Raw genomic sequence first — 216,038 nt, 5'->3', positions numbered from 1 at the left:
AAATACCTACAAATTTCTCTGTACATTCTTTACGCACAGCGTAATGATGGTCTTAAAGTTACCTATATAAAAAAAGTGTTCTCAACAATTTCTCCTACAGAAACACAGGGGCCCAAATGCGAAAGCCTGGAAGCCCAGTTGAGTGGGAGTGAAATGTGTGCGGGGCTAGAGGAGAGGGCTTTTCTTCTGCCTTTTCAAAGACCTGCAGCCACCCTGTGGCCACAGCCAGAGCCAATCCTCCAACCTTTTCACCTGGTGACAATTTTCAAAATGAACCAGCCAATCTATATTTTTCTCAGACCATAAACCAGCCTCAAGGGCTCTTGTGAGTCCACAATGCCTTGCAGGTGCGGTGGTCGCACCAGTTGTCACCTGGCCAGGTGACCTCCGAGGACCTCTGGCGAGCGAGGCTGGAATGTAGCCTGGTGGAGGGGCAGGGGGACAGACCCGTGCATTTACCAAGAGGAGGAGCAGCTGTTGAACATCCACAGCTGTGTCTGTCATGCTTTCTTCACTAATTTCTAGTTAGTAGCTATTACTATAGCAAACAATAATAAATGCAGTAATAACTGTATAAAGTCAGAGGAATGTATACTGCCTTGGCCCCAGCGTACGAGGAAGCATACAAAATAGCATATCACAGATTGTCAGTAATCTGCTGTTTAGCCAAGAGAGTTAAAGAGAGCAGTTTCTGCATGGAGGGAAGTAGGAAGACACAAATCCAACTCCCCTGGGAGCTAGTCATAAGCAGACAGGGATGCAAAAAATAAACAATGCTGTCAGCCTGCAGCAAAAACCCCAACGTCCTACACCATGCTGACTGACTCAGCTGCTCGTCTCCAGGGCCGCCTGGCCCCACTTAGTTGGGAGTAACATGAATATCAAATACAAATCTTAGAGTACAACTGTACCAGCAGTAAGTATATCTAGGACTGTAACTGACAAAAATAAACTAATTCTGAACAGAAGCTAGTAAGTATTAAGTTTTGTGTTTACTGTCTATACAATTAATAGAAACCAGCTATTTTTCTCCCTTAAACATGCATCACGTTTAAAGCACTATGAACCTCCAACCTCAGCTCTAATCTAACAAACTGCAGTGTTTAGAAAAAGTAAAATGCCCGTGATTGGTGGAGTCTGCAGTCCAGTTGCAAGCACCTGAAATCTAGAGAGAAAGACCTATAACCGGTATGAGACTTCCCCTTCCAAAGCTGTTCTGTCTAAATTTAAAAAACAACAAAAACACACAAATGATCAGAAACGTCATCCTTAAACCCTTTGTTTTTCAGCAGTTTGCCCTCAGAGTACTAGCATCTCACATAAAGTTGTCAAGCAGGCAACTCTAGTCCTCCTCCAATAGTGCAAATCAGACACAACAGTCCTCTGTTCTCTTCAAGTAGATGCACACACACAAGCACACACATGCGGGCTGGACTGAACAAGCCACGGAAGCTAAGCTGCACACACCCTGGTCTCGAGAAGCAAATGGAAAAGCACAAAGTGTTTGGGTCACCAATGTCATGGCTTGTGACTGAGAAAGTGCACGCCATGGAGTCCCAGCCCTGTCAGGGCAGCAGACCTGCATCAGAGGTTTCTTTGGTAACTGAGGCAGGAAGTTAGGATGCTACATGAGACAGATGTTCCACATGCCATTCCTGCTATCACGTTTGAGGGCCCTGGCATACGAATACCAAGCAAGCACAAAAACAAAACAAAAACCCAATGACATGGTTTTGCGAATAAACCATCCCTTCCCTTCCCCCCACCCCACTCCCAAGATTTTTTTTTTCTGTTTTTTAAGCACTGACTGTTCAAAGCTCAGGCAAACCATGCAGATCGACGTCGTGCTCGAGGGCGGCACTCCCTTCAGGAGACCACGGAGGGTGAGTGACTGTGGCTGACCATGTGGGCAGAGGGGCTGGCGGGCTGGCCCCTGCGTGAGGCCGACTCCGGGCTGCTGGACGCGCCGTCCTTGGCCGCTTTGATCTGAAGCCACGTGTCTCCCAGAGCTTTGGCAAAGTGGTCGTCCACAGAGCCTGTGATGGACACGGAGTTCGGTGCCGGCTCAGGCTCCTTGTAGTTCTTGCCCAAGCTCCTGCGGAAATGCTCCTCCACCACGGGGTCACAGGTGGTGGCGGCTGTGGGGGGCAGGACAGAGGTCAGAGCTGGATCTGGAGACAGAGGGCCCATCTCCACCAGCTTAGCTGGGTACGTGGGCACATGTCTCTGAACCTGTAACTGCTGACATGGCTGCCGCCCTGGGCTAACTACAAGTTCAGAGAGAGAATGGGGCTTTACCTGATGGTAGAACCTATTTTTATCCCAACTGGAAAGAGAGATCCTGAAAGTCAGGGCAATGTGTGTCTTACCCCCTTCCCACCCAAGCCAGGCTCAAAGCTAGGAGTGTAAGTGCTTCAAAAATCCTACTTTTTCCATCTCAATTAGAAATAAGCTCCAGGAGCTAGAGGTTCCCATCTATAGCATGAGATGGAAGGAAGCCAACCCCACTGGAAGTGATGTTGACTGGGGAAGCCCGAGCCCGCCGCCCCACAGGGACACTCACAGCTCGGGGCCCTCCGGTAGCTGGTTGGCCCGGCCACGCAGCCACTGTGTGCGATGGGGCAGTGGGAGAGGTTGCAGTTGCGGGCACTGGCAGAGGCACAGGTGATCACTGAAGGCCGGTTCTGGGAAGAGAAGGGGTCTGACATCAGCTCGGGCTTGGGAAGACGGGCAGTTCTGCTTCCCTAGCAGGTGGCCCTGGTCCCCACAGCTGAGAAAGGGCACACCCCTCCCACACCACAGCCAGTCACTCGTCCTGCCTGGAGAGCCAAGTGCCACCCACCACCTGGGCACCCGGATCCCGTCTGTTGGACCCCAGCTCCTGCATGCGGGGCCCTCTCTAGCACCCTCCACCACTCTTCTGTGAGTCTGTCCTGGGGCCCCTGCTGACTGAAAGCAAATCAGAGCCCAGCCCATCTGCAGCCTCCTACTTCCAAACTGCAGTCGGTGCTCAAGGTCAGCAGCGAATCTGGAGGAAGCCACCAGCGGTGTGTGAGGAACAGCCACTGCGCCTGCAGCTGGTGTGCAGGTCCTGCCTTCTCTGCATGTGCCACTGCACCCCAGGGGTTCTCTGACTGCCCTTCATACACTGTTTCTGCTTAGGCCAAGCAGCTCCAGTTGGGTTTTATTATGACCACACGAATAATGGAGATGCAGGTACATCTGAGTATACGAATCACATGTGTCCCATCCCGCACCCAATCCGCTCTGCTGACGCTCTCCTTTCCCACAACCACCACACTGTCTGCCTGGAAAATTCTACTTGTCCTTTAGGACCGTTTGAATGCCATCTCTATGAGCGTTTTATGACCCCCTACCTACCCCCCAATTCAGCAAGTAAAGCAGCCCTTCCAGGTGTACCCCTCAGATACTAGCACCTGCCTCCTCCTCTAGACCACACCCACTTTGGAGTGAGTTTCTGGATCCCCAGACCATGGGGCAGAACCTGGGCAGAATATATCTGAACCAAACTGAGCTTCCTCAGGTTCCAGCCAGGAAAGGTATCTCCTGCCAGCCCGAAAGACAAGACAGTTGAGAATGTGCCCCAAGTTCCAAGACAATAAGTGAACTAACTGGTTGAAGGGTCACCCCAAAGGGCCCAATGATGAACGCAGCATCAACAGAGGGGAACTGGGGGCCTGACCTGCAGTGGCGCAGTGGATAAAATGTCGACCTGGAACGCTGAGGTCACCTGTTCAAAACCCTGGGCTTGCCTGGTCAAGGCACATATGGGAGTTGATGCTTCCTGCTTCTCCCCCCTTCTCTCTCCTTCCCTCTCCCTCTCTCCCTCTAAAATGAATAAATAAAATCTAAAAAACAAACAGGGGAATCAGGCTTGTCCACCCAGCCTACCCATGATGGGAAATGAGTAAAAATGACAGGTGGGGGAATATGCACAAAGTAGTGACTCCCGAGCCGCACACAGATCAGCAGGGTCTACCCAGGAACGAAAGGATTTAGAAATTTCGTGCTTTTCCTTGGACCCCTTTTCTGTGCCTGCCTGTCTACAGTTCCCACCCCCCACCCCCACCTCTTGGCCTCATCTATCTCCCCCCTTCCCTTGATAAATACAACACCTGAGTTTTGAGCTTTTAAGATGGGTGGAGCCACCAAAGACAGTGTGGGCAAAAGTGACACAGAGGTGAAAACATGGATTTGGGACCCAGCAGACCTGGGTGAGTGCCACTTATCAGGCAAGGGCCTGTACTATGCTAAGCTTCCACTGTTTGCGTGTGAAACAGTAAGAACAGTACCTGCCAAGAGGCTGGAGGAGCCAACCCCTGGGATGAGTGTGGAAGCCTGCCACTGGTTGCGTGTAGGAGCCCTGCTCATCATGTGCTGCTCAGACTGCCTGTAGCTTCGAGTCCACCTCTCGAAGGATCTATTTAGTCCCCGAGGCCTTGATCGCCCCTCTTCCCCTCCCCTGGGAACACTCCATCCACAAGGTAAGGCTAAGGCAGCCATGTTCATAAGTGACCTTGCCCCTTGGCCAGGTTGGAATTCTAATCCAGGCTTGGAGCCAAGTATTAAGCCTGAATCTCTTAAAAGACTCAAGCTGATCTCCGGAGCTGCGGGACAGCCACACTGGGCTGGCCATGTGCATTTCCAAGCAGAGGAGAGGATGCAGAGACCTGGATAGGCACAGAGCCACAGGAGGAAGGAGAGTCTTGTGTCCTCTCCTGCTCTCCAGGCAAGGACCAGCCCTTCCTTCCTCTGCCTGGCTGTGCCCATGACACTCCCAATAAACCCCCTTCCTTTTGTGCTTAAAGCAGCTCTGGTTTCTGTTCCCTGCAACCAGAGCCCTGACCAAAGAAAATGTCAGAAAGTGGCGATGTGTTTGGGGGAGGGTCTCTGAAGATGAAGCAATACAGTTGACATACAATGGATTTAAGGAAGCTTAGACCAAAGAATAAAGGTGACATCCAGCCTGTATGTCAGTGCTGTCCAAAGTCGACAAAGGCCATTCCAGGAGAGAATGTGGCTTCTCCTAGTGGGGAGGAGTGGGGAGCAGGGCAGGACAACCAATGTGTGAGGGTGCTATGAAGAGATTTCAACTGCACCCCTGGTGTTGGATCATCATCTGGGACACTTCCAGCCTGACCTGAAGCACAGATGTGCAAATGGTCACTGCCTGGGCATACCCCTGCCCCCAACCTAGGCTACAGGGCGGCCGGCTGAGCTCTCCCAGGACATACAAACCACCTTCCTCTTCCAGTATTTCACCTAGACCCTGGCTGAGTGCAAGCTTGGCTTTGGCACCATGCACCTACCTAAAACACCTCACACCCCAAGGTTGGGTGCTTGTGAGCCCACATGGCCCAACACCGCTCTCCCAACACCATAATTTTCCAGATGGGGAAAAAGACAAGAAATGGGTAACCTGCTAGAGGTAACACAGCAAATGAGCAGCAGAGCTACGGTGAGAATTGATCACTCAGCTCCATTCACTCCTGTCCCACCCACTCTGGACTGCCCTAGAGAAAGAATGTCCTTACAAGAACAGTCCGATGTTCCAGGTCCCTCGAGTTTTACTACTTAATCTCCTGTCTCTTCTTATTTGCTGCTGCCCTTGAGGCCACCCTCATATCTTTTGTATCTTACTTTAGAACACTGCATATCTTCAGAGCTAGCATTACCAGAACATAAAGTGGGGTGACACACTCTGCAGCCTCCCCAGACATGCCTCTCTGGGAACTTTCCAGTCCCAGTTCCCAGAGTTCTGAGTCACATTTTCCAACACACGAAAGAAGGCTGCCCTGCACAGGGCCCTGCTGCTGCTCCAGGAAGCCCCCTCCCCACCCTCATTTCCCTTGCTTAGCAGCGGTGACATGCACACTTCCCACCACAGCCATCCTGTCTGCTCGCAAATGAGACAGAACTCCCAGATATGGGTGGACGCTTCTGAGCGCTCATCTCTGTGTCCTCAGCAGAGCACCTGGGAGGAACTCACTGAATGTCCGAGCAGAAGCTCAGGTTATAATGGACTGTCCAGGCCATGCAATGATACAGAAAAAAGTTCATGGAACAGTTACTATGGTGAGAGAAATACAAGTTGACCAAAAGTCAAGGTGAAAAGACAGGCTGATAACCTCTTTACCACCTACCCCAACCTTAAATTAAAGCTTAAGTCGGTGGACACCTTGGGGAAGCCAGAGCCATTGTACCCATCCCAGGAAAACTTGGCTTGTTCAATGGCCACTGGCCAGGAATCCCATAAGAACACAGGTGGGAATTCAAGGTTCTCACTCCTAGAAAACCTGCTCTCACCAACCCCACGGCGCACCCAATGGGCGGGAGAACCTCTGCTGGAGTGGCAGCTAGGCACATTTTAGGACAGGGTTGGGGAGCCATGCTAAGGACAACAGGTTACTCGACCCAGAAGTACACTTTTCACAAAGCAACTGTAAGAACCAACCAGAAGATTCTCAAAAGCCTTCAGAGAAGCTAAAGGGTAGGTAGGACCTGCCCCCCGTTTTCCCGGAGGCTCCAGGGATTCCTGCCCCGGCCACCACGGGCTCAGAGATGAGCCTCCCAGGGGACTCCCCCACCCAACCCCCCTGAGGAACTCCCAAACCAACAGCAGCAGCAGCCAAAGGGCTGAATTCCCTGGATCCTAGAAATAAATTCCTTTGGTGCTCAAATCACCCCCACTGTGGCCCCTGTCACCCTCGAGAGCCATACACTTCCCTGACTGCAGTGAGCTGCTCCCGGGCCGGTGTGTCCTGCACACACCTGTGTCTGCGGCTCTGCAGATTACTCGGGGCCCTAGTAATGCTTTGTTCAGTAAGTGAAGGGCAGTGATAATGGACCTCTGTTCTTATCAGAATAAGTGGCTGTTTACCAATACAATAGTTACAATACCATAGTTTAGTTATTTGACGATCCATCTCTTCCAGACTAAAACATGTCTTGCTTGACTAGCTTCCATTACATTCCCTTCAACATTGATGTCTACCAGTTTTGTTAAATGAATGAATAAAACATATGGGACCATAGTGTTGGGCTCCGAGGTGGGAAGCACAACTGCTCGTCAGCCTCACTGGGAACCACAGGTACCTTACAACCTCTCTCAACGCTCGGGCCTGCCCACAAGCAGTCATTACTGACCAGACCAGAGAGGCACCAGGCAGTGCTGCTGGGCTGGGGCACAGCTGGACCAGGCGCAGCCGCTCAGAAGCGGCCCTGGGGAGTGAGATGAGTGTCAGCAGTGTACTGTGGTGATGCATTGGAAGCTGGAGGCTGCGGCCTGGCCTCCTGCTGCACAGCACACCCTTTGCTTGCTGTCAGTCACACTTAGCAAACACTGAGGACCTATTACATCACAGACCCCAGAGGTTCAGAGAGAAAAGCCATGGACTCACACAGTGATTCCAAACCTCAATGCTAACTGCCTCCTTTTAGTATGTATTTCCTCAGGAGTCCCAGTTAAAAAAAATTTTTCCCTACCAAGCACACTGTATTTATTAAGTAACTTAATTTTCTTATTTTCCTTGTAGAAAAAACTATCTGCCAATCACAGGTTTCTGACCAGCATGAGCTAATAACCATTGTGACCACTGACTTCATGGATTTCAGTCCAAAGCAAAGCAACTTGACATTTAACTTTGAACTGTGTGTCCTTACAATGGAAATGAATGATTAATAGTTAGGATTATTACATTGATCCTAACAGAAACAACCACCAAGGAAGACTGCTGAAAACATAAACTAGACCAATCCTTTGGCAAAGACATTAAACCCCCTGTGCACGCAGTCAGTCCTCCGAGGTAAGGCCCAGCAAGTCTAGGCGGCCACTCAAATGTGAGGTGGTATTTGGTGAAAGGATCCCTCCTGCTGTCGCTGCTGCCACTCCCTTGTCCCAAGTGCAGAGCCCAGGCTGAAGACGGACTCCTCCACCCTCTCTCACCACTTCCCTCCCGGCCTCTGCTGGTGCTCCCCGCCCAGCCCTCACGCCCTGGGCCCACACCCTACAGGACAGACATACCTGCTGCCGCTCCACCGGGGTCAGCGTGGGCGCGATGCCCGCCGGCCTGCTGGCGTCCATGCTGTTTTTGGTCAGTGCAAGGGGTTGCTCCATGCTGAGGCTGGGGAGGGATGCGTACAGGTGGTTGCCGTGCAGGCTCATGGTGGGGGCCACAGCCCGCTCGATGGGGCTGCGGCTCCGCTCCCGGGGGTCTTTCCGGCAGTCTCCATTGGCGGTCTTATTCCTGAAAAAAAGGAGTCACTCAGATGGGAATGCCTGCGTCATTCCTGGCCATGGGCCAAGCACTTCACACAGATTACTTAATTCTTCACCTTGCTGTGAATAAATATATCATCATCATCCTTTTCTGAGGTTTAGGTCAAATAGCTCACCAACCAGTAAGCTGAACCAAGGCGCTAAGCCGGGATGGGGTGACTGCAAAGGCCCGCGGTGCCAGGAGTCTGCTCAGCTGCCTGTCCATACAGGTTGTGTGCCTACCCGAGTTCTTCTACAGTAAACTGCACTTGCTCAGAGCCTAAAGAACTAACCCAGGTGCTCAAGGCCAGCTTGGTTTGACAAGGATCTGCCATTTATCAAGATGAAGATAATGATGATAACTCAAAGTTACCAAAATGCTTCTATGTGCCAGGTCCTGCTCCACAGGTGTTATTAGTTCATTTGACCTTCTGAACAGCACTAAGAAGGAGATGCCGTAACTACCCCCTTTCCAGATGACAGAACTGAGACTCAGAGCAGACACGTCACTGGCCAAGAAGCAGTGGTGTTTGCTCTGGCTCACGGTGTGTGCAGTACAGGCTTGTCGGGACAACTCAGAGCCCACGTGCAGCTCCTAAAACCAGAACACACCAGCAAGGGTAATCTGCTTTAGTGAAGTCCATCAACTGGTGCTCCCAGAAACCTCGGTTGTATGCTGAGCACGTGGCAGGTGCTGTGTGAGACACAGGATGGTAAAGGCCCTTCCCAAATCTGATGGATCTGATCTAAGGCAAAGCCTATGTTGTATCTGTTAGAGAATGACACAGCCCAGGTAATTACAAGGCAGGGCCAACAGAAAACCACAAACGCTGTTCTGGGCTCAGCCCAGGTCCTTCCTTCTCACCTGTTTATTCTTTTTTTTTTTTTTTGTATTTTTCCGAAGTTAGAAGCGGGGAGGCAGTCAGACAAACTCCTGATGCACCCAACCAGGATCCACCTGGCGCATTGTTCCATTGCCGTCAGAGCCATTCTAGCGCCTGAGGCAGAGACTATGGAGCCATCCTCAGCGCCTGGGCCAACTTACTCCAATGGAGCCTCGGCTGTGGGAGGGAAAGAGAGAGACAGAGAGAAAGGAGAAGGGGAGGGGTGAAGAAGCAGATGGGCGTTTCTCCTGTGTGCCCTGACTGGGAATCAAACCCAGGACTTCCATATGCCGGGCCAAAGCTCTACCACTGAGCCAACCGGCCGGGCCTCACCTGTTTATTCTTTTTGCTTCGAGAGTCTCAGCTCCTTAAACCTAACATGTTCTGCTGCTGCCAGAGCAATCTTTTCTTCATAAAGAGCAAGTCTTAACTAAAAATGTGGTAGATAATGATCTCAATGACTTGTCTTTAAGAAATGCAAATTATTCTCAGAGTTAGCAGGTCGTCATCCTCTTGCCTCTGCAGACAGACTACTTCATAGCAGAGAAGCCTGGGCCCCTGAGCTAAGAAGGAACCCCAGAGAAAGCAGCAGCACTGCCTGCTGCCACCTCAAGTGGCTGAATGCAATAAAATGATCTAGTGTTTTATATACACACGTGTGTGAGAGCGACAGGCATGCCTTTTTAAAATGTGGATTCACCTGTACCCTTTACCACGTTCCCCCAACAGTGATGACATCTTATAAAACTACAGCATGATATCACAACAGGCAACTGACACTGAGACAGCCCGCCAAACCTTATTCAGATTTGCTGGTTTATTTGTATGCATTTCAGCATGATCTTTTCATAAAGCAGATCTGAACATATCAAGCCCATAGTTACAATTTTCAGCAGCCCAGCACTGTCTTCAGTGGCCTCCTAAGCTCTTCCCACTCTGGTCCTGACCATGTTTTCATCCTTGTCTGGGTTTCATGCCCACATGTGTCATGCTCGGCAGTCAGAACAATTTGCCTGCCATTCCTCAAATAAGACACACCACTGCCTGCCTCTGACTGTGTGTTTGTATATACTGTGTGTGTGTGTCCTACCTATCATCTATCTCCGTCCCCAGGCACACGCGTGTGCAGCCCACCGCATCTACAGCGCCAGGTGCTTGCTCTGAACCCCACAGTGCCATGCAAACCTTTCAGAGAGAACCCACCCCACCACCATCTGTGATTTCATCCATGCGCATACTTCTTAAGTTACGTAACTGTGTCACCACTATGCTGTACACCTGAAACTATTATAAAATAATGTCAACTGTAATTGAAAAATAAAAGTTTCCTTCTAAATTTGGATAAAATAAAATTTAATGTTTGACAAGATAAGTAAATTGTTTCCCTGACACCATCTCCTCCCCCTTAAAATGAGGTTTCTGAAGGCCATTTAATGAATGCGGCAAACTCAGGGAATAAGACTACGACTCCATTATATTCAACCAGTGTGAACTGAGCCTCTGTTTTGTAAGTTACAGAAAGTAAGACACAACTCTGCCTTCTCGTGGGTCCAGGTGAGGTAGGATGGGGCAGAGAAGCTGGCACGAGGCCCGAGTCCAGGGGTGAAGAGGCATCGCGTCTGCCCCGACCCCATTCCCGACCAGACCAGCAGCCCAACGCTCAGGCAGATCTGTCCCTATCCAACGTCCAGGTCGCCAACCAGTACATATGTGCAGCCCACCGATCCCTTGCACTGATGTCCATGTGACACCTGAGTGTTGGCAAAGGGAGTCGTGTTTGAACTCGGCTGAAGCTCCGAGGCCAGCCCTGAGACCCAGGCATCAGTGACATTTGCAGGGGGAAGAGATGCCCAAGGATGGCAGGTAGCTGTCCGGGCACACAGCCGGCGGGTGGCACCACACTCACAGCTGCCACCCGTGCTTCTGGAGACCACTGTGCACCCGCTCCAGCCGGGGCGTGGGAGAAGGGGCTCTGGGGCACGCACACCAGAGGCCGCCAACCAAAACCATGACGCAGCGGGGCACACTGAGCAGACGAAGGCGCTGAAAAACCCGAAAGAAAACATCTGAAGAACTCGCCGGTTAATTTTAGTAAAATTACACATTACTCACATTTCCAGCTCATTTTCCTAGTTCCTGGAGCTTAAAGACAGACATTGTTTTCCACGTCCCTCCAAGTGAATCATACCCTGGGCTCCGCCGCTTCCCGGAGCACCACGTGCCCTCAGCAAGCGGACCCAAACCACACGCTTCCTGCCTGGGGGGCCGGAGCGGCCTCCGCGCACACACAGCGTGGCTCTGTGAGGGCCTGACGGGCACCAAGGGCCGCCGACAGCACAGTGGCTCCAGGGCACCCCGGCCCCACCGGAAACTCACACTCATCCTGGTGAGGGTGTTTCAGTGGCAACTGCTTCAGGAGAGAAGTGGAAAAGGGGAGAAAAGTAAAAGGTGGCAAGAGGAAAGACACATTACACTCCATGGCCATGTGTCCCAGGAAACGGAGGCCGCACTGCCATGTGCTACTCCGACTCCACCCTCTCTGAGCTGAGAAACCAGTGTCTGGTGTCTGGGGAAAGTCAACAAGATTCTAAGCAGTGACACAGAAAGACCCCATCCCATGAAAAGAGTGCACTGCATCCACTGGATCCTCATTAAAATGGCATTTCCCACCCTTAAACAGCAGGGGCTGTGAGCTGAGAGCAAACCACAGGCAGGTGTGCCAGCCTGGCATGCTCAGGCCTTCACTGAATCCCACTACTGAGGGCTGCTATCAACTGAGCCAATGGGAGTCTGACTCTGTACGATGGGAGGGGTCAGGTGTGAGACATTTTAGTTGGTGCTTTCAAGGAAATATTCTGAGATCCTGAGATCCTGGAGAGCCCCATGCAGCAGGCACCTGGCAGTCTCTGGGCAGGTCCCTTGGCCCAGGTGTGAAGCAAGGACCAGTCCAGCCCTGCATCTTTCCCACTCCCACTCCCGGATGCACAGAACACACCTGCGGTGGCAGCAGTCCTGCTGGACACCAGACCACACCTGGCAAGAGTGAACTCAAGTTCTGGGAGCAGTAGTGAGGCCAGAGGGGGGCAGGGGCCCTTGACTGTCGCAGCCAAGACAGTCCTCCCTCCAGCTCAGGTCCCCTTCCTTCTTCCATTTCATTCCTGACCCCAGTATTTGCCCTCTAGGAACCTACAGGAGAGGAGCAGACCCTCACAGTCCAACACTAACAGTAACAAAGTTGTTAAAGCAGTGGTGGTCAACCTGGTCCCTACCACCCACTAGTGGGCGTTCCAGCTTTCATGGTGGGCGGTAGAGGAGCAACCAAAGTATAAATAAAAAGGTAGATTTAACTATAGTAAGTTGTTTTATAAAGATTGATTCTGCCAAACTTAGCGAAAATTTGACAAAAAGTACTTGATAAGTAATTATTATTATATGCTTTAACTTGCTGTAACTCTGCTTTATAAATTTTATAAAGTAAAGTTACTTCCCAACTTTATAAATCACCATTACTGTGGAACTGGTGGGCGGTTAGAAAATTTTACTACTAACAGAGATACAAAAGACGGCAGTAGGTATAAAAAGGTCGACTATCCCTGTGTTAAAGCATCTTTAATTTTTAAAAGCTTCCTCAGAAAATGTACTTAATGCCACTGAACTGAGGCTAAAAATGGCTAAAGTATCATACATACCACACTACAATTAGAAATAGTAATTGTTAAAGTTAACAAAAGGCATCCCCATGCCCATTACCGCGTCCTCAGGTTTATGACGTGGACTGGTAGGTGGCACCACCCCGGGTTTACAGAAGAGACCAAAGTGAAAAGATCTTAGGCTAAGATTGAGACAGTTGTCAGGGTGTGACCCAGACACACCTGCCATTCAGCTGTTCTCACCCCAGTCCCTACAACAGCTCTTCACCATCCAAGCTTCCAAGAGGCCTTCCCTGACCACCCCTTCCAAACTGCAGGATGATACCCCCCAAGGCACACCCCAGGGAGTTGTCTACCTTACTGTCTTAATCAGCCAGCTGCATCTGACCCTGGGGCACATCCAGCCTCCCCAGCTGGACCAGACCCTCTGCAGTGCCCAGGTCTGCAAGCTCTGCCCCCTCACCAGTGCTGGGCACAAAACTGAGCACCCAGTGGATGTGTTAACAGCGGCATTTAATAAGTGGACTATGGAACTATTAAACACTGGGTATCGGTGGCAGTGAGATGTTGCTTCCTCTAACTACCTTCTCTCAAGCTCTGTCTCCCTAAACGTCCCCTAGCTCGTCCAAACCCCACACACTTGCCGGGGTACATGCATCGCCCCCTTCTTTCCTCTTGTGAGCTTCCCAGCCAAGCAAGAAGGTGCTTGGGTATGTCTCCACGTCACCCTCGTCCAGTCTCATCACTCCTTGGTACCAATTTCAGACATGAAGGGGGTGGTGACAACCCCACCAGGGCTGTGACACAGATGATGTTTGCATGCAGGAGTGCTGAAAGGTAAGGCAGACCCCCTCCATGGTGGAAAACGGCATGCTGTGTGTCATGGGCAGGAGAAAGCTGGGAAACATTGGCATCCAGGGTGTCCCAAAGACAAGAAGCCAACCTAGGGGTCCTCTGCTTTAGTGACAAAGCACTTCCTGAACAGCAGGGAAAAGGGGTGGAGACTGCCTTTCCATTCAAGGCAAGAGAAGACTGTGTTGCATAAGACATCTATCATCACTTAACTTCCCAAGTAATCAAGAAAAGGCACAGCCCTACCACCATCAAAGGCCCACTTCAAAGGAACCCAACCAGAGTGTGAAGGACACAGCAATTGGCTAATTACACTGTTGCCACAGCTATCCACCCATGGCATATTTCCCATTAACTCCCAACCAAGGGAGCATCCCCCTTTCTGCTAGTTCAGATTTCAAAAATCAACTACAAAGAACTAAGTAACACCTCATTTGCTCAAACACTGACTTGTGACCTGCAGTGAGAAAATACCATTGCAATATTGCCCTTAGAAAGTAGTGTCCAAAAACAATGCATATTAAAAGTTAGAGAATCCCTGGGAGCAAATTATACTGCTCACAAAAATTTACTTTGATTGTCTTTACTATCATGCACGCCACATAACATGCTAGACCTCATTACCTTAAAATCCACAATGCTGTAAAATGTTATTATCATCGCCCCCATTTTACAGATGAGTAAACTGAGGTTCAGAGAGACTGAGTAACTTATCTGATATACAAGGATTCTAATTTATACTTGGTTCCAAAGCCTTTCTTTTTCACCTTCCCTCTCAAGAAAAAGGCTGAGAAAACTACAAAGACCTATTTCCTACTACCCAGAGCTGACAAATGAAACCATCTACAGCAGTGGTCCCCAACCCCGGGCCGTGGACCGGTACTGGTCCGTGGACCATTTGGTACCTGTCCGCAGAGAAAGAATAAATAACTTACATTATTTCCATTTTATTTATATTTAAGTCTGAATGATGTTTTATTTTTAAAAAATGACCAGATTCCCTCTGTTACTTCCATCTAAGACTCACTCTTGACGCTTGTCTCGGTCACGTGATATATTTATCCGTCCCACCCTAAAGGCTGGTCCGTGAAAATATTTTCTGACATTAAACTGGTCCATGGCCCAAAAAAGGTTGGGGACCACTGATCTGTAGCATCTGCGTTAGACCGCTTCTTCCCTTCTAAAGGAAATACAGGCAGTGATCAAAGCAGCAATAGGGCAGCCACAGCTGCAGCCCCTTCTTCCCACCCTCCCCAGGCCCGCACTCCCATCCCCAGACATGCCAGCTGTTCAGTATTTGGGGAGAGTCTTCCCATCCATATCTGTAAATACTACATAGCACGTATTAAATGTACACCACGGTATCGCACTGTGCGTATTGTCTTACAACCATGCTATTTTCCCTCAGCCGGTTTTGGGACTCTACCCATGATCTAGTATATCCCTTATTTTGCTGCTATACAGTATTCCTCCATGACTATACCACAAATAATTTATCCATTCCTCTACTGACAGGTATCTGGACCATCTCTGGTTTCTCCTGATTGTAAATGGCCCCACCGTGTTTCTATCCCTGCACATCTTCCTGGGCCTGGGTGCGGGGTTTCTGAGAGTCTTTCAGGTAGCTCTCTAAAAGCCACCGGCCTCATTGAGGATCAGTTCATATTGGCCATTCCACTTGCTTCTTTGAATTGCTTTTAATTTGTTACGGGTTGAACTATGTCCCCTCAAAGATGTTGTAGTCCTAACCTCCTGCCCGCAAATGTGATCTTATTTGGAAATAGAGTCCTGGCAGATAATCAAGTTAAGATGAGGTCACTAGAGTAGGCCCTCATCCAGTATGTTTGGTGTCCTTATAAAAATCAGAAATTTTGACAAAGTGACAGGCAGGCAAAGAGGAGAAATGATGTGACGACATCAGGAAAATGTCATCTTTGAGCCAAGAAATGCCTGAGGCCACCAGAAGAGAGAAAGGCCTGGAACGGAGTCTCCCTCTCCTCCCTCGGGGGAGACCAGCCCTGCTGACACCTTGCTCTAGGACTCTCAGCCTGCAGACCTGAGAAAACACGTTTCTGTCTTCTGTCGTTAAAGCCGCCCACACTGAGGTACGTTATCATGGCAGCTCTAGCAAACTAATATAGTTTCCGTGGCCTTTTTTTTACCCCATTGTTTTATACATTTTTAGATATTCTCTACACCCATGTTTTTTCAGCTTTATCTGTACTAATCCTGCCCCCGTCACCAACATTTTTAGAGCTTCCTCTGGACATTTTCAAAGAGGTAACTAAGACCCAGTGGACCTCAGGTGTCCCTGTCATGCATGCCCTGTCTTTATGAGGCGCACTGACTTAAGCACCAGGAGAGGACAACAGGAGTCGGGACCAGTATGTGTGAGGCCAGGCCTGCCAGTGAGAAGACGGGAGTGTCGGCTGCCCCCCACCTTCTCCTCCAAGTACAATTCAGAAGCCAGGAAAAAGCATCCCCACCTGCCCCAACATACAAGAGGGAAGCAGCGTGTCAGCCAAGTTATCATCCAAAACCTGCTGGCCCCGGAACATGCTGGAAGGATGAATGACTGGATCAACCAGCATAGTATTCCTGCATTGACAGGCCTGTCGATTACAAACACCCAGAGATGACAGGCCAGCTGAGAGTACTGCCCACCTCTCTCGGTCAGTGCTTACGCCAACCCTTGGAAGCCCCGGTTCCCCTGGGACATGGAGGGACGTGGAGTTTAGACTCAGACACTCAGCCCAGAGTCACATGGTAGGTGGTGGGGCAGGCTGAGTCCTTCCTCTTCTGCCAAAACTGCCTGTGAGGGCTTCAGAAATAGCACGTTTCTGTGGTGCCAGAGGGCAAATCAACAACACTGGACAGTGTAAGAGGAAACATAACGCACTTGGACTCTTCTCTGTCACTGAATCAAGGTCTCCAGTCAAAGCCTCTCATGTCCCCTCCATCCTCCACGACGCCCCTGCCTTCCCTCCCGCCCCTCCTTCCCTCCCGGCCCCTCCTTCCCTCCAGCCCCTCCTTCCCTCCAGCCCCTCCTTCCCTCCAGCCCCTCCAGCCCCTCCCGCCCCTCCCGCCCCTCCTTCCCTCCCGCCCCTCAAGCCCCTCCCGCCCCTCCTTCCCTCCCGCCCCTCCTTCCCTCCCGCCCCTCCTTCCCTCCCGCCCCTCCAGCCCCTCCTTCCCTCCCGCCCCTCCTTCCCTCCCGCCCCTCCTTCCCTCCCGCCCCTCCAGCCCCTCCTTCCCTCCAGCCCCTCCCGCCCCTCCTTCCCTCCCGCCCCTCCAGCCCCTCCTTCCCTCCAGCCCCTCCCGCCCCTCCAGCCCCTCCAGCCCCTCCCGCCCCTCCAGCCCCTCCAGCCCCTCCCGCCCCTCCAGCCGCAGCTCAGCCTCCCTGGAGTTCCGTTCCGTGTGAAGGCTTCTTGCCACTCCTGTCCTCCTCTCCCCGTGAGACTGGAAGCCGCTCTGGGGGAAAGTGGGTCTCCCCTTTCCTCCAGCACAGTGACTGCTGCATGAGGGGCCGGGGACACCCGGGAAACCTGACCTGTCGTCCGGGGCCACAGGGTGGTCAGTTCAGTAAAGCTTCTACATAACCCAAATACGAGACTCAGAGATAAAACACTAAACGATAGTGAGCAACCTGTCTGGAACACCTACAATTTATTCTTTCCTGTCTTGGTGACTCAGGGTCTTTATGACAAATATTATTTTCAGATGTATGCAGTCCTCTCAGAGTGCTCAACTGCTTGCGCTCCTGGGCCAGCTCCTTAATGAGTTCCGGTTTCCTCCCCGGCTCACGGAGGGTCATTCCTGGGATAAGTGTGTCTGCCACTGCCGGTGCCCCTTCCCCTCCCTGCTCCTCACGGTGGGCCAAGCCAGCAGCTAGGTTTGCTAGACTGACGTGTGAAAAGCAAGGGTACACAGGCCCTGAGTGCAGGGTCTCCCATGGCAAAGTTTCCCCTCTCCAATTCCGGCACCCAGGGACCTGATCTGCTTGGGAAAGGAAGGGCTTTCAAGACCTGCTGCCTACACAGAAGCAAGGCTCGCCCTCGGTGCTGGCCAGCAGGGCAGAGCTCTTACACGTTGCTGGGAGACACATTTCTGAACTGCTCGACTCTATGTAAATAAGGTACCAGTTTTCTTTAATTACAGCAGTCTGCACATGTTTTCCATCATTAGCTGAGACAAGAAGAAAAACTCAAGTTTGAGAAAAGAGGTCGACCCTGAGTACATGACTGGTAAAGCATCTCATCCACCCCCCATGTTAGCACCAGAGTCGTGGGTCTCCGCCATGGGCGGGGCCCGGGGCCTTGCTGCAAACGGGTGGGCACCCGTGTGCATACCAAGCACTGCTCAGAGACAGTTCACAGGGCCCACATGTGACCACTCAGTTTTCACATGAATGGAAATGTTGCTGAGACTCATAAAATATAAATTAATTTAAAATTCCTACTGCTACTAAATTTGTAGTCATTTTTGTCATTATGCGTTCTCTCAATGAATGCTGAAACAACTATATAACCACCATCATATTTTTGGCATTAAACAGAGTCCTTGCATCAGAGAAGGGATGGAAAACATTATGTCTTCCTTCTGTAACTCAGCTACACTGTGTGAGGTGGGCAACATCCTAGCAGAGAAGATCTACCTAGCTGGGCAAGAGACACATCCAACATGGTGACATTCTGCATGGCTCTCCTTTAAGGACCACTTGAAACAGCCAAGGGGAGGCCTAGAGAAAGGACAGAAGCAAAGGGATTTGCCCAATGAGACCATCCATAGCTGGCTTTTAAATGGACAGTGTCTGCACCAGCAATCTCAATCTGATTCAGAGATCTACTGGCCAAGGCTTCTTTGTGTCAGTAAAGGAAAGTGTGGGGCCTGTGGCTCAGGAAGGCACAGGATGGAATCATTTCCATTCTTACCTATCCACCAATCCGAGACTCAGAAGACCAGCTCCTTCCAGACAGGCCCGGAGAGAAGCAAACTAGGAAAGGGACACTCTGCACAGTGCATGGAGTCATGACCCACCACTGTGCCTGGCACACAGTAACTAATTTATGCATGAACCAACCCCCCCCCCCAAAAGCGACTTTTAGGAAAAACCAGCACCAGCTGGTTTGAATAAGACAGAGAAACCTGTGACGCTCCAGAGCAACACCTGGCTCAGGGGTGACCAGAGACACAACCCCAGCCATCACAAACCCTCCAGGAAGCAAGGGTTTGAAAACTCCTTCAACCATCATTTCCGCTTTCCTTCTTCTGGTTTGGTAACAACTTTCATAATTCCATTCAAGTTCTTTTGTAGGCTCACTCTTAGCTTTGACTCCATATTTTGCAACAAAACTGCTGGAAAATATTACAAAACTGTCCAGGTGGGATGTTTTGTCCTCCTCACAGGGAAAGAGCATCATGGTGAAATGGATGGAGTAAAGGATAGGCTGTGGGATGGAGAGATCCGCACACAAAGGCACTTCTTCCTCTCTAAGCAGCCAATTCACTGAGCTATTAAAAAGCTTCAACAGCCTGACCAGGCAGTGGCAAAGTGGATAGAGTCGGACTGGGATGCAGAGGACCCAGGTTCAAAATCCCGAGGTTGCCAGCTTGAGCACAGGTTCATCCAGCTTGAGCACGGGCTCAGCAGCTTGAGCACAGGATCATGGACATGACCCCATGGTCGCTGGCTTGAGCAAGGGGTCACTCGCTTTGCTGCAGCCCTCCCCTCCCCCGGTCAAGGCACCTATGAGAAAGCAATCAATGAACAACTAAGGAGACTGAGGAGCCGCACCGCAATGACAAATTGATGCTTCTCATCTCTCTCCCTTCCTGTCTGTCTGTCTGTCTCTCTCTCACACACACACACACACACACACAAGAAAAGTTTCAACAAAAGGTTCTTCCTCATAATGAATGAAATCTGCTATCCAGTAGGATCCTTGGGTCAAAGGTCAGCCCTTTGGAAAAACTCAATCTATTTCTTCGTCCAACTACTAGACTACTTCTACGCCAGCCCTGCCATGCCCAGAATTCTCTTCGGCAAACAAGAATCCCTCCAAATGACTCTAATATCAGAACCCTGTCCTGTCAACCACCTCTGGGTGGTCTTCAAATTAACATTCTCTCCAAGGGGCCCAGAACTAGACACACTACTCCTGATATAATCTAAAGAACAGAGCGCATAATAAATGATAATTCCCTTAAATTTATGGTAGCTTATTTCTGAAACAAAAATCAGGGCATAAGGTCTATTAAGTGGAACTCACTTTCAACAGCAGTAACTCAAGATGCCAATGGTTACTTCTGCAGTCCTGTCACAGAGCAAGTGTGGCCGCCTAAAATCCATATACTCAGTCTATTAAAATCAGTTATATTTGTGGGCCCATGCTGGCTAGAGATATAAATGAGTTACTACGTATACCTGCATCGCACACATGCATGCATGCCAGAGACACACGATCGTTCCCCTGTGCTGTCGGTTTGGTGCAACCCCCCAGCCCCGCAGGCACCCAGGCACAGCCCACACACCCTCGCGTTCCTGGCCTGAGAGCAAGCAGCCCTCCCAGGTGGCAAGCCCTCACGTGGCAGTAACCGGTTCCAAAGTATTATGTGGACTGGTTGATAGGAGAGGATAAACTCTTAATTCAGTATTTACTCAGCACTAAACAAATTAGAAAGCCAGTTTTCCTTTTAAACCTACCCACCTACCCTGACTGTCATCGGAAACTTGGCAGGTAAAATTAAATTACTGAGTCAAATTTAACTATACTAAAAAGTTTGAATATTAAGTATTGAGTATACTAAGGGATTAAAGTCATCTAATAAAAAATATCAAGGCATCTACCAAGTAGTTTTAAAACAGTCATCACTGTTAATATTAGATAATTATAATTACTAATTGTAAAATCATTATTAAAGGACCTTCCATCTGAGCACTAATTATGTAGTACACTAACTCCCTCTGAGCATCCAGGCGGCCTCTGGGCTGAACTCCATCTTCTAAAAACTAAAGGGAAGGATGCCTAGGTGATCTGTACTTTAGTTGGATTCCATGATAGGAACTGATCTGAATGACTGAAAGATCATGTCAAGGGCCCTCAAGTGCTTAAAAGGGCTTCTAACACACTGACAACTGACAGACAAATAACTGATCAATATCTATTTTTAAAATTTGTGTTACTTGATTTTTAGAGAGAGAAAAGGAGAGAAACAGAGACAAAGAAGAAACACTGACTTGTCCACTTATTCCTGCACTCACTGTTGACTCTTGGAGATGTGCCCTAACTGGGGATCGAGCCCACAACCTCCGCATGTTGGGACAGTGCTTTAACCAACTAAGCTACCCAGCCAGGGCCTCGATCTTTATTCTTAAAGTTCCCAAAGGGACCTAAAATATATATACATCTGATGGCCTATTTTGTTTTTCTCTGAGTTAAAAAATCCATTTCTTTATAACTATTCTCATTTTCAAACACTTCACAGAATTCAGACTGACGTTCCTAAGCTGTCTGGTTAGCTTCACCGTAGCATCTCTAATATGTAAGTAGTCCCCTCACTATTATAATCATACTTAATCCAAAACCTGGCACCCTGAAAAGAAGGGAGAAGAGGAACCTAGGGGAATCTGATGGTTCCATTCCACAGTGAAATGGCCCCCGACCTGCCACAAACTGTTGAATTTAAGATTCTAAAAATGGCCTTAGAAAACCCAGGACTACCATCACCCAACACCCCAAAGGACATACATTTTCCTTTTCATGAGCAAAGGCTTCCAAAACCAAATGGTAACAGTGAATCCTAACTACTCTCTAAATTAAAATGAACACCCAGAAGTCACCAAACTGCAACTCTCTATTATTGGGAACCAAATATTATATCCTCAGAGAGCTGAACTTCTGTCCAAACTGCTTACTCCCTCCTCATACATCTCTCATCCCAGCAGCATTGGGAGTACAAAGACTTAACTCTACTTTCAATTCTTTCGGGTAATAGACTCGTTATTGTTCACCCCGCTGAACTAAATACAGTTAATCAATAGTCCTTAGAATATATTTTAATTTACTTTTTATGGTGGTAAAACACACATAAAATTCACCATTTTAGTCATTTTTAAATGTACAGTTCAGTGGCATTAAGCACAAACTGGTGTGCAACGGTTACCACCATCCACCTCCGAACTTTTCATCTCTCCCAGCTGAAACGCCATACCCACTACACACTAACTCCATTCCCCTCCTCCACCCCCTAACAACCACCAATCCACTTTCTCTTTGTGAATTTGACTCCTCACAAAGTACAATCATGGACTATTTAGTGCTTCTGTGACTACACATTTTGCTTAGCACAGTGTCCTCAGGGTACATCTGTGCTATAGCACGGGTCAGAATTTTGTTCCTTTTTTAAAGGCTGAATAACAATACACTGCATGTACAGACTACATTTTGTTTATCTAAACGCAGTGATGGACATTTGGGTCGTTTCCACCCTTTCTCTTTGTGAATAATGCTGTTGTGAACATGGGTGTACAAATACCTTGTCGAGTCCCTGCTTCCAGTTCTTTGGGGGTCTATGTCCTTACACGGATTTGCTAGATCATCTGGTAATGCTTTGTTTAATGTTTAGAGCATAGAAGTTTTGACAAATCATGGTTAGTAAAGCAGGTTGAAACTACAGGATGCATTTTTCACTACATTTGTCCCTCTCAATTAGAGAAAAATAAAAGGTTTCCAAAAGCACAGGTCTGACCCACGACAACAAAAAAATGCAAGTCCTAGTAAACACAGTCCAAGTGGTTCATGAGAGGAATGCTCATGAATAATGTAAACATTTGACATAAAAAGTTAAATAAATGAAGAACATCCATCACCCAGTTCGCTAAATTCAGCAAATGCAGGCACATGGTCAATGACGTCGCAATCAACAGTGAGCATGGTGGAGACTCACAAGCTACATATTTGCGGTTCTCATTTCTCACTATGGGCCTTTAAAAATTACTTCAAGTCATCCAAGGATGGCTAATGCTAATAACTACCATTTGTATAGCATTAGTGTACAGTTTTATAAAGTGCTTTGCACATATATTATCGTTAACAGATCTTCAATCTGCAACTCCTCTGTACTGCCCAGAAAATGTGTTTCTCAAACGAGGAAACTAAAACCCCGTTGCACCGACCTGTGCAGGCAGGTGAGGCCTCTTGCAGCCCCGTTACTTGGCTCTTCATTTTACCTTCAGCTTCATTTCAGAGCAAAGAGGGGAGGAAAGGGTGGGAGGAGTGACCACTCTGTGGATTCACTTTACAAGTTACAGAGAGATTAAACAAAAGCACTCACTTTATATTAAATGTGAGGGGTCTCTTGATGTCTAATGGATACTCTACACCAAAACAACTCTTGGAGGAGGGACTCAAGTAAAATTTCCATGGAGGGAAGTGGTCAAAATAGCTGAGGTCAAAACCTCCAGACTTCAAATGTGGCCAAGTGCTTTTATTTCCCTTGTAATTTTCTTTAAGAATAACGTTAAACTTAAAACATACTCTCTTTTGGAGGCGTTCCTGGCAGCTGAACTCAGTGGGAAGAAAAAGCACCCTGTACTCCCCAAATCAGCAGCTACTCAAACTATGCCCCATTGTCCAGAGGTGGTCACATGATAGCCCCGCCTGGCAGTGCCATGTCAGCCAGCACCTGAAACATGGTCACTTCCAACCCATTAAGGAAACAATCGCCAGTGTGCATGAACCCTCCCAGCTCCCACGTGTACTCGGCGCCCAGCGCTGCAGCCCCCTTAACGTGCCCTCTCTCTCCTCGCAGTCCCCTCTTAGAAGAAACTGTACCTGACATGGATCTGATCGGGACAAGGTGCCACTCAGTGAGGGATGAGGGATGAGAGGGGAAATCACTGCTGTCCCCTCTGAGCAAGATCAACTCTACCTCTCCCAGCACTTGCTGCCTCACAGTTTAAATTAATTACAGCTGAAAATACAGGGTTGCCATCTGGTTTGAAAAAACAAGGATAAGGGAATAAAATGAAAGGGTTTTTGGTACTAACCTCACTTTAATCATTGCCAAAGAGCATGAAGACAGCCCAGCGTCCTCCCACAAGAAAGCCTTGGGCCTCACAAACTTGGCAAGCAGTCCCAGGCACAAAACTGGAGAGGCGGAAGGCCTGTCAGAATAAAAGTCCCTGGCCGAAAGGAGACTTACAAGGTAAGGGGCCTGCCGGCCCCCACGCTGCAGGCAAAGTTTCCTATGGGTCCTGGGATAGGTTAGCAACTCCTGGGAGGGTTTATTTACAGAGGGTGTCTTGCCAAAACGTTATATGCATCATTACAGTTCCATTTTGTGAGAAAATAGGTCTGCTGTCAGAATTACAGTATGTGATTTCCTCTTTCTTTGTTTCTCCATTTTCCATAACATAAGGCTTTTATAGAACTCCAGAATAAGGCTAAACAAAACACAGGCAAGGATGGCTGCTGGAGAAGGGGCCAGCTCTGCCGGAACAATGCGGCAGCCACAGCACCCTGCAGCTGGCTCCTCAGAGCAGGAATGTCAAAAATCCCCACTTTTCCTCCGCTGCAGCCACAACTACAGTCTCGCTTGTGTTTTGTAGGACGCAACTTCCTTCTGCTTTCCTCCCACCAGCAGAATCCAGGATGAGAGGCTCTTTTCTCTCTGGACTCTTGGGCTGCAGAAAATGCTGACTGCAGGCTCGGGGAAGGCAAGGTACCGCAGCAACCTCGGTTTGTCCTGATGGGCTGTAGGTGGATGCAGAGGAATGCCAAGCCTGCAGCTTTCTGAACTGTTCCCCAGCATCCACAAGCCCAGAGAAGTGGAGCTGCAGTTAGATTTTCAGTCCAATGTAAAGTTTCGCCTGCCTGCTACCTGAGTTCTTTTGGACCCTGTTGAGTTTTGCAAACAAAACTTTTATGTACCTGAGTCCAGCTCCTCTCAGAAAGTAATATCCACTAAGGCACAGTGGTGTTGACTGAAATAAACTCTGACCAACCAGTTACATTCTTTATAAAATAGAGATTATGAGAATTGTAACTGAGAAGATAAAAGCAGGTTATAAAGACAAGCATTTCTGTTCTGGGGAAAAACACATTTTCAAACCCAAAATGATGCCGAAGTTGTCGTCCAAATCCTGCCCTCACAGAACCATTGTCTATAGCAACAGTGTCCATAACAGTCAAAATCTCAGGAGTGTAACTTTCGAGTAAAAGGTACATCTGTCAAACCACAGGAAACATCTGGTAAAATGGTTCAATAAAAACAGAATTTAAACTTTTGATTTCAGAGCTTGCTTATGGTACCCAACAAGACTTAAATACCAAAATCTTTCTGACCACTCACATTGCTCAGTGTGACAGTGAAAAAACAATGTCTCTGAGAGGGATGGGGGAGAAAAGGCAGACAAGGCAGGAAATGCCGGCTGCAATCCACTTTTGCCATGGAGATGACAGTGACCCTGTTCTCACGGGGACTGTGGCCACAGCCCTCTGAGGGCCAAGGCAACCCCTCACTCTGCCCACAAATCATCACCCCTGAAACTTTCTCAGGCACAGCCAAGTTCCCACTCCTAACTAGGGCTGATGTTTTACACACATCCACATCCCCCAATGCCACCAACAAAGTAAGCATTTGGGAAATGTTAGATAAATGAACTAATGAAGATATGAACCATGCGTTTTACTCATTCCACAACTAACATGTATGTATTAAGCATATGCAATCATCCTACCATCAACACACAGCCTAGACACATGTAACAAGGTACCAGCCAACACATCAGCCCCTTCTAGAACACTTCAGAAATTTTTCCTTTAAAGAAAAGATTTAATGATTAAACCACTTCCCCTACCCCAAATTTTTTTAAATCTGTATTTCAAAAACACAGTCAACTTGAAAACCCAAATAACAAATGAGGACACTGGTTATTGCCCTAACACACCTAAGAGAAGATCCTTCATGTGAAGAGCAGTAACATCTTAACAGGAAGAAGAGGAACACCTGAATTGTTATTTTTAAAAAGATATAAACAGTCACAAAAAAAGAAACCCAAAATGGCCAATAAGCATGTGAAAAGATCATTCAAGTTCCCTACTAACAGAAAGAAAAAAAGAAAAGGCAAGTTATCCCACAGTGATTCTTCCCCACTGAAGCGCGCAAGATGAAGTGCATGGGAACAGTTTCCTTTACGATGATGCGGGAGGCAGGCACATGCGGACTGTTGCCAGTGGGAACGCACATCAGTAAACCTACTAGATGCCGCGTTGGCAGAGTACACCAGCGAAAGCAGAAATGGGTGCCCTCTGCCCCAGAAATTCCACTTCTAGAAAAATGGGAAAATGAAATATGAACAAGGATGGAAATGCGGTGATGGTCCTCAAAGTTCTGCAAATTACAGCAAAACACGGCAAACAACCCAAATATCTGCACTTGTTAACACGTTCTTTTGGTTACAAGCAACATAAAACAAGGCTAGCTAATTTAGAGAAAAAAGGATGAGTTGAACAACCATTCCTGGAGAAGGAAAACAAAGGAGGTGGCCCTGAGGATCTCAGCAACAAACAGGAGGTGGGAAGAGCTCTGCGGTCCTGGGAAAGGTCGCCAGGCCTGCTCCTGCTCCAGAGCCACCAGCCCTCTCCCAGGCCGGCCAGCACCGGGGCACCGGGGCACCAGGGCAAGATGCTCAGCTAGGAGACACCCCCAAGCGCTCCAACTGTTACCACTCAATGACCATGAGCACCAAGGTCACGTTCCAGGTCCTACACAGTTGACCCTTGTATAAGATGTGGTTTGACCCCCCCCCAGGGTAGAAAATCCTATAAAACTTCTGATTCCCAAAAAAACTTTACTAATAGCCTACTGATAACATCAACAGCAAATAATATATTTTGTATGTTATATGTATTATATACTGTATGTACTCTTAAAGTGAGCTAGAGGGGAAAAAATGTTACAAAGAAAATCATAAAGTAGAGAAAATACGTACATATAGTTTATGCATTCATGACATACCTTTTAAAGTTTTTCAACATTTCTAGGCTATGTGGTGCGTCTGCGAGTTTTTCCAAATTGCCACAAACCTCTAAAATATTTCTCAATATATTTATTGGGGAAAAAAAGTGTTTAAGTGGGCCCGCACAGTTCAAACCCCTGTCATTTAATGATCAACCGTATACTTGTCTCCAGACACAGTGCCCTTAAGGAGTTACTAATGTCAAGTCTTAACAATTCTGAGATTGTTTTTATTAACTATTACATGTGCTGATAAAAATTAGAAGACACACACACACACAGATGCCACCAGTTTTCAGACTTCACTTGAGCTTAAAATGAATTATTTCTAAGTAAGAAATGGGACCTTCCTTACAAGAACACAATTTACTAGGGATTGTGGATTCAAGGAGAAAAGAAGGGAATGCTCCATTTGGCCAAAAATAACTGAAAGTAACCAGTCTTTAAAAAAAAAAACTGTTAGGAGGCAGGGACACAGGGAACGGACTGACAACTTTGAAAGGGGAGAGGGTGAGGAGACTGGATGAAAGAAAGTGAAAGGAGCCTGACCAGGTGGTAGCACAGTGGATAGAGCGTTGGGCTGGGACGTGGAGGATCCAGGTTCAAAACCTCGAGGTTGCTGGCTTGAGCACGGGCTCACCAGCTTGAGCACAGGGGCGCTGGCTTGAGCGTGGGGTCACTAGCTCTGCTGTAGCCTCCCCTCTCCCGGTCAAGGCACATATGAGAAAGCAATCAATGAACATCGAAGGTGCTGCAACGAAGAATTGATGCTTCTCATCTCTCTCCCTTCCTGTCTGTCTCTATTCTCTATTTGTCCCTCTCTCTCTCTGTCAAAAAATTAAAAAAAAAAAAAAAAAAGAAAGTGAAAGGATTAGCCAAAAACATATATATGTAACACAGAGACAACAGTGTGGAGAGAGCCAGGGAGGGAAAGGGGGGTAAGGGCTAGGTGGAGGTGGGGGATGGGCACAGAAGGAGACAGCTTGGGGCGGAGAGCATGCAATGCAGCGGTTGTAGGTGGTGTTTTATTGAGTTATACACTTGAAACCTGTGTGGTTTGGCAAACCAATATCATCCCAATAAATTCAATTACTAAGTAAAAAGGTAAAACTGTTAGAATGGTTGGCTAGAAACAGAAATGAGCCTTTGGGGCAGTAATAAAAAATTATGAAAAGATGTCTTAAAAGTTATCTTAGTACAGGCAGGAAAATTTTAATTGGTTCCCTAGATCTCAGCCATTTTGTCTTCCAAACCCTTTGCCTCCTTTTCCAGCATGACTTCTCTCCCTTTCCCTTGTTCCTGTTTCTGAACTCACGCTTCCTACTACACAATAATCACACACATATCCTGAATACCTCACTTATTTATCATATACAACGTCATGCCTCCCAGGGCTGACAGACAATCTCCCACGACTGGTCCAACTGGCTTTCCAAAGGGAGATCTCACAAGACGCTAACACTCCAGGGGAGTCCCTTTCCGGGTCCCCATTCTGCTTACCCACCAAATACCACCATCACCTACCCCCACAAAATGGGAATAACTATTCTAGATTAAAGATTTCTAAAAGATACAACAACCCAATGCAATGTGTGATTTGTAATTGAATCCTGAATTTAAAGGACAGCATCTATAAAGGGCATTACTGAATGTGAATAGAGTATATAGTATTAGATCCTGTCGTCTACAACACACATACAAGAAACAGGAAGCAAAAATGGCAAAAAAAAAAAAAATAACAGGTGAGTCTAGTAAAGGATATACAGGTGCTCATTATACTAGTTCAGTGTTTCTGTAGATACGAATTTATTCCAAAATAAAAAGTTGGAGCCCTGGCCAGTTGGCTCGGTGGTAGAGCATCAGCCCGGCGTGTGGAAATCCCGGGTTCAATTCCCGGCCAGGGCACACAGGAGAAGCACCTATCTGCTTCTCCACCCTTCTCTCTCTCCTTTCTCTCTCTCTCTTTTCCCCTCCCACAGCCAAGGCTCCACTGGAGCTAAGTTGGCCTGGGCGCTGAGTATGGCTTCATGGCTTCCACCTCAGGCACTAGAATGGCTCTGATTGCACCGCAGTAAGCCCTCAGAGGGGCCGTGCATCACCCCCTAGTGGGCATGCCGGGTGGATCCTGGCCGGGTACATGTGCGAGTCTGTCTGCCACTCCCCATTTCTCACTTCAGAAAAATACAAAAAAAAAAGTTGGGAGGGCAATGGAAGGAGAGAGGATATCATGTCAGATTATCACCAAATTTGGATGAAATGCTTAGAATGATCTCACTTAAAGTATAGGCAATGCCAGATGTTGGGAGATACTGAAGAGTCTTCAGAAGAGCTCACAGAAAGATGTGAGGAAGAACTGTGTGATGGAGAAAGGCATGCCATACACACAGTAAGTAAGATGCCATGGGCAATGACAATGTTGGTTTCAAATACCAGCATCAAATTGAAAGTCAAGAGGGAGATCAGACAATTCACCTTGAATTGTGAAGGAGTTGGTTCTCACACTCTGTGCAGCTTGCCAAAAGATGTGTCTTAGTAGAAATTTAAATAAACTATTTTTAAATGTAACCATGGGTAAGGAGTCTTTAGATCAGCGGTTCTCAACCTGTGGGTTGCGACCCCGGTGGGGGTCGAACGACCAAAATACAGGGTTATGTTTTGGTCGTTTGACCCCCACCAGGGTCGCAACCCACAGGTTGAGAACCGCTGCTTTAGATGATCAATACTCTAAAAAGACCATCTAGTGAGAAATAACACTGGGGAAGGGAGTTTAGGACAGATTCCTGAAGTTCTTGAAGGGCAACCTTAAGAACTTCAACTTTATATTGTAATCAGAAAGGAGCCAGAGCCATGACCTACCAACTAACTTTGCCATGTCCTCCAAATAGGCTCTAAGGCAGGTGTGACAAAACAGTTTCTGCCCCCCAGGCCAGATTAGAAAGAAAATTTTCACGGGCTGGACAAAATATTAAAATTAAAAAATGTTAAATACAAAAACGATTTAAGTAAACAAAATTTTATTATGTAATTTTTTATGGATAAATGTGAGTGAAAAAAGTTTTAATATACAATATTATTTTAATTAAAATATAATTACATACCATATAAATATCCAAACTATCGCAATCAATCAAAACAATATTTAATTAATAGAATGAGCTTGAAGGAGTTGTATTGCAAATAAAACAATTATTTCGTTTTACAAACAGCCTGGATGCATTTTCAGTTAACAACTGCAGCTACTGTCTATGCTACATGCCACTTGACTCAGCACACTTGACCACAAAAATAACGAATTGTTTGACCTTGGGAGCACACTGGCAAACTCCGCCTAAAATAATGTGGGTTTCACATCGCCGCTAAACATCAAACAGTTCCTATAGAGTACAGACGAGTACAAAAGTTGTAAATCTTTATAATAGAATTTTTTTAAAAAATAAAGAAGTATTGCGAATCCATTCGACCAATTATTGGAAGTTAACTCTAGATTAGTCACACCCGGAATTCTTTTCCGCGCATTACTATCTTCTTAAATGTCTCTATTTCCAATAATCAAAGATGCTTCCGCTTCTGAGTAGCTGAGATTTTAAAGTAGCGGAGAATATTAAAAATTTAATCACCGGCCGCATAAATACATTACGCCGGCCGGATCCAGCCTGCGGGCCATATGTTGGCCATGCCTGCTCTAAGGAAATATCTGTTGGCTCTGGCCAGTTAGCTCAGTCAGTTAGCGCATCTCCCAAAATACCAAGGTTGCAGGTTTGATCCCCAGTCAGGGAACATAGGGAACATACAGGAAGGAACCAATGAATGCATAATAAGGCACAACTTAGTGGAACAACAAATGAATGCTTTTCTCTTCCTCCCCTTCCTCTCTCTGTAAAAGCAATAAATAATAATAAAAGTAATAATAATAATAAAGTACCAGTTGACTGAGGTTTCAGTCACTTAAAATGACTTGCTCTAAAGCTAACAGCCTAACACAAAATGATGCAGTGTCATGACCAATATAGAGGAACCAGGGCTATTAGCAATGCAAGCCCCAAGTTATCACACACAAATAAACACAATGACTCTATTGGAAAATAGTTGAAAAACACTTTGGCTTTGAGAAGTTTTTAGGGATATTTGAAAAACACCAGAAGTAGTAAACACTTGGGCAGAGATCTGTTTGCTTTTGTAGCATGAACAGATTTATTCTTTGGGTGGATTTCCACCCAGAAGGAATGTCTGTCTGATTATCTTTCTGACCTGTGAGGAGTACTGAACAGAAGGGAACTTCTCATTTCCATAAACTCACCTATGTTCACACTGACATAGAGCAAGATGCATAAGAAGAAATACAAACAGAGGAGTGGAAAAACCCCATTCATTCATTCATACAAAAGAAAAACAACATCTGAACGCTTATTACTCAGAGTGAACTTTGGGATAGGATTATTTGGTCCAAAATAAGCATCACAGCTGGGCTAGTGACTCAGATTGTAAACTGCATTTGCCCAGGTACCAGGGGTTTGCACTGTTCTGGGGGGGGGGGGGGGGGGGGGAGGCAGTGGAGGTCGTGGTGGTGAAACTCTGTTCTAGAATGTTCCCTGAACTAAACATCAAGGCTACAAGGAAAAAATAGAAGTACAAGTGGTGCCACTCAGGGTTTATTACATATTTATTTGAAAGAAATTCTTATATTCTTTCCCAAAGAGAAGAGTGTTTCTACAATGCTCTCACACTGATTCATTTTTCTTTTCTTTTAAATTTTATTTATTTTGTGACAAAGACAGAGAAAGATCGATAGGGACAGATAGACAGGAAGGGAGAGAGATGAGAAGCATCAATTCTTTGTTGCAGCAGCTTAGTTGTTGGTTGATTGCTTTCTCATATGTGCCTTGACCTGGAAGCAGGGGCTACAGCAGAGCAAGTGACTCGTTGCTCAAGCCTGAGACCTTGGGCTCAAGCTGGTGAGCTTTGCTCAAACCAGATGAGCCCACACTCAAGCTGGCGACCTCCAGGTTTCAAACCTGGGACCTCCACATCCCAGTCTGACACTCTATCCACTGCGCCACCGCCTGGTTAGGCCTGATTCATTTTTCATTCAAGCATTTACTTAGCATCTAGAAGGTGTCAGGCACTGTGCTGGGTGTTAGTGGGACAAGTATAAGTAAGACTCAGTTCATGGCCTGGAGGAACTTGCAGTCTGGGAAAGGGGACAGACAGATGGGCAGACAGTTACACCAAAGTGTCATCGTTTTATGCACAGAAATGTTCATTTAGAAGCAGAAGGAATCGCCATTTGTCAAGAGAAAGAGGCAAGGGATGTGTGTGGGGACAAGAGTGTGGGCACACAGGCTTACATCAAGCAAGGCGGAGCTCATTGAGGTTAGAAACTCCTACAGACAAGGGTCTGCCTGGTGTTTCCTGGAGCTGATGGGGCACCACAGGAGAATCCCAAGCAGAGAGTAAGACTTTAGAAAAACATTTGACACTGAAGTGCCAAAACTAGTATGGAGCCTGACCAGTCATGGCATAGTAGATGGAGCGATGACCTGGAAAACTGAGGTCCCTGGTTCAAAATCCTGAGGTGGCCGCTTGAGCACAGGGTTGCTGGCTTGAGCACAGGTTCATCAACATGAACTCAAGGTTGCTGGCTCGGCTCCAGCCTTCCCGCCACTTCCCGTCAAGGTTCATATGAGAAGCAATCAATGAACAACTAAAATAAAGCAAGTATGAGCTGACACTTCTCACTCTTTTCCCTTTCTCTCTCCCTTCCTGCCTGTCCCTTTCTCTCCCTATGGAGGGTTCAGCTGTGGAAATGAGTCCAAACTATGGCCTAGGCCAGGTCCTATGTGGAGAACACTTAGCTGACTGATTCCACAGGGTGTGGCAATGAATTAGACCTGGAGACGAGGTGGAAGACGAGAGTGAAAGGACAGCTGTCGCACCATGCAGATGGGAGACAGCCTTTGGAAAGTGCAGGAAGAGGGAAGGAGCGACTATAATCTATTCCAGTGAAGCAGAACTGAACTGGAGGTCTGCAGACAATACCTACAAAGCAGAGCTCTACGCGTGTGAATGTTAGATCTCGACTGGACATCAAGATTTGGGGATCATCCACCTGGAGTGGTCATTCAAGCCATGAGTTAGTATGTCACTGCACTGGAAGGGTCTGTTCAGTGAGGTCAGAGCTCTGGAGAATGGCAATTATCATGTGCCTTTGGACAATCCGAGTGGTGTGGCCCAGAAGTAGGAGGGGAACCAAAGGAAGTTAAGGAACCCAAGAGGGAAGAGACAGGAAGAGAAGTCATACAGGGTACAGCAAGCTTTATGAGTCTGAACATTTGTAACAGGATTTGAAACCAAAGAAAATGTTCACTTTTGTCAGGCAAGTGTGCTCCCTGGAGTATTCCTACTAGGTCTCATGAACAAGGGATAAAGGATCCCACGGCCAGTGACGCTGGAGAAACCCTGGGTTAACCAATGATTCTGCCCATCGGACTTCTCAAGTATGAAATGTGCTACTGCACACGAGTAGACCCAGAAGGTTGGGTCCTTCTCCAGCTTTGGCCAGAGAACGTTCTTTTTCCCTCAGACATCTTGAGGCAAGTTTGTTCTGACACAGTCTCGGGGCAAGGGTGCTTTGAATCCTCAATGGGTGTCACTCAGTAGTCATGTGCCACCAAGGAAGTAAGTAACTGCTGAGGGGCTAGACAATGCCACAGCCAATCTCTGATGGGTTGGTTCCAGGGCAGAAGAGGGTTTAGGGAAGCAAAGAGGTTTCAGCTCTCCGAACTTGCTTCTCCAGGGACCGAACCTAAAAAGAGTTGGTTTGTTTCTTCCACTTGGCTTTGACCCATTTCCTGGAGCTGGTTTGTATACGGGTAATATTCGTTAGAAGTCTTATGTCTCTTCATGGAAGGGAAGGCAAAAGGTAAGATAAGTTAGAGAGTATGGTGGGGAACTTTGTTTCTTTCTCTTCCATAGAACATTATTTCGCCTCTGTTGGGGCTATTAGGGCTTGGATCCAGAATTCAGATCCCATGTTTGGCAAGGTTTCTAGCTACTGCCAGACCCAAAACATTATTACGGCAACATTAAGTTCTCTAATTATGCTGTAGAGACGATCTGTGAAGAAATTTCAAAATGAAGAGAGACAGAGAAAATGTGTGTGTGTGTGTGTGTGTGTGTGTGTGTGTGTGTGTGTGTGTATCCAAAGATTTAGCAAAGAAGATAGAGACCAAGTATTGGCATTTATTAAATAAAAACAACACGGACATAGAACACAGGGCTTGTAAACCACCTCACTCTGTTCCAGCTGCAAATAGCACAGGCAGATGATTGATTTATAAGCAAGATTCAAGAGGAAAATAAAAGAACCACCAACACTCACACAGAGACATTTCTCAGCATTCCCCTTTCTGGTTCTCAGTCAAATCTACTGAAGTGACAGCACGCTGCAGACTGTCAGGACAGACTGGCTTTGTACTTCAATAAGAAGAGGCCTGTGTGGTCATAAAGCAACACTAAGATTAATCCTCTGACCATGTGTAAAAATAGCTGCCATTTGTACTCGCAGCAAAGAAGCATCTTCATGAAAACAGTGCTCTGAAGAGAGCTGACGTACTCAAGAGAATCAGGGCGGGAAGGGGGCCCAAGGGGGCCCAGGCAAAGCCTGTGTGTGCCATTCTGTTTCCTCAACTTTCAAACAAGTGCCTCTGCCTTAACCCTTAAATCTAAAAACACCCCTTTCTTCGATTTTAGTGGGTTGTTTTAAAAAGTGACTTTTCACAGGCTAATGAAAACTCTGATATATCCAAGTGTTAATTCCTCTCTAGAAGAAAAGTCTTCCTTTTTCAAAGTTCTCATCCCATTTTTATAACCTTCCTGACACAAATGAGCACCACTAAGGTCCTCAATGGGGACAAGAATGGACAAAAGATGACAATCTCTTTTGTTCATCTTCTTTGACCCCTGGCACCCTAGGCATTTCTTTGCTCAGCTATTTGGCCAGAAAAATGCCAGTAGCAGGATGGTTATCTGTCTTTCCAACTCTCAGCAAAGACTCTTAAGGCAGAAGAGATGCCTGCTGGGAAAAGGCTGATGTCAGCTCTCAAGAGCACAGCTCCCTCCTCAGATAAGGAGGTCTTTGTTTTCGCCTGAACTGTGAAAATGAGAAAATGCCTCTAGCCTGACAAACAAGAAACCCACACGACATAGGTAAGGCCTGTGACCTTTATTTAAAGGTACCACACTTCACTAACAAAACACTTGCATGTCACACATACAGAGGTGCCTAGAATGTCACATGGGAGCGGCCATGAAAAACCAGCCTAATTTCCACCCTGCTCAGGCTGACCCACAGCAAGAACTAAAGCGTTAGGGGCAGAGTCAACCCCACATGAAGCAGTTCTTAGATGACACCTCCCTGATGTGAAACATTTATTAAAGACCCAGGCTCCTTTCGCATTTATTATATTTTAAGGTTAACACAACATACTTGCTATACATTTTGGGGATTATTATTTTTTTAATCCCCATTCAACAATATCTCAGTTTATGAATTAGTTATTTAGGAGAACTAAAATTAAGGCTCTAAAGTACCCTCTTAAAATATTCCAGAACACTTATGGGAATACTTATAAGATTGTGTGTGAAAGTACAGAAGACTAGAGAATTTCAGGGCTAAAACTTCCCACATTTTTGGATGATGCCAAGAAGGATGTGGGGGAAAGAGAGAAAGCACATAGTCTGAGGGATTCTATTTCAAAAGTGTTTGATTTATGAATCTGTTGGGGGAGGGGGGGATATGTCTTCATACACTTCAGCAAATTTTAAAACACTCCAGTATGAATATTTTAGACTAATGTTACTACTGTGCCACTAATTTAAAATCGAGTCAGATATTTTCAACAAGAACTAACAATTTAAGCACTTGACTGAGCCTAAGGAAACCCCGCTTGTTCTTGCAGGATTCTCGCCTGCACAGAGACAACGTTTCATGCCTCTTCAGGGGAAGCTGAACAACAGCTCTTTCTTTCACCATCTCTGCGCCCTGGGAGGTTTCACCTGCACAGCATTCTTAATTACTTACGACCATCACCTTATGCCCTTCCATCCTTGTTACTGAATGCTAAAATGCACAGTCTCCACCTTTCATCTCCAAACCATCTACCTGTTAACTGTGTTTTGAGAGTGGCTTACACAGCAGATTATCCAAAACTGTAAGGCATAAGGACCTATATATCAATCAATTCATAGCACCTGGGTACATACGCTATTGATATAAATGTAACATGCTTAATAAGAGCACTGGCTCTAGGAACAGATAGCCTGGATTTTGACTCGTGGCTCCAATACCTACTAGCTAGCTATGCGACCATGAACAAGTTGCAGAACCACTCTGAGACTCAGTTTTGGCATCTGTAAAAGAGAGATAATAGTATTCACATCAAAGAGTTGTGAGGATGCAATGAGATCATGCTCATGAAGCACTTGCAGAGGGTTTCGTACACATAAGATTCTCAATAAATAATCACTGTTATTAGTTGAGTTTTGACACAATGGCTGCCATGATTCTCTGGATGCTGGAAATTCTTACCCATCATCATTCTCAGTGATGAAAAGTTCACCCACTCTAGGGGTGTGGATACATGAACATAAGAGTATCAGAGCTCTGTCTACAAAGATGTAGTACTATTTACAATACAGAGCCTCAGTAGGGTCAAGGTACTAAAATAATGCCATCTTCTCTATTTCCTCTGGGTCTAGTTTCAATTTAAAATGAGGAAGTGCTTCCTCCACTTTCATGGAGTTTGTGGAATAAGCTGTCTCTTGGTAAACCTGTCTATATACATCCAAACCAAAGGTATTAAAGAGATACAAGAAACAGACTCACCAAAGGGAGTGTGACAATATTGCATTGTGTTATTATCAAATATTACTATCAGGGATACTACAAACTATAGACACAATCAACTCCACTGTGAAAAAATAAACAAAACCCATATGTATTTCCGATGGCTTTAGGCAACCCCTGTGTTTTGGTCGTTCGACCCCCGCCAGGGTCGCGACCCACAGGTTGAGAACCGCTGCTCTAGGCCCTTCTTTGGTCAGCCACTAGTCACAGCACAAGGCTAGTGACCACGGCTTTGATCCCAGGGTAAGTGTATGGGTTATACTCTGCTCTGAGGCCAGAGGCAACTACTCTGCAAATATACACCACTGATCAAAAAGAGGATGCCTTCTCCAAATGGAGAATGAGCTCAATGAGCATATTCTCTGGATAGTGGGTACAATTCAATTCAACACAGAAATTATTTGCACTTGCCATGGGTGGGGTACTCAACTGGTCAAGTGGCATGCTAAATATATGATGCCCAACTTTAAGTGCATACAATCCTGTCTCAGGTTAAGATATAGCTGTGGCATCATCAAATGATCATTGAGTTTGGTGCCACAGACAGTGGGGTTAATCCCAGCTCCACCACTTTGGACATACTATCTTCCCAGTTTTTACTTCTTTAAACAAAGCTTTACACACACACACACACACACACACACACACACACACACACAGCCATCGGAAAGGGACACCTTTATTGTGAAGGTTAAATGAGATAACATATTTAAAGTGTTCGGCATAGTCCCAGTATATTTAGGCACTCAGCATATATTCACATCCTTTCACAGGTAACAGTGAAGAGCTCACTTGCCCAGCTCTACTAAACCTGTAAGCACACACCAAATTGAAAACTGCTTCATTTCCAAAAGTCATCTTGTTATGCTTTTTTTGGGAGTTTTCTGAAGTGAGAAGCAGGAAGGCAGACAGACAGACTCCTGCATGCGCCCGACCAGGATCCACCCGGCATGCCCACCCACCAGGGGGCGATGCTCTGCCCATCTGGGCCGTTGTTTCAATGGGACCGAAGCCATTCTAGTGCCTGAGGCAGAGGCCATGCAGCCATCCTCGGCGCCCGGGCCAACTTTGCTCCAGTGGAGCCTTGGCTGCGGGAGGGGAAGAGAGAGACAGAGAGGAAGGAGAGGGGGAGGGGTGGAGAAGCAGATGGGTGCTTCTCCTGTGTGCCCTGACCGGAAATCAAATCCGGGACTTCTACACGCCAGGTGGTCACTCTACTGCTGAGCCAACTGGCCAGGGCCTCCAAAAGTCATCTTGGACTGTTACTCTTCAGCACCGAACTTCTCATTAGGTTCTACTAGCGAAGCACCCTCAAAAAAGTCTCAAACCCAGTATGTATTTAGCAATGCTGTTATGCTACATTGTTAGCCTTCAAGAGTTTTTATTGTATGACAAAAACACAAGATATTACAAGTGCACTAGATTATCCACTGCAACATCAGTGTATTACAAAATATTGGAAATTACCTAAATGTCCAAAAAGGGGGACTGGCTTAGTGAACTTTAGTACATGCATGTAGTGGAGTGCCATGCAGCTGTGAACAAGGAAGGAAAAGATTTCCACACTATATTGGTGAATGAGAAGAGCCAAGTTCAAATAAGTACATAAAGTATGCTACCTTACGTGTAAGGAAGAAGGGAAATGAGAAGCCACGTCTGTACCTGCTAACTTTAACAAAAAGAAACACAAGAAGGATAATCCCCAACAAGGGCAGGGAATGAAAGAAGTGAGAGGCAGGGAAGGGAATAACACTTTTCTAAGTACATTTTAATATAGTTTGACTTTGTTTTCTTTCAGGTATACTGAGCTATAATTGACAGGACTGTGTAAGTTTAAGGGTATACGGCATGATTTACATATACTGCAAAACATAGTTTTGACTCAGAAGCATGTTAAATGTTTTACATATTCAAAAGATGAAATAAAAAAAAATAAGGATGAAATGAAATAAAAATTAGGATGAAAAACATCTACAACTAAATGGAAACAGAAATTAATGAACCCATATATGTTAATGAACATAACAACACTGAAAAGTGCAGAGGAAAAGTAACTTTTGAAGTTACTACTTTGACTAATCACTCCCTGGCACAGGGAAAAAAAAGAACGGCCAACATATCCTGAACTCTTTTTAGTAGGTTTGTTTTTCAAAGAGGTATGACCATAGCAATTCTGCGACTCTGACACGTGTTCTGTAGGACTGAGCAACAAGGAAATGTGTTGATGCTGTTGGGAACCAGGGGGATACAAATACGGAATGGGGAGGATGAGGAAGAACTCGTGAAGTTGGATTAGAGGTGGAGTACTGATATGAACTCATCATTTTCTACCTCGAAAGGGTCTAGAAACAGTGCTGTTCGGTAGAACTTTCTGAGATAGCAGAAGCGTCCTATATATTATGTACTGTCCACTATGGTACCCACTAGCCACACCTGGCTACTGAACTGGAATGCAGCTAGGGCAACTAAGGAACTGAATTTTTTACTTTATTTCATTTTAAATGTAAATTTCCACATGTAGATAGTGCCTACTTATTAGCTCAAATCTAGAGGCAATGACCCTGCAGTAACACCTAGTACCCAGATCTTGGCTTCTAAATACTTTTCCCCCAGTAAAAGAAAGCAGGGGTACCCTGGAGAAATGGCTCATTCCATGGCTGACGCAGGTAGATGAGCATCTTGTTTGCCAGAAAATAAGAAAGTACTAAAAGAAAATTGAATGGAAGCACATAACAAGCACACAAGAGCCAAATGAAGGGATTCTTATTTGCCAAATCAGGGACAGCTATTAACTCAGAATAAAAATAGGAATCCCTGAGTAGTCCGTAAAAATCATAGACAGGAGAAAAGGGAGAGCCCTTCCTTATTAAACCATACTTGAATAGAGAGGTCATAGAAAAAATTACTTATTGATATTCCCATGAGAGGAAACCCAGCTCTACCCACTCCACCCTACCAACCTCCTGCCTCAGACCTTAATCCACTTCTAAGTAACAACAGGGTACTTTTCAATTTCCAAAAAACACATTCATGTTCTTAAAACTTTTCTTAGGAAACAAACAAACAAAAAAAAACCCAAAATATATTTCTCATGGTCACCAGAATAACTAGAAAATTAATAAAGAGTTCAGTGACCCAGGTTAATAAAGGGCTGAAACCAGACCCCAGAAATTCTCAATATCCAAGTTCTGGAGGAATCACTAAGAAAACCTCTCTTCTCTCTCTCTCCTCTTCCCCAAGTCAAATCAGATGAAATTTAGTCATACTCTCTGCAGCTTCCTATTTTGGCTCACAGCTACTCACTCACTCCATCTCTCTACTAGAAAATATCTCAGTGTGATGGTTATAATGAAATGTAGCCAAAGCATACATCTTTAAGATCCTCTTAGCTAGCTGTCAAACTGTGTTTTTTTTTAAACAACACTCCTTCCTCCAGAATTATTGTGATTTCTTTAGTGATAACAAAAATACACTCTGACATTAACATGTTCTAAGAAAATAACAAAAATCATTTTGTAATATCCTTAAACAAATATAATACACCATTCTTTTCCAAATAAATACAAATATGTATTTTATTATTGAAAACATCCTAGACATGGTAAATAAAAAGGAGGAAGCATGATATCCCTCAGCTAGTAAACACTTCATCAAATCAAACAACAGTACTTCGTAAGTACTATACAACATGAGTAAGAGCTGCAGCATCTTTTCAATTTGCCTGTGAAATCTGTCATTTGGCTCCTAGAAAGTGCAAGTAGAAATAATGGTGATGTTACCGAAATGAATAATTATTATATGCTGAACAAGTAACACCAGAAGGAACTGACCACATGGTGATCGCATTTCCTTCTTTGGTCCAGGGAGTCTGGCCCATGGGGGTGGCTGCTGTTTCTATTCTCCTAAGACTTGGTACAATGATGTCAACTGCGAGTTGCACGTGAAATCTAGCAATCCTGTTTTTATTATTTACAGTTCATTTATAGTATCATCAGAGACCTGTATTTCAAGGCCATATTATAACCACCCAAGGAATTACATTATTTTCTAAATGCTTTAACATGCTAATAATACCAATACTGACTAAAGCTGAGTGCCAGGCACTGCACAAAGCACTTACACTCATCCTGTGAGGAAGGAACTATGATGACTCCCACTGAAAGGTATGGCTGGGTTAGAGACCCAGAATTTCTTACTAAAACGCAGCACTCTCAAACAAGAAATTCAACATACTAGTATTCTTATTCTCTATCATCAGTACCAGTATCTGAATAATGGACTTATTAATAAAAAAAAAGTAATAGCTTATCAACTGAGTATTATATTATGCTAAACTCTTTGAAAATTTTCACTCTAATGCTCACAGTAGTTCTATACATGAACTTTTAGCATTGTAACTTTACAAAGAAGGACACTGGGCCCAGATATATTAAGTGATTGTCCAAGGCCTTACAACTGTTAAGTGTCAGATTAGGATTTAAACTAAGGCATGTGTGGTTCCAAATCATACTATTTTAGGGCTTGTCTCCTCCTCATTACTTCCAAACTCCCCTCACAGTTTGAAGAGGAGGACATGTGAGAGAAGAAATTCCTAGTAACAAAAGAATAAACTCCATATAATTGAGCACCCAGGATCTAGATTATAAGCCAACCCGTTTGCAAAAGCTTATTGTTTTGCAGCCTTGTTGCTGGATTCCTTCCTGATTGTAGCAAATTCCAGGGCTCCAGACTGCAGGCTCAGCCTCTCACACTACGGTGATTTATTGGAGGATAAATACCTCTGTCAGTGGGTCTTATGACTGCGCACAACAGTCCAAGCGGCTGGAATGTGTGGAATGCCGAGGACTGCTGGCGCTGAGGCAGCAGAGGGCTGCTGGCGTTATCGGCCACCTAACTGCGCAAGGTCTCCTCCTCCAATGAGGAGATGGGAACTCTCTGAGCTTCATGTTCTTGCCAGAAACAGCAGCGTCCTCAGAGATCAAAACCAGGGAACCTGTTCATCTTTAATAATCGCAAAACATTAACTCATGTGTGGGAAGGGGGAGAGCAGTAGAACCTTTTTACCTGGATACACAGAGAAGCTCCTTCCAGAGCCACTTCCCGGCCTCTGCCAAGACCTCCGACTCTGATGTATCAACTGGCTACCCAACTGCCAAGGCAGACTCCCCAGGCAGCACGTGAGAGAGCATCCTGCTCTCTTTCTGAGACTTGTGCGTGTTAGAGGAGAATGCAAAGGAGAAGCTGGAATATACTGTGCAGAAATGCAAACTGTTTTCCAAACATAAACGTGGTAAACGTGGCACAGGTTCAAAGAGCTTTCATTTTAACCACTTTATTACACAAATAAGGAAACTGAGGCCCAGAGAGCTGTAGCAACACACGTCGTGACTGTAGAGTGTTGGTGGCAGATCTAGGACTAGCACCCAGCTCTCCTGGACCCAAGACTAACGTCTACAGCAGGTTCATACATCAGATGAGATCAACAGCACCTTATCACAATCACAAAAAGCCATCTTTCCCACTTTGGTGAGAATTAATACTTCTTAACGCGTTCAATTCTAGACTCCTAAGTACATAAAACATTTTACAGAAGTCTGCTCAGGTCCTAAACTTTCTTTCCGTGTCCCTGGCACATAAAGACATTCACTAAAGACTCACTCTCTTAACGACTGTCAGTAGCACAGGCAAGAAAAGGCAATGGTTTTAGACAACCACCCCAAGAAGCAACAAGTTCCGTTAACATCTGCGGGGAAAATACTCTAATGGTCAAGACACATAAGCCAGAAGGAAAGAAGACATCTCTCATGAGATTAAAATCTGTTTAACAGCCCCTCCTGGCAGAGGAACGCTATTCATTCTCTCACTTCTCTGTCGACACACAGTTGCAAGAGAAATACGCTCTGGCATTGCAGGCATAAGCCGAAATCAGAACAAGGGAACTTACAGATGGGGGTTGAAGATGCGACTTATCTTGGAAGCATGGTCATTTTCACAGTCCAGGTCGTCGTCCCCTTGCTCCATGCTGAACTTCCTCTTGCTGGGGCTGATGGGTGGGGGGCCCGTGCGGTGACTGGTGAGGGCAGATGCCACAGGGATGGTCTGCATCCTGGGCTCGCCCCTGAGAGCAGCTTCACCTATGCAAGAGAAATTAAAATTATGTAGTCACCAAGCTGGAGAAATGTCCCTACCTCAGTCCCCGGCTCCCCGCCCGCCTGGCCCCTTGCAAATCTACTCCTAGTGGAAAGTTTCTGGCCACATGACACAGCCTGCCATTCTCAGAACATGGTCTGAGCGTAAGGATAGCTGCCAAGCGTAAGACATTTTACATAAATGTGGTTTTCTAACATAATAACTCTTTTTTTACCCCAGCTTTATTGAGATATAACTGACATATAACATTATGTAAGCTTAAGGTGTACAACGTGTCGATCTGACTCATACATTGCAAACCATTTACCACCACAGAGTTAGCTAACACCTCCATCACCTCACATAATTACCATTTTTTCAATAACTCTTCAGGGTAGAGTTTAAAATTGAAAGGTGCAATAAAGTAACAGAGGGGAAAAAAATATTGACCATAAACCATCTCAAAGGTTAATTTAAAACATGAAACAACTTTTGATTTCTGGGTCAACTTCATACCTATAAGAGAATGACCTAACCCAGGCTTCATGAGAGCACCAGGCCACACTCGCTTTTCTTGCTCATTATATTTCTATTATAGTTTTGGTGTTATTTTTTTTAAAGAATGAGGAAAATGTATGGGTTAACGATCACATATTTTCCCCAAAATTTAAAATAAATAAAAAATGCATTGTTTAATGAGACATAAACATTTTACAGAGTACACTAAAAATGGCATATTAAAAATATTATGATTATCAGCAGTCTTTGCATATAATTTATAAGAAACTTAAATCCACAAGGTGCAGTTCTCAAAAATATTTTGCAAAGATATACACTCAAAGTATAGTTTACGTTTTGATCTGACCTTACATGTTGATGTTTTTCATTCCTGTTATAAAAAGGCTCGATGCTAGGTGATAACTTTGTGCCTCATTATTAATTAAAATAAGTATAACCCTTTACATGCTTACAATAAAGGTTGTATATCTTCTAAGTTTATAAACAAAAGTAATAATCACTTTAAGAGGAAATGTTAAGCTTTCTAAGTCATATGGGGGCAGGGAGACCTAAATTCTTCACAAATAATCTTTTTGTTGTGCTATTCATATTGGTCTCTAAGGCCCGACCAATTCTGTTTCCAGTTGGTCACAACTTGAGAGTGATGTTAGGATAAAGTCAACCTCATCTGGGGCCTTGTGGCACCTAAGAAAGGAAACCTTTGTTTGCCACCACTAATTTTCATATCATCACAGATGTGTGGACAGTTTTAACAGTCGTTTGCTTCATACACATATGACAAATATGATTTTGTGAGGGAAAGGAGTGAGGAAAAAACCTTCTGAATGTTTACCAGGAAAAATAAAAATTTTGCCAATTTAGTCACTAAGATATAAACTAGCAAATATACAGTGACCCCATGATACACATGATCCAGTCAGCATTTGTTTTTGGGATTTTGGCCCCAATGCAAACTGGAACTTTCCATTTTAAATGAAATACCTAAAAAACAGGACCTATGCTGGCCTGCTACATTAAAAAATTCTGCAGGATTCTGGTTGACCTCTCCTTCCAATTTACTAACTTTTGGTTTAAACAAAGTATCACTAATATTTATGCCTTGATAAATCAGAAATATTCTTTCCAAATATGCCCATTTCTTATACTAGCCCCCTCCGCAGGGAGGGGAGGAGCCCTGATGATACCCCCAGGAACTCAGCCACTGCGAATTGAACGTCATCAACACAGCAGAGCCACCACGCCCTCTACCCAGTGTTTCTCCACATCTTTGGCAGGACGAAGGGATGAGGAGTACTCGGGCTCTGTGCAGACCCCTGGGATCTGGGGGTCATTTCATCAGATGCCAGATGTGTAGCAACAGCAGTTACTATGGAAAACCACCACCACAGCAACAAATGCAAATCTCTCCAAAAAAGGAAGCGTCACTCATCACACAGCACACACCGTTACACAAAAAGCAAAACTCGGGGTGAGAACAACACTCCGTTCCACTCTCCAATTTTCAACCAGTGTAAGTTCTTGTACTTGTTTTGCATTATAAGTTCCTCGAAAGGATGCACTGCTTATAATTAAGAGTGAAGTGCTGGTGTCTGACATAGAAGAAAGTCCACAGGAATGCTCTGAAAATGCTATATTTCTAAGGTGGGAGGTAATGGACCCACAGGGGACCACAGGTGGTCCTTCTCCCATAGGGACTGTGACATATCTCTAACACCCCATAGAGATGATGGGGCATACATGTCGTTGGTGCCAGAAAGAGCCTTGTGCACACGGATCCCCTCACGTGTCCTTTTGGTTTTGCTGCCCTAGTTCAAAATCACACAAGTAATCATTTTTTTAGTAAATGTCAGTTGCTTGCTTGGTCAAATTATAGGACTGTGGATCACAGAATTGGATCACTAATTCTAAAGGTTGAAGGAATGCGTAAACTGTGCCCCAAATGTGGAGAGACCTACTCAGGGTCAGTTAACAGGCTAACTGTAGGCAAGAACCCATAGCCCCTGCCTATCTGACTAATGCCTCATCCTCCCCACGCAAGGCTGCGATCAAAGAAACTATGGGGAGAAGGAAAAGAATTCACAGAGGGCAGACATAGGTCTGGTCTCCCACATGCCCGCCTCCATCTCTGGGCCTCCACCCTTGAGGACCGTAGCCCAACACTTTGTACTGTAGTAGAACAGGCTTTGTTGTTGTTATCGTGTGTGCAGCAAAAGGAGGTTAAAATTATTTTGGTAAAATCAAGGCAAACATTTGGTCTGGGAGTCAAGACATTCTCCCTTCATTTAGGAACAGGCGAATATGGGCACCCACTTCCCTCTAACGCCTCCATACAATGAGTGTATTGACTAGTTAGTATCAAGCATGGCGTAAGCCAGGGGTAAGTCAACCTTTTTAAACCTACCGCCCACTTTTGTATCTAACAGTAATAAAATTTTCTAACCGCCCACCGGTTCCACAGTAATGGTGACTTATAAAGTAGGGAAGTAACTTTATAAAATTTATAAAGCAGAGTTACAAGTTAAAGCATATAATAATAATTACTTACCAATTACTTTATGTTGGATTTTCGCCACGTTTGGCAAAATAAATCCTTATAAAACAACTTACTATAGTTAAATCTATCTATTTATTTATACTTTGGTTGCTCTACTGCCGCCCACCATGAAAGCTGGAACACCCACTAGTGGGCGGTAGGGACCAGGTTGACTACCACTTGCCTTAAGCCCTTAAAATGAGTGATCCAATTCTATGATCCACAATCCTACAAGTGACCAAGTAACCAAACAACCAACAGTTACTAGAAAGTCATTACTTGTATAATATTTCATTATGTACCTCAAAATTTTGTACAAAGTATGTACCTCAAATTTTGTTTCCCTTACATATATATACATATATATACATATATAAACACATATATACATATATAAAAAAGTGAATCTATGATAAAATAAATTTTAGTATCATGAGATTAAACAATTTCACAGGCATCTCTAAACTACAGGCCTTCCTGTCTTCTACTCTAACGTACATGTCAGTCTTCAAGACAGAAACACAGCAGTGTCGCTTTCAATCTCCCCAAACCCCAGTCAGTGTACATGTTTCTGTAACTCAGCCTGGATCACGGCACCCTTCTGAACACATCAACCCATCCTAACCCCATATGACCAGGGGCTCACCAGTCACTGATGAAATACTATCCAGATTGCTTCTGCATTCAAAACCAACATGTGGGCCCTGGCCGTTTGGCTCAGTGGTAGAGCGTCGGCCTGGCGTGCAGAGGTCTCGGGTTCAATTCCCGGCCAGGGCACACAGGAGAAGCGCCCATCTGCTTCTCCACCCCTCCCCCTCTCCTTCCTCTCTGTCTCTCTCTTCCCCTCCCGCAGCCGAGGCTCCATTGGAGCAAAGATGGCCCGGGCGCTGGGGATGGCTCCTTGGCCTCTGCCTCAGGCGCTAGAGTGGCTCTGGTTGCGACGCCCCGGAGGGGCAGAGCATCGCTCCCTGGTGGGCGTGCCGGGTGGATCCCGGTCGGGCGCATGCGGGAGTCTGTCTGACTGTCTCTCCCCGTTTCCAGCTTCAGAAAAATACAAAAAATAAAAATAAAAAATAAAAATAAAAAAACCAACATGTGGTCCCAGCTACCTTTCTGGTTTTTGTTCCTAGTATTCCTCTTTCAAGCTCTGTAAATTTCAGCCACAAAAGTTCAACTAGACTAGTCACCATTCCACAGAGAACATGCTGTCTAAACTCAAGATCTTTACCCAGGTTCTTCAATCTTCTTGTACTAAAATCCTATGCATTGTGCAAAGGCCACTTAAAATGCTACCTCTTTCTGTTTGTTTTCCTTGATTTGTCAATCAGAAAGTCATCTCTTCTTTATTCTGAACACCCACAGAAATGCATCACTATGGTACCTCATTCCTGATTTGTTTTGTGCCCCTTGAAGCAGCGAACATTTTATTCATTTTATATACTTGAGAGCAGAGAGCACAATAGCCTCCACATATAGATGGTCAATAAATACTGACTGACTGAATAAATGATGCAGGGTAATGAGGTGCCCAAGTTAGAGTTTTATGGTATGCTAAAAATCAAAGATGTCATAGAATAAGGAATTTTAAAATAACTATTTAAGAATATATTTAAATAAAGACTCTTACAACTCAACAATAAAATGATAACCAATAGAAAAGGATCTGAATAGACATTTCTCCAAAGAAGATATACAAGTGGCCACTAAGCACATGGAAAGACATCAAACATCATTAGCCATCAGGGAAGTCAAAAGCAAAATCACAGCAAGTTACCACGCCACACCCACCAGGACAGCTATAAGCAAAAGACAAATAATATCAGATGCTGATGAGGATGTGGAGAAGTTGGAACCCTCATACACTGCTAGTACAAAGGTAATATGGTGCAGTTATTGGGGAACACAGTCTGTTAGTTCTTCAAAGGTTAAACACAGAGTTATATAACCCAGCAATTCCACTCCTAAGTATATACCCAAGAGAAATGAAATAAAACCATATTTCCACCAAAAAACCTACAAATGAGTGTTCATAGCAGCACTATTCATAATAGCCAAAAAACCAAACATCCATCAACTGAAGAATGTATACCAAAGATGTGGTATATCCATACGATAGAATACTATTTATCCATAAAAAGGAATGAAGCACTGATTCATGCTACTATGTGGATGAGCCTAGAAAACAGCATGCTACGTGAGGGAGGCCAGACACAAAAGACCATATACATCTGACTCCACTTAGATGAAACGGCTAGAAGAAGCAAATCTAAACAGATAAAAAATAGATTAGTGATGGCTAGAGGCCTGGAGGGAGGAGAAATGGAAAGTGACTGCTACTGAGTAAAGGGTTTCTTTGGGGGATGAAAAAAATGTTCTAAAATTGATTCTGGTGAAGGTTGTGCAACTCTGTGAATATTCTAAAAACAACTGGACTGTATATGTTAAATGGATCAATTGTATAGTATATGAATTACATCTCAACAAAGCTGCCCTCCTGCCTGTCAAATAAGAATGCAGTTATAAGTAGATGACAGAAGACTCCAGGTATTATTAGATCCTTTTCTGTCAGGGTTTTCACACTTAACTGTAACGTAAGGACAAGCATCCATTAATTTTCCCTAAAATAAAAAGAAACCTTTTGTTATCACAGCTTTATCTCTTTACTACGTTACAGTCAGATAAGCTCCAACCCAGCTTCCAATCAGACCGAGTCTGAGTGCCTGTTGTTATATGGTGAAGGCTGTGCGGAGTACTGTCAGAAAAACAAACGTCATCAACATTTACAGAGACACTGACAGCAGCAGAGGAGGAAAAGACACACCAAAGGCATTTATCTTGGGGAGTGAAAGACATTTTTTCTTTTGTACTAATGTGTATTCTAAATTTCAAAATGGTTTGGCACTTGAAAAAAGGGGAAAAGATTATCTTTCTTTTTCAAGAATAAATAAGAAAAAGGAGATTTCAGCTGTCTGAGTAACTGAGGATTTTAAGTCTCTTGAGGTGGCTTAACACAATTGTCAATTTCACTTTTTGAAAAATTTACAGTTATGACAAAAAAGTTTAAGTTTTAAAATGTTTCTGGCCTCTTAATCTAGGTACTGAAGAAAAACGACTGATAGGTACAAAAATTACTTAACTGCTGTTTTAGTCACGGTGGCAGTTCTAATATATGGCCCACAAATATTGCTCAACTATTTCTCCCAATTAGAGATGAGCAAAGATTTTGGGCCAAGATTTCACAAGAATCAACATATATTAATTTCAATTTTAAAAACTTAACACAGCCTAACCAGGTGGTGGTGCAGTGGATACAGCATCAGTCTGGGACACAGAAGACCAAGGTTCGAAATCTGGAGGTTGCCGGCTTAAATGTGGGCTCACTGGCTTAAGCGCAGGGTTGCTGGCTTGAGCCCAAGGTCACTGCCTTAAGCAAGGGGTCACTCACTCTGCTGTAGCCTCCCAGTCAAGGCACATGTGAGAAAGCAATCAATGAACAACTAAGGTGCCGCAATAAAGAATTGATCCTTCTCATCTCTCTCCCTTCCTGTCTCTCTGTCCCTGTCTGTCCCCCTCTCTGTCTCTTTTGCTTAAAACACACATACACAAACAAAAAAGAAAATCACTTAAACTTTATGAGATGTGCTATCTAAGGATTTTGGTAAAATATTACAAGAAAATTCTTTCAAAGTCAGAATGAAGAAGATGGAAGAGACCCAGGAAGTTGTATCCTGGTTTCAGAACCCTATTACCATTTTTCAATGACTGTAAGATTAATTTCCTACATTTTAATATAGCTAAGACAGAAATTTGTCTTCGATCCAATTGGCATATTTTTTTTTTATTTTTTTATTTTTATTTATTCATTTTAGAGAGGGAGAGAGAAAGACAGAGAGACAGGGGGGAGGAGCTGGAAGCATCAACTCCCATATGTGCCTTGACCAGGCAAGCCCAGGTTTCGAACTGGCAACCTCAGCATTCCAGGTCGACGCTTTATCCACTGCACCACCACAGGTCAGGCCCAATTGGCATATTTTAATAGGCAGGATTGTGTCTTAGTGGGACGTGTATCTTCTAGACCGGATATAAAATGGAATCTAACTAGAAAGTCTTCAAACAGGACTTACCTGGTCAGCCTCAGTTCTTTCATTTGTAAAATTAAGTGATCCAATTTGATCACTTTAAAGGCCTAACTTTGGCTCTAAAAGTCTACATTCTACATAATGTATATCTTCCAAAGTTAAGTCTTATTTTAATTGCTGACTGAGAAATATTAAATTTTTATAGGACACACTTTATATAGTAGGGGAAAAAAATGATTCGATTAAGTATTCTTAACTAATTATTTATACCTCATCATTAAAGAAGATGTAATTAAAAAATCAGGTACACTTCTAATTCTCAGTGTTCCAGCTTCGTTCATGCATTGAAATACGACAAGAAAGTTGCAGAAAGCCAACTGAAACCAAAGACGAATATAATCTGGTCCACAAAAATGCAGATTTGACTTTCATACAACTGACCGACTGAGGCCAAGGTGTTCACCATGGAGATGAGGTGCTGGTTTAGTTCCAGTGAGATGAATGGAGTCCAGGGGAACCAGAAGCAGCAGGAGAACCTGCACCTCTCGCCTCCTCCTCACGGCGCCTGTGCACCAGCTCTGGGCCTACTGCCAGACAGGGATCTGTGACTGCAGTTAAGAATGCAGCATGACTCAAGAGAAATCAATCGCAGTAATGGCATTTATTGTCGTTTTATGAAGGTTAGTCAAACAGCACAAGGCTGAAATGCCAATGTCTCTGAGTTCACAGAAAAGGGGAGGGTACAACTGAACTGAAAAGAATCCTGTTAGAACTTTTAAGGATAGGTTTTTCACAAAACTCTCTATGCTTTAGCCAACAGAGAATTTGCTGCTACAATTTAAATCTTTGCTATGTCCAAGACTTTGTGTTCCCCTCCCCTCCTCACCCCTTTTATCGTGTCTGAGCCTAAATCAAAGAAGTAAAACCACAGCCCAGTCCTCCAACCCAGCCGCTCAGCTACGCGGATGTCTCCTGTCTGACCACAGCCCATGGGCAGGCGGGCTGACGTCACCCCACTGGCAAGACAGCACCCCTGATAAAACAACTAGAACGTTTCAGGACCCATCTCACATCTCACAAACTCATGACCGTGCAAGGCAGAAGCCCAGGCAGCCAGGGCTTATTCATTTTCTTTCAAATAATACTTCTTTGTCTCATGGACTAGCAGCTGGGGAGAATACAGTGAAGTCAACGTCTCGAATAGTTCAACTTACGGCTATCCCCATTCTGGTTAACATTTTTCTTTCTTACTTTTTTTTTTTTTTTTTTTTTTTTTTACAAGGAGGGCTGTTAGGCAACATGAAGAAACCTGGGCGAGCCAGTGGGGATGAAAGATGTGACGTAGTGTCTGCCAGCAGTACGGAGACTGCACACTATCCACAACTCGGGGACCCGGCCCCTTTCCCATCACCATTCCTCTGTCCCCCCCTCAGGCAGCCCCAGGCTCACGCTCTACACCTGCAAAGCCCAGTCCCACATCTGAAGGCCAAACATCAGCTAAAAGTCACTCCTATCCAGTCAGCCAGGCAGGGGGGGCTATGCCAAGTCCAGACCCCTGTCTGAGCTTGGTTTGAGCAGATCAGATCTTGTGTTTCCTTTAGAACAACAATGAGGTTGTTGAGAAAAACCCCCACAATCCTGTACTGTTGACTGCTAATAATATAATTAAGGATAACAACACCACAGTAAAACTTATAGGGTTGAAACGTGTCATTTTAATTAGAATTTCAAGTAATCCAAATAGTCCCAAAACCATTACATCCTTGTCAGAGCTTTCCTGTATCTTATATTAAAATATTTTATTTTAAAAGCCAGAGGCGGATTAAGGTCGATTGAGGCCCCGGGTGCAGAAGAAAATATTAGGCCCCTCACATTAGAAAAAAGTGTAAAGTTGGGGTTTTGCGGGGCCCTTCAGAAGTTGGGAACCAGGGCACACACCTGGTGCACCCGCCCTTAAATCCACCTGTTAAAAGCATTCCAGTATGTATATGAGCTAGACTCTAACCAGTTAGCTTCGTTGATTAGAGCATTATCCTGAAACACCAAGGTTGAGGGTTTGATCCCCAGTCAGGGCACATACGGAGGCAACCAATGAAATGCATAACTGAGTGGAACAACAAATGAGTGCTTCTCTCTCTCTCTCTCAGATAAGTCAATAAAAAATATATATGAGCTACTATTGTTCCAGTTTTTCCTTACTATAGTCCTATAAGGGAAAAAAGGAAGAATAACATATCTGGCAGCAGCTAAGGAAACCAACATTTCAAGAATTAATGAATTGCTTAAGGTCGCAGAGCTGATTAACAGAAGAGCTGGACGGAGAAAAGTGGCACTTCGGTTTTCCAGTTACTGTCTTCTTTCTAGCAGTGCAGAATGCTTTCACAGGGCAGGGCAAGAAGTGAGGGGAAGACATTTGAAGGAAAAAGAGGAGAGAGATGGGTGGGAAAGGAGATGGGGAAAGGGGGAAGTGAGGAGGAAGGAGAGAAAGAGAGAGAGTAGAAGGGAAGGGAAAAGGAAGAGAGAGGAAGAGCGAGGGTAGAAAAGGGATTGTTATGAATGGAACTGTGACCCCCAAAATCCATGTTGTAGTCCCAACCCCAGTATCTCAGAATATTTGGAAATAGGTCTCTAAAGAGATGATTAAGGTTAAATGGGGCCATCAGGATGGGCCCTAGTACAATATGACTAGTGTCTCAATAAGTAAAGTATACTATTAGGACACAGACAAACAAAAAGACAAACCATGTGAACACTAGGACAGTCAACTACAAGCCAAAGAGAGGGGCCTCAGAAAAACCAACCCTGCAGACACCTTCATCTCGGAGGTCCAGCCTACAGAACTGTGAGAATGAATGTCTATTGTTTAAGCTGCTGTCCCAGTACTTTATGAGGGCAGCCACACTAACATGAGGAGGAAGGGGGAGAGGGGTGAGGACAGGACTGAAACCTAGTCTGAGTCAAAGGATAAAGCTCTTTACTTGGGACCAAAAAGCTTCCACCACTGGGTCTACCATGACTAACCTAACATAGTGGGCCTGGGTCACAATGGAAGGGATCTCACGCGCAGAGACCACTTGTGGATTAGAACCCACCAAGGAGAGCAGACCAGTGGGTTGGCACTCATGCTGTACCTCAGGGCAAAAGCAAGCACAGGAGGGACCAGGGTTCATTCCGGAATGCACGAGGGAAGGGGGTGGGGCCCAGGAACCAGGTAGAAGTCTCACTCAGATTATGGCAACCGCTCCCAGACATGCCCAAGGATAGATAATGTCCACAGTCCCTAATGATTTTAAATATCTGTAATTCTACAGGGGCAAGAGGGGAAAGGGTTAAAAAAAAATCTGAGTATCAAAAAGCACTAACTAAAAATATGTTAAAGTAAATTTAAAAGTGTTACACTCACATCTATACATTGCTATTCATTTAATTAGCAAGTTCCATATTACCTACTTTTGTTGTGTTCAGGGTTTTAAAAATTAGTCCGAGGCCCTGGCCAGTTGGCTTAGTGGTAGAGCGTCGGCCTGGCGTGCAGTAGTCCCGGGTTCGATTCCCAGCCAGGGCACACAGGAGAAGCGCTCATCTGCTTCTCCACCCCTCCCCCTCTCCTTCCCCTCTGTCTCTCTCTTCCCCTCCTGCAGCCAAGGCTCCATTGGAGCAAAGTTGGCCCGGGCGCTTAGGATGGCTCTATGGCCTCTGCCTCAGGCGCTAGAATGGCTCTGGTTGCAACAGAGCAACCCCCCAGATGGGCAGAGCATCACCCCCTGGTGGGCGTGCCGAGTGAATCCAGGTCAGGCACATGCGGGAGTCTGTCTAACTGCCTCCCCGTTTCCAACTTCAGAAAAATACAAAAAAAAAAAAAAATTAGTCCCTAAAATCTCCTTTACCCTATTGAATTCACTTTATAACTGAACTGTCTCTTCATAAGATTATATAATGCTAATTCAAGTGAAATTATCACAAAGAGGACTCAAATTAATGTCCTCCTATACACAACATAGAGAAAAATTCAGGTGCCTAACAGTGACATAATTAGGCTGAAGATCAGATCTCAATGTCAGACTGTGTGTCGGCTTCATAGGTCATAACTGGGATTCAAAAAGAGCAAACACCTGTCTGTGCCCTCAGTTTCCTGAGCCAGGCCAATGACCACACCCACTTCTATTCTTGGTCCTCCAACCCCAGACTCTGGCTGTGACAGAGGCTGCAGAGGATTCCAAGTAAATCTGGGATGCTGAGTCTCAGAGGACAGCCTTGCTTTCGCTGTACTGGTGAAGGTGGAAAAACTATCAGTAAAATGTAGCTCATGTCCTCACATGTCCCTGTTGGAGGCCTCAGCACTCACTGATCCATGATCTGTGAACCCCAAGAAGGTAACAGCAGTTCAAGAACCTTTCATGCCAAGTGCTGTACAACCCTCCTTAATGGAAAAGACACTTTAAACTTGTCAGAAATGCTTCACTACATTTTGCAAATCTACTTTTGTAACATGTTACTGTTAATGAGAAGGAAGCGAATTATGAAAGCACGGTGTTTGCAGATGGTATTGGAATCAGGCAGTACTTTGCTAAAGGTTCAATTTCCTCTCTGTTTAGAGTTTATTATACATGTTTAGAAGAAATCACTAAATGATGCTTGATCTAACCTCTTCAACAGCGGAGCCACCTCTCCTGATTCCAGTTGCCATGAAGCAGAGGAACTAAGCTTGGGGAAAACAGTATCACCTCTTCAAAACGTGAGTAAAAATACCCAAATTCTCTTTAAGCTCTTTGGCAAGCATCAGGTTAAATATCTAAGGTAACATACTAGTATCTGTACCTTCAATACATTCTTTAATTAAAGGCAGTTCTGAAGGGTATGATGAGACCAGGGACCCTAGGACAGCAGAGTCTTAGAATCTGTCATTGACCAATGGAGGACAATTGTGGAAATGGAAGGAGAGACTGGAAAATTAAACTTTCCTTCCTCCTATAGACCTATATTCATATACCACTATGAACCTCTAGAATGGACTTACCTCAGTCTGCCTAGTCACAGCAATTCCCTCTCACTTCTGAATCCCTGACCACACTAGCCCGATGCAGAGAAACTGTGCATGAAGTGGGCTTTGCAATCACAAAAGGGTATATATAATCTTAGCAGTCTCTTCAATTCTCTTGGCCCTCTATTTCTTCATCCACCTTGAGAGATTTTTATGAGAATCAATGAAAACTCATACAAAGTTCATTTTTTATTATACTAGTTGTTGAATTCTATCAGCTGATAAGATTCCCATTTAGAGGATAAAATGACAGGGGCAAAGGGAACTTCTCCCAACATCACTCCCACTATTCAGGAGAGTTCCTCTCTCATAAACTTAGCACATATACAGTTTCCACCAACTAGTCTAAAAGGTCAGGATATATACTGCCAAGGAGCATGGGTCAGCGAGCATTCTAAATCCGCTCCACCGAGAGCCAGCGGGATGATCTCAGAGACGCTACCTGACTTCCTAGGACTGTTTCCACACATGTAAAAACTCACACAGAGGCCCTGAGCTAGTTTGAGGATTAAACAAGAAACTTGGCACAGTGCCCAGTGCTCAGTAAGCCCCACCTCCACAGACACACACTCTTGACTCATTTGCTTGTTTCCATTCACCTTGCTCCCTACTAGCATGCATTCCAAAATCCTCCTGGCCAGTTCGTACTCATCTCAACTTTCAAACCCTAACCCAAAGGCATCATGTTACTGCTGAGCTGCAAGGCACAGTCCTAGTGACATTCTAATACTGACCACCTCTCACTCAAAACCTAGATTCCTGAGCAATACAAACATGTCTGCTATGGTTTCTCAAAAGAAAAATAGGTGATCTTTTCTCTGCAATATATTCTAGCTCAGATCCTGGTTTCCAGGATCCAATTCAAACCTGCATAGGGACTGCTGAAGGCCATGTCAGAGCCTACATATTTCTAATGAAATCTCATTATCAGCTCCAAACCCAGCAGCAGGAATGGGCAGGTAGCAGAGACGTCACAAATATTTTAAGTCGGGTATCTCAGAAAGCCGTTCTGCTGTCCCTCAGAGACACATTAACTCGCTGTATTACTTATCGTTGCTAAACATGGTTTCAGAAGATCCAGAGTGAATTTTCCAAGGACTAACATAGGACACAAAGTTCAAAGACTTCACCATTCTGAGAGACTGAAAGCAGCATTAAGAACTCAGGCAGGCATGCACATAATTCAAGTGCCTTATAACCATGAAGACTGGTAAAACAAGTGATGCAAAAATTTTGTAAACTTCAGCACTAAAAAAACTAAGTACCTAAGTAATTTTATTTTATCCAACTTTATTTCAAAAAAATTTAAGCAACTGAAAAGCTAAATGAACAAACAATGAACAGCCTAGTCCCTTCCTTCACTTTGATTCATTCAGTTTGTCAGTTTATCTACAACACATACAGGGTGGGGCAAAAGTAGATTTACAGTTGTTTGCATGGAAAAGAATACAATAATAAATAATACAAGAATAACTCTGTGTTTCACATACTCACAACTGTAAACCTACTTTTGACCCACCCTGTATGCTTTTTGGCTATAATTGCTATAATTTATTATTCTTTTTATTTATTGATTTTTGTGAGAGACAGGAAGGGGAGAGAGACAGACAGACAGACAGACAGACACAGAACATTAAACTGTTTCTGTATGTGCCCTGACCAGGAATGAAACCAACAACCTCTGGGCTTTGGGACAATGCTCTAACCAACCAAGCTATTCAGCCAGGGATAATTGCTACAATTTTTTAAAGTAACCTTAGATACTATATTTCATCCCAAACTACTTTAACAAGAGTCTTCTAAGAGCAAGCTATTCTCCTTTGTAGCCACAATATCATTTTTCACACCCAGAAAATTAAAGTTGATACACTGTTACTAACATCCAAGCCATATTTAAATTTCCCCAATGGAACTATTTCTTTTGGGGAGGGCATGATTTGGTGGGAATCTAAGATCCAATGAAGAATCACACACTACTCAATGTAGTTGTCATGTCTCTTTAATTTTCTTTTACTTAAAAAGAAACTTAGTGTACCTGACAATGACATTTTAAAATATTCTACCAATGAGCTGTCCTACAATTTTTGGTGGTCTGATCAATCCTCATGATTAGATTCAAGATGAATGTTTCTAGCAAGACTACACAGGTAATACTGTGCACACGTCAGTGCATCGCATCAGAAGGTACCACATCCCACCGCTGGTAAAACTAAGCTCAATTACCTGGTTAAAATGGAGCCCACAGATTCCTTAGCATAAAAAAGTAACCTTTTCCTTTTCATAGTAATAGTATGAGGTTATGCACCTTGTCACTATCAGTCAATCTCTTGCTCATTTATTAAGCATCTTTTATTTGCTATGCAAGAGACTAGAGCTAAGCAGAATAAAACATGGCACCCTTAATTACAAAGTAACATATGTATGATTTGGGACACAACTTTTTTTTTTTTTTTTTGAGAAAGAGACAGAAAGGGCAAGAGATGAGAAGCATCAACTCGTAGTTGCAGCACCTTAGCTGTTCACTGATTGCTTCTCATATGTGCCTTGACCAGGGAGCTCAAGCAAAGCCAGTGACCTTAGGTTCAAGCCAGCGAGCTCAGTATTTCGAACCTGGGACCTTAGCATCCCAGGTCGACAGTCTACTCACTGCGCCACCACCAGTCAACTGGAAGACAACATTTTATGTAAAAGGCAATAAGAGCAAAATATAAGAAATACCCAATGTGATCACGGTCTGGCTCATACTCTTCCTGAAATATAACAGGTCCTCAATAAATATTTGTTGAATAAGTGACTTGTATGGTTTGGGCAAACAAAAACTACTGATACTGACTATCCTTTCAATTCTTCCTTCTCACCTTGAACAGTCTTCTTTCCAACATGGTCACCCAGCCTCCCACCAGGCGAGATTAAAGTCACTGATGGATTAGATTGCTGAATAAATCTAAAACTCCTCAACTAGGTAAGTTTAGACCTCCACAGCCATCCCTTCAGCCTACACCTATCTTTCTGGTCTTCACACTCCCCCAGATTCCACAGCTCATGCTGCTCACTCATGCTGGGAATGCTCTTCCATCTCCCCTCCCATCTATCCAAAACATCCCCTCCCTTTCAGCTCTGGGCTATAGTGTAAGTCTTACCTTCTTCATCAAATTTTTCCTTGGCAAGTCAGCATTCCTTGGTCTTCACTACCTTAAAATATTTATAAACCTTACTGTCTGCATCATCACTGTGGCTCTTAATTGTGTCATCTAGCTATAGCACTACTTGCAAACATTTTGACAAAGCTAGTAAGCCAACAGGCCACTTCATGGAGCCAGGTTCCAGGGACAAGCCTTGTTTTTCTTTGCTGAAAGCTGCCACCCAAGCTCTGTTGAGATGGTCCTCATCCTAAAAGGATAGGTAAGCAAAACTTGTAACCCTGCCAAATCATCCTAGAAACTGACACACCGACCCTTTATTTTAAAACCTAATTGCTAATTGTTAAATATAGCCCCATCTGAAAAAGATAGGAGGGTTAGAACTAGCAGAAGAAATGAGGGGATGTGGTTCAGTCAAAAGCATTTTAGTGCCTGGTATGTTTGTAGAAAAATGCCAGGAACTAAGGAAAACAAAAAAGACATTTAAGACCTGGTCTCTAGTGGTAGTAATAAGTCATGGAGATAAATAACTATAAATAAAAACATGATAAATTCCAAATTAAAAGAGATGCTCTTTAAATGGGTGAATTGTATGATGTGTGAATCACATCTTATCAAAGCTGTTAACAATAAAAATATCATTGAGGACCATAAAGAGCTTTTGCTTATATAGGTTGTATCTATCAATAATAACTACATTAGGAATTAAAATGAAGACAAGTTTTCAAATATTAATTAATTTCAAGATAAAAATAAACTCATTTAAAAAAAAAAAAAAGCAGCTATGGGCATCTTCGTATGGGGAAGACACCAATTCCAGTTCTGATAAGTCAGGAGTGGAATTTGAAAAATAGATAGGATTTGGACATTTGGAAATGGTCGATATGGGCATTCGAGGTGGGGACAACTATATGAATAAACAGAGCAAGAATGACAGCATGTGTGTGCAAGATCAATCTAACTGGAACAAAGGGCCCATTTCTTCTAGTAGTAAAGAGAATCAATAGATGGGTCAGATAATAAAGAGCTTTGAACTCGGGCAGAACTGTTTAGACTTGTGTAGGCGACTGATAGGGAGCCATTATAAGTGTTGACACAACTAAAGTAAAGCTGCAGAGAAAGGTGGTCTAAGGACACTATGCTGGAGGACTTCTTGGATGAACACACTGGAGCAGGGGACAGGGCAGTGATGACTGTGTAAGGGAGCTGAGGTTCAACAATGTTCAAATCTGCAAAGGCAGAGAAGAGGCGAGTCCAAGAGACATTTTAAGGAAGATCAGAGAACTGGAAACATGTTTCAGCAAGTACAGGTCACCTGACCTTTTCAAAACAGGCCATCCTCGTCTTCCTAGTAACTCTCTCAATACTTGGCTGACTTTTTCTTCTTTATAAATTGAGAAACTATACAAATTGAAAAGGCCAGTTAGATATACTTTGTTTCTAGCTTATCAATATGTAACTAGGAAAATAAAGATTAACAGGATAGCTCCATATTTTAAGTTCTACAGGTTGATCTAACAAAGTCTAATTAACCTTTTACATTCAAATTTATTACTGTCAGTTTGATATTTTTAATATTCTAGTAAGATTATTTTTATTGTTAGAAAAAAATGTCAGTACACCACAACTCATTTTCTTTAAATAAAATAATACAGAGGTTTATTGTTTTAATGGCATGGGTTGTGCTAAGGATTTTCAATGATCTATGATTAATCAACATTTATTCAATAGATATTTCTTGCATAATATCTGAGCTGTGAAGAACAAATATCAAACACCTCAAACAATCATGCATGCTTATAGAAGAAATATTCTGAACAGTAATTTAAAACAGACTGACTCAGGCCCTGGCCCGGTAGTTCAGTTGTTTAGAGCAGTGGTCCCCAACCCCTGGGCCACAGACCAGTACCAGTCCGTGGCCATTTGGTACCGGTCCGCAGAGAAAGAATAAATAACTTACATTATTTCCGTTTTATTTATATTTAAGTCTGAACAATGTTTTATTTTTTAAAAATGACCAGATTCCCTCTGTTACATCCGTCTAAGACTCACTCTTGACGCTTGTCTTGGTCACGTGATACATTTATCCGTCCCACCCTAAAGGCTGGTTTGTGAAAATATTTTCTGACATTAAACCGGTCTGTGGCCCAAAAAAGGTTGGGGACCACTGGGTTAGAGCATTGTCTCGATACGTCCAGGTTGCAGGTTTGAACGCCAGTCAGGGCACACAAGAATCAACCAATGAATGCATAAATATGTGGTGTAACAAACCGATATTTCTCTCTCTCTAAAATTAAAAAAAATATTAAAAAAATAAAACAGACTCAAAATCTATACTATGTTATAACATGACATCCTTCATTAAATTGTAGCTAAGCTAAAGTAATATACAGTTATGCTGGTTTTTTCACAGTATGCAATATACCTATTTTGGAGTCCAAAAAATGAACATATTTTATTCAATAATTGTTGTTTGCAAAAGCTGTTATTAAAAGATGTTGGCAATCTCCAACCCATAACTAAGAGACTAGGGGAAATGAAGTAAAAAAAACATACTGACTAGCTTGAAAGAATATTAACACATTTACTGGAGATGTACTAAAGAGGCAAACAGCTAATTTCATATATGGGTAAGAGTATTTAATACCAAAATATTTATTTCATATTAAGAAAAATGGCATAGTGGTGTGCAGCATAACCAGAGAATAGGTCAATCTGTGAGTTGCTTTTTCAAGGAGCTACTGCAGATTTGTTCCCCAGAGTTTAATAGTAATTGGAAATCTTAAGATTCTTGTGCAAAAATTCTATCCAGTCAAGGAGAACTTTTTGTATCCTTACCAAGTTCCAAGAAAAGAGACTGTTGGATAATAAACTAAAAAGTCATAAAATTTCATCTGAAAATAAACATTCCACTAGCAGTAGAATTTGGTGTTTCCAAAACACAACACATCCCTATGATGCTGAGAAGTTTCATATCCCAGTGTGAAAGGGGGTTCCCCCCCCAAATCATATTTAAACCATTTAAAATATTGGGGGAAAGGTATGTTGCTTCCATTTTATTTCTACTTCTCTCAGTCCTGTCCATCCCCACCTGCTTTTCAAGTTTACATTATCCAGTGAGCAAATTTTATCAATGAGCCCCAGGAAGGGCTGACTCCCTCCAGTGTGTTTACTTAAGATATGAAGGTCAAACAACCATTGTGCTCATAAAAGTTGGGGCTGTTTACGGGCCACTTCAGGACTCTCCTTACCTCCAAGTGACTCATTATGAAGCCCCAAAAAAAAAAAAGAGGAAAATTGAGCTGATCAAAGGCCAGGCTGTCATTAAGTGAAAATGATTGCAGATGAAAGGCCTGCCCTCCACTTCAAAGGCAGAGCAGAGCTGGGGTGAGCTAACAGCAAGTCCTGGCTCTGAGGGGCAGTAGGCTTTAGATAGCCTTCCTAGAGCCGCTCACGTGTATGTCCTCTGTGCAAAACAGAAACACAAGGATGAACCCAAATTCAAACATTCTCCTCCTAAACTGTGAAGGTGTGAGCAACTCCAAACTAGAACGTGTGGGATATGTCACTCCCACACTTAATAAACATGTAAGTGGAAAAATTAAATAAGGTTCAAGGACTGCTGAGGAAGTTGGCATCATGAAACACTGTACAATGATATGTAAACAGAGCTTTTCCTTATGCCCAGAGGTGTGTAATGAATTCCATCTTAATTTTGAGAAAGCCTGGAGATGCAGCCATAAGCCTTATTCCCCAGCAGTTTAATGGAGGGTACTTAGTGTGCTGAGGCAGAGGGACCCTCAGATTTACTTGAGGCTTTGGGAAGAGGCTTTGGGAAGAGTAGAGCTGATTCGACATAAGGAGAAAGCAGGAAACCAAGTCCTTTATTATTATTCCACAAGTCTCCTCACCCCACCCTGCCATTCCCCTGCACCCCACCCTCCCATCCACACTCCTACAAACACAAGCCCCTTTAGGCAGTAAAGATTTTACATTATAAGGGGCCCTTAAGTCATTCATTCAATCCGATCTCCTCCCTCAAATAGATTCCATGGGATGACTATAACAAGGGATACATACATGTGCATGTGCACCTCCCACCCCACCCCATTAGCAAATGGAACAACTGTACCTAAATAGTTTTGGCCAAACTGGAGGCTTTCCAGGGAATTTACAGGGGTTCCCCCCCCCTGTAATTTACTGTTAGTAATGGAAGTACAGAGGAAGCAAAGAGGAGGGGGTCGCCCTCTCTGCCTGAAATTAATAATCAGGATGATAGGTGTATGGCCAGCAGCTGCCTGGCCTGTGCAGGTTCATATTTGTTTCGGACAGACAGTAATGAAACAACGGAGCCAAGAACTGGTGGGCCATCCTTTATTCTATCTTGCACTCAGCAAGCAAGTAAACACAAATACACTGGGCTCCAAAACCCACTCATTCAGCGCTCACAAAGCTACTGACACATCTGAGTTTTTCTAGAATCAAAGGCCCACTTCCGTTCCCCTTCAGCTCCCCCCCATCTTGCTCCCTGCCTCCCCTGCAACAACGTGGTCTCTCTCCCAAAATGGCCTCCTAGCTCCTCCTTTTAAAACTTTTCGGCACAAATACCCTCCCCTCCAGCACACATTAGCATAACCAAGCCCCTACCCAAGCATGAAGGTAATTAGCTGTATCACCTGGATGTTGGCAATTCACATGGGCAGCGCCATTTTTAATAATAAAAGTGAGCAAAACCAGAAAATACAGATTTTACAAACTTACTTGCCCCAAAATAGGTAACACTTAGGAACATAAACTTGGTGCCAGGACACCTTCCAAAAAGCTCTACATATATGAATTGGTTTCATTCTCTTAATTACCTATGAAGTCTCATTTTACAGAGAGGGAAACAGAAGCCAAAAGGGGCTTATTAGCACTTTCTGCCCAAGGTCAACGAGATTCAGAGGGGCGTAATGGAGCAGACTGTGCTCCAGCTGAGTCTCGAAGGATGAGCAGGAGTCCACCAGAGAACAAATCCTGCAGCACTGAGTCACTGCAGTTTACAGGCCAGAGGAGGAAGAGCGTAAGAGGCAAGAGCAGATGAAAGAAGACCCTGTTAACAGTAGAGCTGGGGACAGGTTAGGCTTCAGCTCCTTCAAGATCCCCTCAAATCAATATTCATGCTCATTATAAGCTAACCTCAGACTGCTAGGCAGACAAGCTGAAGACGAGTCCACGCGTCCTCCCGCTTCCAATCAGACTGCCACCACTACAGCTCTACAGCATGGAAATTCTGGACAGCCTCTTCTACTTGGCCATGCTAAAGAAAGAGCTTGGACTTTCTTCTGCAGGCTCTAGTGAGCCAATGACAACATTGAAGCTGGAAAGTAAAATACTCGTGTATACTTGGCCATCTGATTGGAAGAGGGAGGCCAAGTGGTGGTGCAGTGGATACCCTGGGCTTACCTGGTCAAGGCACATATGGGAGTTGAGGCTTCCTGCTTCTCCCCCCTCTTCCCTCTCTCTCTTTCTCCCTCTCCTCTCTAAAATTAGTAAATAAAATCTAACAAAAAAAGAAAGAAAGAAAGAAAGAAAGCACAATACCAGATGGTCAGCTTCTTGAGAAAAGCTGTATTGTGTTCAGCAGTGAATGCTCCCGTGCACTGGACAGAAAGCCAGTACTCAAATATTCAATGAATGCCTTATGGGTGCTGCCATCAGTAAGATTCACAATAGAGCTAATAATACTTGTTCAAAATATGTTCATGTAAGCAAACGGATACACATACTACTTTGCAAAGAATTAAATGAATGAAGTTATAGTAACAATATTCCCTACTTCAAATCTCCAAATGTTACAATAGCTTTATTGAGATCCATAAGGAAAGACAATGACAAACTAGAAATAGATTGCAAAATCTACATGTTTTGCCAAACTATTTCTTTAAAACAGGGGTTGGGAAACTTTTTGGCTGAGAGAGCCATGAACACCACATATTTTAAAATGTAATTCCGTGAGAGCCATACAACGACCGTGTACCTTACGCATTTATCCAATAAAAAGTTGGCGTTGTCCTGGAGGACAGCTGTGATTGGCTCCAGCCACCCGCAACCATGAACATAAGCGGTAGGAAATGAATGGATTGTAATGCATGAGAATGTTTTATATTTTTAACATTATTTTTTTCATTAAAGATTTGTCTGCGAGCCAGATGCAGCCATCAAAAGAGCCACATCTGGCTTGTGAGCCATAGGTTCCCGACCCCTTCTTTAAAACTATGCTGACAATGACTGTTAAAACTGCTCCCACATTAGAATGTTCCTAAATTGTTTTAGTTTTGACACATGGTCAATGGGAATTAGACTAATGAAGAAATAAAGCAAAACTTAAACATTTTAATTTGGGGTCTACTGCATTAACTTCTAGCAAATTAAATGGATGACTGGTTTGCAAGCACTGACATTTGTATTTCACGATTAATTCTCCAGGCTCCTTATTCTCTCTGTGCCAAAAACCTTTAGGATCTAGCCTCTTTGTCAATCTCACATCAACCATGCTTTCTAGGGATTACAGATCAGTGATTCCACCGCACAATATGACACAAGCCCAGTCAAATCAGAGAGACAGATGTGAGCTTATGTAATTGAGAGGCTTCCATCTGTTGAACTGAAAACTGAGTCCTGAAAGACTCTTCTTGCATTTTCTTTCTTACTCATTCAGGGCTGTTCAGGTTTGGGAAGACCCACTTACTTAAGCACTCGAAACAATATTTCAATATCTCAAATGACTAATGTTTCAACCTTTCTTGACAAAGGTTCATTGAAGATTCTCACATTAGACCTATCATAGATTGCAAAGGTGGCTCAAAGCACAGAGGTGATAATCCCAGATGGAGAAAGTGATATCAACTCATACATATCCTAGCTTTCCACACATAATCAAGTTATCTAACTAAGACAGCAGATCATCTATTGCAGGGGTCCCCAAACTTTTTACACAGGGGGCCAGTTCACTGTCCCTCAGACCGCTGGAGGGCCGACTATAAAAAAAACTATGAACAAATCCCTATGCACACTGCACATATCTTATTTTAAAGTAAAAAAAAACAAAACGGGAACAAATACAATATTTAAAATAAAGAACAAGTAAATTTAAATCAACAAACTGACCAGTATTTCAATGGGAACTATGCTCCTCTCACTGACCACCAATGAAAGAGGTGCCCCTTCCGGAAGTGCGTCGGGGGCGGATAAATGGCCTCAGGGGGCCGCATGCGGCCCGCGGGCCCCGTAGTTTGGGGACCCCTGATCTATTGGGATGATGTCAAGGCACTGTAAATGTGCTAGGAGAAAAAGAAGAAATAATCTCTGGTGTAAAAGCAGCAAAGGATCTTATTTTAGTACAGAGTTAAAAATGGGTGTTGTATACTAAAGAAAAATTATATTCTTTATCTCAGGATTTTCTGTAAGTTGCTGACCTGATTATTTCCATGACTATCCAGGTGAAACTGACTTCACATGAAAATCTGGGAATATGTTAACTTTTGGTTAAGTCTGACCATGTTCTACTGAACTCCTATTTAAAGAAGGATATTTTCATCAATCTGTGGAAATTTTCCTTATTGTTTCTCATTTGCTCCTATTCACTACTTAGTGAAATCCTTTTCAAAGCGTGGTCCCCGGGCCCATCACCTGAGATGTATATTTAAAATGCATATTCCTAGGCTTGACCACAGTTCTAATGAAAAAGCTGTCCAAGGGACCCTAAATCTGTGATTTTAGCATGCTCCCCAGAAGGATTTATGCATACTAGCCTGTGTGCCTCTTCCAATTTCAAAACTCATCATACTATAATCAGTCAAACATCTCCAGCTGCCTACGCGGTATCTTGGCAGTGATACAGTGGAAGGGAGAACTCAATGCTCAAGTCAAGAAATGCCTGAAGAACCAGGTTCAGCGTTAGATGTAGGCATCCTGGTTACCCATAGCCAACAGTAACCTGTAAAATAGCTAAAAAGTGCCTGTTTTCAAACAATGATATACTTCTCTATTTAAAAAAAATATTCATCTCTTAGAGGTCAGAACCTTAGTTAAGCAACCCCCACAGTTGCCTCAGTCTCCCCTATAGAAAATAAGCATACCACTGACCAGTGGTAGCACAGTGGACAGAGCATCAACCTGGAACCCTGAGGCCCCAGGTTCAAAATGAAGTGGTCATCAGCTTGAGTGCAGGCTCACCAGCTTCAGCATGGGATCATCAACATGATCCCATAGTCCCTGGCTTGAGCCCAAAGGTTGCTGGCTTGAAGCCCAAGGTCACTGGGTTGAGCAAGGGGTCACTGGTTCAGCTGGGGCCTCCCCATCAAGGCACATATGAGAAAGCAATAAATGAACAACTAAAGAGTCGCAACGATGAGTTGATGCTTCTCCACTCTCTCTTGAGAGAGAGAGAGAAAGAGAGAGAGAGAGAGAGAGAGAGAAAGAGAGAGAGAGGGGAAAGGGAAAGGAGGAAGGAGGGAGGAAGGGAAAGGAGGATGGAAAAGGAGAGAGGGAGGGAAAATGGGCATACTACCTGCTACCTTATATTCCCTATAATGCATATACTGCCATAAACTTCCTATGTGTCTTTGTGAAACAAAACAACTCATCCCCTCAAAAGCTTTGAATCAGGTCCACAAGATACTCAGTAAGAACCTTGCAGACAGAGTCCATGACCACCAATTCATAAATTTCTCAGTCTAGAAAAATAAGAGGGGCAGGGAAGGAAGCAAAGAGATTCTACTTTCACTGCAAAAACTAGTCTCAAGTTGCTCTGCAGAAAACTCAGGCCCAGCCACAAAGCCACCATGATCGCTCTGAGGTGCTATGGAGGTAAACTGAGTGTTGGGTAAACAAGTGTGTTAGGCTTGCTTGCTTGTATTTTGCCTGACTGGTGCATGAGCACGGGGGCAGTGTCATGTGTGTACAGTCTATGTAAGGCTGCAGGCAGCAAATTGCGGATTTCCTGCCTGCTTCAGAGGGGCCATTTTTTGCTATTGTTTGCTGGGGAAGGGGTCCCACCCCCACCCCCGTCTGTTTGGGAGTCTAGGGGGTTGGGGGGGGAGTTTTCCTTGTCTGCTTGCTCATCCTCCGTCACAAGACTTTAATAAACAGAACAGCCCACCATCCTATAGCTCCACAGTTCCTTTACCACCTGCCTGAATCCAATGTGAACCTATATGGCGACGGCCACTGGCCTTATACTGAGGAAGGAGATAAACTGGTGTCAGAGATCAAAACGCTCTTTGGTGGATCTACCTGTTAAAACCGCTCATTTCATTCTGTAAATATTTTTGAAACATGAAATAAAATCAAAATAAGAAATAAAATAATTTAGAAAGAATCACATGCTAACTTATAAAAGTTTCTAAGAATTCAAAGAAGCCAGAGGCTTTTTCTTCTGTAGCAGATTGTTTGTCAGATGCTACTTCATGATAGAAGGAGCGCTGGGGAGAGCAAGATGTTGCCATCTGCATCAGCTGATTCACCCATGGCAGCACATTTCCTCTAAATCCTGTGAGGCTGTATCCCAAGTAGGATGGCCAGCATTTGGCAGTCAGTCTTATTTGACCCATGACAATGGAGACCAAGACCATAAACCACTAGTACGTAGTTTAAAATCCACTATGATTTAGGTTGAACGATAGTTGCTTCTAAAGGCTTCAAAAGTACAGGTTTGAAAGTGCCAGAGTTTTTATTTATTTGTTTACTTACTTATTTATACCTACCTATTTATCTAGATACCTATTCTAAACATACATAATTTATATATAATGTAAATTTTCTAATACAGATATATATTAATAGATGGATAAACACCCATGTAAAATCAGAGCTAAATTAAAACTCTAATTTCACTGCTATATATATACATATACACACATACATATGCATGTATATATATTTATGCATATGTATGTGTGTATGACAATGAAATTGGATATATAAATATATATACATAAAATTGCCATATCTAAAGTATAGATCTCTCTTTTTTATTCTTTTTCTATTTTATTTTATTTTATTTTATTTTGATGGAAACAGAGAGAGAGGAACAGACAGGGACAGACAGACAGGAAGGAGAGAGATGAGAAGCATCAGTTCTTCATTGCGGCAACTTAGTTGTTTAGTGATTGCTTTTTCATATGTGCCCTGACTGGGGGCTATAACAGAGAGTGACCCCTTTCTCAAGCCAGTGAACTTTGGGCTCAAGCCAGTGACCATGGAGTCATGTCTATGATCCCACAGCCAAGCCAGCCCCCCCTCACTCAAGCTGGTGAGCCTGCGCTCAAACTGGCGACCTTTGGGTTTCGAACCTGGGTCCTCTGCATACCAGTCCAACGCTCTATCCACTGTGGCACCACTTGGTCAGGCTAAAATTATTTTTCTTAAGTGAGAAGCAGGGAGGCAGAGCGCCAGACTCCTGCATGCACCCAGATCGGGATCCACCCAACAAGCCCACTAGGGGGCGATGCTCTGCCCATCTGAGGCCATTGCTTTGTTGCTTAGCAACTGAGCCAATTTTTTTTAGCGCCTGAGGTAAGGCCATGAAGCTACCCTCAGCACCTGAGGCCAACTTGCTCCAAGCAAGTCATGGCTGTAGGAAAAGAGAAAAAGAGAGAGAGAGAGAGAAGAGGAGAAGGGGAGGGGTAGAAAAGCAGATGGTCACTACTTCTGTGTGCCCTGAACAGGAATCGATCCCAGGACACCCAAACACCAGGCCGATGCTCTACCACTAAGCCAACCAGCCAAGGCTTTTCTTTTTTTAAGAGAGAAAGAGAGAGACAGGCAGACAGATAGGGACAGACAGACAGGAAGGGAGAGAGATACGCAGTATCAACTCGTAGTTGTGGCACCTTAGCTGCTGTTCATTGATTGCTTTCTCATATGTGCCTTGATCAGCAGGCTCTAGCTGAGCCAGTGACCCACTGCTCAAGCCAGTGACCTTAGGCTTTAAGCCAGCAACCTTTGGGCTCAAGCCAGTGACCATGGAGTCAAGTCTATGATCCCATGCTCAAGGTGGCAACCTGGAGCTCAAGCTGTGAGCCTGCACTCAAACTGGCGACCTCAGGGTTTTGAACCTGGGTCTTCAGCCTCCCAGGCCAATGTTCTATCCACTGCACCACCACTGGTCAGACTAAAGTGTCGATTTCTTGAAAGCAAGGAGCCTACCAATTTCACAAACAGTCACTGCTGGTGTAACATATAAATCATATAAACGCGTGAGCAAAGCTGAACAGAGTAAAAGCCAAGCCAGAGATTGCCAGTCTACTGTGAGTAGAAATTATAACTCAGATATTAAAACTAAACCATGCTATTGCTCTGGAGAGGTTATATATATCATAGGTTTCAGAACATGACATTCTGCTGGGATTCAAGTGCAAATCAGATGGCAAGTTTTCCTCCTGTTTTGTTTTGTTTTGTTTCCATAGCTGAAAAAGAGTGAAGGCATTACAGTCTCTATATAACTGTTCTGCCCCACCTTGATCCAGGAGCTATTACTGCTTCTTTAATATATATATTTATCTTTTGAGTTAAATAAAATGTGGTATGTCCATACAAGGGACTATTATATTACTCAGCACTTAAAAGGAATTAAGCACTGATAACATGATGCAATATACATGCACCTTTCATGATACTAAGTGAAAGAAGCCAGTAACAAAAGACCATGTACTGCATGATTCCACTTATATGAAGTATCCAGAACAAGCAGACCTAGAGAGACAGAGAGTAGATTAGGTGACTGGCAGCAGAGGAGGAGAGAGAGGGCAATGGAGAGAGACTGCTAATGGGTACAAGATATCTTTTGAGGATGAGGAAAATGTTCTAAACTTAGATCATGGTGATGGCTGCAAACTCAGTGAATATATAAAACTACTGAATCGTACACTTGAAAAGAGTAAATTTTTCGGTATATCAATTACATCTCAGTGAAGCTGTTTTAAAAATACAACTTGTTTTTTAAAAACTATCATCTTTAAAAACCTACAGCAGCCTGATCTGTGGTGGCACAGTAGATAAAGTGCTGACCTAGAATGCTGAGGTCACCAGTTCAAAACCCCAGGTTTGCCCAGTCTAGGTACTTACAAGAAGCAACTACTACAAGTTGATGCTTCCTGCCCCCCATCCTCTTTCTAAAATTAATAAATAAAATCTTTAATACCTACAGCAAAAACAGAGTCAACATTGAAGAGAGAAAATATGGCAGTTCTTTATCTTTCCAAGATCCTTAGCAAGCCCTGGGCATTACAAGAATCAGAGAAGCAACTGTCATAGCTGCAGTGGTAACCATGGTACAATGAATCAAACAGGGACGGGAAATTCTTCTGAACACAAAGAAATAAACTGTACCCCCCCCCCCACACACACACACACACACACGACACACACAGTCAAAACAGCAGGAGTTCCAGTCTGGGTGTGTGCGCCCAAGTGCTCTCCTCTCCTTCACATCACCAGAGGTTCTCTGACTCCCCTCATTACTTAAAAGATAAGCCCTGGGAAGGTCAGGAACTTGAAGTTTTTTGTGTTTTTATTTTCTCATGACACGGGAGACAAGCACAGCTGGAGTTTTCATAACCTTTAAAGGCAGTAATAAGTATTTTCAAGTGTCATGAATATTTTTCCCTCAACTGTATCCTAAACACCATTGTAGTAGTTATGGGAAGAGGGGATTCATTCTACAAAAAAAAAGTCACAGACAAGATGTGAGGTGGCATTCACATCTTCCCTCAAGTGAGGTGAAGAGCAGGTTGCTAGAATTTCACCAACAGCCAATGCTCTGTGCAACATATAAATGAGTGAGCAAAGCTGAACCAAAACAAGACAAAGCCAGAGCTTGTCAGTCTACCTAGTATAACACCCAAATTATCTCAGCCCTCTAAAATAAGGCTCCATGATCTCAAATCACACATTTACTTAGTGCCTATCAGAGTCACAAGCAATGACATATGTCGCTGGCAGAGGAGTACCATTTAAAAGATGGTCGACTCCTTGCTGTCAAGAAACATACACTTCAGATGTAGAGATTTCATATACATAACGAGATAATATATATTTATGTGCACGGTGTGTGTGTGTGTATATATGTGTGTGTGTGTGTATATGTAGCCATAAACAAATTTTTATCTTTCAATAAACATGCAAATAAGTGGTGTCATTTTCAAAGTAGATATTCTAGAATAACTTGAACTTCCTTATTCCAAAAAATAATTTTTTTTTTTTTTTTTTTTTTTTTTTTGGGCAGAGACAGAGAGAGGGACAGACAGGCAGGAAGGGAGAGAGATGAAAAGCATCAATTCTTCATTGCAGCAACTTGGTCTCCTTAATTGTTCATTGATTGCTTTCTCATATGACCCCATGCTCAAGCCAGTGAGCCTGTGCTCAAGCCGGATGAGCTCGCACTCAAGCAGGCTCTGAATCTGGGTCCTGTGTCCCAGTTCGACACTCCATCCACTGCACCACCGCTTGGTCAGGCCTTTGCTAATTAAAAAGATATTTTCTGGACCTGGCCAGTTGGCTCAGTGGTAGAGCGTCAGCCTGGCGTGCAGAAGTCCCAGGTTCGATTCCCGGCCAGGGCACACAGGAGAAGCGCCCATCTGCTTCTCCACCCCTCCCCCTCTCCTTCCTCTCTGTCTCTCTCTTCCCCTCCTGCAGCCGAGGCTACACTGGAGCAAAGATGGCCCGGGCACTGAGGATGGCTCCTCAGCCTCTGCCCCAGGCGCTAGAGTGGCTCTGGTCGCAACAGAGCGATGCCCGGAGGGGCAGAGCATCGCCCCCTGGTGGGCAGAGCGTCACCCCCTGGTGGGCGTGCCGGGTGGATCCCGGTCGGCGCATGCGGGAGACTGTCTGACTGTCTCTCCCCATTTCCGGCTTCAGAAAAATACAGGGAAAAAAAAAAAAAGATATTTTCTAACTCCACTTGTGGAACTGGCTTTAGAATGGCATAGGAATTTTATAGGCATATTTATATAGAACTGTGCCTGGCAAAAATAGGTGGTGTGTGTGTGTGTGTGTGTGTGTGTGTGTGTGTGTGTGTGTGTTTAGTTATTGGCCACCCTTTAAAATATTCAAAAGAATGTATCTCAGACCTTGAAAGCAACTTCTAAAAAAAAGCCCAACAATCTTCTGAGAATGAGATCATCACAGCATAGGGTTTAATGTGTAATTTTCCAACGTAAATTTTGAAGACAAGCTTGAACACCTTACTTACTTAGATGTGTAAGTTATTATATGTTTTTTTCAGTGTCACACTTTAAAGATTATAAAAATAAAAAGATATAACTGCCAAATGATAATTATAGACTACAAACTCCACAAAATTTCGAGAGGATTTAAATATCATTAAGGCATTGGAAGAGGACAAGGCATCTTGAGGATTTAAAAGACTACAGTATAACTCCTGCCTATAAAAAGTTTCAAGTTAACTTTTATAAGGGAAGTTAAGCTCCACCCTGAAGAATATATAGAATTCATGTCGCTGGAAAGGAGCTAGGAGGGCATTCAAAGTGGGAGGCAAATTAAAAGAACCGAATGAGAGGACGGCAGACCAACTGCAGCTAAGAGCTCAGTCCCGAGCGTTATTTTAACAGGCCAGTGGTTGGATGAATCATTCCCAAATAAGAAATAAAGCAAAGCAACACTACACTAGAGGAAAGTGTTTCCAAAAGAGTCCTCTGTGCCACGTTGGTGTTTGTTCACATCCCCCAGTCTGGCTGCCTGCTGGTTTCCATGGCTTCAGTTTACCCATTTGGAAAAACAACCCCTTCTTTGACAATACCAAAATCACTAACTCTGCCCTGAAAATTAGATAGGAAACATATATTCCAGCCTCTAACTTAGATAAACTTATCAAAAGTACAGAATACGTCCTTTTTTTCACATAGTACCCATCAGAAGTGTCACAATAGGTATTCCAATAAGTAATGAATTATAAATTAACAATAAAGAACATCTTAAGACTGTGCATAAACCCCTTAAAAGACCACCAGTATCAAGTACTAGTGAGGATGCAAGAGTTCCTGGAGCCCTTATACGCTGCTAGTGGAGGAAAAAAAGATGGTACAACCACTTTGGAAAACAGTTAAGCAATTTCTAAAAAAAAGTTAAACATACCCAATGACCCAGCAATTCCATGGATATTTATTCAAGAGAAACAAGTGCACATGTCCAGAAAAAGGCTTGTATAATAATGTTCAGAGATCACACCACAAAATGAATGTACTTAATACCACTTAACGGTACTGTTATACCACACTAAAAAAAGTACTTGTATCACAAAAATGGTTAAAATAAAAAATTTTGTTATGCATATTTTACCAAAAAAAAACGCTTTGAGCAAATTTATTCATAATAGTAAAAAATTGGAAACAATGTAAATTTCCATGAACATTAGAGTAGTGTGGAGGAGAGACTATTCCATGACATGACCGCTGTCTGACTACTGATGGACCCACCAGCTAGCTAGACCAGGGGTAGTCAACCTTTTTATACCTACCGCCCACTTCTGTACCTCTGTTAGTAGTAAAATTTTCTAACCACCCACCGGTTCCACAGTAATGGTGATTTATAAAGTAGGAAAGTAACTTTACTTTATAAAATTTATAAAGCAGAGTTACAGCAAGTTAAAGCATATAATAATAATTACTTACCAAGTACTTTATGTTGGATTTTTGCTAAGTTTGGCAGAATAAATCTTTATAAAATAACTTATTATAGTTAAATCTATCTTTTTATTTATACTTTGGTTGCTCCACTACCGCCCACCATGAAAGCTGGAACGCCCACTAGTGGGGGGTAGGGACCAGGCTGACTACCACTGAGCTAGATCCTAGCCAGAACAGAGACTGCTTTCCAAAATCCTCTCAGAGACCCCACGGGGTGCTGGTTTGCAAGCAAACACTCCCCTTACCTGGGCATGTGATGCCCCAGTCCCCACTCCATCCTGCCCTGTCCTCTCTAACCCCTTGGCAACCGCCATGCCATTGCAGTGCAGAGGACACCCCTGTCATCTTGCCACCACTGTCCAAGACAAGCCTGTATGTAAATTCCCATAATGAATTCCTGATAAAATGATTGAGTTGTCAGCCTTTTTCTAAAGTCTCTAGTTCAGGGAAATTTTACAGAACAGATAGATAATAAGCAAAGTGTGACATACTCCCATAGTAGACTACAGCCAGCAATACAAACTAGCAATCCCTGAAACAACACAGATGAATTTCAAAAATAGGTTGGCCAGGAAAAGCTGGCATCAAATTATTCTATTTGTATGAAGCTAAGGAACAGACAAAGCTAATCTATAACTGTAGAAATTAAAACAGTATTCATCTTGGGGGAGGGTGTGTATTGATTAGCAAGGAAACATGAAGGAACTTTCTAGGGTGATGGAAACATTCTATATCTTGATCTGGGTGGTGGTTACAAAAGGTAAAAATATACAAAAAAAAAAAAAATCCTGAAGCCATGACCTTAAGATTTTGCCATAATTAACAATACTTCAATAAAAATAAAAGAAAGGGAAAAAAAGGGAGACCCAACATGTGGAACACATCAGTCCATGCTTCCACATTAAGGCCATTTTTGTCACCCTCATCAAATGCTCTATTATCACAAAATAAGAGCTCACAAAAAAATGCCCCTGGGGTGCTGTGGGATCTAACCTATTCAGGGCAATATTTTTTAAGGTCTGACCAGAGTAGTTTCAGAAGAACATACCAGGCCCTGGCCAGTTGGCTCAGTGGTAGAGCGTTGACCCAGCGTGTGGAAGTACTCAGTTTGTTTGCTGGCCAGGGCACACAGGAGAAGAGCCCATCTGCTTCTCCACTCTTCCCACTCTCCTTTCTCTCTTATCTCTCTCTTCACTTCCCGCAGCCAAGGCTCCATTGGAGCACAGTTTGCCCGGGAGCTGAGGATGGCTCCATGGCTTCCACCTCAGGCACTAGAATTGCTCTGACCACAAGGGAGCAATGCCCCAGATGGGGCATTATAACTTCAAAAACATCCAAAAAGAAAAAAAAAGAACATACCAATTTAGCTATTGATTTTATGACCCCTTTTTAAAATTCATTAAATTTTTATTCTAAATATATTTATTCCTATTGAAACCAAATGACCATTTGACTTTCTTTTAAAGTTGATAAAGTGTAATAAACTCTAGTTCCCAATATAACACAAAGGTATAATGGAGTAGACATCTAGACTCTCTGACCATAGTTACATAACCAAGTACAAGATTCCACACTTATACATAAAAGTTTCCTTAATATACTTTTAAAGTCATCACAAGTGAGACTTTAAATCATTCACTCAAATCTATATCCTAAAGTTTTAAGATAAAAGCAATAATTTTTAAGTATAGAATCAACTATTCTAAACAGTAAATTCGCTAACAGACATCTACATGTAATAACAACAGTTTTCATAATGTTATTATCTCCTTTATTTATTACCTGTTGTCTGTCTCCCCTGTTAGAATGTAAGCTTCAAAAAGTCAGGGATCTTGCTCTCTGTTTGGTTAACAGCTGTATCTCCAGCCCGTAAAACAGTGCATAGCAAATAATAGGTATTAATATTTTCCTATAAATGATTAGTTCACATAATAGACCAGCCAAAGTCAAGTAACTAGGAAACGAGTTTTCCAAACAACCAGCCCACTTCAAATGTTTCTCTACGGAATTGAGATTAAAAGGTTTTCTTTTCTTTCTTCCCCTCTTGTTTATATCACTTCTTTGCCAGCTATCTTTCCTTCCTCTAAGAACAACATTCTAACAGTTACCAGACTCACCTGTGTTACAACTAACTGAGTATCCCTGGATTAATCACACAATTTCAATGTTTCTGTATCTTTAATGAAAAGACACTAGAGTAGATTCAGACATTGGCAGGCAACATGGTGCTTAGCACTAAGAATAAAGAGAAGACCAAGTCCTAGCCCTCCCAGAGCAAGGTAGACAGATGTGTATGTAACGCAGGGAGATAAATTATCTGACGTGGCACACCATGAAACCACAAACACAACACCTAATCATGCCAAGAAGGTAAGGGCAGGAGGGTCACTTTACAGAAGTGTCTGCACTTGAGGGATGAAAGTGAGCCAAGAGAAAGAGCAGTGGGATTTCAGAAAGAGGCCCTGGCTCACTCAAAGGAAGTGGTTTGATATGTCTGGACAACAGGCTGTGGGTGAAGGAATGTTGGAAGATAAGGATGTGGGTGGGGGATGGTAGGAGAGAAGGCTGGAGAGGTAAACAGGGAATAATACTCAGGTAATATGTATTATGGATGAATGTCTAAAAGGGAACAAGACGAGAGGCAGTTATGGTCAGTTATATGGTTATTATAGTAACAAAGAAGAAAGTTAATTAAGACCTAAGAGTTGCTATGACCTCTTCAACTTCTCATTCTATAGCAATGTTTGTTTCTAGGTGACCATTCTTGCCCAAAGCTTCATTTTTTTCTCTATCCCAAACTAGTATCTGCAACAGCGATCTCTCCCCTGAGATCCAGACTCATACACACAACTTTCTAAAATTTCTCTCTTCTCTGAAATCTCAAAGATCCTTCAAACTCAACATAATCCAAAACGAAATTCATTATCTCACCCCAGAACCTGGTCTTCTTTCTGTGTGTCCTATCTCTGTCAATGGGAACACCATCTATTCACTTTGGATAAGCTGGTAACCTGGGAGCCACTGTCAACACCTTCTAAGCTTCTCCCTCACCCCCTGCTACCATGTCCTGTCAACCTTCTCTCCAAATATCTCTTAGATCTATCCATTCCTGTCCGACAACACAACTACCACCATAATCTGGGTAACCATTCTCTCTGTTGCCTAAATCATAGCAACAGATTCACATCCTCTCCTTATTCCCTTTCAATTTATTAAACTGCAACCATAGGTTGTTTGCTTTTAATGTCAATCAGCCTGCCTCACTCTTTCATGCCCTCCTACCGACCACCAAGTGCTCCATCAAAGTCCTGTCAATGTTGCTCACCAGGATCTCCTACCCCATGGAGTGAGTACTCGGTAAGTATTTGAGCCAAGGAATGTAAGAATTTTAAGAATTTGGAAGGAATCACCACAGAGAATGGCACAGAGATGAACCAAGATGAGGACTAAAAAGTGTCCACTCAACTTGCACTAGGATATCATTTAGTAACCTTGTCCAGAACAATTTCAATGGAGTTGTGGGAGCAGAAATCAGCTGACAGTGGTTCAAGAACAGAATGGGCAGAAGGGAAGTACGTAACTTGGATGGCAAGGAAGATTCTAAGAGCTGAAAGTGAATACAGAGATTAGGGTTGGGTTTGTTTTTGTTCTAAAGTTGGGAGGGACTTCTGCATGAACACAAGATGAAGATAAGGACCCAGGGGGGAAAGAGGAGGAAACTAGAAGAGAAACAGGTCACTGATAAATCCCCAAGGCCAGAAGGGTTGGGACTTGTGACAACCAAGAGAAAAACTAGCTTTTCACTGAACCTAAGGGACAGAGAGATGCAGGTGATTCAGAAGACTTTGCTGGTAGTGGTTCCTCTACTTTCTCCATAAATGAAGTATGAGAATTCTTCTAGCTCTATAAGAAGTCTCTCTCTATATATATTTCCCTCTCTCTCTCTCTTTCTCTCAGACAAGTACAGTGTGTGTGTGTGTGTGTGTGTGTGTGTGTGTGTGTGTATGTTTATTCTATGTGGTTTTATTTCTCATGTTGTATTTATTACTGGAAACCAAGAGCAATGTTTGATGTCTACTATTAGTTCTGGAACTCACTTCTTGCCACTTCTTCCCCTACCAATATCAGCCATCTCTTACTGGTATAAAGCCTTTAACAGAAAAAGGACTCCCATCCTAGTCTCCAGAAACTAGTGGTTCCCAATTGTGAATTCAGCAGAGTGGTGCTAGAAAACTTTACATAGGTTTTATACCAAGAATGACTACTATTTTCCATCCCTTTTACCCTCTACTCAATAGAACTTAAAACCTGATACAGCTGCTATTACATATTCCTTTTAAAAAGCTACCAAATCACTCTCATGGGTGATTTTAAGCATTGGCAAAGAGGTCATAGTTTTTCAGCAGGGAAATAAAACCAGGGTTCTCTGTGGGGTCAGCCAATAGTTTATCAGTCACTCATCAGAAAAACAATAGTTGAAAAGGACATACATAGTAAGATTGGGAGAAAATGGATACAGGAAAAAAGCTGATGACATCAAAATAAAATTTAAAAATAATCCCTTGTCACTTTAACAGTGCTGCCACATAATGGAAGATGTGTTTGTTTTCGAAGGGGGGAACATCCAGAAATTTGCACTCAACTGTTATCAGGGAAGAAGCGGACTCCATCCAGCTGGATTTGGGGTAGTGTAAACCACTTTGCTAAATTGCTTGGCAGAGTGCATCTGCATCAAACCATGAAATTCTGGAATTCACTCTATTAAAATCAAATCATAATAAAAAAAATCAAATCAGTAGCCAAGAATTAGCAGGCAACTATTTTCATACAAAACAGATATAAAATAAAAATCAAAAGCAATACATATGGATGATTCATTATTCATTCATAATTTTAGAGGTGCATAAGGCAGACTATTGTTTCAGATCTTTGTTGCTTTCTAACAGCCATCTCTATACAATGTAGAGTATTGTTTCAATACTGGAACAATTTAAGCTTTTTCTCTGTATCGAAAAGTCCCTGGATTAACATCCAAAGAAACCTGGCACTGCAACAAAGCTGACTTGTAACAAGTCTCAGCCTTTAAGCAAATTGCTTATTAATGGCAGAACTAAAGTTGCTTTTCAGATACTAATTAATAAGCTATGTATCTCCAGAAGTGTCCCCCAACTTTACACTCTTCAAAACTGCAGAAGTTTTCTAATACATAATTGTCCATTACAGCATGTATGGTGGAGGACGTTAACAGGTGGTGAAAACCATGAACAAAATACAGAATGAAAAAAAGTTCAAACCAAAGTGTCACCAGTGCTATTTAATAAACAATGCAGCAGAAGGTAGAAGCCTGGGACATCCAAATGAATTCCCACAGCCAAGATTCCCCAGCCTCTAAAATAAGCTGGCATCGCATGGAAGACAGCCTGTCCACTGTTTTAAAAGACCTCATAAACAAAGACACAACCCAAGATTTACAGGATAATTCCAATTGTATAAGGCAAAAAAAAACCACCCCAAAACAAACAAAAACTATTAATATTAAGCTAATTTGTTTAGAACTGCATCCGTAAATAGTAAAGGTATTTTAAAAAGCAAATTATAATTGTGATGACCTCGTACAATTGGGAGAAATTGTGATTGGGAGGTAACACTTGAAGAAGGCAATTCACCATTTCTTGACCTGGTGATGATCACAGGGCTTACCGATTCCCAAAACACCATCTTCCTAAAAATTTGGGGTCTAAAAACTGGGTGCGTCTTATATAGTGGTTGTAGTTTTTTTACTTGCATTTCCCACTTTTTCATGCTTGTTCTTGCACTTATTATTGAGACAGTGATTCGTCATCAGACACAGATGAGGATAAACTAATGGATGGGAGTTTTGACAGTAATGAAGAGTTGTATGAATTTTATGATGAATAAAACTTGAGTTCAATAACTTTATGTAATACTTTTTTTTTTTTTTCAAATTTCAGGCCTCAAAATGAAGGTGTGTCTTATACATGGGGAAATACGGTTTTTAACTACACGTTTTGTGAACACTTATGTATATACAGTATATTTCACATTAGAAACTGCTGAGAAAAACAGGCAGGCAGTGACAAAGACCAACCCCAAGACCTAACACATTTCTCAGCAGAGTGTAGACATTCCATAAATGTTGAAGAGAATGGATATTGGGAGACAAAAGGACAGTAAAGTTTCTGCTGCTCATTTACCAAGTATATTTCAGTTTATTATGTTTTTCAGACTTCTTTGCAAACAAATGGGTGAAATGTTAAGAGTTCGGAAAGAATATAAATAGCAACAACTGAAGGAGAGCTTTAAGGATGTATTTCCTATTTTATTTAGGGTAAATAAACATTCTTTCAATGAGTAGGGATTCACTAGTTAGGATTAAAACATACCCTGTATACAGTACTCTGAAATTAAAACAATCTACAGAATCATTTTTTTATATGCAGAAAGGCAAGATAAAGGAAACTGATAGAGATATAATTCCTTAGAACTTAGCAGAACATGCAATATTCAGGAAGGAAGAAAATGAGAATGAAAGAATAAATGGAGAAAGTAAAAAATTAAGTGTCCATGGCTGAAGTGTGTATGTGTCTGTGTGTGTGTAAGGGGGGGGGGGGTCGCTGATACATGAATTCATTAAGAAATAAGAGGAAGAGACACTATTTTGTAGGACAAATTGAGGTTGCTGAGCAAGAGTAGAAAATAGTTCCAAAGAACTCAATATGTAATACATAGATACCACTGAAATATAAACAGTCACTGACTAAATGTTAACATCTATAGAGATATAACAGACATAGCTAGAAACAATCCCTAGTAAGACCAGTTTTATATATTTGTGTACATGCAGAAGTGCTAAATCTGGATCTAATTTCTCCATGACAAAACCCAGTTTTCTGCAACATCCTCACAGCCCCGGAAGGAATTTCTTTTTATCTTATGGCACTTTTTTTTTTTTAATCTTCACAGCAACAAGTTTAAGCTCCCTAGGAAAATAAGGCCCTGTAGACAATAGGGAAGGGAAAAAGGAAGGAAGGAAGAGAAATCTGCCTTCCCAAACAAAGCCATGTGCAGACTCCAGAAGATAAACAGCCAAGTAAAATAATCCTTCCAGAAGAAGATAGAGAAACAAGGGTGGGGAGCTGGAAGGAAGGAGGGTACAATCACAACTTCCCTTCACAAACTGTAATTAGAAGAAATACAAACTGGCCAGCTCTCTCTCAGAAGATATCTTGGGCTCACCTGGGCCTGTTTTATAAATCAGGCTCCTCCCTAGTCTGTCTCCCTCTCTACCCACCCCCTTCTCCCTCTCTCTCTCCTACAAACAAAAAGCTAAAGTAAAATAAATTTCCACAGCAAAATAGTTGCAGATGTTCTACCTTGGAATAGATCAAGAGCTGGTCACTTGGTATGCAGGGCTAGGGACCAGAGCCTGGCACAAAATGGCTCTGCTCTAGTGGCCTTTTCACCTTCGTAGTACCCAATGCGCCTAAGTTTCCTGATGCCTCTGAGCTCAGGAGACAAACAATGAAACCAGGACTCCATTAAACTGCTGGTGGTTTGACTGGCAGAAAACAAAACCGTCACCCAGCTTTGCTCACACCCCTAGGAGAGTCTCAATTCAACAACTCTTGGGAGTGTCTTCTTTTCAATTCCAGAAAATTAATTTAAATGTAGCCTGTGATGAAATAAGTGATAATTATATGCTAAAACAATGAGCAGCTCTAAAATGCGAGGAACTTAGAATACTTTTTTCTTAAGCTTTCAGATGATCATAACGTGATTTATTTTTACTTTCTCCCAATATAAATCACACTATTAAATTAAAAGGGGAGAATTCTTCTACCAAATTACACACTAACGGCTCTTAACCCATAATTAAAGTATCACTAACAGCAGCTTAAAGCCACAGCCAACCATGAGCACATTTATTAGGACCTAAGTTTTCAGCACCAAGTAATTATGTAAATATAACCGTCAGCCATCTTGAGAAAAGTCCATGGTCTAACCAGCTCCCTGGTCCCTTGGGGAAGCACTCTTTTTGAACTGGCACTACACAGGACCTTCTCCTCTTGCACATCAGAAAAAAAGTAAAGCAAACATAAGTTTCAGTGCAGCAAGGACAGCAAATAACACTGAGGCTAGCCACCTAGTGTTCTTACTGCCATCTTTCCTGAACATCCCAACAGCCTGGAAACCTAGACTAGCAATGAAGAGTCCAGAATGGGGTCAACTGTGTACTGTAATCCAAAATGTCCTTGTGCTGGGACTGTGAAGGTCCTGGGGACAGACGTGGTCTCTAACATCAAGGAGCTAATAAGTAGACAAAACATTAAATAATTTTGGAGAGGCAGTATGGTATAGAAGAATCGTGGAACAGTCAAAACTACTCACTGGGTTCTCACTGCAATTCAGTTCTGTTACAAACTTTCTGAATAAACTTGAACAAGCAATTTAACTCAATTGGAATCCTTTTTCTTGGCTAAAACAAGACAAATGTTACCAGGTGATGTCGAGGCTCTGTACAGCTTTGCAAATAATTAGACAATTAGAGAATGCAAGATGGTCTATAACCCTGTGCTGAATTATACAGTAGCTACTACCAACCCTACTGGATAGATTTTGTTGATCTTTTGAGTCAACCACTTGCTGAAAGCCATATCAGGCACCATGCCAGGACTAAGTGATACTGTGGTGACCAAGGCAATGAATGCCCTGCCTTCATAAGGTGTTCAATCTCTTCGTGGAGTATTCTCGGGAGAGCTCAGAGGGAAAAAAGGAAGACTGGAGTCGGACTGGAACCTTTTCAAGAAGATGGAGGCACAACGGATTCAAATGGGTATAATCTGAACATTCAGTGAGGTTATAAATGAACTGGTTAACGGTTGAGGATTGCAGAAATAAAGCCATGAGTTTTTCAAACAGACACATTAACACAGAGTTCTGCTAATTTGCTCATCACCAACAAAGAAAATTAGTTTCCAGAACTTAATCAGACTTAGATTCTTTCTGCCCTTTGCTAATCTTCTCCAAACCCAATGGGCCCCCCACCGCACACATACTATTTGTGACTTTTTTGTTTTAATTCTTTTTAATGACGCTTCTGGAGGACTACAGTGCAAGTTAGGCACCAGAGAGCAGTCACCAAGCAGAGAGTCCGCATCTAAGCCATGCAGAATCCGCTCTCAATGTGGGGTTTAGGAAGTTGTTGGATGCTGCTAGGTAACTGGGTCAAGACCCATTTGTGCATCAGTTGCTAGAGAGGTTGAAGAAAGATGCGGCAGACACACAGTTTACTTTGTGGAGTACAGCTGTGTGTAATACAACTAAGGCATATGGTATAACTAACCTAGAGAATAAGAACAGCCATCAACATCTTAATTTTTAAAACTAAAAATTCAAAACATGTGTCTCTTGTTCTTAAGAGCCGCGAGACCTGCCTGTGCCCCAAGTGAAATCAAATACTGCCTACCAACTGTACATTCCATTTTCCAAATAACTTCCCTGGAATGCCGGTGAGCAGATATGTTTAATACAAATATTCTTAAAGTGTTCAATTTAAATGAGCAATAACTATTTCAACTTTTTGTACAAAAATTTTCCATCTAAAATTCATGCCCATCTTCAAAACACCCTTTTGAACTCAGAGCAGATGTGTGCAGTGTTTATAATGAGAAAATCACTAGGACATAAACAACCCACTATAAACACCCCTCAGATTTTGCTGTGCTTTTCTTCATATCCTGTGTATTTACTTTGGTGTTAAAATAATATTAACTTTCATAATAAGAGACATAGCAGCAGATGTTTAAACCAAACAGACTATATAGTGTATCATCTCACATATCTACTTGACTTTCAAAATCAAAAGTTTCTTCCTCCTAAGTAAGGAGGGAGGCTAGAAGACTCATGTATATACTACAGAACAACAAATCAACCAGAAGCTTTCCATAAGCTTTTCTCCAACACCACCCACTGACGACATAAAAAATAAATGTGGTATTGGTTTCTCAACAATCTTTATAATCCTTTCTGATCATTTTATTTTGTTTTGAAAATATCACATTACTCAACGACAAACAGAAACTGCCTTAAAAGTTATAATTTCTTGTTCACTAAAAAGAAGTTTAAAAACTAACTGCAGTTTAAGTTAATTTCACAGGAAACAAGCCCAGTCACTTGCTGTTTATTTTACTTTAGACTATTCTGAAGAAATCTGCCTTTAAATGGGTGACCCCAGAAGCAAGCTCGTAATTACAGCAGCAGATTCAAAGAAAGTAATACACCAAAATTCTCATTAGTGGAAAAAGTAGTGGGGGGAAAAAATTTTTTTTAAGTAAAAAACTTTAGTATGAAACTTATCCATAGAGTTTTAAAAAAAAAAAAAAAAGCATGAATGAGATTTTTTTTCCCCTTGAAGGGGAAAGTATAAGTTTTCAACTGATGAGGCAATAGCCCTGAGATTTTTACATGAAAAATAAAAGTGGGTCGGCTCATCCTCCCAACTTTCTTCAATGTTTTCTTTTTCAAGAGAAATATTCAATTCGCTATGAGAGAAAACATGGAAACTGCTCCTGCTGAATCAGAAAGGAGATGTCTCCTAGATTTGTATGTTGTTACAACAAAAACACTCCCCCTGCCAAGCTGAATTCCCCCCTGAGGTGCCTCTCCGGCCACTCAAACCCAGGCCATTACCACTTTTTCAAATCGCACGTAGATAATGCTCCAACAGATTAAGAAATCACTTTTTCTCTCTTTTTACTCCCCACAAGCACAGCATGAAATACTACAACATATTAGGAAAACACCTCATGATTTAATAAGTGGTAATAAACAATAAGAATTCAGCTTTTTTTTTTTTTTTTAAGCTTTCTGGTTGGCGTGGCGTTGTGCAATCACTTCCACAAGGGACCAGAGTGTGGAGGGAACATCCTTCAATGTCAGAACTCTCTCGGAGCTGTACAGGAAATGGGAAATCAGACAAAGAGCCAGTCTGTGCTCTGTGACATGGGTGCCCTTCCAGTCCCCCAAACTGAATAGAAAAATACTTCATTGTTTGGAACAATCGGTCCCCAAAACAAAAACTCACTGTAACTTTCTGTTACCCTCTACATGAAAACCCAAAGCGCTGTTGTAATACTGTATTACAACACAAATACTGTATATGGTGTGTTTAAAATAAATATCAATGCAAAACAAAAACAAAAAACAAAAAAAAAAAACCCGACACATTTAAGTTTTAACCAGGTCCTAGAAAATCTTCCCCTAAAGAAAACACCAACAAAAATAAAAAAGAATTGCATTTTAAAGTTAAAAATCTGAATAGTATGTTGCTAGCATAAAACTAACTTTAAACAGTTTCTATTTCACCTCCCCCCACCCTACCACTGAACCTCTGAAGGCTAAGATACAAACACAGACTGAAAACAGTACAGAGTAACAGCTCGCCTTTCAGAGCGCCCCTCAAGTCCCCAAAAAGAGAACAAAAAGCCCAGAAGGCATTCAGAACCCTACAGAAGGAGTGGCCTTAATAAAAGCAATAGGACAGCAATTTCTAGAACAGAACCTCTACCTTCATAGCACAGAATGCCGATATTGTTGTTCATCTTGTCCAAGTACTGGTAGTTCAACAGGTCCATCTTCATAAATAGCATTTATCGGGCTAGCACAGAAAACCAGCTCTTTGCTTTCGCCCCCAAAAGAGTACGTTTCAAAAATCAATTATTGCTGAGTAGCTCCTGGCTCTTCTCTTAAACTTCACAAAGACGGAGGCCCGGCCTCAAACGATCAAAACAAAGTGTGTAAAGTTTAAAAAAAAAAAAAAGCACACGCAAAAAACTGAACTCACACAAAACCCTTCAAGGGTTTAGTTGTAGATGGTATATGTTTTGTATCCTCAACTGAGCATTTAGAAATCGTTTCAGAAGTCTTTACAAGTCTTTCTTCGAAATAAAAAAGGAGTGAGGAAGAAAAGCACGAAGCACATTTCCTAGGACAAAGCCCCGCTGGCGTTCCTCGCAGCCCGCTGCAAGTTCACTGCGCTGACATGCTGGCTATGCGTGGTATGACTCGTATGTAAACGAGCTTCCTCTTCCCAGCGGGAGCGCGCGCTGGGCATGCGCACTGAATCCCCGGGGTTCTGCAAATGTCAGGGATATTTTCTGCACAAGATCAGCCTCTAAATGTATTAAGTGTTTGAAAGAAAGAGAAAGAGGAGGTGGAGAGTCTGTACAGAGGGGCCTCCGCAGAGCTGCTCTTGACAGGAAGCAGCCCTGCCACTGCAAAACTGTAGGAGGAAAAAGAAAACCCAGGAAGTTTCTTTTTCAGGAGCTGAGTTAAAAGTTAAAAGAAATCCATCATGGAAGCAAACTTCCACAGAATTTAACTCTAGTGTAACTTCTCTTTTGGGTTTCAAAAACCCAATGTGTTTTTGCTGTGGTACATATACCACATATATTTTGTAAGATTTTTGCTTCTTTCTTTGTAAAGTTGTTTTATAATGTCCATTCACATATTATCTGCATATTTAAATTTGTGATGTTAATGTTACATGTAATTAATTTTTCTCATAATCCTCAGAACACATATGGACAGGGCAGGGAGAGTATCAACTTTTACAGTACAGGAAACTGAGGCTGAGAGGGATTAATCAACTAGCCCATGATCCCCCAAAAGAGTTGGGAAAACTACTTTTAGAGTGTTTTCTTCCCCTAACATTATAATGTTCTTAAAAATGGCAATGCGGGTGAGGAATAGGGAAAGAGAGGAGGAAAGCTGTTTCATCTGTGTGTTACAAGCTAATAGCATGCTGTTATGTTGTTCCTTACTGCAAGGATTGGCCTTGGGGCTTTAAATTTGTATCTCCAATATCTAGCAGACACTGTGCTCCAATATCTAAGAGCACTGAATGAATCACTGAATGTTCACAGTCTTCAGCACATGAAGAACATACTAGCAAAACAGGCAGGGAGTTTTTATCTTTGCAGACTGTGGTCAAGTTTTGGCACTATAAATAAACTATTCACCATAGGAAGTGTTTCCATATTGACATTATTGTATGCTATTTAGAGAGTTAGAAAATATCAAGAGGTATGTTATATTGTAGACTAGGACCTGAAGTTTTAATGCTCTAAAATAAGATTTGAATATAAAATTTCAAAGATTATATGTTAAAAATTCAGCAGTAGTTTAATTTGGGGTAACAGGCCCACTAGAGGCAAGTTGTTCTAATCAAATCTTATCTGGAGATTAATATGGCACTCAAATATTGTAGTGCTCACTTCTGCAACGGTAGTCATTGGCATAGCAGCTGGTGAAGTAGGCAACAGAAAAAAAATTCACAAAATTTCACAAGCTTTTAGTATTAGGATATTAGTGCTGGGTTACATATTTACTAATGCTATTTAATAAATAAGTTATATTGAAAGATGTATACAATCAATTGTAATTAAAAGAATAGTATTTGGCAGGAGAGTTGGAAGGAAACTCTTCTAGTATCTGGTATACACAACATTATTGCAATTATATAACAGTCTTACTATCTTTAAGTACCAGATTCAAATGCAACTAAATAGCTTTGGAATACAATCAGTGTGCTATGTTCTTTGACATAAGTTCTCAATCAGAAAACATTAGCATTATTAGCATATCCCCTATATGAGAGAGAGATGGCTGCACATTGGAACCCATGCACAGCTGCTAAAAATCCTGATGCTGAGATTACATCTCAAACTAATCTGAAAGGGGACCAGCGCCAGGATCTTTTTGAAAGGGTCCCAGGTGATTTCTAATATGTCACCAAGGTTGAGAACCATTGCTCTCACCTGGGAGAGAAAAATTTACTTGCCTTGAAATTCTTCATTATACACTTATGTTGAGAAGGAAAGTTTTCTTTTTAAAATGTTGTGATTTAACCAGACTCAAATAATACTATTGTAAAGATATTAGTAACTTCCCTTTCATGACTCAGCATCATTTCCAATATGGTTCTCAGCCTCCGAGGGGCTTTCATCTATAGGGACACAGTCCCACAGGTGTACCTGGACTTGTTGGAATGATCTGTGGTGAAATTCCCATCCCCCAGCCACATCTTTCCCACTGTGGTGCTACTTGAGTGTGGTGCTACTTGAGTGTGGTTCACAGAGGGGTTCAAGAACTGGTTCTCATTACACACAAGAGAAAGCTATGGAAACAAAGCAAACATTTCAAAACTTTTAAAGCAATCTGACAGAGTAGTTTTGTCTCCTAAATATTAATTCTTAAAAATTAAGAGTTGTGGCTGACCAGGCGGTGGTGCAGTGGATAGAACATCGAACTGGGATAAGGTCACCAGCTTGAGCACAGGGTTGCTGGCTTGAGCGTGGGATCATAGACATGACCCCATGGTCGCTGGCTTGAAGCCCAAGGTCACTGGCTTCAGCTCAAGGTCACTGGCTTGAGCAAGGGGTCACTCGCTCTGCTGCAGCCCCCCCCCCCCCATCAAGGCACATACGAGAAAGCAATCAATGAACAACTAAGGAGCTGCAACGAAGGACTGATGCTTCTCATCTCTCTGTCTCTATCTGTCCCTCTCTTTGTTTCTCTCTCTGTCTCTGTCACAAAAAGAAAAATTAAGAGTTGTATTTTTTTTCATACTTCTACTTAGTGGGTTTTGTTGCATTTTACAAAGTATCAATCTGCAATGAAGCAGGGTCAAGGGAACCTGGTCATCCACCCAGACAGTCTGAGAAGTCCTGTGCTGGAGGCCAGCTAGCTACTAGGGCTGGATTGCACAATACAGTAAACACCCTTTGAACTCTGCACCAGGTCTACCCTGGCTCCTCACATATTACATCTTATGCTTCAAGCACACTGAACTATACAGTTACTCTTTAAAACCACATTATTTCACTCTGTGCATGTTCTCTCTTTTGTAAAAGACTATTCCAACCTGTATACCTGGTAAACCCCTATTCTTCCCTCGAGACTTGGCATACACCTCTCTTGTCCTGTGGGACCCTATTCTTCCACCTCCTCACTCATGCTTTGTTCTTTCTTCGTTTCATGTACATGCTTCTATCCTCACCAAGTCTAGGCTTTCAGAGCAAAGGCTCTCTATGCTTCTCGCAAGGTCAGTCTGTCGCAAGCCTGGCACACAGTAGCCCATCATATTTGTTGAATGAAATCTGTAAGATTAAAATTTCTCAAAGGCAGATTCTCCATTCCCCTAACCCTTCCCCTACTCCCAGCACACACTGGATCATCTAACACGACATTTCTCAAACTGAATTCAGTCAACATTTTTTGCAGACCACTAGTTCTCACATGTGAGAAATACTTATCTAGATTCTGATCGCTCAAAAGGTTACAATCAACGTATTCATTTTAAAAATCCTAATACTGGAAATTGGCAATACTTCCCAAGCTCACTCATAGGCTAATATAGTCATAATTAAAGTACTAACAGGGTTGCTTTTAAATAAGTTGGAAGGATGGTGCTAAATTTTATCTGTAAAAAGTCAGGTTAAAGACCTGTTTTTTAAAGAATGAAAAAATTTGAATTACCAGGTATTTAAAACATAAAGCAAAGAACATTATAGAGTGAAACTGGATACAGAAGAAGTAGCATTAAACAGTTACCATCATAAAGTGAAGTTTTTACTGTAAAAACTTTGAAAACCGTAAGAATGTATTCAGACTATCTAATGTAGAATAGGGAAGCATTTTTCTAAGCCTAAAAAAAAACTTAAAGGAGTCACAGAAAATAATTGAACAATTTGAATGAATACACGTTTCATATTTTTGTACAACTAAAAACATCAAAACCAATTAGAGAGGCAAGCTTTTTTACTTTGTAAAAAGCACAAAACAGGAGAATATATTTGTAACATATATTATAATGGATAAATGTTCTTGGTATCTAAAGAACATTGTAAAGTAGAAAGAAACAATATAAATATTTTCCAAATGAATGAACACAAGAAAGAAATGAATGGCCAATACATTGTTGGAAAAACTATTCAACCTCATTAATAAGTAAAATATTTTAATTAAGTGATTTTCCATCTGCCATATTAACAAAACAAGAGCACTTTTTTAATCTTATTTAAGGTGGTAAGGCAAGATGCCATTGGAGTTTGTGTTCGCTGCTAGTGAAGTGTAAAAAGATAATGCATTTCTACAAAGCAGTGTGGTATCCCATTAGGCTATTTGCAGTGTTGAAAATGTTTTGCATCTTTTTCTTTATACTAGACTCTATATCTAGAATTCTATTTAATGAAAATAAGATTTGGTCAAAGAGTTACATAAAGATGCTTCATATCCTTCTATTTATAATCATGAAGATTTAAAAACCAAAAAGTTCTTGCCTTTCCTTTAGTGCTTGCCTTCACAATAAAGCATCAACCTGGAATGCTAAGGTCGTCAGTTTAAAACCCTGGGCTTGTCTGGTGAAGGTATATTCAAGCAATCAATGAACAACTAAAGTGAAGCAACTTCTCGCTCCCCTCCACCATAAAGTCAATAAATAAAATTTTAAAAAAATCTAAAAGTTCAAAAATAAGGGAGTGCAGTAAAACTAAGATGTATCAATGACAGGATATTATGCAGCCAATATAATTCCTTCGAAAACATATAATGGCATAAAGAAATGATATATTATGTACTCTATAATAGTATTACATAGGTTAACTGAAAACAATAAAAATAAAAGATGTATACTCTACACCAATTTTACTTATTGCTTATATGAGTATACATACATACACATATAAGTAATGGATCATATATATCTTTTTTTTTCTTTTTTTTAGAGACAGAGAGAGGGATAGATAGGGACAGACAGGAATGGAGAGAGATGAGAAGCATTAATCATTAGTTTTTCGTTGAGACACCTTAGTTGTTCATTGATTGCTTTCTCATATGTGCCTTGACCTTGGGGCTACAGCAGATCAAGTAACGCCTTGCTCAAGCCAGCGACCTTGGGTCCAAGCTGGTGAGCTTTGCTCAAACCAGATGAGCCTGCGCTCAAGCTGGTGACCTCGGGGTCTCGAACCTGGGTCCTTGGCATCCCAGTCTGATGCTCTATCCACTGTGCCACCGCCTGGTCAGGCTATATCTTACTTTTAAACACCACGATACATCCTTTTGACTTAGATTTAACAACTTTATCTTTTTTTTTTTTTTTTTTTTGTATTTTTCTGAAGCTGGAAACAGGGAGGCAGTCAGACAGACTCCCGCATGCGCCCGACTGGGATCCACCCGGTACGCCCACCAGGGGGCATAACAACTTTATCTTAATTCCAAACATTTATCTAGACCAGGGGTAGTCAACCTTTTTATACCTACCGCCCACTTTTGTATCTGTTAGTAGTAAAATTTTCTAAATGCCCAACGATTCCACAGTAATGGTGATTTATAAAGTAGGAAAGTAACTTTACTTTATAAAATTTATAAAGCAGAGTTATAGCAAGTTAAAGCATATAATAATAATTACCAAGTACTTTATGTCAGATTTTCGCTGTTTGGCAATAAATATTTATAAAACAACTTACTATAGTTAAATCTATCTTTTTATTTATATTTTGGTTGCTCCGCTACCGCCCACCATGAAAGCTGGAATGCCCACTAATGGGAAGTAGGGGCCAGGTTGACTAGCACTGATCTAGACCTTTAAAAAATTCAAAAATTTTTATGCTGAGGTATCTGTCCTAAACAACAATCTACAGGGAGAAACTCTGTACTTGAAACTTGGAGAGCAAATAACATGTATGCACATATTTTTTTCTTCTGTGTTTACTAATTATTTCCTATATTAGTATCAATTCCCCAAATTGTACCATAAGCTTCTGGAGGGAAGGTAAGCTTCAGTTCTTGGTATAAAGCCTCCCAAGCACACTCAGCACTCTGTAAATGTTTATTATGACAGCATCTTAGCACCTTATGGAACAATGATGACACAATGGTGATAGAAGAGAGCCCAGAATCATTACAAGGTTAAACTGTTCTATTTGCTAGGGTTGACTATCAGTTTAGAACAGAATCACCAAAACTGTAAGGTACTTAATAAAAACCAAATGATCAAAAACACTTGCTCCTTTTTTAAAAATAAAATGCTCTTACTGATCAATGTAACCGTTAAATTTCTAAATAAATATTTTATTTTAATTTTAATAAGTAAATCAATAAAATGCTTTCATTGGAGTGCTTGCAGAAAAGGGAATATTTTAGTTTAACGCTAACAGTTATCTCTTCTTCAAAGACTCTGGGAAATATAAACCTAGATATTTAGCTAATGCTTTTATTTTAGTCTTTTTTTCCTCCTTACCACTCATTCATACTTTTTAAAAAACACTGTAACCTTATATGTGAATAATAATCAAAACAAACCTTACCAAAGGAAGAAAATAACTTTGACTATACCTTGATCTAAACTTTCAGTTAAATAAGAAGTTAAATGTATAAAAAAAACATCACGTGTAAACACATCTCTAGTATCCAGTCATTACAGGTACATTCCTCAGTATAATATAAAATGTAACAGTTATAACAACGATGATGATGATGATGATGATGCTTGTGAAACACTTCATTGGTCAAGGCTCTTATCTTTTTCATCTAATATCTTAATTATTAAGACAAGGTTGTGAAAAGGAAAGCACAGAAAAGGGTTGAAACCAAGTATTCAGTAATAAGAAGGAAGACTTAAGAAACCAAACTTCCACCTGACCAAGCGGTGGCACAATGGACAGAGCCTCAGAGTGAAATGCAGAGGACCCCAGTTCGAAACCCCAAGGTCTCCGGCTTGAGTGTAGGGTCACTGGCTTGAAGCCCAAGGTCGCTGGCTTGAGCAAGGGGTCATTCGCTCTACTGTGCCCTCCCCCCCACCGCGCATCAAGGCACATTTGAGAAAGCAATCAGTGAACAACTAAGGTGCCACAGCAAAAAAAATGACGCTTCTCATCTCTGTGCCAATCTGTCCCCCTCACTGTCTCTCTCTGTCAAAAAATAAACCAAACTTCCTTTTCTTTTAAATACAGGGTGGGGCAGTCTGATCGGGTAGTGCTGCAGTGGATAGAGAATAAGGACTAGGATGCGGAGAACCCCAGATTAAAACCCCAAGGTCTCTGGCTTGAGCACAAGCTCACCAGCTTGAGCATAGGGTTGCTGGAAGCCCAAGGTTGCTGGCTTGAGTAAGGGGTCACTTGATCTGCTATAGACCCCTGGTCAAGGCACATATGAGAAAGCAATCAATGAACAACTAAGGTGCTGCAACAAAGAATTGATGCTTCTCATCTCCATTCCTGTCTGTCTGTCCCTATCTATCCCTCTCTCTGACTGTCTCTCTGTCAAGAAAAAATACATACATACATACATACATATATATACAGGGTGGGTCAAAAGTAGGTTTACAGTTGTGAGTACACAAAAGTTTATTCTTCTATCATTATCAATTAATTATTGTACTGTTTTTCACAGGAACCATTGTAAACCTTCTTCTGACCCACCCCGTATTGCTTAGAATGCAAAGTTCTGTGGTTTCCACCTAAAAGCCCAGATAAAATCCTACCTTCTTCACAAACCCCATTAGCTAGGATTAATTTCTCCATTCCACTGTATTTTAGGTTTAGACGGCCCTTAATTCTAAAGAAAGGCAGAGAACAAGATGATTATGTATCGCTTCCCACCAAATTATAAGGACTACTTTGCACAACAAGGTCTTCAACAACATAGCTGTTGAACTACAGAGGACACCAAAACTAAACTCAAGCATCAATGATGTGAATCTGAATATCTATTAAGTAACCTATGTTAATACATTGTCTTTCAAGGAAAGGATTCCTAAATACATCATGAAGTACTGCTTATTTCTCTAACTTGGAGTTATTCACACTGAAATGACAATGAAAAATATACGGTATTTTGTCACAATTTCACAAAAGCAAATACCCTTAAGCAATGTATTGACTTTTATTATTTATAAAATAGTTAAAACACTCTCAACTTTGATTAAGTAGTTACAAGATCATTTACGGTAATATTGTAGGATTTTAGTACAATATATGTATTTTTCTTAAGAACACTTAAAATGATTCATCAAATTAAAGATTTAAACTTTCAATACAACAGTACCCCCTAGGGGTGATTTTTAAATTGCAAAGACAATTTTGAGAAAGCAAACTACACTACATATTTGGGCCATTTGATGCACAATAAATTTCAAACATAATAGGCCTCTTATTTTTTTTGAAATTAAGTTTAATGGGATGACATTCATCAACAAGAGTACACAGGGTCTCTTGATCGAGTTGTATGCCCATTACCCACAATCAAATCATTTTCTGTCACTGTATGTTTGTTCACCTCTTATTTTACTTAATAAAAGTCATAACAAGCCTGAGCAGATGGTGGTACAGTGGAGAGAGTAGGCCTGAAAAGCAGAGGACCCAGGTTCAAAACCCCAAGGTCGCCGGCTTGAGCGCAGGTTCACCCAGCTTGAGTGTGGGATCAGAGACATGACCCCATGTTCGCTAGCTTAAGCCCAAAGGTCGCTGGTTTGAAGACCAAGGTTACTGGCTTGAGCAAGGGGTCACTCACTCTGCTATAGCCCCCAGTCAAGGCACATATGAGAAAGCAATCAATGAACAACTAAGGAGCCGCAACAAAGAATCGATGCTTCTCATCTCTCTCCCTTTGGGTCTGTCTGTCTCTATCTGTCCCTCTGTCTCTCTGTCGCACATAAAAAAAGTCACAGCAAGTAGCTTTTAACAAACAGCTGAACCTTCACTAAACTTTGCAAAAATTAATATACTAACAAAACCAATTCAATTGATATCAAATGACTGAATAGAAAATCTGCTTTATTAACATGAGTTTAAGATATAAACAATATTTTCAAGTGCATGGGTGTATGGGAACCCATGTTTTAAATAAATCGGTACTGTGTAGAGAATTTAATTAACATTCCCAAGAAAGAAGGAAATTGTGTGTGTGTGTGTGAGAGAGACAAAGACAGATAGAGACAGACAGGAAGGGAGAGAGATGAGAAGCATCAATTCTTCATTGTGGCAACTTAGTTGTTCATTGATTATTTTCTCATATGTGCCTTGACTGGGGGGCTATGGCAGACCAAGTGACCCCTTGCTCAAGCCAGCGACCTCGGGTTCAAGCTCATGAGCTATGCTCAAACCAGATGAGCCCATGCTCAAGCCAGTGACCTTGGGGTTTCGAACCTGGGTCCACTGTGACCCAATCCAACGCTCTAGCCACTGCGCCACCGCCTGGTCAGGCGAAAGAAGAAATCTCTTACAAAACATTATAACTTGTGTGTGTTAGTAGTACCTTACAACATACTTGTTTTCTTGTAAACAAAAATTATTTCAGCGGTTTTCATCACTAAAACCAACTCAGACTCAGTAATCCCATTCAAAGAACCCTCACAAATAAAATATTATTGGGATATTCACATTCTTACAAACTATAATTATCCACAGATGTATTCCTGGCAAGGTTGGCTAGAAATAACTTCCATAGTAAAAACAGGAGAAGAATGCCAATAGAGGAAAAGTCATAAATATTTAACATTTGAAGGGCTAAGATTACTGATAGTCCTAATGTTTGACCCAATTTTCAATTAACAGATCGATGTGCCTTTACAGTACTTTATTATGCAGCATTTTTCTACCTCCTGAATGACCCTTTCACCCAGTTAGGATCTAGTACAGAAAACAGACAACACATCTATTATTTTAACAGAGAGAATTCTAATGCCTCCCTTGTCTTGTGATCCCTTCTAGTAACTTCCTCAGAAGGTAACTACTATCTAAGCTTTAAGAGCATAGATTGGTTTACTACTTTATATAAATAGAACGATATGCCATGCATTCTTATGTAACTGGATTCTTTACACTCAACATTGTGAGTGTTATCCTTATTTTTCTGTACAGCTTAAATAAATCATTTTCATTGCTATATAGTAATCCATTGCTCTTATGGAGCATATTTCATTCTGTTCCTTATGAGCATTTAGGTAGTTTCTATTTGGGGGTGATTATAAATACTGTTACCACAATATTTTAGTACATGTCTTTGGTGAGCACATGACTGCATTTCTGTTGCGTACATACTTAGGAGTAAATATGTTTGGTCATAGAGTAAAGAACATGTTCAGCTTAAGTAGATATTGCCAAAGAATTTTCCAAAACAGTTGTACCAATTTATACTCCTGCCAGCAGTGTACGGGATTTCAGGTTGCTTCATGTCCTTGCCAACTCTTTTCTATCTTTGTCATTCCCACTACTCTGGTAAATATAGAATAGCCACACTGTGTTTGTACTCAGCACTTCTCTGACAAACAGTAAAAACTCATAACTGCTCAGCTTAACCAGGCAGTGGTGCAGTGGATAGAGCATCGGACTGGGACACAGAGGACCTAGGTTAGAAACCCCGAGGTCACCCACTTGAGTGTGGACTCATCCAGCTTGAGTGCAGGCTCACCAGCTTAAGTGTGGGTTCGCTGGCTTGAGTGTGGGATCATAGACATGACCCTATCTGGCTCAAGCCCAAAGGTCGCTGGTTTGAAGCCCAAGGTCTCTGGCTCGAGCAAGGGGTCACTTGCTCTGCTGTAGCCCCCAGTCAAGGCACATATGAGAAAGCAATCAATGAACAACTAAGGTGCCATGACAAATAACTGATGCTTTTTATCTCTCTCCCTTCCTGTCTGTCTTTCCCTGTCTGTTTCTCTCTCTCTGTCACAAAAACAAACAAACAAACTTGTAAATGCTCGTAAGGGCAAAGGGATATGATTCACCCTCCAGAACAGAGGGGAAGGGGTCTAGGTTACTTCCTCTCAACCAGGCCAATTTTGCTTCCTCCCACAGGGGGACATTTGGAAATGCCTGGTTGTCACAACTTGGGGCTGCTACTGGCAGCAGGTAGTAGGTGAAAAGGATGCTGCCAAACATGCTACAACACACAGAACAGCACCCCACAACAAGACTTACCTGGACTAAAATGGCAATAATGCCACTGACAAGAAACACTGATCAAAGCAAATCACTATTAGAAATTTTTCCTTAGCCATATAATGAGTGGCTGGTACAGCTCACTGGGTCAATTCATTTTTATCATCTCAAAATGTTATTTTCTTCCTAAAGTGGAAGAGATAGAAAGACAAAGGACACTTACTATATGTCAGGCACAGAACACAGGACAGAGCCAGGTTCTTTCACATACCTTGTTTCTTTTTAAATCCCCACAACAAAGCAATCAGGTATGATCACTGCTTTATAGATGAGGAAACAGATTATCAGGCTAAGTAGCTTGTCCAAACTCACACAAAGAGTAGTGGATCTGGGATCTGAAGCTGGGATGTTTCACTCTATCCAGGGTCTCACTTTTAACTAAAAATAAGAGTTTTGTTTTGTTTTGCTTTGTTTTGCTTTGTTGAGAGAGAGAGAGAGAGAGAGAGAGAGGGACAGAGAGAGATGAGAAGCAGCAATTGGTAGTCGTGGCACCTTAGTTGTTCATTGATTACTCTCTCATATGTGCCCACACTGGGGAGTTCCAGCTGAGCCAGTGGCTCCTTGCTCAAGCCAGCAACCCAACGCTCAAGCCAGATAAGCCCATGCTCAAGCCAGCGACCTCGGGGTTTTAAATCTGGGTCCCTGGTGTCCCAGGCCAACACTCCATCCACTATGCCACTGCCTGTTCAGGTAAAAATAAAAGAGGGCTTTTTTAAGTTCACAGTGATTGTTAATATGCAAAGAGCAAGTTTTACATTAGATTTGTAAAAAACAACTGAATAAAAACTCGGTATGAAAAACGGATCATTTGTAATTTTAAGATTAACATGCACCAGTAAGAAATTTACCTTAAAAATTTTAAACAAATCCATCTTCCCCACCACCCTGGGATCTCTTTGAAGTTAGATTCACGTCCTATTTTTCTGCGCATAAGTCCCAAAGCCTGTAAGAATAGGCATTTCAAGTTTCCTAGATTAATTACTGACCTAAAAACCCGATGATGGAAGACAAGTATCATAAAGCAGGCAGATGGTTCAGAGGTTATTTTTTCACCAAGCCAACTATATTTAACAGTATAAAACAGAATAAATTTTTTTTGTGGCAAGTGTTTGATTAAATCAAATAATGATCAATAACATCAAATTCTTTTCATAACAGTTCCATTTTTCCAAGGATGGATTTGCCAACATAGCCTTATCAGTCATCCTTCAGATGTTTCTCTGATGCCTCTGTTTGTAAGGACATTACAGTCAGAGGGCCACCAGATATTCATCCATTAGAAGAGCAGTTATCAACCCTGGCCATGAAATTAAGAGTGACCCAGGAGGCTTTGAAAGCCATGGCCATCCAGGCCCCATAGCTGGAGATTTATGGTATTTAGTATATCTGGGGTGGGGCCCAGTGGGGTTCAGAAAGATATATTTTGAGTTTACATTCATGATAAAGCTACATTCAGAAGTACAATTTGAAAATAGCTCCCCATGTAATTTCAGAACCACTGCCACAGGGACGAATTCTGAACTGAATTTAGTAGGGCGCTCTGCTTTCCACACCTCCCATTGTGAAAGGGCACCCCACTGAATTACTCCCGGACAGGACTAGGGGGCGACGTGAACCAACCTAAGAAACAGCTCCGCTTCCCGCTGGGAAGTAAAACTGTGAAGCAAATTATTTTAATTTACATAATTCCAGTCTTTCTTTACAGAGAAAGGGCAAATGAACTCCCCCATTCTCAGCCTCTCAAACTCCCAAAATTGCCAAACCTTATCTGTATTATAAAACCAGAAATGTACAAACCAGGATTTCCTATTTATCCCCATGTGGGTAGGGATGTGAAGGATCCTAGAAATGAGACATAGCATTTACTGGAGGAGCAGGGTAGGATTTCCAGCTGGTGGTGAATTTTTAGTGATACTCACAGCACCATGAACCTCCTTCCCTTCAGAGGACTTAGGCAGTTGTAATGCCACGAGTGTGTGCTCCTCTGATTAATGTCCATCTCCCTTCCAGTTTTCCTGATTGTCTCCCAGCTTTTTTTAAAGATTTTATTTATTCATTTTAGAGGAAAGAGAGAGAAGAAAGAGGAGAGAGAGAGAGAGAGAGAGAGAGAGAGAGAGAGAAGGAGGGAGGAGCTGGAAGCATCAACTCCCATATGTGAACTGACCAGGCAAGCCCAGGGTTTTGAACGGGCGACCTCAGTGTTCCAGGTCAACACTTTATCCACCACATCACCACAAGCCAGGCTGTTTTCCCAGCTCGTAACACAATGCCTGGCACTTAGTAGCTCAAAGATTTGTTGAAAGAATAAATGAGAAGGAAGAACTCTAGACTCTACAGTGGGAATGGAGGAAAGCAACAAGAGGTCAGATGTCCTGAATTCCAGAACAAGTCTAGAGCAGTTAGAAGGGGGTGCTGACATAGACAGCTTAGCGAGCTCTGCAGAAGAAATAGATTTCCAGCCAGCCTTAGAGGATGAATGACATTCCAACCTCCCAGAGAAGAGCTGATTACTGTGACCCCAGGAACAAGAAACCCTAGCCATAATGAGAGAATCAAATTAAAAACCAAGAAGAAAGGACTGTAGAGGAACATGGCATCTACCAGTGAAGCCAGAAGTGGGACAGCAAAGGAAGAGAGAGAAGGTAGGTTCGGAAGCTGAGAAAATGACAAGCCTACTTTTCAAGTTATCTGTAAGCTCAAAGTGGCTTTTTAGTAATAGATAGATAGATAGATAGATAGATAGATAGATAGATAGATAGATAGATAGATAGAAAGATAATAAAACGCTAGTTATGGAGTCAGAAAAGTCTGGTTCCTTCCTATCCAGCTCTGATCCATATTCCATGTGTTGAGTTATCTGTAAGCTCAAAGTGGCTTTCTAGGAATAAATAAATAAATAAAACACTAGATATGGAGTCAGAAAAGTCTGGTTCCTGTCCAGTTCTGACCCATATTCCATATGGTCCTGATCAAGGAATTCCACCTGTCCCAGCCTTGATTTACTTATGTGCACAGGGGTATGGCAAAACCTCACTTGCCCATCACAGAACTGTCCAGGAATCAGTGAGACAACAGCTATTATAGTGTTCCATAAACTACAAAGTACATACAAATATAGGTAATTATTAAAGCCCTTCTTCCCAAAGATGATGGGCTTTCCCAATATTCCATGAGAAACTAGAGGTTGGTTCAGATAATAGGACTACCTTGCCCCTCTCTCCCACTCAAAAATCTTTAAATGAATGACATCTATAAAAAAGTGGGAACTGGCCTGATTAGGTAGTAGTGCAGTGGATATAGCGTCATACTAGGATGCCGAGGACCCAGATTCAAAACCCCAAGGTCACCAGCTTGAGTGTGGGCTCACCAGCTTGAGTGCAGGGTTGCTAGCTTGAGCATGGGATCATAGATATGACCCCATGGTCACTAGCTCAAGCCCAAAGGTCACTGGCTTGAAGCCCAAGGTCAATGGCTTGAGCCTAAAGGTCGCTGGCTTGAAGCTCAAGGTCACTGGCTTGAGCAAGGGGTCACTCGCTCTGCTACAGCCCCTTCCCAGTCAAGGCACATATGAGAAAGCAATCAATGAACAACTAAGGTACCACAAAGAAGACTTGATGCTTCTCATCTCTCTACCTTCCTGCTTGTCTGCCCCTATCTGTCCCTCTCTTTGTCTCTGTCCAAAAACGGGGGGGGGGGGGGGGGGGGCGGGAACTGGCCTGACCTATGGTGGCACAGTGGATAAAGCATCGACCTGGAATGCTAAGGTTGCGGGGTTGAAATCTTGTGCTTGCCTGGGCAAGGTACATATGGGAGTTGATGCTTCCTGAGTCCCCCCTTCTCTTTCTCTCTTTCTTTCTCTCTCTCTCTCTCTCTCTCTTTCTCTCCCCCCCCCTCTCCAAAATGAATAAGTAAATAAATAAAAAGTTGTATTCCATTAAAAAAAAAAAAAGGTGGGAACAACAGCTGTCATTAGGGCAATTGGCAGTTTCCTTATGCTTAATAAGATGGCATGTGAATTTCTAAAAGAAGAGTCCAGGAATGCCACTGCCACATCCCTCATCTGTCCATCCTAAGAAGGGAAAGTAACTAAAGACATCTGTGGATCTGTGAAGACAACCACACACACCTTTTTTTTTTTACTTTAAAAATGACTATAATGCATGCAGAATTAAATTTAGCATCCTTACCCTAAAAGTTGTCAAACATTCAAAAATCACATTAACTACTTGCTTATACTGTAAATTAAACAAAAGCATATTGTGAAGACTGTATTAAATTCAGGGGTCTAATACTGGAGTGGATTTGCTCTGTTGACTTCACACAAAATGTACCACATTTATTCCCATATTTCCCAAACCTCATTTCTCCTCTCTAGTCCACCACATGTCTACTTCGATAAACAGCATGTGCTCTATCTTCAACCCTGGGTATCTGAAGCAGCCCTAAAATTTCTAGGGTTATGGATAATTCCCCCCTTCACTTTTGCCCCTCATCTCTACCCAACCATAGACTGCCACTTTCATTTGCAAACTCAAGATAGAATTTCCTATTTTACATAATAAATGGTGGTAATTATTTAAGGAGAGCTGTTTCTGCTGGGTTTGCAGTAGTTTTTCTTTGGTTTTTCCTAATGAAGGAATGTGGGGAGTTAGAGTGGTACCTCCCAGGACAAAAAAAAAAAGAGCTAGAGAGAGACATTTTTCTCATAACAACAGACATGGACAATATTGTTTTGCTCATTTTCCTGATGGTTTGAATTAACAATAGTAAAAATAACAGTGAGAGGCCTTAACATAACTAAAAGTTCTACATTCCTTTGGGGAGAACACTAAGGCAAGCTGGCTGCTACCTACAGGGCTCTGGATTTTCTCTCCAATAAAAGTAAAACTAACCCTAAAATGACCGGTTGCCTCAAGTTCTAGGTGGAACTGGTTACTCAAAGGTTAAGGAGTCTAACCATTCCACCCATAAAAGTTTCAGGTATAATCCTATTATTCTTGAATGGTTATCACTGTACTTTGAAATTCGATTACTCCAAGATTACTGCCACAGGATATCTGAGCTAACAGCCCTATGATACAGGCTGCCAAGAAGATAATTATGATCCTGGTTGCAGTAATGCCAATTTACACCCCACCTAAATAAATGATACTTCCTGCTCCCTCTTCCCTAGAGGGAGCGATAGAAACATGAGAAAAACAGCACTGCACCTGCCCGCTTACTGGGGTCTACTCTCGGCTGCAATAACCAAATGGCCATAGTTTATTTATAGATGCACTACAGGTACAAGTGCTTAAAGCACAGGCTGAAAACACTTGTAGTTTGGCCTGGAATCACCACAGAAAGGTGCAATGCATTTCCCTCTGGAAGACTGACACACAAAACAGATGCTCACAGCCTCTTATTTAAGCAAACTTTCCAATCAGCTTCTGAAAGAGCACCGCAACATGTTTGCTATTCTAATATCATGATTATTTAAAGCAGTGATTTTCAACCTTTTTTGAGCCGTGGCACATTTTTTACATTTACAAAATCCTGGGCACACCACCTACCAAAATGACACAAAATGACACTCTAACACAATACATATTATACATATAGTTAATAATATAGTTTCTAAATGTATTTATACTCACTTAGTGTGAAACCTGGGCCTGTTTCGATGAACACAAAAGGGATATCCTGACAGGAATGGTAGAAAGACACACACGAAGCTCTTCCTCAACAGTTCTCAGTCTCTCTCTGTTTTTAGTTTTTATCGCAGTCAAAACTGAGCTATGTGAAGCTCAGTTCACATAGATATGTGGTTGAGAACGGGAGCAATGTCAAAATAGCTTTGTTGGCCAGAATGGGGAACTCCTTGGCAACAGATAACCAAACACTGTCCAAAGGAAGATCAGCAAACTTTAGCTTTAAAGTTAGATAACATTGTGATGCATTGTATATCACCCTCTGCGGGGGCCTCTTTTAAAAAGAAAAAGGTCAAATATCTATATACACCATCAGGATAGACATAACCAGCTGAAGCTGAGGCTTCATCTAGTGGTGGCAACATTTACCTCCAGTCCTGACCAGGACTAGAAATCGGGACCATGGGGAGGAGTAGCAGCTTCAACTACTCGCTGCGGCCACACAATGACAAGTGCCCGGCAGCCCGAGCGGGGACTTCCTGGGTGTGGATGAGAGGCGGCCTACTATTGGTTCATCGCTAGTGGTTGGGATGAATCCTAGAAGGTGATTGGTCAGTGAGCATTCCCTGTGCCTCCACTCTTCCTGTCGCTGATAGCTGGAGGGATTGTGAGGGGAATGTTTATGTTCGGATGGAGGTGGCTGGCGGCAGGCCGGATAAATAGCCTCCGTGGGCCATATCCAGCACGCGGGCCGTAGTTTGGGGACCCATGTTTAATTTCCCCACGGCACACCTGACCATGTCTCACGGCACACTGGTGGAAAAACACTGATTTAAAGAACCAGCTGCCGATTTTAATACACTGGGAAGGCCACAGAGAAAAAAAAATACATGAATTCTTTCTAGATCTTTCTTTCCTCTTATTCATCTGGCATGTGGCCATTTCTCACAAAAGAGGAAGATCACCTCCTCAATTTTCACTCATAAATGCACAGTTAACACCAAATGAAAAACATCCAAATAACTTGAACAATCTGTACTCATAAATGGTTTAAATGCCTACTTTGTGCACTTGGTACATGAATACAAAAATATTTTGAAGGGCTGAAAAGTGTTATTTGGCTATTGATAGAAAACAGCATATAAAGTATAGCACCTAGAATTTTTTTTGACACCTGAATGCTGTGGAACCCCAGAAGCCGAGACATCGACAATACTCCCCACTCCCCATGCACACCTCCTGGCCCCTACCAATAAGCCAGGTAAAAAGTCATCCAGCCCAGGGGCATGACAAAGGTAAAAATCTGGAAATAAACCAAACCCAGATACAATTTTCTTGTCTGCATGTACAGTTTACTCGTCTTCGGAACCCCAGACATATGACAAGCAAGGTATCCAATAAACAGTATGGACAGAGTGCCATGTTAACACAGCACTACTTCACTGGCCTAAAAGTAAAGCAACTAAAGATGAGTTAAAGCCTGACCAGGCGGTTGCACAGAGGACAGAGCATCAGACTAGGACTCAGAGGACACAGGTTTAAAACCCCGAGGTCGCTGGCTTGAGCACAGGGTTGCTGGCTTGAGTATGGGATCATAAACTTGACCCTATGGTAGCTGGCCTGAGCCCAAAGGTCACTGGCTTGAAGCCCAAGATCGCTGGCTTGAACCCAAGATCTCTGGCTTGAGCCCAAGGTTGCTGGCTTGAGCAAGGGGTCACTCACTCTGCTGTGGCCCCCGGTCAAGGCACATATGAGAAAGTAATCAAAGAACAACTAAGAAGCCACAACAAAGAATTAATGCTTCTCATCTTTCTCCCTTCCTGCCTGTCTGTCCCTATCTGTCCCTCTCTCTGTCTCTCTCTATCTCTGTCACACACAAAAAAAGATGAGTTAGATATGGTCCCTATCCTTGAAGGGCGTACAATTGAGCATAGTCAGCAAAAACTGCAAACAAACAATACAGTAGTCCCCCTTTATCTGTGCTTTCGCTTTCTGTTGTTTCAGTTACCGACAGTCAACTGCAGCCCTAGAATATTAAATGGAAAATTCCAGAAATGAACAATTCGTAAATTTTAAATTGTGCACCATTCTGAGGTGTGATAAAATCTCAAACCGTCCTTCCTGCTCTGTCCCACGCCAAACATGAATCATCCCTTTGTCTGAGTCTCTTCACCTGTTAGTCACTCAGTTAGTAACTTAGTAGCTGTCTTGCTTATTAAATCAGTTAACAAGAGAGTGAGAGCCTCCATTCACTAACTTTTAATACAGAGCATTATTATTACTTTCCTATTATTCTTGGTTATTGTTGTTAATCTCTTACTATGTCTAATTTATACATTAAAATTTATCATAGGTAAACTTTATTATATGCATGTATAGGAAAAAACATAGTATACAGGGTTCAGAACTATCCACAGTATCAGGCATCTACCTGGGGGTCTGGGAACATCTCCGCAATGGGTAAGGTGAGACAACTACAGAAGGCAGAGTAGGGAGAAATCCTATTTTCTGAAGGGACTTGGGTGTGGACTTCATTAAAAAAAAAGTGGCATTTGTCTGAGCCCTTAAATTAACAGAATTAAGGGATATTGAAGGCATTCCAAACAGAGTATTTCATTAGACACAAAATGAAATATTTGATATCACTCATTAATATTTTATAGGCATATAAAGTGAACCTTAAGGATTACTCAGGACAAAAGTAACTTAAAACATAAAAATATTTAAAATATCCAATCCTGGAGGCCAAGAGTAAGTCAGAGGCAGGTTCCAATCTGGGTTCTGTCACAAACCAGCTATGCAAGTTTAGGCATATTACTTAATTCCTCTGGTTTGTTTTCCACCTTTGAAAAATGGGGATAATGACACCACCCTTAGAAGACTGGATGCCACCCCTTTTATCATGGCATTTAATAAAGCCTGTTACAATTAAAGGTGGCTTTATCTCCCCTATAGACCAAGTGCTCCTTGAAGTCCAAGGCCTTTATTTACTCGAAATGCTTAGCACACCCAAAAAATACCAAGGTCTCTTTCTTTCTATTGGATTTCTATTTACTATTAAAACATTTTCCTTTATATTGTAAAGTATGCTGTTCTTCAAATTGTGAGGTATTCCAATTTCAAATTTTGAGTTTTACCTTGCACATTTCAGCATATGTGTCTATTTCAGCGAGATTATTTTTTTTTTGGTATGATTAATGTTATAAGCTTAAAATATATACACACAAACACACACACACACCTTCCCCTTTTTTTTTTTAATTTTATTTATTCATTTTAGAGAGGAGAGAGAAAGGGGTAGAGAGAGACAGAGAGGGAGAGAGAGACAGAGAGAGAAGGTGGGGAGGAGCTGGAAGCATCAACTCCCATATGTGCCTTGACCAGGCAAGCCCAGGGTTTTGAACCGGCGACCTCAGCATTTCCAGGTCGACGCTTTATCCACTGCGCCACCACAGGTCTCCCCTTCTTTTCTTTTTTTTTTTTTTTTTTTTTTACACACACCTATCTCTTTGGGGACTTGAGTATATGAAATACCACTGAGAAATCATTTAAATTCTAAAAATTAAATAACTTTGGAATCCCAAGAGAAGACTTGAAGCTTTATATTAAATGAACTTTACTTTCAGCTTAGCTTCCTTCCAACATTGAGAAAAACACAGAATACCAAACAGCAACAAAAACAGTCAGTTGCACATTTCAGGTTCATCAGGGTAGCCACAGGACTCAAAGGCAAGATGATCATCCACAAAAGCCTTCACAGAAATGGATACACATGCCCTGCTTGTTTATCTAATCAAACACTGAGAAGGACCTGGGAAGACTATTGGCTTCATCAATAGTCAAAATTCCTGCTATACTGGAAATGAGAAATACCCTCAGGACGGTGTGCTTGTAAGAAAGAGGCAACAGACTACAATTCAAGCTGCCTTTACCTCCCAACAGGCTGGCCAAGCACTCCCCAATCACAGTCATTCAGCACACTGCTACCCTGGCAAGAACAATCCCCACCTAATGAGACAGGAAGACAGGAACCATCACCAACGGATGCAAACAAAGTACACAATAAAAGAAAGGAACATTATAAGCAGCAAGCAGTTAAAGAAAACACACCAGAGAAATTATGCTACACAGATTTTTTTTTTTTTTTTGGCTACACAGAATTTTAAATTGATGAACCAATATTTCTGTATGAGATTTTTTAAAAAGGGTATAGCCTTGCTGAAATAAGAGCTCAAAGAAGAAACAGTAAGACAAGCAGAGATGGAACAATAGCTAGCCACGTTCAGGAAAGGACAGGCTTCAGGAAATCACAGCAGTTGGTACAAGGATGAGCACTCCCCTCACTGACAGATGTTTGCTGTTCTTTCTGGAAAGAAGCCCAAGAGAGCTATCAGAAGAGACCTTCTTCTCTGGTAAAGCCATTCTGTTACTACCCAAAGGTCAGCCCAAGGACAAAACCATATACCAAGAAAATCACAGTAAAATGAAGCCAGAGCCCAAAAAAAGCAGGATTCTTTGAATCAAACTGCACCTGAAAAGCCCACCTTACTTTCAAACTGTTCAGCTATGTGGATTAATCAATTCCTTTTATTTTTAAAATCATTTTAATTGAGTTTGCCATTATTGCAATTGAGAAAAAGCAAACTTTCCACAATTTTAAAATAACACACTGGGAAGACAAAGAGAGACAACTGAAAAAGTATTCAAAACAATGGGAGAATGCAGTGAAGTAAGTGGCTTGCTATAAAATTAACTGATCAAAATCCAATATGAAAATAAGACTTGCTGTGTGCGGTAGACACAAATGAATGGCTCACTCAAAACACACTCCCCAACTCCCCTCTCCCTTATCATCTCCTCTAGAGAGGCTGAGAAAACAAAATACTCCCTATTCCAGAGTTTCTTCAAGTTGGAGGTAGCCATTAAGACAGACCTGACCAATGAGACGGAAACAGAAGTCTTCCTTGGCTTTCTGAGAAAGCTTTTGCTTTCCTTAATAAAATGATCAGATATGGTTAATGACACTTTTTTTTCTCCCTTTGCTGACTTACTGTCTTGAATGCAATGTGATGCCTGGAGATAAGACAGCCATTTTGTGACCATGCCTTGAAAAGCTTAAGAAGGCTCCAAAAGAAACTTAACAGTAGTGACCTCAGAAAAACTAGGAACTTGAGAAGGTTTTACTTCACGGACTAAATTTTCTTTCTTTCTTTCTTTTAACACCTTTTATAATAAAAACTGGTAAAGAAAGATAATTATCTTGGAAATACAAAAGAGAAGATTAGGATTACCCTAAGTAATTAGGAGGTTTTTAAAAGGGGACAAGTATAAGCTGAGTAAGCAACACAACAGGGGAAAGGAGCTGTACAGGCTATCAAAATGACAGGAGCCAGGAGGTCACGGAAACAGTGGGTCTGGGGGGAGGGATGGCAAGTAGAAAATATAACTGTAAAGAAAAAGGCGGCCAGAGGATGATGACAGGAATAAACCACACAGAACTCAGACTTGACTCTGTAAAGTAGTATACACCAGTAAGGAGTTCCCACAGTTTCTTTTTTGAAAAAAGGAAGAGAGTGATACAATAAAAACAACTTTTAAAGATCCAGGATACAGAGTAAGTTTGATAAGCTGGGAAAGAAGGGGGCGGGGCAGTGAGAGTCACAACTGAGTCCTCTACATCAATTCTCAGATTCCAAAATTACATTAGCAAGACTTGATTTTAAAAATTCTGTTGTTACATACGTTGAAGAATTTGGACGGCTCTGGTATGACACACTATCTCTTTACCTATCATTGTTTCTGAGATTAGCAAACTGATGGATTTAGTTTCTTAATACTGAACACTAATGTAAGAGAACACAGTTACCATTTCTTTTTCTATTTCATTTTAGGTATAAATTCCATCCAAACAGCTCCATAAAGGACAGTAACTAGACACAGACCAATTCCTAGAAGGCAGGAAAACTATAGAGTCCAATTTACTACTTTCACACAGTGAGGCACTGAAAAGAAAACCCAATTAGGAATCTGGAGACACAGGTTCCAGGTGCAAATCTACCTGCAGCTCACTGTGGGGTCCCAGGCAGACACCTCCTCTTCCTGAAGCTCAGCACTCACTCTCATGTATAAGACAAAGAAGATGGCGCAAAACTGTGCTGCAGTCCTTTTGAATTCAGAAGAGAGATGGCCAATAGAACGGGATGATTGTTTCCTATGACCTGACACTTTTATATGATTCTTTCCTCTCTTCTTTTTCTTCCTTTTTAGATTATGCCTCACTAGTTCTCTCCCTTAGACTTCTTATTCCTTGCTCCCAGAAGCAACCAACATAAAGCAAAAACAAAACCAACAATCACAGTTTAAACACACACACACACACACACACACACAGCACTGGATACTACATATTTACTAGGTAAGTTTCTAAATGTGTTTGAGAAAAATTAGAACTGGTAGGACCTGTCTGAACAGAGAAATCTTATGCATCAGAACCCACAGAGTAAATTATCTATCTGATAATTGAGATTCTACTTGCTTGTGGAGTTTTGTCAAGTAAAACTATGGAAGAATCATGCTTAGAAACAGACTCCTTAAAAATTAGTACTACCTCATCAAGATAAACATTTTAATTTCTTGTCAATTTAAATTACCTAAATATATACTCAATGACACAGTCATAAATATCCAAGGTGGTTTTAATATAAGAAGCAATTGTAGTAAACTCATATTTATTTAAAGTTTTGGAGAAACAGAGTATTAATTAAATGCTCTGCTTAACTGCAAGTTACCATATATAAATAATTAATTTTCAATTAGTTGGAAGACCATCACAGAACAAATGTTTTAATAAACACTCAGAGCAAAGCACATACAGAACCAGAACTATAATAGGGTAAGCCCAGCTTCCTCTGATGGTTCTCACTCAGGACTAACAGAAGTGTTTTGTTTGTTTGTTCATTTTTTACTTTATTGGGCTGACATGGTTTGCCAAACTACACAGTTTTCAAGTGTACAACTCAGCATACCACCATCTATGCCCTGCATCATGCCCCAGTCCCTCACCCCCCACCCCCACAGTTTATTGTATTAAAATCTCAGCACACACACAAACACACACACACACACAGTGTCATAATATCATCTGTAAAATCGCCCAATGTGTTCCAGAAGTGAAATGCTTCCCAACACTCATCTAAACTTTGAAGACAGAGACTTGTCAAAGGTTATTATTGGGAATAATTTCCTCAAAGAGAATAAGTTCTGGAACTAAACATCTCACCAGAAATAAATGGTAAAGAAGAAACATGAATCCTTGAGACTGGTCCAAAATGTGCATTCACACGGTTCTGTCTCTACCAGCCCCAGATCCCTGCAATCCACAGAATTCTCTCAGAAAATAAAACTAACCCCAAATACTATAACAAAAGAGTTACATCACTCAGTTAAGCAAAGTCTGTTCTCATTCTCTTTTTCCCAAAACAAGGCAGCCTCTTCCTACATCTCTTTCAGGCCATATGTATGTAACAACTTTATGAGATTTTAAGGTAACTTGGAGATTTTCTTTAATGTCATTAGTTAATTCTTTAGTAAATTCAATTAATTTCAAAGAAAAGTTCCAAACATTGCTTACTCAAATGAAAGCAATTTGAATGTCTTCATTTACTTGAAAAATTCTACCATATTCAAATCCCAACATGCCTACGTGCACCTATTAGCTTTGCCAAAGCCAATTTATACCCTGCTGCCAGCCCACAACCTGGAGGATGAGTAACTTCTAAGTGGGCAGAGAGTTGGCTGAGCAGCTGTGGAGGAAGGAGGAACTAAGGATCCTCTCCTGTAAAGAAAGCCAAGTCATGTCCATGCATGTAAGTGTCTAACAAAGTCTACACCAGAACACCATCAGTTAGGGGAAGGATGAGATGGTATTCCTTCATCCAGCACATATTTATTCATCACCTACCACGTGTCAGGCAATGTTCTAAGCATTGGAGATTCTATAGTGAACAAAACAAGACAAAAATCCCTGCTCTCATGGATTGTACATTCTAGTGTTTGTGAGAGATAAATGAAATAAAAAATAAAGCATAAAAAAGGCAGTCAAGTCATAGATGGGAGGGCTAAGGCAGGAGACAAGGAAGGCTGCTCTGAGAAGGTGCATTTAAGTGAAGATGTGAAAGAAGCAACCAAACCACCCATGATGATATCTGAAGGAAGTTCACTCTATGCTGAGGAAGCAGCAAGTGCAAAGGCCCTGAGGCGGGGGGTGTGGGGCATGCTTTCCAGGAACAGTGATTAGGCCACCTTGCCTTAGCAGTTATATAGGAATATCAGCTCTCATCTCTGCATGAGATGGAAAGCCACTGGAAAGTTTTTGAACATAAGACTGACATAATCTGATTTACATTTTTAAAGGATCACTCTAGCACAGGGTTGAGAAAAGACTAAAAGGGGACAAAGAAGTAGTGACAGCAACAGGAAAGCTTCTGCAATAACGCAGGGAAGAGATAAGAGTCGATGGGCTAGGGTGTAGCAGTGGTGATGTTGAAAAGTGGTCAGGTTTAGAATATACGTGAAGGCAGATCTAACATACTTGCTGGTAGACAGTTCATGAGATACGAAAGAAGCAGTCGAGAATGATCCTAAACTTTTTGGCTTCCATACAAGATTTTTTAGATGTACAGGGGATCCTCGAGTTACAACTCAGTTCCATTCCTACAACAGTGACATAACCCAAATTTTAGTGAAAGCTGAAACACACCCTAGCCTAAGTCACTTACCTATCCTAACACAGTTGTAAAATTATAATCTAGGACAAAAAACACAACAAAGCCACAGAAAAAGGAAAACGACATTAACATATTGTACTGTACACTGTACTATAGTAACAGAAAAAAATGAGTGTAAAAAACAATTCCTTACCTTTATTCCTGTGGTTGGCTTGCACACTGGAAGGGGCATTGCAAGGTGGGAGAGAGTGACCTATTGGGAGGAGGAAGCTGGAGAGGCAGGAGAACCTGCAGAAGGTGCTGGAGATACTGGGTCAGGTGAATCAGGATTGCCTAAGGAACATGCAGGAGACACTGGAGGTGATTCTACCTGTACTACAGGTGCTTCATCAGAAGAAGCAGCTGATGTAGAGGGGACAGGATCTGATGCAGGCCTCTCTACCTTCTTCAAGAATTGTTCCAGGCTAGTCTGTAAGTACGATGTAGTTTGTAAATATGATGCTAACAATGTAAGCCAAAACACTCACATCTCAATTTTTTGTTTTTATAGGAGCATCGTAAATTTGAAACATCGTATGTCAAGACTGTCATAACCCGAGGACAAAAGTTGGTTTGCTGTTGTTTGTATGGAAAATAATAATTAATAAATAATAATACAAGAATAAACTCTGCAGCCCTGGCTGGGTAGCTTGGTCAGTTAGAGTGTCGCCCTGAAACACCAAGGTTGTGGGTTCAATCCCCAGTCAGGGCACATATGGGAAGTAACCAGAGTGCACAACTAAGTGGAACAACAAATGACTGCTTCTCTCTCCCCCCCCTCCTGGCTTTCTCTGTCTAAAATTAATTAATAAAAATAAAAATTGCCAGCCTTGGCTGATTGGCTCAGTGGTAGAGCATCAGCCAAGAGTGTGGAAGTCCCTAGTTTGATTCCCAGTCAGAGAAAACAGGAAAAGCAACCAGCTGCTTTCTTCACCCCTCCCCTCCCCTCTTTTCTTTCTCCTTCTCTCTCTCTCTCTCTCTCTCTCTCTCTCTCTCACTCACTCTCTCTCTTCCCCTCCTGCAGCCATGGCTCAATTGGTTTGAGCAAACTGGCTGGGTGCTGAGGACGGTCCCATGGCCTCACCTCAGGTGCTAAAATAGCTCAGTTGCTGAGCAACAGCCCAAGATGGGCAGAGCATCGCCCCCTAGTGGGTTTACTGGGTGGATCCTGTTAGGGCGCATGCGGGAGTCTGTCTCTCTGCTCCCTGCCTCTCAATAAAAATAAAAAAAATGCGGCCCTGGCCGGTTGGCTCAGCGGTAGATCGTCGGCCTAGCGTGCGGAGGACCTGGGTTCAATTCCCAGCCAGGGCACACAGGAGAAGCGCCCATTTGCTTCTCCACCACTCTGCCGCGCTTTCCTCTCTGTCTCTCTCTTCCCCTCCCGCAGCCAAGGCTCCATTGGAGCAAAGATGGCCCGGGCGCTGGGGATGGCTCTGTGGCCTCTGCCTCAGGCGCTAGAGTGGCTCTGGTCGCAACATGGCGACGCCCAAGATGGGCAGAGCATCACCCCCTGGTGGGCAGAGCAGCGCCCCATGGTGGGCGTGCCGGGTGGATCCCGGTCGGGTGCATGCGGGAGTCTGTCTGACTGTCTCTCCCTGTTTCCAGCTTCAGAAAAAAGAAGAAAAAAAAAAAGCCTATGTATTAAAAAAAGAATAAACTGTTTCACATCCTCACAACTGTAAACCTACTTTTACCCCACCCAAGGCATGACTACTGCCCACACTGAAAACAGGTTTAAAATCCAGAGCCAGAGACCTCACAAGCTATAAATGGCATCTATAGGAATCTATGAACCTATAGTCTTTTAAGGCTCCAGAAAACAGCACACTTAGAAATTCATTGCAATAGTTTGCCACTTAAAAATATTAATGCTGCCTGACCTGTGGTGGCGCAGTGGATAAAAGCATCGACCTGGGAACACTGAGGTCGCCTGTTCAAAACCCTGCACTTGTCTGGTCAAGGCACATATGGGAGTTGATGCTTCCTGCTCCTCCCTCCTTTCTCTTTCTCTCTCTCTCACTCTGTCTCTCCTCTCTAAAATGAATAAATAAAAAGAAATTAAAAAAAAATATATTAATGCTACTACAGTTGTACTTATTTTACACTATGCTTTGTAGATTCTTATATATTTATGAGCAATTTATTGATTTTACAAATCATTAGTAATACATTCTTTTCTTCTTCTTTTTTTACTTCCTTTTTAAATGAAAGGAGGGGAGATAGTGAGACAGAGTAACACAGTCTTTACTTCTCACTCTTACCCGATCTGTACCTGACTGCTAACTGGCCCTCCAGGATGACACTCCTCTCCCTCCACAGCGGCGGTGCACTCCCGGTACTTCTGCCCCCCGAACCCTTCTCTGACTTCAGTTTCTCAGTCAATACATCTTGAGGCTGATCTTTCCCAAAGATCTGTCCTCATCTATCTTTTCTTCTGTCTCTATAGTCTTACACTTGGCAATTTTAGCACTTCAAGCAACAGTCCTTCCCTTCCCTTCCTTTCTTTCTTCCCTTCTTCTCTCCCCTTCCTTCCTTCCTTCCTTCCTTCCTTCCTTCCTTCCTTCCTTCCTCCCTCCCTCCCTCCCTCCCTCCCTTCCTCCCTTCCTTCGATTGCTTTAGAGCAGGGGTCCCCAAACTTTTTACACAGGGGGCCAGTTCACTATCCCTCAGACCATTGAAGGGACGGACTATAAAAAAAACTATGAACAAATCCCTATGCACACTGCACATATCTTATTTTAAATTAAAAAAAACAAAACGGGAACAAATACAATATTTAAAATAAAGAACAAGAAAATTTAAATCAACAAACTGACCAAGGCATATATGAGAAAGCTCATATATGAGAAAGTTCAATGGGAACTATGGGCCTGCTTTTGGCTAATGAGATGGTCAATGTCTGGTTCCATATTTGTCACTGCTAGCCGTAACAAGTGATATGACACGCTTCCGGAGCCGTGACATGTGAGTCCCGCATCACCGGAAATAGTACTGTACCTGAGCAACGCAGCGCTTTGTGGCGCATACAGTACTCCAGGAGCACAGGATGCGGATGCATCTTCTGCTCCTCTCACTGACCACCAATGAAAGAGGTGCCCCTTCCCAAAGTGCAGCAGGGGCCGGATAAATGGCCTCAGGGGGCCGCATGCGGCCCACAGGCCATAGTTTGGGGACCCCTGCTTTAGAGAGACAGAGAAAGGAAAGGAGAGGAAGGGAAAGAAAGGGAGAGGGAGACACAGGGGAGCACTCATTTGCTGCCCCACTTAATTGTGCATTCATTGATTGCTTCCCATATGTGCCTTAACTGGAGACCAAAAACCACAACCAACAGTCCCTTCAAAGTAAACAGTACACAAATTTAGATCTCTAGTCTGACTCTCTTTGGACCACAGTTTGCCATTTCAAATGGCATCCTTACACTTCTACTTAACATTCTACAACCTCTCAAATTCACCAAGTCCTAGACTGAATTTCAGTGACTTTGAGTGACAGATTTTATAGCTTGGGCTGTATCTGACAGCTAATATGAAGCTAAATCAGATTAGTGTATTTCTGATATTCTTTTCTCATCTTTCCTTCTGAATTTACCTGTTATCTGTCTTGTTTTTATGGCATACGTCACTTTTTACGTGCTGTAAAGGTAAAAAGTAACACATTCTAGTGCTATATTTATATCTATACTACATATATCCTAATTACTTACCTATATATACTCTATATATCTATTTATTCATATATACACTGTATACACACACATACTATGATATACTCTATTTCCCATTAATCTTACTGTTTTATCATCATGATTACACATACACACAATCACTTAGAACCTATTTGATTCACTTTATATAACTTCTGTGTAGACCAGCCCTTGCACAGAGGCCACAATATTTGTTCTATCACAAGCCAGTGTAAAAGACAATGGAAAGGGACCAATCAAATAATTAAAAAAATATTCAAAAGGTGCTTCCTTTCAAAATCTCTAAATATTATTACCACTTGGGTTGCATTTTCTTTATTATGCAATTAACAAAGGTTCTTTACAAACAGGGAACCTTTCTGACTTATTTCATGAGGGTCTCAAATTCCTATCTTTAAGCTACAGGAAGCAACCCATTTCCTTAAGATATAAGCCAAAAAAGAAAAAAGGAGGGGGGTGAACAATAGAGACAGAATTTTAATCATCAAAACAGCTCTACTCTAATCTTCTAAATCCCAAATACAGCCTTTTAGAATAAGCACCATTTCTAAATGTACCCTGCTAATTACTATTGTTTCTGGAAAACTTCCGTAGTGAAATGATCCAATTCAGTCTCACTCTGCTACTCACAGTAAGGCTACTTTCAGGATCAGCAAAACAAGGGAGCTTGTAAGAAATGCCAATTAATGGGCCCTCTCCCAGACCTACAGAATCAGATCTTCAGGTAAACATTAAAGGAAGGTATCTCTTCCTCAGAGTGACATTTTGTTTTTTTTGTGTGTTTTAGAGAGAGAGGGGGACAGACAGGAAGGCAGAGAGATGAGCAGCATCAACTCATAGTTGCTGCACCTTAGTTGTTCATTGATTGCTTTCTCATATATGCCTTGACTGAGAGGGTCCCGCTGAGCCGGTGATCCCTTGCTCAAGCCAGTGACCTTGGGCTCAAGTCAGCGACCATGGGGTCGTGTCTATGATCCCACACTCAAACTGGTGACCCCACACTCAAGCTGGTGAGCCCACACTCAAACCAGCGACCTCAGGGTTTTGACCCTGGATCCTCAGCATCCCAGGCCAAAGCTCTATCCACTGCATCACTGCCTGGTCAGGATCCCAGAGTGACATTCTGAAAACATACCTTGCCTGACCTGTGGTGGCGCAGTGGATAAAGCATCAACCTGGAATGCTAAGGTCGCTGATTCGAAACCCTGGGCTTGCCTGGTCAAGGCACATATGGGAATTGATGCTTCCTGCTCCTGCTTCCCTTCTGTCTCTCTCCCCTCTCTAAAATGAGTAAAATCTAAATAAAAAAAAAAAGAAAAAGAAAAAAAAGAAAGAAAGAAAGAAAAAGAAAGAAAGAAAGAAAACATACCTTGATATATCATCTCTCTCATGAAAAACCTTCAATGGCCACAAAACAAAGTCCAAATACCTTAGCAAAGGGTGAAGAAACTTCATAATTTCATTGCAACAGTCTTCCCATTAAATCAATAAACATGTGTTGACCACCTGCTCTATGTCAGGTACTTTTGCAGACAGAGGAGGAGCCGAAGTCCACGCTCTCCTAGAGCTTCCCTTCAATGGAGAAACTGCCCTCAGAACTCAATTCCCTCCAACTACTCCATCATCTGTGTTCTAGTCACACTATCTTATTCACCCTTCTCCAAGTATGTCCATGCACATTACTGGCTTCATAACAGTTTCCTTTGCCTAAGAATTTTTTCCACACCTATAAAAACTTCTTTCAACTCAAACATCATTAATAAAGCCACTTCCACCCTGTCCCTGGCTCAATACCAACCAGGCTGAAATAATCCCTCCTTTCTCTGGGCTTCCTCTTATACTCTAACAGTTAAGGTTGTGTCCCTAAATTGCTGTTTGTATTTAAGTGCCTGTTTCTCCGCCACAGATTGGTATGTACCTCAAGGGCAGGACAATATATTATTCACCTTTGTAGCCTGGGCACATGGCTTAGAATAAACAGGTATTTAATTAAGTGCTTTTCAAAATGCAACTCAGAGACAGAATACTGTCTTTGTTCAAAAGTCTTTGGAAATCTTTACATTTTTCTCTAAAGTCTATGACATTTTTCTTAATAGCATTCTTTCTAAATTATAAAATTATCCTTTGGAAGTATAATTAGAACTTTATAAAACATCTAATCATTTAAATATAAGTGGTGAGAATAGAAGCGGTGATTAAAATGGGTAATACAACTGCTATTCCAAAGCTTGAATATTCATAAAACTGATTATTTTGGTGCATTTTATAAATTCTTCCTGAAGGCAATGCCAAAAATGTCTTGAATAGTGACAGTATCACTATAATATTATTATTCTAGAGTAATGGTTACAATAACATTCTTGTGAATGTATAAATTCTGGCATACTTCTTTAAAACAAAATGCAATCCCTCTTTCAGCAGGCTTAAGAAAACCATATAGTTTCAGGAATGAATTATGGAACAAATTGGGAGCCTCTTTGTTTCTAAAACAGATAAAAGCAAAAATATTCATATTAAAGACAGACTAGGAGAACCCATTCCTATCATCCTTCGTCCTTCAACCCATACCCTTGGGCATCTTGGGCACCCCAGTGAAACCTGGTTCCTTGGAAGACATTCAGAAGCAAAAGGAATAAAATGGAAAAAAGTTGGAAAACCTTTGACCCAGTCCCAAGTCATCAGGACTTTAGGAATATACATATTTCTTCTGTCTGGGCCTCAATTATTTCATATGTAAAGTAGGGAAACTCCAGTTCCTTACTAATAAAAATGCTATCATTTTCAAGTATCTTCAACTTGGGAGATAGAGCACCAGCTAATTTATCTGAATCTCATGAGCTATTGAAGGATATATGCACATGGTTACTACTTGGACTTGATTTCGTCAAGTAACCAACCCATCATTAAGAATTTCAACATTCATACCCCAAATATATATATATATGTTTATTTTTAAAGTCTATATAAATATAAGTAATAAGTATTAGTAAAGCTCAATTTCATTTTTAGAAAAAAAAATACAAATAAAAACTTCTATGTTGACTTCCCACATTGTCTTTGGAGCCCAGTGATGGCGAGCAGGGAAGTGTCCTCCTCCAACATTACTCAGTACCTGTGAAGGACACTCCGCTGAGGGGGTAGAACAAACAGGCAGCAGCAACAGTCTCCACCCTTAAGAAGATTATTATAATCTGGTCTCAAGTACAAATAGTTTTCATCAAGTAACAAGGCATTTAGATAAACATACAAAAAAGAAAATACCATTTTGCCATGTCAATTTTTTAAATGTGATAATTTTTTAGGAATGGTACCTATGTGGCAGTGCAGTGCGATGAGCAATGGCCCAGGATGCTGAGGGCCATGGTTAGAAACCCTGAGGTCACCAGCTATAGTGCAGGATCACAGACAAGATCCCAAGGTCTCTGGCTTGAGCAAGGAAACACTGGCACAGCTGGAGCTGCCCTCCGCCAAGAATGTATGAGAAACAATCGATAACAACTAAAAGTGCCTGGCCTGCGGGGGTGCAGTGGATAGAATGTTGACCTAGAATGCGGAGGTGAGGTCACAGGTTCAAAACCCTGGGCTTGCCAGGTCAAAGTACATATGACAAGCATTCAATGAACAACTAAAATGAAGCAACTACGAGTTGATTCTTCTTGTTCCTACTCCCCATCTGTAAAATCAATAAATAAAATCTTTTGAGTAAACAAATAAGCAAACAAACATCTAAAAGTGAAGCAACTACATGCTAATGCTTCTCATTTCTCCACCCCAGGCATCCCCAAACCACAGCCCCCAGGCCCCATGCGGCCCCCTGAAGGCCATTTATATGGCCCACCGCACTTCTGGAAGGGCACCTCTTTCATTGGTGGTCAGTGAGAGGTGCACTGTATGTGGCGGCCCTCTAACAGTCTGAGGGACAGTGAACTGGCCCCCTGTGTAAAAAGTTTGGGGACCCTTGCTCCACCCCCCCCTCTCCCTTTGTCTTTCACTCTTAAAAAAGAGAAATGGTAATTACGTGGGTGATGGATGCATTAATTAACTTTAATTGTGTTAATCACTTCACAATGCATAAGCATATCAGCTCAGCACATTGCACACTTTAAATATATACATTTTATTTGTCAATTATACCTCAAGCTGAAAAAAAAATGACCAGTTTGTCTCCTCTCCTTCTCCCTGGCCCCAAAAAAGAAGGACAGTGTGAAAATAATGAGAACATTTTTACCATGGTGTAGAGCAGGGGTCCCCAAACTTTTTACACAGGGGGCCAGTTCACTGTCCCTCAGACCGTTGGGGGGCCGCCACATACAGTGCTCCTCTCACTGACCACCAGTGAAAGAGGTGCCCCTTTCTGGAAGTGCAGCGGGAGCTGTATAAATGGTTTCAGGTGGCCACATGCGGCCCGCGGGCCGTAGTTTGGGGATGCCTGGAGAGCTATGTTTCTCAAATTTTAGAGTGCATAGGACACTCACTGATGTGGTCACCATGCAGCTTCTCAATCAGCAGTTCTGCTGTTAGGACTATGACTGTGTCTCTAACAAGCTCCCAGGTGACAGCGAGGGACCACATTGGAGTAGCAAAGAGGTAGAGAATATATTCAATGTAACATAGGCTACCTAAATGGTCTCATTCTGAGAATATTTAATCTAAAATTTCACTTTTTTTTTTTAACTTCAACTGAGAAAATTTCATGAAGCCAGACCCTGGCTCAAAGCCCGGGATCCAAGGCTCATGCCTCTTATTAAAAAAAGGCTTTCAAACTGCTTAGCTTTTTTTTCTTTTTTTTTTTTTTTTAATAGGATATTTGCCTAAAATTATAGCAAAGGTTTTGATATCCACCAACCTGATTATTATATTCATAACCTAACCCTCGTTTCAATTTTCACTTCCTGCTCTACCCTGTCATTAACTTGTATCACAAAACTGCCAAATCTCGACTTGCTTGCCAGGAGATGAAATCCCTTTTGCCGTTTACTTATCTCCTACATAGCAGAGAAATACATTTTTCTTGGTAAATTTTTATTTTTTCTCTTTCTCTTCTTTTTGCCAACTGAAAAGAGGGGAGACAGAGAGACAAGACTCCCACTTGAGCCAGGACCAGGATCCTCCTGGCAACCCCCATCTCGGGCTGATGCTCTACCCATTGGGGGCCACGCTCACAACTGAGCTATTTTTAGCACCTGAGGCAGAGGCTCCACGTAGCCATCCTCAGGGCCCAGGGCCTATGCACTCAAATCAATCAAGCCATGGCTACAGGAGAGGAAGACAGAGAGACAGACAGAGAAGAGAAGGGGGAGGGGTGGTGAAGCAGATGTGTGCCCTTCTCCTGTGTGCCCTGACTGGGAATCAAACCCAGGACATCCACACGCCAAGCCAATGCTCTACCACTGAGGCAACCAGCCAGGGCAGGTAAGTTTTTTAAAGTCTTTAATATTTTTTAATATCAGTTTTACTTAGGTATCGATATACTGACATAACATTGTAAGGTATTTAAAGTGTACATGGTGGTGATTTTATATTTGTATACACTGTGAAAGGATTTCCCCCATCTAATTATTCAACTAATTAACACATCTACCACCTTATACATTTTTTTCTTTCTTTTCATTTTTTTTATTTTTTTGTGTGTGAGAATACTTAAGTTCTACTCTCTTAGCAAATTTCAATTACACAATATAGTCTTATCAACTGTAGTCACCATACTATACTTGAATTCCTATAATTATTTATCTTATAGCTAAAAGTTTGTACCCTTTTACCCATCTCTCCCTATTTCTCTAAATTCTTTAAGATTCCCAAAGGTACAGAGTATGTATCATGCAGCAAAGTTAGAGAATTAGGAAACCAGAAAGAACTTATCGAATTTCTGAAAGTTTGCAGTTACTTCAAATCATCATCCCATAGAGAGGGCAGTTATGGGTCCTTTTTGCAAAGCAAAAATATAGGCTATTTAACTACCAAACTAGAACTGAAGTACAGAAGGTCAACCTCAAACAAATTCAGGATGCAAAGATATCACTTAGGCAGTAACTTGATTTTCCAAGACTGTAGTCGCAGTATTAAAATAGCTCAAGAAGAGAGCATATGCTTCCATTTAGTGCTTTTTCTTCTTTCTGTTGTAAATTGTGCTAACCTATTATTTTCTTATGTTTAAAAATATCTTTATTCTCATTCACTATCCCTGGAGCAATGTCCCTGGCAAATTCTTCACAGTTCCCCAGGAATCTTACAGCATAGACACAGGCTTCCAAGTCAAAACTCGCACAAACATCACCTGTCAAACGTCCGCAAGATAATGACATATGCAGCCTATACTCTATCATTATTCTCTTACTGTGACTTTGCTAAAATTCTTAGCACAGCAAGAGCCTTTCAAAGAGCTCTCTCCAGCCCCTTAGTTTTACAGGTTAAGTGAATTACTCAAAGCTACACTGCTATTGAAACTAGTCTCCTGGCCTCCGTTGTGCATTTAAAAATCCACAGATAAGCAGAGGCAGACAATTATGAGAAATAAAAGCCCTCTGTTTATAAACATTTACCAAAGAAGTTACCACTAAAAACATCTATAAAAGGAAAAAAGAGAATGCTGCACTCTTTATCTTAATTGAAAAAGAAAGGGCAGGCATCACACTGAATTCTTAGAACAGTTATTCATACAACTGAATTTAAAACACCAAATTCGCCTGACCAGGCAGTGGCGCAGTGGATAGAGCAGGGGTCCCCAAACTACGGCCCGCGGGCCACATGCGGCCCCAAGGCCATTTATCCGGCCCCTGCCGCACTTCCAGAAGGGGCACCTCTTTCATTGGTGGTCAGTGAGAGGAGCATAGTTCCCATTGAAATACTGGTCAGTTTGTTGATTTAAATTTACTTGTTCTTTATTTTAAATATTGTATTTGTTCCTGTTTTGTTTTTTTTACTTTAAAATAAGATATGTGCAGTGTGCATAGAGATTTGTTCATAGTTTTTTTTTTATAGTCCGGCTCTCCAACGGTCTGAGGGACAGTGAACTGGCCCTCTGTGTAAAAAGTTTGGGGATCCCTGGGATAAGGCATCGGACTGAGATGCAGACGACCCAGGTTCGAGACCCCGAAGTTGCCAGCTTGAGTGTGGGCTCATCTGGTTTGAGTAAAGCTCACCAGCTTGGACCCAAGGTCGCTGGCTCGAGCAAGGCTGCTGAAGGCCCGCAGTCAAGGCACATATGAGAAAGCAATCAATGAACAACTAAGGTGTTGCAACGCTCAACAAAAAACTAATGATTGATGCTTCTCATCTCTCTGTTTCTGTCTGTCTGTCCCTGTCTATCCCTCTCTCTGACTCTCTCTGTCTCTATAAAGAAAAAAAAAAACAAAACACCAAATTCTCCCATATCTATTTCACCAGGCCAGGTTTCACAGCAAATCTCTACTACCCTGTTTCCCTCAAAATAAAACATTCCCTGAAAATAAGACCTAGTGTAATTTTTTTCAAGTTTAGAAATATAAGACCTCCCCTGAAAATAAGACCTAGCACGTCTTTAGGAGCAAAAATTAATACAGTGTGTCCGTAAAGTCATGGTGCACTTTTGACCGGTCACAGGAAAGCAACAAAAGACAATAGAAATGTGAAATCTACACCAAATAAAAGGAAAACCCTCCCAGTTTCACGTAGGATGATGTGGCAGCATGTGCGCATGTGCAGATGATGACGTAACGCCGTGTATACAGCGGAGCAGCCCACAGCCATGCCAGTCGAGATGTGGATGGTACAGAGGAAAGTTCAGTGCTCAACACATTATCAGTTCATAAATAACTCAAAAGAGAAAGGGGAGAAAAATAAAAAAAAGTTGCAGCACACAGATCTATACTTGAAGCACACTGGGATGGCTGCTCATGGGAATAGGATGGAGAATGAAGATAAACAAACACATGAGTGCTGGGCTTTGCACGGATCAATGACAGATAATATGCCATGACTGAAGGTTTAACCAAGGGAAAAAGAAAAAAACTTGGGGGAGATGAGAAAATGTTATGATGGATAAAATGAATCTGTTTTAGTCATTAGCAACTGACTCCTCTAGCTTCAGGGGCCTGAAAAAAAAAACAACAAGCCGCAGGCCAACTCATGACTTCAGGTTCTTGATTCTTCACTTTCTGACAAATACTTATCAGTAAGTATAACTGAATAATAAGTTCAATTCCAAATAATTATTAGTTTGGTAAGAAAGAAACTTGAAATCCTATTTACCTATACACCATCTTTTTTTCCAGTGGAGAGACAGAGAGAGAAAAGGGAGGGAAGTGGGGAGGAGGAGAAGGAGAGAAACAGACAGACAGGAAGAGAGAGAGATGAGAAACATCAATTCTTCATTGCAGTAACTTAGTTGTTCACTGATAGCTTTCTCAAATGTGCCTTGACCAGGGGTCTTCAGCTGAACTAGAGACCCCTTGCTCAAGTCAGAGACCTTGGGCTTCAAGCCAGCGACCTTTGGGTTCAAGCCAGTGACCATGGGGTCATGTCTAGGATCCCATGCTCAAGCCAGTGACCTTGTGCTCAAGCTGGATGAGCCCGCGCTCAAGCTGGCGACCTCGGGGTTTCGAATCTGGGTCCTCCATGTCCCAGTCCAATGCTCTATTCACTGCACCACTGCCTGGTTAGGCAGACCCATTTTTTTTAAGTGTGCATTTTTTCATATCCACTCGAACCTAGGGATGAAAACAAATACTTCTGCAGCTCTATCCAAAAAAATAATGGTGCTGTTTCTTTAGCTAGTTTTCACTAGTTAACTACCATATTTCTTGCTCCATAAGACACACCTGACAGTAAGACATACCTAAGGTTTTAAGGAGGAAAATAAGAAAATATTCTGAACCAAATGATATGTTAAAATATTTAATAAAATACTGTAGTTTTTGCTCCATAAGACGCATGGGCATTTTTTCCCTCCACTTTTGGAGGGAAAAAGTGTGTCTTATGGAGCAAAAAATACGGTACATTTATTTGGCCACTTGAAAATTTATTTAAAACCCAGATCATGAACAGAATATTTTCTACAAATATTGTATTATCACTCTCCTAACCACAATATTCCCTCCATCACCAGTCCTATTCCAAAAATTGCACCCGAGAAGAGACTCAACTGTTACTCATAAACTGAATGCATACATTACTTATTCTAAATGCCTTCAAGGCTAGTTCTATTACCATTAATAATGCCAACTTTCAAAAGCTAAGGGCTTGAAAATAAGCTAACAAATTTGGTCCTAGGTTTTAAATACCCTGCTCTCCAACAGCACTGTATACTTTTAAAAATACTTTCATAAGATCATCTTACAGGAACCTCATTTAAAGCAGGCAGGGGCTCAACAGTAGAGCATCACCCGGCATATGGAAGTCCTGGGTTTGACTCCCAGTCAGTGCATATAGGAGAAGCAACTATCTGCTTCTCCACCACACCCCCTTCTCTTAATCTCTCTCTTAATCTCTCCCTCTCTCACTCTCTCTCCACCTCCCACAGCCATGGCTCAAATAATTCTAGCAAGTTGGCCCCGGGCACTGAGAATGGCACCAAGGTCTTGCCTCAGGCACTAAAATAGCTCAGTTTGGATGGGCAGAGCATCACCCGGTAGGGGGCTGCCAGGTGGATCCTGGTCAGGGCGCAGGCAGGAGTGCATGCAGGAGTCATCTCTGCCTCCCCACCTCTCATTTAAAAAAAAAGAAGCAGTCAGGGAAGATATTAGTAACACTAAAAAAGAATTAATATGAAAAGGTTACCATTATTTCCTCATGTATAAGACATACCCTTTTTTGAAAAATTTGGAGTCTATAAACTGGGTGCATCTTATATGGTGGTTATAGATTTTTTTTTTTACTTGCATTTCCTGCTTTTTCATGCTTGTTTTTTTTTTTTTTCAAATTTCAGGCCCCGAAATTAAGGTGCGTCTTATACATGGAAGCATCTTATACATGGGGAAATACAAACAGTTATTGCCAGAGCAAGGGTTAAAGGGTGGGTCTATGAAACATTATATATTTAGTCCAAACTCCATCATTAGCTCAATGTTTTTCTACTTTAACAAGCAGCCGTGCAATGGTGTACAAATAGTGACCGTAAAAGAGAGGTTTGAAAAGGGAAGGAAGTCCAAATAAGCATTCCAAATAAAACTTGGAATTTGTTAAACACATACTGGTTGGAAGCCTATCTCAGACCAGGCACTGTTCCAGATGACGTGGCATCAGCAGTGAACAAGACAATATCCCAGCCTTCACAGAGCTTACATTGCAGGGAGGGAGAGAGCTGATGCACAAATACATTCAACCCTCGCCGTATCGCAGTTCACTTTTCGTGGTCTCACTGTAGCGCGGATTTTTAAATTGTATATATCTAATTTTGTATCGTGAATTTTTCACTATATCACAGGATTTTGCAGTATATAGCTATTTTTATATATTTATTATTTTAATTATTTTTGCAGTAAAATAAGCATAGAAAGTGTTTATAAGAGTGTGGAAAAGGTTAATAAGAGTGTGGGGAGGGTTTATAAAGCCTTAAAATATATATAAATAATAAAATAAATATAAGGTCGCTACTTCGTGGATTTCCGCCTATGGTAGGAAGGTTCTGGAACCTAATCCCTGCAATAGACAAGAGACCACTGCATATAATATAATATCAGGAAGTAACAAGTGCTGTAAAAAGAAAGGTAGGTTTCACCTAAATGTGCAATCTAAGAAATGTAGGTTTCACTTACATGTGGAATCTAAGAAATGCAAGTTTCATTTATATGTAGAATCTAAAAAAGCCAAACTCATAAAAATAGAGAGGAAAATCAGGTTACCAGGAGCGGGAGGGGGGGGGGGAGTTGCTGGAATCATTTGCAATTACTAAATAAACAATTCCTAGAGATCTAATGTACAACATAGTGAATATAGACAACATTATATTATAATTATCAAGCTTGCTAAGAGACTAAATCTAAATTATTTCCACCACAAAAAATTAAGTGCTAACAATGACATTCATATTACAATATATAAATGTATCAAATCTATATGTTGTACACCTTAAACTTACACAGTTATAAATATATATATTTTTTTATTTATTCATTTTAAAGAAGACAGAGAGAAGGGGGAGGGAGCAGGAAGCATCAACTCCCATATGTGCCTTGACCAGGCAAGCCCAGGGTTTCCAAATGGCAACCTCAGTGTCCCAGGTTGATGCTTTATCTACTACTGTACCACTACAGGTCAGGCAAATATATTTTAATAAAAGGAAAAAATTCAGGTTACACAAACTTCAAAGATACTACTCTGGGATCAATCTAACCACTATTAAACTATACACTTCAAATTAGTTGTATGGTATGTCAATCTCAGTATCTCAGTAAAGCTTTTTTTTTTTTTTCAAATGCAGGGTAAGGGAATAACAAACAATGGGGTTGAGTATTAAACTTCACAATTTTGTGCTACTTTAAGAACTTACCCATGTTAAGATGGCAGATTAATTATATATATAACCCTCACCCTGTTGGCTCCCAGAATGCTGGCAGACTGAACTCTTAAACATCACCCTACAGCCCTGGCCGGTTGGCTCAGCGGTAGAGCGTTGGCCTAGCGTGCGGAGGACCCGGGTTCGATTCCTGGCCATGGCACACAGGAGAAGCGTCCATTTGCTTCTCTACCCCTCCGCCGCGCCTTCCTCTCTGTCTCTCTCTTCCCCTCCCGCAGCCAAGGTTCCATTGGAGCAAAGATGGCCCGGGCGCTGGGGATGGCTCTGTGGCCTCTGCCTCAGGCGCTTGAGTGGCTCTGGTCGCAACATGGCGACGCCCAGGATGGGCAGAGCATCGCCCCCTGGTGGGCAAAGCGTCGCCCCATGGTGGGCGTGCCGGGTGGATCCCGGTCGGGCGCATGCGGGAGTCTGTCTGACTGTCTCTCCCTGTTTCCAGCTTCAGAAAAATGCAAAAAAACAACAACAAAAAAAATCACCCTACAGTGTGGTTCAGAATACAAGTGCCTTTCCTTTTTTCTTTTTTTTGGTGACAAGAGAGACAGACAGAGGGACAGATAGGGATAGACAGGAAGGAGAGAGATGAGAAGCATCAATTATCAATTCTTCGTTGCGGCTCCTTAGTTGTTCACTGATTGCTTTCTTATATGTGCCTTGACTGGAAGTGGGGGGCTGCAGCAAAGCAAGTAACCCCCTGCTCAAGCCAGCGACCTTTGGGCTCAAGCCAGCAACCATGGGGTCATGTCTATGATCCCACACTCAAGCCAGCGACCCCACACTGAAGCTGGTGAGCCCACGCTCAAGACGAATGAGCCTGCACTCAAGCCAGTGACCTCGGGGTTTTGAATGTGAGTCCTCTGCATCCTAGTCCAACACTCCACCATCTGGTCAGGCTCTTTTTCATGTGTGTGTGTGTTTGTGTGTCTGTGTGTCTATGTATGTGTGAGAGAGAGAGAGACAGAGATAGGCACAGATAGATAGGAAGGGAGAGAGATGAGAAGCATCAATTCTTCATTGCAGCACCTTAGTTGTTCACTGATTGCTTTCTCTTATGTACCTTGACCAAGGGGTGTCAGGAAAATGAGTGTCCCCTTGCTCAAGTCAGAGACCTTGGGCTCAAGCCAGCAACCATGGAGTAATGACTATGATCCCACACTCAAGCCAGCGACCCCATGCTCAAGCTGGCAAGCCTGCATTCAAGCTGTATGAGCCCACGCTCAAGCCGGCAACCTTGGGATTTCGAACCTGGGTCCTCCGCATACCAGTCTGATGCTCTATCCACTGTGCCATCACCTGGTCAGGCCCCTTCCTCTATTTATTAAAGTCAGTAATTTCTGCACTGACACTAACCATGTGCAGATAAGTAGATATTTGGGGACAGTTACTAAAATGCAAGAGACAACATCAAACCAAAAAAGCAATACAAGGACACAAAGATTATGCAAGAGTAATTTAAAAATATTGTATATCAATTGCCTCAGAGAAAGATAGCATCTATGAAAGGGTATAAATTTTTATAAAGTTCTAGAAAAATCAAAATCATGATAGCAGAAGTTTTAAAAATAATTAATAGGATTGGAAAAGAAAGCTGTGAGAAAAATCTTCCTGGAAGGAGAACAGAAAGTCAGTAAGGGAAAAAAAGAAAAAAACAGAGAAGGGTGAAATAATTAAGACCAGTCCAGGAGGTCCAACATCTAAAAAATAAAATCGCTAGAAAGAGAGAATAAAAAAACAAAGAAAAATGACTAATGAAATTATTTAAGAAATTTCCCCAGGAATGAGTTTCCAAACAGAAGGAGCTTATAGAGTCTCCAATAAAAAGGATCACAAAAAAAACACAAGTCACAGCACTGCGAAATTTCAGAACACTGGGAAGAAAAAGATGATTCCAAAAGTTTCCAGAGAGGAAAAAAAAGTCACATTAACACATAAGAAATCAGAATACCTTCAGATTTCAACAGTAAGACAATGCCAAAAGGCAATGAGGCTTGCGTCCAAAGTTCTGAAGGGAAATTTCCAACTGAGAATCCTATACCCAGTTAAACTATCAATCAAGTGAGAATGTAAAATAAAGGTGTTTTCTACAATATCTCAAAACACTTACCTTCCACAAGGTATTTGTTAAGATAAGCTCTTTGAAAATAATAGTAAATCTGGGCAGAGAAACACAGGAGATAAAGGACATAGAAAAAGGTGAAGGAATCCACAGAGAAAGTGAAGAGGGGTCCCAGAATGACTTTCATGTGTGTCCTAGACCCAGTGTACAACCATGTAGACAAACCAGAGACTATGAGCAGTTCAAAATCCCCAGGGATTTGTACAATTAAAAAATAATTTAAAGGCCCTGGCTGGTTGGCTCAGCAGTAGAGCGTCAGCCTGGTGTGCGGGGGACCCAGGTTCGATTCCCGGCCAGGGCACATAGGAGAAGCGCCCATTTGCTTCTCCACCCCCCCTCCTTCCTCTCTGTCTCTCTCTTCCCCTCCTGCAGCCAAGGCTCCATTGGAGCAAAGATGGCCCGGGCGCTGGGGATGGCTCCTTGGCCTCTGCCCCAAGCGCTAGAGTGGCTCTGGTCGCGGCAGAGCGACGCCCCAGAGGGGCAGAGCATCGCCCCCTGGTGGGCAGAGCGTCGCCCCTGGTGGGCGTGCTGGGTGGATCCCGGTAGGGCGCATGCGGGAGTCTGTCTGACTGTCTCTCCCCGTTTCCAGCTTCAGGAAATAAATAAATTAATTAATAATAATAATAATAATTTAAAGCCCTGACTGGATATCTCGATTGGTTAGAGCAGCGGTTCTCAACCTGTGGGTCGCGACCCCGGCAGGGGTCGAATGACCAAAACACAGGGGTCGCCTAAAGCTTGGGTCACGACCCACAAGTTGAGAACCGCTGGGTTAGAGCATCATCCCTAAGCACAGAGGTTGCGGGTTCAATCCCTGGTCGGGGCACATACAGGAACAGATTGATGTTCTCCCTTCTCTCTCTTTCTCTCAATCCTTCTCTCCCCCCTCTCTAAAATCAATAAATTTTTTAAAAATTAAATATTTTAAAAACACTTCCAGTTAATAATTAAAGAAGTACAAAAATATGGAACTGAAGTATCATATATTTCATCTATTGAATCAGAAAAAAGAAAACTTGGGGGAAAAAAAGCCAGTATCTATTACAGGTGAAACAGATCTAAACATTAACTATTTTGTATAGTAGTAAGTTGGTACAAACCTTTTAAAAAGCTATATTAAAAAAAACTTAAGAAATTATATTGTTTTACCCAGTAATTCTCTTCCTAGAAATAGGAAAGAACTAAAAAGAAAATGCTGTAAGACAAGAAAACAGTCACTATCTATAATAACTATAGGAGCGGGAAGCATCAACTCGTAGCATAAACTCCCCAGGTAATAAAAGGGGTAATTTTATTATAATAAGTAAATTGTGTTATAACTCCATAAGAACCCTGTGAAATTACGAGCCTGGTCTGTGGTGACACAGTGGATAAACCTTCGGCCTGGAATGCCAAGGTTGCTAGTTCAAAACCCTGGGCTTCCCTGTTCAAGGCACATACACTAAGCAAGCAATGAACAACATGAAGCAACTATGAGCTGATAATACTTCCCATTCCATGCTCCCTTCTCTCTCCTGTCTCTGTAAAATCAATAAACAAAGTACTGGGGGGGGAAAAAGAGCCCTGTAAATTTAAGCATTTGATAATTTATATTTAACCAATTCATTAAATTTTTTTCAAAAGAAAAGTTATCAAATAAAAATCACTCATAATCCTGCCACTAAGAGAAAACCCACAGCGAACTTGTGTCATACCATAAATGTAGTTTTATTGTTAAATATTTAGGATGTTTTCAATATTTTACAATGCCACAATAAGCATCACTGTGCAAATCTCAGATTATATTCTTACGATAAACTCCTAGGAACTAGTAAATTAATAAGTATGAACAGTCTGCTCATTTGTATTCCCATCAGTGAGTATGAGTATGACTTGTGAAATTTTTTTGAAAGCAGATGGCACATTTTTAAAAGTGCTACAATGAATAGAACATGTGAACAAAAAGGAAAAGAGAACACACAGGTAATTATTTTTAAAATTTCATTTAATGTTGTAGCCTTATTGTTTTACAATTTAAATTACTAATTCCATGAGCTAGCTTCAGTGGAAACCACTGTTTTCAGATCTCAGTTCTCAGAATAGAATCCCTAAAGATTCACACCAAATAAAATGTTTCCGACCCATAACTAAATTCTTAGTATCATGGTATTTGTCACTCCAGAGGTAACAGCACTAATTCTGACCTACATACTAATTACCTTTCAGCAGGAATACTGTTCCAAGTCACAATGCTTCTTTTCTTTTCAACTGGCTTTTGTTTAGCTTGGACCCTCAACATATTATCCTAATCCAATTGAAAGGTTTAAGAGCCCTTATAACGGTCTCCCTATTTGTTTATGCTGAAAACATTTCATAAAACTAATTTTTAACTATATTCATTTTTAAAGCATAGCAAAGGAATATTCCTATGAAAAGCCATCTTTGCCTGGCCTGTGGTGACACAGTGGATTAGGCGTTGACCTGGAACGCTGAGGTTTCCGGTTCAAAATCCTGAGTTTGCCCAGTCAAGGCACATACAAGAAGCAACTACAAGTTGATGCTTCCCACTCCTCTCCTGCCTTTCTCTAAGATCAATAAATAAAATCATAAAAAAAGTCATTTTTGCGCTGGCCAAATAGTTTCAGTTGGTTAGAGCGTTGTCTAAATATGTAGAGGTTCCCAGTTCCATCCCCAGTCAGGAGTTCTCTTTCTCTCCCTATTCCTCTCTCTCCAAAATCAACTAAATTTTAAAAAGAACGAAAATAAAATTCTTTTTTTTAAAAAAAAAAAAAAAAGGAAAGCCATCTTATTTTTAAGTATCCCTATAACAACCATGTGTTCGTTTTCACAGCTGTACAATAATCAAATATCCCAAAACACTACCCAATTCACACCTACTAAGAGAAATAATAATATTCCACTTAAAATTAAAACATTATTTTGTTTAAAGGACTACACACAGATACTCTGGGAGATCTCAGTGGGTGGGAGAGACGACAGACTGACACAGAGATAACAAGCCTGATGCAAGGCAGACTACACCAAAACGTAGAGCCCCATAACACGCCAAGACTGGTTCCAGAAGAGCAGTGGGAAGACAGTGAGTGGGAAGACACTACAGGCTTGTTCTAGTAGATATCATTTAACCACTTTTTCTCTTCATGTGCAGCATTTATGTCAAGTTCCTTAACAAAATTCTAAATGAAACTTTCATGACTGACTACAGATAGTCAAAGTAATGTTCTCCTACTCTGAAACAGCACAGTGGAAAGGCTATGCACAGTGAGGTCAGGCAAGGCTGGTTTCCCATCCCGTCTCTGCCACCAAACTGCTGTGAGATAACAGGCAGAGTCCCAATCTCTGCAAATGGAGATAACAGTTTCTACATCTCAGCATGGCGGCGAACATGTCATCAGCATTCAATAAATGTTTGTAGAACAAATAAATTGAAGGGTAGTATTACTCCGGAGACTAATTGTGAAAATGCTCACCTCAGAGTAGTACTCAGGAAATGGGAGCAGCCCTCCCTTCCATTCCCTTCCAAGGCTCAGTACCCTGCCTTGTTCTCACCTGCTAGGGTTTGCACTCTGTCACAGATAACCCATTCCCACAGTCAGAGAGGGTTTGTTTTGTTTTGTTTTGTTTTGTTCTGGAGGGGGCGGGGGGAAATTTCAGTTAGTCTTTAACATAACTCCACCTCCTCCATAGTAAACAATGATGTAAGTACAGAACAGCCAAACATGTTATCTATCAGTACCTCTGAACAGTCACACTATTGGAACAGAGGTCACTCACATTTTACGGAAATAGGATTACCAAAAGCAGCTTTCTTTTCTCTTCTTTATTTGGCATTTTAAAAACTATTCTTTTTCCTTTTACATTAAAAGTCTATAAGAACTGAAGGGGCCTTTCCTTCCTGAAATAAAATGAACTGTATGAGCCATCCATTTCTGGCTCAACTTTGCTGGTTAAATTCCCTCAGAAACAGCAATTCACAGAAAATCAATTGTTAAGAGAAGTTAGCACACTTGTATACCGAAAATACAATTCAGAACTCACAACGCAGGGCTCTGAGGTACAAAGTGCCTCTGAACAGCTTTCTGTCATACATTCAGATTCCCTGGAGAACAGACCCATTGTTGGCATAAACCGTAGTCACTGCAAGCTTCTCTGATAGAATATTCTGGATGCAGAGAACCTCTGATGAGGGAGAACTGTCCTGCTCATAAATGAAGAGCTCCTGGCTATTTGGATGACAGCTTACTGATATTTCCCCCGAGGAAAGAGTGATAAATTATCCACTAGTGCAACCAACTTAAGTACTTTTTGTTAAGTTAAATTTATATTAGGATGTTTTTCCAAAACATGAATTTCAAGAACCAACAGATGTACTTTTTATCAGGTGAAATACTGATCCCGTTTGCTGAATCAAATCTTTCTGCTACCACTTTATCATCATTTGGACTGTATAAGCAACATTTGTCCAGTGTGAGTTCAAGTATGTTTCCAACTACTTTAAGAAAGGATCAGAAAAAGTGGTCACCACTGGCAGAGAAATGTGGAGGTCCAACAGCTATGATAACATTCACACTTGGATGAAGCTTATATTCAACTGTTTGAAGAAGCAAAAGATTATCATCTTCTTCAAATTTAAATTTTTCCACTGTATTCTTGAATTCTGGGTTGTTTACAACAAAGGGATAAACTGTGTCTATGAAAGTGCTGATACCATGTGGGTTAAACAAAGCCAAATTAAACCCATGGCTGATTCTTAATTCCAAAGCCTTAGATTTCCCTCTTTTAGATTCATCAGTAGTATTCCTCCAGGAATATCTGGTGTGACACTGTGGAGTCTTGGACATTTTAGACCCATACTAAAGAAAGCCAGACCATTGGGAAGTATGTCAGTATCTTCAGCATCAGCTTGGATACCTTTATTCAGGTGGCAGTTTGGAAGGTCTACAGATTCTACTTCGCTGGAGGTTTTTCAGTAGATTCTTGAGCACTCAAAGCCTCTCACTTGGCAGTGCCAGCACTGTCCTCAGCAAGCCTCGGACCCCCTAATGCCCCACATTCTCCCCACCCCCCGACTCCATGGCAGAGGAACTAGCACTGCTCGCTTGTTTGCTCAGGCTTAGCTGGGTAGCGCTGTGGACAGCGCCAAGTCCCACTTGGGCTGTGGGGGACAGCGCTCCTACCTGTCTCCTACCTCTATGAGAATTCTTTATGGAATAAATTCCAAATTCATATGTTTAGAAGTGACAACCTAATTTGATATTAGTCAACTTTTGTCATCTTCCTCCCAGAATTAGCTCCCCTTCTAAAATTCTTTTTTTTAATGTTTTTATTTATTGATTTGAGAGAGAGAGAGAGAGGAAGAGAGGGGGAGGAGGGAAGAGAAGGAGAAAGAAAGAAACCTCAATTCATTGTTTCGTTTAGTTATGCACTTATTGGTTGCTTCTGGTATGCGCCCTGATCCACCGAACCACCAGCACAAACCTCCCCTTCTAAAAAAATTTTTTTCTCAACCAAAACTAAACACCTGGTATGACTGTGTTATGCACTGTGAAAAACTGAGACTATAGAATCCCACCCATAATAACTTTCACCTATTTGGAAGTAATAAACTAACATGTGAAACAACAAATAGAAAATAGTAAGCTATTAATTCCACTTATCAAACAGTTATTTAACTGAAAATTCAACTTTATATGATAAAAATACTTTATATGATAAAAAAAATTCCATGTTTATTGCATATGAAAACAACCTATGTGTTTGTCAACAGATGAATGGGTAAAATAAGATGTGTATACACACACACATACACACACACACAATGAAATAGTAGAGTATCCATAAAAGAAAGAAATCCTACCATTGCAACAACATGAATTAATCTGTAGGACATTGTGCTCAAAGACAAATAGTGCATGATTTCACGTGTATTTATGTGGAATCAAAAAAAGGCAAACTCGCTAGAGCACTGGACTGGGATGCAGAGGACCCAGATTCAAAACCCCGAGGTCACCGGTTTGAACAAGGGTTCACAGACATGATCCCATGGTCACTAGCTTGAGCTCAGAGGTCACTGGCTTGAAGCCCAAGATCACTGGCTTAAGCAAGGGATCACTTGCTCTGCTGTAGTCCGCTGGTCAAGGCACATATGAGAAAACAATCAATGAACAACTAAGGAGCCGCAATGAAGAATTGATGCTTCTTATCTCTCTCCCTTCCTGCCTGTCTGTCCCTAACTGCCACTCTCTCCGTGTCTCTCTCTCTCTCTCTCTCTCTCTCTCTCTCTCTCTCTCTCTCTCACACACACACACACACACACACACACACACACACAGGACAGACTCCTAGAAACAGAAAATAGAAAAGTGGTTGCCAGAGGCTGGGAAGAGAGAAAGGGGGAGATGTTAGTCCAAGGGCAAAAATTTTGTTAGTAGATGAGTAAGTTCTGGGGATTTAATGTACAGCATGATGACAACAGTTAATAATACTTACTGTATTATATACTTGAAATTTGTTAAGAAAGTAGATCTTCAGTGTTCTCTCAGCCCACTCCCCAAAAATATGTGAGGTGATGGATATTATTGGATTGTGGTTATTGTTTGACAATGTACATATATATCAAAACACAATATTGTACACTTTAAATATATACAATTATTTGTCAATTATACCTTAAATAAAGCTGGTTGAAAAAAACCACACATCATATAATAAATAGGTGAAAAAAGGAGGCACTTTAGTAGGGGAAATATAACTTCCTTCAAATATCCCAAGGATGGAAACAGTAACAATTCCAAGGATTGGAAGAGAGGTTCTAAGTAACTGGAAATAGAAGTGTCCAGGAGAGAAAGTCACATGGCTACAGATTTCTACTTAATAATAAAACTGTTCTAACTCCTCAAAGTGTTTAACGATTGACAGTATAATGAAGTAATAAGGACAACCCTGCATTATAGGAAAGATCGAACAAGAGAATAATCAAGTTCCTATCCATCCCAGTAATCCTCAAAAGGAAGTAAAGGTTTTATGCAAACTGGGTTCCCTGAGATGGAGACAGAGTACAGGAAGTGTGTAGGGGATCATCCCTATAGGAGACAAGGAGACAGGAGCAGATAGAGAAGTTAGACTATGATGTCATAATAGGGCTTCAGCCAACCCCTTCAGAGTCAGGGCAAGATAGTCGGCTGGACTTTTATACCCACTTCATCTGTCAGTCATTGAAGGCAGACTGCACCCAGAAAGGGATGTGACCCTAAAAGACCAGACTCCCTTCAACTGAGTGATAACAAACAGCTGGGAACCACTGGCTGGCACATGACCAGTAGCAGATGGAATCTGGGAGGTGCAGCATCCACTATAAATTACATAAATTGCTTGTGTATCAATTATTTCAGTAGGATAACATCAAATGCCAAAACCAGCCTTTGGCACTTCACAATATTCTGTTGTAAAAATATTCAGGAGCTTGCCTGACCACGTGGTGGTGCAGTGGATAGAGCATTGGACTGGAACGCGGAGGACCCAGGATCGAAACCCCAAGGTCGCTGGCTCAAGCCCAAAGGTCATTGGCTTAAGCAAAGGTCACTCTGCTGTAGCCCCCTGGTCAAGGAACATACAAGAACGCAATCAATGAACAACTAAGTTGCTGCAACAAAGAACTGATGCTTCTCATCTCTCTCCCTTCTTGTCTATCCCTATCTGTTTCTTTCTCTGACTCTCTCTCCGTCTGTAAAAAAATAATTTCAGAAGCTCACTGCCCTTACAAGGAAGCAGAACAGCCCATCAATATTACTTCATTTACAAACAAACCTAATTTTTTAAAATATCTACTTTCTTTCTTACTACAGAGAGATCCCATCCCACTCTCTACAGCTACAGTTTAGAAGGTTGAGAATCATCATGCACAGGACTACGGCTGTGTAAATTCTGAAGTTAAAAAATAGCCAAGACTAACCAGCAATATTCAAATTAGATAGAAAAACAAATGTTTTTTTCGATCCTTAACCACCTCTCCATGATATATAATTTACTCACCCATAGAAAATGTGCTGCCTGATCAGCTGGTGGCACAGTGGATAGAGCATCGTCTGGGATGCTGAGGACCCAGGTTCAAAACCCCGAGTCACTGGCTTGAGCATGGCCTCACCAACTTGAGCACAGGATCAGAAACATGACCCCATGGTCACTGGCTTGAGCCCAAGGTCACTAGCTTAAGCAAGGGGTCACTGGCTCGGCTGGAGCCCTCCTCCCACCGAGGCATGTATGAGAAAGCAATCAATGAACAACTAAGGTGCCACAACTATGAGTTGATGCTTCTCATCTCTCTCCCTTCCTGTCTGTCTGTCCGTCCCTCTTGGTCCCTCACCTCACTTAAAAAAAAAGTGTGCCTAACCAGGTGGTGGCGCAGTGGATAGAGCATTGGACTGGTATGCACAGGACCCAGGTTTGAGACCCCGAGGTCACCAGCTTGAGCGCAGGCTCATCTGGTTTCAGCATAGCTCACCAGCTTGAACCCAAGGTCACTGGCTTGAGCAAGGGATCACTCGCTCTGCTATAACCTCTTGGTCAAGGCACATGTGAGAAAGCAATCAATGGACAACAAAGGTACTGCAATGAAGAATTGAACTGATGTTTCTCATCTCTCTCCCTTCCTGTTGTCCGTTTGTCCCTCTCTCTCTCTGTCACACACACACACACGCACGCACGCGCGCGCGCGGCGCACACGGGGGCGCACACACATACACACACACACACACACACACAAAAGATAGATGGAACAATAAAATAAACAGGTGTTGTTTTGGAGCCACTGTTTATGGTAATTGTTACAGCAGCAATTGAAAACTAATACAATTGCTTATTAAAGCCTACCTCTTGCTAGATATTAAGTAAGAATTATGTCCTATATATTTCAATATGTCCTATTCAAAGCTTAGCAAAACTCTCTATACAAATCTGGCCCTGAATAATACCTTCTGAATGAATGAAATCTTTTAAATCCCCTCCTGCCTTCACTAGGAGAAGAACTATATTAGAACCAATCTAGATCAAAATTTTTTTTTTCTTTTTCTGAAGCTGGAAACGGGGAGAGACAGTCCGACAGACTCCCGCATGCGCCCGACCGGGACCCACCTGGCACGTCCACCAGGGGCGACGCTCTGCCCACCAGGGGGCGATGCTCTGCCCCTTTGGGGCGTCGCTCTGCCGCGACCAGAGCCACTCTAGCACCTGGGGCAGAGGCCAAGGAGCCATCCCCAGCGCCCGGGCCATCTTTGCTCCAATGGAGCCTTGGCTGCGGGAGGGGAAGAGAGAGACAGAGAGGAAGGAGGCGGGGGTGGAGAAGCAAATGGGCGCTTCTCCTATGTGCCCTGGCCGGGAATGGAACCCGGGTCCCCCGCACGCCAGGCCGATGCTCTACCGCTGAGCCAACCGGCCAGGGCCTAGATCAAATTTTTTTTAGTAGGGCTCTTTGTCACAAGAGCCCAGGAGCTATAGGCATTCACATATTTTATTTTATTGTTCATTGATCTTAATTTAGTTTATCTAAGTTCTTCCTGAAATATAAAAATCTCTATAAGGATGACTAATTTTCAAATAACAACAAACAAATCATTCCTATACACAAAATTCATTAATGACTCTTCTTTGCCCTCATCTCACAAGAACCTCTATCTGATGATGGATATTTAAGATTCTGGAGTTGGTCTGTATTTACCTCTTAATTTCCCAGTGTATGTACAAAACATTGTTGCCTTTCTTCCACATCAGTCAATTTTTCTTTAATCACATCTAGTCAATTTTCAAGCCAACCTACTTAATCTTTTAAGTTCAATGATCATATTTTAAACTTTCATGCAGTTTGTTGTTTAAAATATTCTTTTTTCATAGCAGGCTACTTTTATTTAATATATTCACTATCTCAAATCTCTTAGAAGAAAACAGCTAACATGTTTTTAGCTTCTGTATTTCCCAAAGTCTGCTTACTCTGGGTCTTTTCTTTCATCCTGTTTGCTTCAATGGTCTGACGACCCTTTGACATTTAGGCATATTTAAGAATAAAAGACTGGCCTAACCAGGCGGAGGCGCAATGGATGGAGCATCGGACTGGGATGCCGAGGACCCAGGTTCAAGACCCCGGGGTCGCCAGCTTGAGCGCAGGCTCATCTGGTATGAGCAAAAGCTCACTAGCTTGGAACCAGGGTCACTGGCTCAAGCAAGGGGTTACTCGGTCTGCTGAAGGCCCGCGGTCAGGGCACATGTGAGAGAGTGATCAATGAACTAGGGTGTCATAATGTGCAACAAAAAACTAATGATTGATGCTCCTCGTCTCTCCATTCCCATCTGTCTCTCCCTGTCTGTCTCTCTCTCTGTTTCTGTAAAAAAAATAAAAATAAAAAAAATAAAAGAATGGGTCAGTCAACAAGGGCAACTAATACATGCTTCCTCTCTACTATTAAGATTCTCCTTGGGGAGTGTCAAATACAGGCTATCTGTAAGAGTATATAGGAGGTGTCCAGTGATGGGCTTCAATTTAGGGTATATGAGTGGGGAGCAAGTAGAAAGGCAAGATAAAAGAAAAATACAAACTTCCCAAAATCAAGTCTTTCCTGTAGTGGCAAAGGACTTGAGAAGATGTTGTCCACCGCTTTCCCTAGAACCTTTGATGTTGGGGGTAACCATGGTGATCTTGAACTCTACATGTCTGCTCTCTCAGATCCCTAAACCCCCATGATGAATGCTTCCAAGACAGATGTTCACTTTCTTGAGAGCAGAGATCTTAGTTCTTAGCCAGGGGGTCACTGTTATAAATGGAATACTTCAATTTCCTGAACTTTGCTCCAGGGCCCCGTCCTGTTGGTAGTTGTTAATCACTGCAAGCTTCTGCTTTTAATTCTGTACTCTTTTGCACCTGTGTTTTGGGTTATGCTTTTTTTGTTTTGTTTTTTATTTTTCTTTTGTCGATCTAATCCCATCTGTTTTCAGTTTTCCAGAAATTCTTCCTAACTTTTGGACTACAGATGATAGGCACCTTTTCTAGTTTTCCAGCAGTTTTACAAATTTTTCTACTGTCTATGTTTTGTTATTTTAAAGGATTTTTGGTAAGTGGGAAGCTAGAAGAACTTGTTCAGACTGCCACTTTAATCCAAAAATAGTTAGTCCTCCTGTATTCTAAATGAAATATTCCTTTCTAATTTAAACTGCTTTATTCAATGTACTCTAAACTAGCACTTTGCTAAAAAATGAAAATTCATTTTTCTCATTCCTTGATTACTAGTGAACAGAAACAGATCTCTCCCTTGGCTAGTTTCTTTAAAAAATGAGTGAAGTGCGCCTGACCAGGTGGTGGCGCAGTGGATAGAGCGTTGGACTGGGACGCAGAGGACTCAGGTTCAAGACCCTGAGGTCGGCATCTTGAGCGCAAGCTCTTCTGGTTTGAGCAAAGCTTACCAGCTTGAGCCCAAGGTCGCTGGCTTGAGCAAGGGGTCACTCGGTCTGCTGTAGCCCCTCGGTCAAGGCACATATGAGAAATCAATCAATGAACAACTAAGGAACCGCAACGAAGAATTGATGTTTCTCATTTCTCTCTGTTCCTTCCTGTCTGTCTGTCCTGCTGACTCTGTCTCTGCCACAAAAAAAAAAAAAAATGACTGCCTGACCAAGCAGTGGTGCAGTTGGATAGAGTGTCAGACTGGGATGAGAAGGACTCAGGTTCGAGACTCCGAGGTCGCCAGCTTGAACGCGGGCTCATCTGGTTTGAGCAAAGCTCACCAGCTTGGACCCAAGGTCGCTGACTTGAGCAAGGGGTCACTCGGTCTGCTGAAGGCCCGCGGTCAAGGCACATATGAGAAAGCAATCAATGAACAACTAAGGTGTCGCAACGAAAAACTGATAATTGATGCTTCCCATCTCTCTCCGTTCCTGTCTGTCTGTCCCTATCTATCCCTCTCTCTGACTCTCTCTCTGTCCCTGAAAAAAAAAAAAGACTAAAGTGCAATTAAACAAGGTTAAATTCCATGAAAACAATGACTTATAATCAATATTTTCCTTAAGAAAAAAAGCACATATATATGTAGAGTTTGATGAGAAAGACAATTCTAGAGAAAGAGATGGTAATTTTCTAGGTTTCTAACAGGAATATGTATTCATTTCATTTACAAGAAATCAAGAGTGGGATCCAATAAAAAGGCAGTTACAATAAGTCTAAAGCCACTAGGAAGTAACAAGTTTGATTTTTCAAACTAGAGTCAATTTCTCTAAAAGTGTAAACCCCAAATGTTTGCTTGCACAAATGTTATCCCCACCAAATGCCAAATCAACAAGTACTTCATGGGTGTGTAACATAAATCCTTAAGAAAGCAAAAAAGAAGATAAGGAAAATAAGTGGCCTTCATGTTTTAACAGAAAATCTGAATGGGGGAAAAAAATACACATATCCATATTATTTCCACATTAACTCTTTGAGTAGTAACAAACGTTCATGTACATCCTCGTGCCTGACCATCCAGAGTATGTTTTGTACAAAAATTTTTATTTTAAAAATGTGTAAGGCAACATTAAAAAAAAGCAAATGTGCCCTGGCCGGTTTGCTCAGTGGTAGAGCGTCGGCCTGGCATGCAGGAGTCCCGGGTTTGATTCCCGGCCAGGGCACACAGAAGCGCTCACCTGCTTCTCCACCCCTCTCCCTCTCCTTCCTCTCTGTCTCTCTCTTCCCCTCTCTCAGCCAAGGCTCCATTGGAGCAAAGTTGGCCCAGGCACTGAGGATGGCTCTGTGGCCTCTGCCTCAGGCGCTAGAATGGCTCTGGTTGCAACAGAGCGATGCCCTGGATGGGCAGAGTGTCGCCCCCTGGTGGGCATGCCGGGTGGATCGTGGTCGGGCGCATGCGAGAGTCTGACTGCCTCCCCGTTTCCAACTTCAGAAAAATACAAAAAAAAAAAAAAAAAGCAAATGTATATATGTTCTTCTTGTTTCCATAAATTGTTATCAAACAAACATGATTTTAAATTAATAAAACTGTAACTGGAACTAATTTCATTTTTTTAAAACAAAAACTCACTCCCAGGGGTCAGCAAATATGAAAAATAAACACTACTCAAAGGGTTAAGACATTTATAGGTACTAGGAGATGGTTTAATGCTAAATATCACCCTTTTCATCACTTAAAAAATTGCTCTAGTAATTCACAACTATAATGGGGCTGTGGAGAGAAGCTGATGTAAGTTGCTTTAAAAAAATCTACTGTTATTTTAGGTTATATTAATAGAAGAAGTACTGAGACTATACCAGATAACACATACTAAATAATACCGATAAGCTCCAATCTTGGCAAGGGAACTACTGTTTGACTCATATGAAAATTTTAAAATCTAGAAATTTTACATGAAAAGTCAGGTTTCAATTTGTTTGAACACTCAAGAATATTTGACAAATCCAGCCCCACATTCCCATGTAAAAGCCGTCAGCTGGAACCAGTGACATGGGACAGGCACACCTCAGAGATATTGCAGGTTCAATAAAGCATTTTAGCCCTGGCTGGACAGATCAGAGCATTTTCCCAAAGTGCAGAGGTTGCAGGTTTGATCTCAGGTCAGGGCACATATAGGAACAGATCAATGTTCCCTCCTGTCTCTGTCTCTCTCTCCCTTCCTCTCTCGCTAAATCAATAAATATTTTAAAAAAAAAAAACAGAAAACAAAATGATTTATCATTTTGCTGGCAGAAAGTCTTGCCTTCACTTTGCAAGACACAATGAAGTGAGGTGCAAGAAAGCAAAATATGCCAGTAAATGGTAACAACTGGCTCTTTTGGAAGAATAAAACAAAAAAGTCCTAATTTGTAGCTTGTGCCATGTTATAAACACTCCCGCAATGACCAATTTCAAGTTCCAATGTAAAGTCCAGAGTTGGGAAGAGACCCGCAGGGTCAGCCCTCAGGAGCCAGCTCTGACACAACGGCCAGAGCCGGGTGTGGCCGCCCTTGTGGAGGAGAAGAGGCCCTCTGCCCCGCAGGGTTCCCACTGCACCCTACAGTCTTACATTTGGCTGCTTCATGCACTTGTCACCAGTCTGCCCTTACCCCCTTCACCGTCAGGAAGTCTAGGACAAAATCTAAGTCGGTGGCAGCCCTAGGAACACTATACTAAATTAGATCACATACAGAAACCAGCGTTTAGGTCTGAATGTACCATCTTACAGGAGGGACACTGATGAGCCAGGTGTGTGGAGAAGACAGCGACTTCCCATGAGTTTAGACATATTCAACAAAGAATGGTAGCTTGTACTGAGAATATCTGGACAACATACTAATTAGGGCAGTGATTTTTAAGGTGCAGAGAGGGGAAGAGAGACTGGGAAGGAACATGCTGGGAGGCAAAGGGAATATCACAAAGACGTGTCAAATGAAAAAAAAGGAAGTAAAACCTCGGTTTTCGTTGGCTGCGGTTATTGTCGGTTTCGGTTTTCGTCGATTTTTTTCCCCCCACGAAAAATGTCTCAGTTTTCATTGGTTGCCTTGAATTTCACTGGCGTGCCCACGTGACCTTGCTGCTAATTTTGCAAAAACAAAGGGCAACCCATGCATTTTCCTGCTCAGTGTGGCATTGTTTCTTGTTGTGTGAGCATCACCCTGTGCGTCTAGCCAAACAATTCCATTGCTTTCCAGTGTTTTTGCACTTTTTTTATTGATTGCGAATGATAATACTACATGTAATACTACAATTACATGTAAGTGATTACTGCGTATACAGCGTTTGGTGTAATGTGTTTATTTTGCGGTTTTTCAGTTTAAAAATGTACCTAATGCACATAAGATAAAATCACATGTGCTCTAATCTCATTGTCTCTGTTAAGTGTTTCCCTTGCTACTAAGTTAACCCTTTCCTTTTAGCTCCGTCACGGGAGCAAAAGAAGTTTCCAGAGCCAGCAGCCCTCTGAAGAAGAAGGTCAGGAACACGATCGAGTTGAAGAAGGAAATCATTGAAAAATACGAGAGTGGCTTCAAGATGGCTGAAATCAGCCATATGTACGGGAAGTCACCATCCATGGTAAGTTCCACTGTGGAGAAAAAGGAAGCAATAAAGAAGGCTAATGTAGCAAAAGGCGTGAATGTGCTAACGAAACAGAGATCACAAACAATTGAAGATGTTGAACAGTTATTGTTAATTTGGATCAATCAAAAACAGTTAGATGACGATTCTGTTTCGGAGGCCATTATATCTGAAAAGGCCAGACTGTTGTGTGCCGATCTCATTAAGAAAATGCCTGGGGCAAGTGCTAGTGTACTTAGTGATTTTAAGGCCAGCAGAGGCTGGTTTGAAAAATTCAAGAGGCGCACTGGCATACACAGTGTTACTAGGCACAGCAAAGGTGCGAATTAGACAAGTCTGGGGCCGAAAAATTTGTGTCTGAATTCAAAGATTACGTAGAGGCTGAAGGAATCATCCCCCAAGTCTTCAACTGTGATGAAACTGGTCTCTTTTGGAAGAAAATGCCAAAGAGGACGTTCGTTACACAGGAGGAAAAGGCACTGCCAGGACATAAGCCTATGAAAGATAGGCTATTTTGTTGTGTGGTAATGCTAGTGTGTTTGTAAAGTGAAGCTCTTATGGGTGTACCATTCAGAAACTCCTACAGTGTTTAGCAGAAACAACGTGATTAAAAGTAAACTGTGTGTGATGTGGAGGGCAAACAAGAAAGCATGGGTCACAAGGCCAATTTTCATTGAGTGGATGAATGAAGTGTTTGGCCCGAGTGTGAAAAAGTACTTCCAGGATAATCAGTTGCCCCTTAAGTGCCTCCTGGTAATGGACAATGTTCCTGCACATCCTCCAGGTCTGGAAGATACATTGTTGGAGGAATTCAGTTTTATCACAGCGAAGTTCTTGCCCCCTAATACCACACCACTCATCCAGCTCATGGACCAGAATGTCATTTCAAATTTCAAGAAACTGCACAAAAGCAATGTTTCAAAGGTACTTTGAGGTGACATCAGATACAGAATTGTCCTTAAGAGAGTTCTGGAAAAAACATTTCAACATTCTCAACTGCATTAGCCTCAAAGATAAGGCTTGGCAGGAAGTGACATCCAGGATGATGAACTCTGCCTGGAAGAAATTATGGCCAGGATGTGTGCATGACAGAGATTTTGAAGGGTTTGAGCCTTCCCTGATGACCCTACACATGTGGTGCAGTCAACTGTTGATCTGAGGAAGTCCATGGGTCTGGAGGTGAGTGGTGAGGATGTGGAAGAGCTGGTGGATGACCACAGTGAAGAACTCACCACTGAAGAGCTGCAAGACCTTCACCTAGAAGTGCAGCAGACGGCAGAGGAAGAAGTTGCTTCAGATGAGGAGGAAGAGACGGGAGAATGTGCCTTCTTCAGAGATTAAGGACATCTTCTCCATGTGGAGTAAGGTACAGGGGTTTGTGGAGAAAAATCACCCAGACTAAGCTGCTGCAGACCGTGTCTGCAACTTGTTTAATGATACAGTAATGCCTTGCCCCATTTTAGGCAAATCTTAAACAGGAGGCAGAAACAGACCTCGTTGGACAGCTTTCTTGTATGACATGGGTCCACTGACTCTGAAGTTGGCCCTAATGCCAAAAGACCAAGAAGGGAAGTGACCCTCACATAGTGCCTTGATGCTTAAGGTCCTTAGGGAGTGGGATTCTTCCTCCAAACATTAATATCTGTACCTCTCTCTCCCCTCCTCGCTGTCTTCCATATGCCAAGAAGAGTCTTCAGAAAGGTAAATGCCATGTTAAATATCCATTTATTCTTAATATTAGTCTTTTATATTCATTTTATATTAATTTCTTGTTGTTTTTAGTATTAAACCTACATTTAGTCTCTACAAAATGTTTTTGGTATGAATTTTGGAGTGTCTAGAACAAATTAATTGGATTTACATTGAATCATATAGAAATAATTGCCTTGATTTTGGTTGGTTTTGTATTTCACCGATTGTTTTCAGCCAGATTATCAAGGAAAACCGAGATATCACTGTACCGAACTTCATCCAAGGATTCTTGACTCTGATATATTAAAACTGAATTGCAAAGGACATTAAAATAACTCCTAGCATTTTTTTTTTTTTTATTTTTTGCATTTTTCCGAAGCTGGAAACGGGAGGCAGTCAGACAGACTCCCGCATGCGCCCGACCGGGATCCACCCGGCATGCCCACCAGGGGGCGATGCTCTGCCCCTCTGGGGGCTTCGCTCTGTTGCATCCAGAGCCATTCTAGCGCCTGAGGCAGAGGCCACAGAGCCATCCTCAGCGCCCGGGCCATCTTTGCTCCAATGGAGCCTTGGCTGCAGGAGGGGTTAGAGAGAGACAGAGAGGAAGGAGAGGGGGAGGGATGGAGAAGCAGATGGGCACCTCTCCTGTGTGCCCTGGCCAGGAATCGAACCTGGGATTCCTACACGCCAGGCCGAAGCTCTACCACTGAGCCAACCGGCCAGGGCCAACTCATAGCATTTTTACGTGTATGAAGGGAAAGCATGGATTTCTAAAGATGGAGTAATATTCATTTAAAGGAAAGATAATAAATCATCCTCAAGTGTCTAAAAAGCTGTTTGGTGAAAAAAGAATCTATTTTCAACATTCATTATGTTAATTAACAAGCCATTAGTTTTGCCAGTGGAGTCCCATTTCTAACATTTATTATGCTAATTTGATCTGATATAAAACTATAAAAGTAGCACAGACATTTGTAGTAGCTGTCTCGGGAGGGTAACCCATCTTATTAAATGCCAGGTGCCTACCCTGACAGGTAAACTTTAATTAAAGTAGCTGACCATACCTACAGTGTCTTAAATAAGCAAATAATACTATCCCAACCTTATGTTTTATGAAGCTTTTTAAAAGGAAAATAAACTACTAAGAGATATTTTCAATGTCATTGTTCACAAAAGGAAATAACTGAAAACCCAAAACTTATTGTTAGTGACTCCAACCTTTAGAAAGGGCAGTATATTCAGTACTTACTTATTCTGAAAACACAAAATGGAGTCAGAGAAGGTAACTCCCTAAGACCTTCTGATTTTCTACCTTGGAGGAAATCAGCTGACACTCATTTATTAATTGCTATTTTGATGATCGTAGCACGTGACTGCACATGAGGACATCGTAAAGCAGTGGTCCTCAACCTTTTCTGGGCCATGGACCGGTTTAATGTCAGAAAATATTTTCACAGACCTGCCTTTAGGGTGGGACAGATAAATGTATCACGTGACCAAGACAAGCGTCAAGAGTGAGTCTTAGACGGATGTAACAGAGGGAATCTGGTCATTTTTTAAAAATAAAACATTGTTCAGACTTAAATATAAATAAAACGGAAATAATGTAAGTTATTTATTCTTTCTCTGAGGACTGGTACCAAATGGCCCGTGGACTGGTACCGGTCCATGGCCCAGGGGTTGGGGACCACTGCTGTAAAGGGCAGGGGGCACCTCAGACTTTTTTTTTTTAAACAGTTTAACCTTGAATTAGGAATTCGACTTCCCAAAGCTTATTTTTTTCTGATACCTTCCCCTACTCAGCCTACTGCAAAATTTCTTGTTATAACTACCAAATAAAGTGTTTTGCAAACTATGAAGGTTATCAAATGGAATATAGTACTCCTTTGAATTCGTACCTTGTCAGTAAAACAGTGATAATTATACTGAGTAATTATTGCTAGTGCTAAATAAACTATTCCTTAGAGACGAGTCTTTCACTCCAGTGGTTACTTTATTACCCACAGGTATTATTTATTAAATGCTGATCATATTCACCAAATGGTACATACTTGGAATACAAAACAATATGGAACAGGATCCTTGACTTGAACACGTCTAGGGTCTAATATAGATTCACAGAGTCCTAGGTCATCAAGTCCAGTCACTCGCTTAAATTCCCACCACAATGCCTCTGGACAGTGCTCTACTTGAACACTTTGACAATGAGAGATTCGTTACTTTGTGAAGCTGCCTGTCATCTGAGCGAGATTCTCTCCTTGAGTTAACTGAGGTACTTACTGGAAACAAAAGCTCAATATAAAGAGGTCTGTAGCAGTGTGTGTGTGAGCCATCAACAGACATGGGAGGCAGAGTCATGGCAGTTCCTGAATATGTGCTGTTGCTCACCCTAAATGTTTGGCTGATTACAGATAGCTACTTAATACTTTGAAAATGCTATTTCACTGTCTAGGAAACCTTTTCCAAATGAAAACCTCTTTACTGACTTATCAATGGAGGTAGTATAAGTTTTATTTTCTTTTGTGTGCATTTTTTTAAAATCAGTAGTCAAGCCTTCAAATGCTCTCTGAGAAGGCATGTAGTAGAGAAATTAAGAGCATAGACTTCAAAGTCAGGATATCCTTAAGCAAATTATTTAAACTCTGTGAGCCTTAGCTTCCTTATCTCTAAATGGGGACTAATTATAGTACCTACTGAATAAAGCTTACTTACTGTAAGAACTAAATGAGATAATACTAATCCTTAAATTGAGACCCACAGACAAATACTCGGGGATCTGTGAGGGATTTTTACTTGTATTGTTATTTCAATGAGAATCTTATAAAAAATCTGGCATAAGCATATTCTGAGTCACACACCTAGTATATAACCAAACATTGGCACATGATTTCGGTGACTGTTTGCATTTTTCTCCTGGTCTGATGAAAAAAGGACAGAAATAAACCGAATATGAAATTGTGGCATTCGCACTAAGAGAAAGCCAATTTATATCACCAGAATCTGTACAATAAATATTTTATAAGACTTCACAAAGCAAAAGTGGTGGGGAAATTGTGTCAAAGGACACATGACAGTGCAGGCACAATGACATTAAAGTGTCAAACATAGCCCAGTGACAGTGGGTGCTACACACTAGTGGAGCAGGATATAGTTGTAGCAGATTGTCATTTATTGTATCATGGCTTTTATTGTCTATATTAAATTATAAATTCATATTCCGATTATGAAATTGTAAAAGAACTATAAGCATAAGTGTTTTATGCCTAGTTTTATCCTTATATATGTGTAACATTTTAATGAAGATAACCGTATTGCGGTTATTTAAGAGAACATTCTCACTTCTAGGAAATACAAATTTAAGTATATTTAGGAGTAAAGAGGTTTATCTCCCATTTATTCTCAAATGTTTCAGGAAAAAGAACATGTGTGTGTGTGTGTGTGTGTGTGTGTGTGTGTGTGTGTGTACACATAGTAAGTCCTCACTTAACATATTCAATAGGTTCTGTGACTTTAAGTGAAACAATATATAACAATCAATTTTACACAAGCTAATTGATATAAATAAGAGTTAAATTCCTAGACATCTCATCAACATTATAACAAAATGCTAAACAAAACAAAATTATTTGAGGACCTGGTATGTCTGTATTTTCTGTCTAGAGCAGGGGTCTCAAACTCAACTCAGCATGTGGGCCGCAGAGCAAGATCACAGCCGTTCGGCGGGCCGCACTAGGTCTACAAAAGGCAACTAACTGTTACACAACACTTTTCTCACTGCAGTTGAAAACAGTCTGCGGGCCGCACAAAATTGTTCGGCGGGCCGCGAGTTTGAGACCCCTGGTCTAGAGAAAGGGTGAGAATATGATAAAGGAAATGAGACATAATATAAATTGGTGAATCTGGTTATAAGACATGATAGCCAAAGAATTATTGCACCTCATACCTAGAAGGTCTAGACCCTTCTTAACTCTTTGAGTAGTGAGTTTTTTTCATGCTCGCTGACCCCCAGGAGTGAGTCTTTTTCAAAAAGTGAAATTAGTTCCAGTCACAGTTTTATTAACTTAAAATCATGTTTGTTTGATGGGAACAAGAAGAACATACATTTGCCTTTTTTTAATGTTGCCTTACACATTTTTAAAATAAAAATTTTTGTTACAATTGTACTCTGGATGGTCAGGAGGCACGAGGACGTACATGAACGTTCATACTACTCAAAGGGTTAAAGATACAGATCCAGAACACCTCCAGAAAGACTATTAAACCAGAAAAGGGACTCAGCATCAGAATTGCTGGAAATGCCTTCCCGAGCATTAAAAATATCCCTTCTTCCTCTCTTTGAGACTTGCTGCTACAGTGAGAGGCTATTGTGGTGGAAATGCATAGTACCCCTCTCAGCTGTTCAGGATATAAAGGATAAAAAACAAATGCAGAGACCAAAGCCATCAAATTTGTCTACAAAGGATCAAATCGGTGTCCTCTCAATCAGCAACTACCAGGCTATCTCAATGGAGCAGTCTTTAGGGAACAAGAGGGAGCTAAATAGGTTCAACCAAAGGGGAGCGACCATTTTCCGAAGCACTGAGTAGAAATCAGGAACAACAGGCTTAGAATAGAAAGGAGCTGCCTCTAATGGAATAGTCATGTATGCTTACAATTGCTGTGCCAAGTCCACTAGTGCTCTCAAAAGAGAACAATATAATGACATCATTCCTGTCCAGTCACTGATGATTCCAGCATGTCTGATACCCTTGCTCACTGGCCCACGTGTTAGTCAAATCTTTCCAGTACATAAAAGGGAGGAGCCAGAAATAAGTTTATCCAACAAAGACCAAATCATGTTTCTCAGCTGCAGGTCTCAAATCATTAATGGATCCTAAAATCAATTTAATGAGTCATGATCTAACTTTTATTTAAATAAAGTAGAATGCAAGAAGAATAAAACTGTGCAAAGTCAGTGTAAGTAGTCTCATGGAGCATTTTTATGTCATGTCACTACCTGAGAGTACAAGATCACAATATACCGGTAAATCCTTTTTTACTCCATGCCATCGTCAAAAATGTTTGAAAGCCACTATATCAGATGTCAAGAGGAAAGGCAAGAGAAAGAGGAAAGGAGAGAAAGAGAAGAAAAAAAATCAGGCTCCACTCAAAGGAAAGTGCTGACTAAATCATCATACACTGGGCACCTAGCAACTATTAATAGTTTAGTTTATTGACGCTGTGCTGACAAAGTCATCGTGATCTTGGAGGAAAGAAATCAAACTGAGAAAACGGTATGTGAGTACAACTGATCATTATGTAACAATTAATTGGATAGGACAGGAAAATATTCCACACATCTGGGCATCAGTCTCCATGATTGTAAAAGTTCACACTCCTGGGAAAGCTTTACTCCAAAGGAATATGGTAATTTGTTTCATCAATTAGTCATCTTCAAACATCTTCACCAAATGAGGAATTAGTGAATTTCTAGGAACAAATGCAACAGCACCACCTGCAAAGTCTGCCTTCTCTTATGTTCCCTCTATGTCACTCACACTAACTTTATCCAGCTTTTTCTGATCATATGTATATCATTAGATCAGATCAAAAATACTATCCCCTCCACCAAAATCCGCAAAAACAAGAGGAAAAGTCAAAGATGTCTACAATTATTAACATACAGGCAACATTTTTTTTACTTTTATTTTTTTGTGACAGAGACAGAGCGCGAGTCAGAGAGAGGGACAAACAGACAGGAAGGGAGAGAGATGAGAAGCATCAATTATTCATTGTGGCACCTTAGTTGTCCACTGATTGCGTTCTCATATGTGCCTTGACCAGGTGGCTACAGCAGACTGAGTGACTCCTTGCTCAAGCCAGCGACCTTGGGCTCAAGCCAGTGACCTTGAGGTCGTGTCTATGATTCCATGCTCAAGCCAACAACCCCCCACTTAAGCTGGTGAGCCCGTGTTCAAGCTGGGACCTCGGGGTTTCGAACCTGGGTCCTCTACATCCCAGTCCAACACTCTAAGTCCAACACTCTATCCACTGGGCCACCACCTGGTCAGGCTAGGCAACATTTCTGAGAGAAATTTTCTTACTATGGTACTCTCTTAAAATTAGTCTGATCTAAATGAGGAAATCAACAGATACAAAAGGATCTTAGAAGACACAAGAACAAAATCTGTACAAAAAGAATTGTAAATATCACAATAAAATGAAGGGTCATAAAAGAGGGATAAGGTGTTGTTTTAAACATCAGTGCATAAGTGTCCTGTCCTCAATTCTGGTTCCATTTTGACTGCTAAAAAATAGAATTGGAGGCCTTGGCCCAGTGGCTCAATGGATAGACCATCATCCCAGCATGCCAAGGTTATGGATTCAAATCCCAGTCAGGGCACAAAAGAGAAAAATACAATGAGTGCATAACTAAATAGAACAACTAAGTGGAACAGTGAGTTGGTGTTTCTCTCTCTCTCTCTCTCTCTCTCTCTCTCTCTTTCTCTAAGTCAATGGAATTTTTTTTTAAAAAGGACTTGGGGAAAAGGCTGGGGTCTTTCCAGCACCAGCTTTAATGATCACTGAAAGGAGAGATTCCTCAAGCACAAGGAAAACTGGAAACCTCACGCTGTATTTTCATTAAGTACCTTCCAGGATTACCCTGGATGCTGATTAAATCAATGTCTCATGAGCAGTGGAATGATTATTTTAAGTAAATTTATTCCTTCTAGGCCATCCAGATAAGCAACTATTGTGTTACTACAAAACCACCATTTCACTATTGACTTCAGCTCTACAGTGTACTATTGAGATATTTCTTTTGTTCTCCACTAGTAGACATAATGAAGCCGTAAGGCTATCAGGTATTATATCCTCAGGTCCTATTAGGTACTGTTCCCTTCAAAATGCTAAAACAATAACATCTTCAAAAATGCCTAAGTTTTTGGTTCTCCATGAGCAAAAGAAAAGAGAATCATTTAGGTCACCTACATGAGTTGGGAAACTGATCTCAAGTAGTAGAACATTTTTCTGTTTGGAATCAGACACCCAAATCAGATTACACACACAAGACTTTTTTAAAAGTGTTGAGGAGAATGTTAAGTGTAAGAGCAATTTATAACAAAAGCTAAAAAGAGACAATCTATGGCAGAGAAAGCTGAATCAGGTTGAACAAGCCCAAATAGGTCTTAACAAATGTACTTGAAAGACTGAACTTAATGCTCAACTTTGCCTATAAGTTACATGAGTTTTCAAATACTTGCATTACTAGGTAATAGAAAATACAACGAATGCCTGGTTTTTGAGCTTTGCTCTCTTACGAGTAGTACACACAGCTCCACAGTAAAAGTTTAAAAAGTTTCTCAAAGTTTTAAGCCTGACCTGTGGTGGCACAGTGGATAAAGTGTCGACCTGGAATGCTGAGGTCACCAGTTTGAAACTGAGGAGCCACTACGCCACTTCACCCGCAGGTGTTGTAAAGTACCAAAAGCTACAGAATTAATATTACTATTTTGGGAGGCTTGAAGAACATTTTATTAATTTGAGTTAAGGTGTGCAGAGAAATTGTGAGAAATAGTCTCTGTACTGTGTGATTCGCATAAAACCGGGATGGCCCTTGGCACTGTATTGTAAATGCAAAGGGGAGGAAGACATGGATTCCCAGACATTCCACCACACCTGTGGGGAAAGGGGTGAATAGCTAGCCAAGTGCAGGGAGAGAAAAGCCAAAATAAACCTTTTCTTATAGTAATGAGCCATTTGTGGGCATTGGTCCCCACAGAAATACCTCTCCCATGTAAATGTGTGTGGTTAACACGTGTGACTCTGGACAGAGAGATAACAGATGAACACTAGATAATATAGGAATGCCTTTTAATATGTAAAGAGACATCTTTCTACCATTGTATTGATTTATAAATTTTGTTTTCTCCAAAATGATGTATGGCTTGCAAATTGAACATGGTCCTATCATGTTAAAGGACATATGACTATAACCAATAGTGGTAAAGGACTCCTAATTACAATTTTTGCTTCTGCACTTCCCACTTACAAAACTATAGGTAAACAAAGGGCCAGCGCGCTCTCCCTCAGACGGAGTTGCCGCCGCTTGGCCAAGCTAGACAATAAAGCTTTGATGTGTAATCGACGGACTTTGTTCATGTCTTCAATGTTTCAGGTCCCTCCGGATTAGGATTAACAGAAACCCTGGGCTTGCCTGGTCAAGGCACAATGGGAGTTGATGCTTCCTGCTCCTCCCTTCCTTCTCTCTCTCTCTCTCTCTCTCTCTCTCTCTCTCTCTCTCTCCCCTCCCCCACCCCTCTAAAATGAATAAATAAGTTTTAAAAGTTTTAAAAATTGCCTACATGTTAACAATGAGCATAGACACCTTTGGACATTTTCCCTCTTCTTTAGATGTAAAAAATGATCTCAATAAACTGAAACCATTACAAAAGGATTCCAAGATTAAGACAGCCTATTCCTAACCCAATGGAATCACCAGAGTCAGAGAAGACTATTCCAGAATAAAGTCTACTCTATGGTCATTCTAGCCTATTATATGTACATAGTTGTCCCTCAGTACCCACAGGGGACTGGTTCCAGGACCCCCATGTACACCCATATTTGAGTATGCTAAGTCCCTTCTATAAAATGGAACAGTATTTGCATATAATCTCTGCACTTCCTGCCATATACTTTAAAACACCTCTAGATTGCTTAATGCTATGTAAATAGTTGTTATACTACATTGTTTAGAAAATGATGACAAGAAAAAAAAACCTGTACATGTTCAGTAGAGACCCAACCATCATAGGTCTAGTAACTATGAACATTTTTTTCCCCAAATATTTTCCACCTATGATTGGGAGTATCTGCAGGTGCAGCACCAGCAGATACAGAGCCAATTGTATATCCTTACTCTACACAACTCGAATGGCTGTGTTCAGCACAGGAGGAAAGCAGGAATTCCTCTTTTCCTTGGCAGTATCATTCTGTTCTATAAAAACAAACTGTGGGCTCCAAAGAGGCCCTGCATCTACGTCACCATGCATACTCAGTCTCCCCTTCTATACATTTTACAGCCAAAATAATCTATACACAGTAAGTTCATAAGCTCCATGAAGGCAGGGACTGGCCCTGTCCATCCACATACACACCCCTTACACATAAGCATTCGATTGTTGCTCACTGATCCAGAAACTACACAGCCTCCAGCCTGAACAGAGTGAGCCTGAAGCTGGGCTCCAGGAGAGAACCTGAGAACGTAGCAGAAAAAAAGCTTACTCTCTACACTCAGGGCACAAAAGGCCACCCTGACGTCATTCTTTCTATTTTTCATTTGTATAAACAGTATTTTCTTTGAATAATCCTAACTAAACATGGGCATTATAAAACAAATTCAAAATACAGTCTCATTAAAAATTTCTAAATTGACTATAATGTTTAACAAAGTTTGCAACTAGCTATTCAAGTCAGCAACATTTACTGCAATCTTAGAGGCATAAAGGAGTTTTTTGTTGTTTAGATAAAAGCCTACAACCTGAGCTGCCCCTCCCTAGCTCAGTGTGCTGAGTAATGACACTTCACATTCCTCAGCTTCAGCTTCCTTAGGAATAATCATGCCTCACCACTGTAGTTATATTCTCCCAACAATCAAAAGCTAAATAAATGTAAATTACGTAAGAGGCAAGGGGAAAAAAAAAACCTTAATGGCTATCTCCTCCAGTCACCAGTCTAAGGTAAATCTGAAGGGCAGTGGGGGTAGGGTAGGAAGATGTAGACACTGATAATATCGCATGGCTAGAGTAAGAGGGTAAATCCCATCAAAGAACCAACAAGGTATCAAGAGAGGAGACCAAGGCAGTCCCCAATCCTTAGGGGTTGAGAGCTAAAGTAGACACTATCTACACTATCTATAGCCCATTTAATCCTCACAAATACTTTTCAAGTACATATTATTTCACGTTACTGATGAGAAAATTGAGGTTTAGCAAAGTAAAAGTCTTAACAGCTAGTAAAAAGGCAGACCTTACGTTTTTAAGGACACATACGTCCAGCTGCCAATTCATTAACAACTAAATTGGAAAGTAGTTCATCTTTCAGAACTTCTAATGTATAAATGCTCAACCATTTATTGTATATCCTTATTGTATATATATATATTCTTATCAGTATTTTAATGCTTAGGAAAAGAATACTCAACCTTGTTCTGTTCCCATATAAAACAGTTATTCTTGCAAATATTGTTCAATGAACAACTTTAACTTTTTTTTTTAATTTAGTGAGAGGAGGAGAGGCAGAGACAGACTCCGATATGTGCCCTGACTGGGATCTACCAGGCAAGCCCAGCAGGGGGTGATGCTCTGCCCATCTGGGGCCCTTGCCCCATTGCAACCAAAGTCATTTTTTAGTGTCTGAGGCAGAGGCCATGAAGCCATCCTCAGTGCTCAGGGCCAACTTGCTCCAATCTAGCCATGGCTGCAGGAGAGGAGGAGGAGGAGGAGGAGGAGGAGGAGGGAGAAAGAGAGAGAGAGAGAGAGAAATGAGAGGGGAGAGGTAGAGAAGCAGACAGGTGCTTCTCCTGTACACGGACTCAGAATCGAACCTGGGATATCCACACTCTGGGCCAACGCTCTATCACTGAACCAACGGACCAGGACTACAACTTTGAACAGAACATTTAAAAATAAATATATTATACCTTAGGAGGCCCTGGCTGGTTGGCTCAGTGGTAGAGCATCGGGCCTGGCGTGCAGGAGTCCTGGGTTCAATTCCCGGCCAGGGCACACAGGAGAAGCGCCCATCTGCTTCTCCACCCCTCCCCCTCTCCTTCCTCTCTGTCTCTCTCTTCCCCTCCCGCAGCCGAGGCTCCATTGGAGCAAAGTTGGCCCGGGCGCTGAGGATGGCTCTGTGGCCTCTGCCTCAGGCACTAGGATGGCTCTGGTCGCAACAGAGCAATGCCCCAGATGGGCAGAGCATCACCCCCCAGTGGGCATGCTGGGTGGATCCCGGTCGGGCGCATGCGAGTCTGTCTGACTGCCTCGTTTCCAACTTCAGAAAAATACAAAAAAATAAATAAATAAATATACCTTAGGATAAGCAAGAAAATCACGTTAACATATTGTAGAATAATCTTTCAATGTCAATGTTCATTCTCCCTTTACCCCTCCCCCACCACATTAATGAATGTTTTTTCCTCAAATATTTGCTCTCTCTCTGCGATGTGAAAGAAATTTTCACAACTGTTTTTCATTATTATATGTACCGCACACTTCCAATGATAGGAATGAGCTTGGAGGATTATTTTCCATCTCTTTTCTCTGATGGCCAATTAGTCTGTGAACCAACACACATCATCTAAACCTCTAAACAGGTAAAGAGTTATATCCATTCCAGCCCCACTGGTGGAAGCGGGGAAGGAAACAACTTCCTGGAGTTACTGTCAAGCCCTAGCATCCAAAGATAACATTTAAAAGACTTACATGTTGTAGCACTTGAAAATAAAATTTTAAATGCCAAGCTATTATCTCCAAAGAAAACAACCAAAATTAACAGCATACAGCCACAAAGCCAGGTAGAGAAACACGTAATTTTATGAGAGTGCAGAAGACTAGAGGGCATAGTAAAAAGCAAAAGCATGGAAAACAGATGCCTCACTTACGTTTTTCATCATCAGCATGCACCAGAGATGCTGCCCTTGACAAAACATCCAATGGTGTCTCCATTCCTGGTTGGAGCCTAAAAAGAAATCAAAAGAAAGAAATAATTTAAACAGAATTTGAAAGAGCCTTTTAGAATTCTGGTCATTAAGAACTGGAATGATTCCCCCACAAATGCTAATCAGAATCACTCTACTGAAGGTGAAATTCTTCCCATCCTGGTAAGACACTTAAACAGACTAGGTTCACACAGAGAAAAAGGTTAAATTCCATTCAGTCGACTAAGCTAAACCTTGTCTGAATTAAAAGTGATATTGTGAATACTCATGCCCATGTTACTTGTACTTACAAATGTTTATGTGTGTGCATAATAACATGCCTGCACAGACATATCCAGTAAAAAACAGTTTTCAGAACAAAGACAGCTCTATGAACACAACGTTACTACCAGTCTGAGATTTTTGTTGTGGTGGTAGTGGTTGCTGGTTTATTAGTTCTAACAAAAATTACTAAGATTGAACCATTCTGTTCTTTCACTCCCTCTAGCTGAGAGAAACTCTGCATGACTACGTAGTTTAATGTATGCAGTATACTCATGAAAAGTTGTGTGTGGATTCCATCGGTGAGTTAAATAGCATTTTAAGTCCAATTTTAAGAGCCTTATTTTAAAATGTCATGTTTTGGGGGAGGGTTGTTTGTTTTTTTTACAGAGACAGAGAGAAAGTCAGAGAGAGGGATAGATAGGGACAGACAGACAGGAATGGAGAGAGATGAGAAGCATCAATCATCAGTTTTTCCTTGCGACACCTTAGTTGTTCATTGATTGCTTTCTCCCGTGGGCCTTCAGCAGACCGAGTAACCCTTTGCTCAAGCCAGCGACCTTACGTCCAAGCTGGTGAGCTTTCCTCAAACCAGATGAGCCCGCGCTCAAGCCGAGGACCTCGGGGTCTCGAACCTGGGTCCTCTGCATCCCAGTCCGACACTCCATCCACTGCGCCACCGCCTGGTCAGGCAAAATGTCATGTTTTATAGTGTACATATTATCACCACTACCTATCACCAACGTATCTAGCATGGTATTTTAAAATAAGCCTAAACTTTTCTTTTTGTTTTCTTAAATGACAGCATACTTACAAAAACAAAAGCACCCAAAGATTTAAAGATGGTGGAAAACCTAAGAACCAGTCTACTTTGCCCAGTTTTCTTCTCTAGATTAAACACGCAAGCACGCACACCTGAGCTCACACACCATCACTGGGAAAACAGACACACCCTGGTAGTTCAACAAATAAGAAAAAAATACCTTAACTGCATCCCTTTAAAGATGCTCAGCATTTGGTCAGCATTCTTCTACATTTACTGAGCAAACCAGCTTTTCTTTATAATATTCATACTTTACTCATCCAAAGAAACATTTTTTTTCCTTTTTTTAAAAAATTTTCCATTGATTTGAGGGGGAGAGGAAGGAAGAGAGGGAAAGTGGTCAGGGGGAGAGAGAAGGCGAGAAAGGGAGAGAAAGAAGGAGAGGGAGGGAGAGAGAGGAGAAAGGGGGAGAGAGAGAGAAAGCATCGATTCATTGTTCCACTTAGTTATGTACTAATTGCTGCTATATGCCCAGACAAGGGATCGAACCTGTGACCTCGGGGCGCAGGGATGATGCTTCATCCACTGAATCACCCAGCCAAGGGAAAACATCAATTCTTAATCTTGCAATGTGATTTCATTCAGTAAATATTAAATATCTACTAGGTGCTAGCTAAGGTAGGAAAAATGAACAGAGCCCAATGGGTGCCTTTCAAACAGTTTTCAATCTGCACAGCTGACATACCTACCTATAAGAAATCTGGTTTAAGGCAGTACTTTTCCAAAGCATTTTGCATTGGATCTTCATATTTTATAAGGAAAAAGTTTTCTGTGATAACTAAAGTTTGGAAACATTGAAATAAGCCAAATTAAGCCACTTATTTTCCTTCCTTTGCTTTTGATATGCTGCTTGCTTGCTGTGCCTTACACAAGGGGCCAAGGGAATGACAAGTCTATGTATTCAAAATTTCTCAACCCTCACTGGCCCTTCTTTTGACTTGAAACATCTCTTAGGGAGTAGTTAGGGAAATAATGAATTAAGGCACGATGTGCTCAGTATCAAACAGCGCTCTAGACTAAGTTCCAGAGAAATACAGATGAATTCTGAAGGGCTTTGTGGAGAAACAGAATTTGAGCTGCGCCTCTGAGGATCAAATATAGAAACACTCCAGAAGGAAAGAACATAAGCAAAATCCATGTACGTAATAGCAAGTTGCCCAAATGGACTAGAAAAGTAAAATGGGGATAGTAAAAGACAAGGACAGAACCATATTGTGGAGGGACTGAGAGCCTTGACAGGATTTGGGCTTGATTTTGTATGCACTGAGGAGCCACTGAATACTCAGAGCAGAAAAATAACTCGGTCATCTGTGCATCGTATGCTAATTATTCTGGTAGCGCTGTGCAGAAGAGAGTAGAGCCATTCTACAGAATAGGAAGCGAAAAGCTGGGTGGGCAATTTGAAAGATACATTTATGCACATTCAGAAGATAACGGGGCATTACCATAGGAGCAGTGGGGATGACACCAAAGAACAGACAGCATGGCAAGTCTTAAGATGTCAGAGGAGAGTCGATGAAGAAGACTGAGTGCACTGGAAGGGCAGTGGTCTTAAACCAAACAGATTCAATTTCTTCTTTTTCAGAGACAAGTGAGGATGAGTAAAATCAGAGGTGTAAGAAAGAAAAACGAATGACACAGTCCTAATCTGTGTAAATAGGAAGGATCATCTCCAATGAGTAAGGATTTGTTAACTCGTTCAAAGGTAGAGAAAACAAAGAAAGATTTGGAACAGACAGATAGGAAAGGTTTCCTAAGAACTCAGTTATTCTCCTCACATAAACCAGTTTCCTAGTCAGGCAAGATTTGTGCTTCAAAGTCTTTTGTTTTGATTAAGTAAACACTGATAGGCATTCTACTCCTTAATGCAGTATTTTGACACCAATTCCTTAATTTCCCCTTAAGTTGAAGAACAATGCTTTCAAAATTCTAAACCCAAATAGATACACATTAACATATACCTTAACTATGCACAGAAGTGTTAGGCATAGAAGCAAAATATCTTTTTTTTTTTTTTTTTTTAGGGAGAGGAGGGGGGCAGAGATAGACTCCCACGTGGGCTCCAACAGGGATCCACCTTACAAGCCCACTAGGGAGTGATGCTCTGCCCATCTGGGGCATTGAATGTTGCCCAGCAAGTTCTTGCATGAGGCCAAGGTCAAGGAGCCACCCTTAACGACCTAGGCCAACTCACTCTAACGGCTCACAGCTCAAGCCAATTGAACCTGGCTGCAGGAGGGGGTGGGGTGGAGAAGCAGATAGTCACTTCTCATGTGTGCCCTGACCAGAAACAAACCCGGAACATCTAAACACCAGGCCAAGGTTCTACCACTGAACCAACAGGCCATGGCTAGAAGCAAAATATCAAAGTATAAAAACATCAAATGACATAAATTAGACCCAGAATTCTAGCACTGCAGAAGATTAGATATTTAAGTTTATTCAGATACTATGAAATCTAAATCCCTAAGCAACTTACGTTCAAAGTAGGTAGATAAGAAATTAGGTGTTTAAGGTTCAACTACAAGGCAACTGCCATCTGCTGCAACCTTAATAATGAAACCAACGAATTTTTATTGTGCAATTAGATTCTAAGTTCAGCAAAGTACTCGGGAGAGGTTGTAAGGCATGATGATCTCGTTTGTAACCCTAAAGTATGTGGAATAGGATAATAGACAAATGTAAAAGAGCATAATAAAAGACTAAATAAAATTAACAACTAAAATGTATATAAGAGAGATCAGTGTCAGTTAAGTAGCTATCTTATGAACACCTATTCTTAGGTGGGTGTATATATGTGTGTGTGTGTGCATACGTGTGTGTGCGTGTTTATTTCAAAAACCCACATCAAAGGTTACCTTTCCCAGTTTCTCTCCCGTGGGCAGTCACTGTCCTCTCTGACATCTCATACTTACCTGTGGATCACATCATTTGACTATTTCCTGGGTGCAAGTTAGTCTGCACCCAGGATCAACAGCTTGGGGAAAGGCAGAGGCAAGAATGAAAAGGTGGGACAAGGGAGACAGACCAGCAGGTTAAAACTAAAATTCTTGCCTGACCTGTGGTACGTGCAGTGGATAAAGCATTGACCTGGAATGCTGAGGTCGCCAGTTCAAAACCCTAAGTTTGCCTGGTCAAAGGCACATATGAGGGTTGATGCTTCCTGCTCCTCTCTCCTTCTCTTTCCCTCTCTCTCTAAAATAAATAAAGTCTTTAAAACATTAAAAAAAAAACCTGAGAATCCTTGTTAAGAAGCAGAAGAAGCTAAGTTTGAGGGAGTATGATGTGGCTTTAAGAGCCAATACATGATGGATGGTGGTGCAGTCAATAGAGCACTCAACCTGAAGTGCTGAGGTTGCTGGTTCAAACCCCGGGCTCGCCCAGTCAAGGCACATATGAGAAGCAATCAATGAACAACTAAAGCAAAGCACCTATGAGTTGATGCTTCCCACTCCCCCCCCCTCCTATCTAAAATCAATAAATAAAATCTTTAAAAAAAAAAGAAAAAAGAAAGAGCCGAAGAATATCCAGACCAGTTCACATTTAATGTAGTAGGCAACCGGCAGTCATTATCATTCCTTGAGCAGGCTGGTAATATAATGTAAATCAGCGGTTCTCAACTGGTGGGTCGCGACCTCGGCGGGGGTCGAACAACCAAAACACAGGGGTCCCGACCCACAGATTGAGAACCGCTGATGTAAATGATCTTTTAGTTTAGCAGTTCTGGGGAGGATGGGTTGACTTGGAGTGAAGTGAGGAGTCACTAGAGACAGATCAGTTAAGAGGAGGCTTCCGTGGGAACCAGGTGTGAGATGAGGACAATAGGGCTGGTAATAACACATTAAAACAGGTGGGAGATAAAGACAAGAGCCTAGGCATTTTCTAGCCACAAAAGACCTAAGCAAATAAAGGTGAAAGATAACAGTAATTTTTTTAAGCCTTCTGAATTTTATGTCTTATACAATATCATAGCCCAACTAACCCAATAAAACATATTAGTAATGTGGCAGGGAAAAAACTATGGTTACAGTTTTTGATGGAGGGTCACACTACATTGAGAAGCAAATTAGCATCACTGCTGTTTAAGAGGATGATCTTTGGATGCTAATCTAAATTGAAATCATCTCAGCCTCTCTGTTTATGTGAGCCTGTGAAGAGACTTTAGCTCTGTGTGTTTCCTCATCTGTTAAATGGGGATATTAATATTACCTCCATCATAGGATGTTATGAAAAGTGAATGGGCTTTTTTCTTTTTTTATATTTTCTTTATTGATTTTAGAGAGAGGAGAAACAGATGGAGAGGGGAGGAGCAGGAAGCATCAACTCGCAGTAGTTGCTTCTCATATGTGCCTTGACTGGGCAAGCCCGGTGTTGGGCAAACAAGTATGTTAGGCTGGCTGGCTAGCTTGTGCTTTGCCTGATTGGTGCAGGAGCACGGGGCAGCACCACGTGTGTACAGTCTATGTAAGGCTGCAGGTGCTTGCCCTCTGGGTGGCAGATTGTAGATTGTGGACTGCCAGCCGCCATTGGGAGGGGCCATTTTTGCTACTGTTTGTGGGAGGAGGGGTTCCCCCCCAGCCCCCAGGTCTGTTTTGCTAGTCAATCTAGAGATAGAGAGAATCGGTTTTTCGCTGCCTGCTTGCTTGTCCGCCATTGCGAGACTTTAATAAACGGAATGGCCCACCATTTTCTGGCTCCACAGTTCCTTTACCATCTGCCCGAATCCAATGAGAACCTGCATGGCCTAAGAAAAAATACAATCATTTGAAATGCTAACACCTGGGACACAATAACATTAAAGTGAGAAAGACATGCTTCTGGAAAAAGACAAAATGCATTTGTAGAGGTGTTCTGTACTGAAACCCAGTTTTACTCTCCCCATTCACCTTCATGGTTGTTGTTAACATGAACATGAGTCATGATGACTGGAACATACATTTTGTTTTGTTATTTCTTTTTCAAGCAATAGTCATATATATTTTCTCTGCCAGCCTACATTCCTTTCCTCAGACTCCCTTATCTTTAATATGCTCTGCTAAATAGTTTAAGGTTGAGAACTAGAGAACAATAGGTATCAATTCTAAAGCTACTAAAATTTAGGGGTACTCAGTAATAATGACAAGCTCAGCTATGAATTTGAAAGCCATTATTTTGGCCTTCCACAAAGATCGGTCTCATTTTGATCAACAAGAGGACAAGGAGTGTATTTGGGTTATTTTTTCAGGCAAGGGAATGGGATTTCAAGATACGTTATGGAAGTGTTCCAAGGAGATTTCCAAGGTGACAGTTACAGCACCAGGCCTGCCTCACTTCATGGTTCTTCCAGTGATAGTGGCTAAATACAGTACAGCTATGAGAGTCTGAGAGTAAGGAACAGGAGGTGGAAACCAGTGGGGACAAGGAGAAACACATTCAGACCTCTTGATGTTCCTGCCACACTGTCAGTTGGTCAAAAGCCAGAAACAGGAAGACATCATGCTCCTGAACTACTGATGCCATCTCCAACTTCCAGCTGCACACTCCTCAGTATCCCTAATACCTACTGGCCCTGTTCCATCACTCTGTCCCCTCCTCAGGACCACCTCCTAGCCTAATCCAACATGACCTCACTAACAAAGCACAAACACAGGCCAAGCCTACAAGTATGAACTAGCAAACCATGGCACAGGGTATATTTGGCCCTTTTAACTGGCAAGAATTCGGAGGATTTCACTGGGTATTTCCTCTCTCTATTAAATATTACATATATAGATGTTACAGAAAAGGAAAAGGAAACTCGCTGCCCTGGAGCAATTTACACAGAATGTGACCACACTGTGGTCAATTAGACTAACAGTCCACCCCAGGGAGAGGAGTAAGTGAAATAAAATTTCAGACCAATCCTCACCAGATTCTGGTGGCCACATGGAAGCACAGCTTCAGGCACATTGTGTAGACATGTATTAATATCCTCCTATCTGTTTCTTCCCACAATGTGTCCTAATTGCTGCCCCACTAACTTCCTGCAACACACATTCCTCCTGTTAACATCCAATTCTCAGACCACCCTCTCTGTTCTTCCTGTTAAAATAGCTCTCATTTGTGTATGGTATTTTTTTTCTTCTCACACTTGCCCATCTGTTAAATCAGGTGAGTCAGGACTTCACCAAACTTTGAGCCCTAGTTTAATACTGTCACTTATTCACCTGACCAGGCGGTGGCACAGTGGATAGAGCATCGAACTGGGAAACGGAGGACCCAGGTTCAAAACCTCAAGGTCACCAGCTTGAGCGCAGGCTCACCAGCTTGAGTGTGGAGTTATAGACAAGACCCCATGGTCACTGGCTTAAGCCCAAAAGGACTCTGGCTTAATGCCCAAGGTTGCTGGCTTGAGCAAGGGGTCACCTGCTCTGCTGTAGCTCCCCTCTCCCATGGTCTAGGCAAATATGAGAAAGCAATCAATGAACAACTAAGGTGCCGCAACGAAGAACTGATGCTTCTCATCTCCCTTCCTGTCTGTCCCTCTGTCTCTCTCTGTCTCTGTCAAAAACTAAAAATAAAAAAATACCATCATTCAATCAACGATGAATCACTGAAAGCCCATTTTGTTCTAGGCTTTGCTCTAAATGCAGAATCGTAAATGTATGGACCAGTCATTGAGCCTCTCTAGCTAGGCTCAAGTTTCCTCACTTAAAGAAAATCATAGTAACATTGTCTATTTCACAGTTCACAAGCTTGACATGTGGATTAAACGTAACTTAAAATGCCTTGTAAACTCAAGTAAGAAATATATGTTCTCATTCTACCACTACCACCACCTTATAGCTATATAGCACATACTTTTCAAAAACACATTCACATAAATTATCTCACTGAATTCTCACTGTGTGTTGACCAAAAACAATTATTATTATTCTACAGATGAAAAACCAAGGTACTGACCCTGGCCAGTTGGCTCAGTGGTACAGCGTTGGCCTGGCATGCAGGAGTCCCGGGTTCGATTCCCGGCCAGGGCACACAGGAGGGGCGCCCATCTGCTTCTCCACCCCTCCCCCTCTCCTTCCTCTCTGTCTCTCTCTTCCCCTCCTGCAGCTGAGGCTCCACTGGAGCAAAGTTTGCCCGGGCGCTGAGGATGGCTCTGTGGCCTCTGCCTCAGGCGCTAGAATGGCTCTGATTGCGGCAGATGGGCAGAGCATCGCCCCCTGGTGGGCATGCTGGGTGGATCCCGGTCGGGCGCATGCGGGAGTCTGTCTGACTGCCTCCTCGTTTCCAGCTTTGGAAAAATACAAACACACACACACACACACACAAAAACCAAAGTACCAAGAATATAAGGAACTTCTGAAGAAGCTAAAACTAGAACCCAAGTCCCTTGACTCACCATCGAAGGCTATTTTTACTATTCTTAAGCTGATTTTCACAAAGTCCTTTTGTAGAAAAGCACAGCAATGAAGTTATTAGGACAACAACAAAAACAACCTTCCCTCTGACAACCAAAGCAATACTGTGCTCTTTCTTCTACATGTATCAGGCAATAACCTGCTAGTTTCTAGTTTATAAGTAAGCAAAGGGAAGCAAGGCCTCTCACTCAGGCATGTAAAAATCATGCCTTATTTTACTTTCTTTGAACAGAGACAGGCATGGAGTCACATGAAGAGTAACCAAGACAGGTAAGAAGATGCTTACACCAAGTCAGTTGATAGTGAGAGTGGTGCAAATAACACAGACTGCAAAGCCATCAGATTCCTGGGGCTGCCGCCACGCTGCAATTAAACATTAGCTCTAAGGATGACAGGCTCCAAGAACAGGCTCAGTATTAAGAAGGATTGCTGCTACTTAGCCATGTTCAATGAAACCTGTTAACCTGCAGTAGGTAACTGTTAAGGTTATCCAGCAGGGTGTCCAAGAATTCAACTTAACTCTGATACTATCTACCAGGACACAGAATCAGATCCCACAAGTTAGCTACTTAGTCCCACAAGACTCTCCTCCGCTTCAGACACCAGTTGCAAGCCCAGGTTGTCACTTGTGCTTCTTACAGACCCGGCGATAAATAACAGGTTCTCACAACCCCCTACTTGGGTTCAATTAATTTGCTTGAGTGGCTCACAGAACTCAGAAAGACATGTTACTTACTAGATCACTGGGTTACTGTAAAAGGAACAGCTAGATGAAAAAAAGAGATACACGGGACAACGTATGTGGGAAAGGGGCAGGGTGCTCCCATGCCTTCTCCGGGCACACCACTCTCTCCTGAACCCCTTAGTGTTCACCAACCCAGAAGCTCCCTGAATCCCGTTCTCCTGGAGGGTTTTTACGGAGACTTCATCATATAGACATAATTGGTTGGATCATGGGCCACAGTCTATTGAATCAACCTCCATCCCCTCTCCCCTCCCCAGAGGCAGGGGCGGATAAAAGTTCCAACCTTCTAATCACAGGGCTGGTTCTCCTGGCAACCAGCCCCATCCTCAGGTGCATAAACAAATCACTTTTTTCACATAACAAAAGACACCTTTATCACTCTGAACACTCAGGAAATGCCAACGGGTTTGGGGAGCTGAGTCACGAACACAGGATGAAGACCAAATCTATATGAAATATATTTTTTGGTCGAGTATTTATTCAAAATACTCTTTCCACAGTCATTTTACCAAAAATAGAACATAAAGAGATGGATCCTTTGCTAATACAGCTGTCCGTATCTAGGCATGTCCCAGGCATGAACAACTGACTCATACTGCCATAATTAAAGCACTATACCAGGTACAATGTCGGAAGGCCCTGGCCAGATTCTGCTCACATCTAATTTCTTACTTTTACACATACACAATCCTGAAAATTCATTTGAAGCCGAAATGTCTAAAATCTAAATAGGCCCATATGATTTAAGCTTATTTTCAAAGAATTAAAAATACATGTGTAAAGTATCTAGTTAGGTTTCTTTCAGGTGCCTGTTAACCACAAATGTAAAACCCCCACTAAAAGCCAGCTTTGTTGGCAGTCCTTCCATCATCTTAGAAACTAATCAACTGGGCCAATTAATACAGGTGTGTACCCATCCCATAAGAGGGTTTAATGCCGCTCCTGTGAAACCTCTGCAGGAGGCAGGTCTGGACAGCCAAAAAATCTCCTCTTCCAAAGTGGGACACATTACATTATCAGCAACAGCAGTGGTCCCCAACCTTTTTTGGGCCAAGGTCTGGTTTAATGTCAGAAAATATTTTCACAGACCAGCCTTTAGGGTGGGACAGATAAATGCACAAAATAAAATGATGCAACCGGCGTAAAAACTGTGGTATTTTTAAATATAATTGTCGAACTTATGAGACAAGCGTCAAGAGTGAGTCTTAGATGAATGTAACAGAGGGAATCTGGTCATTTTTTAAAAATAAAACATCGTTCAGACTTAAATATAAATAAAACGGGAATAATGTAAGTTATTTACTCTTTCTCTGCAGACCAGTACCAAATGGCCCACGGACCAGTACTGGTCCGCGGCCCGGGGGTTGGGGACCACTGAGCAACAGGATAACCTCTGTAGCCTGACATCAACACAGCTCTCTGCCTTTGCTCATCTCCACCCCTGATCACATCAAGAGGCTAAGGGGCCAGTTAGCTTGGGCTGGATAAGGGTACGACTCTGAACAGAAACCCTTGAATGAATGATGAATCAACCACTTTAGGTGTTCTGATGCTAAAATGGCCCCAGACTTGACTCTATGGACTTCCTCAGCCCCAGGGCTAGAGGGAAAAGGACAACGAAAGGTGGTAGGGTTGTGTATTTTAGTCATTTGGACGTTGGCCACAGGAGCTGCCAGACAGTGAGCGCCTCCATGCAATAACTAAAATCCTTAAATACAGTTTAGTATCAGTGTAAACCAGGGGTCTCAAACTCGCAGCCCGCCGAACAATTTTGTACTGATTTTTTTTTGTTTTCAACTGCAGTGAGAAAAGTGTTGCGTAACAGTTGCCTTTTGTAGACCTAGTGCGGCCCGCTGAACGGCTGTGATCTTGCTCTGCGGCCCACATGCTGAGTTGAGTTTGAGACCCCTGGTGTAAACTGTGCCAATGCACAGACTATGTGAAAGCTGACCATGGGTCAGTTGAGGGCCATCTATCTATACAGGCTTAAATCTGCAAAACCAAATTTAAATTACAGCATAATTCATGACCTTTATGTGAGGCTTACCCAATGCTGGTGTTAAATTCTTACTGCTGGCTGCGGTTCACCCATCTACCTACACTGTTTCCTAGAAAGTAATGTGTGGTGGGCTCACATTGACAATGTGTCCAAGGAGGAAAAATAAAATTCACATCTGGACTTTTTGAGCCGACTACCAGTTCCCACCATTTTGCAACACTGTTGTCAAATAGAAATGAACTATCCCCCTGGCTGGTTGGCTCAGTGGATAGAGCATGGGCTCAGGCCTATGTATTAATACATCTTGGGTTCATTCCCCAGTCAGAGTACACATGAGAAGTAACCATCTGCTTCTTTCCACCTCCCTCTCCCCCTTCTCTCCCTCTTCCCTTTCCACAGCCAGTGGCTCAAGTGTTGGCCCCAGCACTAAGGATAGCTTGATTGATTCAAGCATCCGCCCCAGACAGAGGTTGCCAGGTGAATCCCAGTAGGGGCACATGTGGGAGTCTATCTCTCTTCCTCTCACTTTAAAAAAAAGAAAGAAATTAACTCTCCTTTCTATCTCATATCTAGGCTATTGTGAATCTCTCATTTTTAAGACCTCAGCCTTATGTTGCAACCACATAAGGCCTAAGAGAAACTTTATATTTTTTAGTTTACACTGGATATGCTTGTTCTCGCTACTTATTTTATTTAGATACTTAGGACTTTCCTTTCACAAGTACTAAGGTTCCTTGTCCTCTCAGAGACTTATTACCCCCAAGACGAGACACATTAATTTGCATCACAGTCCAAGTTAGCAAACTTCCCATAATACCCCAGCTCTAACTCTCCACGGCCACAAAATCTCAATTCATTGTCTATTAAGTACCTAAAGTTTTCTAACCCATGACATATTATATAATTAGGAAGCACTCTAGTTATCCACATCAGTAAATACAGTCAATTCTCATTATTCGCAGTAGTTATGTTCTACAAAGTCGCTGCTAACACTTAACTGGCAAATACTGAACCATTACTCCTAGGGAAAAGACTGGGTTAGGTTACTGCAAGCCTCTGGTTACAACATTTTGCCAACTGATCAATACATAACCTTGTTTTATGAGTATTTCTATTTAAAGACACCTTAGTTGATATCTGTTGTTGATTCATTAACATTGAACTCCTGGCCAACAGCACTATATAACTCATGCCAGGACAAAGCTTATCTAATGCACTTATTTTTTATGTAAGGTACAGCACAGGCTTTTTGCTCTTAGGAACACTTGACAACACTTGAGTATTATGCTTATGGGCCATTTTAAACGCAAAACCACCAACAAAAAAGTCCCCAAATGAGAAAAACATGGCATTCAATAGACTGCAATAGCATACTTGTTTATAGTATGAGAGTTGAAACAAGGAGGCAGAGTACTGCTTTGTTCAACCTCGGCTAGGAACATGCACTTCAGAGATTCAAATTTTCTACCATTCTGAGCATGTGCATGAATGATTGCAAAAGTGCTGCAAATACTGACTTAGGAATCACAAAAAAAATTTAAGTAGATAAATTCTTACATAAGGAGTCTACAAAAAAAAAAAAGAGAATATTGAGGGCCAGCTGTATCTGTTTTATCATATCTGAGGCATGAGATATAAGATTTTCCTCCTTTGCAACTATATCTGTTTATCACACCTGAGGCATTAGATACAAGATTTTTCTCCTTAGCAACAAATCTATTATACTGTATTCCAAGTAGAAAGAATTTTTCTGGTGTCAGTGCCTCCTGCATACAAACTGCTTTCTTGCCTACCTGGCAATTCATACTATCAAGATTTGGCAGGCCATTTGCTAAATTGTTATTGCTTTAATGTGGACGGATCCTAAATGACTACAGACTGGCAGCACTCGTCTCTTCCATTAACCTCCCACATCTAGATTTGGCCATTTTAGATAAGCTCCCTAAAAAAAAATCACAAATGAGTCTTAGTTCATATATCTTGCACAAACTTACCAAACTTTCTGTCACCAGGTTCTCATAGCTGTAACAGCTTATCTAACACAGGCCAAAACCATACAACTTGATATGTTAAAATTACCAGTGTCAGAATTTTTGTTACATTGTAATTCTGCCAATGTACAGGGGTGGACAAAAGTAGGTTAACAATAATAATAAACAATACAATAATTAATAAATAAATAAATAACAAGCCTGACCAGGCAGTGACGCAGTGGATAGAGCTTCGGACTGGGATGTGGAAGACCCAGGTTCGAAATCCCAGGTCGCCAGCTTGAGCTTGGGCTCATCTGGTTTGAGCAAGGCTCATCAGCTTAAGCCCAAGGTCACTAGCTTGAGCAAGGGGTCACTCGGTCTGCTGTAGCCCCCCGGGTCAAGGCACAGATGAGAAATCAATCAATGAACAACTGAAGTGCCACAATGAAAAATTGATGCTTCTCATCTCTCTCCCCTTCCTGTCTGTCTGTCTCTATCTATACTTCTCTCTGACTTTCTCTCTGTCTCTGTCAAAAAAATAAAAAATAAAATAAATAAAAAGAATTTTAAAAATAACAAGAAAAAGTTATTTTGAATACTCACAACGTAAATCTACTTTTGCCAACCCCGTATATGATTTTTACCTCCTAAACTTACAACTCTTATTAAGTCATATTCAAAGTTGCAAATAACTTTTATTATGATTAATTTACTTATTATTTGACTAAAGCAAACTAAAAGTTGCACAGCAAAACTATGCAGGAGAGATACCTGAAAAGACACAAAGTAAAATCATCCTTTGGGTTTGTTTTAGCAACCACCAGAGATTGGTAACAAGGCTGACTCCATAAGGAGATACAAGGAATTTCCCATTACAGAACTCTTATCAAACAGAACATTTAAAAGTGAAAGTTTTAGTTTCATAATTACTATGTCTGTAAGCAGTGTTAAAATCTTACAGTCCTAGTTCTAAATCAGTTGTGGGAAGTGGCAACGACTGTGTTGATGAAGCTCTCTCAAATCTTCAAGTCTTTTATAAATTATGTAACACTAATACTTTTCAAAGCATATTATTCCCTGTAATTTCTGACAGTCTGTAATGTATTTTAACAGATATTATCACCCCGTTACAGAGGAAAATAAAACACAAAGGTTATAGGAGTAACTTTTCCTGGTCACAAACTTACTAGAGGACAAAGACAGAACTTGAACTCAAGTCTCCAGAAATAAGCCAGAGCTGTTTTTACAACAACACACAGTTTTGGAATGTAGTCTACAGCTATTTATAGCAGGATTATTTTTCTTAATTGTATTGTGTTTTGGTCAACATAAAAATTAGTTTGCATTCCCTTCCAACTGGAAAGCAAAGGCAGGCTGCCCAGAAGTGTGAAAAAAACAGTGGGAAATCAGTCTGGGATTAAAATTTTCCCAAAATTAAACAAAAAAATTGAGGGGTTTATGCCATTTCTTCCATGGGGGAGAGGACTTTTCAGCCAGATGTAACAGGAAACGCACAGAAACACACACACACACACACACACAACCGTATGAGACAAAAAACTTGCCAGTAAAGTATATATAAACCCATTATTTAAAATTAGAGCATTGAGATTTAGAGATGATAAATACAGCCTTAGGGCTGCTGACCCCAAACTTCTCTTTAAACTAACCAAGCTAAACCCCTCACAGTCATGCGAGGACTTCATTAGCTACAAGCAGGAAACAATGAAAATTACAAGTCTGTGGACTCTGAGACTAGAGCAAAGAGTTAAAGTATGGTATGCTAACATGGTATGCAAACTGACATTTAAATACTAATAAAAAAATTAACGTTTAATGTTTTTGTCTTTGCGTGTTCCGAGAAAACAAATGCTTGCCTTCATTTCATCAAGGTAGGCTTAGGTTTAGAAAAAGAAAGTCAAAAATCGACAAACCAGGAGGTAGTCCCTACAAATAGAGGGGGCAACCAGCTGCTGATAAAAACTAGAAGAATGGTCTCAGCCCCCGTCCCGCAGGCTGCTGGTTCTTATTAACCAGAGAAGGAAATACAACTAGCAAACACAGCACCAATGATCAAAGTGAAACCGATTTTTTAATCATCTAGCTTAAGGAGACGAACACATGCCAATAAAGCGCATAAAACGAAGTTAATAGCAAGTACTGTCATTCTAACCTAAGCCATTTAAATGCCTCAGTGTAATGAATCAAAGGAGACTTGAAGCAACACACACAAAAAAGAGACCTCTGCTTTTCGGCGAGGCCTGCACTCGGGGCAGAAGGAGAGCGCGGTGGGCTCTGAGGAGGGGGCAGGAAGTACACGGAGGGGGAGAGGCCGGTCCCAGCTGCCCATCCTCAGCCCCTTCCCGCAGTCCTGCCCCACAGACCTCCTTTGCCTCTGGCCAAGAGCAAAGGGGATGCCGGGCCCCCTTCCTGGCCCCGCGCCTCCCACTCCCAGGACGCCTTCCACTCGGGACCCGTCCCGGAGCTGGACCGCTCCCTCCGAGAGCCCAGGCACTTCGGTTCCCACTAGGACCCTCAAGTTTTCCCCCAAGAACAAGCCGCCGTCTCCTTCTAGGAGGACGCTCTCGGTCCCGTTCAGACTCAGCCCAACCCTGAGGTCCCCCGCAGGCCATTCCTCGCCCAGCCTGGGTCCCGCCAGCACGCCGGCCCGGTTCCCCCGCACTCACCGCGGTGCAGCTCTGAGCGCGCCCGCCTCGGGCCAGCCGGGACCCGTGAGGGCGGGGGCGGTACCGCCGAGCGCGCGGGGCGCACTGCGAGGGCGCGCCGACGCACTGCCGCGCTTGCGCCCGCGCTCCCGCACACCCACACCCACACCCGCACGCGGACGGCGCGCGCCGAGCAGCTCAGCGGCGGACGCGAGCGCGGGAGCCCGAGGAATCCCTGGAATGAGGCGCCGCCCGCTCGCTCCGCGGCTCGGCCGGGCTCGGCCGGGCGCCCCAGGACACGCCCCCGGGCACGCCCCTGCCGCCGAGCAGGTGGGGCCGAGCCCAGGTGAGCCCGCGGAGAGGCGGGACTCGGGCAAAGCGCGCCGGGAGAGGCTCGTTTCCCTTCCCCCGCTGCGCTCCCGGCGGTGGCTCTCGCCTACCCGGCGGGTGAAGTCGCGCTACGAGAGCGATCGGCCGCGAAGGGGCTGGAGCCGCGCTGGGCCCCCGGGAGAAGGCTCCAGTCCCAGAGGGCGCGTGGAGCCTGCGTCTCCCTCACATCACATCATACCCTGAAGGCCCCGGCAGTGGGAACACACCCTGAGTGCACACGCACAAACACGAGCGAGCATTGCGTGCGCTCCTAGGTGCCTGCTGCTGTGGGCCAGGCACGTTCCTCACACGCACCAGTTGGCTCTCACACCCGTGGACACAGCACACGTGACACCGACGTCCACCGGCGAGCCACGCTCGGTACCCATTGCACCAACAGCCACAGCTAGGCAAATGCCAGCGTGTTGGAACCAGACCTGCAGCACCGTCGTTGCCCTCGGCTTCGGACCCCACCGTCCCGACCTTCCGCACAGACCTGCCAAGGAAGCGCCAGGAAGTGCGTAGAAGCCCTCTGGCGCCCAGGGCTCGGTGTGAACACCGGCTCACCCGCCTGACCGCGGCGCTTGCGGGGCCTCCCGCCTCCTCGGGCTCCAGGCTCCACCGGGCGCCGACCTGGAGCATCACCGCACCCTCTCATTACCCACACACACCCCAGCCACACTGCCCAGACAGCCCGGCGACCACACGTACCTGAGGGTACAGGTCGCACCTGCTTGTGGAGGTGTGTGCTCAGGTGCCACTGGGATCAGAACGGCCGCTGCAGTCCAGGACACTCAGAAGCGGCTCGGTTTCCTCCCATTACAGCATTTTACACTCCACCACTCCACTTTCCACACACACGCGCGCGCACACACACACACCGGTCCGCAGCGTCTTTTCCTCCCCCTCCCTCGTCCAGAGAATGAAGGCCTAGAAAATCAACAGTGTGGGACGGAGGGGGCAGAGGAGGAAGGAACGAAGATCGCAGGGGAAAGAGTCCCCCTTCCAGCCGCTCACACACCAATGTTTGCTGTATTTGGCAAACTCCTGGAGTCCACAACCCAGTCGCCTCTGAAATGTGCCGGGGGAGGAGCCATGGGGAGGAGGTGAAACATTTCTAATTGGTGCAGGTTCTTGTTACAGCAGCAGTGTAGGCATGTGACCACGAAAAGAAAAGGCCTGTCTTTAATTTTTTCCTGTCATTCTCTGGAGACTTAGTGATGGGGGCTGGGAGTGGGGTGATACAGCCTGATACTCCCCCGTCTCCGGCAGCCCTTGCCCCATTGTTTTCTCATACTGCCACAATTAAGAAAACATTTGTTTAACATATCCAGCGGCTTTCATAAAATAAATAGTCAGAGACAGGACTTCCTCTGGTTTGCTTTAGATAGTTTCATGTTGTTCGCCTTCTAGCTGTTCTCAAACCTCAGTCATTATCCGGGGCTCAGCTATAGGCCTTTCTCCCGGAAAGGGCTCTGCAGAGAGGGAATGATAACCAAAAAACAAAGACCAGCTTACTTTAATGCTGGGGGGAAATGTTTTGCAGTTTTCACATTGTTTTCCCATCTACTACCTCATTCCAACATATAAAATCACAGTGCATTAACTTTGATCTTAGCCTCCATTGGGCATTATTCACAGTTCCATTTCACAAGAGACTAGATGGTTTACCTAAAACATGTAGAGGCATCACCTGAATCCGAGCCCAGGTCTGATGGCCCCTTGTGAAATCTGCTCTCCTCCACTCCACACAGGGCCACTGCAGATGGGGCAATACAGTGACAAGTCTACCCAAGCATAGCTGTCCCTGGATGCCTGTTCCCAGGTTAAAATTCAGAGATTAAAGCCAGGAGGCTCCCAGTCTTCCTGAAGATATTTTTACTGAGACTCCATTTTAGTTCATCAATAATCTCAGATTGGGGGAAAGCCCTGAGAAAGATCATAAAGAGGAGGTTTTCTTCCTGCCATATTAGGACAGTGAATGAGGAAAGAGGGAGGACTGCTTGGGTAGATTTCAGCAAGATTTTAAAAAAGAAGAAGAAAGAAAAGAAAAAAGGGCCCTCAGCCCTGGCCTGGTAGCTCAATTGGTAGAGCATCATCCTGACATGCCAAGGTTGCAGTTCAATCCCCTGTCAGGGCACATACAAGAAGCAACCAATGAATGCATAAATAAGCGGTGAAACAAATCAATGTCTTTCTCTATCTCTCTTTTTCTCTCTCTCCCCCCTCTTTCCTATCCTCTCTCTCTCTCTAAAAAATTTTAAGTACAAAAACAGACTGACTTAGAAAAGGGGGTGGGTACCCTCTCCTTCCTCTCTGTCTCTCACTTCCCCTCCCACAGCCAAGGCTCCATTGGAGCAAAGTTGGCCCGGTCGCTGAGGATGGCTCTGTGGCCTCCGCCTCAGGCGCTAGAATGGCTCTGGTTGCAACAGAGCAACGCCCCAGATGGGCAGAGCATCGCGCCCTGGTGGGTGTGCCGGGTGGATCCCGGTCGGGTGCATGCGGGAGTCTGTCTGACTGTCTCCCCGTTTCCAACTTCAGAAAAATATTAAAAAAAAAAAAAAAAGAAAAAAAAAGGAAAGAAAAGGGGGTGGGTAGGAGAAGGGGCTTCAGAGTCGGACAGATTTGAATTTGAATCCAACTCCACCTCTATTAGAGGACTTTGGGCTTGTTATCAAACCCTGTTTTCTCATCCATAAAGCAGAGATAATTCTTACTTTGAAGAGCCATTGCAGCCTGACCTGTGGTGGTGCAGTGGATAAAGCATTATAGAGGGGGGAGAGAGAGAGAGAGAAGGGAGGAGGAGCAAAAAGCATCAACCTAGAAATGCTGAGGTTGCTGGTTCAAAACCCTGGGCTTGCCTGGTCAAGGCACATATGGGAGTTGATGCTTCTTGCTCCTCCTCCCTTCTCTCTCTCTCTCTCCCCCCTCTATAATGAATAAATAAAATCTTTAAAAAAATAAATAAATAAATAAATAAATAAATAAAAAAAAGAAGAGCCATTGCAGGGACTAAACACTAGGCTGAATAGTGGATAAATATTCACATCTCCTTCCTTCTCTCTTCCTGCCTTAAATCCATTCCTGTCGGGACACCTTTATAAGCAGGCACCCACCTTAACCATGGAGGCATAGGAAAATGATTTGCCCAGACAATGCAAATGAATAATGATAGCAACAACACTATAACTGCACACTTATAAAAAGGCTCTGGGGTTTACAAAGTGTTCCCACATATCATTATCTCATTTGATCTTCATGACAACTCTGCCATCTGTATGCTGCTAAATGATTTCCATTTCTGGGTCAGTGTAGAGGTCCAAAAGCTTCCTCTTTAATTTCCATCACAGCTTAGAGCAAACCCTACTCTGCAGATAAATCATGAGGACAGAGGCCCTTTTCTCATGGATGTGACCAGTCTTCGACCTTTCCAAGGATTAATCTCACTGCTTCCCTTACATCAGCATTAGTGTGACTTCGCTCTGGCAACTTCTAGGCATTATTGTTTTAGTCTGGCTGTTTTAGTTGTTCAAAAGAAACACACTCAGTTTGATATAAGAAAAAGGGAGCATGTTGAGCCCTGGCCCAGAGCTCACTTGGATGGAGTGTCATCTCAATATGCCAGGGTTGTGTGTTGGTTCCCTGGTCAGGGCACATACAAGAATCAACCAATTACAACGTGAATAAGTGAAACAAGTAATTGTTCCTCTCTCTGTGTATCTCTGTCTCTTCTCTCTTTCTAAAAAATTAATATATGAAAAATAAATAAAATTTAAAAATTAAAATTAAAAAGGGGGCTATGCTGTCAAAATGTGGACTGGAACTAGAATGTGTCCAATACATAGCCTATTTATACAATGGAGTATTAGCCACCTAAAGAAATTATGTACAGTGACCTGCAACAACAATAGGAATGAATCTTGACAATATTAGGTGAAAGAAAAGTAAGTTCCAAGGCCCTGGTCGGTTAGCTCAGAGGTAGAGTGTTGGCCCGGTGTGTGGGTGTCCTGTGTTCAATACTTGGTCAGGGCACACAGGAGAAGTGACCATCTGCTTCTCCACCTCTCCCTCTCCCTCTTCTCTTTTTCTCTCTCGGTTCTCCTCTCATAGCCATGGCTGGGTTGGTTCAAGAGCATTGGCCTGGGCCCTGAGAATGGCTCCATGGTGCTTATGCCTCAGGTGCTAAAAATAACTCGGTTGCGAGCATGGCCCCAGATGGGCAGAGCATTCAGCTCCAGATAGGTTGCTGGGTGGATCCCGGTCAGGGTGCATCTGGGAGTCTGTCTCGCTGTCTGTCCTCCTCTCACTTGGAAAAGAAGAAAAAAGGGGGGCGGGGAGGTAAGTTCCAAAAAACTGCATACAGCATACTATACTATTGGTAATGTTAAAAAAAAAAAAGAAAAATAACTGTAAGAGTACATACACTTGCAATAAAACTATATAAAAAGGAAGTAAGGGAATGATGATAGGAAGATTTAGAATGAGGGTTACCTAGGGAGAGGAACTGCAAGGAATGGATGGAATGGAACCATTTGGTTAGGTGTAGGTTATTGTCAAGGTCTTAGTTTTGAGGTAGTGGCTTTGCAAGTTCACTATTAAAAATATCTACTTAAGTTATATTTGCACAGCAATGTGAATGCCACTGAATTATACACTTAAAATGGTTAAAAGTAAATTTTATGTATATTTTACCACAAAAATATATAAGGAGCTGAAGGGGGAAACTGGGAAAATTTCTAAGAACAAAAATACTACTTAAGTAAGTACAAATAAAAAAGCAGACTATAACCTGACCAGGCAGTGGCACAGTGGATAGAGCGTCAGACTGGGATGAGGACGAACCAGGTTCGAAACCCTGAGGTTGCCAGCTTGAGTGCGGGCTCATCTAGTTTGAGCAAAGCTCACCAGCTTGGACCCAAGGTTGCTGGCTTGAGCAAGGGGTTACTCAGTCTGCTGTAGCCCCACGGTCAAGGCACATATGAGAAGCAATCAATAAACAACTAAGGTGTTGCAACGAAAAACTGAGGATTGATGCTTCTCATCTCTCTCTGTTCCTGTCTGTCTTTCCCTATCTATCCCTCTCTCTGACTCTGTCTCTGTAAAAAAAAAAAAAAAGGCAGACTATACATTGACCACTTGACCACTGATAAGAATGTGTTTCATATCAAAGAGGTTTTTTTGTTTTTTTTTTCCAGAAAGAGAGGAATAAATAAGGACAGACAGGCAGGAAGAGAGAGAGATGAGAAGCATCAACTTGTTGTTGTGGCACTTTAGTTGTTCACTAATTGCTTTCTCATATATGACTTGACCAGGGGGCTTCAGCTGAGCCAGTAGCCCCTTAATCAAGCCAGCAACCTTGGGCTTCAAGCCAGCGACTATGATCCCATGCTCAAGGTAGCAACCCCACAGTCAAGCTGGTGAGCCCATGCTCAAGCCAGATGAGCCCATACTCAAGCTGGTGACCTTTCACACCAAGAATTTTATAGTTGCACCAGAAGTTTATTTAAAATAATAAAAATAATCCAGAAAGATAAACTAAATTGGCCCTGAGTTGATCATGAATGAAGCTGAGTGGTGTGTGTGTGTGGGGGGGGGAGCTTCATTACACTGTTCTGTCTACCTTTGCATATGTTTAAATCATTTCACATGAAAATATCAAAAAATTAAAAGGAAAAGAATGTGCTGAGGTCAGAAGCATGCTCTGTGGATCGTTGTTCTGCCTCTTCTACGGGCTACAAAGTCATTGGCCAGTCTTCTCTGTTTGTCTGTGCCTTCTCTCCATTTAATTCTTCCTCCTCTCTCTACCAAGGAGCTTCCTTGTTGCTTTGGCTCCCTTATTACTGTCCCTACTATCCCTTTTGGTTTTTGCCCCTGCTGGTAACTGATTCCTTTCATACTTTTATAGTTCAAAATGCTCAAAAAGAGAATCTGAGTATTCTCTTTGACTAATCCATAGAAATGGCTGCAATCTGATCTGCCTTGAAGTCATGTGTCCACGAGGCTTTGTGAAGTCAGCCATGGTCCAGTGATGAGAAATGAGAGAAAAAAGAGAGAGCCAGAATTACAGGGTATATAACATAGCTGCCAGCAGGTGGGGGTGGGACAGCAGCAAGATTGATGTGATTAATGCAACATGCTGAAAGTCTCTAAGGAGTTTAAGTTAGAATAAGATCATTGCCTTTCAAATCACCCCTTATGATTTTTAAGGATCCCCAATTAGTGAGTATTGTAAAAAAAAAAATCCATACCAAATTCCCAATAGTAGTTTATTTTTTCAATTTGTCTTCCTATGTCATACTTTCAAGGGGGAAATGAGGGAAATACCAACAGCTGCCAATCTGAAATGTGCATAGTGCACATAGTAGACTCTTATTGTTGTCAGTGCACTAACCTGTCTGTGAAGAATGCTTTTTCTACCCAATGTCCCTTTGCTTATAATATGTTCATATGACTCTCTTCTCTTCCCTCCAACTTGTTCCACAAAGAGCACAGAAGATGTGGGTTCTAGTTCAGACTCAGTCTATAGGTGACAGTGTGAGCCCATGAAAGTAATTTACACCTCTGGGTCTAAGTCTCCACATCTGTGAGAAGCTTAGACCAGATTAGGTTTGGCAAACAAGTTTCATATTGAACATCAGCTCTGCCTGGAGCTTCTCTTAAGAAGGACTCTGAAACCATAGTTGAGGTTCAATAAAAAATAAAAGAATTTTAAAAAAAGCATCAAGATTGATTAGTTGGTCCTGGTCATTTGGTTCAGTGGATAGAGTGTCAGCCTGGTGTGTGGACATCCTGGGTTCCATCCCCAGTCAGGGCACACTTGAGAAGCAACCATCTGTTTCTCTTCCCCTCCCTCTCCCCCTTCTCTCTCTCTCTTCTTCTCTCATAGCCAGTGGCTCAATTGATTTGAGCAAGGGCCGTAGGCTCTGAGGATAGTTCGGTTGAGTCAAACATTGGCCCCAAACGGGGTGCTGGGTGGATTCCATTTGGAGCGTGTGAGGAAGTCTGTCTATCTCCCCTCCTCTCACTTAAAATAAAAAAATAAAAAAAGAAGAGGTTGGTTAATAATATCTGCTGTGGCAGGGTATAGAAACTGATGAACCAGATGTTTGCTATTTTTGATCTAGAGGAGTTCTAAAAATCCTTTCTAGCAATAACTTTTTTTCTCATACAGTGAGAATAGGTAAATTTCTACTTTTTTGAAGACCAAAGTAACCACTAGAAAACTCAAACAATCTTATTTCAGTGAGACAATACAGAATAAGATATGACCTAAAATAATTATACCTAACATTTAATGAGCATACTTACTATGATCCTGGCTCTATTCTAAGTACTTTAAGACAAACTTAAGCCTTACAAGAGCCCTATAAGGTAGGGACTATAAATATCCCCATTTAGCAAATAAATAGGAAGCATAGAAATGTTAAATAAGTTGTGGAAGTTCTTTTTTTTTTCTTTTTTTTCAGGGACAGAGAGAGAGTCAGAGAGAGGGATAGACAGACAGGAATGGAGAGATGAGAAGCATCAATCATCAGTTTTTCGTTGGGACACCTTAGTTGTTCATTGATTGCTTTCTCATATGTGCCTTGACCGCAGGCCTTCAGCAGACTGAGTAACCCCTTGCTTGAGCCAGCGACCTTGGGTCCAAGCTGGTGAGCTTTTTGTTCAAGCCAGATGAGCCCGCGCTCAAGCTGGCGACCTCAAGGTCTCAAACCTGGGTCCTCCGCATCCCAGTTTGATGCTCTATCCACTGCACCACCGCCTGGTCAGTCTGTTGTGCAAGTTCTTAAAGATAATAAAGGGGCAACTAAAATTACACCCTGGCAGTCTGATTCTGGAGTCCACTGCTTAGCCTGTCACTTCACCTCAGGCGTCTCCTTTGAGTTTGCTAGTAATGCAGACTCTCAGGCCCCACCCATTCCTACTCCATCAGAATCTGCATTTCAGCAAGCTCCCCAGGTGATTCATTTTCATATTACTCTTCGAGAAGTACTGATCTATATACCATATTGGTTCCTGAAAGGATATTAGTTACCATTATTAAATATTTACAATATGCATGTATTGTGCTCAGCATTATGACTGTATAATTGTATTTAGTTCACATAAAAATCCTAGAAGGGAAATCCTATAAGATCAATAAATTGATCAATGTCAATATCCTGGTTGTGCTGTTGTGCTTAGATCTGTAAGATGTTACCACTGCAGGAACTGGCCACATAGGACCTCTCTGTATTATTTCTTACAATTGCATGTGAATCTACAATTCTCTCAAAGTAAAAAAATATATATAATTTAAAAATCCTATGATGTAGGTTTTATTTTCCTACTTTTATTGTTGAGGAAACAGAAGATTTAAAGAGGCTAAATAAGAAACCCAATTTGTAATTCATCTTAACAAATAAGTATTGAGGTCGTATTGTGTGCAAGGCACCATTCTAGGCACCGGGGATACAGCACTGAACAAACACTGCCCTCACTGACTGATCGTTCCAGTACAATGGTCAGAATTCAAACCCCAGATCTGGCTTGCCAAGTCCTCGACTGCTCAGATTTCAGATATATGGTCACAGGATCAGAACATGGTAAATAATAGAGCTACGAATGGTTATAACATTTGCAAAATTTCTAGGCAGATGTATAGGAAAGCATATACAGGCTCTCAATCAATCCCCTTCCTTCCGTTCCTTGCAACTGTCTCAGGGTCCAAGAATGAGCCTCCTCACCTCTATCATGACCCAAAATGGATTTTACCCTTCACCCAGCTGGACAGAGTCCAGTGATGGGGCCATTGTGAGTGATAGTAACCTAAACCAGCCACTTGTGGAATTTGATGAAGAGTTTTGCTTGAGGGCTATGTTCCAAGGTTTGGGGAGGTATCATTTGAAACCTGTCAAGGAGTCAGTGGTGAGCATTTTTCTGAACATCAGCTCTTTCTGCAGTGTAGCTCTGAATGAGTCTCATAAGCAAGACCAGATTTATGGCCGGAACAATTACTCAGACCTCAGATCTCTGAGTGATATGTAACACTGACACAAAGATTGGATTTGTCCTCACACAAGGAATTTTCCTTTAAATACTACAAGAACAATTCAGCTTGGAAATATATTCTTTCTCTGAGACAAATTTCAGCGGGTTGGGGCGGAAGATAATAAGAGCAATTTTCCACAGAAAAGAATATTGTAGATGCTGGATTCAAGGCCAGCCAGAATTTGGCCGCAGTTAACTGGCTCTCAGACAGAATGGTTTGAGTTGGTGAACTTAACAAATGTGGGCATGTGTTTTCCTTCTGAATGTGAATTCAAAAAGCAATACCTCAGAGAGAAATTCTTCAAACCAAGATTGCCATGTCTTTCTTGACTCCAATTTCTTCTTTTACATTCAGCTCTTACAAGCATGTGCTATATATAGGCAGGAAGAAAGTAAACAAGGAAGGAAGGAGATCAACATCACTGGGTGCCAACTATGGGCAAGGCACTGTGCTGAGCATTTTCATTTAATGCAGTGTGATCCTGCAAGGATGACATTGATGACTCCATTCTACAGATGAGAAAGTGAGAAAGTGGGGACTCTCAGAGGGTAGAACATTTATTTGCCTTAGTGCAACTACTTGAGTAGTGCAAACCCAAGATTCAAATCAGGTGGACTGACTCCTCATTCAACAGTCTCTTTTTTTTTTTTTTTTTGGGTTTTTTTTTTTTTCTTTTTTTCTTTTTCTGAAGCTGGAAACGGGGAGAGACAGTCAGACAGACTCCCGCATGCGCCCGACCGAGATCCACCCAGCATGCCCACCAGGGGCGACGCTCTGCCCACCAGGGGGCGATGCTCTTGCCCCTCTGGGCCTCGCTCTGTTGCGACCAGAGCCACTCCAGCGCCTGGGGCAGAGGCCAAGGAGCCATCCCCAGCGCCCGGGCCATCTTTGCTCCAGTGGAGCCTCGCTGCAGGAGGGGAAGAGAGAGACAGAGAGGAAGGAGAGGGGGAGGGGTGGAGAAGCAGATGGGCGCCTCTCCTGTGTGCCCTGGCCGGGAATCGAACCCGGGTCCCCGGCACGCCAGGCCGACGCTCTACCGCTGAGCCAACCGGCCAGGGCCTCAACAGTCTCTTAAAACTACCACTAAGTTCACCCACAAAAGAGCCCTTCGATAATCTTTAAATAAATCATTGAATTTACTCTCGTAGACCAACACTTCAATTCTGAAGGACAGTATCTCCTTTCGGTTTTCCAACCCTGTGGCATACCATGTGGTATTTAAATTTACTGGAGTTCTAATATCATTTTTTACATTGTTTGTCAAAGAAGGGAGAAAACTCCTGGCATATGAATTTTTTTTTTTGTATTTTTCTGAAGCTGGAAACGGGGAGGCAGTCAGACAGACTCCCGCATGCCCCCGACGGAGATCCACCCGGCACGCCCCCCAGGGGGCGATGCTCTGCCCATCTGGGGCATCGCTCTGTCGCGACCAGAGCCACTCTAGCGCCTGGGGCAGAGGCCATAGAGCCATCCCCAGCGCCGGGGCCATCTTTGCTCCAATGGAGCCTTGGCTGCGGTAGGGGAAGAGAGAGACAGAGAGGAAGGAGAGGGGGAGGGGTGGAGAAGCAGATGGGCGTTTCTCCTGTGTGCCCTGGCCGGAATCGAACCCAGGACTTCTGTACACCAGGCCGACGCTCTACCACTGAGCCAACCGGCTAGGGCCTGGCACATGAAAATTAATGAGACTTCAGAATCAGACAGACCAGAGTTCCAAACTTGGTTCTACCATTTTCTGGCTGCATGACACTGGGCACAAACTTGGATAGTGTCTCAGCCTTGGCCGGTGGCTCACTGGATAGTGTCGGCCCAGCATATGGATATCCCAGTTCGATTTCCAGTCAGGTCACACAAGAGAAGCGACCATCTGCTTCTCTTCCCCTCCCTCTCCCTCTTCTTACCCTCTTCCAGTCTCGCAGCCAGTGACTCGATTGGTTTAAGTGTGCGCCAGAATGCTGAGGATAGTTCAGTTGGTCTGAGTGTGGGTCTCAGGCACTAAGGGTAGCTCAGATTATTTGAGCAACAGCCCCAGACAGATGATTTCCACTTAGAAACATGTTTATAAAACAAATATGTACTTAAAAAGACACATATTGTAAAATCTAATTTTTATGTGAAATCTAAAATAGAAAAAAAGAAGGTAAACTTATAGAAAAAGAGCTCATATTTGTGGCTACCAGAGGTGGAGTGTGAGAGAAGAGGGCATTGGGTAAACATGGCCAAAAGGTACAAATGTCCAGATAAATGACTACTAAGGATATAATGGACAACATGTTGACTTTAGCTAATACTGCTAATGATATTTATAAAAAATGTTACAGAAAGAAATCCTAAGAGTTTCATCACAAGGAAAGAAGTTTTTCTTTTTTTATCTATATGAGATAATGGGTATTAACTAAACTTATCATTTCACAATATATGTAATTCCAACCATTATGCTGTACACGTTAAACTTAAACAGTGCTGGATGTTAATTATAGCTCAATAAAACTGAAAGGAAAAAACCGTACTTGAATTTAAAAAAAATATTCAGGGTTTTTAAAAGTACTTTAAAAAGTATATTCATATCTGGTGAGGACTGGCTTCTTGGTTCTTAGATTCTCATGTGGTAGAAGAGGAAAAAGAGCTCTCTGAGGCCTCTTCTAAGAGCACTAATCCCATTTATAAGGGTCTTCTCTCATGACCTAATCACTTCCCAAAGGCCCTATTTCCAAATACTATCACATTGAGAATTAGGTTTCAATATGTGAATTTTCAAGGGACACAGGCATTCAATCTATAGCAGAAGCAAGATAAATTAGACTTTTACAATCTTTTCGATGAGAGAAGATACTGGTTTAAAATAGAATAAGAGATGAATGAAAACAAGTAGAGAGATTTGAGATATTTTGGAGATAGATATACTAGTTAAGGTAACATGAACTAGTATAACAGATAACCCAGAAAACTTGGTGATTTTTCACATACATAAAGTGCAAACAAGTATTCTTTTTTTAAAAAAACTTTTTATTGATATTAATTTGTGTTTACATAGATTCAAGTGTCCCACTGAATATATCTCCCCCCACCCCCATGTTCCCCTCGACACCCCCCTTGCCTCCTCCCCCCAGTGCCTTCCCCCCTTCTCTCCAGGATCTGCTGTCCTCTCTATAACACTGTGTTTCACTAATCTCTTTCCCTTCTCTGATCCCATCCTCTCATCCCCTTTCCCTCTGTCCGCTTTCCCTCTGGTCCCTTTGATCCCTTCTCTGCCTCTATTCTGTTCCTCAGTTCACATTGTTCATTAGATTCCTCAAATGAGTGAGGTCATATGATATTTTTCTTTCTCTGCCTGGCTTATTTCACTTAGCATAATAGTCTCCAGGTCCACCTATGTTGTAGCAAAAGGTAAGCTTTTCTTCTTTTTCATGGCTGCATTGTGTATATATGTACCAAAGCTTTTTAATCCACTTGTCCACTGATGGACACTTGGGCTGTTTCCAGATCTTGGCTATTGTAAACAATGCTGCAATAAACATGAGAGTGCATTTCTTCTTTTGAATCAGTGATTTGGTATTCTTAGGATATAATCCTAAAAGTGGGATAGCTGGGTCAAAAGGCAGTTCGATTTTTAATTTTTTTGAGGAATCTCCATACTGTTTTCCACAGCGGCTGCACCAGTCTGCATTCCCACCAGCAGTGCAGGAGGGTTCCCTTTTCCTGCACCCTCATCAGCACTTATTATGTGTTGTTTTGGCAAACAGGTATTCTAAAAGAGAAAGTGGCTCTCCTACAAGTGGTGACTCAAGGACCCAGTATCCTTCCATCCTGTGGCCCTGCCAACCCCTAGAGCCCAGAATCCTTTGCAGGATCCTTTTCACCCAGCAAAATGGAGAAAGAGAGCATGAAGAAGGTATACATGCTTCTTAAAGCACTTGGGCCTCATTGTAGCACTCATAAAATGATAACTGTTACTAGAACATGCATTCGCTCATTCAACACATACCATATTTCCCCATGTATGAGATGCACATTTTTTCAAAAAAAATTTTGGTCTAAAAACTGTGTGCGTCTTACACAGTTTTGTAGTTTTTTTACTTGCATTTACTGCTTTTTCACACTTCTTTTTGCGCTCATTGCTGAAGACAGTAATTTGTCATCAGACACAGATAAGGACAAGCTAATGAATGGGAATTTTAACAGTGATGAGGAGTTGTATGAATTTTATGATGAATAAAACTTGAGTTTAATAACTTTATATAATACATTTTTTTTTCAAATTTCTGTCCCCAAAATTAATGTGTGTCTTATACATAGGAGAATATGGTAGTTTACTGAGTGTCTACTGTGTGTTGGACAAGTGTGATTAGCAAGGAAGAACACATAGTCTCTGTCTCATAAAGATTACATTCTAATAGGTGAGGATACATAATCAACAAATAAAGAAATAAGTTTACAGTGTGTCAGGTTTCCTGGAGAACAATAGAGCACAATGAATGAGAAAATACAAGGGAAGTTGGGGGCTGGAATTACTAGCAGCAGAAAGACTTCTATAATAAGGAATATTTGAGCAGAAACTGAAAAGAAGTTGAGGGATCAAATCATGTGTCTATATGGGGGAAGAATGTGTCAAGTAAGTGCAAAGGCCCAGAGGCAGACAAGAACCTGGCATGTTCTAAAACCAGCCAGGAGACCAATGTGTGTGAGGTGGGGTGGAAATGGGGAAGCAAGGTAGAGGATGAGGGGAGGTGGGCAAATCACATGGTAGCCAAAATAGGTGTTTTCCCTCAACTCCTTCATGTGACTGGAAAAGAAAGAAGAAAAAAAACTTACTTCCAGGTACAGAAAACTTTGCAAAGAAAGCAATGAACAATCAAGAACTTCCTGTGCAGTTCCAAAAGTGAGACACCTTTAAAGTGGAGGACTTGCAGCCAAAATAGGAAAGGGTAGCAGTTTCATAATATGGAGCACAAAATGTACAATTTTCCCTTGGACAGCAGGTTTTCTTCACAGTTAATTGCAGCCACATGTGAAGCACGGCAGGGAAGCATTTTTAGCAAGTGCCATTAGAGACCTGGACAAGCAATTCCCATCCCTCCTGCTCAGAGCAAAATCAGTTGTGTGATTAGCCCAGGAGGATGGGAACATAAAAATCCTGCTATGATAAAAACTATGTTTTCGGAATTTCAACTCCAAAAACTGAGCCAGAGGCCTTTTATTAGCTTGTTTTTATAAACATCCAAAGATGCTGGTTTAAATAAATAAAAAAAAATTTTTTTTTCAAGGAAGACATGGTTTCTTTATTAAATTACCTTGCATGGTTCCCTCTTAATCAGTCCACTTGAGGATCATGAAACAAAAATACCAGTGGTGAAAGCTGGTCCTGTTACCACTGATCTTGACTGATCACAGCAGGACTTCATTAAACATTGCTCATCAATAACCGTAAACATGTGGACAGGGCTTTATGATTGGTGCTCATGAGGTTGTTTTATTTAATGCTGACATCCCTGGAATTGTTCTGTTTTCTCTCTTTATAGGGGAGTATGTATAGTGGACATCATCTGGGTTTTGGCTCCCCAGCGTCTAGAGGTCTTTCCTATTTTGGGGAAATTCTCCATTGGCTCGGTCTACAGAAGTCAAAAGAAGACACATGGCCCCTCTGTGGCAACTAGTAGGTAGGCAAATGACTGAGGCTCTGCCAACTGGATGCTCCTGCCTGAGATCTTCATTCTTGAGAGAGTGATCTGAAAGTTTGGTGGTGGCGGCAGCAAGAGTCCTGTATTGGCCGTGCCTGGACCTAAGCAGTGAACCCAGTGTGGGAGAGTCAGAGCTTCTTCCACCACAGACAGCTCTGGGGGCAGCCCTGGCCGACCCTCTCTAGCACCTGATCACTTCCTGAGTCTGGTTCTCTAACCTGCTCCTCTGTTCTTCAGCTACCCAATACCTATCTAATACACTCCGTTTCTATGTTTATTAACCAGAGACCATTTCTGTTGACTATAACCCAGAAGTCTGGTTTAATCTTAAGTGATCTGCAGACCTCCATTCATGAACAAAAATTCCCTTAGAGTCCCAGAGTTGACTTACATTATTTTTTTTCTCCTATAACTTAAATCATTACACCATAAAACTAGGTCTAAACTCCTTAGAGGCGTGTAGCTTTTAAATAACTATAAAACACAAACACATTTGCAGCCTAAAACAAGCAATGCAAGCAATGCCACAAAATCAGCAATGTTGAAATTAACAACATTAACTTAATATAACAGATGTTCTTGAGACTAAATCGCTCCTAGAAATGTGAATATAGAACTGACTGACATATGTGTATATGTTTGTTTCTTAATTACCAAGGACCACTTAATGACTTAACTCTTCTACCTCTTTTCTCCATTAAAATCATAATGGACCTTCCATTCATACAGCTTGTCTTGAGGTCATTTGCTCTTTACTTTGCATGGGCACATCATTCATAAATGAAGACTACTGATGTTCTTTTGTTGTTGGGCTGGGATAATTAAAATCCTTCTCTTTGGCTCCAATGTCATCATAAACATCAATGCAAATGTAAGGTCTGAATTCAGCTAGAAGTGTGGTCTAAATACCCAACATTTGCTTAAATGAATTTTTAAAAGATGAACATTAATAATACTACAATTTAAAAATTCTTATAGAAACCTTATAAAGTCCAAAAGATACATTTGTAAAACCCTAGTTTTAGAAATCATGATGAAATAGGGGCATAATCTTTGGAGTTATAAAAAAGAATATTGGTTTTGAATCCTAACACCCCCCTTTAATAGTTTTTGGATCTTGAGTAAGTTATTTAATCTCCCCAAGTCTTAATTTTCTTACCTGTAAGACAGTTGTATTAAACAAGATGATTATGTAGCTATTAAGTGGTACTAAATATTGCTAACTGATGTCCTAATTGACATTCAAATTGGTTAACAAATATGTCCCAGTTCATATAATCAGTTAGTTGGTTATAAAGACAAAACTGAAACCCAGATCCTCTCAATACCTAGCCCTTTGCTTTTAATATATACTATCTGTGCTGAGTATTGTGATGTCCCTGGGGGCAGCTGCCTACCTTTTGATATTGTGCTCATAGGGAGCTGCTATTTCTTTTTATTTCTTTTCTTTCTTTCTTTTTTTTTTTTTGACAGAGACAGAGAGAGGAACAAATAGGGACAGACAGACAGGATGAAAGAGAAATGAGAAGCATCAATTCTTCATTGCGGCACATTAGCTGTTCATGGATTGCTTTTTCATATGTGCCTTGACCAGGGGGCTGCAGCAGAGCAAGTGACCTTTTGCTCAAGACAGTGACCTTGGGCTCAAGCTGGTGAACCTTGCTCAAACCAGATGAGCCCATGCTCAAGCTGATGACCTTGGAGCTTTGAACCTGGGTCCTCCAAGTCCCAGTCTGACATTCTATCCACTATGCCACAAACAGGCCAGGCGGGAGCTGCTATTTCTGAGGGATTTACTCTCTGCAAGAGATCACTCAGTCCCAAGGTTGATTCCATTAACGATTCTTTTTTTAAAAAAATCACTTTATTCTACTTGAAAACTTCTGTCCAGCTCCTATTCCTTACATCTGTAGTTTTCCAAATGGGGTCCCTGATCAGCAGGGACTTGTTAGCAAGGCACAAGCAAATTCTCAGGTCCCATCCCAGACATCCGCAATTAGAAACTAGCAGAAAAGGGCATAATCTGCATTTTGACAGGCTTCACAGATGATCCTGACACATACAAAAGTCTGAGAAACTACTGCTTTATAGGACCACGTCCAAATTCTTTAGCACAGCATTCAAGGCTCTTCCTGTTCTGGTCCAAGTCTACTTTTCTAGGCTCTTCTCCTGACACTCCTAAAAACACCTGGGCTCCACAAACATCATTAGACTTGACTCTCTGTCTTAAACATGACAAGCCCTTGAACTCAATGGTACATGTTGTGCAGTTGTGCCATGAAAGGGCATTTCTTCAAAATGTCTCTTCCTCTGTGAAAACTTTCCTAATTGTGTCAAGGTCGGATTTGCGTCTCTGCATGTCATACTTCGTTACACACACAGGTAGTTACCTTGCTGCATTGTCACTAGTTACGTGCTTACCACACCATCTAGATTATAAGATCCCTGTGTTTGAGACTGCTAGTCACCAATCATTATTCATTCTCTCCTTGTTCCAACAAGAAAATCCCAATTTCCCAGCTCCCTTGCAGACTGGAGTGGTCAAAGAGATGCAAACGGAAGCTGATGAATGCACCCCCCTGGAGAGTTCTCTACTGGGGGTTTGGGGATCTTGCTGATTCAGCCAGCAGGTTCCCTGCTGCTCTTCCTTCTTCTCTTCTTATTCCAACTGAGCTGCAATGTCCACCTTGCAACAAAGAGGTAAGCTTGATGATAGGAGACATGTGGTAAGGGTAATGGAGCAAAAAGATAGTAGGAGCCTTGGACATTGGTGACATTGTAAGGCTACCGCACCAACTCTGTACTTTTGTCCTCAGTCTTCAGGTTACATGATACTCAAATAGATCCCCCATTGTTACTAAAACTATTGTTGTTCCTCTCACTCCCAGGATCTAACAATGCAGTTTCTCAGAGGCAGGACTGTCTCATTCATTGTAGAATCTATAGTGCCTGGCATGGTGCTGACCCATAGCAAATGCTTAATAAATACATGTGGAAAGCCTGACCAGGTAGTGGTGCCGTGGATGGAGCGTCAAACTAGGACACGGAAGACACAGATTTGAAACCCCAAGGTTGCCGGCTTGAGCGCGGGCTCATCTGGCTTGAGTGGGGGTTTACCAGCTTGAGCATGGGGTTGCTGGTTTGAGCATGGGATCATAGACATGACCCCATGGTCGCTGGCTGGAGCCCAAAGTTTGCTGGCTTGAAGCCCACGGTCTCTGGCTTGAGCCCAAGGTCGCTGGCTTGAGCAAGGGGTCACTTGCTCTGCTGGGGCCCACCAGGTCAAGGCACATATGAGAAAGCAATCAGGGAACGACTAAGGCGACTAAGATGCCACAACGAAGAATTGATGTTTCTCATCTCTCTCCCTTACTGTCTGTCTGTCCCTATCTGTCCCTCTCTCTGTCTCTGTCACACACAAAAAAAAATACATGTGGAAGAAATGAAAGAACAAATCTTTATTATTTCTGCTGCAGAAGGAATCAGAGCTCATATATTGGGCCTAAAATTTCCTTCCTGGAAACTCTGGGAAACCACACCAGGTTATAAAAACACAGAGATATTTTGAATTTTATTTTAAATTAAATGTCACAGTTGTAACTTAAACCAGGATAATATTATCCTACCATTGGACAGAAAATAGGTGCTAAGTGAAGACATGTGTCACTTCTGCTTAAAATCCCTCTATAGTTCCCCACAGCTCTTAAAGTTCCAAATCCCTGGTGTTTTCTGGCTTTCCATTGTTTTTTAATTTTTTATAGTGATAATTGTAGATTCATACATCATTGTAATAAATAGTAAAAAGGGATCCTATGTACCCTCTGCCCAATGCTAATTATATTAAAAACTATAGTACAATATCAGAACCAGTATATTGATATTGATACAATCCACCAATCTTATTCAGAGTTACAGTTTTATTTGTACTCATTTATGCATATATGTGCATGTGTATTTAGTTCTATACCACCTTATGGTGTGTATAGGTCCATGTATTGACCTCCACAGTCAAGATATAGACCAGGGGTCCCCAAACTTTTTACACAGGGGGCCAGTTCACTGTCCCTCAGACCATTGGGGGGCCAGACTATAAAAATACTATGAACAAATCCCTATGCACACTGCACATATCTTATTTTAAAGTAAAAAAACAAAACGGGAACAAATACAATATTTAAAATAAAGAACAAGTAAATTTAAATCAACAAACTGACCAATATTTCAATGGAAACTATGGGCCTGCTTTTGGCTAATGAGATGGTCAATGTGCTCCTCTCACTGACCACCAATGAAAGAGGTGCCCCTTCCGAAGTGCTGCGGGGGCCGGGTAAATGGCCTCAGGGGGCTGCATGCAGCCCGTGGGCTGTAGTTTGGGGACCCCTGATATAGACCATTAAATCTGTTTTTATAACCACACTCACCTCCTTCCCAACCCTGAACTTTGGCAACCACCAGTTTGTTCTTCGTTTCTAAAATTTTGTCATTTCAAAATGTTATACAGATGAAATAACATAGTATGAAATCTTTGGGGATTGGCTTATTTCACTTGTCATAATTCCCTGGAGATCCACCCAAGTTATTGTGTGTATAAATAGTTCACTTTTTATTGCTGAGTAATACTTCATGGTATAGATGGACCATTTGCCTGTTGAAGAATATCTGGACTATTTTCAGTTTTGGATTATTACAAATAAAGCTGCTATAAACATTAAGAAAAAATTTTTGATTAATTGATTTTATACAGAGAAAGAAAGGGAGCAGAGAGAGAGAGAGAAGCATTCATTTGTTGTTTCACTTGGTGTGCATTCATTGGTCACTTCCTATATGTGTCCTGACTGGGGATCGAACCTGCAACTTTGGTGTGTCAGGATGACACTGTGACTGAGCTACCAGCTAGAGTTGAGCATTCTTATACAAGTTTTTGTGTAAATATTCCCCCTACTTTTGGAATCATTTCTATTATTAGGGAGTTCCCTCCTTCAGGAGTCCTGCCTATCAGATACAACTATGCAAGATTGTGTTTGGGAGTGAGCTGTGTGAGAAAGAAGGCTCTCCAGAAAATCCATTTTAAGACAAGAATGAGAGCAGAAAAAAGCAGCTTTGCTGGGGGGCAGCAGTAATGGAGGCTTGGGTGTCACTAGTGAGTCCTAGTGACCATAACGGCAATAGGGTTTGGTTGAAACGTTGGTGGCAACAGGGTATTTGCTCAAAGTCCTGTGGGATGGTTTGGGCATTATTTCTGATCTTGTGGCCCCACTCTTTGACCCTCTTGGAGATATGGACTACATAATATTCTTCTTCTTTTCTTTTTTTTTTTTTTAAGAGGGAAGCAGGAGTCCTGACTAGGCGGTGGTACAGTGGATAGAGCATTGGACTGGGATGCAGAGGATCCAGGTTCGAAACCCCGAGGTCGCCAGCTTAAGCACAGGCTCACTAGCTTGAGTATGGGGTCACTGGCTTGAGCATGAGATCATAGACATGACCACATGGTAACTGGCTTGAGTCCAGGGTTGCTGGCTTGAGCAAGGGGCCACTCACTTTGCTGTAGTCCCCTGGTGAAGACACCTATGAGAACACAATCAATGAACAACTAAGGTGCTGCAACGAAGAATTGATGCTTCTCATCTCTCTCCCTTCCTATCTGTCCCTGTCTGTCCCTCTCTCTGACTCTCTTTCTCTGTAAAAAAAAAAAAAAGAAGAAAAGAAAAAAAATAGAGGGAGGCAGGGAGAGAGAGACAGAAAGGCAGGAACATCTAGCTGTTTCTATAAGTGCCCTGACAGGGGATCAAACCAACAACCTCTGTGCTTCTGGACGATGCTCCAACCAAACGAGCTATCCGGTCAGGGCTTGTATTCTTTTAAAAATTTATTTTCTGTTTACATAAGCTTGAATGGATTAAATTTGCAACTTAAAACTCTAACCATTCTCTTTCTTCAGCGCCTCATTTCTAGCCATTCCTTATACTCATTACTCCAGCTATCTGAAATTACTCACTTTCCCAAATACAAAGACTAGCATCATGTGCTTCCATTTTATGGCATATGTCATAAAGGGAATAGTGCCTATTTACTTATCTCCCTGTAGGAACTATAAATCCCATATCCCTAGTCATATTGCTACTGTCCTTAGTATATGCTAAATTAATATTCAATAACTGCTTGTCTTTATCTTTGGTGAGACAAGAACAATGCTTGTGATCAGTACTATTATAATCATACCTAAAGTTTCCTTATCTATAAGATGGAATCACACTACTAAAAAAAAGGATAGTTTAAAAATTAGTGACATCAACAACAAACAAAAATCCCAGTGAAAAAGTGGGCAAAGGACTTAAATAGATATTCTCCAGAGAAGATATACAAATTACCAATAACCACAAGAAAAGATGCTCAACATCACTAATTATTAAGGAAACGTAGGCCCTGGCTAGGTAGTTCAGTTGGTTAGAGCGTCATCCCGATGCACCAACTGGGTTGCAGGTTTGATCCTCAAGGCACATACAAGAAACAACCAATGAATTCATAAATAAGCGGAACAACAAATCAATGTTTCTTTCTCTCTCTCTTCCTCTTTTTCTAAAATCAATCAGTCAATATATATATATTTAATTAAGAAAATACAAATAAAAACCATAGTGACCTACCACCTCATATCCATTAGGATGGCTTCTATCAAGAAACCAGAAAACATAAAGTGTTGGTGAGGATATGGAGAAATTAAAACCCTTGTGCATTGTTGTTGGGAATGTAAAATGATATATAGCTGCTATGGAAAACAGTATAGTGATTCCTCAAAAAATTAAATATAGAACAACCATATAATTAAGCAATCTCATTTCTGGGTATATACCCAAAAGAACTGAAAGCAGGGGCTAAAACAGATATTTGTACAACCATGTTCATAGCAGCATTATTTGCAACAGTCAAAAGGTAGAAGCAACCCAAGTGTCCACTGATGGATGAATGGAAAAACAAAATATGGTATATACATACAATGGAACATTATTCAGCCTTAAAAAAGGAGAAAATTCTGACATGTGCTACTACATGGATGAACCTTGAGGACATTGTGCTAAGTGAAATGAGCCAGTCACAAAAAGACAAATACTGCATAAATGCACTTATATGAGGTACCTAGAGAAGTCAGATTCATAGAGACAGAAAGTAGAATGGCGATTGGCAGAGGCTGGGGGAGAAGGGAATACGGAGTTAGTATTTAATAGGTACATTTTGTTTTGCAAGATGAAAAAGAGTTCTGTGGATGGATGGTGGTGATGGTAAAACAATATGTAAATGTACTTAACAATGCTACTAAACTTTATATTCAGCAATGGTTAAGATGATAATTTTGTGTGTGTATGACAGAGACAGAGAGACAAATAGGGACAGACAGAGAGAAAGAGAGAGAGATGAGAAGCATCAATTCTTTGTTACAGCACCTTAGTTGTTCATTGACTGCTTTTTCATATGTGCTTTGATGTGGGTGGGGTGGGGGAGGGGTGGGAGAGGGGTGGGCTACAGCAGAGCGAGTGACCCCTTGCTGAAGCCAGCGACCTTGGGTTCCAGCCAGTGACTATGGGGTCATGTCTATGATCCCTTGCTCAAGCCAGCAACCCTGCACTCAAGCTGGTGGGCCCATGCTCAAGCCAGCTCCCTCAAGCCAGCTCCCTCGGGGTTTCAAACCTGGGTCCCCCGCATCCCAGTCCGACACTCTATCCACTGCACCACCTCGTGGTCAGACCATTAAGATGATAAATTTTAGGTAATGTACATTTTACTGCAAATTTTAAAATTCCTCTTTTTTTATTTTTATTTTTTTACAGAGACAGAGAGTGAGTCAGAGAAGGATAGACAGGGACAGACAGACAGGAACGGAGAGAGATGAGAAGCATCAATCATTAGTTTTTCATTGCGCGTTGCAACACCTTAGTTGTTCATTGATTGCTTTCTCATATGTGCATGGGTTCATGCTGATGGGCTTTTTGCTCAAACCAGATGAGCCCGCGCTCAAGCTGGTGACCTCGGGGTCTCGAACCAGGGTCTTCCGCATCCCAGTCCAACGCTCTATCCACTGCGCACCACCTGGTCAGGCTTTACTGCAAATTTTAAAATAATAAGTAGTAAACTGCAATAAGTTGCCACTTTATATCCATTAAAATGACTAAAACAACATTAAGTGTTAGTAAAGATGTGAAACAATTGGAACTCTCATAACAGAAACTGTTAGGTGCTTTTGATAAATATTAAAAAAATTAAGGCCCTGGCCAGTTGGCTCAGTAGTAGAGCATTGGCCAGCATGTGGATGTCCCAGGTTCAATTCCCAGTCAGAGCACACAGGAAAAGTGACCATCTGCTTCTCTACCCCTCCCCTTCTTTTCCTCTCTCTCCCCTCCCACAGCCATGGCTCAATTGGTTCTAGAGAGTTGGACTCAGGCTCCCTGGCCTCCACCTCAGGCGCTAAAAAATTTGGCTCCATTGCTGAGCAACAGAGCAAAGGCCTCAGATGGGTAGAGCATCGCCCCCTAGTAAGCTTACCATGTGGATCCCTGTCGGGACGCATGCAGGAGTCTATCTCTCTGCCTCCCCTCCTCTCACTGAAATAAATTAAAAAAATAAAAAGTTAAAAAAAATTAAACATACACTTATGTGGCTGCAATTCTATAGCTAGATATATACCCAACAGCAATGAAATGTTACAAAAAGATTTGCAAACAAATGTCAGAGCAGCTTTATTTATAATAATCTAAAACTACAAACAAGATAAATGTCCATCAACAGGTAAATAAATAAACAAACAAATTGTGGTATAGTCATACAGTACATTACTCAGCAATAAAAGGAATGAACTACTGATAAATGCAATGACATGGATAAATCTCAAAAACAATATGCTGAGGAAAAAACAGATACAAAAGGCTATATATTATATGATTTCATCTATATGAAATTCTAGAAAAGACAAATCCAGTCTTCGTTGCTAGGTTACCTGGGATGGAACTTAGGAGGGACAGACTGCAAAGAGGCCTGAGGGAGCTGTCTGGAGTGGTGGGTATTATTTATATCTTGATTTGTAGTCACACAGACATATACATTTGTCAAAAGTCCTTGAGCTCTACACTTAGAATAGACCTAAATTACACTTCAGTAAAGTTAAAAAAAATGTTAGTGGGACACAGATGGGAAGTGTCTACTCAGTATTTACATTTCAAACACTAGAATCCCATTTTTCAGCCTCAAAGAAATTATAATGTCTCCTGTTAATGTTTTTTGTACATTAACATGTAGTAGTAGCTGATAGAGAAAGAAAAGAAACAGAAAACGGCATTCTTGAGAGCTTTCTCTTCTGTGAGAGCTATCAGAAAGGTCGTCTGGAAAGCCTGAGACTTGAACCTGTGGCAATCATCTTACTACCACAGTGAGGGTGTTCTGCTTGGCGTAGTCATATAGATATTATCGCCTGACCTTCACCATCCTAGGACATAGATTTTACTGCATTCATGTTCACAGTTGAGCAAAGTGGCTGAGATTTGTTAAATAACTTTCTTGTCACAGTGTAAGTGGTGGAACTAGAACTTGAATCTAAATCTGTCTCTGAAGTCTTTTGATTACAAACCTAGAAATTGTAATCCTATATTCATAGGCCTTGGGTCCAGGCCACTAGAGCCTGTTTTTTTTTTTGTTTTATAATGATTAGGGTTTGTTTCCCCAGGAGCGTCTCTGAATTCTGGACAACTCCGACCTACATAGGTAAGACATAGGGCAGCCAGTCCATTGTTACTACACTTCATTAGGGTCTGCTGGCAGATTCTTTTCTCTTTCAGAAACCTCTTTTTTTTTTTTCTTCTCTTTCGGAAACCTCTTGCTTTTTATTTACAGTTGTGTTCAATGCAAATCAATCCCAGAAGAGAGACATTACCAGGAATCAAAGCATAAATACACACACAATGTACAATCTAAAACAGATGTGCACCGATCAGATATGAAGCAAAAGGGAGCATTCATTCATACCCACAGTAGCTTGAGATCTGTTAGACCTAGTTGTTCCCATGTTGCTTTCTAAAGATGGCAAGAATTATCTTTAATTATTAAGACTACTGTGATCATATTAGATACTGGAACATCTTAACATGGTGTGTGCCCAGGTGAACATAAGGCTTCATGGAGGGTCTATTTCTAAAAAGATTTCTCTGTATTGAGGCAGTTGTAGAACATCTGTATTTGACCTTTGAACAACATGGGTTTGAACTGGCCCACTTACACATGGATATTTTTCAATACCGTATTTCCCCCATGTATAAGATGCTGCCATGTGTAAGATGCACCTTAATTTGGGGGCCTGAAATTTGAAAAAAAATGTATTACATAAAGTTGAACTCAAGTGTTATTCATCATAAAATTCATACAACTCCTCATCACTGTCAAAACTCCCATCCATTAGCTTGTCCTCATCTGTGTCTGATGAGGAATCATGGTCTTCAACAATGGACGCAAAAACAAGCTATGGAAAAAGCAGGAAATGCAAGTAAAAGAACTCTACAACTACTGTATAAGATGCACCCAGTTTTTAGACCTCAAAATTTTCAGAAAAAGGTGTGTCTTATACACAGGGAAATACAGCAAATACCTGTACTGTATTTGATCCGGGGTTGGGAGACTGCAGATGTAGAGGGCCAACTGCATGCATTGGTCTGCTCCATTTTATATGAGGGACTTGTGCATCTGCAGATTTTGGTGTCTGTGGGAGTTCCTGAAACCAATCCCCTGTGGATACTGAGGGACAACTGCTGAAGTTAATTAAGTTTTGCTGGAGTAAAAAATTATACAAGAGATTTTGACTGGTGGGGGTCAGCGCCTCTAATCTCAGCGATAATTAAATGTCAGATATACTTTGCAGAATTAATCCCACTTTAGGCTTTGGACCCTCTTATGCCCATGTTCTAACCCTCTGAAAATATTGACTAATTTGTGACATGTTCTGATTGCTTACCTCAGTCTGGTGACAGAGACTTGTGCCTTAGATTCACATCCTAGTTCAATCAAATCTATTGAAGGTTTGGTTCACTCTCAAAAAAGCCCTGTTCATTCTCAACTCACCAGATGCACAGGTTGACATACTAGTTGTATCAGTCAGGACTCTTTCATCCATCAAAGGAACTGATTTACTCATAAAACTGAAGTGTCCAGAGGGAATTTGCTCAGAAAAGGCTTAATCCCAAGGATCTACCTGTCACTGAGTTCTCACTTGCTCTCTCCCTCAGCTCTTCCTCCCATGGGACCTGGTTTATCTGTAGGCTCCACGCTCTGCTTTTGCAGTAGCAATATGGCAACCAGCAGGTCCAGGCGGTATACTCTTACACCACAACATACAGAGGGAGAGAAAATGTTTTTTCCAGGTATGTCTAGAAGAGACGTCACTCAGAAGCCTGAGCAAGCATCTTCTTGGAGGTGCTTGGCTGTGCACAGTCCTGAGCAGAATGCTGTGGAAGGCAAGCATATCACCAGGACCAGTAAGCTCCAGCTTTGGTGGAGCAGTCCTCACAAACCACATGGCTGAGAATGAGGGAGAACAAATCCCCACAGGACTATCAGGGCAGTATGGTAGAAAATGAGGGTAGATCCTGGATAGCAACAAGGACATTTCCTGCTGAGCAGCTTCTTCCTTGCTTTGAACTGACCAGCTCAACCCTAGAGAGTATCTAGCTTGGGTGTTCCGTCCTTAGATCGCTGAAACTCCCTATTGCATAAGATCTACCCTCTTAGAAAATTTTAAGTATGCACACAATATAGTTAGCTATAGGCACTATGCTTGTTGTATAGTAAATCTCCAGAAATTACTCATTTTGCATAATTGAAACTTTGGACCTTTGACCATCACCTCCCCAATTCTCCGCCCTCCCTCCCCCAGCCCCTGGCAACCACCATTCTATTCTCTCCTTCTATGAGTTTTACTATTTTATTTTATTTTATTATTATTTTTTTTAATTTTATTTATTCATTTTTAGAGGGGAGAGAGAGAGGGAGAGGGAGAGAGAGAGAGGAAGAGAGAAACAGAGAGAGAGAGAAGGGGGAGGAGCTGGAAGCATCAACTCCCATATGTGCCTTGACCAGGCAAGCCTAGGGTTTTGAACCGGCGACCTCAGCATTTCCAGGTCGACGCTTTATCCACTGCACCACCACAGGTCAGACCTTAAAGGGGGTATTTATTTTATTTTATTTTTTTTTATTTATTCATTTTTAGAGAGGACAGAGAGAGGGAGAGAGAGAGAGAGAGAGAGAGAGAGAGGGGGGGGGGGGGAGGAGCTGGAAGCATCAACTCCCATATGTGCCTTGACCAGGCAAGCCCAGGGTTTCGAACTGGCGACCTCAGCATTTCCAGGTCGACGTTTTATCCACTGCGCCACCACAGGTCAGGCGAGTTTTACTATTTTAGATTACTCATATGATGTAATATAATAGAATCACATATTACTTGTCTTACAGTGTTTGGTTTATTTTTATTTTTTCATTGATTAGAGAGAGAGAGAGAGAAGTATCAACTTGCTGTTCCAGTCAGTTGTTTCTTGAAGGTTTTCTGGGGATTAAATGAGCTTATTTAAAGTGTCTGGCACATATTAGGTACTCAATAAATGTTAGCTCTCTTTCTTGACCTTGAGATACTCAGCAGGTGTTGTTCTAATTGTAGTCATTAAACAGCTACTGTTCGTGGAATGCAACCAACAGTATCTGTTAGTATTTCCTTTCTCTTTTTCATTAACCTCCTTTTCCTGGTTAACTTGAGTGCAATTCTTATTTATTTATTTATTTATAAATGTTTATTTTATTGGTTTTAGAGAGAGAAAGGAAGAGAGCAGGAGAGAAACAGTAATATCTGCTCCTGTATGTGCCCTGACTAGGGATTGTACAGGCAACCTCTGTGCTTTGGGATGACGCTCCAACCAACCAAGCTATTTGGCCAGGACAATTCTCATTTATTATGTATTGGAAGTGATGCATTTTCCATGCAGAATAATAGTCAGTAGCTATTATTTACTGGGTGTCTACTCTGTGCCTGGCCTTTACTAGGTACTTTCCAGGTAGTCTCTTGGTTAATATTCACAATGAATTAATCACTATCCTATATATGTACAAATCAAGGTTTTGAGAAATTAAGTAACTTTCCTGAAGTCACACAGCCAGTAATCGATAAAGTCAGACAGAAATCCAGTCTCCCAACATGACTGGTGGTTGCTTAGTGGCTAGAGCATTGACCTGAAATGCTGAGGTCCCCAATTTGAAACTCCAAGGTTGCTGGCTTAAGCGGGTTCATCAGCTTGAGCACAGGGTCTCTGGCTTGAACGCAAAGTCAACAACATGATCCCAAGTTCACTGGCTTGAACCCCAAGGTCGCTAGCTCAAGCCCAAGGGGCTGGCTTTATTAAGGGGTCACTGGCTTGTCTTGAGCCCCCAGATCAAGGCATGTATGAGATACAATCAATGAACAACTAAAGTGAAGCAACTATGAGTTAATGCTTCTCATCTCTCTCTGCTCTCTCTCTCTCTCTCTCTCAAATCAATAAAAATAAATAAATAAAACTTAAAAAAAAGCCTGACCAGGCAGTGGTGCAGTGGATAGAGCATCGACCTGGGGCACTGAGGACTCAGATTCGAAACCCCAAGATCACCAGCTTGAGTGCAAGATTACCAGCTTGAGTGCAGGATCGATGGCTTGAGCATGGGATCATAGACATGATCCCATGGTCACAGGCTTGAAGCTCAAGGTCGCTGGCTTGAGCCCAATGTCATTGGCTTGAGCAAGGGGTCACTGGCACAGCTGGAGCCCCCTGGTCAAGGCTTATATGAGAAAGCAATCAATGAACAACTAAGGTGCCACAACTATGAGTTGGTGCTTCTCATCTCTCTCCCTTCCTGTTTGTCTCTGTCTTGCTCTCTTTCTCTCTCTGTCTCTCTGTGTGTGTCTCTCTCTGAATAAAAAAATGAAAGAAGGAAGGAAGGAAAGAAGAAAGGAAGGAAGGAAGGAAGGAAGGAAGGAAGGAAGGAAGGTAGGAAGGAAGGAAGAAAGGAAGGAAGGAAGGAAGGAGGGAAGGGAGGAAGGAAGGAAGGAAGGAAGGAAGGAAGGAAGGAAGGAAGGAAGGAAGGAAGGAAGGAAGGGGGGAAGGGAGGAAGGAGGGAAGGGAGGAAGGAAGGAAGGAAGGAAGGAAGGAAGGAAGGAAGGAAAAGAAAGAAAGAAAGAAAAAAAAGAGAGAGAAAGAGGAAGAAAAAGGAAAGAAATCCAGTCTTCTTGATTCCAAAACCTATGTCTTTTTTTTTAAAGATTTTACTTATTCATTTGAGAGAAGAGACAGAGAGAGACAGAGAGAGAAGAGAGACATAAAGGGGGAGGAGCAGGAAGCATCAACTCCCATATGTGCCTTGACCAGGTAAGCCCAGGGTTTTGAACTGGCGACCTCAGCTTTCCGGGTTGATACTTTATCCACTGCACCATCACAGGTCAGGCAAACCTATGTCTTTTTGAATAGACCACATTTCCTCTCATGAAAAATACAACATAACAGTAATAGTAATAGAAATAGTTAACACTTAGCGATTACCTATTTGCTGGGAACTATTATAACTCTGTACATGTATTAATTAACCTCTGCAAATATCCTATGAAGTAGACACTACTATTAGCCCATTTTACAGAGAACTGAAGTATAAAGAGGCTAAATAACTTGCCCAGATCACTAAAAGCTGAGTCTGTTTGTGTATATAATATGTTGTGAAACATTGCAGTCATCAATCTGTCTTCTTTCTTCAACGAGCATAAGATGCATGATCAAAAGCAAAAGAGAATAAGTAGGAACGTTTTAGAAACCTTGATGTGCTAGTGCTAGAGGGATGTTTGCTATTATGTTGAAATTAAAGTGAGAGAAGAGTTTGAGTGTACTCAGGGTTTGAAAAGCAGTGAGCCAAAGCACTGTTCTCCTGGGACTCTGGGTGTGCAGTGCAGGCTATCACCTCAGAAGGGCAAGCTAAATCCTGAGGGTCACATGGAGGGTGAGGGAACTGGGACTCTGAAGTTTGCCACCCATCCCTGGAGACCTATATAATCATCAGCCTTACACAGATGATTAGCAGCCCAAGAAAGCAAAGATAGACTCTTCCAACCAGCAAACAGAGCCCATAACTTGCACAATCCCTCAGGAGTGTGTGACCATGATGTCACCTTGTTTATTCCCCGCATGGGAATCAGGCCCCACTGGGGCTTGATTAACTGCCAGCCACAGACAGCAAAATGACAATGCTTTTTAACTTATTCTTCAGACCATTAGGAGCTCCCCATCTAACAGTCACTCTAAAGTAAATCACAGGGTTGTTTAATCTTTGCTCTGATTCAAGATTTAGAAGCAATTCTGTGTCACTTCCCATCAATCAATGGGCATGTCATCCCTTAAGTGCGGTGTGAAAATCACTCATGCAGTCGATATATATTCATTGAGAGTCTCTTATATGTCTGTTCACTGAGTAGGTGCTCAAGATATGTTGGTGAATAAGAATAACATGGGCCTAGTGGGTTAGGAACTAAGTCTAGATGGCAAAGGGGGACATTTAAGAAACAATTAGAAGGCCCTGGCTGGTTGGCTCAGTGGTAGAGCGTCAGTCTGGCATGCAGGAGTCTCGGGTTCGATTCCCGGCCAGCGCACACAGGAGAAGCACCCATCTGCTTCTCCACTCCTCCCCCTCTCTTTCCTCTCTGTCTCTCTCTTCCCCTCCCGCAGCTGAGGTTCCATTGGAGCAAAGTTGGCCCAGGCCCTGAGGATGGCTCTGTGGCCTCTGCCTCAGGTGCTAGAATGGCTCTGGTTGCAGCAGAGCAACACCCCAAATGGGCAGAGCATCGCCCCCTGGTGGGCGTGCCAGGTGGATCCCAGTTGGGCGCATGCGGGAGTCTGTCTGACTGCCTCCCATTTCAGAAAAATACAAAAAAAAGAAAGAAAGAAAAAAGAAACAATTAGAACTCATTAGTTTTTTTTTTATTTAGACAATTACATTTAACAGGGTGATATTGGTCAATCACAGTACATAGATTTAGAGAAAACATCTCCACATCATTTGGACAGTCGATTATGCTGTATACCCATCACCCAATGTCAAATCATTTTCTGTCACCCTATATTTTGTTTCTCTTTAAGCCCCTCCCCTTCCCCCCATCCCATTCACTCTCCACCCTTCCTTTACCCCTGGTAACCTGGTAAGACTATGTTCATGAGTCTCAATTTTGTGTCCCACCTATGTATGGAATCATACAGTTCTTAGCTTTTTCTGATTTACTTATTTCACTAAGTATATTGTTATCAAGGTCCATCCATGTTGTCGTAAGTGATCTTATGTCATGATTTCTTATGGCTGAGTAGTATTAAATTGTATATATGTACCATATCTTCTTTATCCAGACATCTATTGAAGGGCATTTTGGCTGTTTCCATGTCTTGGCCACTATGAACAATGCTGTGATGAACATGAGGGTGCATGTGTCTATACTTACCCATGTTTTCAAATTCTGTGGGTATATACCTAGTTGAGGGATTGCTAGATCATATGGTAGTTCTGATCTTAATTTTTTGAGGAACCACCATACTTTCTTCCATAATGGTTGCACTAATTTACATTCCCACCAACAGTAAATGAGGGTTCCTTTTTCTCCACAGCTCCTCCAGCACTTGTTATTACCTGTCTTGTTGATAATAGCCAATCTAACAGGTGTGAGGTGGTATCTCATTGTAGTTTTGATCTGCATTTCTCTAATAGCTAGTGATGATGAGCATTTTTTCATATATCTGCTGGTCATTTGTATTTCTTCTTGGGAGAAGCGTCTGTTCATGTTCTTTTCTCACTTTTTTATTGGATTGTTTGTTTGTTGCTGAGTTTGTGAGTTCTTTATATAGTTTGGATATTAGTCCCTTATCTGAGCTGTTGTTTAAAAATATCATCTCCCATTTAGTTGGTTGCCTATTTGTTTTGTTGACAGTTTCTTTTCTGTGCAGAAGCTTCTTGAACTCTATTAGGTTTTTTTTTTAAGATTTTATTTATTGATTTTTTTTATTTTTTATTTATTCATTTTTTAGAGAGGAGAGGGAGAGACAGAGAGAGAAAGAGAGAAGAGACAGAGAGAGAGAAGGGGGGAGGAGCTGGAAGAATCAACTCCCATATGTGCCTTGACCAGGCAAGCCCAGGGTTTCGAACCGGCAACCTCAGCATTTCCAAGTCGACGCTTTATCCACTGTACCACCACAGGTCAGGCAAACTCTATTAGTTTTTAAAGGAGGTATACAAACAGCCATGGGAGCACACATAGAGGTCCCAACTCAGTCTCAGGAGAGCAAAGGATGCATCCCTGCAGAATTAATGTCTGACTGGGCCCAGAGGTAAAGTAGGGGTGAGGCAGATAAAAGAAGGAAAGCACAGCATTATGAAGGCAGAAGACAATAAAGTCCAAAGACTTGAGACAAATCCAGTTATGTAAAAACCAGAGAGCAACAGGGAGAGCACTATAAGGAGAGGCAAGACAGCTCAGTCAGGCAGATCACACAGGACTCTGTAGGCCAAGTTAGGATGTGTAGGGGGGGGTCTCAGGGCTTTTTATTTTTTAAAGGCAATGGAAATATTCAAGGATTTTCAGCAGGAAGTGACATGATTGTATTTGCAGTGTAGAGAATGGATGGACCATCCTGGCTCCAGTGTGGGGGATGGGTGGACCATCCTGGCTGCAGTGTGGGGGATGGGTGGGCCATCCTGGCTGCAGTGTGGGGGATGCGATGGACCATCCTGGCTGCAGTGTGGGGGATGGGTGGACCATCCTGGCTGCAGTGTGGGGGATGGGTGGGCCATCCTGGCTGCAGTGTGGGGGATGGGTGGGCCATCCTGGATGCAGAGTCAGGGATGGGTGGGCCATCCTGGCTGCAGTGTGGGGGATGGGTGGACCATCCTGGCTGCAGTGTGGGGGATGGGTGGGCCATCCTGGCTGCAGAGTCAGGGATGGGTGGGCCATCCTGGCTGCAGTGTGGGGGATGGGTGGGCCATCCTGGCTGCAGTGTGGGGGATGGGTGGGCCATCCTGGCTGCAGTGTGGGGGATGCGATGGACCATCCTGGATGCAGTGTGGAAATGAATGGAAAGAAGGCAAAAGGAGAAATGGGCAGACCAGGCAAGAGGCTACCATAACTGTGGAGATAAAAAATAAAGGTGTCTTGGACTAGAATTGGGATGGTGGGGATGAAGACAAGTAAATGGGTTTGAGAGACATTTAAAATCAAGACTTAACAAGATTTGATAAGATTGAAGGGCATAATGTTGGAAAAGCAATTATATTTCATCTTTCTCATAATTTTTTTTTTTTTTCCCTGAAGCTGGAAACGGGGAGGCAGTCAGACAAGACTCCCGCATGCGCCCAACTGGGATCCACCCAGCACGCCCACCAGGGGGCGTCGCTCTGTTGCGACCAGAGCCACTCTAGCACTCTAGCGCCTGGGGCAGAGGCCACAGAGCTATCCCCAGCGCCCGGGCCATCTTTTGCTCCAATGGAGCCTCAGCTGCAGGAGGGGAAGAGAGAGACAGAGAGGAAGGAGAGGGGGAGGGGTGGAGAAGCAGATGGGCGCCTCTCCTGTGTGCCCTGGCCGGGAATTGAACCCGGGACTTCTGCATGCCAGGCCGACGCTCTACCACTGAGCCAACCGGCCAGGGCCTTCATAAAAAATATTAATCAATGCCCTGGCCGGTTGGCTCAGTGGTAGAGCGTCGGCCTGGCGTGCGGGGGACCCGGGTTCGATTCCCGGCCAGGGCACATAGGAGAAGCGCCCATCTGCTTCTCCACCCCCCCCCCCCTTCCTCTCTGTCTCTCTCTTCCCCTCCCGCAGCCAAGGCTCCATTGGAGCAAAGATGACCCGGGCGCTGGGGATGGCTCCTTGGCCTCTGCCCCAGGTGCTAGAGTGGCTCTGGTCGCAGCAGAGCGATGCCCCGTAGGGGCTGAACATCGCCCTCTGGTGGGCAGAGCGTTGCCCCTGGTGGGCGTGCCGGGTAAATCCCGGTCGGGCGCATGCGGGAGTCTGTCTGACTGTCTCTCCCCGTTTCCAGCTTCAGAAAAATACAAAAAAATACAAAAAAAAAAAAAATTAATCAAGCCTGACCAGGTGGTGGCACAGTGGATAGAGCATCGGACTGGGATGCAGAGGACCCAGGTTCGAGACCCCAAGGTCACCAGCTTGAGCGCAGGCTCATCTGGCTTGAGCAAAAGCTCACCAGCTTGGACCCAAGGTCGCTGGCTCAAGCAAGGGGTTACTCAGTCTGCTGAAGGCCCGCGGTCAAGGCACATATGAGAAAGCAATCAATGAACAACTAAGGTGTCGCAACAAAAAACTGATGATTGATGCTTCTCATCTCTCTCTGTTCCTGTCTGTCTGTCCCTATCTATCCCTCTCTCTGACTCTCTCTCTCTGTCTCTGTAAAAAATAAAAATAAAATAAAAAATTAATCAAGGGCCTGACCAGGTGGTGGCACAGTGGATAGAGTATTGGCCTGAAATGCTGAAGACAAAGATTCAAAACCCCGAGGTTGCTGGCTTGAGAACAGGCTCATCTGGATTGAGTGTGGTGTCGCTGGCATGAGTGTAGGATCATAGACATGAGCCCCCATGGCTGCTGGCTTGAGCCCAAAGGGTGCTGGCTTGAAGCCTAAGGTTGCTGGCTGGAGCAAGGGGTTACTGGCTCAGCTGGAGCCCCCAGTCAAGACACATACAGGAAAGCAATCAAATGAACAACTAAACTGTCGCAACAACAAGTTGATGCTTCTCATCTCTCTCCCTTCCTGCCTTTCTGTCCCTGTATGTCCTCCCCATCTCTCTTTCTAAAAAAAAAATCATCAAAATATTCACCTGCATATGCTCAATATCACTTACTGCAGTAGTAAGGTGAAAGGAGTGATCACCTGTTTAGGAGCATATAGGTTGACCAATGGGGCTTCCATTCTTTTGGCAAACACTTATTAGGCATTTTTCATGTACTAGGCACTGGGAATACAAACCTAAATGTGACACTGTCTCCATTTTGAAGTCGTATAGTGGAAGGAGCATTGGAACAGGCAGACATGGGTTCAGGTTCCTATATCACTACTTCCTGGGAAAATCTGATTGAACTACTTTACACTTTGGAGCCTCAATTTCATTATTGTAACATGAGGATAAAAATACCTGACTGTCAGAGTTGGTATGTGGATTACTGAGAAAGTGTATGGGAAACAAGTGTAAGTGTGTTGGTCAATAATTACCGTATTTCCCCATGTATAAGATGCTCCCAAGTATAAGATGCACCTTAATTTTGGCCCAAAATTTGGAAAAAAATGTATTACATAAAGTTATTAAAATCAAGTTTTATTCTTCATAAAATTCATACAACTTGGCCCTGGCCGGTTGGCTCAGCGGTAGAGCGTCGGCCTGGCGTGCAGGGGACCCTGGTTCGATTCCCGGCCAGGGCACACAGGAGAAGCGCCCATTTGCTTCTCCACCCCCCCCTTCCTCTCTGTCTCTCTCTTCCCCTCCCGCAGCCAAGGCTCCATTGGAGCAAAGATGGCCCGGGCGCTGGGGATGGCTCCTTGGCCTCTGCCCCAGGCGCTAGAGTGGCTCTGGTCGCGGCACAGCGACGCCCCGGAGGGGCAGAGCATCGCCCCCTGGTGGGCAGAGCGTGGCCCCTGGTGGGCGTGCCGTGTGGATCCCGGTTGGGTGCATGCGGGAGTCTGACTGTCTCTCCCCGTTTCTGGCTTTAGAAAAATACAAAAAAAAAAGAAAATTCATACAACTCCTTATCACTGTCAAAACTCCCATCCATTAGCTCATCCTCATCTGTGTCTGATAATGAATCACTGTCTTCAACACTGAGCACAAAAACAAGCACAAAAAAGCAGGAAATGCAAGTAAAAAATAATCACTGTATAAGACACACCCAATTTTTAGACCCCAATTTTTTTTGAAAAGGGGTGCGTCTTATACATGGGGTAATGCGGTATTCATTCTTCCCACCCCACCCCAGCTCCTCTACCTTCCAGGTTTAAGCATCTAGACAAAAACCAAATTCTATAAATCAGGTTTAAGAAAGCATTCCTTAGTAGAAAAACCACAAAGTGACAAAGGATCTAATAATAATATTTCCAGAACACACAATTGTAGTCATTCTGGATGGACAAGTTGCTGCCCTCTCTGGAAGCTCTTCAATGTAAAGAAACAGTATACCTTTATTGTTGAACAAAAAGCTTGTTTTCTTCCCTATAATGCAAGCAATTGTCTACTCCTCTCCCCAAAGCCAGGAAGCCAGCCTATTGCCATTTCAGGCATTAACCCAACAGCTAGTGAGTATATATTCCAAGACATGCTAGAGAGTTCCTGGTAGCACTCCTATAATCCTAAAAGCAACTCAGTGGGTTCTCCTGAGTTTAACCACCAAATGAATTAGAAGCTTTCTTTCCTTCCCTTTCTTAACATTTCATTGTCAATGATTTTACTTTTTCATGTCAAGCATTTGCTTTTTTTTTTTTTTTTTTTTTTAGCAAGAGAAACAGAGAAAGGGACATATAGAGACAGACAGATAGAAAGGAGAGAGATGAGAAGCATCAGTTCTTTGTTGCAGCACCTTAGTTGTTCATTGACTGCTTTCTCATATGTGCCTTGACCAGGGAGTCCCAGCAAAGCAAGTGACCCCTTGCTCAAGCCAGTGACCTTGGGCTTCAAGCCAGTGACCTTTGGGCTCAAGCCAGTGACCATAGGGTCATGTCTCTGATCCCGTGCTCAAGCTGGTGACCTCAGGAGTTTGAATCTGGGTCTTCTGCATCCCAGTCTGATGCTCTGTCCACTGTACCACCGCTTGGTCAGGCAAGTATTTGTTTCTTTTTCATTTCTTCCCATTTTTATTTTATTATTTTTCCAGTTTCACTGAGAAATAATTGCTATATAAAAAATATATGTTATTTCCCCCTCTATCCTTTTTGTTTTTTAATTTTATTTATTCATTTTTAGAGAGGGGAGACTGAGAGAGAGGTGGGGGAAGAGCAGGAAGCATCAACTCCTGTATGTGCCTTGACCAGGCAAGCCCAGGGTTTTGAACTGGTGACCTCAGCATTACAGGTCGACGCTTTATCCACTGTGCCCCCTCTATCCCTAAGAGAATTGTAAACTTAATCATCTTAAAGTCAGCTTCTGGTTGTTTTATTTTTTTTCATTTTATCAGGGATGAATTCATGACTTAATTATTGATTTTGTTTGGCTCTGTGTTTTATCATTTTCCTTACAGACTTTGGGATTCTGGTTTGCACTTTTCCCCTCTGACCACCCCAGTCTCTCTGCTGAATTCCTTCTTCCTTGTCCAGCAGTTTCTAGTTGTCTCCAACTTGTCCTTCAGACCCCTAGTCCAGAATTAAGTATTATGTTGGTGCCTTGGGCACTCGTCCAATATTGAGCTCTCCACCCATACAGGGAAATGCAAATCCAGGCACCAAGTCACTGAAAAGGCTTGCCCAGGTCTTGGCTTCTCCATCTCCCAGGGAGCGTACCTTCATAAGCCATGGGTCTAAATAGCTGACAGTTGCAGATTTCTTAGCTTCCTTTCAGAGGTGGAACATATATGTGTGCATGTACATGCTTGTTGCTTGTGCATGTGCATATGTGTGAACAAAGAAAACACCCTTCCCCAACCCCTGATTTCAAGCAGAGGGCCTGAGTCTGGCCTCTCATAGTGCTTGGTGCCCCTGCCATTCCTGTAACTACATAAAAGCCCAATTCTTGGTCACCTCCACCTGCTTCTCCACCCTGGGTCTACTCAAGTATGTGTTTCATGTTTTCTCCACAGAGATATGTATTATATCTCTCCCTCTCTCTCTGAAAGTATGACCTTATGATACCATCTTGACAGGAAGGCTCCCAGATCCTCTGCACATACCTCTGTTGGCCCTCTTGTTACATGGTATTTAAATGATTACACTGCTGACTCCACTGCTTGCCCAAAGTCATCAGTCAAGTTGTCGAGGCAGGATTTGAACCTTAGTCTACTGATTCTTATTTAGAATACCAAGGAATACAGCCTCATTCATCACTGCATCAGCAGTGCCTAGCACAAGGTCTGGCACCAAAAAAAATAGGTGCTCAGTTAGTTCATGTTTTTTGAGTGACTTAACCTTAGACTTCTGTTGCTGTTTTCTAGATTTATCATAATCCTACCCCACCCCCAAGCTAACACAGTGTCCCTCTTTTTAGAAATGTAAGATCAGTGAATAGTGAACACCTGATTCTTACCTATCCTCCCTTTCCTTTGCCCATGACAAATACCACAGTCAGTCAGTGAACTCTCTCTCCTGCCGCAGGAACCTCCTTACCCAGCACTTTAAGCACTCACTATTAATTGTTCAGCATCTGCCCTCCCAGTATAGCCATACAGTTCTCTTTTACCAATGGAAGGCCCTAAAACCCTCAGAAGACAAAACACAGAGGCATTAATAAATTAGTGGTCTCCTTCTACTGTTCTGGAATTTTTACTTCCTATTCTAATTTTGGCCTAAAATATGAAAAACAAACACATCTAGAAATAATGCAATTCTGTGACATCCTGGGTTATCTTTAACCCACAACTAGGATATTATCTATAATTTTCTATAATGTTGCCTTCTATTGGAATAAAATTCACTTTCTCTTATTTAATTTCATACTAAACTAATGAGATAATTTTTGTTTTTTATTTTTTAGAGATCAGGAAAAAAAGCACAGAGAGATTAAGTGACTTGGTTAACATCATATAATAGGTAAGTTGCATGACCTGTACCAAAACCCAGGTTTTTCCATTTCTAATCTTTGTATTGCCTAGTATATCAGCACTATTTCTATTGTTGAACTACTTTAAAAACAAAACAAAACGATATTTGCCTGACCAGGCGTGGTGCAGTGGACAGAGTGTTGGACTGGGATGCAGATGACCCAGGTTCGAGGCCCCGAGGTCGCCGATTTGGGCGCAGGCTCATCTGGTTTGAGCAAGGCTCACCAGCTTGAGCCCAGGGTCTCTGGCTTGAGCAGGGGCTTACTCTCTCTGCTGTAATCCCCCCTAATCCCCCCCTGGTCAGGGCACATATGAGAAAGCAATCAATGAGAAACTAGGATGCCACAGCAGAGAATTGATGTGATTGACTCTCATCTCTCTCCCTTCTGGTCTATCTGTCCCTCCTCTGTATCTCTCTGTTACAAGAAAAAAACAAAAACAAAAACAATATTTTTTAAGTGCCAGACACATGGAAATGATCTTCATAATTAATTTTGTTTCAATATTAAAACATTCACAGGATCACTGTTTTTTGTTTATTACGGATCGCTATTTTTGTTGTTGTTTTTTACATTTTATAGGTCCAGCTCTGTGTGCCTGAGGATTGGAACTGCAGTGCTCAGGCCCAAACACATGTTTACAGAGCTGTTTCAAACAGTTATCCCCACGGTTACACAACCTTAATGCTCAGGTGTGTGCTGAGTTTTCAAAGTCACATATCATAATCTCACTTTTTAAAAAATAAAGATGAGTGAGAAAATGCATAACCAAATTCACACACACCTTAAAAAGCAGCTTTTTAAAGAACAAGCATGCCAAGTTTTAGCAAGGAAAATACAGTTGTTGTAGGATCACGATTTGTATGAAAAGCTTTGTGACTCAGCCAACCAATAGTTGACCTCAGGTTGCAAACCTTAGCTGGGTTCATCCCTCCTGTGGTTTATACACACTGCTTTTGTAGCTTTCATTTAAAATAATAGAGCCTCCAATGTAACCAGGCCTATGTTCTCCTCTGATTGTTTCTTTAGCAGAACTAACAATAGAAGCCTTTTCTCTGGCTCAGGTTAAGGACAAACTCATTATCAAGTGGATTCAAGGGCCTACTGGGCTCAAGGTTTTTACCACCAATCCCAGTCACCTGCAAACATACGTCAGGGTCAGCAGTATATAAATCGCTATCCTTGGTATTATCATCAGCTTAATAACTACCACTCATTGAGTCCTTATTATGGGGCCAGTATTCTATTGAGCCTTATACATGAATTAGCTAATCCTGTAATTTTAACCTTCACAACAATTCTATGGAGTAGATTCTACAATTGTCTTTCTAAAGATAGTGAAATTGAGACTGAAAGAAGTAAAGAAATTTATCCAAAGCCACAGAGCTAAAAGAGGTAAATACAGGATTCAAAACCAGGTCACTTCTGGTTTGAATCCTCATGATATTCCACATTAAATATATATTAAGTATGTATAATACACATGCAGAGAGAAATATAGAATTTGATCTGCAGCTGACTATTTGATATAAGATCATATTTTGTATATTTATTTAAGCATTTGTTAATGAATTTATGGTTTTCTTTTCACTTTTTGGAATCAGTAAATATTTTTGGTACAGCCAACACTTTGGTCAGCTCTTGGAAATTCATAGAGTCTATGAGCTAGGCCTGTGGTTTCTAACAAATGAAAGATGGTGTCAAATAACAACAGTGTTTAAAGAACATGGACCTGCTGCTCTGGGAAATTCTTATTTTGGGGGGCAAGAAATAGGAAAGAGGTAGAGTATGTTTTTGTTTTAAAGCATCAACTCCCATTGTGCCTTGACCAGTCAAGCCCAGGGTTTTGAACAGCAACCTTAGCATTCCAGGTCGATGCTTGATTCACTGTGCCACCACAGGTCAGGCTAGAGGTAGAGTATGTTTTTAAATTAATCTTTTTTTAGAGAGAGAGAAAGAGAGAGAGAGAGAGAGAGAGAGAGAGAAAGAGAGAGAGAGAGAGGAGGGGGGATACAGAGAGACAGGAAGGGAGAGAGATGAGAAACATCAATTTGTAGTTGCGGCACTTTAGTTGTTCATTGATTGCTTCTCATGTGTGCCTTGACCAGGGGCCTCAAGCTGAGCCAGGGACCCCTTGCTCAAGCCAGCGACCTTGGGCTAGAGGTGGGGAAAGAAATGAGCAGTAACTGCTAATGGGTAGGGGTTTCTTTTGTGGTGGTGATGAAAATGTTCTGGAATTAGGTAGTGGCAATTGTACAACTCTGTGAATATATTAAAGTCATTGAACTGTAGACTTTATTTAGTTTTTTTTTTATTAGAGTGACACTGGTTAACATAATTATACAGATTTCAGGTGTCCAATTCTACAACACATCTCTGTAAACAGTATTCTGTGTTCACCCTCCCCTCAGTGAAGTCCTTTGTACTGTACACTTAAAACGGGTTAACTTTATGATATGTGGATTATAAGTGTTTTAAAAAAAGTATGAAGGTTTAAAAATAGACCACCACTATTCTACTTTCTTTCTCTATGATTTGCTTATTCTGGACATTTCATAAAAATATAATCATACTAATATGGCCTTTTGTGATTGGCTTCTTTGACTAAGCATAGTGTTTTCAAAGTTCATCCATCTTATAGCATGAATCAGATTTACATTCATTTTGTGTGTGTGTGTGACAGAGACAGAGAGAGAGAGACAGAGAGAGGAACGGATAGGGACAGACAGGCAGGAAGGGAGAGAGATGAGAGGTATCAATTCTTTGTTGTGGCTTCTTAGTCTCCTTAGTTGTTCGTTGATTGTTTTCTCATATGTGCCTTGATGAGGGGCTACAGCATATCAAGTGACCCCTTGCTCAAGCCAGCAACATTTGGGCTCAAGCCAGAGACCATGGAGTCATGTCTATGATCCCATGCTCAAGCCAGCGACATTTGGGCTCAAGCCAGAGACCATGGAGTCATGTACATGATCCCATGCTCAAGTCAGCGACCTCGGGGTTTCGAACCTAGGTCCTGGGTGTCTCAGTCCGATGCTCTATCCACTGTGCCACTGCCTGGTCAGGCAGAATTACATTCCTTTTTAAGGCTGAATAATATATGTATGTGAGTATATATATAAATATATATGTGTATATATATGTTTTTAAATATATATATATTTTTTACAGAGACAGAGAGAGAGTCAGAGAGAGGGACAGACAGGGACAGACAGACAGGAAGAGAGAGAGATGAGAAGCATCAATTCTTTGTTGCAGCTCCTTAGTTGTTCAGTGATTGCTCCTCGTATGTGCCTTGACGGGGAGGGGGCTATAGCAGAGTGAATGACCCCTTGCTTAAGCCAGCAACCTTGGGCTCAAGCCAGTGACCTTGGGTTTCAAGCCAGTGACCTTTGGGCTCAAGTCAGCAGCCATGGGGTCATGTCTACGATCCCATGCTCAAGTCAGCAACCCCTTGCTCAAGCTAGTGAGCCCATGCTCAAGACAGATGAGCCTGTACTCAGGCCAGCGACTTCGGGGTTTTGAACCTGGGTCCTCTGTGTCGCAGTCCAATGCTCTATCCATTGCACCACCACCTAGTCAGGCAATATTTCATTGTATGGAATATATTATATTTTATTTATCCATCTATCAGTCAATAGACATTTATGTTATTTCTACTATTTTGCTATTATGAATAATGTTGCTATGAATATTGCTATACATAGTGTTTGTACAGACGTATGTTTTCATTTTACTTCTAATGTATGTATACTTAGAAGTAGAATTGCTTGGCCATAGGGTAACTTTATGGGACTATCAAATTGTTTTCTACAGTATCTGCATCATGTTGCATTCCCAATAGCAATGTAAAGGGGTTCCAATTACTCCTCATCCTCATCAACATGGTACCTGTCTTTTTTTTAAGTTAATTTTAGAGAGAGAGACACACAGAGACAGAGACAGGAAAGGGAGAGAGAGAAGGAGGAGAGAGATGAGAAGCATCAACTCCTAATTGCTTCACTTTAGTTGTTTATTTACTGCTTCTCATATATACCTTGATTGGGGGGGAGGTTTCAAGCAGAGCTAGTGACCTCTTGCTCAAGCCACTTATCCTGGGCTCAAGCCAGTGACCTTGGGCTTCAATCCAGCGACTTTTGGGCTCAAACAAATGACCATGAGACCATGTTGATAACTCCATGCTCAACCTTGAGCTACAGCTGGTAAGATTGCGCTCAGGCTGACAAGTTCACACTCCAGCCAGTGACCTCAGGGTTTCCAACCGTGGATCTCAGTGTTCTGGATTGACGCTCTATCTACTGCACTGTCACTGGTCAGGCTGTTCTCTGTCTTTTTCTATTATAGCCGTCCTAGTGGGTATGAAGTGGTAACTCGTGGTTTTGATTTGCATTTCCCTAAAGGCTAATGATATTGAATATCATTTTATGGCTTATTGGCCATTTG

At 42.3% G+C, this 216,038-nt stretch overlaps 1 protein-coding gene and 1 pseudogene across 5 annotated transcripts; both read right to left on the bottom strand.

The window, feature by feature from the left end:
• Positions 1-303: 303 nt before the first annotated feature.
• VGLL4 (vestigial like family member 4) lies at positions 304-174,093 on the bottom strand. 5 transcript variants are annotated; one of them, XM_066351854.1, is made up of 6 exons: positions 173,787-174,093; positions 156,804-156,880; positions 42,530-42,719; positions 8,045-8,267; positions 2,564-2,684; positions 304-2,138 (listed from the first exon to the last, which is right to left on the bottom strand). In XM_066351854.1, the coding sequence occupies exons 2-6, from the start codon at positions 156,865-156,867 to the stop codon at positions 1,867-1,869; spliced, it is 870 nt and encodes a 289-aa protein (XP_066207951.1). In that variant the 5' UTR covers positions 156,868-156,880; positions 173,787-174,093; the 3' UTR covers positions 304-1,866. The 5 variants fall into 5 exon arrangements, with proteins under 5 accessions (XP_066207951.1, XP_066207950.1, XP_066207948.1 ...); XM_066351853.1 differs by lacking the exon at positions 173,787-174,093 and adding an exon at positions 172,728-172,946; XM_066351851.1 differs by lacking the exon at positions 173,787-174,093 and adding an exon at positions 158,105-158,122.
• Positions 132,457-140,912, bottom strand: LOC136382408 (serum paraoxonase/arylesterase 2 pseudogene; annotated as a pseudogene).
• Positions 174,094-216,038: the final 41,945 nt, after the last annotated feature.

This window comes from Saccopteryx leptura, chromosome 10 (genome assembly GCF_036850995.1).
Source record: "Saccopteryx leptura isolate mSacLep1 chromosome 10, mSacLep1_pri_phased_curated, whole genome shotgun sequence".
Taxonomy (NCBI): Eukaryota; Metazoa; Chordata; class Mammalia; order Chiroptera; family Emballonuridae; genus Saccopteryx; species Saccopteryx leptura.
Note: the sequence above shows the minus strand (reverse complement) of the source record. Positions and strands in the feature narration are given on the sequence as shown.

Bases quoted from the DNA above. Each gene is read 5' to 3' on its own strand.
- VGLL4 (XM_066351851.1), bottom strand. The intron at 2,685-8,044 runs GTATGTCTGTCC...TTCTCTTCCCAG, and splicing joins CCCCGGTGGAGCGGCAGCAG to AACCGGCCTTCAGTGATCAC. The intron at 2,139-2,563 runs GTGAGTGTCCCT...TGCCCCCCACAG, and splicing joins CTACCGGAGGGCCCCGAGCT to CCGCCACCACCTGTGACCCC.